This window comes from Thalia democratica, chromosome 5, assembly GCF_965202585.1.
Source record: "Thalia democratica chromosome 5, ktThaDemo2.hap1.1, whole genome shotgun sequence".
NCBI classification, from domain to species: Eukaryota; Metazoa; Chordata; class Thaliacea; order Salpida; family Salpidae; genus Thalia; species Thalia democratica.
Window position 1 is genome coordinate 43,288,264 of NC_139169.1, and position 256,106 is coordinate 43,544,369.

General features: G+C 25.5%; 11 protein-coding genes and 1 non-coding gene across 14 annotated transcripts in view; 6 read left to right on the forward strand and 6 right to left on the reverse strand.

Annotated features, from left to right (window-relative positions):
* Positions 1–8,552: 8,552 nt before the first annotated feature.
* On the forward strand, positions 8,553–8,696 carry LOC145837311 (U4 spliceosomal RNA). The gene has a single exon (XR_014369949.1). It is a non-coding gene; the product is annotated as a U4 spliceosomal RNA (small nuclear RNA).
* A 14,071-nt stretch (positions 8,697–22,767) lies between these two features.
* Positions 22,768–221,854, reverse strand: LOC145835515 (large ribosomal subunit protein eL33-like). 2 transcript variants are annotated; one of them, XM_082943158.1, is made up of 2 exons: positions 221,844–221,854; positions 22,768–23,135 (listed from the first exon to the last, which is right to left on the reverse strand). In XM_082943158.1, exon 2 carries the CDS (start codon positions 23,128–23,130, stop codon positions 22,798–22,800), a length of 333 nt encoding a protein of 110 aa, XP_082799284.1. In that variant the 5' UTR covers positions 23,131–23,135; positions 221,844–221,854; the 3' UTR covers positions 22,768–22,797. The 2 variants fall into 2 exon arrangements, with proteins under 2 accessions (XP_082799284.1, XP_082799283.1); XM_082943157.1 differs by lacking the exon at positions 221,844–221,854 and adding an exon at positions 25,619–25,667.
* On the reverse strand, positions 33,849–45,048 carry LOC145836122 (ganglioside-induced differentiation-associated protein 2-like). Its single transcript, XM_082943930.1, has 11 exons — positions 44,757–45,048; positions 44,371–44,510; positions 44,109–44,240; positions 42,668–42,787; positions 42,394–42,470; positions 41,655–41,799; positions 38,963–39,116; positions 38,088–38,250; positions 35,200–35,388; positions 34,603–34,746; positions 33,849–34,299 (listed from the first exon to the last, which is right to left on the reverse strand). The coding sequence occupies exons 1-11, from the start codon at positions 45,029–45,031 to the stop codon at positions 34,264–34,266; spliced, it is 1,575 nt and encodes a 524-aa protein (XP_082800056.1). The 5' UTR covers positions 45,032–45,048; the 3' UTR covers positions 33,849–34,263.
* On the forward strand, positions 61,389–70,765 carry LOC145835456 (protein YIF1B-like). The gene is made up of 9 exons (XM_082943051.1): positions 61,389–61,491; positions 61,821–61,860; positions 62,437–62,583; positions 62,920–63,008; positions 64,510–64,614; positions 65,024–65,160; positions 65,779–65,934; positions 67,340–67,433; positions 69,836–70,765. The coding sequence occupies exons 2-9, from the start codon at positions 61,842–61,844 to the stop codon at positions 69,965–69,967; spliced, it is 879 nt and encodes a 292-aa protein (XP_082799177.1). The 5' UTR covers positions 61,389–61,491; positions 61,821–61,841; the 3' UTR covers positions 69,968–70,765.
* LOC145836565 (lysosomal acid glucosylceramidase-like) lies at positions 98,293–105,705 on the forward strand. Its single transcript, XM_082944358.1, has 10 exons — positions 98,293–98,329; positions 99,212–99,412; positions 99,864–100,004; positions 100,740–100,873; positions 101,339–101,502; positions 103,450–103,597; positions 103,893–104,035; positions 104,664–104,835; positions 105,186–105,349; positions 105,474–105,705. The coding sequence occupies exons 1-10, from the start codon at positions 98,293–98,295 to the stop codon at positions 105,703–105,705; spliced, it is 1,536 nt and encodes a 511-aa protein (XP_082800484.1).
* LOC145836210 (uncharacterized) lies at positions 114,193–121,343 on the reverse strand. Of its 2 annotated transcripts, none has more exons than XM_082944029.1 (10): positions 121,229–121,343; positions 120,800–120,898; positions 120,142–120,215; positions 119,659–119,854; positions 119,022–119,093; positions 118,652–118,849; positions 118,229–118,339; positions 117,627–117,839; positions 116,945–117,031; positions 114,193–114,455 (listed from the first exon to the last, which is right to left on the reverse strand). In XM_082944029.1, the coding sequence occupies exons 1-10, from the start codon at positions 121,307–121,309 to the stop codon at positions 114,345–114,347; spliced, it is 1,242 nt and encodes a 413-aa protein (XP_082800155.1). In that variant the 5' UTR covers positions 121,310–121,343; the 3' UTR covers positions 114,193–114,344. The 2 variants fall into 2 exon arrangements, with proteins under 2 accessions (XP_082800155.1, XP_082800154.1); XM_082944028.1 differs by having other exon boundaries at positions 114,193–114,476.
* On the reverse strand, positions 125,646–143,040 carry LOC145835816 (adhesion G protein-coupled receptor E3-like). The gene is made up of 15 exons (XM_082943542.1): positions 142,942–143,040; positions 134,259–134,467; positions 133,980–134,150; positions 133,570–133,697; positions 133,205–133,342; positions 132,673–132,836; positions 131,821–132,022; positions 131,460–131,555; positions 131,083–131,250; positions 129,901–130,020; positions 129,505–129,591; positions 127,621–127,759; positions 127,030–127,175; positions 126,712–126,924; positions 125,646–126,260 (listed from the first exon to the last, which is right to left on the reverse strand). Exons 2-15 carry the CDS (start codon positions 134,428–134,430, stop codon positions 126,084–126,086), a joined length of 2,121 nt encoding a protein of 706 aa, XP_082799668.1. The 5' UTR covers positions 134,431–134,467; positions 142,942–143,040; the 3' UTR covers positions 125,646–126,083.
* LOC145836566 (uncharacterized) lies at positions 147,193–156,302 on the forward strand. Its single transcript, XM_082944359.1, has 8 exons — positions 147,193–147,260; positions 149,548–149,688; positions 151,460–151,569; positions 153,534–153,657; positions 154,020–154,079; positions 154,580–154,627; positions 155,468–155,545; positions 155,755–156,302. Exons 3-8 carry the CDS (start codon positions 151,552–151,554, stop codon positions 156,300–156,302), a joined length of 876 nt encoding a protein of 291 aa, XP_082800485.1. The 5' UTR covers positions 147,193–147,260; positions 149,548–149,688; positions 151,460–151,551.
* Positions 164,426–172,238, forward strand: LOC145837069 (COMM domain-containing protein 5-like). The gene is made up of 5 exons (XM_082944836.1): positions 164,426–164,602; positions 170,693–170,879; positions 170,971–171,081; positions 171,324–171,429; positions 172,056–172,238. Exons 1-5 carry the CDS (start codon positions 164,494–164,496, stop codon positions 172,155–172,157), a joined length of 615 nt encoding a protein of 204 aa, XP_082800962.1. The 5' UTR covers positions 164,426–164,493; the 3' UTR covers positions 172,158–172,238.
* Positions 179,542–187,418, reverse strand: LOC145835551 (prostaglandin reductase 3-like). The gene is made up of 4 exons (XM_082943199.1): positions 186,963–187,418; positions 182,188–182,343; positions 181,000–181,181; positions 179,542–180,476 (listed from the first exon to the last, which is right to left on the reverse strand). The coding sequence occupies exons 1-4, from the start codon at positions 187,410–187,412 to the stop codon at positions 180,197–180,199; spliced, it is 1,068 nt and encodes a 355-aa protein (XP_082799325.1). The 5' UTR covers positions 187,413–187,418; the 3' UTR covers positions 179,542–180,196.
* Positions 193,709–212,753, reverse strand: LOC145836994 (uncharacterized). The gene is made up of 7 exons (XM_082944761.1): positions 212,683–212,753; positions 212,304–212,376; positions 200,344–200,437; positions 199,670–199,777; positions 197,416–197,506; positions 195,704–195,768; positions 193,709–194,164 (listed from the first exon to the last, which is right to left on the reverse strand). Exons 1-7 carry the CDS (start codon positions 212,722–212,724, stop codon positions 194,041–194,043), a joined length of 597 nt encoding a protein of 198 aa, XP_082800887.1. The 5' UTR covers positions 212,725–212,753; the 3' UTR covers positions 193,709–194,040.
* A 15,473-nt stretch (positions 221,855–237,327) lies between the features above and the next one.
* LOC145837286 (exocyst complex component 5-like) overlaps positions 237,328–256,106 on the forward strand; it is a 27,577-nt gene continuing 8,798 nt past the window's right edge. The window contains exons 1-10 of the mRNA XM_082945091.1: positions 237,328–237,461; positions 237,892–238,062; positions 238,492–238,604; positions 240,821–240,956; positions 241,065–241,194; positions 241,690–241,799; positions 242,966–243,090; positions 243,696–243,816; positions 249,244–249,358; positions 255,600–255,721. Of these exons, the coding sequence (XP_082801217.1) occupies positions 237,345–237,461; positions 237,892–238,062; positions 238,492–238,604; positions 240,821–240,956; positions 241,065–241,194; positions 241,690–241,799; positions 242,966–243,090; positions 243,696–243,816; positions 249,244–249,358; positions 255,600–255,721 (1,260 nt within the window). The 5' untranslated portion in view covers positions 237,328–237,344. The remainder of the gene's footprint in view (positions 237,462–237,891; positions 238,063–238,491; positions 238,605–240,820; positions 240,957–241,064; positions 241,195–241,689; positions 241,800–242,965; positions 243,091–243,695; positions 243,817–249,243; positions 249,359–255,599; positions 255,722–256,106) is intronic.

Consider the following 256,106-nt stretch of genomic DNA (forward strand, 5'->3'; position numbering starts at 1 on the left):
ATTTATAAATTTGAAGAAAAAACCTAGCTTTTAGGGGTTTTTATTGAAAAGCTTTTATTTTCAACATATTGAAGGTATTTATGTTAAATATAAAAACATTTACTAAAACTACCATATCCCAAAAATTATTAAAAATTTTTTTTAACCTCTATAACTAAATAATAGTTTGTAGTATAAGTTTTCATAAAGGAGCTTAAGGTGTTAAAAAAAATTTCAAAGCATTCAAAAAAATTTTAACTCTAATAAATTAATACTTCTTGATAGTCGAAAAGCATACTACTGATTGTATTTTTGAAAGTTTAGTAAAAGTTTTAAACTATTAAAGTAAGAACTAATAGCTCTTTTTTTTTTTGTCTAAGTTTAAATCAGGTTGCCAAAAACTAAATTGTGAAAAATCACTATGATACCTGGGACTATTTATGTAAAGTAGTGAAATTTCAATTGGAAAGTAACCTAAAGTTTATTATAAAGACTTTGTTACACATTCTAAGTAGCTTAAAGTATGTTTTCAAATTTGTTGTACTATTTTAAACGTTCGTTTACCTTAAATTTAATTCTATACTAAAAAAGACCAACAAAATTGTTCTTTAAAAACCTTGAAGAAATTCAGAAAACCTAGAAAAAAATTCAAAAAACTTTTGGCAAACATGTTTACATTCCGCTCTGACTTAAACATACATGCACAGCACATATATCAAATTATATTATAGTGTCTAACAAGTGTTTACTTTAACAACTGGGACCTCAAATTATATATTTTAAGGTAGTCCCAAACGATTTTATAAACTAAAGCAGGTAAAATATTGTCATATAAACGAATAAAACTTGCACCTCTTAACTATACTTACAACTTTAGACTTACCTACAACACTCAAATTATTGGGTAGCTGTCAAACTTGCACGAGCAGACAATTTTGCTCGGAGACATTTTTACACGGGTTAATTTTTTTTACAATCACTGTTACCCGCGGTCGGTAAGTTACTTTTTTTATTTTACTATCACTGTTACCCCTTAACCTCGGTCGGTAGCTTTTTTTATTCTGATAGTTTTTTTATTTTTACTATCACTGTCACTCGGTCAGTAACTTTTTTTTATTAAATTATTTTTTCTGAATTTTTCCACTCTTGTGCAAAAATATAAATCGTGGAAAATTGTTTTGTGCTCTCGTGCAATTTAGACCCGTTCCCCAAATTATTAGTTGTAGGATAGGAAGACCGTTAAACGTATTTAAACACCATTTTATTGCAAAATAAAACATTTTTACAGATTTAGTTAGTTTTCGGAATTTATATACTCCCCTGTCTAAATTTTACTTGAATAACTTAAAAATCATAATCAGAGTAATACTAAACCAAAATACACACAACATCGACTGTTGAAACAGAAAACTAATTAAAACAAATAATAATGATTATTTGAAAATAGCAATGCTTAATCTCGACTCTTTATTTCTGGACCAAGTTGATCATTCAAAATTGGTAGAAATTTTTAGTTACTACAATTTCTATCGATATTAAATTGTTATAAGATTTACGCACTTTAAAAACAGTCGTAAATTTTATCATAATTTTTAAAATATGTACAATTTTCAGTGTGTTTAATACCGCCGTGTCACCTAGGAGACAATTATCTTTAAATGATCAATTAATCGAGTTTATGAAAGTTGCAGAGTCTAAAAATTTACGTTCCAAGCGATTTGAACAACCATTATATTGGTGAGACTGAACCCAGCTGTTTGTGATAATAAAAGAACATCCAACTTAAACTAACAATGTAATGTTTAAAACAGGGATCAGCACTCTGCGGCCCTGTAATCTAAAACCTGCGGCTTGCGAGGTACTTTTTAGCTAAAATTTTACTTTTTAAAAAACTTAAAATAAAAGAGGTTTTGCAAGAAAAAAATATCAACTAGGCTTTTAGTTTGATAAGTTCTCTTTAGGGTGCTGTTTTAATGCTTATTTTTTTACATTTTTGGTTTAATAAATATCGTTTTTCTACTTATTACTATAATTATTTTTAAATAACTGCGGCCGTCGAGCAACTTTTTCTTAGAAAATTGGGTTCAAAAGGCTGCCGATCCCTGTTTGAAAACATTGAAAGTTGTGCAAATTGTAAAATCTTACAACTGTTTTTAAATTGTGTAATGTTTTTAAAAGTTTAAAATATACAGAAATTTACTGATTAAAAATGTTCAACCAAATTTAAGTAATCAACTTGGTCCTGAGATAAAGGGTCAAGAGTAGCTATTGTAATATCTAAATAATCATTCTTATTTGTTTTAGTTAGTTTTTTGTTTCAACAATTCATCTGATGTTTATTATTACTTGTGTACTTCGATTAAGTATTTAGTTTTACTCTGATCATGTTGTCTTAATTATTAAGTGAGTACTTAAAATAATATTTGACAAGGGAGTATGTTAATTCCAAAACCTAGCTCAAATTTTGATAAAATATAAAAAGCAATTTTATTTTGCTATAAAATTATATTAAATTTTTTTAAACTATCATAAAATATGAAATAACTTTCTATAGTAAAATATGTACCAAATAATCGTTAGAAATTAACTTACGTCACGGGGCAAAGATACGCTTTTTTCACTTAGTTATTTGCTAAATTAGTATTTTAGCTCATACAAAGTTCGCCCGATTGTTCTTAGTTCAAATGTCTTTTCTGCTTTTAACAGCTACATTTTCATACTTTTATTTACACTGCAGTTTGCAACTACATAATAAGTTAACTTTTTAAAATAAAATTTTATATCAGTAGTTTGTTTCAACCTGAGATAGTAATAATATTAGCTAATATTGTTAAATTTCTAAATTAAAAACTTGTTTATATTAGAAATATTTTTAGATGCCATTTAATTTTTTTAGAATAAGACGTAGAAAACTCGTATACGTACTAGTTCAAACTTTTTTGCTTATGCTCCTAGTTTATGTATACTCGTCTGATTTATTGTCCTGGACAAGAAGTTAAAAGATATCAGTGGTGTGCGACTCTATAACCGAAAGGTTCTTTGTGCACCAGGTCCTAGGATCAAATATTTTGAGCACTTTTTTTGTTGCTCAATAAGCTGTATGTATATTTTGCTTTAAAGAACAGGTTTATTAGTTTTTAAGATAATATGTGTTACCAACACAAGTTAAATAATATTTGTTTAAAATTTTACGTCTACTTAAATTTTATTGTCTATAAATAAATTTCTGGCTTAACTTTATTATTATTTATTGAACGATAAAAAAAGCGCTCAAAAAGTTTGGTCCAAGGACCTGGTGAACAAAGTAACCTTTCGGTTATCGAGTCGTACACCACATGCTTATAAAATTTCTTACGAGCTATTACACATAGTTTGTTTTGTCATCTAAATATTTAAATCTTTAGTAGTAAAACAATCAAGTAAACGAAATGAAAAAAAAAAAGTTAATTGAATTCTGTTTTTAAAAATATATTGAAAAACTTGTCTAATAACATAAGCACTAAAAAGTATGTATATATAACTTTAAATTAACTTATAAAAAGAGACTAACAATACTAATAGCAACCATGTGTATACTTGAATGATAGGTTACAACTTCTTTTAAGAAGGTAAAAATGCAACACGGTGAAATATTTACATTAAATTTTGTCATTATTTTGTATTAAATTTTTTTTTTTTTAATAATTTTACTTGACCAGTAAAAAGAATTTTACATTTGAATCGATAAAAAAACTATTGTATAATTTTTTAATAATTTTAAAGAAGTGAAATTTACCATATCTGAACTTAACTTTTATAAATATAAGTATAAATATAAGTACTGTAACACTTGTGCACTTAATATATAAAAGTAATGATAATAATAACAACAAATTTCCTTCTATTTTAACATATACTTTTTTATATTTTGAATACTTGTCTAAATTCAAAATTGTAATAATAGAAAGCAAACAATATTTGCAATCAAAAAAGAATTTTTTTTGATTTCCTTAGAACAAGAGACTTTTTAACATAAACTAAAGAAACAGTTATCTAACCTTACTATTTAAATACTTAATTTTATTTTAAAGTAAATACATCTATTACATTTTTTTACATTGGCATGCTAAGAAAAAACAAAAATAAGTTTTTAATTATTCTGAACTTAGTTCAAAATAGTAATCTTTAAAAAAAATCTAAAGAATAACCAGATATAGAATGCTGCAATCTAGACTAAACCACTGTTATTGTAACCAAACAAATCAACTTATGAACAAAATAAAAACGTTGGGTATTAAATGACAAATACTATTAACTCATTTAACAAAAGTAAATAGACGAGTAGCAATGATCACTAATGACCTTAATAATCACTATTTAAAATATAAATTTTAAATTTATCCTTGAACTTTACAAAATGACTTTTATTTTTTAAACATAATGGTAGCTTAGTCCATAAATTACTTCCTTGGTAGGATAGCGATTTATGGCCTATTTTAAATTAATTTAAATGTTCTTTTAACTTTGTCTTTCCTTATAACATCAGAATTAAATGTATTATGATTTTTGCTCATAGTACCTTTTTTGGTTAGGAATAAGGTTTTTATAATTACGTATAGAATTAGATTGAAGGTTATACTTACATGTCTACCCGACTATAATACATAATTTTTGCTATTCTGTAATTTGTTCTTTAGTTTTCTCTTTGCTATTTTCCATTGTTTTCTTTTTAGTTACGACTTAAATATACCTAAAAAGATGTGTTTAAATGTTTTTCTGCTTATTTTTTCTTATAATCAATTAGTAAACTACACTGTTACACGACAATGTAAATTTTATGTAATTGGGACTTAGATTTATGTGTAAATTAGAAAGGCCTAATTTCAGACAACGTCATTAAAATGTTCGAGCTACTTCAAGCCCATGTTGTGATCGCTAAATACATTTCAGTGCTGTTTAGTAAGATTAGAATGTTCGTTTAATTTGATTATTACTTCTTAAATTAATATAAATGATGTTAGTTAAAAGATTCCACTTTTGTTGGTTTAAAGATTTTTTCAAGAAAAGCTAGTAAAAATTCTAATCGGTAGTTTCTATTTTATAATGTAAGCTATTTTTCAGTTATTAGAATACCTTAACTACTTAATTTCTATTAATTATTGGTTTTTAATTTATTTTATAAGTAACATTTATCTGTTTCCAAACTAGCCCAATTTGGCTTTTTGAGGATTAACTATAATTGTTTATTGAACGACAAAAAAGCTCTCTAGAAGTATGGTCCAAGGACCTGGTTGAAAAAATAACTTAATCATACAACACGGACACAGTTCAACTTCTTGAACAAAACTTTTTTTGCAGATTTTTTTGTGTAAAAAAAAATCTACAAAAAATTTTAACATCAATTTTCGATTGTGTTGTAGATATCATAAAATAATAAGACTAACATATAAAAGATAACAAACGAATTGTATTTGTTGGAAAAACTGACCAATCAAAAACTTATTTAAAGACTATAAAATTTAAGTTGACATAAAATTTAATTTAAGGTATAATTTTTTTTTACTTGTGTTGGTATTACAGATTAAGTTAAAAACTAGTATAACTTAAATCAATTTGATAGCATTCTTTTAAGCAAAAATCAGCCAACTTTATTTCAATTTTGCTTTTTTTCAAAACATTTTCTTATTAAGTAAAAAGTAAAGATTAATATTTTTTGTATAATGTTTTAATATTTTTTGTTTAAAAATTTATTTTATTTAATCCCTTACAGCTAGCTTAAATATAAAGAGTATTTTCAAAAACCTAATCTTCATTTAGTTGCAAACCAACAATTATTTTAGTTTTACCTTTTTGTTTTGCCTCAATTACATGAAATTTTAGCAAAAATATTAAGATTAAAAGTTTCATGAACAGCTAACATTTTCAATTTGAGTTAATAAAACTTTTGAGTTCTAATAAGTGAGTACAGTTATTTTGATAAGCACAACTATTCTTTGAAGGTAGTTTATATGTAAATCAAACAAAAGATTTAGAGCATTAAAACAAAAACTGCATTACTTTTTGTATATAAAAATAGTTAATCTTGACTACTAAGACTTCTATAAATACTTTAACTTTACTTATTTTGTCACTAATTTTTTCTTCTGAGAATTCTTGAGAGTTTAATACTGTTTCCTAATCAATTGACATTTGGGACTTGAATTTCATTATACTTCTGCATACTTAATAGACTGAAAAGTTTAACATATCGGTATTAATATTATTCAAGGCTTTAACAGCTAATAATTTTATCAATTTACCTAAATACGATAGTTTTATGTACTGAGTTAAGCTACTCAGTACATAAAGTGTGAAAATGTTTGGGTGAAACTTCGAAAAGTTTTCAAAAAATTAAAACCAAATTTAACTTTATTTATAACTGGTTTTAGTAATAAAATCGAAATATAAAAATGAAGTTATATTTTGTAATAAAAATTGCAGAAATATCTCTGTTTTTTATAATAAAAAGCAATCTAAATTAAAAGTATGAGGCTACTATTGAAAATTATAGGTTTTAAAGTTTTAAATTTTTTTTAAACAAATTCTAATGAAAAATTTTGACAAGTTTATTGCATTGTTTATTAAGTAGAAAATATTTTTCAAAACACACTTATCAACTACTGCAGCGTTTAAATCAGCTATAAAATATAATATTAACATATATAAAAGCTAGATGATTGATACGTCATATTGAGTTTAAATAAAAATAAGGAATAAATACTGTTTAGATAAGAATTTGGTAAAAATTATATACACAAGACTTTTAAGCATAAGTAAGTAAAAAGAAAACTTAACTTTGTATAATTAACTAATTACAATTGGTAGGTGTCAGCGTCGCTTTAGCACGGAGTGACACTTTAGCACGGATTGTCACTTTGGCACGGCGTCACTTTAGTACTGAGTAACTTTTGGCACGGCGTCACTTTAGCACGGAGTGACATTTTTGCACGTAACAATTTTAAATCTTTTAAAATGTTCATTTAAATAATATTTAATTATCTTAACCAATATTAAGATATAATAACCAACTTAACCAATAATATTAACAATTTATTAACTTAACAAACAAATAATTGTGAAAATTAGTTCTAACACTTTTAAAAATATCGTCTTGTAAAAAATTAAAAATTTTACTATGGGCTTAGAATAAAATAAAAAAAAATTTAAACTTTATACATCCTACTTTCTATTTAAAACTTACCCTTAAAGTTTAGCCTTATTAAAATTAGTTAAAGCATTCAAAAAAAGTTTTAATAATCCTAGATCCTGTATTTATTGCTAGATTTATTAAAACAGTTTTATGTCGAAAACTTTAAAGTAAAAGTATCAAAATATTTTAATCTAAAACTAAATACTAAAACAAGTTAATAAAGTTTTTAAATTTACTTTTGTTTTAGTTTTAAGTAAAGCTTAACTTGTAACTCATTTAAAGCTTGTTAACTTTCAGTTTACATGTTGCATAGTTCATTTTTAGATTTTTAAACAATACAGTACCTAATGTGATTTAAGCAGACAAAAAAATGCAAAATTAATTATGTGCTAAAGTGTCACTCCGTGCTTAAGTGTCACACCGTGCTAAATAGTAACACCGTGCTAGGTGTCACTCCGTGCTAAAGTGTCACTCTGTGCTAAAGTGTCACACCGTGATAGATGTCACTCCGTGCTAAGGTGTGTCTCTGTGCTAAAGTGTCACTCTGTGCTAAAGTTTCACCCGTGTTTTTTGACCCGTTCCCATTACATTAAAGTATATACGTACAAGTTTTAAAGCTATATAAACGTAAATGATAGTAATAAAAAAGCTATGAAAACGTTTGAAGTAAAATATAGTTATAAAAGTTTAGTTAATGTAACTATTTGAAAGGAATAAAGCTAGAGAATTAAAGTTTTAGAACAACTACACTAAAATATACTTGTGCAATTAAAAAACAGTTTTTAAAGTTAATTAAAAAAAACTATTAGTGCAAAATTAAATTAAATTAAAAGGTAAAAGAAAAAAATTATAAAAGTTTGTACAAGTTAGTATTGTAAACTAACTTTTGTTTACAATAGGCTTTTAGGTTTAATACTGTTTCAAAACACACTTATCAATGCAGCAGAAGTTAATAAAAACGTTTTGAAAAATATTTTTTACTTAGTAAAACAATACAATACATTTGTCTGTTAAACATATTCGTTAACTTTTAAAACTTACTTGTCCAGTTAAACTTTTTTATATAACTAAAGTATAACTAAAGTGATATTTAATATTGAAAGAACTTATTTTTTAATTTGATAAAAATACTAAATTAAAAACTTTATAAAACTCTATGAAAAGATATTCAAACAAGTATAAAAATATTTTCTAATAATTATGAAAAATTTATTTATTTTTTTTTATTAAAAAAATGTTTTTTAAAGAGAATTTAATAGTCAGAAAATTCTCGATCGTCTAGAACTAAATGTTTAAGCTCTCTCTTTTGCTTTTATCTTTTTTTCTTCTTTTGTGACGTCATAATCCACACAGCAAACGGTAGCTTTATTGGGTGGTTTATAAACTAACATCGCATTGAATGTACAGCTTTGCGCAGCGGCGATAACGTAACCAATGAGGTTTATCCGAGGTGCGTTTATTGCTAGTTGAAAACTATACCCAATACCCCGCCCTTTGTCGATGAAAGACTCGACTCTGAGGCAATTTCTGCAAGATGTCTACCGGACATCTTCATAATAATTCATCATTCAGTAAAAGTCTAAGCTTGGCTTAAATTTTTTTAAACTGCCACTGTATAAAAAAAAGTTATCAAATATAAAAAGCTAAACACGACTGTAAAGATTACGAACTATTTAAAATCGTATTTCAAGTGTTTGTAAACTATATAATTAGTATTATATTCATTTGTTCTGTAAGAATAATTCAAAAAATTAATTTGCTTTTACTAACTTAAGAAAAAGAAAAAAGTATATAATAATATTATAGCAAGTTAAAAACTTAGATTAAGTTTTCTCTTTGAACCTCCTTAATATTTCTGCTTTCTAACCAAGCTTTTTAGATGCACCTGTTATTAAAATTATACAAAGAACACTCTTTAAATCAAAGATCTTTTATGTAAAATTACTTCAGTATTAAGTTTTCATATGTCTATTGTTACTTGTTTAAGTCTATTAATGACTCGATGACCAAGAGGTCTTTTTCAGCACGCGATCCTAAAACCAAGTTTTTTTGAGCATACTCGTTTATTATTTTCTTCATGTTAGTTATACTAGTTATTTATACTAAAACAAACGTGTAAATATTTTTTTAATCATAATTATTACGGTACAATATTACTTATTTCCTAGTTTAGTTTAGTTTTTTTATCTACTACACTAATTATTTTCAAGCTACCTTTTTTTACTTAAAAATTCACAGTAAAACACTGTGTTTCTATCTAATTTCTTAAAAAATAGTAGAAAAGGTTACTCGAAAATTCTGAAGAAAAGGTAGAAAAACAGTACTAATTTGTATTTAGTTCCTTTTTGAAAATAAAACTTTTATCTGAATAAGCACTCAAAGATTCTAAAGTTATACAATTGGCTGTTAATAAAACCTACAAGAGTCTTATATTGTCTAGTTCTTAAACATTGTTTGTTAAAAAAATGTGTAATTAGTTTTAGTATAATTTTCAAATGAAATAAATTTTTCTTAGTATAAGGTTCTTGACTAGTACTTACGTCGTACATTTTACACTAAAAATGTTTTAAAGAACTTATTTGGCTGTGTAACACTCGATAACAATATGCTAACAAAAAGCAAAATTAAGTTTGGTTTATCATTAAATCTTACAAGCAAGTTTGATTACAAAAAAAGTTACAAAAGCCAGTATATTTTTTTAAACGACATTTGTTGGGCTTATACAGCCATTGTTCGAAAAGATAAATGAATATAATGTATATTAAAAGATATATTTTATAAGTTTCAAATATTATAATACTTTTACATGCAAGCAGTTCAAACATACTACAGATAACAATCTACTGATTCAATAAGAAAACTATAAATACGAGTTTCAGTAGTTTTAAAGGCTTTACTGAAGTGAGTCAAATAGCCTTGACAGAGGTAAACACTGCTTTAGACCGAAATATTATTAGTTTATTGAATAATATAAAGAAATCGAATTTCAAAAACCTGATTTATATCGAGACCTCGTGATCATAGAGCTACTAACCGCTTATTAATCTGAACTAATTTAAGCTATACACATAACATTTTTAAGATTAAAAACTTATACTTTCAAACTTATATTAAGAACTATTTGTTTTTTATTAAAAATAAAATAAAAACTATAAACTTAACAATATGAAACTTAACACTAAAATAAATATACTTAAACGGTAGTTAAGTTTTGATTGAAATAATAAACTTAAGCATTAAAATTTGTAACAAGCTGTCAAAAAGAAATACAACCGTAAAAGTTAAAATCGGTAAGCTTCCAGAAAAAAAAAAAGTATGATACTTTAACTCACTTTGAGCTATTCAATTTTATCACCTGTAAATATATATCTTTACCTAAACATTTTAACTATAATAAAAAAAGGCATGTGAAGAGAGACAATAAAAGCACTTTACTGTATAATGTACTAAGCTTTTTATAACAAGAAAATTAATAAAAAAATCCGCATATATGTTATAAAGTTTACATACCAATAGTAATTTTATTTATTGACTTAACTAATCAAGTTTTAGAAAACTATTATATAACGGACTTTGTAAATTACTTTCACAGAAAATATTCTAACTATTAGACAATTTGTTTACTAATAGTCTAAATCAGAGTTTCTAAAATTATTTTAAAATCACTCCTTTGGTAGTAATATAAAAAATAATTCCCCTTTTAATTTTATATTTTCCGTTTACTAGTTAACTACCAATTTATATTTTCTTCCCGCTTACTATTTTACACGTTTTGCTCCCTAATAGGTTAGTATCCCCTAAACAGAGTAATATCGCCCACTCTAGAAACCCTGGTCCAAATTACAATAAATTTATAACAGTAATTACTACAATCTAGACTGGATCAATGTGATTAGAACAAAATCAACACACCATTATTAGGTATATAGTAATTATTCATACACTTCTAACCTTATTTATTTGACTATACTTTATTTGTTCAAATCTTAACCTTGTTCTTAACCTTTTTTTCATGTTTTACCATGATATTACCAAATTTACCCCCAATATACAAAATATTGGTTAATTTTGAGAAAAAAACTAGTTTTTTGAAGTTTAAGCTTTCAAACATAAAAAAACGTAACATTTAAATAGTTTATTTAATTTGAAAAATAAAAATAAATACTAATTTATAAATAAAAAACACATTTGATAAACATTGATTTACATAATTTGTAATAAAAAAAATTTACCTTTTAAAATAGCGGAACTTACCCCCAGATTAATTAACCAAGGAATAAATTTACCCCAGGTTGAGAATCGCATGTTTAGATGCCATTTCAGCAAAATTCTCTCAGATCAACATGAAACTTTCAAAGATGGATTACAGATAAGTTTCAAACTATTTCAATCTAATTTTTTAAAACTATTTCACAATAGAAAACTACTATAAAATTCGAGTAGAGCTTTTTGTTTTCTTCTGTTTTCGAATAATATTATGCTCTGACGTTTATTTTGCATGTTATTATTGAAACTAAAATAGTATTCAATACTTTTGTTTTATCTTTTTTTTTTTTGAAAAGAGTCTGATCTAGTTTTTTACTTACTCTAGTTTTTTAAGCCTTGCTTTTTGACATTCTAAATAATTACAAAAACTTCAACAACCTAAATGAGCCAGTTTATTTTTATTTTGTTAAAAAAAGTCTATGAAAAAATTCTTAAAAATAAGAATTTTAGGTGTTAAAATATTGGAAAAAGTTGACCTATTATATACAACCCTAATCCTAAGAACGGCTAACAAATAAAATTTTTAGTTCTTGATAAAATAAAAGTGTTAGAATTAGTGATTTACCGGATCCTAATTAAAAATATATCCGGATATAGTAGATCACTAAATTTACTTTGGTCGTTTCAGCTCCTTCAAGTTTTTATACCTAACTAGTTATTTTATTGCTTAGAAAATTCTTGATGGTAAAAGTTTTTATAGCTCTTTAATTATAGTCTTTTGAACGATAAAAAAACGCTAAAAATATTTGGTCGTAGGACCTGGTGCACGAAGAACCTTTCGGTTATCGGGTCGCACACCACGGATACCTTTTAACCTCTTGTCCAGGACAAGCGCCCTATTAGTTGGTAAAAATCACTTTAGATTAACATATCTTACAGTATTAAAATTATAAAATTTATAATAATATCTTCGGCACCACCACTCTCTTTGTATTCTGAAAGATAGTTTTCTGAAACCGGTAACTTGCACGAGTAAAAGCGTAATCGATCGCTTCCAAAGACCAGTGAAAAACTTTTATTTTACCACCGAAACTTTAAAAAACTAGAATAATATTTTTTAAAGTTTAGGAGTGTAGAAACATCTTTTGTAATTGTAGTCCGTTTTATATATTTTTAAGCACTCATTATAGTTAACATACTGTTTCTTTTTTAACTTTTGTAACGATAAAACCTTAATGCTAAATCAAATGTAAAAACTTTATATTACAATTATATACCCTTTTCTATTTTTGAACTGTTCTATAGTTTATACTAGACATTGCATCCTTGCATTGTTGGGAAAGCCTTTCTGTAGTTATGGCCAGATTAATCTTTGGATTAAACTTCTTTTATACTACTTAATGAACTAAACAACTAAAACTTACAAAAAACAAACGTAAACAATACTTGGAAAACCAATTTAACAAAACAAACCACCCCGTTAATAATTTAACTTATATTAAAATTCTTGCTGAAACGGAATAGTAAAGGTTTGTTTGATAGTAGACTTATCGTTTCTTGGCAAAAAACTAACAAAATTATGGTTGTGAGACTTTTTCTTGTGTTACTTTTGGTTTAAGATATTAGCCTTATAAGTTTTTTCCTACTTCTGAATGGCTTCCCCGTGAGAATAGTTGTAGAACTCGAAGTATACATATCTTTAAATTCGTCACATTGTTTTTATTGCAAGATTTAAATTTTTAAGATAAAATTGTTTATTTCAGCTAAATTAAATAAATATACTTTTAGACTAATCCAGCCGGATAAACGAGGATGCGATATGTTTCTTTTTTTGTTCTTAGTCCAAGTTAGTATCAGTTTACTTCGTTTTATAAGTTTAAACAATTGCAAAAATTAATGTACTACTTTGTTTGTTGTAGCAGTAAAAATTATGTTTTAAATTAAACGTTATAAAATTTAACTCTATTTCTATTTCCTTTTTTTGAAGGAAATACTAGAATTGATATTTTATTTTATTTTTATTTACAGTGTACAATATGAAATGTTTGGGAAGTTCTGCCGATATACACACTTTCACAGTGGCAATTGAATTTATAAATGACTTTACTTTTTTCTAGACGGCGGTGACATTCTTATAAATTTCAATCAAAGGTTTGTAGCAAAATGGCTTATTCTTAGCTGTTCAGATCTAAAAGCAATGTTTTTGACGTTCATTCAAGAGCTATTGCTTGTTTACCTGAACAAGGAAGTCTTAATTATATAGGTCACTTGCTTAGTCCTTGTTTAACAGGTTTTTCTAGTTTAAAAATCGTATTGTTAGTTGTATACAAATAGCGAAATATCAAGTTTATTGTAGCTGCAGCTTGTAATCATATCAAAAATTTTACACTGAGATCTTAATATAAATAAAGTTTTTGACCATTTAATCGTAAATATAGTTAACAAACTTTGAAATCATTCTCTTGCTGATTCTTAATAAAACGTTTGTTGTTGCAAGAAAAACGATAATCTACTATGAAGCTACGTATACTTCTTAAATAATAAAAAATATTGTTTACAAGCTGCACAGTTCTTATTTTAACTTTTTAATCATTAAATTTTATAAGTCTAAAAAAAATATTTATTATCCGCTTTGAAAAAATAAGACATCTCAAGTGTATAATTAAAACCATATTATGTTAAATGTTTAAAAACATTTTTTCGTTAAAATGATTAAAACATTAAAAAACTTAAGTATTAAGCAATACCAAATTGTAAATTTAACTTTTGTAAGAAACTTTTACTCGTTTTTATTTATCTAAAACACCATACATATACTAAAAACAAGTACTTGAATCATATCTAACAAAATAATAGGTCTTTATCAAATCTAACAAAAATATTTTAAAGAAGTTATTGTTATTCTTAGGTATAACCAAAAGGTTATAGAACAAGTTTTTAAAAAACTAATAAGTTTTTTTTAATGTCTTAAAGTACATCATACACATAAAACTTATAAAAACGTTTGAATTTCAACTATAAGTAAACTTGAATAAGTTTTGTACCTTTTTTTAATCTTAAAACTATTAATATCAATAAACACTATATGAGGATGAAATTGTAACTGTTCTGGAGAAATTGAAACGTTTTAAAATTTAATTTCATTGTAGATTATTAAGTAATTTAAATAGTTGAAATAATGTAGGCTTTTCATGACAACTACTGTGCCAAGTCTTTAAAAGTACATACAGTAACCTCTCGCATCTTTACGCACTCTCGTTTAGTTACGCATTTTAGAGTTCTAAAAAATCAGAAATGATTTTTTTTTTTTTTAAGATTGCACAAACTAGATTTATTGTATATTTTTAATTTAAAATAGATTTTAAATACTAACTCACCTCTCTATATTTTTAGACTTTGTAAACTTATGTTCCTTGACTAATTGATAAACATTTAGTTATACCTCAGTATATCACAAATTTTTTTAACAATAAGAGATTAATTTAAAATTCTAAAAGAAATATATATGACTGTTTTAAATATGAAACATTCTGCAGTTTTTTCTTTGTCAATTGTAACGAAATTGTTTATATCTTTTTTCTTTAAATAAATGTAAGTACAAAATAAGTCACATATAAATAAAGATAAAGATAAAATATACTTATTATTAAAATTAGTAAAATTTTTCTAAAAGTATTATTAGTTTATATAAATTTAATTTTTTTTTTATATATGTATAGTTTTATCTTTTGTTTTCATATTTATAAACAAAGTAAACAAGTTGTTAAAAGTGGGAAAGTCCCAAGTCTGCTTTTAACTAGAAGCAATATCATAAAACAGCCATTATAATAAGTATATTTGATAACTCTCTTATCTTTACGATATCTCGTATCTTTACGCATTTTTTCTGTGGACTTCATGTGCGTAAATAAGTAAGAGGTTACTGTAAAACTATATTAGGTTTTCCTAAAGCTGCGGTATTGCCCCTTTTTGGTCAATATTAGTAAGTCGAAGGGCAATAACTAGTAAATTGGGCAAAATATGGGTAGTTTATATGCTTTTGGCAGCCATATCATTTTTCTTTTACTAATTTTAGCATGCTATTCAATGTTTGACCATTAGGTTCAAGTAAAAGTTCATTTCGCTGAAGTAAAAAATGGAAAAAATAAGTCAGGGCTTTCTAAAGTAAAAATATCACTTAATTTAAATCGGGGACAGCAACTAGTATGAAGAAAAAATTAAATGAGTAACTGACTAGTAAAGGGGTGATATCAAATAAAGAAATGGGCAATGATGTAAAGGAGTTTAGTAAACTTTGTATAAGAATATTAGATGTTTCGAAATCAATTAAAAAGAGTCGAAATTCTGTGAAAACATATTATAAAAATAAGCTGTTTTTATGATTCAAATATTTCCTTAAAATATTAATGTTTTTTTAACGTCACAACATAATGGACTACAATTAGAAAACATTGTGAAAAAATATTATTTTGCAGTTATAAAGTAAAAGTAAACAAAAAAATACTTATATTTTAGAAAGTTTCATTTTAATAGTAGCACTAGTATTTGTTTAACTTAGATTTTATTTAAATATATCGGAGTATTTAAATTCTAAACTCTAATGGTTGTTGGATTATTTCTCAACGTATTATTTTTTATTTTACCTCTGAAAAAATGTAATAACCATAAAGCTATACTTAAGTTTTTCATATTATACGAAATCGTTTTATAACTAATAAGAGATGCATTTAAACAAAATGTACTAAATTAAAGTATATAATTAGGTTATGTAGTTTTTATATCTCTACCTATACAATATTGTTCTTAAACTTCCCTTAATTTTCTTTTCTTAAAATTTTACTTTTATTTTTCTGCTTTATTACTTAAAAGTATGTTTTTGGTTTTTATAGCTCTATATTTATTTAAGATCACATAGCTTAAACTGTAGGTCAGTAAGTTAGGAGCTGCCGCTATTTTTTTCTTTAAACAGTTAATTTAGATTTCTTTTGGATTAAGAAAAATTAATATAGATTTAACTGTAAATGAGAACTGTACTACTTCAACCATTAATTAATGATTTTTTTTAAGGTTTTATGTGGAACGAAGAACCCAGGCATGAAAACCTTAGCCTCAAAAACAGAAGAACTATGAAGAAGAAAAAATACAGACGCTCAATATTGAAGCTAACACACAAACGTATAACTAATTAAAAAATTATTGTTATATTTAAGTCATTTTTGCAGTAATACATAACAGGTTAATAAATACATTAAAATTTAGTAATTGTAATAAACAAGAGACGAGATTTTATTTTTGCAGATTATTAAAAACAGAACAATGTTTCAACCCTACAGTAAACTATAAGAGATCTTCAGTTGTTAAATAATTCTAAAAACAATGTTTAAAAAAATAAATCGTAAATAAGGTATCGTAAATAAAAATAAGTAAAACAAAAATAAGCATAAACACAATACAAGGTAAAACTAAATGTTTTGCTTTTTATAATCTGCAAAAATAAAGTCTAATTCGTCTCCTTGTAGCCTCTTAAGTTTAGAACTTTCTATTGTTTAATTTAAAGCAAATTACAATATCTAAAATAAGCGGGTAAGTTACAAATATGCACGAAAGAACTTTTGCACGAAGACACTTTTGCTTTAAGGGTCACTTTTCCACGAGGTGTCACTTTCGCACAAAGACACTTTTCTATGAAGGTCAATTTTGCACGAAGACACTTTTGCAAGGGTTTGAAACAAATTTTTTTTTTTTAATTTTTACTATCACTGTTACTCTTACCCTTACGTTCGGTCAGTAACTTTTCTTTTCTTCTTTTTTGTTTCTATATTTATTTATTTTTCTAGTTTTTTTTCCTTTATGTATTATTTTTAGTATTTTTTTTTGTTTTAATATCACTGTTATATCTAACCCATACCCCCGGTCGGTAACTTATTTTTTCCTCTTTTTTTTGTCAATTTTTCTTTTTTTTTCTTGTTTTTTTTTCCTCGTGTAAAAATGACCCTTCGTGCAAAAGTGTCCTTTCTTGCATATTTTACCCTTCGTGCATATTTGAAGTGTTCCCTGAATAGGCAACTATAAAGAAAAAAACAATAAAAAGAAAACGAAACATAATTAACCTGATTTAAGTAATTTTTACTTTAGCTAATCAGATATTAATACAAGCGAAGGGGAGCTTTTAACAACATTTAGAAGCACTAAGTACAAAACTTAATTTCAAAAGGTACATAAAAAGATCCTCTTTTCACTTTTAAAATCGTTTTTGTATTTAATTTTTCTTTTTTTTTTATAATGTATAGTTTTATGACAAAAATTAAGGAATTTGTCAAAAATAACACTCTGTACACCGTTTATAGTTTTGAAGACAGTTATCATGCTAAATTTCTATCTTCAACACTTAAAAATTTCCAGACTAAGTTTAGTTAGTACTTATTTATTTAATACATAAGTTATAAAGTATTGCAACGATTACTCATTAAACGTTTTAATATTTTTTGTAGCTATTCGAGTTTATTTATATCGTTTTTAAGGTCTGTGACCAATTTAGAGAGTTTAATCTTAGGTTAGGACGCAACACTATAACTATTTTGTCAGACCAATAGCTTGGTTTGTCTTATAAATTTTTAGTACTTCGTAAGTTAACACTAATGAAATTTTAATACCTTATAAAGGTCATAGTACCATATTGTGTTTTTTATATATCATAAGCAACTGAGGGTATTTTAGTAAACAAATCAGTGTAGTCAGAACAGTTTTTTTTTGACATATATAACTTTTGATTTAAATTTTCTTGTTTTAAGCCAATGGTAAGTACAATCTAAGCATAGTTTGTATTTTTTCTCTACTTTTTAGAAACCTTTTAGTCTAACTTACTTAGCTGTCATTTAACCTACACATAGTTAGATGTTTTATCAATCTCAATGAGACACTGAGTATAGGCTTTCTAAATGTCTGTTTATAAATCATTGATAGATTCGTTGAGACAAAAGTTGAATGCATGATTGGTCAGGAACAAAACCATTTGTGTTATATTTGTGTTATTTGAAACCGGTTGTAGGATTGTCTCGGATTCTGTTGTTGTTGATCTTGCGGTAAAGTTCATTGTTTATTATGTGTTATATTAACAAAAGTTTTTTTTTTACAACTTTTGGAAAAAAACTATTAGTATGTGACAATTGTTCTATAGTTGAATGGGTTGTGTTTGTTACCTTTTTTTGTGTGCTAGAATGACAAATGATATTTTCCACTGCTGTAGTACATCAGTTAATCTAGAGAAAAAGTAAAATAAAAAGTGTTTAACGAAATGTACTAACCTCTTCCAGCTGTTGTAATAAATTTGTCTTAAAGTGATTAGTTTGTAGAATTGTCGTGTTCTGCATCAAAAGAAATTTAAAAATCCTATTTGAAGTTTTGATAATATTTTCAAAAAATACAACATTAAAAGTTTTAAAATAATGTATAATTCTACTAAAAGTGATAGATTAATAGCTTAATAGTATTATGGTATAAGGGTTCAACATAGATTTGAACTTTTCGTAACTATAAAAAGTTTTTTTATTTTGAGTTTCTTCATAAACTTTAGCTTACTAGTTTTCTTCATCCAAATTTAGTTAACTGACTTACATCTTTATAAAGTTTATTTCTAGTTAATCTGAGTTTTAAAACGAAACGGCTATATTACTCTTTAGGTTAAGTGTATAGAAAAATAAAACTTCTAGTAATTAATGATTAAAACATACGAACTAGTCAGAAAGTCATTTTCTTTATTAATTATGTTCAAATCATACCTAAAAAATGTTTTTAAATTTACTTGAGTTTTTTTGGATAAGTAACTATACTTTTCATTTTCGATACCTGATCAAGTGTTCACATATCTACCAACGGGATTAAAACTAATACAAAGAGTATATAGTTCTTTAAGAAAGACACCATTAAAATTTTTAATGTTTTCTTTTTCAACTTTTACAAAGTTTTGCTATGGAATTCAACTACTTAACATAAGTATCAAACCTAGCTTTGTGCTTAACTTATATGTTAAGATAATAGTTCATAATATGACTATTTTACTATACAACATTAGGAGTATCACTTGCTTCAAAGCTAGATAAAACCAAAGGTAACTGCATTATCTTAAAAAAAGCACTGGACTAGTGTGCTTGTATATATATTAATACAAAATTTATTGCACAAATTTAGCATACTTTATCGACGAGTTTACTTATGCCTAATTACATGTTTTTTACTTAAGAGAGAGGTTTTTATAACAATTATACATCAAATTAAAATTACTTAGTGACATTTACCATATATATATCATTAAACAACTGCATGTATATAAAGCAGTTCTAAAAATTCGGCTAAAAACTTTGAAATGTTGTAAATGATAACCATGAACAATGGCCGTGTAATGTTAATTCTAGTAAAATTATTTATTTATCTATTTACAAAAAACGTTTGTTTTATAATTTGCTATACCAGGTTAATGTACTAAAATAGCAAAATCCAAAATTAACAAAATTTAACACAAAAAATTCAACTGAGAGGAAATGTTTAATATTAAAAATTAATTATCATTATTACCAAATTTTTTTTTGTAATTCAAGGAGTACTTAAATCTGAAAAATGTTTTACGTAAAGCTTACCCATTTAAATTACCATAAGCTTAAGAGTAAATTTGTGTTTATTGTAAAATTTCAATTTTCCTTTGGTTAAAAGGCTGAGTTATACATTATATGTGTTAAGTTTATTTATGTTTAACATCAAATTACCAAAAATATACTTGGGTGGTTAACACATTCATTTTAGCTTTAAAACTTAAACTGCTTTATTTCATGACAGTTCAAGTTCTTTGAAAAAAATTAATAAGTCACAACTCAAAAATTCAAGCATATTCGAAAAAAAGGAGGTTGTAGGTCCAAGATTATAATAGTAAAAAGGTTTTAAAAAACTATTAGAGATAACATTCAACACTACTATATGTTTAACTTCTTTTATACATACCACAATTTATTTTATTTTGCATATAAGTGTTTGTATGTGTAAATTAGACCTTCAAATCTTCTTTATTAGTTTTCATATATATTTTACTTTTAGAGTTCTTGCCCTTTTCAGAAAAAAAAAAAAGGAATCTGAATGGTCATGCTCCCCTTACTGGACAACTAGCCAATTTAACATCAAGTAGGAAGTTGTTACTAATGATGCATATTTGTACATTTTATTACAGGGTCTTGATTTTTTTAAGACTAGCCTGTCAATTTCTTTCAATCTAAAATATTGTCGCTTTGAGGGCGATTTTAGCTATAAGGAGTCTGTGTTAATTAGTAAGGTGAAAAGATGTGAACTGGTTGTTATTAACTGTTAATGGGGCGATATCTAGAAAATTATTTTAAATCTCTGTCAAGGGGCATTTGTGTAACTCTGTCTTAACCTGTATTTGTTACCTCTCAGTTGGTCTAATAACCGGTTGAAACGACATGACCTATTAAGAAAATTTTAGTCGAGCAGCTTATAAAATTTTAGTACATTTTCTATTTTAAACTATTTAAAGGTATGGATGGCCTTTAAATTATCAAAAAAAATGTTAGTTTCGGAAACTTGAATTATTATTTACTGCTACAGAAATGTTACCACAACCAATATAGAAAAAGATTAGCATCTTAAATATATACTCATGATTAAATAATTCTCATATTTATTTTGGATTTTTGGAAATTTTCTTGCATTTACTGTAATATTTGGTTAGGAACAAATTAAATTCACATTGTAACACGAGTATACGCACACTGTGTTCACATGAAAAGTGTTAACACTAAAAGAGAGGTAGCAAATATGCCTACTGAATTTTTATAATGCATTTAATTTAGTACATTTAAGACTTTGCTAATTAAATATTTTATATTAAGTTATTATGTGTATAATTTCTTTTTACGATGTACTTTACACACAGAAGAGTAAACTTTGCATGGTATTATAGAAATGTATAATTAGCTAAAAAGGTATTTAAGTCAAAATTCTACTATAAGTAATGGTAGCTTGTTCGATTTAACTTAGTATATAATATTAAACCCATAGACAGGGTTGTCAAATATTCTCTAAATTTTTAAATGTACAGATTCTACATGGCCTAATGTACAGGTCCATTATTTGTTTCAAGTTAAAAAAAACTTATATAGTATAATATAACTACATTAAAAGATACCGTAGAGTTACTTTTTCGTGTAAAAGATTTATCATGTAAAATCTAAATTGCTCTACTAAACATGTAGAAACTGTTTAAAATTTCAGGTTTCTTACTCTCAAAACCTTTTTTTGTTTCTAAAAAGTCAAATTCCAGGTTTCGAAGTTAAAAAATGTTATACCTGACAGAAGGCATAAACTAATATGGCAGAAATATAAATGTTAGTAAAAACGACCTCCTACATGTTATAATGTCCATAAAATATTTATTTTAATATTGTTTTGAAATGTTCTATTCGTTATTAATGCCAAAAAACTGACATATCAAATTCTGACACTAGAAATAGTAAGAGATTTCTAAATTTTCAAAATTCTAAAATGGTAAATTTACGGGAGTGCATAACAAAGTACATAAATTTGAGAGGCGACTGTATAAATTATTATCTATAACAAAATCATATGATTCCCGATTTTATTCAGGGTTGCCAGATTTTTTGGAGAATTTTCTTCCAGGTTTTCAAGTTCACTTTTTGGGTCGCTTTGTTAATGCAGTCTAATTTTAAAGTTAGAACTTAATGTGCAAAGTAGTATAACAACATTTAAAAGATTGAGTTAAGCTACTTTAATAGAGTTTTAAAAAATTCAATGACAAAAAAATACTACTTTGTCTCAAATGAAAATCGTACAACTATACATGTTAAGAGATTTTAAATTCCAGGTTCTTTTAGTAATTGTGTACCAAATTCTAGTAGATATTTCTCAAATTCCAGGTTTTTTGGTCTTAACTATCAAATTCCAGGTTTTTTAGCAACTCCGTTTTGTTTCAGAGATTTCCAAGCATTTGTAGTGAAAATACTGACAATTAGTCTTATAAAGTCAATAAGTACTAAGAAAAGAAAAAAATCAAAACTGCATTAACTATTTGTATCTGAAATATTGCCACTTATTCCGCAAAACACAAAAAAAAACCTTTTATTATTAAATCGCTTTATGTTAAGATTTTTATTAACTTTTGCGGAAAAATAAATCAACTTTCATTTAATTATATTATTTGTATTCCCAATATCCTGTTCTTGAATTTATTTTGTTAAAAATTTCAAGAATGAAACTTTTAGTTTTATCATTTAAATTTACTTTTCTATAAGTATCCCCAATGCTTCAGCTTAACACATCTTTAAAATTAATAAATTTACACAAATTTTACTTTTAACAATCTACTTAATATAGTACATCACAACAAGCTGAAATCTAAGTTTTGAATTTATTAACAAAATTATCTAAACATTTGATGGATACAACATGATGCGAATGCTCTTTCCCATGGCCTGTGGTGGCAGGTTTTTTTTGAATTGAGCGCGAACTGCACCGCTGTTACCGTGTGGGCGGGTGACCTTTCCCCAGATGACTCTGGTGGCGGTTGGGGTCTTGCTGCCGGGAGTAGCGGTCCTGTTCTTGGCCTTGTAGACAAGAGCAACCTTCTTTCCCATGTAGAAAGTGGTGTCCTTCTTGCTGTTGGCTCCTTCAATCTTGAGAAGGGCAGTCTCTTCGTGCTGGTTGCGGAGACCACGCTTGTAACCGGTGAATTTTCCTTTGGCCCACAATCTTACCATTTTCACTGTAAATAAATATAAAATAAAAAAAACATGTAACGTTCACTGTAAAATGAAAGATCATAAGACTTGTGAAGAAAGACTGGAAAGTCATTGGTCCACAGACTCTCAGCACATAAGGTGCAGTCAAGTTCTGTTATTAAGAGACCTTTTTTATAGCCTCGAAAGGAGGCCTTCACATTAAGTCCTACCAAACACTTACGAGTACGTTTCACATTTTATTTAAAAACATAACAAACACTTTATATAAAAACATATGTATTTAATATACAGAGAATAATTTATTGTTGTTTCCAATGACAGCTTAAAACTTTTTGTCTCTTAAAAAATTTTTAATGTAAATTTACAGTTGCATATTGTTAAAGGAACTCCTTGTTTAAAATATACTATAATCAAAATTTGTATGCAACTTTTGTTTTCATGCTTAAAATGATGCATACAAAAATTATACTATTGATAATATATACCCAATAGTATCATGTAGATAACATTTTAAATCAATTACAGAAAATTTTACACAAAACATAACATTATATCACAAAAAAAAAAGGAGTTTAATCATTAAATGATGAAGTTAAAATTCAGTACAACACATTGATAAAAACCAGCAATCAAATTTATTTGAAGTTAATTTAAAAATTAAAATCACAAATAAAATAATTCAGCATTTTCTATTTTTGCTAAAAAACTAAACACAACTAAAGTAAATGTAAAATCTAATTGTAGATTTACAAATGGTGTTCATTTAAAAATCAGTTATTATCAGCAATATCTTATAACTAGAACAGTTTTTTTTTATAACACATGGTCTTCATAAAAAAATTTATTAAATCAGATTTTGTCAATTATTTACTCAATTACAGAATTAAGAAAAATACAGTAATGGATACAACATTTGATTTAAAATGCTAGCCTTGCAAAACATTTGTTACTTATGATTGAAATATTACCACAAATTGTAACTTGAAAATGTATATAATTACAATTAATTATTTGAATATGGTTGCCATTCATTTAACATTACTTTAGATAGCATAATTTTATTTAATTTTGTAAAATGATGTTTAATTTAATGCTATTAAGTATATACTCAAATTCAAAAAATTGAATTTAAATTATTTCACAATTTGCAAACATAACATGAATTTTTTTTAGTTTTTAAATGATTAAACAACTATCATCATAAAATGACATACTGAAAAAATATTTACACCTTCCAAGGGTTGATATTTTTTTGTTCATAAAACTTAGTCTCTAAGCTCAAGTATGGCTTAATTGTTGATATTGGAGTTGCAATCTTACCAATAACAACCAAGAATTTGAATTAGTATTAATAATATGTTATAAAATATAGTTTAGCCAAATATGCAGTTTTAACTTTAATTAGCATTAATTTTTATTAGTTAATCAACATTTAACTGAATAAGAGTTTGATTTGTTGAAGGCATTAAAGGCATATTCCTCTAAATCTGACAGATACTGGTTATGCTAACTTAGATTTCCATTCATTTTTGACACCAATTTTCTCCTATATTCCAATACCATTTTAAAATAAGTCTTAAACTTAAACAACCAGGTGAAAAAACCTATTTTTGTCTTTAAAAATGTATTTAATGCCTTTTTCTTAATACTAGTTTTGGCTAATATTTATTATTAAAATAATTAAATATCACTGAGCACTTTTAAAAAAATATACCCTTTTTCCCTAAAAATTAAATATACTCAACCTGATTTTAGTGTTCCATAAGAAAAACAATTCAAATTTGGGTAATGCCAGGTTCAATATAAAATTGTTTATCTGACATATGGTTGTAATAAAACCCATGAAAATATAGAAATACTAATCTAAATATTTAGTAATTGGGAATCTACACAGAATTAAGCTAAATTTAAAATTTAAGTTAAAAAAAATACATAACTATAAGAATCAAAATCTGCAGTTACAATTTATTTTCATGGAAGTCAAGCTTTAGTAGGGGTGGCAACCATAATCAAATTATTAAGATAACACAAAATTTGACAATGATAAAATATTATATTATAGATTACATTATATATTTCTACAAATACATATTTCATTGACAACGGTTTCTCAGGTTAATATTAAATAAGCCCTAAGCAAGCTTTAAATAATTGTTTGTAAATTATAAAGCTTCAGAATTTCCAAATTTAAATACATTAAATAATATTTGTCAACAGCCATAAATAAAATATTCATATATACTTTTTGAATTTAAAAAATTAAATAAAATGGTTTTTAGAAACACAACTAAACAAACATTTGAACACTTTTCATTTAGCTTATTCTTAATAAAAATTCAAACTACGTCTGAAACTAATACAGCTTTAAGATATCATAATTAAAAATCAGATACAATTTTATATACTAGAAAATAACATAACTAAAACTTTAAAAGATTAAAAATGTATACAAGAAGAATGTCTACATATTTATTTAACATACAAATAATAAATAATAATCACTTACATTGTTTGTAGTTTGTGATCTACTCTAGATATAAGAATGTACACAGACCAACAAATTCAATAATCCGTTTTTACTAATATGGGTTTTTTTTAAACTGTTTTTAAGCAGGGAAGAAAAATACTTGTGGTCTGAAATTATACTTAAAGTAAATACTTATTTAAAAATATGAACCGTTTTAAAACAAATAAGTTCATGAAATTTGTTTTTTTTTTGTATAAAAGAGTATAAAAAAAACTTGTTTTTGTTAAAAGCAACAAAGTTACAAGCTAAAATTTAGTTTTTTTTTTTCAACAAAAAAATAGCACACATGTTTTTGAAAAATTACAAAACAAAGCTGTTATCATTATAACTGTTTTACGTCAGTAATCAAAAATACGATCATAAATTTATTTCTTTACAAATATTATAATTGCTTTTTGAACGACAAAATATAAACGCTAAAAATATTTTTTTAGGACCTGGTGTACGAAAATACCTTTCGATTGTCTTGTCGAACAAACAATTCGATACAGTTTAATCATATCCTGGACGTGTTAAATAAAATAAAACTTTATTTAACCATTGTAGGTAACTATGACTTTTAATCGAAAAAAATTTATTAAGCACAGAGGCACAGACTTTGTTTTTATAATTACGTTATTCGTTCAAAAATTATGTAAAGACTTTAAACTAAACATAATATTTAAGATTGAATAACATTTATAGTATTATCACAAGTTAAAAAAATGTCGTCGACATCAAATAGAGAACCGAAAAAAAAGTTTTAGTTATAGACTGTAATTTATAAACTAATAAATTGCATTCTAAAACTAGCAATTTGAAATAAGTTATTTTGATATTTCTAAGGTTTAAACTTTTAATAAAAAACTATGTCTTAAAAAGGTCGTTGATGCAATACTTTATTTTTTATTCCGATCTAAAAATGGTTTATAATATATTTGTTTCAAATTAAATAATATATCTATCCAAAACTCGTTATTAAACATAAAAAGATATAATATAGTTATTTTTTTGTTAAATTTAATATTTGAAATACGTTTACTTTTAACTAAAATCAAAAGATAAAAATTCACAAACTTTTTATTTAACAAAATACAACATAATTTAAATTATAGTTTGTTTATAGTTTTTAACTAATATTTAAATTTTATTCAAACAACTATGATTCTACTAAAATAAATATACATCAACTAAATTTTATACAAGGCACTAAAAGTGTTTTACCTGAAATTAAACTTAAAAAAATGTCTTTTAGAAGTTAAGATATTATTTTATCGAAAAGCTAAGTTTTGTACAGTGTACTTTGTTAAATAAATTTAAATTAGTTTTTAGGTTAAACATAAAAAACTAAGCACTTTAATTATACTTAACTAAATACATTATAACAAAGAGACTAAGCAATATGCTTTTATTCTACTTTCTTAAACGTGTATTCAGTTTTAAATATGTTTTAACTTATGTTTTTCAAACTCACACAGTAAGTTAACACAAACTTTTCTCTTGACTTAACGAAAAATAACCGTTTATCTATATTTCTAGTTTTTAAAGCAAATCAAAAACAAATTTTATATGGAATTTTTTCAATTAAAATCGGTATACAATCGGTGAATTTAAAAAGACTGACATCTGTAGACATTTTACTACAAAATACAATAAACATAGCTTAAAGTAGTGTTTACATAAACTAGTCAAACGTATTTAAAATAAGAATTTTTAACAGGATTTCTAAGCTTTAAGTAAATCTAAAAACTTCTAAAACTTTATTGAAACATTTAAGTATATATAGATAAAAAAGTAGCAAGAAAAATATATTTTTCAAAAGTAATCAATCATTAGCTGTAGTTATGTAAGATAAAGTAAGTTGCTTAGATTGTTAATGAATTTTGTATTTTATTTGATCTTAAGTTATTTCACCTAAAACAACTCTTTCAAGTTTTAATGCTTTACTGTTTTACACAAAACTTTTTCCTTGGGTAATCTATTTCATTAAATTAAATAGCTGTACTGTGAAAAGTAAAGTTATCAAATTGAAAATTTTTAATTCATGTTATTTTTCGTTTTACCTAAAACTAAAAATTTTTTTTTTTCAGAAAAACAAAATAAATATTACCAACTATTTTTTATCACTGTATAACAAGTTAAAATAATTATTAAGTCAAATTTACATTATCTTTATTTTCAAGCTTTAAATCAAACTTAGCTAATCATTTAATATCTCACAACGATTACACATTAGTTTTATAAACTTTGTTTGTACTGATCCGGTTTAATTTAAAACTTGATCAATTAGGGAGCCAATTTTGAATGTTTAACTCAAGTTTAAGGCGAACATATACTATAAAGAAATTTTTGAGAGTGTATTTTTTTAGTATTGGGTGTGAAGAAACTGGTAAAGTTTTGCATATATGATAAATTTTTTGTTCCATTTAAAACTATTATCTTAATATGATCTTAAGTTATTAAATACTATAATCTAGTTTATTCTTTAGTTTATAATTAAATAATATTATATCTACTGTTTATTTGTTATTAATCAAAATTTACTGTTATTGATTGTCCTGGACAAGACAACTAGGTGTTTCTGTGAAGTATGACTCGATAAACAAATAGCTTTTTTTTACACAAGGTCCTTAGACTAACTTTTTTATTGTTTTTTAATCTCTAATAAACGATAGTCTCGTTTGTTTTTTAGATATTAATGACTTAATATTTGTTAAGTTTAAATTTTAGTCTTGTTTTTAGCGAGTAAATCATCATTTAAATTACCAAATGTTTTCGCATCACCTGCAAATAGTTTTTTTTACTGCAAAATCTGTTGCGATGATATCATTAATATTAATTATAAAAAAAAGTTTAACAAACTCTTCATCTTATAGTACCCCATTAGAAACAGCTTTATATATAATTTAATAAGTAATTTTTATGATACATGGTTTGAAAATTTCTCAAACCAATTTACTAAGCTTGAAAGAAATTTGTACTGAAATAAAGTTTTCATCATTTTATGATGTGAAGTCAAACTAAGTCACTTTTCACTGGGTCGAAAGTTTTTTGAACTTGTTATATTCTACTCTGATGGACATTGTTAAGGTAATGTAATAGTAAAAAGGTACACAACACTTGATGATTGGTTAGGAAAAAAGTCAAATTTTTTGATTTAATAATCTAATATTGTTCGGGGACGGGTCAAATATTAACGAAGACACTCTTGCACGAAGGGTAACTTTTGAACAAAGGGTCACTTTTAAACGAGTGTAAAAAAATACAATAAAAAAAAATAACAGAAAATACCGACCAGTGGTAAGGGGGACTAATAGTGAAAAAAGAAAAAATAACTAATATTTTTTTAATATGAAAAACTTATAATAATAGTAATAATAAAAGTACAAAACAAAGTTACCTTCCCAGGGTAAGGGGTAAAGTGATAGTAAAAAAATCAATAAAATAACGAAATATTGTGTAAAGCTGTCACCCGTGCAAAAGTGACCTTTCGTGCTTGTTTGACACCTACCCATATTGTTCAGTGGTATTGGTTTTATGGATACCTTTTAAAACACTGGATTGACTGACAATAATTTCAACTGCTCTGGTACATCAGATAATGCTAGGGAACAATTAAAGTTTAGTGTTAAACAAGTTATTAACGCTGAAAAATAAGTTTAATAAAACATGATGAAACCTATAAGTAATAAAAAAATCGTCAATTATGTCGAAGATTTTTAGAGCTGTTTTTAGATTTTAACAATCTTGGTGTTTTTCAACACAACTTAAAAAGCTTATTAAAAACTTAAGCTCACTCAAGATCAGAAACTAATAATTTGTTTGCCTTCATCGCTTAAGTAAGAGAAGAGGTAACTAAGATTTTAGCTAAAGTTTAAATCTTATTTTACTAAAAAAATTTTAATTCAGATACTACACAAAAAAAATTCTCACTCAAAGTTATCCTATTTGATATGGTAAATAACTAACACCTTTGAGTTTTCTTTAAACATAAAAAAAAATAACTTATATTTATTGTGAAAACTCAGTATTTATTTCAACAATTTTTTACTAAAAGGTTTTTAGTATTGGACAGGAGTTTTTTTTTTTAGTTTCAAAAGTACAAATAAATAAAACGTTTAATAAATAAAAATTTAAAAGTATTAAACTTTTTTAAAAGGATTCAGTAAATTGAGTTTTTTTCAAATTGTTGTTGTTATACTTGTTATAACAAACATGTTTCGTTCGGATTTTTATTACTAAAAACTATTAACTACTATAAATTTTGAGCATTAACATGTTTTTTATCAAACTAAACAACTTGTTATAGAATTTATGCATATCTCTTGCTATATAAAACAGCGAAGATATTATAACATCTAAGTTAAGCCTTTGATAGCGTGGATAGAGAAGATTTATTAAATAAATTAAATTGTTATTGTATTAGGGGAAAATTAAGTTTGTTGCTGAGATCATATCTAACAAAATGAAAACATTACTTGAGTTTTTTAGGACTTGTTTCATCTTGTAAAAACATTGATGTTTAAGTGCCACAAGGTTCCGTTGTTTGACTTCTATTGTTCTTAATACATATTAATAACCTACAGAACAACACCAGCTTAAAAGTTCTAAATTTTGTAGATGACACATTACTATATACGACTTTTAAACAAAAAAACATAACTTCAAGACAATGCCAACTTTAATTTGGAACTAAACAATATTTCAGACTGGCTTATTGTAAACCAACTTAAATTAAATGTTGACAAAACAAGATGCACACTTTTTCATTCGGGAAGAATTTTTTTTGGAAAGACATCAATATTAATACAAAAGTAAGGAAAAATAAATCATTAAAAAATAAACGCTCACAAATACTTGGGTATTTTAAGAAATATTTAACTCAAAAGGACAGAAAGTATAGAAACATTGAAAACAAAGTTATCAAAGACTATTGGTGTTTTGTATAAAACGATATACGTTTAGATTGAAAATTATGTACTTTATATTTAACTCATTCTGTTTGAGTCACGTAAGATACGGACTGTTATGCTGGAGCAGAGCAAAAAAAAACTCAATTAAGTCAATGTTCTTATAAATAAAGCTCTTAGATGTATTCATTGCTAAAATTATGATGAAAGTGTAGAAAACTTAAAAAAAAACAAAGAAAATTTAAATGTTGAAACTTATTTAGATATGAGCTGGGTGTTTTTATGTAAAAGTTAGTACATGAGTTTTTACCAATTTACTTTAAGTATTATTTTAAAATCATAGGTCAAAGGATTATACCAATAATCACTACACCTAGAAATAGTCCCTGCTAAGCGTAAAAATTGGGTTCTGATGACATTGACCCAGTCTAGACTGTAACAAGTACTGCTACATTTTGTTTAAATTCAGTTTAACGAAATATTATTTCTATTATATAAAGGTTCATTTAAAAAGTCATTGGTATAATTGCTTTAATATTTTTTTTTAGTTAAATAAATTATTAAAAAAAAATTAAAACAGTTGTATATATTATTTTAATTTATATTGTTTTTTATATATTTTCTTTTCATATGATTTTGTTCTAGTATACAAACTTATTATATTCGTTTGCTGTTTTTTTACCTAGTTTATATTGTTATAGTCTAGTTTATAGGTATATAACTGCAGTTATGAAAAATTTAAAACAAGCTAATAAGCTTAAGTTATTGTTTTAAGAAATCTTTTTTTACAATTAAAACACTATTTATATATTTTTCATAATCAGCTATTTCGAGTAAATTTTTATATTGTGTTTAGGTTCTTTTAACATGTTTTATGTTCGTTTTATTTTGTAAAACTGTAAGTTATTAATTTTTAAAGTTGTTAATTGTTGTTTGTTTTATAAGAAAAAAAGATCCCTGACAAAACATTAAAAGATATCCATGTGGTGTGCAAATCGATAACCGAAAGGTTCTTCGTGCACCAGGTCATAGGACTAAATATTTTTAGCGTTCAAAAAAAAAAGGTATAATATCTAAGTTTCTCAAATTGTACTTCTAGATAATTGCTTTATTAAATGAAGACTGAAAATTTATGTATGATTATTCTTTATTAGTGATTTTTAAACCAATTTTTATGCTTAGCATGGATTATTTCTAGGTGTAGTGATTATTGGTATAATTCTATGACTTATGATTTAATATCACACTTGAAGTTATAATCATCAAAATAAATGTAACTTGACAAAGAGTCTTAGAAAAGTTTTAGTATTGAATAAAAAACAACCTATTTAAAAATTAAAAAAAAACTTGATTGAAAATAACTTTTAGTTTTTCATGGCTTAAATTTATAAAAAAACGTAAAAGTTTAACTTATTTAGTACGATCTTAATTAATCGAGATTTGTTTGGATTCCTACTAAAGTTTCATAGTTTTAAATAACTAAGTCAGGGGCAGACATGTTAAAAAGCTCTGCTTTGTTTACTCGAGCGTGAAATTACTAACTTAAAACGAACTAAAGTTAAGACGCTTCATTGCTGAATTACCATAGTAACTCTTAGCATTTTAACAAGTCTGGTCAGGGGTCGGCAGCATTTTATAAGTCCCGGGCCAATTTTTATAAAAAATTTCTCGCGGGCCGCACTGTCTAGAAAAGGACTTCTACGGACCGCAGTTAATTGAAATATTTGTAGTAATCAACAAAAAAAAACACTACTTTGAACTAAACATGTGATAAAATAAGCAAAACTACACCACCAATAATAAAACTGTTAAATTAAGAGTCTAATTGTAAGCTTTTACAACAAAACTTTTCTTATTACTGTTTTCAAAAAGGTATATTTTGAGCGTAAAAGTACCTCGCGGGCCGCAAATTTTGGCTTCGAGAGCCGCAGTTTGCTAAATAAAAAAGTATGCAAAAAGTGAGCTAAACCAAAATTATATATTTAATTTTTTACTAATCTTAAAATAAATATTGCTTTGTACTTACTAAGGAATAGTTTATATAACTGAGTGTATTTTAAATTGTGTTGTTAGTTTTAATGGTTTACTATATATATTATAGTTTATTGAACGACAAATAAAAGACGCTCAAAAGATTTACTCCTGGTGCACGAAGAACCTTTCCGGTAATCGAGTCGCACACCACGGATACATTTTAACGTCTTGTCCAGGACTATAAATATTTTTATATAGTTAGAAAGTTTCCATACTCACTACTGTGCACAGAAACATCATAATTTCATTTATTTAGTTTAAGCAAATCCTTTGTTACATGACTAATGAAAGTTAACTACAAACTAGTAAACTTCTTCATTTAAAAATAAACTTAAATGAGAAATTTCCTTCCGTAATTTTTAGCATTATGTATATGAAAAATATCTACTGATTTAAAATAAATATAAACGATGTAACATCTTTTTTAAACTTTATAAAATGTGAATAAGTTTTTGTGTTGCACTAACAACATATGCTTATATACAAATCATCAAAACTCTTATCTAATCTGTTAGGTGAAAATATTGGCATAATAAAGAAAAAAAAACTGGTGATCACCTAAGGCAGGTTACAATAGAAGCCTTCTAATATTTTAATACAATAGACTGGACATTAAAGCTTCAATATATATATTTTTTCAAACCAAATGTTAAGGATACTTGAGTTTATTTGATACTTGTTCATGAGTATTAAATAAAAGCTGTGCCAAAAAAAAAAATATTAAATATAAATTTTAAAGTTTTTCTTTAAAATATAACTTACATTACATCTAATAAAAAAAAAAAAACTTGCTAGTTCTTGTTTGAAATATAAATTATGTTTACTCATATATAAAACTAATATAAGAAACCAAGCATATTTGCTTTATTTTAATTATATTTGTGTAAAAAAATAATTTTTTTTTGTTTAAAGTACTTAAATAGTTCAGTTATGCTATCTTGTAGAATATTTTTAAATTAAAATTATTAAAACTCAATATTGCGTTATTTCGATAACTCACTGCTATAAAAAACAGACCTAGATTTAACAAACTAATAATTCACAGAAAAATCTTAAATATTTTTATATTTTACTATGTTAAAAAGAGCAATAAAAATAGTATTGTAGTAGATGAAAATATGTACATTACAAAACCGCATTTTTTTAGCAAGATTAAAACAGAGGCAAAGTTGATAAAACAGAAAAAATAGCGCAATATAAACATTAAAAACCAATTTAGTTTTTTTCTAATGCTATTGGCAAAAAATTAAGAAAATAACCATAAGACTACTTTATCTGCAGGCAGGGTAAAAAAATAAAATTACAACTGAGAACAATAAAACTACTTTTTGTATAGAAAAATTCAAACAATAATCATATTATTTTAATTTATCTAGTATTTTTATTATCAACCTTTTTTAAGATATCTTTAATATAATTGTTAAAATAAAGTTTATCACAAAATTAAAAGTAAAATACCAATTAAAAAGTAAATTGCTATTTATTGAGTATTCAAAAAATTTATACATTAAAAATAAGTCCTATAAACTTAACACAACTAACTCCTAAGCATAAATAAAACTTTACAGAAATATAAATATATTTTTGATGCATTAAAATAAATCAATACTTTGTAAAAGGAAAACGTATAGGATTGTTTATTTGAAAATGTTTAAAAAAGTTAAGAACAATATTGCACAGTAACGAACTTTGAACTTCTTTTTATGTTGTCATCACTTGATACAAATGTGGATTAAACTGGAATTATTAACATTTGTTAAGTATACACAGTTTTTAACTAAACAACAAGATTTAAATATACTTAAAGTAGTATAAATCTTTTATTTTATACTATATAGAAGAACCAAAAACAAAATTAGTCGCTATAAACTAAAAACTACCAACTGATTAATTTACTTGAAACTTAATGGAAACTATAATTAAAATTGTAACTTTTTTTGTAAACAATGATCTATATATATACTTGAAGACTATTTAGCTTATACAAACATTTAGAAAAAAAGAAACTTGAAGGCTTGATTGAATTCATTTAAATCTTACTTGATAGTCGTAATCGATGATTTTTTGATGAAACTTTAGTTGCCGTTGATTAATAAACGAATGTAGATGCGATAAGCTTTTTATAAATAGCAGTTTTTTCCTAAATTCGCTAGCATAAAACGTTGTGAAGTAAAGGCAATATATCTGTTAAAAGTACTTTGAATTGTTTAAGACTATGATAGCTATCATGTTACTTTATTTATAAAATTTACTTAGTTTTTATACTTTTGAAATTTTAGACTTAATTCAGATATTCTAAAACAGAGTCAATGAAAAAAATTCAGATTTTGACATAAATTACGTTTAAAAACTAAAAAAAAGTCATTATAAAAATACAGAGAAGTAATTACTATACTACCTAGTAATATATAGAAATAGACGTTATTATTTTGATTAGCTAATACATCAGCTAGCAATAAAAATTATTTTAATCTTAAAAAAACTAAAAATGATCATTTTTAAAAAATGCAACATTTTAACTCAAAAAACTTTCAACCACTTAGTTTTACTAGTTAATCAAAAGTTAATAAGCTGTGTATACTTTATAGATTCTTTGCAAATTTTAAAAAGTCGCAGTCTAAATACTTTTCAACAAACTTTTTGCATAAACGTTGGATGAACAACGATTATTTTGTTCATATTTTCACAATATCTCCTGTCTACTATCGACTGCAGCCTCTTCAAAAAATCGGCAGTTATATGGTGGTTGGCATTGGAACAGAAATATACGATGTTGTAGCTTTTGTTGACAACTTCATCTGCGTTTCTGAGTATGTATTTGATTACCTAAAAAAAATTAATTACACATAAGCCCTAGTGTTTTTAAAGCCAAGCACATTAAATGTTTGGAGAGAAAAAAAGTCGTACTAAAATTTCAAATGCACAATTTACTTATAAAAAAAAAGTTTTTTAAACGAACAAATATGTTGAGTTTTGACACATTTAGTACAAAACTTATAAATTTTTTGTTTTAATTTGTTTTTCAATATATATAATCTTTATTTAAGTTAAATAATGCATAATTTTATACAAATAGTCAAATTAAACTTTGCCCAGATTTTGAAAACATATATATAAAAGTTTTCAAGTCACTAGCATGAAAATTGTTTTTAGTTGAGTAGAGTTTACAATAAGTAAACAAAAGTGTTACATCACGAATAATAATAACCTAGTTAATCACAAAATATATTGAGGTTACAAAAAAAAAACATATTTGTACTTAAATAAACATATGTAATTATAAAATCTTTTAGTGTTTACTAGGCAAACAATTACATAACTGCACTTTGTGGGAACAAATTCATTATTGTTTACACGTTATTTTATCATGAACAATAGTTTTTAATATTTTCGAGAAACACGGACTAACTTTTGCAAACTTTACTTTAACTAAAAAATCACCTCAATTAATAATGTTGTATTTAACTTTAAGTACTGATTTTTATTTATTAACTTAGTTTTGTACAGTTTTATTTAAGTTTTATTAGTTATAAATTTATTAATGATAAAGTTTTTTATAGACTGGGTTGTGCAAAATTTTTACTCAGCGAGCCAGATTTATTAGAAAAAAAATCTTTAGCCGACCACACTTATTGAAAAAAGTTTTTGCAAGCTACTTAATTTTGAAAACTTTACTAGAAAAGTATAAAAATCATTTAAAAAGAAAAACTGTGATGAAACTATTTTTTAATCACACTGGTGGATACTGAAAATCTAACTAAGAGCACCTTTCAAAATATTTATTATAGAAAAGCTCAGTATAATTTTTTGGTAAGAGGTATTTTCAAGCTAATTAATAAGTCGCGGGCCGATTCTGAACCACGGATAATTTCCGCCTCTATGATAAACGTATAAAAATGTGGGTTAAGGGTGGTCTAAACAGCTTTGAAAAAATGTGTTTGACTACATATTGAATTTTTGAGTATGAACAAAAACAACTAGTCTATTTAAAGAAGAAAGTCATTTTCATGAACTTTATCATATACCTAATGAACTTTTAAATATTTAGTCTTCAAAAAACTTGGTTCAAACTTTTACAAGACGTATCTTTATATTATGAGTAAACCTAGTATTTAATTTTATCTTAAGTTTTCTAGGAAACTTTAAGTTTAACTAAGGCTAACATCCACCTATATTATTAAAACTTTAAGTCTCAATTCTTTTTGATCAGTTTACAACAGTTTATAATAATAAATGAAAAACAATCAAAACTATTGATCAGTGTTTAAAAGTATTGTTATTATATAAATTTCAAACTTTCATTAAATTTCAAGTATAATATTGAAAGAAACAAATAATCAATCACAATAAAAAAATCTCAGCAAACTTTGAATTGGGCTCCTTTCCCTACAAATCCAGCTAGTCCATTTGTTTTTTGTTATTCTATTTGAGTGAGAATAGCTGCTAAGCTCAATAGTGATTTTTCTTATGCATGTTTTATTATTCATTCATTATAAGTTATCAAAACTAAATGAACTTACAAGCTGAACTTTTAAGGAAAGTAGACCAACTCACATGTTATCAATCTTTTTTTATACTATACTTTAGTTTATCTTATTGTGATTGTTTTTACATCATTATACTTAATTTTATTAATCCTTTATTATTATAATATTTTAGTTTATCTTATTTTGATTGTTTTTGCAGTATTATACTTAATTACTTATGAAAGATTCAAGTTTGTTTATTAATAATTTCTTTTACACAATTTGTTTACCTTGTAAAAACAACTAGGCACTTTAAATTTTCAGAGTATAGTGTAAAAGTATTTTTATATGCAAATTATTATAAAAAATTAATATAATTTGTAGTTTTTTACTCTGAAATAAATTAATATTTAAAGAGATTAAATAAAAAGTTGTTAATGACAGCATGATAAACATTATTTTGATAATGTATATATACTTTTTTTTCATATCTTATAAAGAATAAATTAATAAGAATAAAACTATTTAAAGTTTTGATTTATTTTTAACAAAGACCTATTTATTCGCATAAGTTTTTGACTACTTATTGAATATAATTTTTTAAATAAAAACTCATAAAAGTATTTTATCATACATTTCCGAATTGTAAGATATCAGTTTAACTATTTGAAATGCAGTAATAACAACTGAAGTAGTTTTTCTAAAGCATTGATTCAATTTTACTTTCTATTAATACAATTATTTTCAGTAACATTTTAATGATATTACTGAAATATCTGACAACATTTTTCTTTTAAAACTAAGTGAAGTAGACATACTTTCTTTTCAATATAGCGTGTGCTACTCAGAATTAAAAGCTTATAGCCATTCGTTGTTTATACTTAAAACATATAATTGAATATTTTATAAAAAAAATTAATAAACATATTAATTAAAAAAATATGTAAAATCTTATTTAAACTCATGACATTATAAAACCACATATTGAAAACAAACATATAGTTTGAAAACTGTTGTGTTTTTATAGATGAACTTTTTCATTGTTTAGAAAAAGCTTACCTCATACGAACCAAATACACTTTTCTCCATACAACAAGGAGTAATAACAACATTCATGTTTCCATATATATCTGTTGTATCGAAACTAATAATTTCCTTTAGGTAGTTCTCAGTTGCTACTGATAGCTTTGAAAGTTTTGCTTCTCTAAGTAACCGAATATACCTGTTAAAATTATTATGACACTTTAAGTTGTAGGAAAGTGTTAAGTTTGTTATAATTAAAATACAAGACTTAAAAGAAACTACATCTGTATTGTAATTTAACCTTATGTTGTTTTCAATTACAGCTTAAAATAAAACTTACAAATTTAAACGATTCATGATACTAATTACTATTTTAAAAGATTATTAGTTTATAAGAAGCTTTCAAATAAAGAATTTAAAAAAGTTTATTGTTTTATTGTTTAAATATTGAAAAACCAAAAAAGTATGAACAATTTATTTGCTATTTAAACAAAAAAGTAATGTTTAGAATAATTTAATGTACAAAAAACTTATTATTTTTTTTGCAAATCTGTTTGCCTGACTTGTATTCAGTTAATAGTAACTTTTCAAACTAGTACACCAGTTTATATTATACCAATATATTTAAAACTTAAAATTAAAACTTAGTTTAGCAAATATTAAAAACTTAAAAATAAAGAACGACTAAAAAACAGCATTTTTTTATGGCACTAAACGGTATTTTAGTGATACTACTTTTTACAACAATAATCAATATTTAATTTTAAAGTTAAGCTTAGTATCATTTAAATTTATTTGAATTAATTACACAAAAGTAATGTCCTTAAGGCAAATTTTGAATTTAGCGCTAAAGTAATTGTTAAAATATTTTTTGCAATATGTAAAAAGGAACATTTTTAAACAAAACTTACACTCTTTGTTGAGAATGAAACTTGCTTTGATCACTTTTGTACATCATTTTGTACCTTCTGTACCGATCATGATTAGTCGGGCCACATTTGTGAAAATCCAAATTATCTAATTTTGAGATGACTTTTTCATCAGGACTTTCTCCCAGATTAAGGTCTAAAAGTATAAATTCATTGAGAAAGAAAAAAAAACAACTAAAAATAAATAAGATAACACTAAAAAAATTAAAAAACACTAAAAATATTATTAATATTTAAACTTAAGGACAAATAATTAAAAAATATTGGTAAACAAAACTCGAAATTTTAGTTATCAAACATATCTCCTTAATCATTAAAAAATAAGTTAGTAAGGTAAAAACATTAGAAAAAAACATTTAAAACATTATTTAACTTTAAATTAACAACTTACAATCTGTCAAAAATTGAAAGTTGAAGTTGAATAAAATGTTAGTGTTTATTGCTTGAAAACATAATCAAAGTATAAGTGTTTTTCCAAACTATATAAGCTGACAATTGCCGGAAATATCAAACTTGAACTTATACATCTGCTAACAACTACGAATTCTAGATTTGATCATTTACAAGTATGTTTTTTGATATAACACCAGTCTTTATTTATTTTTTACTATTGGCTTAGTTTAATAAGCTGCATAATACTTTTGAAAATTAGTCCTTTTCATTTTAGTTATTGAAAACTGTTTATTAAGTTTATTGTTAACTTATTTATTAGTTATAGAAAACTGATTTTTTTTATGTTTTTTTCAAACAACAAGTTATATAATTTGTAAGGTTATCAACATATTACAAATACTATAATAAACAAAACCAAATAAGCTGCGTCTTTCTTTAATTCAAACGAAAACTTATTAAAAAAAAACTTAAAACTAAGTTCATTCAAGAATTTGAAATGTATTCTTTAACTTTAATTCATATATATTTCAAATAAATAATGATGTTTAAGAAAATTATAAACAATTCAAACTCACTTATGTCAAGAATTTTTCAAAGTAATTTAGAATTTAGTATTTTATTAAAAAAAAAACTTAACACAAAACCATACAGTGAAGACGAGCAGTTTTTATTAGTGTCTCTACATAACTTACTAAATTGTTATCGGGCTTTTTGATAAGTTTTTCTTTAATATTTCTTCTATGTTTTTATTATAATACTACAATTAAGGTTTGTGCGAAAGATCTTTCAAATTTAGCATGACATTTGTCAATTAAGACCGATTTAGACTGACATTTCTCAAAGGTGGAAAAATTGCCTTTAAGTTTATACTGATAAATACTGAAATTATGCTTTCAAAAGCCAAATGGTTGTATACGAAGAAAATCACAATTTAAATTCTACTCAAAAAATCTGAAAACTTCAAGCATTTGAACTGACAAAAACTGACATTTTGCCACTTTTCCAGAAAAAAACTGATGTAGCCTGACGCGCATGATCCCTGCACAAACTTTCACCAATTTTTCCAGTATAAACCAAACATATAGTCTTTGAATTAAATGATTAATAATATTATGTCAAAAATGGATAGATTCAGAATTTGACAGTGATTTCTAAATTCAGCAACAGATTAATAGGTTATAACGCTATATCTATTTTATTATAATTTTTCGTATAAAAAGTAAATTTTGATCTATTTGAAAAAAAACATAGTCTGACGAACACTTAAAGCTTTAGGTGCGAGTTATATGTAATCAATTGTTTTTGTTTTACAATAATGTAGATTTGACTTAATTTTATACTAGATTTAAATAAAATTATTAAAATATGAGAAAACCTCTACTTTTTTTTTACTGCATAATATAATTTTAAGTCTCAATAAACAATTCTAAAGTTTTACTTGGCTGTTTTCCCTAGAAGTTAAATAAATTCTAAAGTTGACTTCTGCACACAAATTTCAAAACAGAAATCAATAGTTTAAGTTTATAAAATCAAGCATCATCAATATAAATTCATTACGGTTCTGAATAAAATACTTTTAAATATATAGGTGTAATGATTAAATGATAATGCAGATACTACTAAGACAATAAACAATTAGTATAGTTTACTATTGAAAACATAAATAAAACCAAACAACAAAATAAGTAAATATTAAATTTCAAGTATATATAGTGTGCTACTTGCTTAAAGAACGTGTTAATTCATACTACAACTACCTTTATATAGTACTTTACAATAATAAAACTACCGATTCAACTAATTATACAAAATAAAATACAAATATTGTCAAGTCTTCCTATATCCTATGTTCATTATAGACTATAAATGTGTAAGTAACATCAAAATCTGTTTAAATTTAATCTTAATTAAACTTTTGAACTAAATCCTGACTTTTAAGTAAACTATAAGTAATGCAACATAATATTTATTAGGTTTTTATCAAGTTCATTAATTTTTATAAAATCTATTTATTGAAAAACAAGTTAAATTTTATTTTATTACACAAATTTATATATATTATTAAAAAGTTGTTCTGTAAAAAAAATAAACATGACTTATCACAAATTCAGGGGTTTTTACAGAAAACTATTTTTAATTCAATGATATATCTAAAACAGTCTAAAATTAGCAATACAGCAAGATTTAGAAAAATATCCATAATGACGTGATGGATATCTTGTGTTTGCGTCTAAAAACTGTAATGAAACTAATAAAGAAACATTATAAATTAAAAACAAACATTTAATGTTGCTTATTCGTGAACTTCCTTGACTTTTACAAGCACCAAGTATTTCACAAGAACTTTCAGGTTCAAATTGCTTGCTATAGGTAAATTCTTCAGAATTTCTTGGGAAATAAACGGTTGCTACCATAGTAGCTAGTTGCTGTAAGTACAACGCAGTTATTTAATTAAACAATGAGTGACTAGAAAGTTTGTACGTATACTTTAAAGTGTTCAAAAACCTTGTTTTTTTATTTTAGCTTGTAAAATAAATAAAACTTTTATTGTAAATTTATATAAAACAAAAAAGTATTTTTATATCAAATGGTCTACTGTTTGTAAACATGATTATACATAAGATAAAAGATTATGAAAAATATTTTAATAGAATTCTATAGCAATTTAAAACCATAAAGGCTATAAAATATCTAAAAATATTCTTCGAGGTTACAAATTTAATCACAAAATTTTCAAAATAATTAAATGTACTTTAGTAAACATACATGCACTAATACCGTTTAGTTTTCGCAGTTTTTAATATACATTGGTATTAAATAATCTGAATTTAAGTTTTAATACAATGTTTAAGAATGTCCTTTTTTTGCATTTAAGGTATTCAAGAGAGCTTTAAATGTGCAATGTATGTTTGTTTAAAACTAATACGCTTTTTTAAACAAAAATATAAGTTTCTTTAACTTGAACTTTCTGAACTTAAAGTATACTAATATCAGCTCTTTTACATGCAACAAAAACTTACAAGTTTATAATCAGGTATTGTGTAAATTATACGATCGAAATCATTTGAATAAAAGTTTAGATAACAACGAAGTGTTCCTGAAAAGTTAAAACTATTATTGAAAAGCTTCATAAATTTCCTTAATGGTTACTACAAAAAGTGTAGTGATCCAAAATTAACTTTGTAAACATATAAAAGATTAAAAATTAACTTTCATAATCTGTTCAGTATGTATAAAATTGTAACTAGATTTTTACAACACTTAAGTAGACTTACTTAATTATTAGAAACTTACTAATAGCAACGTGGGTTAGATGAAAATACAAGTCTTTGTATTCACAGTGAAATAATGGTATTAAAGTTACATTTCTAAGCTTGAGTTTTCTTGCCAAATCCAATGCGTTTTTGTAACAATCTAATAATAAAATCATTTAATAAAACATAGGTAAGATTTGCTTTAAACTTGTACTAAAACAAGAATAACTTTCATTCAATTATTAATTCATTCAACTTTCAGAAGTGAATATAACTTATGCTCTTAAATTATGTTTTTACTAGTGATCCAACAGATCCAGAATCTGGTTAGATCCAAATAAAAAAATACTTGGATCCAAAACCAGCCGGGTCCTAATTTTGTGGATCCGGTAGATCACTAACTCTTAGGGTAAATAAAGTTTGCTAGTGTATATTTTTTTATTTTTACCATTAATTGCTTTTTAGTAAGTAATTAGAATGTGTAAGATAATTAGTGTTGTCAGGAAAAAATAGCCTGAGTCAGTATGGGTTTATGAGTAAAACTAAAAGCTGTTAAAAATTGTAAATTCAAAAACTTTTAAACTAAATGTTAATTAAGCTTTAATAGTTATAAGTACCAGATTGCACCGTATGATTATCAACATTATCTACGAGATAATCTACAAGCTCTATTGTTATGATGGCCATAAGGTCTAGTGCTTTTTAATTTTAAGAGTTTACCAAGTGTTAGATGGTTTTTTTTTAAATTCTTTTGAATATCTTAAATTATTAATTACGATTAAACAATAATAGAAACTTAGTGTGATAATAAAATAGGCAACAATCATCTTTAAAATATTAATTAAACACACTGCTTAATTAATGAAAAATATTAAGAATGATGTTTACTTAACTATCATGTTAAAAAAAAAAATAATCAAAAGTTGCACAAAAATTATACTAAAGACTAAGCCAGTTTATCAAAATACTTATAACGTAACTTGTTTTCAGTGAAATGAATTGGTTTAAATTTTGATGGAATGCTCAAAATAGGTAGATAAAAATCTTCTAGTTTGTCTTCACTTTTTAAATAAAATTATATCTGAATAATTGTAAGGTTTGCACAACTATTCAAATTAGAAAAATTCAAATTCCCACAATTTTAGTTCTTAAAAAAAAAGGGCCACAACTCAAAAAGTAATATATATTTGTTAAGTAATACAAAAGACACATATGATTATTCTAAATCAAAAACAAAATCAGTAAGCTAATTTCTTAACAAAAATGTTAGTTTAAGTTAATACTAATTTACAAAAAAGACTCTTAAAAAAAAAGTAATTGAAAAAGTGTTGAATATAACTTATTTAATAAAACAGCTAATTAATTTAGATAATTGGAAAATTTTTATTTGAAATTTTTCATAAAAAAATTGAAAGTGTTGACAAACTGCACTTTAATTAAAATACCTGCAATATCACAAATAACTTATGAATAAAACAAACAGTGTAAAGCATTATCTGTTGAATTCTGATACTTAATCCTTTGATCGATTTGTTTTGGCTCAAGAACATGAATAGCACATATTGTTGAAAGATTACATGATGAGGTTTGTATTACATCACAATTACTAAGATCTAACAAAATAATTGATTATTTGACAACAAAATACAAAACTAACTAAAATAACTTAATTGCCTTTCAAAAATCATAGCTAATAAATTATTAACTACATAAACTTGATTTTTAGTTCTTTAAACTTAATACCTTCAATTTTTTTTAGGTTGAGCCCAAAGTCAGATCCAGCAACTTTGTAAACTTGGAAAGACACAGATGTTATCATAGATCTAAACTGATTTATAGGAACAACAATAACATCAGATTTGATAAGAGCTGGATTTTCAGTGCTAAAAATTATATTGTATAATATAACAAAAACTTTGTTTACATCAATTCAGGATTGTTTTGAAAACATAATAAAACTAGTAAAAAAAAATTGTACCAACTTATTTTAATTTCATTAACCTGTTAACTTTCAAAGTTACAATAGCTATTTTATTCATAACAAATATAAAGACTAATTTTATAGTGGTTCTTTCAAAAACTATAATTAAAGTTTAAATAAGATTTTTGTATGAAAATTAAAAGTCTACCTTATACAAAATTTAGAGTTTATTTCAACATCAGTACAAAACTTTGGAGGTTTACAATCAAGCTCATTATTATCTATACCCAGTTTATTTTTTGTAGCTATTTTTGCTACTTGTTCATTAATATGTTGATTTTCATTTTTTTCATCTAATTTTTTTGCAATATTACTTTTATCTATCGCAGCTTTATTAGTAATCTTGGCTTTTAATAGAGACTGCCAAGTTGAAATTTCTTCTATGGAGATAAAAGATCTATTCCATGCATCATTTTCGGTCATAGCCAAAGTATGTTATATCTTTCTGTAAAAGTTTTTAGACAAGGTAAAAATAAAAGCTTAAATTGTTATAAAATGTTTACACGGTAAAAACTGATGAAAAAGGAGTTAAAAAACCCTTAAAATTCAAACTTAAGATTTTCAGTAAATTTCTTTTAATTGAGTTTTTGTTGACTGTTTTATGGTTTAAGATTTAAATAAGTCAATAATCGTAAAATATTATCAGACCTCAAGTAATAAAAAAATCCTAAGTGACAAAAAACTGTCCTGAGTCATCATTTTTTTTTAAACTCTTTAAAAACACATTTGTTTCCCCTGGCAGAAACTACTCATACCTCATGTTCATTTTTCTTAATAAAAAAAACCCTCTCATGTAAAAATAAAACATCATTTTACTCACTTTTTAGCTTTGTTTAGTGAAAACAAGTATTCATGAGTTTTAACAAACAACTTTATTGATTAAAAAAGGGAATAGATCTCAAATATGCATGAAGGGAAACTTTTGCATGGGTTGAAATTTTATTTATTTATTATTATTATTTTTTGCTTCCTGGGTTACCCCTAACCCGTACAATAAGTCATTAACTTTTTTCTTGTTCTTCTTCTTCTACTTTTTATTTATTTATGTTTTCTTTTTTATTCTAACTAAAACTGTTACCTCTAACCCTTACCCTTGGTCAATAACTTTGTTTTCTTATTGTTGTTATCTTATTTATATATTTTTTACTATCACTTTTATCCTTACTCCTGGGCGTAATTTTATTTCATATTTAAACTTATTCTTTCACAAAAGTGACCATTGGTGAAAAATAAACCCTTTGTGCATATTTGCCCCTTCATACAAAAGTGTCTTGGTGCATATTTGACCTGTCCTCTAATTAAGGACATATAAAACAATAACAAATTACGAAACTTAAAATAAAACTCAACTAGAAAGTTTATTAAAACTTTATAATGCATTGTCAAACTTTATTATTTCTAAACTGTTTCTGAACAACATAAATTCAAATTATTATTAACGTTTACTATTATAGGAAGGTTTTTAAACGTATATATGTACCATTTGCAACTTGTCTATAGAGATTACTGGTTTAATTTTATATCACAAATGATTTTAAAACTATACTATAAGTGGTAAATGTTAAATGAATCTGAAAAAATTTTCCTTAGTAAAACAGTTTAAAAAATATTTTTAAATTATGACTTAAATTAAGTTCACAAGATATAGTATACAATAAAAATACATGAAACTTTTTAAAGGGTAAAAATTGCAAATATACACATCACAATGTTATGACTTTAAGTAAAATTTTTCAAAGTGTCTGCATTTACCATTTAATTCAGATCTGGAAATGATAAATGATTTTTTGTCAGCAAATGCTATTTCCAATCTTTCTATATTACACAGAGTGCATATTCTACCCGGTTTACAGCAATTAATTTTATGTATTATCTTCCATCTAACGTTGTTCTTGATCATATCTTTGTTGAAGTTAGCGGTCTGAATAAATGAGCTCAATTTTGTAGATTTTTCCAGATTTTTATTTGTGAAGCTATGCTTATGTTTGTTGTATCTTCTTTTGAAGTTTCTTGCTGTGGATCCAATATAATGCAGTTCTTTATTATTTATGTGACAATAGCTTTGTACATGACAATTTTGGAAAGGCATTTACCTTCCACTGAGCATGAAGTTTTAATTTTACAATTGCAAGTTATTTCATTTTTCTTCTGGTTTTTACTTTTTTCTATGATTTTTAAATTTTATTTGGTGATCTCAGATTTAAAGTTAGGCATACCTGAATAACTTATTTTTATTGTGTTCCTGTTGACAATTTTATTGAAAGGTTCATTTTTAGGGAAATGCTTGTCTACTAATTTTAGAAATTCTTTGGTTTTCAATATCGAGCTAAAAGGAGGGTTGTAATAGATCACTTGCTTTTTTTTTTCTTTTTATACCTGCCATGCCATCATTTTGAGTATTTAAAGACATTATTGAAGACACTGCTTTTTAATGCCTTCTCATATGGTTCCTTATATTTATTATACATGGTTTTGTTTTTTGATAAAGCAGATAATCTGTCTTGTATCATATTAGATAGTTCTCTTTTGATGTTTGGCGGGTGGTTAGAGTTCATATTTATGTATTTTTCTTTTGTGTTGGATTTTCTGTGGGAATGATATAAATCATTCTGTAAATCAAGTGATACATCCAGGAAGTCTATCTTGCTGCTATCCAATTTGATATTAATTTTTAAATTTTGTTCAGAAAAAACTGCTCTAATATTATTTCTATGTTACTTTTTAATCATTTTTATTTATTAAAAGTCCATTATCGCGATACAAACCAAAGTTTTCTTTAGATAAAAATTAACTCAGGTTATTCAATAAGAATAAACCGATTAACTTGCAAACTCTGTACAATGGTAACTTCTCATTTAGATGTCAAAGAGGTCTTCTTTTGCACTCTTTTTGATCCAAACTTTGTTATGTATAAGAACTCTCTTGCAGGAGTGTAGTATAATTTCTATGTCTGAGTTGGTTATTTTCGTGTATTTCTTTGCAAATTCAATAGATTTTAGTAACAGAATTTTCGACATACTTGGGTAGAATTCTTCTATATCAAACTTTATAAACGTGTAACAGTTCTTGTTGTTAATTTTATTAAACCATTTTATTACGTTGTCAGTACTTTTCCATTGTTTTAATTTAGTTTTTTATTTTATTTTAGGAATTATTTCATTTAATATATTTTTACTAATTATTCCAATACTTGATTGGAATGATTCAGAAGTCTGCATTTTAGATTATATTGAACATTTTCCTTATTGTCTTTCGAAAAAATGAATGCGTTGTTATCAGTGAACTTTCTAATTTTTCCTTTGAATTCATTTTTTGCACTGATTTCTGTTGTTTCATTGTTTATGTTGTTTATTTGAATTTATTCATACGTCATAAATTAAACTTATTTTTTAAACTCTTTTACTAACTATTTTTTTTCAAATTCATTTAACATTTACCACTTGACAATGAAACTTGTACGGTTTTGAAAACGTTTGCTAAATAAAATGTAAAATAAAAATGAGTAATATTCATATACTAAGTTGCAAATGGTACATAAATTCTAAATATTGTTTTCAGATTTAAAAAAAAATCTACAATTTTATTTCTAAGAGTATTGAAGAGCTAGCTGTAAGGCTAAATTTTTCTTTAAATAAGCTATGTATATCAATAAAAACCAAGTTCTTGAACAAAACTGTTATAGAAATTGTAAAAAATTGAAACCAAATCAATTCAACCTCATTTAAAATTTGAAAAAGTATGCATGGTAGTCAAATGTTTTCGGCAAATTTTCTTCAGGTTTTTAAAATTACACGTTTATGGTCTATTTTAGTTAAAAATTAAGTTTAAGGTAAAAAAATAGATTAAATAGTATAACAACATTGCAAAGATACCTTAAAGCTTCTTTAAATGTATTTTTTAATAAAAGAAATTAGTTATGATGACAAAAAAGTTTATCTATACAACAGATTTTTTGTGTCAATTCGAAACTTTACTACTTTATATGTAAAAGTTGTTTAAAACTCCAGGTTTTTTAGTGATTCTTGTTCAAAATTACAGGTTTTTTAGTTGTTTTGTTCAATATTCCAGGGTTTTTTCAAATTTTCTAAAATTCCAGGTTTTTCGCGGTGATTTTAGCCTGAATTGTCAAATTCCAGGATTTTCCAGGATTTTGGAAACCCTGATTATGTTATTAGCTTTAAAAAAAAACTTTAAAATATCCTGAATTTAAGAAAAAAAAACTCCTGAGTTTTTCTGGGTTGCCCTGAGTAATCCTGGGACTTTTACTAATTTCAAAATATACTGAGTTGTCCTGAATGTGTGGCAACCATGTATTATTTAGTCAAAAAGTCAACAAATAAAAAACTCAAAATTAAGGAAAACCATTGTGTTTAAATTGTTTCATTCAGATAAACTATCTACAGCTATAACTAATTTTAATGATTTTTATTTATTTAATACTCAGATTTTTATTTGTCTTCTCTTATTAAATATATTATAAGTTACTGTACAGATGATGTTTTTACAAAACTCAAAAAAAAAAAGAAGATATTGTTTTACTATAAGTATATAGAAAATAAGTTTAAGAGTAAATTCTCATTTTAGTATTAATATAAAGTAACTTTTTTGAATTTTTTGTACTTACTTATAGAAGGATCTTTTCTTAGTTTAATTAATGTCTACACTCTAAAGCAGGGTTTTACGAACTAATAAAATAAATTATGAATAAAATAATATATATTCTATTAGAACATATAAAAATATATTTGACCCAGAATTTGAAAAAAATAAGTTATGAAGTTTTTTTTATAAAAGTTAAATTAAAGTCAAAATCTGTGAAGGCTACTGGTTACGAACTACCAAATGAAGAAATGTATTTATTGTTAACTTAAAAAGATAAAAAATAAAAATATTAAGTTGTTAATATTATAAACCTTACATCAATAAAATTGTTTGAATTTTGTTAAATGGTATTTGACTAACATAAATTATACAAACAAGACATTTAAAAAATTAAGTTTAGGTATTATATAAATACTAATTAAAATAAAATTGATTGGTATAACTTGAAAGAGTTTTCCTAGAAAGATGCATGACTTTTTTTACTGTGCACAAAAAAGTTTTGTGAGGAGTTAAAATGATTCCTAATAAGTATATACTAGAGATAGTGCATGATTATCTCATAGAGGGAGCACAGCAATTAATGCTACGTCGATGTTATTGTATTTTATACTAAAACATGTACTTATTTAAATCTGCAAAAAAAGTTTAAAAGGGTAAATCAAGTTATGAGATATTATAATAACTGTATATAAGGCAGTCTATGTTGCTCAGTGCCCCTACTTTTATTTTTAGTGTGCAATTATAAATGTGGGAAATACTCAGTGTACTTTTCTAGGTCAAACTTTTTTCTTGTTAATATAAATTATATATTTCTAACTTATTCCATAAATAAGATTATTTTATAGTAATACATTTTTGAGAATTTAACTTTGTGAGCTTGTTAAGAAACATTGTTAAAATATAAAAAGGAAGATTGATTCTGTATTTTAATTGGCTTTTTAGCTGTGTTTTGATTAAAGTAGTTAGCAGAATGTTAAACTTCAGATTTAGTTTTTGATGACAAACTAAGTTTTTTATTCTTAGTAGAAAATTTAAGGTTATTTTTTCAAACTACTGATAGCATAATGTAATGCTACTTTATATGTGTTTTTCAACACATAAAATTCTAAATAATTTATTTTATTTGTGTGTTTCTTATCTATTTTAAAATTGGTTAATTAACACGATAAATGCTTTAAAATTCCAGGTCTTTCCATAATATTTTAGCTTAAATTTCAGCATTTTAGTTTAATGGTCCCTGCTTTAGTGAAAAATTAAGTTTAAAAATTAAAATGTTGTTAATAATATGTAAATAATAAAAAGGTACTTTTTTGCTCACAATATTGGTAATTACCTATTTGGTTTCTTAAAGTATTACTTTTGTCTAATTTTTTTGTAGATAAATGGTTGCCATTGATCAAAGTCATTATTGTAAGGCCTGATAGTATAAAAAATATTAACACTGAGATAAAAAAAAAATTATAAAACACATTTTAATGAGCAATAAAGTACCTTTTTATTATTTACATATTATTAACAACATTTTAATTTTTAAACTTAATTTTTCACTAAAGCAGTGACCATTAAACTAAAATGCTGAAATTTAAGCTTATTTATTCTTTTTTATCTCAGTGTTAATATTTTTATAAGTTTTTTATTTTTTATACATTCTACACTTTTCATTATATTACAAATAAAAATGTTTAAAAACTCAAAGTTTTGATATTCAATAGGTTCAAAACTCCAGGCGTTTTTGATTAGTATCAAATTTCAGTTTTTTTTAGCTAAAATTTTCAAATTCCAGGTATAATGGCGACTTTGTACAAAAAGAAATGTATAACTGGAGTATTATTACATAAAATAGCTATATATAGGAAAACACCAAGAGATTCCCCCTCCTCCCCCCAAAAAAAAAAGAAACACATATATATTATAAAAGTACTTTACTCTAGTAACTGATAAAATATTTTAATTTTTTTTAAATATTTTACCTAACTTTAAGTCAGAATATGTAACTAATGAGGAATTAATCCAGTTAATCTGTTAGACAGTAGCAAAGTGTAGGTAGACCCTGTCAAGTGTACAGTAGAAGAAAATTTACACCTTATACATACAATACATCCATTTTAACCTTTTGATAGGATGGAAATAAAATATACCAACAAAGAAATCCTAAATATTGTGTTGTACAGCAAGTTGGTTCTTTGCTGATAACAATACATTTTAAGGACTTCTGCAAGCACAACCTAAAACATTTAAATGTCAGCATTGATAAGTAGGAGGCTTGTTTTTTTTTGTTTATATGTCAACCACTGGGTACAGATCTTGCAAAGTTCAAACCAAATATTTTCTATGTCTTCATTAAGACCTTTATACTATCAGGCCTTACAATAATGACTTTGATCAATGGCAACCATTTATCTACAAAAAAATTAGACAAAAGTAATACTTTAAGAAACCAAATAGGTAATTACCAATATTGTTGCACCAGTATAAAATGAAATTATATTATATTTGGTGTCTTTTTTCACTATAATTTTAGGGTAAAAAATAATATTTTATACTTGGTATGTTTAATCTGAAAAGATACTTTGTTTTAAACAAGCTATATAAATACATAGTAAGAATTAATTTGTTTATTATAGACTAAAATATTTAATTGAATTTATTTTACAATAAATGTTTTTTATATATTGAAATAATGGAATTATTATATTGATATCATCACTTTATATTGTAAAATAAAAGCAATTAAATATTTAATTTTTATTAGTTTATGACAAATAAGTTTGATTTTAAAATGTATATATAAAATATTAATTCTAGCCGAAATTATGGTTAAAAAACATATCAAATATAATACAATTTCAGCTTGATATTGGTGCAACATCATTCTAGGTAATTACCACCAAGTTAGACAAAAAATTAAGAATAAGTTATATTTGTTTATGATTATTTTTTATTTATTATTTTGAATAAGTGTCAGCCATGATTTTAAATCTTGCAATGTTTAACACAGTTTTTAAAGCAACCATTGGGACGACTATGCCATTTGGCCAAATTTGGTTATTACTTAGTTGTATCACTGTGATTGTATTTGTTTACTATGATTGATTAATGTATTTCATACACTAATAACTTTTTGAGCACAATACACATGGATGATTTCGGTGACACAGTTCTATCTTATTATTGTAATCAAGTTAATCTAAAATTATTTTAAATTTAAGATGGTTTTTAAAATTAATCTGCATCATTATTCTTTTCTGATGTTATTGTATACTAGTAGTGGTAGAACCCCTGTTTACAAACTTTTATGACAAAAGTAGTAGTTATGGTTAAGTGAGAGTAGCAAATCATACTCAACCATGGTTTAGTTTTATCTTTAGCCAGTTTGCTTTATCTTCACTTGCTTCACTTAGCTTCCTATAGAACTTGAAGCTGCACAAAATACTATAAAAATAAAATCATTTTCACAAAAAATTTTTATTATTAACTAACATTTAAAAATTTTAATGCCTACCTGCAGAATGACAAGATACAATATTTGTAAAAAAATAGGAGCTGTAAACTTTTTTGTTGTTACTTATTGGTAAAGTAAGACTTTAGATTTTATTTATAAAAATATTTAACATACTTAAGTAAATTTTTTCGATGAATAAGAAAATGATTATAGTCTTTTCAGATAAAACATCAAACTTATACTATATGAATGCAAATAAATACAAGAAGCTAATGAAAAATAGCATAACTAGCGAATATTCAATTGACAACGAAAATACCATTAATGACATTAACAACGAAGCAGCACAAATCCTAAGTAAACAAATGAGCTTAAAGAACAAAAAAGTTCCAAAATATGAAGTCAATGAAGCATTCCTTTCTATCAAAGACCATAAAGCGAACTTTCCACACGATATCAACTGTAGAATAATTAATTCATCTAAAACCCACTTAGGCAAACTGTCAAGAACCATCCTACAAAAACATATAACAACCATAAGAAAAAAATCCATGCTTAGCCAATGGAAAAACTCTGGAGAAGTGATAGATTGGTTCGAAAAAATCAACAACAAAAACCACAAATGCTTCGTTAATTTTGACATTAAGAACTTCTACCCAACTATTAAAAGAAAGCACTTAATAGATGCAATCAACTTTTCCAACTCTTATTCAAGGTTCACAGAGTTTGAGATAGAGACAATTTTGCACACATGCAAATCAGTAATGTTTTACGATAATAATATGTGGAAAAAAACCAACTCCAATGACAACTTCGATGTGCCTATGGGATCAATTCACGGCGCCGAAATATGTGACCTTGTAGGTTTATACCTATTACACCATTTGTCTACGATTATAAACATTGAGTCAATTGGACTCTACAGAGATGATGGACTTGCCGTTATCAATCAAACAAATAAGAGTAATATTTGCAAAATAAAAAACAAAATTACAAAAAAACTAGCAGACATAGGATTCGACATTACAATTAGCGCAGGTGAAACCTCCACCAACTTCTTAGACATACATTTAAACCTCCTAACTGATGATTATTGCCCATATGTAAAGCCAAACGCAAAGACCATCTATATTGACAAAGATTCTAACCATCCTAGAACAATTAAGAAAAATATCCCAAAAATGATCGAAAATAGAATTTCAAAACTAACAAAAAGCAAAGAATCATTTGATAACGCGAAACAAATCTACCAAAACGCTTTAAGCAAAAGCAACTTCCATCATAAGCTCGAATATAATCCAACAATTAATAACAACAAAGCAAAAAACAGAAAAAGAAAATGTATATTTTACAACCCACCTTTCTGTGAATCAGTGAAAACCAAATTCGGAAACCTCTTTTTAAAACTGCTTGACAAGCACTTCCCACAATCAACAGAATTACACAAAATCTTCAATAGAAGTTCCACCAAGATATCATACTGTTGTTCCCCAAACATTAAAGCACTAATAAGTGGACATAATAAGAAACTGCTAGAAAAACCACAAATAGAACCGAAGCTATGCAACTGCAGAAACAGAGAGCAATGTCCAGTAATGAATAAATGTAAATTAGAAAATGAAATATACGAAGCAATTGTCTCATCTGAGAAAAATAAGAGAATGTCATATATTGGATCCACCCGAAGAGCATTCAAAAATAGATTGTACGAACATAGAGTATCATTTCCAAAACCCAACAAGAAAAAACCCGCCAACTGTACACAACTCGCCAACTACATGTGGAAATTATATGAAAAAGGCGAGAAACCCACTATTGAATGGAAAATTCTCCGACAGACAAAAAGCAGATTTAAACCAAACTTCATGTGCTCGATATGTAACCTTGAAAGACTGTTTATAGCAAATGCTAACCAGAGAAAAATCCTTAATAAAAGAAATGAACTAGTCACGCAATGCCCTCATTACCCTAAGGAATACTTTTAGTTTATTTTTTATCGCATTAACTTAGTTTATTTAGTTTATTTCATTCTATTTAATTATATTGTTACATTGTATTTATGTTTGTATTGTGTAAAGATTTTGTTTTAAAGTTACAACATTCCCGTAAAAAGACCATTTCTGTTTTCTAAAAATCCCCTACAAATCTTAGTATTTACATTTTTTCAAAATCCTAATATATTAAATGCTTAGTAAATAAATTTTCAAAATATATAAAATCTTTAGTTAATAAATTATTTAAACTAAACTTACCTATATTTCATTTTAATTTAACTTAACTTTAAAATTTAACTTTTGTAAATTACATATTATTTAAAACTCATATTTCAAATGTAAATATTATTTTCATTTTTATGTGTGTATTTTTATTTTCCAATTCATCGCCCTGTATACTTTTGTTTTCAGCTTTTTTTAGCGTCTGATGAACTGCTCTGCAGGGAAACGGCGTAACGCAATAAAAGTTTAACAATAAGTTTATATACTTAAGTAAATTGATAATATTTGAGTTTAATGTACACAAAAAAATTCAAACAAACAACTTGTTTGCTTTATATTTGTATCAATGCATTTAAACCTACAAAAACTTGACATTTTATCTTAAATTTAATTAATTCAGCTAACTTTACTTTGGTAAAGAAAAAAAATGTGATTAAATACTTTTTTTTTATAAAATAAGAACAAAGTTACTTACAGTATTTAAAATCTTCTTTGTATAGTATAACCAATTATATTTGTTATATTATATTCATGTTTGAAATAAGTTTTAAAGTCTAAAGAAAAAGCTGTTTATGACTTATAGTAACAAATTTTTACTTAAAATTAAGTTAAATGATTTTTTAACTTTGTGTTAACTTAAAATAGTTAAAAAGAGTAATAAAACTTTTTTAATAGTAAACTTGGTTTTATGAGTAGCTTAACTACGCTAAAGTTTGTAAATATTTATGTGAATAATTTTGATTTGATGATTTAACGTTGTTTTTTCATGACTTTTAAACATTAAAAGCTTTAAAAATAAATTAATCTTTAAATGCCTTAGAGGTATTGAAAACATATAAAAAACTACAGGTTTTATAAATGTTATGCTTAAGTAAGAGCTACGAGTAAAATACATTTCATTGAAATAAAGTTTTACTTTAATCTTTTTTATTCACTGAAAAAACAAAGAAGTTAAGAAATATTGAATTTGAACCTCTTAATTGGTAGTACGAAAGCATGCTTTTAGCGATAATTGATTCATTAGTTGTGTTTATAAAACCCAAATTAGTCTTTGCTCTTAGCCACCAAGTGACCATCATTCAACCAAAACAATACAATGAAACGTAGCTAATGGATTGAAATTAATACATTAAGTGATTGAAAAATTTAAGATTTGTAGACTTTGAAGACCATAAATTAGTTTTACTAAAAATAATTGTTATTTTAAATGGTATTTTATAGTCTACAACAAGCACAATGTAAAGGAAACACAAAGTAAAAAAAAAATATACAATATGTAAGCTAATCTATCTGCTTTTTAACAAAAAACTATATCAGTTTTAAGTAGATACACAACTTTTTGGGAACAATTGAGGTCAAATAGTGATTAAAAACTATATTTTTGGTAATGTTACTGCACACATGTATATCAAATTCCTAACACTACAAACCAATAGAGTGAAATTTTCATCAACCTCTGAAGCAAATTAGTCCATTTTAAACTATGTAAATTTAAATTTAGTTCTTTAGAACTATTGTCAAAAACACTAATAAAAAGTAGTAAACTAGTAAAAGTTAGGTATTTAAATTAAGTATTCACTTGTAAAAATAAAAATAGAATTTTAGACTTGATACAAAACTTGTCAAAATATCCATCTATAATCTATATAAACCAGTAAAAAAGCAAGTTTTAAAATTCTATTTCAGCACTTCTTTAAAAATTTTAGATTTAATGTACTTAAAGTATTCTTTAGTTTGTTTAATATTTTTTACAATTTTTCACTTTTTAGTTTTACAACAACTTTTTAAAAAATGTGTATACTTTTAAACTAAAAAATCAAACAACTTCTAAAAATTTTGAAAAATATGTTTTGTTTAAACAAATATTTGAACAATACTTTTTTATCTTAAATAAAATTAAAACTATAATTAAAAACCAAACGGCAGTTTAATTAAACTGAAAAAAAAAACAATAAAAAAAGCAAACATTGTTTTAAGTGTTAAAATAGAGTTTTTCAATATGTAATTTCACTAGTTGCTCAGACAGGTATTTTAAACAAGCTAGTTGAGTTATCACTAAATAAATAAAACACTCCCAATGTTTTTTAAACATTTTGATATAATTCACTGCTTTTATTTAGTAATGTACTGCAGGTCACCAAAATCAAAAACAAAGTTTTTCAGTTAAAACCAACAAAAAATAAAAAAACTAATGACTGATAAAGGAGAATAATGCTACAAGGGTTGCCAAAAAAACCTAGAAGCCTTGAAATACCTTAACTTGATAATATAGCCAAAACAAAGCTGTAAAACCTTGAATTTTGTACAAAAATAACTTGAAAACTAGAAAAATCTAAAAGTGTTGTTAGAAAATACATTTAAAATAGCATTAGAGTACCTTTGAATTTTTTTATATGACTTAAGAACTCAAATTTAATTTCATAATAAAAACGAAGAGAAAACCTGGAAAATATTTTCAAAAAACCTTTGACATCCCTGAATACAAGTAAAATAGTAATCAATGCAAAAACAATTATAAAACTATGTATAATACAAACAAAACAAGTAGTGTCATTTAACAAAATAAAAACCCTTATAATCAAATTCATTTTGTGTACATAATTCTAAATTGTTTAAAAAATTGAAATAGCTTAAAGTCTAATTAGGTTATTTAAGTTACTACAATGGTTGATAACTTTAAATCTAGTTAGCTTATAATAGTTATTAGCACAATCGATATTAGTAATCAAATGCTCCTCTAAAGATGATTCTTTTGCAGAATTGGTAACTCCTTTTGTATTATTGTAAGTCTTTTCCATTGTAAAATTTAAATTAACTAGAATGATGTTGCACCAATATCAAACTGAAACTATGTTCATATTGACTGAATTTAGGCTCCAAATCTAAACCCTAATTTTAGAATGTGCTTATACCAAAATAAATACATCGATAAAATACACACTTTATGAAGTACACATCCGCTTGATGTAGCACTAAATTTTCAATAACACATTTATCTCTTGAATATAAATAATTATTTAAAGCGTTTTAATTATTAAAAAACAAAAAAAGTTTTTATATCAAATATGTAAGGTAGGCAATAACATTTTATTTACTACAAGGATTAAACTAATGCACGCAAACTTATTTTTTATATTTAATGGTGTTTTTAGGAATTTTACTAAATACTAAACAACTTTAAGTTATAGTCTATAACTATTACAGATTAAATAAAGACAAGCTTTTTAGAGCAAAGATAGATAAAATTCTGATGACTTTTCAACTACTTTTGACATTTTATCTACATGCAAAAGTTTAGCGTGGCTATTAAATAAATTATTTTCACTATGAAAGTTTGTATTTATTTTAAACTAAGTTACAATACTAAGATAAAGTTTGTGACTTGATAACTTACAAAGTATGTCTTACTATTTACATAAAATTTATCTATCTAACACTTAACAAAACATTGGCAAAAGTCTACAGAACCAAAGCCTGGGTTTTCATATACCGTGAGACAAGCTCAAGTTTACAACAAAACCAGTCTCAGTCTACCAAAAGCTTGTGGTCTGATTATGAAATTGGAATGATGAAACCTTGTAAATCTAACACTTAAGTAAATATACTTAAAGAACTAAAATAAACTTAATTTCTTTATTAACCTTTTTAATAATGAAAAAAAGTCGGCTTCATCTGTTTTAAACATAATAAATTATATTTTTAGAAATACTAAGATAAGTGCACTTACATTTTATATATTAATATGTCAATTATTTATTTTTGAACTAAATTATGTTCAATTAAGATTAAACAATATATATAAGGCAAATAAATGTTACAGTGATGTTAATTTTTTTATTAATTTAATTTTCATTTTAAAACAAGCTTCAACGGGAAGAATTTCAACTCTTGGTAAAAAATAGATACTGCATATACTTGTAAATACAATAAAAAAAGACAATTCAAGTTTTTTTATGTTAAATAAAGCACAAATATTCTGCTTGCAAAAAATTATAACCAGTAAAAAACAATATAATAAATTTATCTTGTATTACTTACCATAAATAATCAAAAATTGGTTTAGTTTTAAAGGAAATCGGATTAATTACCCTACATTTTTGTTATGTTTTAATTATTTAAATTTTTTGATAATATTTCTTATTGTCAATAAAATTTTTAACTTATTTATCAAGTAGACTTTTTTTACGCATACAAATAACTAAGATAAGTTAATCATGTATTGATTTTATTTCTGTTATCTCTGCTAATGTCATAAAACAAAGAATATAATTTCCTATTTTTCTTTTTAATTACTTCTTTACACGTGTTATTTCTTTTTACAATTAAAACGATAGAAATTTGAAAAGCATTAATCCATGTATTTATTAATTAAAAATCTTGATCTTAATTTAAAAAGCTCATGATATTAGTTAGTGATATTTTTCCATAATAAAACTTTTTCTAAAGAAAAGTTGTTTATTTTAGTTGTTTAAGTTTATTTGCTTAAGTGTAAGATATTATTATTGTTTATTGAACGACAAAAAGAAAGCACTCAAAATATTTGGTCCTAGGACCTGGTGCATGAAAAAACCTTTGGTTATTGAGTAGCACACCACGGATACCTTTTAACATTTCCAGGACCATAAAATTAGTAAGTTTTATGCAGATAAATATACTTTCTGTAAATAATAAGGTATATTTGTTAAGTTATCAAAGTTACAAACTTGGTTTTATTATTGTAGCTTTAGTTTAAAATAAATAAAACTTTTATAGTAGAATGTTTTTATTTGTGTCACAATGAAGTTTTGTGAAGATGAAATGTCAACCGTAGTTGAAAGGTCAGCAGAAGTTACAGTATTCTATCTTTGCCTAAAAAGCTTGTCTTTATTTGATATGTAAATAATTATAGTTTTAAGTAATTAATAAATTCCTAAAAACACCAATAACTATAAAAAATAAGTTTGTGTGCATTATTTTAATCCTTGTAGTAAATAAAATTTCATTGCATACCTTACTTATATAATATAAAAGTTTATATTTAAAAAAATAAAATTAAAACTTTATTGATAAATATTTGAATATAATAGATAAATTTACTATTAAAATTTAGTGATACCTTAAGCGGATGCATACTTCATAAAGTGCGTATTTTATATTTATTTTGCTATCATCACATTCTAAAATTAGGGTTTAGTTTAGATTTAGAGCCTAAATTGAATCAATATGAATATAGTTTCAGTTTGATATAGGTGGGACATCATCCTAATTAGTTACCAAATTTAATACTCACTTAGGTATAAGTTCTTTTGCCTTTATTTTGAGGTGTCTGTAGATCTGCCCAACATAACTTCTTTCACAGAAGCAATTTAATCTGTATACCATACAGCTTTAAATAAAAAAAAAAAGACTAGATTGCTTCAGAAGTTGATAAATTTTTCAACTCTACTGATTGATACAATAATGTAGTACAAAAATAGCTTCCTAAATTTAAGTGAATTCATTCAAAGAATATGATATCAGAACAAAATTTTTTTTTGCCAATCTAAAATTTTAGGTTACCTTATTAGCTTTTTTTTGTGACATAATAATTATTTAATTCAAGTTTTTTATTAAAAAAAAATACCTAAAAAAAGGTGAACAAGCCTAAAAATGTTTTTTCTTAGCAACCAAGTTTTCTTCAAACTTAGTTTTAGCTATTATATTATATGCTTAAGAAAAATATTTCGTCTAGGAATAAGTTAGGCCATGTTTTGTAAAATTATTTTAAAACAGTATCTCTCAATATAAAGTTAAAATTTCCTTGAATTTTTAAATTAAAGATTAATTCAAAAAAAATATTGAAAGTTTTTGAGTTCAAACAACTTATCTTACTTTTCATAAACCCTATACTCTATCTAAAAAAATATTAAAAATAGTTATATATGTAAGTATTTTAGGTTTTTTTGTGTACTTGAATAAAGTTTTAGTTTTAAGGTAAACTTTTGCAATATTTTTTACTTAAAAAAAAATTGTTCCCTTCTCCACTTACCAAGCTACATAAGTACTTATACAAAAAAAGTTTTGAAAACAAGAATTTCAGTTATATCCAAGCATTTATAATTTTGGTTAGGTTTTTTAGTCACTAAAATAGAAATGGCTGCTTGTCAGCCCACTGGTCTTTTCAGTCTAATCAAATTATTAAAAAAAGTCAAGTTAATTGAAATTTTGTCGAAGTGCTGAATAAGTAGCTATACATGTTTTTTTTAATGGTTGAAAAACATCATTCTCATTCTTTTCTCTACAAAGATAAATTAGTTTTACTTAAGTTTGTCATTATGTAGAAACACTCTACCTACTAAAACTTTTTTCAAACTATACATACAAGGGTACAAAGTTGAAGAGTTCAATAGGTTCTTTATGGAAGGACCCAATTAAATGGTTGAAAACAGACTATTTTATTAAAAATCTATTTTCCTCTAGAGTATATACACAATCACTCTCAAAATTTCTCTGTCTAACCTTAGGCCTTAATTAAGTTTAATTTTAAACAATATTTTTTAGGAAAAAAAATAGTGAAAAAAAAAAAAAAAAAATTTTTTAATTTTTTTGTTATATTGTTACAATGTGTTTTTTTTTAACGCAGGGATCATTTCTTAAAACTTGAGGTCAGTTGCTTAAAAGTGTAAAAGAAACTAGTACTTTTTAAAGTTGAGAGAAATCTTGCAATGAAAAATTTCTTTTTCATATATTGGTATCCAAAACTTTTTACACAACTGATTATATCTCTAAAGTTTATTAAAACTTTCAAATTCTATGAAACATATATTATAGTATAATATTGAATCTTTCATTTAAAAGTTAATGTTAATTAAAAAAATGAATGGCACCTCTATGGCCTTAAGTTAATTTAGTTTTACATAACTTTTTTTTCTAGTCCTTACTTAACCAGAAAGTATTTACTGTATATAGTTTTTAAATTAACTGTATTTTACAGATTGTAGAATTAAAATAGAATATGGACAGTTATCATCAAAGTAAGTGAAATTTCTTACTCAGTAAAAAATGTAATATTGAAAATAGATCTAAAACTAAACTTCTATTAAAATAAATAAATAAGTTCTTTTACTTAGAACTATAAAATAAGTTGTGAGCCTCAACAAACATAGTGATTAAGAATAATATCTCAAATATAGAAAAACAATGATTTCACAAACTACTAAAAATGTTAAACAAATCATTGTATATAAATTTACTTATTTTCTTGATCCATGTAATAAAGTAATTGAATTTGTTTGAAAAAGTCAATTTAGTTTTTTAAATAATGTATAGTATAGCATCTCAAAGTGTCTAAAGTATATTCTAGTTTTTATGTATTTCTATAACTCAGATGACTTCAAAGTCATTCTTAATGTTATTCACTTTTCTTTTACTTATGCTTTTATATGAACTATTAACATTTGCATACAAATGTGTTAATTAAATACTAAAGCAATTCAATAATTTAATCTAACAATAATTCAAAAATAAGCAAATAAATAAAATTCATGAGTTAATTCAATTCTCTACATCTAATCAAAGTTGAAATTTGATTATTATCTTTAATTTCACAGATGTCCAGTCCAGACAACGTGGTGGTCAGCAACAAGGTGACCATTTGTATGAAGACACAAGTAATCAAAACTTTGGAGGGGGTTATCCACAACAACAACAAATGCAGCCTCAACAAGGTTATATGCAGCCATCACAATTAATTCCAGGTTAAATTAGTTACATATTAGTTCTTTTTAGATCTTAAAATCACTAAGATCTTATGTTTAATAATTTGTTTATTATTTATATAGACTAAAATAAGATTGATAATAAGACTAAGTTCTTTATTAGGTTTTATTTCCAATTATTTTAAAAGTAAAACATTTATAAGCATGTGAAGATCCTAAGTACTAACCAGTTTTAAATAAATTAACTCTGATCATGTTTTAATTTTTTAAGATATTTATTGCTGGCTAATCTTTCTCTGTTTACTAATACATTAAATAAAAAATAATTCAATAATGTTACACAATGTTGTATTTTTAATGTTTGTTGTTTTTTAGGCGCATTAATGAATGAGCCAATGGCAAACATGGCACTTCAGTATGGATCTTCAATAGCTGATCAGGGTAAAGAAGTCTTACAAAAAAATGTTTGTTAACTGTTTATAACACTACAATACTTTTAAAATCATAAGTCTAACAAAGTCTGGAATCTTTAATTTCTTGTAGATTTTTAATAATGTAGAGAACATCATTAATATTTTGTTTATTTTGGTTATACAAAAAAGTAATAAATAATCAATTTAGAACATAAGGTACTGTTAAAGTAAAATAAAATTTAAGAAATTTATTTGCTTGGCCTTTTTTGAAAACAATTTGGAACTTCAGTTAAAATGAAATTTAGACTGACTAAACTGAAATTTTATTAAAGAGTAAGTGCATTTAAAATGAAAATAATGGATTAAGTTTATTTAATATTTTTAGCTGCATTTTTTTTTTGTTTAAGTGGTTCTATTAGCTATTTAGTAGCCATTGAAAATTAGAAATAAATTATATCAGTATTTTTTAATCTATTTAAAAATTGTGCTAACTTTGTTACTGTATATAAGGTTTTGTTTAAACTTTTGATGTTTATATATACTCAAACTAGAGCTGGTAAATTAAAAAAAAGTTTTAAATTAGTAAAGATAAATAAATATTTTTACATTTAAATATGTATTTTGCTACATCTTTTGCATATTATTAAAATGTAATAATATGGAATTGAAGACCATACACATTCTTGCTTTATCTAGTTTCTAAGCAAATGAAACATAAGTTTATTGTACATGTACAATTACTTAAAAAAAATATTTTGTCAGAGTGATAATATTCAAAGCAGTTTATATAGTTAAATTTTAATCTTGACAAAAGCTTTTGTTTATGTCATTTCAATTTTTTTTGTGTGATATATTTTACATATTCACTAGCTTAATTTGTATTTTTTTAGGTATAACTTCTGTCTTATATTAATTAAATACATTTTTAATTGTTTCTTACAGGCTTTTAAAATATTGTGTAGCAAAAAGTTATTAGAATCATTATAAAAGCATTTATTTGTTAATAGCATATTAAAAGTATTTAATACAATCTACTGTGCACAGCTTTTTAAAAGTTATAGAACTACTAAAGTTAAAAACTTTTTAAAAATAGGATACTAAAAGTAGAAAAAAAAAAGCTTTATGGTGTTTAAACTTATGTAACAGCATATGGTATTAGTTTAAATTTCGATATTTGTTAATATAATACCAGAAAACAAAGTTTAGTATTAAGATAATTTTTATTTAATATAAAAATTATTTGAAGTATATAGGGATGGTATATAAAGAACATGATAGCAAAATTGTTTATGTTAAAATATTTTGCTATTGAGTTTGTTTTCTTTATTATATTGCAATGTTTTCTGTTTTGTCTAGAATACTATTATATTTTTTTTGTAGTTTAGTATTTAAGAAGATTAATAGATTTTGAGGAAAATACTATAATAGACCAAAGAATTTTTCAAAAAATTTTTTTATTCAAAGTTAACATATTTATTATATTTAAAATCTAGCTTTTATAATGTTTTTTTTGTTAAACACAAAATCAAATGTTTAAACATTATCAATGTAGATGGAAAAGTACATTTCTACATCTACAATGAAGTACTATTTTGCTGTTGACACCAAATACGTTACTAAAAAAATCATGCTACTTCTATGGCCATTTTCGCATCAGGTTAGATTTATCGACTTACTAAAAACAAAACTTTTGATAAGCTTAATATAGCAAAACTAAATACTGTCAAATCGTTGTTTTTGTTTAGTCTTGAACAATTTTGAAAATGAAATTTAAGCAGAAGTTTTTATTATAAAATAAATTGTAAATCTTACCACCTGCTTTTAAGAATCATCTGTCATATCCAGTTGTTTAATTTAGTCACCAAAAAAGTGCTTACTGTACAATGAATTAGATTTTAAAAAAATTTAACTTCGTTTTATATTAAAGATTTTTAGTTAGTAAACATTAAAAATTCTTCTTAAATCTTTAGTTGGAAGAAATATCCTTTAAAAGTTGAGATCTTTTATTAGTTTTTGAAAAATCGAAATATATAATAATTCAAATAAGATAAATACAACAACTATAGGATTGGAGCACCCAATACGAGCAGCACCAGCCTGTAGCGCCCAGGTTTGATATAAACGCAGCAGACTTGTACATTCCAGTTATGGCTTTTGTCACTTTCATACTTATGAATGGACTTGCACTCGGAATGAATAATAGGTGGGTTGGTTATGATTATAAAGGAAAGATTTTTTATTTTCTATATGTAAAATATGTATTGACTTATGATAATTTAACTTAAATCAGTTTTTGCAAGTTAAGTTGAGTTTTATAAATTTGAATAAAATATCTCTTTTAATTTTATGAGCACTTTTATATGCGATGTATAAAGATTTCAACACTTTTTTAGTGCAAGTAGTTTTTTTGTTGTAGCTGATTATCACTTAAAATTGACAGCTAAACTTATTCTCCGGCACAGTTAGCTTCTTTTTAAAAACTAAATGTAAATAGTTTTTTAACTTTTGAAATTACTTATTATCTAACTATTTCAAAAATTATTTTGGTAATTTTGAGAAATAATTCTTAGACTTAAGAAATGTTATGAACAGCAAGATAAAATTTCAGGTTTTTAATTTTTATTATTAATTAATACCTGATAAAATTATTATATAAAAATACTGTTTTTATGTTAGGAGTAACCATTACTGCAAAACGATATTAAGTATATAAAAAAAGGATAGTAAGTCCCTGTGTTAAAAAAAGTCAAGGCATAAAACTAACTTAAAAATAACATAAATACAGTTTGCACACTTGAAACTAACTACATTATGTCTTCAGTTTCACTCCAGAGGAACTGGGAGTGCGCGCATACAACATGATGTTCTGGTTCATTATTGAGTTGATTGTCACCAAATTGTCGTTGTATCTTGTCAGCGCAAAGTCCGATCTCACTGTGTTCGACCACGTGTCGTATGCAGGCTACAAATATGTCGGGTCAGTTTCAACCTTTAACGCTTGGTAAACTTGATAATTTAAATTTTAGCTGCTAGAATTGTTAACATGTATTACAAAATAAACTGTGAAAAATAGATACCTGTTTACTTGCTTTGTACCGACACATTTCTTCAAAAAATAATTGGGTTCATCATTTAATACTTCTCTTTTACTTTTGGATTATATCTTGACTTAAATTTGTAGATATACTGTTTTATTAATATATGAAAAGTTTGCCTACATACACATACTAAAATTATATAGTTAAAAATTCTTTTTTTTTTAAATCTCTATAAACAATTGTTTAACCTTTAATTGTAAATGTAGTTGAAAATTTAAGCAATGTTTTGTAGAATGAATAATAAAGTTTTTACTCAACGTGTACAACATAGCTGTTTTATATAAAAATTGTTTTTATATATTATTATATTACTTCTGTATGATTATCATTATTGTTTGTACTATAATTTTTTGGAAACTTTTTATGCTGATTCATTTTTTGTAAATACTTTCTTAAATAAAGTAACAAATTACTAGGTAATAAAAGGATTTAAAAAACTCCTGAAGTACCAATAATGTTGTGTTTTGATTTTTGAATTATTTTTTTATGCATTTAATGATAACTAAGCCTTTAAACATAATTTAAAACCTATGTATAAAGGTTTCTTTAACTATAACTATAACTACACATTTCGAACTTGGGCTCAACATTTGATGTCTTTTTAAAAATTGATAAACATAAATTTTATTTTGCCAATATAAGCTAATAAATGTAAGATTTTTTTTGTGGTGTTTTACAAATTAAAGTTAACTTTAAGTAAACAAAAGAAACTTTTGAATCACTATTTTTAATGTTTTTGAAGTTAAAAAAAAAAAAAAGATTTAAGCTTTTCATATATGCTATTTATGCTAAAATAACTTGAATTTAGCGAGTTTAATTTGATCTATACAAGTCTTAGAATAAAAAACTAAAGCTAATAGTATAAACATATTAATAGTTTTATTATAAAGTGTTGGTCAATAGAACTTGACAAATAAAATTGGAGCGAAGTGTTTAATTGATTATATAATAAATTGCAGTTTTTTAGTTTTCCTGTATTCATTTTTATCTCTTTTTATCTTTTAAAAATATTTTATATAATCATCAGAAAAACTTAATAAACATATTTTGTTTTCAAACTAACTTCTAAACTAAAATTATCATATTTTGTTTGCTTTTTAGCAAAATGAATATACCATGAAGTAATAATATTAGTTATACATAATAAAAATTGTAATTATAAAATCATATTTTTTAATTATGGTATAAAAGTCAAAACATTATTTGTAAAGGATAACTAATAAATAAATAGTTAAAACTAGTTAAAAGTTCTTAAAGTTAATCAAATTTATACTTTTTTATTAGCATGAATCTAGTAATGGCTGCCGGATTATTTTTCAATCCAACTCTCTACTTGATCATGCTGTTGTATTCAAGCTTAACAGTCGGATATTTCCTTGTTAGTTATCTTGTTATTATACGTTAGCAGTTATGTGTTAGCAAATTTTATTTGAAAAAATTGAAAATTGATTTGATAAAAAAAAAGTTAGAGCAATCTAAAGATAAAATTTAAAAGCTATAAATACATTAAATACTATATTACAATATATATTACAATTACAATACTATAAATAGCTAATATTTATTTTTAGTAGTTGTTAAAATAAAAACGTCATACATTTAATTGTATTTGGTTATATTTATGTTTTTATTATTCAATGTATTACAATCTTATTGTATTATAGTATCATTTTACGATGTTACACTCAGGTTGGCCACTAAGCCTGGAATTCTGGAAAAATCTAGAATTTGAAAATTAGGCTAAAAAAACGTGGAATCTGACAAATTTTGAAAATACCTGGAATTTTGAACAATTTTTATATGTTAAGTAGTAAAATTTTGGATTGACACGAGAAATCTATCATATAGAAAAAATTTGGTCATTATCAAACATTTTCATTGTTAAAAAAAAACATTTAAATTAGCTTGACAGTATTTTTTCAATGTTTTTATACTATTCAACATATTTTTTTAACTTAAGCTTAACTTTAAACTAAAAATAGACTCAATAAACATGTACTTTCAAAAACCTGGAAAAAAATCCGAAAACCTGGAAGAAGTTTCTCATAAACCAGTGGCCATCCTGTATACTATTCATTATCAAATACATAATCATATAACAGTTTTATAGGCAATTAGTGTTACTTATTGCCATGGTTTGCACAAGTTATGTGATAAAACTTTTTGAAACAGTTTTACTGAAACATGATAATTGTTATAAATACTTAAAGTTCATTTAATAAGAATTATCAGTACTTAGGAGTCAAAGACTTACCGTTTAAGATATAAATTTCCAACCCGTGGCCTCTTATCGACTGAGTTGTTAAAATTTAATTTAAACACTATTTAAACTTTATAACAATCACTAAGTTATTTTTAAATTGTCAGTTTTAATAAGATTTAAATAGTTGTGGTAACGTAAACAATTGTTATTCGCATTCTTTTGTTCTTTTTGAAAATTTTTAAAACTAAATTTAGGAAGATAATATTATTTGGTCCGCTTAAATAACAGTTTTTGAATAATGGCCTAAAAGATTTAAACTTTGGACATCCCTGGCTATAGTTATTATATTTGATATTTTCAACAAGCAGTAGTCCTGTAAGGTTGCTAAAAAGTTTTTAAATTAAAAACTCATAAATACAAGTAAAATCTCTACTAATTTGATATTTAACAATCTTTGAAAAAAATGCTGATAAGTTTTTTTGCAATTAACTTTTTTTTTCAAATTTTGTTATTTTAATTTCGGAAAATACAAATATTGTTTATTGTGAAATATTTTGTATTAGTATTTTGATATGGTAAGGATACTTACAAGTTAAACTATGAAAAAGTAACGATGAAGTGTGAATGATATAATCAATACACTAAAAATGATTTTTTTTGTGCTTTTGTTCTGTATGTTATAAAATAGTTTCAAATTCTTAATTCAGTTGCATTACTAGAAAATTAAGAAGTAAATTTATCAGAAGCCCATATAATGAAAATGAAAAAAATATGATTTTGTGTTTATTAAACACGAATTAGCAATACTACATTGTTATTTATTACTCTTAAATATAATTTTAATAGAAAATATTATTTCAAATAGTTAAATTTTATTACAAACTATAAAGTATTATGTATGTAACTTTCGTAATACATTTTACGTTGAAGTATGTTTAGTTAAAATTTATGTAAATCTGACCATATCTTGATATAATTTATTTATATAATAAAAAAAAGGAAATGTATTTTTTTAACAATTAGAAATTACTTAAAAATCTTCTTAAAAAAATTATATTTCATCTTTGTTGGTAAATTCTTACTTATATGATGTGGTGTAGTAAAACTAAAGTTTTAAGAATACAAAATTTAATTAAAAAAAAATTGTGCTCATGTTAATCTAAAGCTAAATCTCTAGATAGAAATATATAGCATGTTTATTTAAACAGTTAGCTATAATCTAGGTCATTGTAGATATACAAAGATACTTATCGCTTGGTTAATATATTGTGTTAAAACTTTGCTTCATAATTTTCCTGTATTTAAATTACTTTTATAGTTTAGTAATATATAGTTTTATATGTTATATTTATGTTTATTTTATTTATTTGATATAGCTTTATAAATACATAAAATATTTCAAAATTCAAATTAAACTTTACATTTAAAGTATTAGTTGTAGAAAAACGTAGCTGTAAATGTTTTAAAAAGTATGTGTCAAAACTTAAATGATTACTTATTGCAGATAACTTTAAACAAATTCATATTAAAAAAGTTAAACTTTAAACACAAAATGTAGTTGAATTATTTGTGAACAGTTGAAAACGTTGAAGCTGAAGATAGTCCAATTGTCCGGATCAACCGGATTGTACCTGATAGCAGCCATCGCAATCAGCCAGTCCTTCTTCTTATTCTGGCTCACCAAGAATGCTGTTTCCTTCTTTTCTTGATTCGAGCAGCGGGTAGGTGTCAGGTGCACACGGCCGTTTAATTAACTCTTGACGCTTTCACTCAAATTAAGTTAATTCCAAGTGTGAACTTTTACTATACTGATTCTTATATCCGATAAATGCATTTATATTTCCGGGTTAAAGAAATAATTGAAGGTAAATGCTTCTATTATTAAAAGAATACAAAGAAATATTTTAATTTTAATTCACCAATTGTAATCTCTGTATAAGGTAAGAGTTAAGATGACAGCCGTGCAAAATTGTAATCCGTTTTTGACATGAAGTGCCCTGGAGAAGCTTACTATTTGTTCTTTTAAAAGCTCAGCAACAACAGTTTAATTAAACTTCTAGTAAACAAGTTTGGTTATAGCTTATAGATTATAATTTTTAGAGTTTTTAAATACTGCTTTATCTATTCATGTGATAAAATGATAAAATCATTTGAATTAAAAATGTATGTGAAGAAATTAAGTTTTATTGTTTATACTTACTTAGTTTTTGTTTTTTATATTTAGTACTTTTATAAAATATAACTAATATTCTTTAAAGTCCTATCGTGTAATGTAAAAACTAATTAAAAATTGTTTGAATAATTGTTAGGAGATACTTTTATTTTAAAACTAATAGAACTATTTCTTCAATAACTAGAACAACCTGTTTATACAAAATAACCATTTAAAAAATAAACAAGTAATTTTTTGTTAATATAAAAATTAAGAAGTTTATATCAGTAGATTTTTTACTTGCCAAACCATCAACAATTTATACTTTTCTATAAATAGTTCTAAAAATAGTTTGATGAATTTCTAGAGAATGGTGTATCTTTTGGTGTCTGTTTTAAATTAAACAAAACTTGTTTTGAACTTTCTCTAACTTGTGTTTATTTTTGACTTTGTTATCGAAACTACTGCTTTTTAATTTACTACTAATAAGTTAGATTTGTTGAAATTATAGAAACTAAGTTAGTTATAGTCTTTGTATGTTTTTGTTAACTGAAAAATTTGTAACAATGCAATAAATTTTTATCCCTTTGACATTTTGTTAGAAGTCATTTTTATTATAGTTGTGTATATTTCTCAAACTACGATTTTCTAAAATAACTACTTTTATGTTTAATATATATTTTTAGTGTATTATAAACATTATAATCTTCAAGGTGTATTGATGTATTAAATATTGCAACTCTTTGTTGTCATCTTTGAGTCCAAATGGTTTCTTGTTTTTTAAGCAGAACCGTTACAAAGAAGTTCTTTAATCAAGCGGTTGTAATTTTATATTTTTTAGTTTTCTGGATAAAAGCGAATGAGTTGCATCATGTGTTATTTTACCTACCAACTTAATTTTTAGTTTACCAAAATTAAATAAAACATCTATATTTTAGACTAATAAAAAACCCTTGGTCCCACACCATTTGGATAACACACAATCGTTTAAAAAATCTTAACAATAAAAACCACAAAGCGTGGGAAAGGTATGACGCTCAAATCCTCAAGAAAGTGTTCATAAGCGCTACAACAAGAAATCAGACTAAAAATCAAAATATATCATCACTGCCTGCAGAGTGAACCCACAATCAGTTGTTGACAAAGTAAATTAAACTAGTATAATAATAAACACATTATTTTTAAATAACTATATTAATAAAAATTTTTATGCAATTAATTTACTGTAATAACTTGAATAAAAAGTTTTAAAATTATCTAAAGAAATTAAAGCTTCTGAAACATATATAGTTAAATTTAAATAAAATCTAAAACAAGTGAAAAAAAAAAACAAAAAACAGTAAAAATACCTTTAAGCGTACTAATAAACTTACACAAGTTAGTGATCTTTATAAACAAGACTAACTAAACATAATACTAAAATAAGCACACGACAAACACCAACTAAACACGGTTAGGCGACATCCACATACAACAAAAATCCCAGTTTTTCACAGATAATTAACATTCTAAATTTACTCAGTATAACAAGAACTTTTTGTAGCTGTGTTTGAATTCATCCTTTTACAAAATTTTAAGAATTTCTTGAACACTAGTCTACAACTTAGGACCTAAATATATGAAGAGTTTAAACCAAGCCCCGTTCTAGGCCTTTCAATTACAAAATTGCTGTTTTTTCAATGTATAGTATTCTGTATATGAATCATACTTATTTGAGTAAAGCAACTCTGGTCAACTTCAAATCCTAACAAAGTATCCAACATCGACTTACAAACTTCCAAATTAAACACGTTTTTAAGTTTAGAAATACTGGTTTTAACAAATAAGGTTGGAATTAGTTGGGATTAGTGCAGGCACACCACAAACATATCTCACAATTCTCTTTTGCATACTAACAATTGACTTCAAATAGCAAGCAACTAACAGCACCACCCCAGACTGGTATAAAATAATGAACATGCGTAGAAAACAAACTGTATTAGACCATTTTTAAAGTAATCGCACCTTAATAATATCTCAGTTTCAACATTATAAAACAACTCCTCGAAAGCTTATATTTAAGGCATTTTCAATTTGTTATCTAATACTACACATATATATTTAACTATTTACAGAACCATTTACCCTAACTCTGAACTCACTCTTTTTTTGCAGTTCTTTTAAACAGTGAAAATTTTGTCTTTGTATAATTAAGGAACAGTCTTTATTTTACACAGCTTTTCATTATTTTTTTTCAAATCTGTATTTATAAGAACATCCACATGGTCAAAATCACAATGTTAATAACATCATCTGCAAACAATTTTAATTTGATATTGGTAGCCAAAAGTATTACTTATATACAAGAAACAGCAAATGACCAAAACAAGAACCCTGAGGTGTTCTAACACTCAAAGTTTCAAGCTCAGAAACAACAATTTTTATATTGTAAATAAGCTTATATCTATTAAATTACTTTAAAATTGAGCAGTTTATGTAATAACCTTTAAGTCTTGTTACTAAAATTTTATGATTTACTATATTAAAAGCCTTTGCAAGTTCAAAAAACATAGGACAATTTACTTTGTAATGATATTAACATTTAATTTTCTTATTTTAAAGCGTGTGAATAAATACGGAATTTTCTGTAACAATAATATTAATGATATGCTTTCTCAAAACAATTATACCAATTCCCAAAACAACTCAAGGGAGTTAATTTCATTCCGACGCGTATATATCGGCGTTTTGTCTTTCAAATACGCGTTAAAGTTAGTTGCAAAGTTATTACGCGGTACGATCAAGTAACGTTTTACTTCAATTATTGAGAATCAAGAAAACGTCTACATAGCGGAGTTGATGTTAGTATTTATGTAACTTTACGATTGTTGATACTTTTTATAGATTTTATTTGTGTCGTGATTTAATAGTTTCTTTCTTCAGAACTAAGAATTATTATTGAAAATAAAGTAAATTGCATTTATTCAAAGTGTGTTTTATTCATAACTTAGGAAATAGTTTTGTAACTTATACTGTTTGTATATTATTTACTTCTCGTAAGTATAGCAGTCAGTAAGTTACTGGAGACCACGTAGTTAAGACATAAAACATAAAAACCAATAAAATAACCCAATTGGTTAAAACTTTTTTTTTCACCAGCCTAAATTAAGTCCGGAGCAATCTGATTTATTTCTAACTCAGTCGTATTCTTTTCTCTAAACTCATGTTGTTTACAATACAGTAAATCTTTTAACAGAAAATTACTATTTAATCTCTTATACACTAATGACTAAAAAATTAAAAAAGGAGATAGAAGAGTAAAAGGGTTATAATTAAAAGAAATGTTTTTACCAATTTCAAAACTTATATAATAAATCATTATTATATGAGTGAGAATTAATTTTAAGAGAATCCAGAACAGTTTAATCGAATTATTTTTTTTCACCCATCACAATGTATAGACTCAAAATTTAAAGGTTCAAAAATTTTTTCACAATTCTACAAACCTCAACAAAGCAGCCTAAATTGAATTTGTCTTGTTTAAGATAATTTTTAAGTTTCAATAAAATTCATTCATAAATATTACAAAAAATTAAAAAACAAAAATAAACTGATAGTTAAAACATTTTTTGGGATACTTTACAAGATCTTTGATTAATTGGACTATAAAAGCCTTGCTCTTTTTCTTCTCTCTCATCAATACAACTTTACCAGACGATTAAGAAGGTTTTCAGTCATTAGCCTTTTAGAACCATTCTGTATTGTGGAGAAGGTTCGACTAAATAATGTTAGATTTTTGTTAATGAAAACCTTTTCTACATTTTTACATGTGGTGCTGAGATTGGCAACTGGCTAAATTCTTTCTTCTCATTTAAGATCTTAACCTTCTGCTCAAACAATCTAAATTCAGCCTAGTAGGGTTAAATACTTTCTATCTTCAGTAGTTTAAGTTGGTTTCATCATTCTAAATAATTTCTTTCCTTAAAACACGTGGGTCAACTATTATCCGAATGTACTTATAACCAAATTTTCCTAATTCTAGATTTTTGATAAAGATACGCCTTATGCATTTGATTTTCTTAAAAAAAATCCATTAACCTCCAAAACAGATCGCCAACATCCTCAAATTTGCTAACTGTTTCAGTTAGTTTAGTATTATCTATTTAAAATAATTATAATCTACTTTTCTCTTCCCGATTATCCATTAATCTTATAACAACCACCACTTACAAGTTTCGTAGACTTTACTACTCAAAAGATTTCTTTTTTTTGGTTTGTGAGTTATTTCTTCAGTTCCCTTTAATTATACTCTTCTGACCTATTACAAGGTCAATATGACTTTTTCCAAGGTCAGTCTTCAACTGCTTTATTTTTGAATTCATTTGTATTATCAATTTCTATAAACTCTTCATTGTAAGTTTTTGGATAGAAATTTTACTTTTTAAGTTACCTCCGTCTTATTAAAATAGAATAATGCTCAAGTAGTACTTTTTATAGTAAATAGCATGTTATAAGCAAATATTGTAGAACTGTGATTGATTTTTATAATTTGATATGTTTATAAATCCTCTTTGTCTTGGTTTTTATACTTACTTTTGTAAAATCTTAAAATATATTATTTATTGAACGATAAAAAAAGCTCTCAAAAATTTTGGTCTAAGGACCTGATGTACAAAGGAACCTTTTGGTTATCGAGTCGTACACCACATGCTTATATAGTTTCTTACGAGCAATTACACAGTTTTTTATTATTATTTAAATATTTAAATCTTTAGTATCAAAACAATCAATTAAACGAAATGAAAATGAAAGAAAATAAAACTAAACGAAAATTAACTGAATTTTGTGTTTAATAATGTATTATTAATCTTGTTTAGTAACATAAGAACTAAAAAATATATATAACTTTAAATTAACTTTTAAAAGGAGATAAACAACACTAATAGCAAACGTGTGAATACTTGAATGATAGTTTACAACCTTTTTAAAGAAAGTTAAATGTAATACGCTGAAATATTTTTAGGAATTTTTTTTATAAGCAAATTGTGCTAAAAAGGTAATTTTTATTTTATTTAGTAATTTAACTTGAAAAGTAAAAATAATTTTACATTTGAATAGTTAAATAAACTATTGTAAATTTTTCAAAGAATTTTACAGAAGTGCCTTTTACAATAACTGAACTTGACTTTTATAAATGAAAATATGAAGGTAAGTACTGTAAAACTTATGCTTTTAATAAGAAAAAAATAAATAAATAAACAATAATAATTTTAACAATAATGATATTAACAACAATAAATTTCTTTCAATTTTGAAATATGCTTTTTTTTATTTATTAATACTTGTCCAAGTCTAAAACTGTAATAATAGAAAGCAAAAAACTTTGCAAACATAAAAAAAAGATTTTTTTCTGTGATTTCATCAAAAAAAAAAAGATTTTTTAACTTAAGTTGCTTGAAACAGTTATCTCAGCTGAATATTTAAATACTTTATTTTCTGCTAAAGTATAAACATCTATAACTATTTTTTTACATTTGAATGCTAAAAAAAAGTTTGTAAGTATTCTGAACTTAATTTAAAATAGTAATATTAAAGAATAATCTTAAAAATAACTAGATAGAAAATGCTAAAACCTAGACTAAATCAATGTTAATGTAACCAAACAAATCAACTTTCGAACAAAAAAACAAAAATATAAAAAAAATAGATAAAATTTTGGATATTAAACGACAAATACTATTGACTCCTTAAACAAAAGTAAATATACGAGTAGGAATGATCACTAATGACTTGAGAATCACTATTTTTTATTGTTATTATTATTGGAGTTTATTGTGCAAAGATGGACTCGGGCATTAAAACCTGAGCCGCTTAAACAATACACACGAAAAAAGAAACGAACAAATTACATTCAATGAAAATTAAAATCTAAACATAACATAGTAAAAAAATTACAAACAAATAGTCCTGTATGATAAATAATAACTTAGTATGCACAAAAAACAAAACGATATAAATTCTCAATAAAAAAACTTATGCATAGATAATAAAAGGTTACACATTTACAAAAATTATATATAACAACTTATAATCTGTAGGGGGAAGGCGTAGGGAAGAAAAATTATTCTTAGTGATACTAATATTTTACAATGAATTTTTATTCGTTAATCACTGTATTTTACTTGTGTTTATATTATTTAAATCGATTTTTTTTTAGTTTTAATTGAAATTGTTCCACCATCCCACACAAAACTTGATCCTGCGGTAACCTATTCCACATATTTATCGTTCTGCAGAAAAAAGAATTTTGCCACTGACTGTCATTAAAATTATATTTACATTTTATTTTTTTACCATTTCCTCTCAAATTATAATTGGTCTGAGAAAAAACAAAAAACTGATTGAAAAATTGTTAATGTTTACCATTAACAATTTTAAAAAGAGTTATCAAGTCAAACTGCCATCTTCTATACTCTAGAGACTCATCTGAGTTTCACCAATCTATCTTTGTATAAGGTATTTGAAATGTTGCATCTATTACAAACAAAACGGGTAAAATTTCGCTGCACAGACTCAATCCTAATAATGTCTTTTTTTAAATAGGGTGACCATATTGGGGTATTGTATTCGAGTTTAGGGCGAACGTAGATTTTAAATAATTTAGTAAGAATACTAGCAAAACTGGTTTTAAAGCTTTTAAATATTTGATATGATGAGTTTTGAGCAACTTTATATAAATAACTTACATGTTCGTTCCATTTTAGATTTTCAGATATATGTATTCCTAAGTCTTAGAAAAATTTTACTACTGGTATTTTAGTTTTATTAATTAAAAGGTTAATAGGGAAGGGTTTATTTTTATTGATGGTTAGAACTTGGCATTTTTTTGGACTTTAATCAAGTTTTCTTGTTTTTAGCCATTCGTGAATAACATCTAATGTTATTTGTAAAGAAGTTTCTGACTTGCTAAATACTTTTGCGTCATCTGCAAATAGACTTATTTCGCTTTGAATGTGAGTATTAAAAGTTATATCGTTGATGTATATTAAAAAGAGAAGAGGACCAATGACTCCACCTTGTTGTACTCCACTGTGAATTTTCAGAGGATCTGATAATGTGTTGTTAATGAGTACACTTTGTGTCCTACTATTTAAAAATAAAAACAAAAAATACGCTTAACCAATTCACTAAGTTATCATCAAAACCATATTGAGTCATAATTTTTAATAATCTAATGTGTTACAGAGAATCAAAATCTTTTTTGATGTCAGTATAAACCACTGTGACTGATTCATTGTTCAAGTAAGTTATTAAGAAAGTATGTAAACATGTCAATAATTGAATTCCTGATGATCGGTGGGGAACAAAGCCAATTTGTTTTGGTGTTAATAAATTAAAGTGAAGGATGTGGTTAAATATTTTTTGGGAAATAATGTGTTCAAAAATTCGGGAAAACGTACTGGCTAAGGATATTGGCCTAAAATTTAATGGGTCGTGTTTGATACTTTTTTTGTATACTGAAATTACATAAGATGTTTTCCATTGTTTAGGTATTTCTGACAATGCTAAGGAGCAATTAAAAATTAATAATAAAGGAAAAACTAATGATGGAATAGCATGTTTAATAAAATAAGGTGGAGTTTTCTCTGGCTTTCTAATAATTTTATCTTTAAGGTGCTTCGTCGATGTGTTAATATCTTCAGAACTTATAATAAAACTTTTAATTTTACTGCATTTTTTTAGATTGCTTAAAACTTTAAATACATTTTGAAATTTTTTATTGAAGAGCGTGGCTCTTTCAAAATCTGAAATTACTGTTTTGTTTTTATGGTGATCAAATAGGGGAGGCAATGAAGTATTAAATTTAATATTAGACTTAACGTAGCTATAAAACTTTTTTAAATTTGGGTTAGTGCAGAAGTATTTTTCATATTCTAAATTGTATTTTTTAACAGGTAGTTCATATTCTTTTGATTTATTTTTATAGTCTTTGATAATGATTTATTTTTCTTACTTTTTTTGTAAAGAATAAGTTTTTTTTTTAATAATTTTTTTAATGTTAGATTGATATTTTTTGCATTTGTTATTTTAAAGATAAGGTGGAATAAAGAGTTTAATTGAAGTTTGAATTAAGTCGATAAATTGGTCATAAAAGTGTTGAAAATTTTTTGATTTATTAAATAATGAAGTTCAATCAATGTTTGACAAGTATTTGTTAATATTTAAAAAAATCAGCCTTTTTAAAATTATATAAAACTACTTTAGAATTAGGTATTTTTCGACACTCGGTTTTAATGTTAAATGAGATCAAGTTGTGGTCACACGTGGTTGTTAATGGGAAACTAGTTAAAAGCGATGTTATTTTATCTAAACCAAAATAATTGCAAATTTAAAAATTGAGTATGTTTCCACTTTTATGAGTTGGTTTTTCAATTATTTGAGTTAAAAAATTATCTGTGCAGAAATCAAGAAAAAATTCATGGGATTCAATAAAGCTTGTATAAGGAATTCTCTAGTTTATGTTTGGCAGATTGAAATCCCCAAGAAAAAAAAGAATAGCTATCCGGCAAAAACAACTGAATCAGTTTAATTACATTTTTTACAGTTTGGGCACATTTCGCAGCCGGTGGAGGAAGGTAAATACACAAAAATTTTAGTTTAGTCTTTTTAAAAATCACACCTATACATAAATATTCAAAACTAAGGGTAATAATCAAGTTTAAATCATTTTTAACACTAAAAACTTTAAAGGAATCTTTTTAGAGAACTGCAAGACCTCCACCCCTACTTATTCTATCGTTTCGGACAATATTATAATTATGAGGACAAATAACGGCATCGTTGACTTTAGGAGTCAACCATGTTTCAGTTAAAAAAAAAAGTCAATATCTTTCATATATAAATAATTTTTTAAAATATTAACTTTATTTAAAACAGGTCGTATACTAGTATAAAAAATCTTTAAATTACTATTAATACAACTATTTAAAGAAGACTGATTAATCTTATCAAAACTAGCAGATAGATTAAGTTTTTTATAAAAGTTTAAAACGTCTGACTTACAGTCTGTCCTATTAATCCCAGAGCTATTGGGTGTCGAATCGAAAAATATGATTTGTAATTCCACTATCTTATTGTTTTTTATCAAATATTTTATGTTGAGATTATTTTGTTCTGCTAAAGCTTCTTTTCTTTTTAATTCTTCTCGTAGCTTCTTAAACATTTTCAGTTGTTCAATGGTTCGATCTTGATTTATTTAGATTTTAACTTCAAATTCATGTGTCACATGTGTTGAGATTTCTCAGTAAAATCCGTCTTTCTTTAGCTTTTGTGTCACTGAGTTTTACAACTATAGGTCTGACTTTTCCATCTTCAATTTTACCTATACGGTATAAGGATTTTAGTTCGTGTTACTCGATTTTATTTTCACCTAAAACTTTTTGTAGGACTTTGAAATCTTTCTTGCAGCTATCAAGTTGAGGAACACCTTTATTTTCAGGAATATTAAATACGACTATATTTAGTCTTTTCTTTTCAATCTGTTTTTGTTCGTTATCAGCTTCTATTTTATCTTTTACATCATCAAGTTTACTGTTATGTCGGTAAGAACTTCAACTGGCTTGTTTTTAACAATATCAGCATAAGTTGCTTCAAAACTGTTAATTTTAGTATTGATTTTGGAATAAAAGTTTTTTGGTTTCATCGTTTCCATTGCATCAACATATGTAGAAAACTTTGATTCAAATTTTTCAAATTTAGAAGAAAACTCTGTTTTGAATTCCAAAAAACTTCTTTGTAACTCTGTGAATTTTTCTTCTAAGGAAAAAACTCTGTTACTAAACATCACATATTTGTCATCATTCTGAGTTTCAACAATACTCTTTTCAATGCTCTTACTTTTTTCATTATACTCAGTTTTTAATCTACAAATATCAGCCTGGAGTGAATTGAATTCATTGTATTTTTTACATCTAAATGCAATCAACTTTTTTTTCAACAGTTTTCCTATTTTGCAACTTTTAATCAAAGCATTGATTTCAGCTTCCATAGACATTTACTTTATTTCTTACAACAACCTTATTCAAATAGAATAGAAAAGATAACTTTTAAGTTTATCTTAAAACTTTTCAAAATGACTTATATTTTTAAACATAATGGTAGCTTAATCCATAACTTACTTCCTTGGTAGGATAGCGATTTATGACTTATTTTTCTGTTGAATCTAGGAAGGAAAAAAAATTGTTTCTGAAGACCTCGTGTGATAATTATTGACATTTTTTACACTTTTATAGTAGTTTTTAAAGTTTTATGGTAACAAGTTGTAGTTAAACTTAAACATAAACAGACCTATATCATATAGATACTGACTTTCAAAATCTAGTATTTACTTTCTGAGTTTTAAATTCTCTTACACTATCATCATATTTCTTATAATGCATCTAAGTGCTCTGTTTATGAGATCATTGATATCATTTATACATTTTTTATTTGCTCTTCCCCAGCACAACAAGCCATATCTAACATTGCTCATAAGCAAATATTTAAAGATCAAATATAATGCTTTTTCATTTAAGAAGTGTCTGGTTTTATATAATTCACCCGATGTTTTTTGTAATTTTGTTTTTATAGTTTCTATGTGTTCTGTCCATTTTAAATTTTTGTCTAAAATTATTCCTAAATATTTATAACTATCTGTGTTTGTTATAACTATTTTACTTTTTTAACATTAAAACCTATATTTTTCCAAAACCTATTTTTTGAAAGATGTAGAACCATGCTTCTGGTTTTATTAAGGTTTAGTTTAAGTTTGTTTCCCATAAGCCAATCTGATACATTTTTTAGTTCTGTGTTAAATTTTTTACTGTCATTTAGGTATGTGTCTTTTGTAAATGTTTTGTATATTTTTTGTATCATCTGCAAAGTTGAGGACTTTAAGACTAGAATTTTTTTGTAAGTCATTTATGTGTATTAGGAATAACAACGGTCCTAATACTGATCCTTGTGGTGCCCCAACTTCACTTATTTCACAGATTGACTCATATCCCCAAAAGCTAGCGAACTGTTTTCTTCCATCTAGGTATAAACTGATTAGTAGATGCATATTTCCTCTCACACCATAACATTCTAATTTCCTTAGTAAGATATTTCTATCTACACTATCTAATGTTTTATTTAAATCTAAAAAGACTGCACAAACTGCGTTTCCTTTATTAAAATTGGACAGAGCCCCTTCAACAAATTCAGACAAAGCTAAAGTGGTGGAATGATTCTGTCGAAAGCCAAACTGAGAATTGTTTAAAACTTTATTTTTAGAAAAAAAAACTGTACAGGTGACTATAGATTACTTTTTCAATTATTTTATTTAAATTAGATAGAAGTGAAATGGTCTATAATTTCCTGGTAATGTTTTAATCTTGATTTAAAAAATGATATCAAATTTACAAGTTTTAGGCTACTTGGATAAACACTTCATAAAAAGCTTGGTTAATTAATTTTCTTAGTATTGGGGATATAAGATTGTTTGCTTTCTTAAGGACCTTTATAGATATACTACCCTCACCACTGGCTTTATTTGGATCTAAACTCTTGATAATATTAAATACTTCAGTCTCTGTAGCATCAAACCAAAAAAAACTAATACTATCATTTCTGAGATTGTCAGTAACCTAGTGGGTTACCTTTTTGTTTTGATGTTTGCTTTCCAATGCTAGAAAAATGAATGTTTAGTTTGTTTACTATGTCTAATGGTTTTAAACAAGATTTTTGATTTACATCTAGTCTATGTGGAAAATGGCTGTCTTTCCTCTGTCTACTAGTGATGTTATTTATTACTTTCCAAATTTTAGATGTATTTTTGAAAGAATTTTTTAGAATGTTTTCATAGAATGCTTTTTTAGAATTTGTTACTGTTTTTGTAATTTTATTTCAGTATTTTTGTATTCTTGTAGCTTAACTGGGTTATTAAAACAATTTTTGAAAAGGTTTTTATATAATCAATTTTTTCTTTTTATGGACTTAAGTATTTCTTTGTTATCCAGGGTTTAGATTTTAGTTTTAACTTAACTTTGGACATTTTTTTAGTTGGAACATTTTGTTCAGTAATCTCTTTAATTTTGCTTATTAAGTAATTAAATTTGGTGTCTATGGAATGTTTAGATTTAATAGTTTTATCTGTTTCATGTTTGTTGAAAAATTGAGTAGCATCAGTTAAAAGTTTATTAGTGTTAATTCTTGAAAAGTCTTTAATGTGTTTATTCTTATTCTTTGAGTTATTTATGATTAATTTGCAATTTTTCAGTTTAATATATTTGAAAAGTGGTCTGATATATCTTTAACTGATGAACTAGTAACTTTTTCAGGACATGAACAATAAAAATGATCAATCAATGTACCTCCCATGCTATTTATCCTAGTGGGTGTTTTGATAAGATTTGTTAAGCCAAACCCTTGAAATTAGTTTAAATAATTTTTCACTGAGTTAACTTTGTCATTTAAAGAGTTTATATTTATGTCTCCATAAATACATACACTCTTAAAACTATTTATATTTTTTTCTATAAAAATATCTGATTTTTTTTTAAAATCCCTAAATAGATTTTCCGGGATATTTATAAATTAGCCCTACCAAGATGTTTTTACTGCTATTACTATTTATTCCTACAATTTTTTCTAGCCATAGTGATTCGTATTCTCTGCAAGTAAATTTAAGATCTTGTCATATTGTATATAAAATTGCTTTTTTTTATATAAACAAGCACACCGCCAGATCTGGTTTTAGAGTTGACAAAATGTAGATTGTAATTTTCCAATGATATCAAATCTATGTTGCTGTTTGTATTAAGTTTTGTTTCGCATATACCTATTATGTCTGGAAAAATATTGCATGAGGACATTAGCTCCTCAAGGAGAGATTTATTTTTACTAAGACTTCTTATGCTGACAAACAGAAAACTTAAATCTTTTTCATTTAAATCCTTATTTCTCTGTAGTTCAAGGTCTTCAGCAGAAATGTATTGGGTACTAAAAACAGTTGGTTCAGCATTTAAGTTAAATTTTCTATTTAGGTTGTAATTATTCATTAAGAAAAGTTAAGTGTTACTAATGTTACTAAATGGAAAAATATCTTTTTTGAAAAGATTATAAATAGAACAAAAAGTGTTTTTTAAATCAGAATTGTTAAATAAGCTAAATTGCATTTTATTTAGAAAACTATAATTAACAGACATAAAAAATTGTTTGATTTTCATAAATTATTGCACTTTAAATGTTATTGAATTAAATTTTTATACTTACAATGTCTTTTTCTTTTCATACTGGATAAATTGTTCATATATAACACTAAAGACTGGCTTTTTTGTTTTACAACTGCAACATGATTAAACAGGTTCATCACAATTCGAGTTTTCAAATAGGCGCAATGTTTTATTACGATTTTAAGTAAATATTTTACTAGCATGTTATAGGTGTTTGAGTAAAGGTAAGTATTTTTATTAGAGGTCACATTTGAGGTTTTAAAACTTAATTTTGCTATAGCTAATCTAAATAAAACCTTTTATTTAGGATAAATAACTTATTTAGGAACGTTAAGTAAATGAAACGCACAAACCTAACTTATAAACTCAAGGATTTTTAAATTTATTTAAACTAGTTTTTAAAATATAAATAAAAACGTAAAAAACAATAAAATTTTTCTCAAAAAATACTCTTACTATCAAAAGTTTTTTTTTTCGTTTCTGAATGACAGTTAAAAAGAGTATCTCTTACTAGTTATAACATTTATTTAGTTTTTGTTATTATTTAAACTTTAGTTTATGTATATATGGGGTGGCTGACTTTTCTAGTGGGCGGGCCAAATTTACCAAGCTATATATTTCGTGTGACGGATTATTTACAAAAATTGTACTATAACAACTAAAAAATAAAATAAAGTAAAACTACAGTCAAGCTATTACTTGATAAGCATATTGAATACTAAAACCAAATTAAATTATTCAAAAAATACAATATTCTTCGATTTGTACAATTAGTTTTGTACAAAAACATGTCGCGGGCTAGAGATGTTTCCTGACGTACGTTGTCTAGCCCTAATGTGTAGCGTTTTAAACAAAAACCATTTATCATGTAGCTAAAGAATAAAACTCTAACAAGTTAAGTTTAATTTGTCTGAAGATGACTAAGTCGAAAGTGTTTACAAACAAAAAGATAATGAGAAAAGCTTTGTACTTTTTTGATGATTTTAAATAACTTTCAGAATTTAGAATAAGTATTAGTAATTAAACAAACTAATACAGTATTCATTTAGTGAACTTTTAAAATGTGAAAGAATTTTAGACAACAAGTTATAACGTTTTTGAAAAAGGTACTACGTATTGTATCTTTGGGATACAATGTATCTTTTGTATAAGTTTATATGTCCTGGGTATGACGTTAAACTGTTCTGGTGTATGACTCGATAACCGAAAGGTTTTTTGTACACCAGGTTCTTGGACCAAACCTTTTGAGCGTATTTTTGTCGTTCAATAAACAATATGTTTAAGCATATTTTGTAGCCCATGTAAATTATTTAGAATAAGAATGATTTTAATTTTCACTAAATCATTTTATTTTAATACTTAAAAATATATTTGTAACAATAATTTAGTTCAATACAAAATAAACAGTAATAAGATATTTAAGAAATAAAATAACTTACTTTATATAAACTTAATTCAATTTTTAATATCAAAAGCGGTTATTAACTTATAAAAACTAAGGTTTTTCTCGAAAAATATACGTATTTTTCTATACAGTTTTTCTTCAAACTAAATTTGAAAGCCAAAAGTAAAATTTCATTTCGGTCCTAATCAATTTTCACTTGTTTAGAGAAACTTTTTAATACACTTATGTTTATTGCGCTTAAAATGTTTCCTATAGGTATAGGTATTTATATAAGCTTTAAAGCTTATTTAGTTGTTGGTTTACTCAGTATAAACTAACAAAATATAATATAGTTTTTAATTTTAACTATTGACTGGTCGTTTAATCAAGAAAAACAAAAAAAAAATACTTACGTGTTATTCTAAATTTCACTACTTTATTATTTAGTTTAAGCTTAAAAACCTCCTACAGTTCTTAATTAATAGTTATTGAGATTTAAACAAATTAACCACTGAAGTATAGTTGTTGAAAACACTTAAATATTTTTCAACATAAAAATCACTAATGTAACTTCTTAATATTATCCGTATTTTCACAACTAAGTCAATCAAAGTTTATCAAAAATACAAAAAAAAAGTATTTCTTTGTCACAAAGTTTGCGTGAATATATGGTTATTTTTGTTTATAACTATGAGATTAAAATTAGGTACTAACCAATTGTAAATACTATAATCAAACAACTTTTTTTTTAAATATTTACGGTAGGCTTCAACATAGTACTTATATGCCCGTGCTTAAATTGCAACTAACTTATTTATGTTTAAGTTTTCAGTAATGGTTCAAAAAAAAGCAGAGTAAACTTTTTTACATTAACATAAGACTGATTGAAATCCAAGTTACAAAAAACAAAAGTAAGTTAGACCTGGTACACTCTAAAGTAGTTGAGTTTAGTGAACTGATTAACCTACGTAAGTTATTGTCACTTTGTACATAAAACAAAATACGTCACTTTTTTAGTTTAAAAAAAGCTTCTGTTTAAGTTTATTGATTCTTAAAATCGAAACTATTTGAGCAGGTGAAAATTAAAACCTAAATTGATCGCGTTAGAACAAATAACAGACGAAACATAATACGGATGAAAATTGATCTAGAAATTAATTAATTGTATATACATATAATATTGTGTATAACATATTTTTTATCAAAAATGCTCATGTAGTAGCAAGTAGAATTAAATTATTGAAACACTATTTTTTTGTAATAAATTGTACTTTTTATAAACTAAAGCTCATAAAAATTTTAATTCTTAAGTATTCTGTGCATAATTTCTGAAAGATCTGGGAGTCTCTGCTTTTGATTATTGTTTAAACTTAAAGTTGGTTTACTATTATACAAATTTTTTTTTATTTTACAAAACTATTATAAAATCATTTAGTGTTCATAAAAAAAAACAATAACAAATTTAATTGATGAAAAGTAGGTAAGTGTCATTAATAACTTTAACTTTTTTGAGTTATTTTACGACTGTTAAACAAAAGCTACACATGTGTTTAGCATTTTTAATATTTTTATTTTTGTATTGTATGAAATTTTAGCTTCAAAGTTTTTCTACCTTGAAAAATAATCAAATCGTCAGTTTTATTTTTGATAAGAATTTTAAAGACAATTAAAAGCATCTCAGAAACTTAAATTTTAATTGTTGTTTGAATAATACTTATAAGTACTGTGACACAAACAGTAAACTTTGTTTCTATATAAAAATTTAAGCTTTCGTTTTAGTCAAAATATTTAATTATAAGCGTAAAGTATTTTTTCTTACTTTTGTTTTATTTTAAATTAACTTAGTGTTTCTTTTACATAGAAATTTTGTTCTAAAAATATATCTAGTTCCTTTTTACTAACTTTTATTCTGATGTTTTACTTGTTTAGACTATTTTTATCACTCTGAAATCGTTTCGACCTGTTGATCTTTTCAAGAAAAATAACCTTTACAAAACAAAAAGAAGCATTGTTAGATATAAAATTAACTCTACTTGTATAACAGTATTTAACTTAAGTTAAACAGTAGATTGAGATATTTACGTAAAAAACTCTTATGAATTTGTGTCTCCGATTTAGTCGACACCTTTTAATTATGGAAAGAAAACTTGTATATTTTTACTTTATAAATGTTATAAAAACTTTTTATAGAATAAATTTTACTTTAACTTGTTTTAGATCCTTTAACTGTTACATAAAAAAGGTTCTTTATTGCAAATAAGTAATAGAAACTCAGTATCACAAAATCATTTTATTTTCTATAAAGTAATATATGATAAAGTTATAAACATAAAAAATTGCTGTAAGATTTCTTCACTTTTTTTTTCTAGGTTGGTAGAATTTTTTTTAAATTAATGATGGAGTACCTTTAAAAAACTATTGAAACAAAGTTGAAACAAAAACAAAAGTGTTTTATGTGAAATATAAACATTACTCTATGTCTAATAAGCATATTTATATTAAATATTTCTGAAATACAAATCTTACAATATCAAAACTTAACTAAAAACAATATCCACGTTTAAAAACTGTTTGAATACTTATTAAACTTTGTTTTGATTTATAATAAATTTAAAGTATGGTATTGTAAATATGAGACACATAAATAAAACACTGTGTTAGAAAAGGTTTTAAACCAAAAACCTGAAATAAAATTTTACAGTATTAGAGTACAGTATTTTTAATTGATATGGCTTAATTTAAAGTATTTTATGTAGCTAAAATGACAGTAGTTTTATTTGGTAAAGAATATAAATCTACTTTATGCATACTAAGTAAACAAAATAAACTTGTTTTCTGTGCTATAAGTATAAAATTTCCAACAATTTATTTAACTAAACATTTTCGTTTTAAAAACACTAAAGTTTGTATGAATATACATTTTAATATATATAAAAGAATAATTAGTTTAACAATAACAACGTAATTGCAATTAAAACATAAAATATTCAGTTTAGTATTATAAAGCTAGCAAATCAGTTGTCGTATTGTAAAAAAAAAGTTAATATAGTTCTTTTTTTCTAACTTTTGAATAAACGGATATGATTTGTACAATTTCTCCTAAAACTTTCAATAAATCCAGCAAGTAAACCAGTAGTACATATAGTATAAACAAAATACAAAACAAACAACTAAAATGTCTAATGTTCGGCTATAACACTTTAAATCATATTATATTCACGGTATATATTTCGCTTGCAAGTGTCTCTAGAAAATTCCATAATGTTTGATATGCTATTTACACAAAGCTCTTTATTTTCTTGAAAAATTACAGTGACATCGTATCGTTTCCTTCCTTTTTTAAACCAATCTGTTACTTCGTTTATTAAAAAATTTGTACACTCTGTATATGTGTTCGGTCCATTATACTTACTATAGCACAGTGAAAAGTCGTTATTGGTTAGTTTTTCCGCAAAAGACTTTTTGTTGTAAAAAATGACTAAATTTTCAGTGTATTTATAGTCGTGAGAATCTATAATATTTTTTGTCATTTTCAAATTAGTAAGCAAATATTTTTCGTTCGATTGGTCTGTTTTTTGCATAAGTGCAGTGTTAAACATGTTTAAGTCGATCATAAACATCAGAACTAAACTTTTTGAAACATCTACCGTGCTTAAAACGTTTTCGGCATGGACATTTTGCACTCCGTAATCTTTAACACCATAGCCTTCAAATCCCGCCCACTCGTAGGGAGTTATTCCATCAGAAACCATTTCTTCTCTGTTGATCAAATCAAAATCGTCCAGCTTCAAATACCTACATTTGCCATCTGGCTTTGCTCTTTTGCATAAACGCCAGAAAAACGGAAAGTGTTTGAGCTCTCGCTTTTGCTTTAGAGGACTATTGTTTTTAAAGTAAAGGAACAATTTTTTTGTGTGAATTTGCGAAGATTGGTGGTCGAGGTAAACCAAAACCGTTTCGACTCTGTCCCTTTTTATCCAGCTCGTTTTTATTGTTTTTATGTTGATCCAACGCGAGTCTTCACCTGTTAACTTTAAGTGCAATTGTTCTTTTTCTTTCATTTCAGGTTTTGTACATGTTTACTATCTGAATAACGTGTCTTCATAAAGTTTAGTTTACTTTTTGAGAAAAACCATTCTGTTTATTTTAATAAATTAATAGTATACAGTTTAAATAACCTCGTATATATAAAAAAAGACAATGTGGTTGTTAAGTTCTCATTAAAAAAAAAACAATGTAAAGAAAAAAAAAGTAAACATCAAAAAATAAAGTAAAAACAAAACTATTTTATTGTCAGTTTTTAAAACAAAACTAAAACAGAAGCATAATTAATATTAAATAAAACAACTTTAGTCTAATTATTAAAATCTGATAAAAATACCTTTTAAAGATTCTTATTTTCGCGATTAAAATAAGATTTTTTAGTTAAGTTTACTTCAGTTATAAGTAACTTAACTACTAACTCAAAATATAACTTAGTGAAATTGTTTTAGTTATACTTTTTTAAACTAACTTTATGAACTCAAAGTATAAATTTTTGTTTGCGCAAGTATTTACATTAGTGTATAAAATATCATTGCTGTAAATTTGCTTACTTAAAAAAAAAAGCTTAATTTCTTTTTATAATAAATTTTTGTTGATCATAACTTAAAACTAAGCAACAGTATTAATTGTTTTTTAAAACCGCAACTTTTTTCTAATAATATATTATCGACTTTTTTACATTGCTGTATTAAACTTCAATTTTTTCATTACAAAATTACTTTTGTACGGCTTAAAACTGTATTAAGCTTTATTAAACAGACATAATTGAACTTAAAAAGGTAAACTTTCTACTCTAATAAAGTATTTAGAAAAAACAAAAAAAAACTTTTCGTTTTGATATTGGTAGAGTCTAAGCTTTGATAGTTTAGCATTATACATTTCCTTCTTAACTGTTAATAAAAAAAAAAAAACTTATGTTTAAGTTTAGCATAACGTAATTTCAAAGATCATGAAAAACAATATTTGTTCATTTAAAAGTTAGTACCTGCCCTGTATCTTGTACATAATTATTTTTTTTTTTTTCTAAAACATTACTAACATTTTTAGAAAAAGAGCTGAAGAAATAAAAATTGTAAAGAGTGCTGTTGTACAAAGAAATGACTGCTTTTAAAAAAGCTGTCTGGCAAAATAACAATAAACTTGTTTATCCTAAAAAAGGTTAAAACGATGTTTTTTATAAACGTATTTAAAATTTAACCTTTAAAATGGCACAAGTTTAACAAAAACATATGTTTTTATGAAGTTATGTACGTATTTAAAATGCAGCAACAGCTACATAAAGTAGCAACATTAAGTTGCAATATCAATTACTAAAAGTATTTTTAAACATGTTTTTGGCAGGAAAGTTAAAAAAATTATAAAACTATTGTATGTTGGTATAGTCAAATAATTCTATTACAAGAATTCCTCATAGAGAATAAGAACAAAAAGTTGTAATGTTTTAATATAGTAAAATTCAATACAAAACAAATTTTAGATTTTGTTTTGAAAAAAAGTTCTCAATAAGTAAAACATACAAAAAAAAGTAAACTTTATTTTTATAAACAATCTTAATGAACTTGTTTAGCATCATAAGTAATATTTGTTACTAAATTGGTACAATAGTAAACAGAAACTTTATGAAAATATTGTATACTTGATATGTATAGAGTTTTTGTCGTGTCAATAGAAAGCTAATGCTGCACTTGTAGAGATATAGCTTAGTGTTTAAGTATACAGATATGGATACAAAGCAAATTTATTTTGTTTGTGTTCGAAAGTAGAATTATCTTCTAACTGTTAATATTTCAAAAAGTGAACAAAACTTTGAGAAACTAAACAATAAAATTTTTACACAGTAACAGTTTATTATTAGTATTATTTTACTACCAACAAAAAAATATTTTTACTTTTTTCCAACTTCTTAAACTTCTACTTGATAAAACTACTTCTTAATTTTAATAATTTTTTATTAATTGTTGTTTAAAATTAAAAAAAATGCTTGCTAAGTTTTTTAATTTTAAATGTATCACTATGTTCTCGATTGGCTACGATAAAGCAATTTAAAACTAGTTACTACAAAACATAAACTCAAATTGATATTATAAGAGCTCTTATTTCAATATTTTTTGTTGAATTTTACAATTACTATCAGTAAAGATATTCTTAAACCATTTACTAACTCAAAAAAAAAGTTTAATATTTTGTACTAAATTTTATCGAATATTATATATTAAGTTATTATTATATTAAATTTAAAATCTAAACATTACTAATTAATTAATGACACTTATAAATTAGATTCTAGATTTTATAGAACTTTTAAATAGTTACAACTGTTTTATTGAAATTAAACTTTTTAAAAATGTTTAATTAAACTTAAAAATTATAACACCTTTTCAACTTTTAAATTAAAAATAATTGCTTTAATAAAAGTATAAAAAAAACTGTTAAATATAAGAACATAATAAATATAATAAGAATTCTAAAAAAACCGAACACGACACTACAATTTTTAGGTATTAAAACTTTTACATGCTTTTTTTTCAGAGTTGAGGAATTAATCTTTTTTTTCTATAAGAATTTTTTACTGTAAATAGGCACTTTAACACTGTTAGAAAAATATTATAAACAAGATATTAAGATTTAAATTAATAAAAAATATATATTTCCGTTGTTTGATAAAAGAACTTTATGTGCGTTAATAATACACGTGATAAACGTTTTTATGGTTTAAACTTAAAACCTTACTAAAATTTTCAAAGTACTTAGAAAATGAATCTTAAAACTGTGTGGGCTCAGTAGAAAGTGACTTAGTTTAAATAATCATCTTATTTTCTATATATATATATATATATATAAAATAAGGTGATTATTCTAATTTGAACACCTTCTACAGAACCCACTTGAAGGGCTTTTAAATAGTTTCTCAGAAAAATACGATTTCAAAAATACTAGTACAGATGTTTGTTAAAGACACAAAAATGTTGTGTTTAACCTTCAGCTAGATCAATTTAAAATAACGTCTGTTTACCAAAGTGCTTTTTATTTTAAATTGAACTTGCTGAAAATTAAAGACAATATTTTTGTGTTTTTTATGAAACATATTTCTAATATATTTAAAATCGTATTTTTCAAATAAACTATTTATATATATATTCTTATTTACTTAATTATATAAAAACAATAGTTTAGACAGCTGTTTCGTACATGAAATGTAAAAATTCATGTACTCCTCAGTAAGCTAAAGTTTATTACAATACCAAACAGATTTTGAAACCATTTATAATAATTATGACGTAGAAATAGTACAGTTTGTTGTACAGTTAGCTGAATTTTAAAAATACGCTGTACTTGTTAATTTATGCATTTTAGAAAAATGTTTTAAACTATTAGACTATTAAGCTATTGTTATTAAACTAATGTTAAAACTACTAAACTAATATTGTATTACTTTATATTATACATATATATATATATACCACAGATGTTTTTGTGTCAAAACTTTATTCCGACTAACGGCGTTTCACTGGTCTCAAATAAATTTAAGAACAGATCTATGAAGTCTATAAAATATTAACACACATTAGAAAAAAAGCATGTATAATTATGTATAGTGTTATAAGTAATAGTATATACATAATTATACATGCTTTTTTTTCTAATGTGTGTTGATATTTTATAGACTCCGTAGATCTGTTCTTAAATTTATTTGAGAGCAGTGAAACGCCGTTAGTCGGAAAAAAGTTTTGACACAAAAACATCTGTGGTATATATTTCGATAAGCTTAGCTTATCAGGATCTCCAGGATTTAACGCCTTTTAACGTTACATCTTATATATATATATATATATATGTAGAAAATAAGGTGATTATTTAAACTTTATCACTTTATACAGAGCTTACTTGAAGGGCTTTTAAATAATTTTTAGGCAAAATGCGATTTAAAAAATTCCAGAACATAATTATTGAATATTGTACAGTACTAATATTCGGTGCAAAAATTGATCTTCCATCTAAAATTGGATATTTTCCATCAATTTTTTTCGTCTCTATAAAACTTCATATTGTTTTTTTTTTTTTATAACTTTGCATTTTTGCTTACTAAAGTGCTATTTATTTTAAATTGAACCAGCTGAAGATTAGAGACAATTTTTTGTCCTTATGAAACATATGTCCTGGAATTTCAAAAACCGCATTTTCCTAATATATATATATATAAATATAATAAAAAAGTTTATTTCAAGATGTAAAACTCAAAGGACTCGAGTTTCGTGCCTATGCACTCATCAGCTTCAAAACAAGTTTAAAATACAGCACAAAACAAAGCACACAAATGAAAGTTAAAAAATTTTGCATAAATAGATTATGACGTAATTTTGAAACTATCAAAAATCATGCAAAACGGCTTGTGCAAAAATTAATTTACCAACCGACAAGAAAATGGCAAAAATTCATAAAACTTCAGTGAGTAAATATATATTACGTCAGATAATTGAAAGAGATAAAGATAAAATTAAGGTACAAATTGAAATTTAGATTATTTAAAGATAAAATTAAAACTTGTTAAACTTTAAAAGCGTTTTTTTTATATGTCTACAAGACGATACAAACTCGCTTCTTTTATTTAGGCATCTCTTGTCTTTCAGTGCATATACAACGGCTGTTGCTTCTTTGAGACACAGCCTACATATTGGGCTATTGCCGTCAGCTATAGACTGTGCTCTTTTTATAACTTCCCAGGATATTTCGAAGTCAATACCGCTGCGCTTTAAGCCACAAACATACTTCAAAAGTTCAGTGTAATTTTCATATATACCGCCTTTAAAAGATTTTTTATGATTGGCATACCTGAATCTAAACTGAGTCGAGCACAAGCCGACATAGAACCTCGTCTCAACGCCAGAGTTAACTGTGACCTTGTAAACGATGTTCTCTGAACGGCAATTGCCCCCTTTCAAATTATATTTACAACTACCAGCACAGCCACATTGACTTCGAATTCCTGAGTTTTGATTTAAAATTTTTTGGTTGTGTGCCTTAATGATATTCTCCAAATTTGCCGTACACGAATAACTTATTCGCATATTATGTTTGTTGAAAACTTTTGTTAGCGGATTTTGTTTATTGAAGTGTTTTTTGATTAGATTTATAAATTTTCTTCCAATATTAGTTTTTACCGAGTTGCTAAAAGGAGGGTTGTACCAGATTACATTTCTTTTTCTTTTATGTTTTTTATTATTTTTTTGGTTGTTGCTCAGGTTTTTCAAATTTAAGTTTATTATCGTATCCGCATTTTTTCATAATTTTTTCATATTCATCTTTTGTCTTTAGAAAATTTTCTTCTTTACTTGATCGTTTGTTTAGGCGTTGATTTATTATGCTAGGAATTTGTTTTATAATACTTTTAGGGTGGCTTGATTGTTTGTTGAAATACATAATTTTAGCATTTTGTTTTTTATACGGCATATAAGAGATATCATTCAAGTTAAGGGTGGGCTCAGTGGTGAAAGATTTAATTTATCAAGTTAAATAACTTAATTCTATATATGTAAATATATATATATATATAATTTATTGAAATGACGATTTTAAAAATACTGGAACATATGTTTCATAAAGACAAAAAAGATTGTCTCTAATCTTTAGCCAGTTCAAATTTAAAATAAAAAGCACTTTGGTAAACAAATATGCAAAAGTTTACAAAAAAACAAAAACAATTTTTTAAAAATCGTCATTTCAATAAATTATTTAAAAGCCCTTCGAGTGGGCTCAGTAGAAGGTATTCAAGTTTGAACATTAACCTTATTATATATATATATATATATATTGAACGCTTATGCAAACTTAGTGTGTCTTATATTTTTTAATATTTATTTAGTGATGTAACAATCCTTAAAGTGTTTGCTTAGTTTTATGTTCATTTGATTTATGTTTTAAGAAATTATTACAATAAATAAACTGAAGAGATGTTCTGTTTAACAAAACAGTGAAGCATTTGTATTTGAAAACGTAGTGTTTTATTAATATATATATGTATATTTACAATTATATAATATATTACTTTTAAAATATGTTTTAAGCTGATAAGTACCTCACAGGCCGCAGTTTTCCTTTACAAATAAAAACAATTTTTCTTTTGGTTTTTTATCGAAAGTTACGCCTTTTTTATATAAAAGTTATACTTTCAATGAAAGAAGTAAAAAATCGATAACTCTATATGTTGCCATTTTCCCCACAATAAACCATTTTTATTTTTATGTTTTTATTTACATAACTAATTATAATTTTCTCAAGCGTTAAAAAATACTTGTTTATATTAATTTAATATAAACAAAATCTTTATAAACAGGTAAAAATTTGAGTATGATACAATTAAACAGAACTAACTTGTATATATTTGTTTATCTAAAAATTTGAACTTTACCGAGTTTGACACTTTAGTATATGTAAATCAACCAGTTAAACTTTACATAATATAGTTAAATTAGAGTTGAAAAACATAGTGTTTTCTTACTCAATGTATTTTACAAAACCCTAAAGCATTACTAAACTGAATTGAGTATTTTCTTATCTAAATTTCCAACATTAACTCCGCTAAAAAGTTTATAAATTTCTGTCAAAAACAGAATTATAAATATAAATAATTTAAATTGTTAGTCTTTCTCATAATTAAATTTATATGTTGTCCTTAGAAAATCTAAGAATAAATTAAAATATTTTAAACATAAAAACAAACATAATTTAAATAGAATATTGATTAATATTTTGTACAAATTATTATTGCAAACATATTATAAGTAATGACAAGCTTTATTTTTATAAGCAGTATAAAACGCAATTTATAAAGTTCAAAGCAAAGAATAAATAAAATTTTAACTATTTAAACACTTTAGTAATCAATTTTTTTTTAAACTTTTTATTTTTTGAACTTTGTTTTTGTTTAAAATTAAAGTTAGATAAGTCTTATGTGTACATCTGTTATTCAAAGTATTTGGAAATTTAATACTGGCATTTATTTACATTTTCGTATCATTTAAAACATTTTTTTTTGTTAAAATGTAAAATTTACATTTGCTAATGCTTTTTAGACTAAAAATAAAAATTTCAACTAATTTGGTAAAAACAAGAAAATATTGAATGTAATATATGTGTTATGTGTACTACTAAGTATATTATATTTATAAACAAGTTTCTTTATTCTAATAACAGATGTGAAAATGTGTTTTACCATAATTTATATAAGAAAACAACACATTATATAAAGTTTTATTTTTTAACACTAACGTATATTAACTTAAAAATCTTAAATTAAAACAAATAAATACTTATATATATATTAAAAATTTGAAGGTTAGAAAACGAAAAACAAAAAAACAAAAAATAAATAGCTAAGTGTACAATGTGTAGTTATTTCTAACTTAATTTAAAATTTTCTATTTCTTCTATCTATATTTGAACTTTTAACGGTGTATTGTTATCTGAGTGTGTTTGTTCTACTAGAGTTATGTATTTCTTTACGAAAAAATAGTAAGTTTTCAAGGAGTTTTAAAACTAATATATATTAGCAAGTATGTTTTTTTATTAAGTGCATAAATAAAAACTTTTGTTTCATAACGATCTGTAGTGTTTTAAAACCTGTTAATTCAAAACAAAATTGTATTTTTTAAAAATAATTTTTTTAAAAACTTGTGCATTAAATTTATGCAAGTGTAATTTTTTCTTTTTTAATTGAGAAAAAAAAATTACCGCTCTTATGACTTATTTCGCAACGATTCTTGTTGTGTAACAAAATAAGTAGCAGTATACCATCTTGTTCAGCTAGCTTCCACAGATTAGAAAGTATATTTCAAGCTCTTTCATTTCTGTATTAACATTATGCGACTATAACCTAAATTTTAAAGTTTAATAAGTAAATCGGTTTAATACAAATTATTAAAAAATGATTATTGACAAAGTAATAAAAGCGCCGAAAACAATAGGTCTAAGGACTAGGTGTACGAAAAAAAACCTTTGGATTATCGAGTCGTATACCACTCGGATTCAGTTTATTAGTTTATGAGTCTGTTTGTTAGTTAAGAATTTGAATTATAAGCAGTTGAAAAAAACACCATGTCTTAACATAAAAAAACACTAAAACTAGTATCAGATTGATGTGTTTCAAGATATGTTTCAAACATTTTCTTATTAAAAAAAACCAAACAAAAAATAAATAACTTTAACTTTTTTGCATAGTTAACTTGATTAAAAAATCAAGGCTATAAAGTTAAACAAGCTTAAGTAAGTTTTAATGATAGTCATGCTGTTTCGTCTAGTGCTTAGTTTAAGTAAGCGATAGTTTTTTATTATTATTCCAAAACTTAAGATATAAATTATTACTATCATTTAATTTTATAATTTATTATAATACTGGAAAAAATACTTTTATTGTTTTTACAAATTATTTTAACAACATTTTGATATGACCACACAGTGTATCAATTGTTTTAGCATTCAAACTTTGTTTAATTGAGGACGTAAACAAAAGTTAATTATTACCGAGCTCTAAATATTAGTTGCATTTAACCATAAGTAGCTTTTACTGCGCAGTTGAGCTTAAAGTATTTAAAACATATTTCATAATTTTGACTACTTTAAAAACAGTAAGTAGTTATAAAAAAACGCTAAAAGTGGTAGTTTTATATATTGTACAGGTTAATAAAGTTTGTTTAGCCAAGTTTTCAAAAGTGCTCTAGTAAAAAGCTATTTTGATTGATTTTTTACAATTTTAAATTTTAGTTATGTTTGTAGTGATTTTTCTACCAAATAGTACTATATTTTTATAAAAAAATAAGTTTTTTCCTTTAAATACATTCGCTGTCAATTGAAAATAAGCTATTCTTATAAAAAATTTAACATTGAATAATATATTTATAAGAATATGTGACAGTCACTAAGTTTCACCAATGAACAGGTTATCAAACGGAAAACTAGTTCAGTGGTGAAACTGAGTAACTACCTGATTTTGTAATAAATATAGTTTCCATATATTTATCTTTAATTTAAAATTGTTCCTGTATTCAATCTATTTTAGTTACAAATTAGAAAAATATAATACGAAAATTAAAATATTAAGTTTAACTTCAATTAAAGTACATTAAATAATTAATTTTTAATGGTTATTTATAGGTTAAACAGAAAAAGTAAGTTATGAATAAAGGTAGCTTGTTAATTTTGTTTTCATCTGTACTGTTGACAACAGGAATGACTTTGCTTATCATTCTTTTACTGCCACATGAAGGTAATTTATTTGAAACAAACTTTTAACACTTTGCACTTTTCAAAACAAAAATTGTTTATACTTTTGTTTAAGTTAGATACGATTTAGCTGAAAATGTAAAATTCATGTTTAAAAAAAGCTTAACTTCTACAAACTCAACTCAAGTTAAATTGCTAACTACATCTGGATATTTTCAAAGACGCGCTTTTTGTTAATCTTGTCAAAATTAATAAACAGAATTATTATACTAGCTTATTTCAACTTGTCATCATTGCTAGTTTTGATTGACAATAGCATTACGTAAAAAGTGTGTTATTTTATATAACAATGTGTATAATATAATTTTTGTAAAATGTAAATTTATTTTTATCATTTAGTAATGTGACAAAAAGGAATAAAACTTTCTACAAATACTAGAGTGAAACAAATATTTTTAGACCAAATTTTAAAAAAGATTTTAAAATATCATTTATCTAGTAATTTAGAGAAAAAAGTTAGCTGATACTTAAAAATATTACTACTTTTTAGTACTTTTTAAAAGAACATAAGCAACTAAAAGTGTTTTATTTAAAAAAATCTTTTTTAAAAGCGAAAGTAAAAGTATCATCAAAAAAAAAAAAAATTTAATTGAAAAAGTATTTTTTGAATACTAATGTGGAAACGGAGCATTTAAAAATGCGTTTTTAAATTGTTTAAGCAAATTATATTTATATTAATTTGAAATGTTTTTACGTTTACTAATACTTCACATAAAGTTCATGTTTTCAAATGAAAAACAGTACAAAAAGTACACTTTATGTCTAAAATGTATTAAAAAAATATTACCAGATCTGAACTTAGTAAAATAATATAATCGAATTTAAAAACTAAAAGAAGCTATTTTGATAATAAACGTACTTACAGGTGAGACAAACTGTGCCAAAAAGTTCATAAACCACAGCGACTCATTTGTATGTGTCTGTAATTCAACTTACTGTGACACTGCTCCTGAAATACCCCAACTTGATCAAGCCCAAGTGTTTGTAGTTACTACGACAAAAGCCAACGATCGCTTTAAAACAAAACTTATGGTATTTGGAGACAAATTGGAAGAAAAAAATACGGGTATAAATCTAATTTTTAAAGTGTGTTTTGCACATATTGTTTTAAAGCAGTTTTTCCCGTTTTTTGCATATCATTAAACCTACTTGTTCTTTTCTGTTTTCTTTTAAGAAAAGTATTTCTAATAGATTATAATAAGTTTTTAGTTCATTATACCAACAAAAAAAAAGCATATTAAGAAAATGCTTTGTCATAAACGGTTGTATAACAAAAAAATTAGTATTTACATAATGTTTTATCTGTTCTCTACTGTATAAATTATTAAATAGAGTTTCAGAATGCTGGTCTAAGTTGTTAATGCAATAATTTTATTTTTAAATTCAAGACTATACAATTACATATACTCTTTCTGTTTTTTTTTCTATACTATTTGTTTAAATTTTTGCCTCATAGAAAAAATTCAAGGTTATAAGCTTTTCAAAAATTGTAAAAAAAACTTGTCAGTTTTTTCCAGATATAAAGATAGATGTTTCAAACACGGACCAGGAAATTTTTGGGTTTGGAGGTGCCTTTACTGATGCAGCGTCTATTAACTTCTGGAGCCTTTCTCCTGCGGCAAGAACATATTTCGTTGAATCCTACTTTTCTGAGCAAGGTATTTTTGAGACTAGTTGTATGGAGTTAAGTCAACTGACTCTTATTTGAATGAACATATTTTTATTCAACTACAACTGTTTAAGTTAAAGTTTAAAAAAACTATGATGTTATTAAGAGCATGTTTATATAAGTTTCGTAAATAAACACATACAAAGTAAACAAAAACATTTAATACTGTGACTGTAAGCCTGATTAAATTTGTTTAAAAAGTATTGTTTTAAATTGACTGAAAAATAATTTAAAACGAGAGTTCACCATAGTTTTTCTCCCTTTAATGTTTATCGATTATCTGTGTTTAAAGTTTTATAGGTTTGCACCAAAAACTGTTGTAGAACTACAATGTAACATACAGGTTACACTAGCTGTAGTTTAAATAAAAAAGGTTATATCATTTTTTTACTCTATAATAAAAAAATAGGCGCTGTTTTCGTTTAAAAACCCATGCAAAACTTAAACTATTTTGTAAAGCAGCACTCTTGTTTAAGAACAGAATTTTTCAAAACCAATTTATTTTAACAAAAAAAAATATTTTGTTTTTATTTTTAATTTTATGAAACACTGAGCTAAACTATAGTGGTATTTATAAATTTTAGAAAACTTTTGTTTTATGTATAAAAAAATAAGCCAATTAAAAAAAAAAACAAATGAATCAAGTTGTCGGAATTGAACTAAAAATTACTTTTTAGTGCGTATAAACTTGCAACACGCTATTTTAAAAACTTGAAAAAACCAGGTATTGAATACAATATTGGACGGATTCCTATGGCTAGCTGCGATTTCTCAACTCGCTTGTACACGTATGATGACGTTGTTAATGACGTTGAATTAGATTATTTTAAACTGGCAGAGGAGGATCTTCAGTTAAAAGTAATTAAAGGTTACACTAGCTGTAGTTTAAATAAAAAAGGTAATATTTTTATACATACACTTTTTATAAACTTGGTGGAATTAGTAGTAGAACAATAATAAAGGCCAAAACGAGGTCGGTATACTCGGTTTTCGTTAGCTTTAAATTGTTTATTGTTTTTAATATGTAAAAAAAAATTAAAATAGAACATTACTTTTTTATGATACTTAAAATTTATTTTCAAAACTTTAACATACTTTTATTTTTTCAAACCTATTGAGTTTTAAATCTTTCTCAAATTTTTCAGTTTGTTTTTTATTTAGGTTAAATAACAAACAGATGCACACATATTTTATTCAAATAAAATAGGAGGCTGTGTACTAGGTTATTAAAACTATTTTGAGTGTTTTGTAATAAAATTCTACAAATTTTTTTAAGGCAGATTTTTAATTGTTAGAAAACAAAACCACACGAAGTATTAACAGATACCTTTTATAAAACTCGCATTGGAAGCAACCAATAGAAAATTTAATTTCTTTGCAAGCCCGTGGAGCGCCCCTGCGTGGATGAAAACTTCTGGAAAGCTGGTTGGTGGAAAACTGAAAAGTGACCCCAACATCAGAGAAGCTTGGGCGAACTACTTTGCTAAGTTTGTTTTTATATTCTACATAAAAAAATCTTATGAAGATATTTTTTTTTATGAGTGTTGACTAAAACATATTTGGTACAATGTATATAAAAATATAGACATTTTTACTGACTTCAATAAACAATTTATTTGAAATAAGTTACTTTTGAAAATTGTGACTAAATTTGTTTAGCTGCATGTAAGTAACCGTAAATTTGATGCGGAAATTGTATAAAGAACTGTACTTATACATTGTTGTAATAATGTTCTTAAACTATAAAAAGAACAATCAATTAGTATATTTTATCAACTACCAAGTATGTTATGACGTTTTTAAGAATTAAAACAAACGTAATTTAAATGTTATTAAAAAAAGTTTCAAGTTTTCAAAGAATTAATAAACTATAGTTAAAACAATCAAAAAATATTAAGCTTTTATATTTAGAATTCTTAATCATGCATAGGAATCAGTTTTACTTGAATAAACATTAATTGAAATATGTAATTTAATGTTTGTTTTTGTCTTTAAATTAATTAATTCTTTTTGATATCAAGCAAAAAAAAAATTGTCGCGAAAAAAATACACAACATCGGAGTAGAATTTTTCTTTTCATAATGGAAGCAAAATTATAACATAAAAACATCTTATTACAATTGGTTCGTAGGAAATTTGAATTAGTTTCAAACATTTAAAGACTTTGTTAATTTCTATACAGCCTTTTTTCTATCAGACATATATAATTCTTTTGTTCATAACACTTTAATAAATCTATAATAAATATTTCCATTACAACCGGTAGTGTTTTTTTTTAATTTAACGGCTAGTAATGAAATTATAGTAGTAATAATAAACAGTATGTATACATTTGACACAACTACGGTGAGTATTAATTTGTAAGTTGTTTCAGAAAACAACATTATACTTTTGTTTTAAAGTTTTATTTTTAGTTTTATTATTGCCTCATTTTTTAGTTTGTTATTTTACAAGAAAACAAACTTTTGTTTTTCGTTTTAGTGACATTCTGTTATATTTTATTTATTCGTTCTTAGTTTGTTCTGCTGTTTTTGTATTGTAAAACAAAACTGTCAGACAGTTTTTGCTTAACTTCATTTATTTTAAAAACAAAAACTTGTTTTTTTTACTACTATTTTTTTTCTAAATCTGAATATATGTATTGAAAATAATATTCAGATGTGAACTTGATGCATAAAGAATTAAGTTTGAAAAAATTGTAAAACAGTGTCTGTTTTACCTAATATAGAAATAAATTTAACACAAATACTTAGATAAATCAAAAAAATGTAAAGTATTAAGATACTATACTTTTTTCCTATTTATACAATAAAAAAACTAACAGTATTTTTTATTTGAAACTTAACGCTTTAAAACTTTTTATTAAAAGTACTTAAGACGAGAACAACTGTCAAAACAAGTAACGTTTACATGAAATATAGTATAGGTTTGTTACTAAAGTACTTTCGGATATTTTTTATTAATGTTGAAATATTGTCTTTAAAAACTTAAAAGTCGAAAACTAACATGTTCATTGTACAACATATATTTTTATTAATAAATTAACATTTTTATGTTATCAAAGATTAAGTTATTACTATGATTTATGCTTTAAAAGTAAAAAAAAACAGAGAAATATGATAATTTTAGCAGATTAAAATGGATATAAAACTTAACTTATTTTACCTCTTATAATTAAATTTTTTTTTGTACATAAAGTAGTTTTTAAGCAACAGCTAAAATAAAAACTTTAAAAGCCTTGTTTAATCTTTAAGACTATTAACTAAGAGTTTTCTTTATAACTTTTTTTAAGTAAAAAAGGATAGTTTTTATTTAATTTTACTCTTTTCAATCCTACTAATAAAAACTTCTGTGAAGTAAAATGTAGATTTTCAAGCCTAAGCGCCCTTTATGATCAATGAAGCTTTAAACTATCAACTTAAAAAATAAATTAGATTCATAAAATCTTACGATGAGCATGGGATCAGAATGTGGGGAGTGACGGCGCAAAATGAACCTGACATCGGACTTCGAGAAGACTTCCCTTTTCAGTGCATGGGATACGAACCGGAAGAAATAGCTGATTTTGTCAAGAACTATCTGGTATCTGTAGTTTATATATTTCTACGCTTTTTTTATCAAATAACAAATAAAAAATATAGTTTTGAATACTTGAGGTTTAAACAATTTCCAACTAGTATACATAAAACAAATACAAACTTATTTTTAATACTTTAAATTTTTTCAAAATTCACGTACTAAGCGTTTTAGTGGTTGCAAAACTAGTTTGTCCAAGTTTTTTGTTTAAAGTAATCTATTTAAATAAAATATGTCATTAAACTAAACAAAACTACTAAGACTAGTAAACTTATTCAGTAACTTAAGATAACTTTCACAGGGACCAGCTTTAGAGAATACAGACTACAGTGATGTGAAAATAATGATCGGTGACGATCAGCGATTTCTTCTGCCAGATTGGGCGGGTAGAGCTCTTAATGAGACGGGAGCCAGTAGATATGTTGATGGTATTGGTATTCATTGGTTAGTTTGTACCATATAAATAAACTACTTTTTTAATGTTTAAAAACAATTCATTTGTTAATAAAACTATTAACATAGACTTAACAAAAGTTTGATATAAGTGAAAACGGAAGACTGTTAAAGATATTAAAAAATGAAGACACGCTTTAAAATAACAACTTTTTTTTTCATTAAAAAAGTAAGTTGCCATTTCAATTGTTGTGAAACAAACAATTTTTTTTTAGTAATAATTAGTTTTAGAGTCACTACTTAAAAAAATCAACTCTTTGAAAACTCTTACTTTAATTTTATAGCCCTTTCATTAAGTCATGTGACATCATAAAATTTAAATGTGGATATTATTAGTGCAAAAATATAATTTTCTAAAACTAAAAAGTATCAATGTTAAATACACCATCATACAAGCTAGCAAAATATCTTTAATATATAACTGTTTATCTTGGTACTTAGTTTAAAAAAAATATTTTTTATACTTACACTAATTTTTAGTTATTTTGCACAGGTTTGTTTTTTATAATGACTGATGAAAAGTCGAAGCGGCGTCTAATAAACTACAAATTTGTAATAAGTATCTACTTAAAATGGTTTTAAAAAATACTTTGTCAGAAAATAATTATTACAACCTTAGGTACACTGATATGATAGCTCCAGTTACCAAGTTAGATGCCACTCATGATCAGTTTCCTGATAAGTTCATGTTTGCAACTGAGGCTTGCAGCGGTTCAGTGCCGTTTCTTGAGCCAAAAGTAGACCTTGGTAGCTGGGAAAGGGGACAGTATTATAGTAAAGACATTATAAACGTTTGTTAATCAATTTTATTTTAGCTATTTTGATTAAACTACGTATTTACTAATAAAAAAAACATTTTGAAATAAATGCATTACAATATGATTGATTTAGAACAAAGCGTTTTCTATGCTTTTAGATCAAGTTTATAACAAAAAAAAAACAAATAGTAACATTTTTACTTATCTTTATACTTTTTTACTACACTATATTTAAAGTAAAAAGCGTTTATAACTTTAACAAGCTTTATTACTGTGTACCAGACTGGATTACTGATTAAAGTCGTAATATACTGTTTATATTATGCTTTTATAGTTCATATTATGTACTTTAAATTATCTTACCACATTATTATCAAATGAAGAATTTAAACCATCACGTGATAGCTTGGACTGACTGGAACATGGCACTTGACATGCAAGGCGGACCTAATTGGGTTAAAAACTTTGTCGACTCACCAATAATTGTCAACAAAAATGAAGACGAATTTTACAAGCAGCCAATGTTTTATCATATGGGGCATTTTAGGTAATGTTATATTAGTTATCAAATTAGCGAAAAAACAGTACAAAAAATTTATAAAATTTTTAGTTGGTTTTTTATAATAACATTAGTTTTCAATTTGTACCTACAACAAAACTTGAATATACAGCAAGTACATTAAAGAAGGAAGTAAAAGAATAGTTGTAGAAAACTACGATAAGCTTGAAACGCGACAGTTTAAGTTCACTTCAGTGTTTGACGAGTCTAGAAAACTTGTTACATTTGTTGTAATTAACCAAAGCGAAGAGACGGTTTCAAAAGTTTTGCATTACAAAGAAAAAAGTCTCGAAATAGATGTACTACCCTTATCTATTCAAACTTACATCTGGAATTCTGAATAACTTTTTATTTAATCCAGTTTTTAAGCAAACTTGATTATAAAACTACTATAAAAGTTTTTCTAACTATGATTTTTAACGAACTTGTTTAACAACTGATTTTAAGCTGATACTTTAAGGAATTAATTAAGCGTGACTTTACATTTTATTCAGATATATGCTATCCAACTTATATTATTTTACAACTTTGAGATTAAAAAAATGTTAGTTTGTACGCTAAAGATTGTATCAAAACTTGTTTACATAATAAAAACTACTAGCTTGTCATATATTAAATATTTTAATTTCTGCTAAACTTTTTTAGTTAATGCAATTAAATATTTGGTTGAAACAAATTTACACAGGAATCAATTCAAAACAATTTGAAGATTCATTTATACAATTAAAAATAAAAATATAGTTTATTACAAAATTTACAGTTACTCAGTTTCAACGCAAAACCAATTTTCAAATTGTGATTTTTATTTAAATAGAATCTATTTGTTAATGCATTTATATACTTAAGTAATGTATTACTTTATTGCAACTATAAAGCGTTTATTCTAAAAAATTTTAGTCTTTTATAATTTTAAAGCACTGCCTTTAAAATTATTGAAAGTATTTGCTAATCTTGTTATTTAAATAACGCATACAGTCATGAAATACCAAACTAATTGTTTCTATTTGTAATAAAAAGTATAATACTAAGTTGCTTTATGAAGATAATGTACATTTTTGTAAATCAACCAAGTATTGAAAACAGCAAAAAAGTGTTGAGTATTTTGATTAATCTATTTTCAATTTAAAGTTTAGTTCTAGCTTTATCAAAATATCTGCAAAAGTTTAAGTTTTTTAACGATAATCAATGTTATAAAATTCTTTTGGGTGCATGACTATTCAAATTCGGACAATTCAAATTCTTAAAAAAAAACTAAAAGGGCTACAACTGAAAAAGTAATGTTTATTTGTCAAATAAAAAAAGACATATAAAAGTCCTATTAATATCTACAAGCTATTTTTTTTCTTTTTGCAATACATTAGATATTTTTTGATACATAATTAAATAAAGTAAAAAAAACATAGTTTTTTAATAATTTAAAAATATCTTAAAAAGTATTTAAGATTTTGCAAAATATAAAAATTGGCTTGTAGATATTGATAAGGTCTACATAAGCATTTTTTAATTATCTCAAATTTATATTATTTTTTGAGATATAGTCTTTTAATTACTTTTTCAATATTTGAGTTGTCGGAATTTGAATTGTCGGAATTTGAATTGTCATGTAACCGAATCTTTTTAGTTTTAAATATTTTAAAAACACCATAAAATTGCAAAGTGTTATATTAAATCCCAGTTAAAATAATTTTCAGCTACTATGAATAATCGTACATTTTTTATGCAAGTACTAATGTGTATCTAAACAATTGTGTTTTTAAATCAGTATATGTTGAAACTGACAAAAGTAAACTATTTATTACTTGGTAGAAGTTGTTTGTTTACTGAAGTTATTGGTATAAAGAATTGTTTACTTTTTAATTAGGTTAACAAAAAAGCATTTTTAAACCAAGGAGAATATAAATTGCTATTACTCTAGCTGTCTTTAAAAGATAACTTGAAAACTTTAGGATTGGTTTATTTTGACATTGTTGTTATTTAATTAAACATTTTAGTAGTTTTAAAGTGTTTTGAAAGAAAATAAGTTTTGTATCTTAATAAGACTACAGTTATTTGCATTATCCCTAAATTATCTAAAACATAACATCAATGATTCATCGGATCCAGATATTTTACAAACAAAGATCCAGCCAGATCCGGGTCCAATTAACTAAAAAAAAAATATATTGATATATAAATTTATTTTTTCACTCATTTATTACTTACAACAGGCGTGAAAGCTTTTCTAGGTGCCAGGACAAATTTTTAGAAAAACTTTTTTCGGCCGGACTTAGTAGAAAATAACTCTTTGTAAGTCATGTAGGTGGGTGTCACTTTTGCGCGAGGGGACGCTTTTGCACGAGGACACTTTTGCATGACTGTCATTTTAGCACGATGGGATCCTTTTGCACGGCGTCACTTTTGCACGCTTGGTCACTTTTGCTCAAGTGGACAGTTTTGCACGGCGACTTTTTTGCATAAGCGTCACTTTTGCACGGAGGGTCACTTTTGCACGAAGACACTTTTGCACAGGTTGAAAAAAAAAGTTTCTTTTTTTTTATCATTACTTCCCCTAACCCTTACCTCCGTCGGTAAGTTTTTTAGTTCATAAATATTTTTTCCTGTTTTATTTGATTAATAACTTTCCTTAGGTACATACTTTTTTTTCTATAACTGTTTTCCCTAACCTTTACCCTCGGTCTGTAACTTTTTTTTTCTTTTTGTTTTTTTGTAAGTTAATTTTTTTTTTCTAGTTTTTATTTTTGTATTTTTTTTTAAATTTTAATTATCACTGTTACCACTAACCCTTACCTCGGTCGGTAACTTTTTTTGTTAATTAATCTTTTTATATATTTTTCTTTTTTTTTTCTTAAATTCAATTTTCTTTATATTTCATATATTTTTTTTAACTTGTGCAAAAATGACCCTTCGTGCAAAAGTGACGCCGTGCAAAAGTGTCCCTTCGTGCTAAAGTGACGTTCGTGCAAAAGTGTCGCCGTGTAAAAGTGTCCCTTCGTGCAAAAATGACCCATTCTCAAGCCACGTATTCGATAAAATGTACATTATTTACCTTAAAATTCTTTAAACGGAAAGTTGTATTAAAATAATTGTTTTATAAATACAACTGTGTACGGAAATAAAAATTTTAGAGAATTTGAAGAGCGCACTTGTTAAAAAAGTTTTAAGTGTTAGTTGTGTTTCACAATATTTTTTCCACCTCAAAATCTTCGCATGTCAGAGGTTTCTGCTTGGTTTCCGTACATTGCTCATTCCTTGCTTATGATTATGTTATAGCTAAAATTTAAAAAACAAGGATTAAAAAAAATTGACTTATTAACTTTCAGTTAAACTAACTTTGTTATAGAATATGACTTTACCTTATACTACTTAATAGAATGAGGCTTGCGACATAAATTTTAATGAAAACAATTTGTACTAAACAAAGATATAATGAATAAATGTTCGAAGAAAATTTTTTAAATATAAAATTAAGTAAATTTAGAGTAAGCAATGGTAATAAATTTATTGTTCTAATGTTATAGTTTGGTACAAGGAGAAACTAAAAATTTGTTTTGGTAAAGTAACTAAAATAACTAGTTATAATTTTACACTTACAGTTAATACAATTTAAAGTGTTTTATGCATTAGGCTAAGGGTCGGCAGCATTTTATAAGTATTCGAGTTCATAATTTTCTAAAACGTTTATACTTTATTTATTGTTTAAATCTATTACCATAGCTAGAGAAATTTATAAATATTTTTAAAGTTATTTATTTTATGTTTAGTTTTATAAGAAATTTATTTTCTGTAAGTTTTTTAATTTTTTAAACTAAATTAAACAACTTAATTAATGTTACTAAAACTAACATTAATATGAATAATTATAAACAACTACTTATAATGATAATGAGTAAATTTTTGTACTAATAAAATTAATGAGTACTTCTATGTTTAGTTAGTATTGTTGATCACAAAAGTAGCTTTGTCAACTTTGTTTTGAAGCGTTAATTAATTGTAAGAATTGCCTAGTGCAAGTGTCGAAAAACTTTGGCTCTCTTAGTAAAAATCTGTGGCCCTTGATGTACCTTTTTATAAAAATCATTAAATAAAGTATTACAGTTAAAAATTAGGCTTGTAGATTGATATTTAATATTTAGTAATTATTAACTGCTCCTTTTTTATCAAATTTGTTGTTTAAATGCAATTTTTTGTAGATTTATATAAATACTTTAAATAACTGCGGCCCGCGAGCAACTTTTGCTAGAAAATTTGGCCCACAACTGCCGACCCTGGCCTGGTAATGAAACGCTGTATGTATTATTGTACGTTAAGTGTGAAACTTTACTTTTTTATCTATTGTCTCCTATAAGTATAGCTTTAAATTTAGACACAACTATTTTTTTCTAGTTTTACATAAGTAAAGCGACCCGCAAAAGTCTACGTTGAACAGTTCTGGCCCGTTTGTACTAAGGCTCCCATGTCTGGCTCAGCCACCAAATTTTCTTTAAACTTTACAATAAGTCAAAATGAAAAATAAAAAATTCTCTGTGCTTAAATTTCTTTAAGAAATAACTGAAATATTTTCAACTTTTAGTAGTAAAGCCTTAGAAATGTTTAAACTTTTAAGCATAAATTATTTTCATTGAAAGTTAGTTTTAGAAGGCTAGTATACTTATATGTCAGTCTGGTTTGCATGTTTGCTGAGTCGGCAAAAAATAATTTTTATTGTTATTTTTAAATTTCATCAATAAAATTTAACTTTTTAATTATATTTTATTATGTTTTGGTAAGGTGGGTTAGGGATTAGAGTATAATAAAAAATATGAAAAAAAAAAATTTGCTGACTTACCAAATATGCAAATCAGACTGAAACTTTTTATTCAATATTAGCCAAACAAAAGTTTATAAAAAATATTCTTGAATAATTTTATGACTCCAATTGTTTCATTTTTTACTAAGAAACTTTTGTCTAAATCACATAATGTTTTTCTTTTTACACAATTAGAAAAACTATAGTTTTAATTTTTTATTTAACTTGTTATTTTCAATTTTATTATTAAAACAATTGTTCACGTCTGCTATTAGTTTGTTTTCAAAAATAATTTTTTTTATTGATTTATATTAGATTTTTAATAAATTATTTAAAATGGAACAGTTTGACTAAGTAATTTATTCACATATCATTAATTATGTTTTCTATTATTTAGACAATTTAATTACTAATATTGATTAGTACTTCGTTTTTAGTTTCTTATATATAAAAGTTTTAGTTGTACATATTAGCTTCACAATGCAAGGCAAAATTTTAAAATTGACAATATTAACAGGACTTAGGTTCATATTTAAATTATTTTATTAAAAATTAAAGAACTGGATTACTTATCTAGATTTTGTATTCTGTTTACTGGTATTTTAAATTGTTTAAAGTTTTAACATATTTTTGTACCTGAGAAATTTTACAACTTTTAGACAGTTATGTAATTTTCTAAGGTGTGTTATTAAAAGCTGCTACAGAATATACTCTATTATTGAAAAAAAAAAGTGCAACCCCACTGAAAAAGTCTAGTCACACCCCTGGTGCACGATTCACACTGTCTTAGAGGCAATTAAAGTCTAAATTTTTATTGAGGTATTTTAATAAACTCAGGCTGATTCAAGCTAGCTTATAGTAACGCAGACTAGTTTTCTTCAACATTGAAAATTGTAATTTTACCTAAAAGAATTAAAGCCCAGATCCTCTTAAACTTTAAATTCATTTGAAAAATACTAAATTTTATTCAACAACTATTTAATTAATACAAAAATAAACATCCTATAAAACTAAAAAAAAAATAACTAAGCAACAACTCCATCTTAACGGTCTGTATCTATGTTTAAACCTTTTTTAAGGGTTAATCTAAACGAAAAACTATTTATTTTAGCAAAGATTTTTAAAAATTTTGATAAGTTTAATTATTCCAAAAATATAAAATACTTTACAAGTATTATCAGAAACACTTAGTAAAAGAATAATGAGTTACAGATAAAACATCTTTTTTTTGTAAATATAGATAAATATTTTTATGATTTATTAACTTTTTTTCTGTTTTCTGTTTTGTAAACATTAATTCTTCCTGTGTAATTTCTGTGTAGTTCCATGTGTCAAACAATTTAAAAAACATTAAATTTTTCGATATTTTTGTGTTACTTACTATCAAGATGCCTTAAAACTGTATAAACCAAAAGTATCGAGTTCTTGATTCGAATTATTTCTAGGTAAATTCGTTTTGTAAACTTTAAACTGGAACGGGTTTAAAAAATAAAAGTTAATGAACTTATAAAATTTTAACTGATTTTTTATAGTAATAAAATATCTGCCTTGAGAGTAGTACTACTTTTTGAAAACCATTTTAGTTTTAGTTTTAACGCTAAACTAAAACTTATAATGATCAGGGTTTCTACACAACCACCATGGTGGTTATTCAAACAGTTTTTCTTGAGAAACTTTGATTTTTTAAACATATGACAAAAATAAGCTGGTAAAACGTGGAATGACCTGAGTTTTTAAATGTTTTTTACATGATGTAAAATATTAAAAAAAACTAACATACACAGACTAACTACACATTATTCAGATTTTCGTAAACATATTTTAAGTAGCCTTAAAGTATCTTTTCAGTAACTTTAAACTAAAAAAATAATATTTTGACTATAAACTCAACTTTTTACTAAAAGTAGACAAAACATAATTGTGCACTGAAAAACTTAAAATTAATCAAAAAGTCTGGAAAAAATTTCTAAAAAAAGTGGCCACCCCGACTGAGGTTATCTCAGCCTTGTTTGATTACTTTTTGAAAAAATAAGGCCAGTTTTTTGTTTGAAGTTAAATCAAATTGAGTTAAATTATTTTTAACTGATCAGTTACAAGTAATTTAAAGCTAATCATGCTTTCTTGTATTTTTTTAATAGTTAAATTAAACCTTGATTTTATATTTAATTTAATGTTTAAGAGTTGCCACTCACTCTGGCTACTCAGGATATCTTAGGCTAGTTTGGAACTTTCGAAATATTTAGACTGAATCTGGATTGTTTGAATATTAGAAATCTCAGGATAGTTTGGGTGTTTTTTGCTAGCTTAAACAGTTTTTAAAGCTAATTATAGCTTTTCTAAGTTTGTAAATAAAGTTTTTTAAATGGCAATGTTTTTGAAAAAGGACAAAATTATTGCTACAGATGAAGTTTTGCAGCTAAAATCATTGCTAAAATAAAATCCTGGGAAACTGACACAACGATCATTTGTATTGTATATAGGCTCGAACCCTGGCGGAGCCTTTAAGAGAAACTTGTTCAAATTTAAAGCAGCACTTTTAGTTGTGCTAGTTATCTATTATCTGACGAACATGAAAATATTAGTCTTAATCTTGGAGTTCTTATCTGCTCGGGCACAGGCGGTACTCCAAGACCTGTTTCTCTCATAGCATTCATTTTATTAAGTTGGTTTTAAGTATGGCTGATGTGTGGCTGTGGGTCGAAACCAGGTGGAGCATTTGTTGTTGTTGTTCGAGATACTTTTAGCGAACAATCATAGTTTGAAGTCATCAACTTGTCAGTGATAAGTAGTTTTAGCTATGGCTCAAACCCGGATGGAACAGATAATGCTATATTTTGGATTGTTGTTTTAAAATCATTAGTACTGTTCATATTATAATCCAAGTCTACAAGCACAATAATGAGAGAGTTATTATAGTTATGTTCAAGAACTGGCTCGAACCCTTGGGAACATTAAAAAGATTTGGAACTTTTATAAGAGTACCTTCTAAAAATTTGCTTGTCATATTTTGAGTCAAGAATGCAGTTCAGTTAACACTGGAGCAGTAAAATCAAAGTTAGAGGTATTCTTTTCCAAACTCGTATTGGAAGTGTCCTCTGTATTTGAAGACGATATTGTCTTCCAACTGATTTTCTTGCAAACTTGTATCAGAAAGATCTTGGGTTTTTAAAAATAAACTCTCCGTCTAATCGTCTTTTAAGAATCAGTTTTTAAAGTTGAAGGCTTGTAGTAAGTTAACTTTTTGCGTCTCTTATTGGAATTTATCAAACTTTTCAATTAGCTTTCCAGATAACTTGAAAAGCTGTTTAGAATGTACAAAATCTGTAAGCAAAAAAGTAAGGCGAAAACAAGCACAATTATGAGTTTGCCATCAACCATATGCTCGGTATATCGAGTTTTTTTTTTGTTTTTTGGTAAAAACTTTTATCATTAGATTGCTTAAAGATCTTTCCTTATTTCAATAAAATACTATCCATCAAATACTTAAAACTTGTTTTTTCTTATTTTCTTTTTCTATAAAGCATTTAACGAACTCTTACCGTTTATAATAAAATAATTTATCTTCGTTTTGAAAGACTTTTGCATCCCAAACAAATTTCCCGCACCAAATAAAAGTATGCAAAAAAAATAAAAACAATCTAGAAGTATTTTTTTCGCATTTTACTAATTTAAACTTAATAAAACATAACATAGTAATTTGCTTTAAATCAAACAATTCAAAGTTCTCAACTTAATTAGCTTTAAGGAGGTTTTTATTTACTTTATATTTTTACAGTTTATTATAAACAAAAAGATGTTTCACTCTTATATTGAGATATAAGAGATCATCAGTTGTTACAAATGAATCTTATTCAAATAGAGATAGTTTAATAAAAAATGCAAAAAAGTCAGTGTATATAAATTTTTGTCATAAATGTAGTTTTTTATTGAAAATTTTTCACTAAAAGTAATTTAGAGTCGTATGAACTTTTGTATAAAAGCATAAATTTTGGTTAAAGACATTTAGTTCATGTATTATTCTTTGTTTTTCACTTCATTTATTTCATAACTTTAGTATTTGTTTAAACCAAATAAAACTATTACAACAGACAATAACATAAAACTGATTATTAAATGAGTGTTTTGATAGACATAGTAAACGAAAATAATTAAATAAAGTATATTTTTGTTGAAATACTAAAACTATAACTTTTCGTTTCAAGCTGCAGTTGTAACTTTTATTTGACTGATTAGTTTAGATGGGCCACTAGGAAAAGGCAATTGAGTTAAAACTTGTAGAAATTGAAAAGAACCTGATTCTCTTGGTACCTGAACCCCGTTGGTATTAACCTAACATTAAAAGGGTAGTTATAAAATTTAAAAAAGGTATATAATTTTTTTAGTTTTATAACCTTAAGTTTTTAAAGAGTACATTAAAATTAACTTATTAATTTTTTTATACATGATCTAAACCAGTGCTTCTGAACCTTTTTTTAGTGGCGGAACCCTTTTCCAAAGTTCAACTTTTCCGCGGAACCCCTAATTTAATTTTACATAAAATGTTTAATATAATATTTCCTGCAAAAAACAAAAGAATTTCAGTGAAAAACGAATTTTTTTGCAAAACTATATCATTGTTAGAAATCATACCAATTGTAATAGTATTAAGTCGAGTCAAACTCAAAGTGCGCCAGAGGCAATATGTTTTTTATGATTCTATAATAAATAAACTAAAACAAACATGATTAATCTCAACGTCATATAAATATTTCCTTGCATAATAAAAACAAAATGAGAGCTACAAACAATAACGAAATGAACATGAACCTAATCGAATTCACAGATTACTTTAAAAAACGGGTAAGATGCCTAACGAAAAATAAATAAAAAACATTTAGTGCGAAACTTGAACTTGTCTCTTAGCAACAAGCATGTCAATGCGCGGCTGGATTTTGGATAAACTGTGACGGAGACAGGCAGATAAGGTTGGAGTCAGCATACAGTCAGTCCCTTTGCTACGTTTTAATGTTTGTTACATGCGAAAAGCTGGACTCGATAAGTGGTGGTGAATGGTAAAGAAATTTTACTGCACGCTTTGCTAAGACGGGGTACTCAGAAATTGCACATATCCAAAAACCTAAAAGCTCCTTTCCTTTGAAACTCAATTTTAAATTACTATCTTAAGATAGTTGCAGCAATCCGTTTTCTGTATCTGTAGGAAGATTCACTTCTTCTGAAGCAATATCACACATAAAAGGAATCAAAATCCATAAATTTCCGATGCAAACATCTTCAGAAAAATATTGTTTAAATTTTATAGACAAAAGATCAAGGTGGTTGTATATTTCGTCAGAGAAGTTGAATTCTATGCATTTTTCATGGGCCTCATCAAACCGCTGAAACATCGCAAAACTACCATTGCCAACCTTTTTCTTCCAAAAGTTAATTCCATTTTTAAACGCCTCAATTTTGTCTGTCATGACAAAAATGGAATTTTGCTTCCCTTGCATGCTTAAGTTCAAAGCGTTCAATTCTTCGATAATATCGGTGAGATAAGCTAGTCTGGCCAAAAAAACATCATCTTCAAATAACTTCACTAATTCTGAGCCTTCATCTTTAAGAAAGGTGAACACCTGCTTCTTTAATTCAACGACACGAACCAGTGTCCGCCCCTTCGACAGCCAGCAAACTTCGTTGTGATAAAGAAGTCGCAGATGGTCAGCATCTAAACTTTCACAAAGTTCTTTGAATCATCTGGCCTTTGTGTCACTTTTCTTTATAAAATTAACAGTTTTAATCGACGCTGAGAGAACTTCTTGTAAACAAGAAGGAAGATGTTTTGTTGACAAATTTTCTCTATGTAAAAAACTATGTATCCATTCAGCTTCAACTGCTTTATCCTTCATTTTCCTCACTACACCATTTTTGGACCCAGTCATAGACGCTGCACCGTCAGTGCAAATGCCGACACATTTATTCAACTCTAAACCCTTGCTGATGAAATAATTTTCGACACATTTCATTACTTCAACAGAAGTTGTTTTTGTGGGTAATTCTCCACAAAATAATATATCTTCGTTGAATCCTTCCTGCCCACAATATCTAATAAAAACGAGTAACAAGGCTTTGCCGCTTACGTCAGTAGACTCGTCTAGTTGCTCAGCATAAAATAGGTTTATGACAACTTTTATGTGTTTTATTTTTTTGAAGTTTGATGATTTATGTTTTTTTTTTCTTTCAAATTTATTTCTTAAATTTCGAAAGGCTTTGCGGAACCCCTGAGAGGCGTCGCGGAACCCTAGGGTTCCGCGGAACCCCATTTCAGAAGCACTGATCTAAACGTTTTAAGTACTATAACTAAAGTAACAATTTTAGTTGTTTGAAATCCATTTAGTTTTTTTATCTAATAATTGTATTTTTAAGTGATAAACTGATTGTGACAAAATAATCTTAAATTTACATGAAATTTAAATTTATCATGTATATTTTTGATTTATATCCTTAAGTTTTTAAAGGGTACATTAAAATAAGCTTAATATTTTTTTATACATGATCTAAACATTTTAAGTACTATAACTAAAGTAACAATTTTAGTTGTTTGAAATCCATTTAGTTTTTTTATCTAATAATTGTATTTTTAAGTGATATACAATATTTTTTTCTTCTAAGATCAGCATCAGTCCTGGTTTTTCTCAATAAAATCAAACTGATAACGCTAGTTAAAAGTTTAAAACGTGAGCCAGTTAACCACACGTTATTAAAAATAAAAATATGATTTTGAATAAGCTTCTAAGTTTATAAAACAAAACTAAACTAACCAAAGCTTCAACTAAAATGCCATCTCTTCGTAACTGAAACTTCCACAGTGCAAGTTGAAATATTGGAAATTTTTTGTCCTTGTTAAACTGTAAAAGATAAATAAATTGTCGTTATTTAGTATATAAAAACACTTGATAATCAAATATATTTATTGTTTATTGAACGACAAATAAAAGTGCTCAAAATGTTTGGTCCTAAGACCTGATGAACGAAAAAACCTTTCGCACACCACTTGGATACCTTTTAATTAATCGTCTAAAGATTAGTTTTATATTAAAATATATGGAAAACGAATAATAATTACAGAGAGTAATATTAAAAACATATAGTTGATTTCTAATTTTTAAAATAAAAAACAAAAATTTGAAAAAATAAGTTTAGACAAGCTGTAATAATATAAACACCCTTATAGTATTTCTTTAGTTAAAAAAGGTTTAATCAAACAAAATAAAAAAGTGTCATGTTTAGAAAAATATTACTATTGTTTCAATGTGTTTTAATTAATTTCTTTTATTTAATTTAACTTTCTTGTTTTTTAGAAGAATATAAAATTTAAAAGTATTCCATACAATTTATAAGATAAAATTAAGTTTAAAATTTATATATATTTGTTGATCACGAATCTTTATTAGCAAATTATTTTTGCTGCATACAAAACTGTTAGCTTTAGAAAAAAAAAACTTGATTGATGAAGGTTTGGACATCATTTGTAGCGTCGAAAACTGAGCTGAAAGCGGTAGGAAAATATATAAGGACGTCAAAAACTGAAGGAACCATTTGAAAGTCAGTTATGCTGCAAGATCCGTCTTGAGATTGCTCAACAATCACTACAGCAACTCCATTAGGGGCGAATGAATCTCTAAAACCATCCACTATATTTTCATTTACTTTGATCTATTAAAATTTACGTTAATGATAGTGAAAATAAACTCAAGTTTGAAGATAATATACAGATATTACACATCTTTATTCTTTTTTACAATAGTCACTTGTACTGTACATGTAAATTATAAAAACTCTTGTTTTAGAGGTTAATTAATTTCAAAAAGATATGAAAATAGCTAGTTTCAAAATTTAGCTTCGATTTTTTTAAATGTTTTTATATGAAATATTTAGCTACACTGTTTTGTGATAAAACGTTTAGAGTTTAAAAGCTTATACTTTTTGCAGAAGTTTAGCAAAAACAAACTTAAAAAATTTCTGACAACATAAATTTAAAAATAAATCTCAAAAAGTACAGCAGAATATTAAAACGATAAAACTAAATACTTTGCACTCAATACCTCTATCCTATAAGTATTAATAGAAATGGGTTCATCAACTGGAATTTGAAATCTTCTTGGTATATATGTATTACTTCCACTTTTTACTTGACTTTGTACTTCTTTTTGTACCTGCAACCATAATATTTTTTTATATATTATATAAATAATATTTTTTTATTTATTTGAGCTATATTTACTTATGAAAACAAAGTTCTTTTGTATTTATAAAGTAAAGTGTAAAAACGTTAATTTAAGTTTTATTTGAACTTTTGTAAATAGGTTCATTATATGTTTACTCCTTGACAAGATTTATAAAAAAATGCTTAAATCAGTCTAGGACACTGTCAATTCTTTGTTTGTGATCTTAAAAAAATTTTAATAAAATGCAAAAACTTTCTTTAAGATTTATTAAAACAATAACAGATATAAGAATTTTTTTACTTTCTTGGCAACTTCTTTGACTACATCGGTAACGCTCTGCCAATCAAAAAACACTCTTTCACTTCCAGAAGCATCACCAGGAACAGAAACATCACCAGGAACAAACTGACTGCTAATCAAAGCTATTTTGTTTAAGTCTTTGAAAACATTTAAAAGCTGAACGTTTGAAATAGTTCCATCATCGTTCTTATAACCAGCCTAATTTTATAACTTATTTAAAAAATTTTTATTATCAGCTTGATTATTGCACACTTTTCTCTGCAAATACATAGAAGTATTTAACTATATAGCTTACATGTGGTTTAATTTAATATTTACTGTACAATACACCTTTTAAATGAATATTTAAGTGTTTAAAAAATTAACAAACCAAAACATAGTAGCGTCTTCCTTCATTTTCAAGTTGGCATACAAATGAAAGAGCTACTGGGTTAGGAGTAACCTTTAAAATTATGATTTGTTTTTAATAATCGTTAATTGTAACTGCAAAATTTTATTGTTGAAAACATAAATAAGAACTTTAAAGTTATAATAAGTTCAGCAAAATTAAATATAATTTTGTGCCAAAATCTTTACATAAAAAATAGCATTTATTTTGTTACTATAGTTTGTCTTGTGTAATGTATACAAACAATAACATAAATGTGTTGTGCGGATAACAAAAATTAGTAAAGTTAGTTAAAAATTTAATAAATAAGTACGTATAAATAGCTGTATAAAGGTTTTTTAATTAATTTTTTTTTTCAAGTAATTGCAAATCTATAAAATTATTTACAAAAATAAATTTTTGTTACCTAAAAATGACTTGTGTACCTATGTCAGTTAGATTATTTTTTTCAATTTAACAACTCTAAATTATAACAAATTTTTTATCGAACAATTTAATTCAAATTTAAAGTGATACAAAATAGTCTAAACTACAAAAATTTTTTATCTGCTCATTAATAGTGTTTTCAAAATACTAAGGAAAAATTTAGTCATCAAATAACAAAATACTCAGAATATACCGTAACTTTGTTGACGACCATATCTTGAATGAATTTAGTTGCCGGTATAAAAGGACTGTGGGCCAGAAAATCATTGAATTTAACTGGTTCTGGTACTGGTTCCACAGACTTGGGTTCTGCTTCAACAAAGCTATAACTCACTCCAGGAAACCTTTTGTTGCTGACTCTAACAACTTTAAATTTAGGATTGCTTTCTCTGCAAAATAACCTTAGGTTACAAGATATTCTGCGTTATAGTTTTTTAGTATTCTACATTAGCAAACAGAAGCATTTTTTGCTAGCATAATTTACTTTTACTAGTATGAATATATTTTGAAAACATTAAAAAAGTTATTTATACATCAAAGTTATTCACATTGAAATTTCAACCTTGTATTTTGTTGAAGGTTTTTCAATACCTAAAAATATTTTTTCTAACTAAACAATTACATTGAATTTTTAGGTCTGTTTGAATTTAAGTTGATCAATGAAAACTGAACTAACCCAGCGTTTGTTTTTTCTAATTCAACCAGTATTATTGAGCCGTATGCCATATATTTTCCACTTTTAACTTTTACCTAGGTGATTTAAATACTTGATTTTTTATCAAATTCAAATAAAAAAAAACTACTTTAAGCAAACTATATACATTTTTTTGTTTTATTTGACACTAGGTCTGCAAAGAAAAAATTATAAAAGTTTTAAATATTAATATAAAGTTAAAGCAGTCTATTACTAATTGTTTAAAGAAAAAATAAATTTAGCTACGCTGACGATAACAAGAACAGTATTGCTTGTCACAAAATAACTAAGATTATTTAATTAAAAGTAGCTAAGTTGTTATACAAGCTGTGTTTTTAAAATACTTTATTAGATAATATTTAGTTAAAAGAAAACAGTTAGTGGACGTTTAGTTAATACAATTATTAAAAACTATTAAACTGTTATCAGCTACAACTAAATAAATAACTAAAGTTGAACAAAGAATAAACAAGTTGTTTATTTGAGTACATTACTTTAGTAGAACGGTTGGTGCAAATAAAAATCTGTGCTAACAAATTTTAGTTTAGATAAAGGAAAGCATACATATATCAAGAAACGATAATATACATTTTTACTTTCTAAAAAATATAGCTAGCTAATACTTTATATAAGATCTTACGATTAGTTGAAGAGAGTTTTCGTTAGTAGAAAATTTTCTGTACTCAAGTTCAACATAAACTTCCGTTTTACCAATTTGCTCCTCAACTTGAAGTTTTATCTGCAAAAAGTAACCAATAATTATTCATAATTGATATTTTAATTTTATATAACTACTTGTTTTGCATTTTTTTCTCTAAAATCTAGTAGTTAAAATTATTGACTTTGATTAATTTATACCGTTTTGTTTTACAACAGTCTACAGCTTTCAGATTTAAAACTTTTGTTTTGATACGACTTAGAATAAACTAAAAAAATCATAATTGTTTAGTTGGAAATAGCAGGAAATTGGAACTCATTGACTGCAATTTATAAATTGCCATTTATTTAGCAAATAGTATCTAATAATAATTGTAGGAAGCAATAAAAAGGCGAGAAAAGCTAAACTAACATCATCACTGTCTACTTCATGGCTAGCTTTAAAATGCACAGCAGGAATCCAATTTGACCAATGTCCATGATTGAAAGTCATTTCAGAAAAACTTTTGTTTTTTATTGAAACTATCAAAGCTAAATAATAAATTTTTGTAAAAGTTGCTAAATATATAAACTTTTTTTAATAAATATTGTACACTAGTTACATACTTTTTGATATACTAAACACTTATATATATTAAGAAAAATAGTCTAATATATTCAAAAGTAACTATAGCTTTGGAATTAAAGTATTAGTTTAAAGACGGTTATTACATATTTACTTTAAAAAAATATGATCTCGCAGTATATTTAAAAGTAGCTTAAAAAGCTTACTAAGAATATTTTAGGTTATCCTAAAGAAAAAACACCTCGTAAAATATTCATAACGAAAAACTTAAGCTTTAACTAAAAATAATATAATTTTCTTTTTTAATTGGTTATCAATCAATTCGTAATGAATGATGTTTTAATTTTTTTTAGTCAACCAATTGATCGTAGAAAAAAGTTTTTGATATTTTTGTTACATAATTTTCTAGTATTGCTTAGTAAAAAAGTTAGTATATATAAACAAACAGTAAAACAAAACGTTTACATTATTTTAGCAACAAAAACGTTAGTAGAAGTATCGATGAATCATAGAATAAAAGTAAAGTTAGTAAAGACAAAATGAAACAGAGTTATCAAACTTTTATAGAAAACTATAGATGCAAACATAAATTACAAGTTATCACATAAAACAAACTTTTTAAAAAAGAAAAAAATGCTGACAATATATAAACAAAAAAAAACGATAGTTTTTTAAATTAGGGAACAGGAAAAAAATCTCAATGGAACAATAATGTTAGTAAATATAGTTTATTGAGCCACAAAAAAATGGCGCTAAAAATATTTGGTCCTAGCACCTGGTGAACAAAAAACCTATAGGTTATCGAGTTGTATACCACTTTGATACGTTTTAACGTCTTGTTCAGGAAAATTATATAATTAAAAATATACAATAGCAATTAAGATAAAAATTCAAGCAAATTTTTTTTGTTTAAGTCACTTTAACTTAAACTATTTTAAAACGTAGGTTTTTTTTCATATTAGTCTGTGTTTTAATAAACAACGAAACAAATATTTCAGAAGCAGCTAACTGCAAAAAGAACTTACTCTTCGAGCTTATATTTGTTAAATTTATCAAGTATATCATGACATCAATAACTCTATTTACAAACAAAATTTTCATGATACAAACTTCTGCTGCTACAATTAACTACGAAGTCTGGTCTTTAGTGCATTTCTTGTTTATTGAACGTCAAAAACTGAAGCGCTAAAATAGTTAGTCCTAGGACCTGGTGTACGAAGGAGCCTTTAGATTATCGAGTCGTACACAACTTCGATACAGTTTACCTTCATAGTTTGTTTATTTATTTTATGAGTATATTGATATATATATATACATATAATAAAAAGCACTTTGAAATAGCTGATGATTAAGGCGTTTAACTTTATGAAACATATATACTAGTATTTTTAAAATTGTATTTTTCCAATAAATAATTTAAAAGCCCTTCAAGTGGGCTCTGTAGAAGGTATTCAAGTTTGAATAATCACCTTATTTTATGTATATATACATATATGTATGCATATATACCCTCATTTCCGCAATGAATTCCTTAAACAAACTTACAACGAAAATATCGGCGAAAGTCTACATAGCCTAAGCCTGTACTTTCAAATGCCTTGAGACTAGTTCAAGTTAACAAAAGGTCTGTTTACACCAATTCGATCATCAGACCACAAGCCTTCGGTAGACTGAGACCGATTTCGTCCTGATAAGAACTCATCCGTCAGTCACAACCAAAAGACTTGTAGTCATCAATCAACAAATGCTTAAACAAACTCAGTATTCTCTGTACATATATAAAGAAAACGATTAAAAAAATATTTCTTTTAATGACGTTATTATACTTTTAAATATTTTAGTTATTTTTTGAATTTCACTTTGTTCACTGTGATAAGTTTTTTCAAATATGCGGTTTTATACATTAACTTATTTTTTTGATGATTAATAAAGTTACCTAACGTTTGCTATGCAAAGGATGTTGATATCACATAAAGTTTTAAGATTCATTACCAAATAAGGTTAATTTATAGAAGTTTTTACTTTAATACGTAATTTAGTTAAACCTTTTCGATAATTCCTTTTAATTTATTATTTAGCTTAGGTAAATTGGTTAAGTAACTTACCTAATTGTTGATGTTTGTCTATTTATTGAGTTTTGGTTTATTTTGATGGTCTTTTTGAATGCTAATTTGAATGTTGTTGTATTAATTTTTTGTAAAAGCTTTATATATGCACATGTAGTTTAAGATAATAACTTTTATCAACAATACTGTAAATACAAAAACACTTTAAGAACAAGTATAAATAAAATTACCTGAATTATATTATTATGAGTCAAATTTTTTTCAAAATAGATAACTAATACCATATTCGAAAATATTTTTTTTTAATTATTTTCGACTACATAATGAGTATTTGATTGTTTTTTGGCTGTTTACTGTTATCTTATATCTGTTCATGAACTCTCATATTAAAGCTGCAGAGTTTTATTGCTTGATAATATCGTTAAGTTGAAACAATGTACCACAATAAACTCTTTGGATACTTTTTATTAGTCTCCTTTATGTTGACATCTTTTAAGTTGTTTTCGTGCAATTTTATTTTCGTGCAATTTCGTTTCCTCGTGCAAAAGCGTCTTTGTGCAAAAATATCTTCGTGCAAGTTTGTCCCCTCGTTAAAATTTGACACATATCCAAGTTTTTTAAATATTAACAAACATGCTTAAGATATTTACTTAATTCATATCACAATAGGCAATATAACGATACAAAAATGTTTTTGAAACTCTTATTAGAAATTTGCAGCGTTTAAATAGTATTAGAAAAAAGTCTTATATAAAGCCATTGGAGATGTTGTTAAATGAAAAAAAGTTTACTTATACTTAATTTAAATATTAGTTTAAAACCATAAATATTGCCGTTAGTTTTTTAAATTAGACAAGGTTTTTTAGTAAGTTAACTCATTTTTACATTTTTTTTCTTATTTCAAAGCAGCTAATTTATTTCAAATTTTAGAAAGACAATCAGTGATAGGTTTATGAACCAAAAACAATAAATTAAAATTTAGCTTTTAAGTGCACAATCATAAAGTTTGAGGATACTGTTTTTATTGTTATTAAAAAGTTCAAAGAGTTGCTTATTCGGTGAATTATTATTTTATTTGATTAAAATTTTTTGAAGATCGGTTTAAGAACATCGTACTTTTTATTTATACTCATAATCGTATTAATTAAAACACCGTGAACTTTAGTCGTTATTCACTGCTAATTTTATGAATTAACTTTAATGCTAGTAATTAGTGTTTACTAAACGATTTCTTTAAGTTATAGATAACCTTAGATACTATTTTTAGTTTAACAGCGCACAAAAGAAAATTAGCAAATCCAAATTGATTTAAACTAACATAACATTATTTAATTAAATACATTCAATAAACGTGTTAATTGTAAATGTAACTAGTTTATAAAGGTTTTGTAATACTTTGCTAACAAGTTAGTTATTTATCTAACTCTCATCGTAGTTATATGCTTTAACTTGTTCAAGTATTAAAGAAATAATTAAATATAATATTTAAATGTGTTATTAAATGCAAGTTAATCCATAGTAAAACTAGAACCTTTTTATACCTTTTATAAGTTCTAATTTGATAAAAACATGCTATACAATTTTTATTTACAAGTAGCTTAAAAAAGTATTTAAAACTATATATGTTTTTGATTAAAATACTTTGATTGTTTTAGAATGACTTTTTTTTGAAAAAATAAACATATCTAAAAAAAAAAGGAAGTTGAAAATACGTGTAGTTAAGTTTGTGGTTGTACCAACCTTTTCTCTTAAATGATGATGTTACTTCCGTTCTATTTCCTTAAACTCAATTTTGTATTTACCTAATAAGTCTAATTTTTAAGCTTATGTCACGATAGTTATACATTTATTAAAAGTAGCAGATTCAATAACAAACTATTAAAGTGAAATATGAAGCTTTTACTAAAATAGATGTAACGTGAAAACTAAAAGTAGTTTATAAAAAAATGCTGTTGATTTTATTAATCATTATTATTATCTTATTAAAAAAGTGATACTTGTCGTTTTTGATTTATTGCGGTGTGCTTAAATTGCTTAAAGATCTAAAATATGTTTAACTTTTAGTACTTAAGCTTTAAAATTACTAAAGTAGTAAAAGTAATACTGTTATTTTGTTTAGTAGTTAATTTTAGATTATTTATAAAAAAAGCTATTGATTTAAGTTAAAAAACATTTAAAGCACGTAAAGTTAATTATAAAACAACATAATAACAAGTCACATTACAAAAATTACTAATCCGCGGTTTTAAAAATAATTGCTTCGTCAAGTACTTACCCTTTGCTTTAACTTTCTTATACCTATTTCAATTAAGAAATTTAATTCAAAAAAATAAACAACACAACTATGCCTACAACAGCAATTAACAAAGTTTCTGACGGTCTAGTCTAGTTAGTAGTTATTAAACCAACTTTTAATGTTATCAAACTGAATTTTGGTAAAATAGTTTATCTTTGTACATTTTAGATATTTGTAGAGTTGGAAAAGTTTTTTTTTTACACATCAAGTTAAAGTTAAAAGTTAACAGTTTTTAGTTATTTGCATACCACATTTTTACCTAGCAAGTGGTTTAAATTGATGTCTTTTTAATCGAAAACACCCAAGAAAGTTAAAAGTGAAAATTCAGCAAAGTAGATAGTTAGTACACGGATGAAATTTTTGTGAAAGAACTTTCACCGTTAGATGGTGAAACGGAGGAAGAATTCGTATTAGAAAGGTACTGATGCAACTTTTTGTTGCTCTTCTTGAATTTCTTCATCAATGCTTTTTGTACATCATCATTTCTGGCGCAATGTAGAACAAAAATAACGAGACCCTGTAAAATTAAGGTACTAAACAAATTAGATTAACATATTGCACTTCAAAATATTGTCTTAATTGATTTAAAACAGTAAACACGTTGCTTTAAAATTTAAGAAAAAAAAAACTGATGTAACTTAATTAGAACTTTATCAAGTTTTTTCTCTAAAAGTTTTACGTTCCATATATAATATGATTTAATTAGTTATTATGATATTAAATTGTAAGCCTTACATTTAAATTACACTATAGTTATATAAAAGGCAATATAATAGTACTCATAGTTCTCAAAACTTAAGTAGTTATCGAAAAGATGATAAATTTATAAAATAAGTTCACTAGACCTTATTATTTTTAAGTTTAATACTATTTTTTTTTGAGATAAGCTTTAAATATTCATCTGTGCTGCTTTAAAATCGTTTATAACTGTTCCTTACTTTAATTGTTTTTGTAGTAACAAAAATAACCTGAAACGAGTTTGTTAGCACAAAAACGTAGGAAAACCATTTGGTGGCGTCGTTGAAAGCGAGTACTCCGAATAACCACGACAAACCCATCAGCGGAGTCAACAAGCCAATCGCTTTGGCGCATCTGCGCAATTTCAACCAATCACTTTTCTGCGAGTTCGATTTTAGTTTTAGGAAAACACGAACCACAGAACCGAGAAGCACTAAATTCACCTGTAAAATTTAAATAAACTTTAATTTTCATAAAAAGTGTTTAGTTCATTGGTAACAATTCAAAAGGAAAATATCTAAAAACCGATACTTAGTTATATTTATTACCAGTATGATGCCTAGTGCAGGCCCAATGAATGCCCAAATAAAACCTTTTTCAATGGACAACCAGCATCCAGTAGTAGTTCCGTACCCGTTGAAGTTTGCCAGTAGTGAAATAGAAACGTTGATAACCGGCATAAGCCACCCAAAACCTTAAAATTTTATAAAACTTTTTACTGAGCCCAGGCAAAAGTTTTTAAAATTTAGTTCGAACATTTAATAAATGTATTTCGTTAGAACGTTTTGTTGGTCACCATAGAGATATGTTTCTACTGTTTTAAAATTTATTGATAGTCGTTTTCTATTTTAAATTATAAACATTTTCAGAAGTAGATTTAAAATCGTTTTGGACAAAAACTTGACATATTTTTCATAATAATTTATAAAGTAACTTTTTTTCATTATACTCATAAAAATAAGTTTTCACACAGCACAATATTGAAAAAAGTACTTTAAAAATTATTGAAAAAAATGCTTTTGAAAAACCCCTGGCAAATGTAATCCATTTTTAACATTTTTAACATTACAATTTGTTTTAAAACCTGTATTACAAATTGTACTCATGCAGTATCTTATTTAACGTTAGTATTTTTTTACTGATAACTGCGTGGAAATTCGCTTGGGACTTGACAGCACGAACAGATTGAAAGTAAAGAAGTGTTCCTTCCATCAGCATCCAAGAGAAAGAGCTCATAAAGAAGAAGTGAAGAAGAATCGCCACTACTTTGCACTCCATCTAAAATTTAACCTTATTGCATATTTAATCAGGTTGAGTTATTTGTTTTAAGTGCTTTGTTGAAAAGTGGTTCTGCTTTAAATTACCAAAACAAAACATTACAATAAAAAAACTAGCAAATTTACGAAAAAATACATATTTAATTATTTCAAGGTATTTTTTTTTCTAACTAAAAGAAATAGTTTAAAATAACTGAACACATAACTTTTTTTCTTATAGATTTACAAATTACTGGTTCAGTGTTCCATTGTGTTCAGTTATTTTATATTAGCGCTAGTTAAACTTTTTCAATTAGTAGCAAAAAGTAATAAGTATAAATAATACAAAAAAGTACTTATTTGTTGAAAGTTTCTTTTAAGCTTATTAACGTTTTAAATATATTTTAAATTTTACTAACAACACATACAGTTTTTCTTTTAATTACTTTTAAACTAAATAAAATAAAACTAAAATGTCATGTAAAAAAGCGAAACGGAAAACCTTTTTTCTAAAAGTGTAACTTAAAAGTAAATTCTTAATTAAGTGTAGACATTTAAAAAATATTTAATTTCTTTAGTTACATTCCATTTTCAATTAATTAATTTAGCTTAGAATCTTTAAAGTTATTGAAGAAAAAATAAAGTCGTTGTTTAGCTCTTCAAAAATGTATAATTTTTAAATTTGTGCTTAATAGCTTAAGTCAAATTAAGTTTCTTTAAGTAGAGTTTGTAACTTATTAAGACAACTGAAAACGAAAAAATAAAACATTTGTAATGGTTTACAACTTTTAAGGGAAAGAGCAATGTATTATAATTGTTTTAAGACTTTTACCTAGATATATATATATATATATATATATATATATATATATATATGTATATAATTTATTGAAATGGCGATTTTAAAAATTCTGGAACATATGTATCATAAAGACAAAAAAGATTATCTCTAATCTTCAGCCAGTTCAAATTTAAAATAAAAAGCACTTTGGTAAACAAAGATACAAAAGTTTACAAAAAAACAAAAACAATATGACGTAAGAATTGAACATTGTGCATTGTGCATTACAAATATTCAGTACAAAAATCGATCTACCATCTAACTAATCAAACAACCAAAATTAACGAAAACAACAGTTAATTGGCTATAAAATACTTCAAAATTTGTTGTATTTTAAAAGGAGCTTTTTCATATGTCGACAAGACGATATAAATTCGCTCCTCTTATTTAAACAACCTTCCTTTTTTAACGCATACATAACGGCTGTAGATTCTTTTAAGCACAGCCTACAAACAGGGTTGTTACCATCTGCTATTGGCTGTGCTCTTTTTATCACCTCCCAAGTTAATTTAAAATCAATGTTTTTGCGCTTAAGGCCGCAAACATACTTCGAAAGCTCAGTTTCATTTTCGTATACACCACTTTTAAAGGATTTTTTATGGTTGGCATACCGAAATCTGAATTGAGTGGAGCATAGGCCGATAGTTGTTTAAGTTAGAACATTAACCTTATTATGTATATATATATATATATACTTTAAGTTTGTACTGGCTGAAGATTAAAGAAGGCTTTATGAAACATATGTTCCAGTATTTTTAAAATCATCATTTCAATAAATTATTTAAAAGCCCTTCAAGTGGGCTCAGTAGAAGGTGTTCAAGTTTGAATACTAACCTTATTTTATATAAATATATGTATTAAATAAAAACAGACTTTTAGGATATATTATTTAGACTGTACATTTCTAAAACTTATATTAAACTCACTGATCCAGTTTTGATTTGTAAACCAATTAGTAAAGTAATTTGAGCTAAACACAAGCAAAGTGATAGGTTAAAATGAAGAATTATTCTCTGAAAAAATAAATTTATAGTTTCTAAAAATAACTTTTTCATAAGTTAAAAAACATGTACGTTTCATATACGTTAATTTAATTCTTTTGATAATTAACAAAAACTACTCAACTTGTTTATAAGGATTAAAAGTTTGATTAAAAGTAGTAAAAAAAGTAGCTAATATTTGAATACTTTTTTTAACCTTTTGAATTGCTTAACGGTTTCATTCTATCTTTAAAATTTTTTTTAGTAGTTAAACAATGAATTAAATTTTGATCAAAAAAAACACAAAAAATAATAAACAAAGTTAACGTATACAGAGCTTACCTTTTTTTGAAGCAGTTTTAGATAAACAAAACTGAACATTGTAATAAGCAAAGCAGTAATTGAACAGCCACAACCAATGTACGTGGTTATTTCGAAGTACCTATTTTCGTTTTCTGTAAACTGTTCACAATTAAGAAGTATTTCATTTTATTTACAAGTAACATGTATAGTCATAAAAATAGTAATAACTAAAACTAATAGTTTTTTATATCTTTTAGTGTAAAACAGGTTTAAAAAGGTTTAACCAGAAGAAACATGTACTCAGTTTTAAGTTTTTACTTACTTTTTATGTTAAAAGTTAAATTTATTATAAATACTTATTATAATAATTTTTTTTGTAAAAATTGTAATATTGGTATACGTAATGTTTATGTCTTATGTTTAATTGTTTTAACAAATGATACTTGTCTATTTAATAATCAAATTTAAAATACAATGATAAAATTGTAACAAATAAAACACATGTTATAAAAATATTAAACAGACCTTTTTAATGAACTAGAATGATGTTTAAGAAAACAATTTGTTTAGTGGAAAACAAGCCTAAAATAGTTTGTTTTTACAAAAAAAAATCGATTCGCTTTACATTGTTTAAGTCTGACAGGTTTTGCTTAAAAAATAACATGAGAAAAAAAATTGACTTGACAAATTTAAATGTACGTGTAATTCCGAGAATAAATAAAAAAGTAACAAAAATTCAATTTGAAATTAATTTTATAAGACAAAAATTAAAAAACACATCTTAAACAGTTAAGTTTTTTTCATTGGAATAAAAGTTACAAATAATGCTTAAACTAAAAAACAAAACATGCTTTAAAGTTAATTTGGTGTTATAATTAAAATAAGCAATAACTTTTAAGTACTTTAGGTTCAGAAAAACTATTGTTACAACTTATAGGTTAACATAAAAACATAGAAAGTAAAAGTTATTTTTTTCTAAAATATAAATTACTTGAAACTTTATTTTAAACAAGTTACCATATGTATATTTTTTTAACTTCAAGGCACTACATTTCTTAAGGATTAATTTTAGTTACAAAGAATTTCCTTAATTTTTTAAAGTTCAAGTACTATGGTACTACTAAGTTTAAGTACTACTTTAAGACCTATTATGATTATTAGAAAACACATACTAAATATACTATATGAAAGTTTCTTATGATGAAATCAATAATTATGTACTTTCAAGTTAGTGTGAAGGAATAGTATTGCGAAGGTGGTGTTGTGACCGCACTCGCAGCCAACATGTGTCAAATTTTCTTCACTCGTCCTGCACCCCTCGCCCGACCAGAAACCACCGTTTGTCATGTTCAGGAACGAACACACGGTCTCATAGCTTGTTTTTGGCGGCTGAAACAACAACTTTTAACTAAATTATTAACCTCAAAGTATGAATGTGCTGCTTTGTTGAATCACATGCATTAGCTCAAAGTATGAATGCATTATAATTTCCAATGATTTTTGTTATATACAATAGTGTTAAACGTCTTCATTGCATGCACAACATATAAACAAACAATTATGTCAAACTTATTGCTTACAAAAGTTTAAAAAGTTACCTCTTGTTTGGTAAACAAAAATTCAAATTTTTCAAGAAACGTCTCATCACTAAATTCTCCACTATGAACTGTTGCTGATACTACATCACTTCCTACCTATTATTCAAATATTAAGTATCTTAGCAATGTACTAATAAAACTTAGTTGCAATTTTATAGATTACGAATGCGTTATGAATGTTTTGCTACACTTCAATTGATGAGAAAAACCAATATTTTTTTTTCTTTAAAAATGTTAATTTTGCGTAATCCTTAACTAGCTGCCACAATGAAAAAAAACTAAACTTATCAAGTTAAAAATTCAAATCTATTGTTGTTCAATCTATATTTTTTTAATATTCTAAAAGTTCGAAATCATTAACCTTCCAAAACTTATCACTAATTTCGATTCCACTTTTCGTATTAGCCTTGGTGCTTGTAAAATTTAAAGAGTTTTTGGAATACACAATTGACGTTACAAATGATCTTTTTGACGTAGAAGGACTTATTGTGACGTCATTATTTTTGATGATGCAGGTGTTTGAAGACGGTCTAGACTGATAACAACCATACATGTTGACGGATCTAAAGTAAAAACGTTAATGGAAAAGCATCAAAACTTTATATAAAACCAAGACTGTTACATGCCAATTCAAATTTCGACAATTCAAATAAAATAAAATAGTATAAAGGGCTATAACTCAAAGAATGTTTACATAAGAAAATGAAATTCGTTTGTAAGTTTAGATATTACCTACAAATACTTTTTTATATTTACGGGAAAAATTACTAAAAGTTACTATACTTTAAAACTTGTTTTAGCCATATCTCAAAAAATATTTTAAAACTTCCAAAAAAATAGTTTTTGTAGGGATTAGTTAGACCTAAATACGCTTTTTTAGTTTTTTAAATCATATATTACTTTTTGAGTAGTGACCCTTCAAATTTTTTTAAAGAATTTTAGTTATCAGAGTTCGAAAAGTCGAGCGCCCAAAACCGATTGAACTTGTTTTTTACTTTTTCTTATCTTTTTGAACAAATAAACTTTTTCAGAGAGATAAATAAATTTGATACAATTAGATTAAAGAGACTTCAATCATACATTAAAAAAAAAGCTTATTGCAAGTTGTTTTTATTATTTGCTCAGTTTTCTTCAGTTTTTAGTTATTTATATTTATACTTGTTCAAATCTGAGCAGTTTAATTTAATAAAATTCAAAAATACGTTTAACATACCCGTCATTTAAAGAAATGTGTGTAACTTGGTCTAAAGTTTGATCGAGTCTAACGATCGGTTTTGTAAGTTTTATAGCAAATTGTTCCAACATATCAATTGCAATAATGTTGCTTTCACTTTTGTTGTTTGAAAATAAAAGTTTTGAAGCAGTTGTAAGAAAGTCCTGCGAAAAATATACAAGTCTAAGAATTAAATTTTTAGAACCAACTGACTTTTTTTCAAATTTCACTATGTTAAAAAATACAACTTTTATAAGTCTATTAAGCTTTAAAAAACAATATTATAAAGAAACAAAAGTCTAAAAATTGTTAGTAAATTGTTATTTGAATAATAGAAGTAAAGTTAAAAAAACGCGTATATAACTTATTAAATCCTAGACATGTAACTTTTTGAAGTTTTACCCTCAATTGTAGATAAATAGAACTTACTTAAAAATTTTTACACATATTAAGATAACCAATAAAACTTTATTGATGTTCAAAAAACAATCTTTACATACTGTCTTTAAATCTAAACTAATAAAATTATAACTTTTGGATTTTTGTAAATTTGTTGCTGTGAGCTTTCAAACACGACTTTTAAAGATTCGGTTAAAAAGTCTATTGAAGTTTCTGTACTAAACCAATCAAACATATTCCAATCTAAGTATGGAACTGATTTTGTAGTTGCCTAAATTAATATTTTTGAATAAATTTGTAAATAAACGTTTTATTCAACATTTATATTTTAACAAGTTAAATTAATAATAAAAGCTATAAAGTATCTATATTAGTTTTTATGCTAACGTTTTATATTGGTAAAAGTATAAATATTTTTAAAGTTTTGACTATAATTTTTTATCGAAATTTTTTTTTAGAAATATGTAACTTAGGATTTTAAAACTAGTCGAAAATTACTTGGTTGAAGTAAGTAGAGTTGTAAATGTTAGTAAAGTTGTTGAAATAAGTGTAATTAGTTGTCCAAGTGAGTGAAGCGTTGTAAATTGGAGTGAAATTTTCATAGCTATTGTTTTTTACTGCTATTCCTATTCAAAACTATAATAAATCAACCTAGTAGATGTAAAGTTTTAAATGATAAGCAATATAAAAAGAAGCAGTTTGAAGTCGGTATTTGTGTTGAGCTAATACTTTTTTACTTACACTTAAAAAACTCTAAACAACAGCGAGTAAGATATTTAGAATTAACTCAATTAAAACTTCAACTTAGACAAGTGATAACATTATCAGCTCAATTAGTGGTCTGATATTGTTTAGTAACTTAAATTAAACTTTAAAAAGCGAAAAAGTTTGATATCTTCAATTTTTACCAGAAAAGCATTTAGGGACGTTAATGTATGTTTCGTCCCAACAACAGCTAGAAATAGTACCACAAGTAAATTGGTCAATCGTGTAGTTTGTAGAACCATTTGCTGTATTGTTTGTTATCAAATCAGCTGGTAATTTGCATTCAGCTCTTTCATACCACTCTATACTGCAACCTGTACAATGCGATTTTTTTATGCATGCTGTATTTTCTTCTAAAATAACAAAGAAGTTTTGTTTTAAACTACAGTTATGTAGACTAAAGCAATGCATTGTTAAACTACCTTCAGAATTGCATAACAAAATGGCATACGTAGTAAAAACGGCTAGAATAGTTTTATATCTTTTTTCCTCCATAGTTAAAGTTTGATATTTTAGTGTACAAATTGCTTTTCCGAGGGTTTTATATTTCACGCCTTTTTTGTATATGACATTTTTTTTTAAATAGACTGACATCAAACGGAAAAACGACTACTTCTTTTATAGCTTTAAGCTAAAAAAAAAATTGATAGTTTATGAACTTCTAACCTTTCAAAGATAACTTACTTAAATAGCAGTTTACAAGATATTAAAACCATATCAAAGAAATTATTTATATTACTTTAAATATTTATTTATTTCCATTAGAGTATTAAGTAATAAAATAGTAACTAAGGTAATATTTTACGAACCCGTTTATCAACTTTATATAAACGAATTATATATCATAACATTATTATACAATACTAACTAGCTTAAAAGCCATTCAAAACTTATTTATTTAAGTACATTTTAGATCAAAACATAGTGGTCGACAATATTCGTATTATTTTGATAACAAATAAGCTTAAGTTTTTTTGTAATGCGTCTTACTTTTAACTTGCAATGAAACTGTAAAAATTCTCAAGTAGGCCATATGTTAAAATCAACAAAATAGTTATAAAAAATATTGAAACTTAGTTGTATCACAATTTCAAAACATTTTTGTCTAAAATGTTGCTTTACAGGTCGAAAACATTCGAACATAATTAGTAATTTTTATTAAAAAGAGTTACCTGCGCTTAAAGTAATTATGTTTCCTAATTAATAGTTTTCAGTTTTCTACTTTTGTTTTAAATTCTCCCTTATATGAAATGAGTTTGCTTTTAAAAAAATTGTTTTCTTAAATGTCATTCTACAGTCTAGTTGTATGTAAAAAACAGTTACTTAATTAATTTTACTTGTATCAACTAACTGAAGTCTTTCATATGAGCAAAATACTTTTTTAAATAAGCTCATAAAATAAAACAAAAGTCAAGTCAAAAAGTATAAAAATGAAATTGATTTAAAATCAAGACGACCAATTAAATTTAAAAAAAACCTCTTTTTTTTTGGTTTTGACTTTTTTGATGTTTTGAAACTTAATTACTATAATGAATGTATGACATTAAACAATTTATGTTATAGTAGTATTAGCATAATTTGCATCAGAGGTCAGTAGCCTTTTATAAGTGACGGAAAAGTTTTCTAAAAAGTCTTCAAAAGGCTAAAGTTTTTCAATAAATTGTAGTAAGAAATGGAAAACCTATTCAAACAAAAAAGTCTTAAAAAACGTGCATTTATAAACCTCTAGTAATTACAAATATAAATTATAAGTTTATTCGTAGATATTTATCACACGAACTTTTCATTTTGTTTTTTAAAAGGTATGTTTTTAGCTAAAAAGTACACTATTGGGCGCAGATTTTCCCTTTACGGGTCTCATTTAGCCTACGGATCGCAGTTTGCTGACACCTAGTTTAAACAAATTGAAAAACAAAATGCAACTAATGTATTTGAAACTTGACATAAATATTTAAAACAACATTGTATTTCATAACTTTTTTATTATCAAATATCAAAGTAGATGAATATAAATAAGATTAACAAACTTATACTTTTTAATGATAAAATAGTGAAATGAACTCGTTTAGGCTTGTACAATTCTTTAAAAAAAACCACTATTTAAACGTACAAAAGTTTTGTGTATTTTACCCAGCTGTTTAATTTTAAATATTTTCCTCTTCAAAAATAAACTTACTTTCGCATGACGATATTTATAAGTTTGAATAAAAACTTAATCACAATAGAAAATAGTTACGATCGTAAAGTAAATTTTTAGCATTTTATTAACCGAATTTTTAATAGTACACTTCTTTTAACAAAAGAAAAAAGTTAACTACCGAATAATTTTTTTAATTAACTATGATTTAAAATTTCCACGCTATGTTTTAAAAGTCATTAAAACAGTTGAATTATAGACTGTATAAGTTTTACATGCACAGTCATATAACTAGAAAACCACTAATTTAACACTAAAAAAGGCTTTATATATGCCAATAATAGAACACTTTATTATAATAAACTGATTCAGACAGTTTTTCCGCTTTTAATTGTTTTTATTTTTTCTCTACTTTAATTTATTCAAATTACTGTCTTTGAGAAAAAAGCAAAACATGAGTGTATAAGGATTTTATGTAATATAAAAAAGCTTCAGATATTTTGATAACAATTTTTACTATAAAGGTTTGTAATAAAAAAATTAACTAAAATTTACGTGATAGCTTGTTTTTTACTTGTAACTTTTAAACATTTTTCACTATTTCCCATTTATACAGTCGCTAAAGTTTAACTTGTTTTTAAGTTTTATAAAAAATAGTTCTAATTGCTAAAAGTCTTTTAACAATAATACGATAGTATCAAATACTAAAACTTAACTTACATTGCTTTGCAAACAATTTGTTGTATTCATTTTCTAAAAAGCTCAAAGTTAATTTTTTTAACGTTAAAACAACAACATTTGTTGTATTTTTTTAACAATGTATCCTTAAATTTAAAAAAGATATTTCAGTTATAAATATATTATCAGCATTTTTTACTTTTAAAAGTTTATTTAATAATAAACTTATCAAATTAAGTTTTAAGTGTAAGTTAAGTTTAAGGTTCGGATAAATTAGATGGTTTTTAGAAAAGGTTTTCTAAAAAACTCAAATGTCCGTGTTAAAATAATATCTAGTAGAAGAAAGTAAAACTATGCTTTTTTCTAAAACGTTTGTTTTTAATCTATATAAATATCTAAAAAAATAGGATGTTTCATTATCAGATTAATAAAACAATCAAGTCAAAGTTTAACAACACTTCTTTATTAATTGAATTTTAGATTCATTTAAAAAACAATATTGACAAAAATTATTTTCAGTTGTTTTTAAAGTTAATTTTGAAAAATGACTACAATTAATATTATAGAATTTTTGTATCTTACCTATTGTTTTTTACTTTCGAATTACTACCAAACCAAGTTAAACTGAACTAGTTATTTTAGGTCAATAAATACCAAAACCAATAGTTAAAGCTTAAACTGACGCAAAAAATTTAGTATGTAATAGGTTTAAAGTTTTAACTGAGCAAGTAAAAGTAAAGTAAATTTAAATTATTGCGTGAACAACGAAATAAAAATTTTAAAAAAAGCTTGAATATCATCAGAAACTTTTTGATATAAAGAATTATGCAGTAATTAACTTTTTCATATACTAATACTTGAAGTCAATGCAAAACTTACTTAAGATAAGTAGAACGGAACATTTTAGTACAAAAATTTTTTTTATATGTGTTATATAATAGTATACACTATTAAATATATTTAAATATCCAATGTTATCAAAATGTTGTTATGCGCTACTTTCTGTAAAGTTTGACATCTAAATAAAATAAACTTGTTATAACTTAAGAGTTTAATAATATTATATGTTCACAAAACACACAATAATTAAAAATGAGTTTCTCTTAACAGAACTGAAAAACCCGATAAAAAATGATATTTGTGTTTTAATGTTACATTTTAAACGAGTAAACATCGTTAAACATCATAGGCTAAACTCAAGTCAAATTCAACATCTTTACAGTACTGTGTATGGTTTCATTTGGTAATAAGTAAACAAAAGGTTACACAAGTAAAAAATGTCGCATACAAGTGTAGGAACGAGCTGTTATATGCAGATAAGTTAGATAAATACCCTACTTGAGGCGTGCTTCGAAAACATGAAAGTACTGGGGCATGACGCCGCATGAGTAAAAAATTGGCTATTTATTTTTACAGACTAAAAATGAACTGAAATTTTCAAAAGTTTCGTTATGCAAAATCCACGAGTTTGAAGGTTGGTGAGAACTTATTTAATCTCATAAAATTAAAATAGGTTTTCGAATCATTCGTTGTTAGTTTGCTCACTAGATGGAAAATAAATAAGGAAAAAAGCGCGACCTGGCGTATTATTTAAATTGCTTGTTACAGCGATTTGATGTGAGTATCAAGTTGTACTGTAAACATAGTATTCAGTTTCAAATAGATTAATTGTTTTTTATAAATGAACTTGAATAGTCGAGATAGCTTGATTTTTATCTAAAAAGAATGTGCATTAGTATTTAAGATAAAAAGTAGGATTATTTTTAGCGATTGAGGGTATTTAATTAAAGTTTTTAGCTTAAAGTTTTTAAATCGACTAAATTAAGTTTTTCAATCAAATAAACATGAATAATCTAATGGTTTGAATTGATTTTAAATAGAAAGTGTATTAATATTTTTTTTAGTTAAAAAGTAACATTTGTTTAGTGGTTTACAGTATTTAGATTAGATTTTTAGCTGAAAGTTTTTCAATCAACTATAATACTAAGTTTATTGATTTTATTAAGCCTGTTTCCTTTTTGATTAAAAACATTTTAGTATGAATTCTTTCAAAGTTGCTAACTATAAAATTTTTATTTGTCTTTAGATTGTGGGGAAAATAGTAACAGTATATCATGTTTACCCTTTAAAAATAAAAAAAAAGTTTCAATTATAAACTAAACGTCAAAGTTTACTAAACTGGCTCTGTTTCAACTTAATTTATTAAAAAAATTAAACTACTTTAGAGTTAATATTTTTATTTTTAACTATCTTTAATGTGACTTTACTTACTAATATAAAAGTTATGTTACAAATACTTAATAGATAAAAAATCAGATAGTTAAAAAACTGTCTATTTTTAATTTTTAAGAAATCAAAAATAACTTCATTGAATCAAAAAGAATCAAAAATACCTATTAAAATAAAAAATAAAAACTGTTTACATTTAATATTTTTTTATATTGAAATTTATCATTAACATTAAAAAAATATTCAAAGTAAAAGCAATAATTTTCTTTTTCGTTATAAATCTAAGTTTAAAATAAATTACAAAAATTGACAGTAAATCGAAGAAAAAAAAAAAGCACTACATCTTGAGCATTTGAAAACTCGATTTTTTTAAATATATTTTGTGTAATGTTTTGAATTTGTTCAAAACTTATGAGAAATTAAAAAATTACCAATCGATTGATAGAGCAGACTAACAACTATTTATAAAACTAATGAATAAACCATTCTTGTACAAAGCTGTTGTTATATTAAAACTTTGCTATTTTTATTTGCTAAACACAAAAACAAGTAATGCTAAATCATTAAAACTAACATAAAAAGCAAATCAAATTTCCTATCGGTTTAATGTTCTATACTATATTAAGTATATAGAAATTTATTTACAATTTAGATTTTTTAATGTTAAATTTTTTAAGTCTAATATTAAAATTTTGGCTTGCCGTGAATAATATAACTTAATTTCAAAAAGCTTTTTTTTTAAGTTTGGTTGTTCTATTTACATATTATAAGCTGTAAAAAGTTAAATTGGTAAGAAACTAAAAAAAAATACTAAGTTTTCAAATACTATTAATTTCAATTGATTTTTTGAAAATCTTCTATTCTCTTTCTCAAATAAAAGTTCTTTTATTCATATTATTAACATACATACGTATTAAAAGTATACATATTTTAGTTTAAGAATTACGATATATCGCAACAACTCAAACATTAAAAACTTTTTAAAGAAAAAAACTAAGTGTTTAGCACTTGAAATAAGTAATAAGAAAATAGCTCTAAGGCCTTTAGAAATAAGAATGTAAAAGTATCACTATTTTAAGTAATTAAAATATATTATTAACTTTTTTTTATTTAAAAGTGTATCGTTTAAGCAATAGATAAAATAGTTTTTAGCTTCAAAGTTTTATTATATTATTAGTCAATTTAAGTAGGTTCAAAAAAAGTTTTTATTTAAAAGGTAGATAAAGAATGTTTTTAAGTAGTTTTTGATTATGCATTTTACTGAACGAAGTTTAAAGTAAAAAAATAAAATTAACTTGATAGAGTTTTAAAATGCTCTTAAAGTATTGAGTTACATAAGTTTATTTTAATTTTTTATAAATCATAGTTTTGCTTCAATAACTTTTTAGCAAGGGTTGAATTAAAAATTGTTGTATATAAAAACTACATAATCCAGAGAAATAATTTTTATCAAGTTGATTTTTAACGTTTTAAAACTGTTAGTTTAATCAATTTTAGATAAATATTTTTATTTTGTTAAATTTTACTTGTGTTTACAGTTAAATCTTTATTGGTAATTAAGTGTTTTGTTTATCAATAATTCATTTATAAAGAGCAGGGTATCCCTAAATGGAATGGTTTAGTTGGGAAGATAACGTTTTTTATAAGCGTCGTTCTATGAAAAAAAATAGTTTAATATTTTTAGCTAATCAAAAGTTCTTCTATAGATTTGTTTTAATTTTGAATTATATATATATATATATATCTTTTATCCAAATATATTTTTGTTTCTTATAATTTTTAGCTTTAGCTCTTGTTTTTTTTTTTGTAAAAATAACTAGTCAATTTAAAAACAACGCTTTTGGTGAAGGTAATTAATTTTAAAAAAATTACCTACGTTTTATTTAGTTACGTTTTATTAAAATTATTTACGTTAAAATACTTTAAAAATGGACATCATAATCAATGAAAAGCGTAAATGTAAATATATACGCTCTATATATGACTGTTTTGCTTTTATAAAGCTTTACAAAAACGCAACATTAAGTTGATGTTTTAGATAAAAACGGCGTAAATCAATAGTAATCAAGCAAAGTAACTAAAAAACTATTTTGCTGCAATAAAGTTATAGTTGAAAGTGTATTTCGAGATATTTAAATGACTTTTTAAATAAAGTTTTAGACACCTGCAAACAAAAAAAGTAACGCGCTTTAAAAAGTTGTTGAGTACACTGAATAATGTTGACGAAATAAGTAAACGACCAAATTTCAGCGTAAAACTTAGTTGTATATAAGTATATGCAATCAACTTGAAAAAGTTACTTTATTTATATAAATATGCTATACAATTGGTACTAGCAACTTTAATCAAAGATTTAAGCTATAATAAGATAAATTTCAAATTTTAATATAAGAATGTTTTTAAAAGTATCATTAATTAAAATTGTGTATAACAATAAAGTATATAAATTTTTTGCTGCTTAAAAAGAATTCCTCAGAATACTTAATATTGATTTCTGCCTTTTTGTTATATAAAGTAATAAAAAAATAGTTTTAAATTTAGTAGCTACAAAATAAATAAACCAACAAACAAAAAAGATCAAAAACATTTAACTGCCAAGTATCAGACGCATGAATTATTCTAAGCAAACTAGCTTTGGATTTACTCCAGAAAATTATTTTCTTGTAACAGCAATGTTATATTAGTTATTAATAAATGTACTTTGTACTTTTAGCAAAATTACTAATAAGTTTTCTACTAAATCATATTTTTATTTCAAATAACATAAACAAAATAATTAACATTTTTATAAGTCTTTAAAGAGTAAAAATTTAGTGTATAATTGTAATTCCGAAGAATCATAGAAACATAGAATCCGATTCAAAAAGTTTTTGTTATCAAGTTAGTTTTTAGAACGACACTACTACTTTATTTATGACCATAAAGTCTAGTTTTTTTATATGCATTTAAAGAAAAAAAATGTTTAAAAACTAGCAAACATTTTAAAAACTACTTCAAAACTTTTAAAAATTTTTTCTAAGTAAACAGTATTTAAATTTTTGACTTATATAAACGGTTTAAGAGGAGGTTTATTAAAATATAAGTAATTTGTAAAAGTTAAACATATGCAATTATTTTAAAACAAATTTCTTTAAGATGAAATTTAAACATATTCTTTAATTTCAACTAACACTTTAGTAAAATTAAAAGAAAAATAATAATACTAAAAATTATCAAATAACAAATTTTATAAAGGTAGTTAAGACTGTAAAAAAATGTTTTTTATTTTTTTAAATTTTAGTATTTTTTTATTATTAAAACATACTTTTACAACAAATAATATTATTTAACAAATTATGGTTTTTTTTAAATTTTTTTAGTGTATTTTCTTTTTATTGATTTAATATTAAGTAGTTTTAATTTTTACTAGTTTTTGTTATTTTAAAATATAGATTGTAACTTTTATTTGGCCTTGATGTCTACCTTATGCTTAGATTTTTATTAAAACTGAATATCTTTTTTAGATTGAAAATATATTCTATAACGGAATTTCTTGAAATTGAGTAATTGTAATTAAATTATTTATGCTGTTATCTTCATAAATTTGAGTTCTTACTGCATATTGAAAATGTTTAACTATATAAAATTGAATAACAATCGATATATAAAACTTTTTCAAGGTTTTTTTAGTGATATAAAAGTGTATTTATCACTTTAAACTAAACTCAATAAATTAATTTTAAGTATACTATTAAAAAGCTAAATTAATCTAAATAGTTAAGAACCTAATGAAAAAAATAAATACTTTAGAGATGTTTTAGTTTTTTCACGTTACTTTATCGATTATTTTTATCTTGCATTACAAATAAGTTGATCTTTACATAACTTAACTGTTAAACTCAAAAATTATTTTATTAAATTTTTTAAAGTTACTTTTGTATTTGACTTTTATTAACTTAAAATTGAAAATATTTGTAATAAACATAAAATATTAAGGGCAATAAAGTTTTATCGTGTTTTATTTATTTATGTAGTTAAACCTCAAACTTTATAATCTAAAATAGAAAGCTTTATAAGCTTACTTTTTGAAAGAAGAATTTTTGAGACTTAAGAATATAAAAATGTACATCTCTTCATTTTAACGATTCGTGAAAACCAGTCACATTAGTTTTTATAGTGCTGTCAACAAATTAGTTTTATGTTATTAAACTTTTTTATCAAAACCTACTTATAGTTTATACTTTATACTATCACTGCAAATGCAGAACGTCTCGCTAAAAATCATGTCAATTTAAGTTTTATAAAATAAACTAATTGCAGTTAGCTGAGTAGAAAAAAGTAATAAAATTAGTAAAAAAAACAAAAAAAAATATCTAGCCGTTTCAAACATCCACTGCTTTCAACAAGTTTTTGTAGATACTGTTTTGTCAGTTAGCTATCATCTGTTTAATTAGATTTCTGCAAAATTTACACGGTTCATGCAGTTGTTAGAACAACAAACGTTATCGCGCACAAAAGCGTCAGGTTTTTTAAAAATTTAACATTTCAATTACTAGAAAAGCCACAGCAAATTTGCATTGAATTTATTTTACTGTTCAAAGAAAATTAATAACATTAAAAAAACTTTTCAACGACGTTTGTTTAGTTTTTGTTTTACTATAAAAAAAATAAATATAACACAAATTTTCAAATGTTGACACATTACTTATAGATAAAGACATTTAAAAGTAATAAAAGTACGTTAAATATATTTTTTTTTAGTGAAATGTGCACAAAACTTATTTTTTATCAATTTACTGTGCACAACTAATAAAACGCTGAAGACCAATGGTGTTAACTTTTTTTCTCATGTTTTACCCCTTTTTGGAAGATTATTACCAAACTTACCCCTTTTTGGAAGGTAATCACCAGATTTACCCCTAATATACAAAATAGTATCTAATTTTAAGAAAACAACTAAATTTTTAATTCTAAGCTTATTTAATATATAAAATGAAATATTTAAAAAGTTTATTCAATTTCAAAAAAATTACAGTTAAATACTAACTTATACATTAAAACGATAAATAATAAACATTAATTTACATAACTTGTAATAAAGAAAGTTTACCTTCTACAACAAAGAAAATTTACCCCAGGTTAAGAATCGCTGGTTTAGACTAACTTTTCTTTTTTCTTATTAAAACAAACTACTGTACAATGAGTTTATCAAAAAATAAAGAAAACAGTTTAGTTTATGACTTATAAAAGATTTTAAAGTACAGTTAATTTTTTATACTTACAGAAACTAATAATGATTTATAGATTGAATGAAGAAATATTGCATCAATTGCAATGAAACAATGAAAGATGTAGATAAATATTTTTTTACACTATAATACAAAAAGAATGTATAAAACTGCTTAAGTTATAGTTAAAAGAAGACAAATTTGTTATTAATGAGTGCAAATATAGCTTGTTTGCTAATCAAGTATTTTTGTGTTTGTTTACCTTTTAATTAAAAAAAGGAAGTTTAAAAAAATCAAACAAAGTAAGTTTTAGCGTTCAAATGTAGTTAGTGGGAAAATAAGTTGTATAAAAGTTTTAAATATTTTAGGTATATCAAAGCTACATTTGTAGTTTATGCTAGTTTTTTAAATAAAATATCGATACAAATTTATTTAAATAACACTTATTGCTTTCACTATAGTTTTTTAATTAGTTTTCAAGCGAAGAATTTCAAAACAATTTTAGTTTTAATTTTAAAAACTTTGATAACACTTTTATTTTCTATAGTTATGATTCGACAAATATATATTTTATTAGCAATAAAAATGCTATTTGAAACACCAAATTTAAGAACATAATGTATTCATATATGTTTTGTTTGTTTAATATATGTAAAAAGAAACTTTTAATTAGTTGCAAAAAAAACTATTGAATTTAAGTGTTACATAATGATAGTTTATACTAACATTACACAACTAATATCTGTTAAGAATTTACGTGTTATTTTATCAATTTGAAGAACACTGTGCATTTGAATGATAAATTCTTTATGTGTAGTAAACAGTCGACTGTGGTTGTTGGTATAAAGTCACTAATGATATAAATTTTACTGTGACTACTTAACTTTAGTTTTTACTTATTAGTTACTTTATCTAATTTTATCATGTTTTATGCTTATGTTGTAGCAAATGTTGAATGTTGGTGCAAAACATTATAAGTTTAAATTAAGTAGTATTGTAAAATTAAAACCTTGTTCTACTAAATAAAACCACAAAAACGCACCTTAACTCTAAATAAGTTTGTATTCAGATAAATATAAAATACGTTAAATAATGATAAAAAAATCATGTTCTATGTAGACCAAAATTGTGTTTATCTAAAAATATTATGTTTAAACAGCTTAAGACTAATTGTATGATTTTTGTGTTTAATTTGCTAGTTTTTCTATCTCGGTTTTATTCTAATTTTAAGTTTTTACATATGTAAAGCTTAATCTTTTTTTTTCATATATAAACTTTATTTCTTTAAGCTTTTATGAAGTTGAAAAAATATATTTAGTTTTTATTATAATCAGTCAATTTAACAAATACATTTTAAAATTTTTGTCTTTTTGAAAAAAAGAGATCAAAATTATTAAATAAAAAACTTTAGATTTTACTTTTTGATAGGTTATTAAGCTAGTTTTTTAATTAGATTAAACATATTTTCTTATGAGTTTTGTTTGAAAAGAAAAGTTTTTACATTTTAAAAGAGACATCTGTTTGTATTTTAAATTTTGTATAAAGTACATAAAACTAGATAACGAAACAAAGTAACATTGAGTGTATTAATACTTGTTATTAATTTAGCTATTAAAGTTTGTGTACAAAATATGGAAAGTATAAACAAAGTTTGTACTGAAAACAAACCTTTTAAAAGTTTTCAAATGTTTTATTTAAGTTGACTTTTAAAAAGTTTATGATAAATTAACAGTTGTTTAGTTTTCTAGATAAACCATGAATATTTAAAAATTAAATTTAATTTCTTATTTATCTATGGGTTTAACTTTACGTAGTATAACTTTGTAAACGTTTATATATTTTTTTTTATCGACTATTACCGACTATTATTCTACCAATACTTAAGCGTCATTGCAGGATCGATGACAAACAATAAATAAATACAAAAATTTTATGTTTTTCTACATACTGCCTTCATTAAATATTGTTGATTTAAATAGATAATTATTAACATATAAGTCGATGATTGAATACACATTTTTAGTTTTTTTCTCTCTCTCATTTCAGGGAAAAGATTTTAAATAAAGCAGTTTACAAGACCTTATATACTTTTTACTGTAATTTTGTGTATATCTTTTGTTCAATTATAACAAGTAGTAACTTTCTACTTGTTTCAAAAGTTAGTATAATCAGAAAAGCATTAATAAAAAACTGGTACTCAGAAATTGAACATAAGAAATCAGTATAGTACAAAGGGTAGTAGTAGCTTACCGTTGGAAAACATTAATAAACGCACAACTAGGTCGCAAACCCAACCTCATCAACCACCTAACTTGACCACGACCAAACCATCGGGTAGCGGTCACACAATGTAAAACAAAAAACTGGTTTTATAATTTTCTTCCAATCATTTTTAATTTTAGTACATTCTTATACGCTTGTAAAAACAAAACTAAAAAATAACATTATTAGCTTTCGAAATAAGTAATTCGTCAAAATTTAAAAGGAAATTCTTGAAATTAGTCTAAAGTTATTTTCAGTTATACTTTTGAGTGTGAGTTTTGTTTTTCTATATTTTCCCATAAGCCTAATCAAACTATTTTTTAAAGAGTTGCCACAATTTTTGTTATACATTTAAATTACTTCTTTTGCTCAAAAATTCGATAAAGGAAGCTTGACTACGCTGGTATAACTAATTCATTTTTAGTAAGTTAAAAATTTAAACAAAATAACGACTTAAGTTTTAACAGCTTGACAGCTTGGTTAGAAATTAATGTTTTTTTCAAAATCTAAAGTTAGATATTATTTATAAAAGATATAAAAACAGCATAGAAAAGTCATAACCGTTGATTTTTGTTGTTAAAGCTGTATACTTTTAAACTCTTTTTTTTATATAAAAAACTGTTTTTATTACCAGTATAAATTTAAATTAAACCATTTACATAAATCTAAACTGTTTAAAACAAAATAGAGTTAGACTTTACAGTAAAAATTCTAAAAGTGTGACTATATTTTTAACACCCGTTTAGTTACAGAAAATACATGAGTAATGAAAATTGTGCCTTTTCTATTTGTGCTAAGCCAAACTTTTTGCGAGATAGTCTCATACTCAGGGTTGAAGTTTCACTGTGAAATTGGCTGTCAAAACTTAAGGTATTTTAAAGATCCTCAAGGTGTGCCGTGTGTTGCAAGATGTTAGTTTTTTTTGGTATTTATTGTTTAGAAACTGGTGAATACTTTCAGCAAAGTCTTAGTAAAAATTCGAATAAAAACTATTTTGTTATTTAGTTGAACTTAGTTTGCAATTTTTTTTTAAATAAGTAGAAATTAAAAAGCAAATTAATACACTTGTGCTTTTTTCTAATTGTTTTAGTGTTATTATATCTGTGTTTCTAGTCACAGTAACATAGTAAAACTATCAAAATACCTAAAAAATAGAAAGTTGTGATAGTGTTTATTATATCTTTATAAATAGTTTGTGTTTAAGTTTAATTTAATTTGTGTTTTTGTTTTGAATAAAAAGATTTATGTTTTCATTGCTATAACAATATGCAAATAATAAGTATAGACTATTTTATTATGCTTGAAAATGTCATAATTTTTTTTTTCACCGAAACCTGGTAGTAAATAAAATGTTTAATTTGCACATTATTATTCAAATAAGCTCTTTAAATTTCAGTAAATTAAGCAATCTTTTTTAGTTATGCCAAAAAACTATTTTTGCTTAACTTGCTTTTATTGCTAAAATTACAAATTACATTTAATTACAAAAACTTTTAACAAATAACAAAAACTGTAATTACTATATAATTTATTAAAATTTAAAAAACCATATGTAACAAAAGCTAAAAAAGTTCTTAAGTAATTATATTAAGTATAAAAAACTCCCAAACAAGTGTTTAATCAATACATAGTTTTTTTGTTATTACTTTTATTGTACTTTTTAAGACAAAAATATGTTGTTTAGTTTGAACAATTATGTAAAAAAAATTGTATATTTTTAGCGAAAAAGAAATACCCTTTCCAACTTGTTTAATAATAGAACAAGTTTTGATTAATTAATAGTTGAAAGCATGTGATAAATTTTAACTATTGAAGAACTTATTTCTTATATATTAACATATGTTGTGTTAATTGCAATATTGTAAAAATACCTTTAATAAAAGAATTATTTAATGTATAGAACTAATTTGTATGTACATCTTAACACTCTTAAGTTATAGTAAATAAATAATCTTAAAAATTAAAAATTATAAAATTATTAAAAGTATTATGCAAGTTTTAATTAATTTCTATAACTTTCATTAATTATTTTCTTCCCTTGTGTGTTAGTTTTATAGCGAAAAATGCAAACATAAGTCCTCGAATACTCATGAAAATAAAAACATAAGTTAAGTAAACATACTTTATTAAAATAATATTAAAATCCAGTAAGTTTTTACTATCATACCAATTTTTTATTTTCTTAGTTTCCTAAATATAAAAGTTTGTGCATATTTATTTACTTTGCTAATACTTTTAAAAACAAACTCTTTCAATTTCTTTAAATTAAAGTTTTGGTATTGTGTTATATGTTCATATCAAAAAAGAAATTAGTAAAAAATGTTTTAAGTGATCCAATTATTGGTAGTTTTTCCCTTCATTTTCTTGTAAAGTTTATAAAATTTAAATACTGTTATACTTTTATCAAAAATATAAGCAATTTAAAAAGCTAAATGAAAATACATCTGTTTTAATAAGTAGTCCATTTAGTAACAACAACATTATAAACAAAATTATTTAATCGCATAAAACACACTTTTATTTTCTAAAATAAAACAAAAAACTAGTTTTTTTATTTATGCACTGTATTTAAAAACTGATTTAATTTTTCGATTGCTTTAAAAAAAAAGACAGTTTTTATTATGTATATTGTAAGCAAAATAGTTATTAAAGTAGTTTTCAACGACATATCTTTAAAAAAAGTTAGATAAAGAGGTTTTTTTTGTCATTTGTAACTTAAACAAACTAAATTTTTATTATTTATAACTAGCTATTTCTAAAAGGCTTTTCAGTCAATACATGATTGGGTGAGCTATTAAATATCTATCTTCATTTTTAATTACACTTACTTACTAAAACAATTATACTTTCTCAGAGATAACCTTATTTTTAATTGGTATTACTTTTCTTTAAAATATTCTTGGTTTAAAAAATTTTAGAAACATACAAATTTATTTTTACCGACTATACTTAATGTTTCAAAAAAAAAATGACACAGCTTAATTATAACATAACACTTAAGTAAACTAATTCTCAGTTCCTATATAAGTTTAAGTAAACTTAGTACACTTTTTTTATACTATAAACCGTTTTTTTAGTTTTGAATACTTAAAACACTAGTTAATCATTAAAAAAAGAGTCGTAAATCATGTAAAACTTAAATATATATACATAAGTTATTAAACTAAGTAATAAGTCTAAAAAACCTACAACTTTCAGATTTTCAGGAACTGCGAAGTACTAAAAAGTATAAGAAAAGACGATTATCAAAGCCTTCCAATACAGAACTAAATTATTATCTCTATCAAGTAAATAGTTTGAAGAATGAAATACACCTTAGACTTTCATGGAACTATAATGGTAAACTCATATTTTCATTGCGATATTTTAAATATTATAAAACTGAAGAAAAAAGATATTTTTGTAGAACTTGTCTTTTTTTTTGATTTTCACTACAGTGTAATCTAAATCAAATTTTTTTGGTAAAATTTTAATTTGGTCTACATAAAAACAATAGTATATAAAGCTTACAAAATATAAATTTAATTTTTGCTTATAGGCCTGTACGTACAATGAAGAACTTTTAAGAATGTTTTGTAGTGCTGTTGAATAGAATTAGTTTAGTTTACTATTTTCTATAATAGGGGTCGTAAAACTGCAGTATGTGAAGTATTTTTCAGATAATAACTACTTTTCTCAAAAAAATTTAGTTGTAGAAATTACAATCAGGCACTTATTTAATAATTATTAGTGCGTTATTTAAAGTTTAATAGCATCTTTGATTATAAAGTTTTATTTCTAATCGTCACTACAATATTTTTAAACTTAATGCAGCCCCAGAGCAGTTAATAAAGATGTTCGACAACGTTGCTGATTCTTGATCTATAACTAAACGAAATTAAAAAACGTTCATACTAGCTTTAATTAAGTTTTAGTTTTAGAATACGAGTTTTTAGCTAGTTTTTTATGGTCGATTTGTTAAAAAAAGACTTGGTTATGTTTTTTAAGCTTTATACAAAGTAAACTTTTCACTCACTTATGTATTTAAAGAAGTAGTGATAGATAGTATTTTATTAAGACTGGAATATATTTATTTAAAAGAAAGCTTGTTTTTTGTGTGTAATCTGTATGTAATTGTTAACAAACAAACACTCAACTAAAAATCTCTTTTTTTATACTGAATTTTTATAATGTTATAAATATAGTATATATTTCTTTTAATTTCATAATGGATCTATTTTAGTACTGTTTTAGTTGTTAACATAAAGTTTATATGACCATTTTTGGATAATGTTTTTTAAATCTACTTAAAACTTCCTTAATCTTTATATAATTTTTTCTTTTATATAGAAACGTTTAAAAACAAGCTTATAGATAACAAAGTAGTTATTTATCGGATCCGTAAAGTTGAGATATATTTTTAACAAATTGCATTTATATAGCTCTTCACTGGAATATTTCTAAACTTTTTTAATAATTTGTTTCCAATAAAATCACAAGTAAAAAACTTTTACAAAATTTCAATTTTCCAAAATTTTCAAACTTAATTATAGCCGATACTGTAAAACTTTATACCTTCTTTAGTTTTTATTTGTATGAAACTGTGAAACTTGTCTTCATGTTATATAAGCATTATTCTAATGAAGAAATATTGTAAATTTTATAGTTTTAAAAGTGTAAAACACAAAAAATCTAAAATAGTTTGCTATATACTTACAAGACGCCAAAATACTGTAAAAACTTTAACACTTTAGAATTTTCTAAAAATTTGTTAACAAGTTAGGTATAAAAACTTTAAATAGCCAAAACGAGTAAAGTAAATTCAATGATCTATCGGATTCGGATCTTGAATTTGTTAGATTACTTATTAAAGTTACTATTAATACTAAATATTAAATGTCTTTATTTGCTTGTTTTGCATACACAAACTTACTTTCTTATTTAGATTAGTTTATGAAAATGTTTTAGTTCATAACTAATAGAAAAAAAAAGTATTTTTTCAAAAAATGTATGCATTATAAGACACATTAAAAAATAATTAGTCTTATTTATCATTTACTTTTAACTTTTTATAGCAACTAACTTAATTTTTTTATACATTGTTAAGTATTAAGTAAAAAAATATATTAAGGTAAACTGACGAACAGAGGTTTTAAAGTATTTATTAAGTCTGTTGAAGACGAACACTCTTTCGCTATCAGACTTCCTAGACCTTTCTTGAATATGGGAGGTCAAATAAACGTTAGTATAATTATTATTTATTAGTATCAGAAGAAGTAAATTAACAAAGTAGGACATTTTTCAACACTTCTAAATTTAAGACGCTTTAGAAAATATGTTCAATTTTTACTGCTTTAGTAGTAAGTTTCATTAAACTAAACTACAAGTTTGCACTCTTGTTTTTGTTTCACTTAAAAAAGTCATTCTTTATCAAGCATTCACAGGTAACAATTACAAACAAAAAGTTTTGATGGTAATAATGACATGTAGTTTAATTAGAAGCACAACTTGTTTTACTTAACTAGACATTTACTAGTTAATCAAAAACAATATATAACTAATTTTCTAGATCATTATAAAAGTCTTTAATACTTTGATTTAAAAATGTACTGAAATACGTAAAAGAAAAGAAACTAAATAATCATTAATAGGGCCCATTACAAAAAATAGTTTAGTCCAAACATTTCAATGAAAAGCACAAGTATTCTGAACAAAAAAAGTATTTATATAAAAACGTCACAAACTTTTGTTTTTACATTTCTATTTAATTAGAAAATTTTAAACAAACAATTGTTATAAACTTAAATTGTTTTTAAATATAAACTTACTTCAACTTGCAAAATACTTAAGTACATTTGACGTTACTGAACATACAGTTAAACTTAGAAATAACTAACACAATGATTATGAAAACAACAGTGTTTTTTATTTTTTACACATGGTGAAGGATTTTGTACTTCGGTTTTGTTAAAAACCTAACTTTTAGTCTGAAAATATACTAATTTTAGAAAAACTTAAGTAAATTAGATTCAGATAATTTCATTTAAACTTTTTTCAAATGTTTTTTAAATATCAAAATAAGACTATGATGGTAATTTTTAATAATCTATGTATTTTTTTACTGATTTCAACAAAAAACAGATAATACTTTAAAATTTAGATAAAAAAAAAATAATAAATAAAAAATTAACAATTAAAATTTATGTTTTCTTTAAGAAGTTTTAAAGTCTGTTTTAGTTCAAGGTATTTTTGTCTAGCATTAAAAAAATTTCAGGTTTGAATTTACAAGTCCAGGTCCATGTTTGACCAGGGTCGAAAAACTTTGTACTGCAACTTATTCTTTATATAAAAATAATCATTGAAAACAAGCTAGGCTCTTTTTTATAACTAAAATTACAATATTTGTAGATTTGCTTAGAAATATTCATACAAGTCAAGTTTTTTCTTTATAAAAGCTACTTTATTAGTACATATATAGATCCTTAAAAACAAGGCGACCTTTGATTTTTTAGCTAGAATTTTTTTACACTTGGAAAATATCACAAAAACACCCTGTGCAAAAATTTAGATGATTTGAAGAAACTTTTAATTTGGCAAAATTAGATTTTCTGAAACCCACTAAAATGCAAATTATATGGGACCAAAGAATGCGACCTTAGAGTTTTTGCTGGAAACTTTTTTACGAGTGATAATTATCACAAAAATGCATTGTGTTCAATTTAAGACGATATAAGACGAATTAAAAACAATTTACAAAGATAATTCTTGATTTTCTGTAACTTTTATCGCTTTTTGTAAGTTTTCTTTAATTTATTTTTTTTTTTCAAAAATCAAGAATGCAACTACAAAACTACCTTTTAGTCGTCTTAAACTGTGCACAATGTGTTTTTGTGATAAATGCCACAAGTTTTAAGGTCGAGTTTTTTAGGTCCCATACTTTGCATTGCGGTGATTTTCAGAAAATCGAATTCCGCCAAGATAAAAGTTTCTTCAAACCATCTTAAATTTTGCACAAAGTGTTTTTGTGGTATTTACGAAGTGTTAAAAAAATTCTAGCTGAAAACTTAAAAGTCGCTGCTATTACAAGCACCCTTGAATTTAATTGTGAAAACAAAATTTAAAGACATTTTTTATCGTATGATAATTTAGAAAAGTTGCTTTTGGTAACTTTTTAAAAAAGAAAAGTTATTTTTTGTGTTTTTCAGGCATTGTTTTACTTTACTCACTGCTCACCAACCTACATTCCTGATTGGACTTACAACGTCTCCGTGACGACATTCAGCGGTGAGTCGAAAAATCTGAAGAGCGAAATCAGCCGACAAGTGCCCGGTCGGTGTTTTTATTTTATGATTTTTTTTGAACTGAAGGCTTAAGTAAATATTTGCTACTTTTGAAAGTTCATCGTAATTTAAATTATTGAAACAAATACTTCAAAATTTACTTGTAGTTAAAAAAACTACTGCTGATTACAGTTTAACTAAAAACTAAAAAATGTAAACGTCTTTATTATTTTAAATAGGTATTTTTAAATGTTGTTTTTAAGTTAAAGTTTTAACTTGCATGGATAAGTAATAAATTTAAACGAAAAAAGTTCAGTTCAGATAAATATTTTTTAAAGTAGTTAATTTCAAAGTTTTTTTTTTGTATATTTAACTGATAAAGCGTGTAAAGCTAGTTGTTGTATTTTACAGATTGCTGTTCTTTGATAAATCGCACTCGCCTGTATACCTGCCAACTCTCTCACTGCTCTAGTTAGCTAACTAATTAACCATTTCTATTTTTAAGTAAAACATACTTGCTTTTTTTTCTTTAAAAAAGTTTTTCAAATTATAGCTTTGTGCTGACAGTCGAACTTGATTTTATAGACTTCTTGAATCAAAGACAAAGTTTTTCTATATTTGCACATTTATTTGTGTTAGCCTAATGCTAACCTTAAATATTAGTAGGTTAGTAATTACTTTTTTACTTATTTTAAGTTAGTTATAAGTTGTAAAGTTAAGTTCTTGTCTAGTTTGTAAGTTAGTGGATATTAACTTGTTATCTTTTATCTACGACTATTCTTCAATTAAATAATAACTTATTTTAGTTTAAAATTTTGATAAGAAGTGAAATTTAATTTGTATTTTTGCTAAACTTTAAAAAGTATACCTAGTTGTTGGTTTTTATATTTAAAAACACTTATCAACATCTTTTTGTTCAAGTTTGAAAAAAGCTTTGCAAAGCACTTAAAAACTTATTTTATTTATTTTAGAAAAGGACAACAAATTTTACAAGGAAGTTCCTAATAACAATGATACTTGTGAGTTTTTAATATTTTTTTTTTTCATATTGTGTTATTCTTGTCCTTGACAAACCGTTAAACTATATACAAATGTTGTACGACTCTAAAGATTTTTCGTACACCAGTACCTAAACTAAATTATTTTGAGGTTTTTTTTTGTCGTTCAAAAACAATAAGTTTTATACAAAACTGGTACAGACCATTGTTTCTTAAATTTAGGTATTTCAAACTTAAAAAAAAATCTTATTTTATCTGTTAGAATTTTTGTTGAAAGTTTTGAACATATTTAAAACTATTTGTTTGTGATGAAAAAGTTTATCTTGTGTTTAAAATTATTGAACGTTATTTATGTAACTATCTCTTTTTATATTAAAGTACCTTTCAATTAATATCATATGCTTCAAAAAAAACATAAAATGTTTTACAAAAGCGGTGACTACTGATATTTTACTTTAAGCTTAATTTTTTTTATATTTAAAAGCGGATTTATAAGAAGAAAAAAAAAATTAACATGTAGTAAAACACAACTTACAATTAGAAAAAATATATATAGTTTTAGTTTTATTATTAAGTAAATTAAGACTCTTTAACGTTTTTAATTTCTACTTGACTGTGTAAAACTTTTTGCTTTACTTTACAAATATTTTAAGTAACTACAAACTTTTAAACAGCTTAAATGTCAGAGCTAAAAAAAATTTAACATAACAATATTTTTTGGTACATTTTACTTACATGTTACTTCAAATATAAAAGTTTATATGTTGTAGAAACTGCTTTTATACTAACAACCATTTTATAAATACAACATAATCAGCGCACTTTTTATAACAGACCAGATAATGTAGTAAAATTTTACAGATTTCAAATGGAAAAATGCCTTAACTGCAGTTCTTGTCGTGCTTACAACTGTTATAGCTAGTGCCGCCATATTTTTTGGTAGCTTTTAATTGTTTTTATATCTAAAGAAAATAACTTCCAAAATTAAAGTTTTGCTTAGTTCATAATTAAGCAACAATATAAAAGTTAATGCAATTTAATAGTTCGTAAAACTTAAATACCAAGTAACTTGTTTTTACTTATTTTTTTTGAGGAAAATCACTCAAAGCCAGCGCATTTGTTAATTAAAAGACTTATTTTTTTACCAGGGCGCATTTACTACAAAAATAAGAAACTTTTTAGTTCTGAATCATCTGCAGTCATACTAGTTCCTGATTCGAGCGAAGATGATTTGCAAAACTTCGCTAGTGATATTGCAGAAAAACTGAAAACAGACGGAAAGTATAAGAAAATATTCTACAAAAAATGGCTCAGCTCAGATGAAGAAGACACCAGAAAAAACTTGCTGTTTTTCAGACAATCGCTTGAAAACTGCAAGCTCGCGGTTTTGATGTCTGACGCCGTTGGCAAAGAGTCTTACCAAAGACTATTGGATGAAGAAAACTTTTCTGACAGAGCCACGGACTTTTATACTCTCGGCCTTTTCGCACTCATTGGTAAAAAGAAGTCCGAAGTTTGCACTAAAAGTTCAAAAACAGTAGTTTTTGCAGTTTACCGTGACACCAGTGAAAACTTACATGATCATTTAGTTTCCGCTGCTGACTATTCTTGCGATTTAAATATAACTTCTGAAAAAGATAAACTATTGTCTTTGTTAAAAAGTGAAAGTTTTAAAAAATCTACAGAAGTAAGGTAGAAGTTTATGTTCAAAGCAATTTAACTGCTTTTGTGTGACCTTTGTAGTTTGTTTCGTATTGTTTTTTTAATCATAAGTAGTTTTTATCTATAAAAATTATTTACAAAATGTGAAACTTTATGGTAAACAGTTACATTTACTTTTGCTGACATTTGAAAATAAATGTTTAATTTAAGAAAGGGTTTTTAACTCAATATCGTAACTTTAACTTTGTAAATTTTTGTAAATAAACCTTTGCCCCCGTTTTTAGATTTCATCCTATTTGGGAAACTCTAGTTTAGGAAATAAAAGTACATTCCTATAAAAATTTTTTAAGTTGTCTGTCGTATTGCAATAAAGCACAGTAAAAATAAAATTACCATTTTTTTTAATTTTTTGTTTTATTTAAAAAAAATTGTACTTTCTGTTTGACTTTTACTTCTTTTAATTTTTTATTTCTACACTGTGACACCATTTTAAAAATATATTTTTAACAAATGTTTTTAAAGTAAAGTTTGCTTAATAAATCTTTAACAAAATTTAAGGTATTTTTATCAAATTATGATTTATTTAAATTCGTAAAAATACATAATATACTTGGGTGATGTTTTTTGTTTTTTCCTTAAATGTAACTTTAATAAGTCTTTTAGTCAAAAATTATTAAAATATAGATAATTTTGTAGTTTTAACAAATTAAATGCTGTACTTTAAAATAAAAGTTAGTATTCACTTTAGTATGATCATTGTTGTAAGTATTTGAAAAACTATTTCTCCATTTTTTGTATACAAAACTAAAAGTCAACATCCGTTTTAAAGAATAGTATTTAGCTTTTTTGTAAGTATTCATAAAATGTTTAGCTGTTTATAATCTAATTTAATCAAAAATAAGTTTGATCACAGAGTATATCAAGTACTTTTAAAACTAATGGTATATGCTTACGATTGTTTTTTGTATATAGCAGTAACAAATATATATAAATTTACTAATTTTACATTATATACTTTTAGTACTATGTTTTAGTACCGATTATAAAATAAGTAGACAAGACAGTAGTCAGGTAGTTTATAATAGTAAATATATTTATGACCAATTTATCGACTTAATTCAAACTTCAATTAAACTCTGTATTCCACCTTATGCTAAAAATAATAAATGAAAAAAATATCCATCTAACATTAAAAATTTATTAAAAGAAAAACTTATTCTTTACAAAAAAAGTAAGAAAAATAAATCATTCTCCAAAGACTAAAAAATTAAATCAAAAAATACAATTTAGAATAAAAATAATACTTCTGCACTAACCCAAATTTTGAAAAGTTTTATAACTACGTTAAACCTAAAATTAAATTAAATATTTCATTGCCTCCCCTATTTGATCACCATAAAAACAAAACAGTAGTTTCAGATTTTGAAAGAGCCTAACTTTTCAATAAAAAATTTCAAATTTATTTAAACATGATCAAAATCATCAAAGTTTTAAGCAACCTAAAAAAATGCAAAGTGTTTTTATAAATTATAAAGACATTGAGACATCGACTAAGCACCTTAAAGATAAAATCATCAGAACGCCAGAGAAAACTCCACCTTATTTTATTAAGCATGCTATTCCATCATTAGTTTTTCGTGATTAATTATTTTTAATTGCTCCCTAGCATTGTTAGAAAATCTAAACAATAGAAAACATTTTATGTAATTCCAGTATAAAAAAAAAGGTATCAAACACGACCCATTAAATTATAGACCAATATCCTTAACCAGTACGTTTTCCCGAATTTTCGAATACATTATTTCTCAAAAAATATTTAATCACCTCTTCGACTTTAATTTATTAACACCAAAACAATTTGGCTTTGTTCCCCATCGATCATCAGGAATTCAACTATTGACATGTTTACATACTTTGTTAATAACTTACTTGAACAATGAATCAGTCACAGTGGTCTATACTGACATCAAAAAAGCATTTGACTCTGTGTCACACATTAGATTATTAAAAATTATGACTCAATATGGTTTTGATGATGACTTAGTGATATGGTTAAGCGAATTTTTAAATAGTAGGACACAAAGTGTACTCATTAAGATCCTCTGAAAATTCTTAGTGGACTACCACAAGGTTGAGTCATTGGTCCTAATTAGTGATGTACCGGACCCGGATCCGGACTTTTTTTTCAAACTAGAATCCGGCCGGAACCGGACCCGGACTTTTTTTTCAAATTAGAATCCGGCCGGAACCGGACCCGGACTTTTTTTTCAAATTAGAGTCCGGCCGGAACCGGATCCGGACTTTTTTTTCAAATTAGAATCCGGCCGGATCCGGATATCAGACAAAAATGGCAATATCCGGCCGGACCCGGATAGTGAGTCCGGTACATTACTAAAATAAACTAGCCTGAGTCAGAATGAGGTTTTTAAAAACTGAAAAAAAGAACTTTAATCTAATAATAAGTAGAACAGCTAGCCACAAAGTTTACAAATTTAAATGTTATTTACAATTAAAAATCTGAAATCAAGTTCATGAACAAAATACACTAGAAAATTACAAAATATTGAAAACTGGATCAGCTCAAACTCATTCAAAATATAAAAGAAAACTAGCCTGAGTTTTTATAAAAAAACTAAACTAGTCTGAGGCAGTCAAAGATTTTCTAAAATTCCCAAAAATTTTCAAACTAGCAGGGTTTCCACTGTTTAAGTAAATAAAACTAGCTAGAGTGAGTATAAACAAGCCTGAGTCAGAATGAGGTTTTTAAAAACTGAAAAATTACTTTAATCTAATAATCAGTAGAACAGCTAGCAAAGGTTGACAATTTGGTAGTAAAGTTGTGGACTGATTGTGGTACACTTAACTTATTAGTACTACCCATCATAATTAAATCCTACTTTATTTAATCAATATCTAACAAATACTAAATTCTAACTGAGACTACTTTCTATAATCAGACACGACAGTTTTGAGTGATGAATCTTTTATATAAAACACAACAAGAAATACTAGCATATACAAAATTATTTATTACTTTGGTAACACTTTAAAAACTGGAAGCTATTTAAATCTATATCAAAAGACTTAAAACAAAAAACTAAAAATTAAATAAAACTTTTAGTAAACAAGAAACTGTAAAATTTTTAATAAACTATTAAACTATAAACCTGGCTTAAATATTTAAACAATTAAACACCTGTTGAAATATTCACTTTTACGACAAAACACCACTACTTACAATAAGCATTCACAAAAACGTTCAAGATATTTTGTTGCTTCAAGCTACACACCAAACTAACTAACTGCTTACATATAAACTGCCTGTCATGTTCTGATGTTTTGTTGCATCAGTATTTAGTTTGAAACATTTCGTCATATGATTCTCATTGGCTCGTACATTCAACCGTATTAACTCTAAATATTCTCTGAGCTCGACTTTAAACAATAAATAATGCAAGTATTCATTCCAAAGTTTTCAATTTTACAACATATGTAAAGAATTGCATTTTATGAAATGTGTATTTATAGTTTAAATGTAAACAAATGTAAATTAGTCACGTGTACAAAATGAGCCAATCACGGTATGTGTTTAATTTTAACTGGCGAAAATGAATCTTATTAATTTTCACAGGGTTTTTTTTTGAAAAAATACTTTTCAGTATGCTCTTTTTTACTAAATAGATCCGGGTCCGGCCGGATCCTAACAGAGATCCGGCCGGACCCGGATCCGGACTTTATTTTCAAATTAGAATCCGGCCGGAACCGGATCCGGACTTTTTTTTCAAATTAGAGTCCGGCCGGATCCGGATATCAGACAAAAATGGCAATATCCGGCCGGACCCGGATAGTGAGTTCGGTACATCACTAGTCCTAATGGCTAAAAACAAGAAAACTTGATTTAAATCCAAAAAAATGCTAAGTTCTTACCATCAACAAAAATAGACCCTTCCCTATTAACCTTTTAATTAATAAAAATAATATACCAGCAGTTAAATTTTTTAAAGACTTAGGAATACATATATCTGAAAATATAAAATGGAACGAAAATGTAATTTATTTATAAAAAAATGCTCACAAATAATCTTATCAATTACTTAAAAGTTTTAAGACCAGTTCTGCTAGTATTCTTACTAAGTTATTTAAAATCTACGTTCGCCCTAAACTCGAATACAATACCCCAATATACTAAAAAATGTAAATATAACTTTAATAACAGTCAGTGGCAAAATTATTTTTTCTGCAGAACAATAAATATGTGGAATAGGTTACCACAGGATGTGGTTTCGTGTGGGAGGGTGGAACATTTTCGATTAAAACTATTAAAAAAAATTAAATAGTATAAACACAAGTAAAATACAGTAATTATCGATTAAGAATTAATTTTATATATTAGTATCACTAAGAATAATTTTTCTTCCCTACGCCTTCCGCCTACAGATTATAAGTTGTTAGATATAATTTTTTTAAATGTGTAATCTTTTATAGTCAATGCATAAAAATTTATTTCGTTTTGTTTTTAGTGCATACTAAGTTATAATTGATCATACAGGACTATTTGTTTTTAATTTTTTACTATGAAATGTTTAGTTTTTTAATTTTCATTGAATGTAATTTGTTTGTTTCTTTTTTCGTTTGTATTGTTTAAGCGGCTCAGGTTTTAATGCCCAATTCCATCTCCGCACAATAAACTCCAATAATAATAATAATAATAATAATAATAATATGACAGTCACAAATATATATATAAATTTTATATTTTTATATTATTAACTTTTAGTGTTCTATTTTGTTACCGCTAATTAAGTAAGTAGATAAGACAATAGTGTGTTACTTTACAATATTAAATATATATATTGTTTATCGAACGACAAAAAACGCTCAAAAAGTTTGGTCCAAGGACCTGGTGCACGAAAAAAACCTTTCGGTTATCGAGTCATACACCAGAACAGTTTAACGTCATGTCCAGGACTATATATAATAGACATAATATCTTAAATATAAATTACACAGGAATCGTATAAAACTCATTACGTTTTAAATATCAAAAAAAATTTTACCTAATTATTTTACGTAAAAAATATTTATTGTAACATTTTTAGAAGTTATTGATAAAATGAAACGCTGAAACCGCAAATCTTTAATCGATAATGATGTACTAGTGGATTTTTTAAGAACCTTATAAAAACTTAGAACTTTTTATAAATCTTCAAATTAGCACTGGTAATTATTTTATAACTGATAGTATATTGACCAGGGGCGTTAATAGACTTTTTCAGTGGGGTAGCATTTTTTTATTTGTTCAAAAACAAAGTATTTTCTGTGGTAGCTTTTAATAAACACTTAATAAATTTCAAATAATTTCTACTATACAATTGTTTAAAAAAATTTTAGCTACATAATTTTGTTTTAAATACTTTTCAAATAAAAAGCAAAATCTTTATAAATAATAAAGTTTTTTAAATTTTATTAAATCAATCAAAATATAAACTTAGGTCACTTATTGTTGACAAAGTGAAAATTTTTCCTTTCATTGTGAAGCTGATATGAAAAACGAAAACATTTATAAATAAAAAAGTGAACACGAGGACTAATCATAGTTCTAACTTGTCAGTTACTAACTTGTCTTAATATTAGTAAAACAAATTCAATATGTAAATAATTTGATAAGTCAAACATTTCCTGTTAAAATAATTTAGCTAGACATCATTTTTTTATCAAAAATTAGTTATGTTTTTGAATACGAAATTTAAGCAAAGGTGAAAATGAAACCCTTTGAGTTGTAATAATAATTAAAAAGTTTTTTTTTTAACAATTTTGATTGGCTTGTTTTGTATCAAAAGTTTTATTTTTCATATGTGCAACTTTTGGAGTTATGGAATTTTTGTAGTTTTTTTTTTCAACAAAATTAATTGAAAAACTACTTCATAATAGTTCAACATTATTCATATGCACAACTAAATCTACTTAAATATGTAAAGTCTTCGGTTAAGATTCAGCGGTTCTTAACCTTTTTTCATGTTTTACCCCATTTTGGAGAGTAATTACCAAATTTACCCAAAATATACAACATAGTGTTTAATTTGGCAAAAAAAAAACTTTTAAAACTTTAAGCTCATTAAACAGAAAAAATCCTAAAATTAAAAGAGTATACTTTAATTGAAAACACAGTTTAAACACAAACTTATAAATTAAACAGAGGTGTGCAAATTAAATATTTTATTAACGACCCGATTTCAGTGACAGAAAAACTGCGACATATTCAAGTAAAATAAAATACTAAACATAAACTGTTGTAATAGATTTAGCAAAGTTGATTTAAAAAGATACTGTAATGTTACTTTAAATGTGTTTTGTAATTAAAGAATTCTAAACAATACAAAAAGAACAATTATATGATAGACTTTTTAGGTTTAATTTTCATCATTTTCATGTAAAATTCTAATTTTTTAATAAATTTAAGTTATAAAAATGATAATGTAATCAAAAAAACGAGTTTGTGCTAATAGTATATAATTTTGATCTAAATAAAACTAGAAATTAGTTTTTATAGTATCAATTAATAGTCGACCTTCAATGGAAATCTAATAAATGTCTTATACATGATTATTATAAATTACTTTAAAGCCGAATTAAACAACAAAAAGCTAAAATAAATTACATAACAGTAAAAACATAGTTTGTACAGTTTTGAGTTATAAACATCTCATTTTTTATAAATTTTCAGCTAGCGAGTTCTAACAAGTAAGGAAAAAAAGTGTGTTCTTAAAAATTAATGACTTCTCTATTAGTTTCTCAAAGAAAATTAGAATCGAAACAATAACTTTAGAAAAGTTTTATTGCTGCAACTTATTTATAAATAAAAAACTATAATGAGCTTCAAATGATCAGTAAAATGTCTCTATAACTACAAATACTTAGAAATTTCTTACTAAATTTTCTTATTTCTTCTAACAAAGCTTATGTAATACTCTGCAAAAATCTTCTAAAATAAACATAAAATAGTTTTTTTTATTTAGTTTATGCTTTTTCAGGTAAAATAGAACTGAAACTTTTTTAATGTTAATTTTTTAGCATTTATGGCCATAGGAAATACAGTTTTAAAAAATTAAAATTTTTTATTTTTTATTGTTCCAAAATTTATAAAGATTGGACTTAAAAAATTCTTAGAAAATTAAACGAGGAGATAATATAGTCTATTTTCGCCTTTTTAGCTTGCGACTTCCATAAATAACCCATTTAACCCTTTGTATTTGATCGCTTATATCTCAAAAGTAAATTTATATTATATTTTCCTTTAAAAAACAACTTGTAGCTTAAAATTTTATGTAAAAAGTAAGACTAAATTTTAAATAAATTGAATTTCCCCCTTTCTATTACCTTGATCTTACTTATAACTGTCCTTATATAAAAATAAAAATTAAATTATATCAATACTACACATAAACTAAAAACTATATAGTTCTAGTACTCAAAGTTAGTGTAAACATTGTGTTGATTGAACATATTTTAAAACAGTTTCTCATGAATAAAAAATTTAATGCTTTTCATTTAAATTTAATTTTAGGTAAATTTTGTTAAGTCTTAGTTGTTTTTATTATAATCATATCTTAAACATAACTTTAAACTAGTTTAGTATAATTTAATTAAAACGTAAACCTTTACACAGATTCTAACATTTGACTCTTTATAAAGTAACTTTTAAATATTAAAAATTCTTATACTTAACTAAAATGTATACCAAAATTTTGTAAACTTTTATCAAGTTTATTAGGATAATGAGCCAAACGAAATTAGTAAATAAATCTTCCGTACTTTTAAATTGATTAATTTGTATATAGGTTTTCTACATGTTTTAGTTGTTAAATAGTTATTTGAGTCTATTTTTCTGTTGAACTTTAAAATTTTTTAATATAATAACTTTTAAAATCTTATTTTGATTACTAGATTTGGTTAAAAAAAAAATATCGATCGTTGTTACAAACATTAAGGTATATAGTAGTAAATTTGTTCTTTACTGTGAAAAATATACCTGATTATTCTGCTGTGACAGAAGTTTGTTCCGAAGGTTGATTACTTCATTTGTCAACTTTTTCTTAATGGTTGACTAACTCTTGTTACAATTATAGTAAATATTTGATTCACAATTATGTACTTGATACAGATATCTTACAAGTTTGAATTAGCATACATAATCTGAAGCTTACTTCTTACCAATCTTAATTAAGATGAACGAGTTAAGCAATTTTTCAGGAGCAGTAACACCAAAAGAAATCATAGCATTTTCTAAAAATCTGAAAAAAATAGATTTTGAAGATTTCCATTGTCTTGTAAATGGTTAGGTTATATTTTCAAATAATTACTTAAAGTTAAATTTTAAAATAAAAAATTGAATGATTTTCATTTAAAATTAATTTTAGTTTTATAATTATTAACTGCACTAATTTTGTTAAACTTATTATGTTTTTATTATCATCTTCCTTAGTATACATAAACAAATATTTTCTGATGACATTTACACAGCTCATTTTAGTTTTTTTTCAGTTTTATTCATATAGTTTCCTGATGTATATTATTTTTAAATTTTGTTTAAACTTTTTAAACTGTAGCTAAGCTACCAGCTGCTTTTTAAAATCCAGTAATTTATGCAGGGTTGCCACAAAGTCAGATAAATCATGGAAAACAAATAAAAAGACAAAAGGCAGGAGATTTGATATAAACATGTTTCTGACATTTTTTCTAATTAAAAATTACATTGGATCTGATATGAAAGCTTGAAGAACAAACTACAAGCCACTTTTTATAGAATTAAAAAATCCTTTTTAACTTTTGAGATAATGTAATTTTTATAAAAAGTTTCAAATACAGACTTATGGATTGCAAACTTTCCAGATTAACAAGAAGTTAGCAGTATGAAAGTATAAGTATAAAAGCGTATTACATAATTTTTTAGAGCAATTTTCTTGCAAACGTTTAAGTACTTTTTATTTATTTTTAAGATCTAAAAATTTACTTATGCCTTCTTCAGAGTCTAAACTTGCGGTAGGATGTATTTTTGACGATTTAAAGATTTTTAGTAATTATAAAAACACTTAAAAAAAAAAAACAACTCATACAACTGATTTGCGTAGGCTAATCGAATGAATTTTGGTTTTTGCAATTTTCTTGCAAACTTTCAAGTACTTTATATTTATTTTTAAGATCTAAAAATTTACTTATGGCTTCTTCAGAGTCTAAACTTGCGGTAGGATGTATTTTTGACGATTTAAAGATTTTTAGTAATTATAAAAACACTTAAAAAAAAAAACAACTCATACAACTGATTTGCGTAGGCTAATCGAATGAATTTTGGTTTTTGCAATTTTCTTGCAAACTTTCAAGTACTTTATATTTATTTTTAAGATCTAAAAATTTACTTATGGCTTCTTCAGAGTCTAAACTTGCGGTAGGATGTATTTTTGACAATTTAAAGATTTTTAGTAATTATAAAAACACTTAAAAAAAAAAAACAACTCATACAACTGATTTGCGTAGGCTAATCGAATGAATTTTGGTTTTTGCAATTTTCTTGCAAACTTTCAAGTACTTTATATTTATTTTTAAGATCTAAAAATTTACTTATAGCTTCTTCAGAGTCTAAACTTACGGTAGGATGTATTTTTGACGATTTAAAGATTTTTAGTAATTATAAAAACACTTAAAAAAAAAAAACAACTCATACAACTGATTTGCGTAGGCTAATCGAATGAATTTTGGTTTTTGCAATTTTCTTGCAAACTTTCAAGTACTTTATATTTATTTTTAAGATCTAAAAATTTACTTATGGCTTCTTCAGAGTCTAAACTTGCGGTAGGATGTATTTTTGACGATTTAAAGATTTTTAGTAATTATAAAAACACTTAAAAAAAAAAAACAACTCATACAACTGATTTGCGTAGACTAATCGAATGAATTTTGGTTTTTGCAATTTTCTTGCAAACTTTCAAGTACTTTATATTTATTTTTAAGATCTAAAAGTTTACTTATGGCTTCTTCAGAGTCTAAACTTGCGGTAGGATGTATTTTTGACGATTTAAAGATTTTTAGTAATTATAAAAACACTTAAAAAAAAAAACAACTCATACAACTGATTTGCGTAGGCTAATCAAATGAATTTTGGTTTTTGCAATTTTCTTGCAAACTTTCAAGTACTTTATATTTATTTTTAAGATCTAAAAAAAAACAATTAACATAAAACTACTAACTAAATGAAAATATAAATAATTTCAAGGCCGCGTTAGAATATCTCAACCGCAAGATTCGTAATAAAAATTCATTCGATTAGCCTACGCAAATCAGTTGTATGAGTTGTTTTTTTTTTTTAAGTGTTTTTATAATTACTAAAAATCTTTAAATCGTCAAAAATACATCCTACCGCAAGTTTAGACTCTGAAGAAGCCATAAGTAAATTTTTAGATCTTAAAAATAAATATAAAGTACTTGAAAGTTTGCAAGAAAATTGCAAAAACCAAAATTCATTCGATTAGCCTACGCAAATCAGTTGTATGAGTTGTTTTTTTTTTTTAAGTGTTTTTATAATTACTAAAAATCTTTAAATCGTCAAAAATACATCCTACCGCAAGTTTAGACTCTGAAGAAGCCATAAGTAAATTTTTAGATCTTAAAAATAAATATAAAGTACTTGAAAGTTTGCAAGAAAATTGCAAAAACCAAAATTCATTCGATTAGCCTACGCAAATCAGTTGTATGAGTTGTTTTTTTTTTTTAAGTGTTTTTATAATTACTAAAAATCTTTAAATCGTCAAAAATACATCCTACCGCAAGTTTAGACTCTGAAGAAGCCATAAGTAAATTTTTAGATCTTAAAAATAAATATAAAGTACTTGAAAGTTTGCAAGAAAATTGCAAAAACCAAAATTCATTCGATTAGCCTACGCAAATCAGTTGTATGAGTTGTTTTTTTTTTTAAAGTGTTTTTATAATTACTAAAAATCTTTAAATCGTCAAAAATACATCCTACCGCAAGTTTAGACTCTGAAGAAGCCATAAGTAAATTTTTAGATCTTAAAAATAAATATAAAGTACTTGAAAGTTTGCAAGAAAATTGCAAAAACCAAAATTCATTCGATTAGCCTACGCAAATCAGTTGTATGAGTTGTTTTTTTTTTTAAGTGTTTTTATAATTACTAAAAATCTTTAAATTGTCAAAAATACATCCTACCGCAAGTTTAGACTCTGAAGAAGCCATAAGTAAATTTTTAGATCTTAAAAATAAATATAAAGTACTTGAAAGTTTGCAAGAAAATTGCAAAAACCAAAATTCATTCGATTAGCCTACGCAAATCAGTTGTATGAGTTGTTTTTTTTTTTTAAGTGTTTTTATAATTACTAAAAATCTTTAAATCGTCAAAAATACATCCTACCGCAAGTTTAATCTCTGAAGAAGCCATAAGTAAATTTTTAGATCTTAAAAATAAATATAAAGTACTTGAAAGTTTGCAAGAAAATTGCAAAAACCAAAATTCATTCGATTAGCCTACGCAAATCAGTTGTATGAGTTGTTTTTTTTTTTTAAGTGTTTTTATAATTACTAAAAATCTTTAAATCGTCAAAAATACATCCTACCGCAAGTTTAGACTCTGAAGAAGCCATAAGTAAATTTTTAGATCTTAAAAATAAATATAAAGTACTTGAAAGTTTGCAAGAAAATTGCAAAAACCAAAATTCATTCGATTAGCCTACGCAAATCAGTTGTATGAGTTGTTTTTTTTTTTAAGTGTTTTTATAATTACTAAAAATCTTTAAATCGTCAAAAATACATCCTACCGCAAGTTTAGACTCTGAAGAAGCCATAAGTAAATTTTTAGATCTTAAAAATAAATATAAAGTACTTGAAAGTTTGCAAGAAAATTGCAAAAACCAAAATTCATTCGATTAGCCTACGCAAATCAGTTGTATGAGTTGTTTTTTTTTTTTAAGTGTTTTTATAATTACTAAAAATCTTTAAATCGTCAAAAATACATCCTACCGCAAGTTTAGACTCTGAAGAAGCCATAAGTAAATTTTTAGATCTTAGAAATAAATATAAAGTACTTGAAAGTTTGCAAGAAAATTGAAAAAACCAAAATTCATTCGATTAGCCTACGCAAATCAGTTGTATGAGTTGTTTTTTTTTTTAAGTGTTTTTATAATTACAAAAAATCTTTAAATCGTCAAAAATACATCCTACCGCAAGTTTAGACTCTGAAGAAGGCATAAGTAAATTTTTAGATCTTAAAAATAAATAAAAAGTACTTAAACGTTGCAAGAAAATTGCTCTAAAAAATTATGTAATACGCTTTTATACTTATACTTTCATACTGCTAACTTCTTGTTAATACTTTCCAGGGTCAATTTTCTCAGAAATTTAAAAAATTACTAAAAATCTATGTTCTTCTTTATTTTTTGAGCTAGATACCTCAAACTTTTATGAAACATTCCTTTTATTGTTTAAAAGACTTTTAATGTTGGAATTTAAAAAATATTAAAAAATAAAAATTTTAGATAAAAAAAACAAAAAAAATAGGTGTTTTTTTTTAAGAAAAAAATTATTATTTGAAATAAAAAAGTTCCTGCATTCAATAATTTTAAAATTTAGTAACACATTTTTGTGAAAATTTGAAGAAGATTGCTTAAAAAATGAAGGAGGAGATAGATTTTTAGTTATATGTTTGTTTTTTTGCGTTTTTAATTTGCATAGGAACCTATTGAGGTCACCGACTTTAATCGCTCATATCTTAAAAAATACTTTGAATTTTTTCAAGCGGTTAAAAATGTCTGATAGTCCAGATAAAACTCTATAAAATAAGATCAACTTGTAAAAATCAACGTGGACCCCCCCCCCCCCCTATGGCTTTAAAAAGTTCCAAAAACAGCTCTTAATATTTTGAAAAATCATTAAAATATCTATCTCCTAATTTTTATAGAAAGTTTTTTTAATTTTCTTGAAATATTTTTTGAAGTATCAATAAAACTGGCTATAAAATTTTTTTTAATTTGATTTATTATATTTATACAAATATATTGTAGACTATTTATAAAACTGACTGTATCTCAAAAGTCAATTGAAGTTATAATGTTACACAAAATGTAAATTTAGGTTTAACACAAATTCTGGACACTAAGACTGTTTTGTATTTTTTTAGGTTTTTTATAAACTCCGGCTGACTTAGATATTTTCATACTTTATGAGAAACACAGATTAGTCAAAAGACTTTTTTAAACTCTGGCTAGTTGTTTGTTAAAACTTAAATTATTTAAAATTTACTCAATTTACAATATATGTTATTTTTTAATTAAATTTTGCTCTACCATTAATTTTATCTTAATTTAAGTTATTTTATTTTTTTTTCCTTCTGCTAGCTTTGCTTTACTATAACATTTAAAGTTTTTTTTGTTAACTAAAAAGTGATGAAAACATAAATAATTTTTACTAAAAATAAGGTTGCCTTAGAATTTGGAGACTTGGAAAAACCTGAAGTTTGAGAAATGTTGGTAAAACCTGGACTTTTAGTAAAAGTCATTAAATAAGCTTAAATTTTAAACAATTTTACATGAAAATGATGAAACTTAGACCTAAAAAGTCTATCATATAATTGTTTTGTTTTTGTATTATTTACATTTTTTTAATTATAAAACACATATACAGTAACATTACAGTATCTTTTTAAATCATATTTGCTTAATCTATTGTAACAATTTATTTTTATTAAAAAAAAATATTGTGACCAAAAACTTATATTTCAGTTGTATAATTTTTATAGAAAATTAAAAAAATCCCTCTGTCAGAATTTTTGAACTTATAAAGATTAGACTGAGTAGGCTTAAAAGCAATTATTCTAAATTTGTAGAAGAATATAGTTTGTTGTAAAATATTTTTTATCCTTCTATATTATATAATAAAGCTGTTAAACTTAAATTGCTTTTATGTAAAAATTTACAACTTAAAAGACAGTAAAAAAGTTAATTGTAGCTTAATGAATCCTATTAATGTCTTCCAAATGCCTTTTTTTTTGTGCTTGTAAAAAATACTTAGCCCCGTTATGTTTCCCAATTCCGGAAATTTTAAGTTCTAGTTGCCGTTTTTTTTTTTGAATCAAGTATATTTTTAGAATAAAAGAAACTATGCTAAGTACAAACATTAATAAAAAGCTTTAAAATTCAACAGGGTTGCAAAATATCCTAAAAAATTAACTAGTTAAGTTCTCTTGAGTACAGAAATTTAAAAAAGCTCAGGATGACTCAGGTCAGTTAAAGGTTACTTAAAATTTTTAATTAAAGAGTAACAACCCTGAATATAAGATAAGACTTGATAAGTTTTAGTCTATGTTTAGTTTGCTATTTAAAAAAACTGATTTTAGACAAATAGTAACAAATTTTCAATTTCAGGCTTTATAGCAGCAAGAAACCACCCACTTGAGGCAGCAGAAAAGTTTCAGGAATGTACCGGGGATATTGATGCTGAAGTAATCCAAAGTTTTTACCCTGGATTGTACACACTACTGAGTAGGGCAATGCGGTTGTCAGCAAAGCGACTAACAAAAAAGAAACTGATTACAGATTTGAATGAATTGCAGTGAGATTTTTCTCTTATACAGTTTATGATTGTGCATTTATAAATAATATTTAATATTGTTATCATTACTAGAAATTTACATTTATTTCAGTATAGAAGGGAAGTACAAAGACTCCATCGTTGAAGTTGTGTTAGCCAATCAAAAACTTGGAAATGAGCAGGCTGAATCTGAAGTTCAATTTGAAACAATTGATAAATTTAGGTATAACTTAACTTCAGCTTTATATAAACTATAAACTACAATATTTTAGGTATTAAAAACCGTTTCAGTTTTGACATTTTACTTTGAAGAACTTTACTATTGTTTAAAGAGTATAAATAAAAAAGCTTAAAAACAATTTATTTACTATTTTAAAACTTTAAGTATTTGTGTTTCATTAAAATAAAGTTATTATTTTGTAGTATTCATGTTATTATATGTTTTAGTAAAAAAATTAAACATAGATGGCGTATAGACGTTGGAATATCTACAACAAATCTGAATAGAAGTTTGCAGCCCTCAATTCTTGTTGATCTAACAACCAGTAAAAACAAAAAGCATATTTTTGAGGTGAGTTTTAAGAATATACTTAAACATGATAATCAACTTTCTGTTTTTTATTGTTTTTTTATAAAATTGCCTTACTTCAAAGTTACATTTCTTTCGTGTTCTTTTAGGTATAATATTTATTTTTGTAATGGTTTAAAAATCATACCATTATCTCAAAAACATAAGTAGTTTTTCAACTTATTTTAAGGCTGAACACCTTTTAAGAAGCAGTTCATTTTATTTGTTTCAAAGGTTAAAATAGTTGTTATTTTTTATATATGTACTTGATTAGTTTTTTTTTTTTCATTTGTTAATTACTATTATTTATAAGTGGTACAAAATATTTACCTTTATTCAATTTTTCCAATAAGCATTAGTTATCAAACGATTAGAACGTCACCTTAAAGTTATTAATATACGATACATTTTCAAACGTTAAACTGCTGGTTATGTTTTACCTTTTCAATATAAAAATGTATTTTAAATAACCAGTAATATTAATTTACAAATTAAATTGTTGTTATTCTGTGAAACTGCTTAGTTAAAAATGTACAATTAATGAAACTGCAAATATTTTACAATATTTATACTAAACAGAACTAGTATTTTCTATCAAGTATTTTTATAAAAAATAACTAAAAATTTAGATGTCAAAGGAAAAATTTCATCTGTTACGTCACAGTGTAGCTGAAATACTTAGTAATATTCAACAGATAGAAAAAAGATCTGTATTTAAAGTGGAAGACTAATTTACCAGTATATTATACTTTTTGAAAACTTTTAGTATCTTATTTATTTAATTTTCACTCATTTAACTCCAATATTAATATATAAAGTTTACTTGAAATATATACTAAAATAAGTTAAAAGTCATTTGTGAATTAACAATAATTAAATAAACATTTAACAATTTTTAAAAAGTAATATTTAAAAACATTTTAGTATCTATTAAGTTTGAATAAATTACAATAAAAATTAAAAATGTTTTAAGTTTTCGTTTTTCTCATATACAACTACAAGTACTCTTGAAGGGTAGCTGGTTATCATATTGTTAATATATTCATATTTCCAATTATGAACTAGTTATATAAAATTGTTTTATTTACTTTCTTTTTATATGTGCAATAATAAAATAAATCGTTTATATAATAAATCAACTTGTCACAAAATGTATTTTTAGATTTTAAACCTTAGTTTAAAGTAACACTTTAAACGATAAAAAAAAAATTTTAAGTTTTAACTTCTTAGTAAATAGCGAACCAGAGAGAAAATGATATTTATTTATAAGCCATTAATATACTAGTTTTATTTTTTATTAAAAAACTCATAATTTCTATAAAACTAAGACATATATTTTAAATAATTGAAAATCTGAAATTTCAACATTTTTTCAAATTCAAATTCTATTTTGTTCAGTTTTTTTATTATAAACAGATTTAAACTTAAAAATAAGCTAAAATAATTTTGCTCTGTAATTTTAAAAACTTTAGAGAGCTTTAGATAAACAATTCAGTAATTTCAAGTTTATTGCAAAACAATAGTTTCACTGTGGTAAAACTATTAGTGATCGTCAGTTACAATAAACTTATAAAATCACTACATTTGTTTGTATAAAAAAAATAATGCAAATTGAGCGCGATAATTGTTTTTAAGTAAAGTAAATTAGTTTGATTTTGGATTATAGAGGGGTAATTAAAATAAATTATTAAGTGACGTAATCAAAAATTTATGATAAAAACATAACATATGAAAACTTTATCCGAAACGACATTATAAAACAACAAAAAGTGTATAAAAAACCAGAAAATAAACACATCAGACGTTATAAACTATATAGAGGAGTTTGCTTATGCTTCTTCCGGTTCTTAAGTAAGTATTTTGCTCGATGTCTACAAGTGTTCTTATGTTCGTTTTTCTGTTAATAGAGTTCCTTTTTCCCTCTAGAATTGTTAGGACCTCTGTTATACATAGCTTGCAGGTGTCTCTGGTTTTTCGAATTAGCTTGTCCATTTTCCATAGGATCTCATATTATTCTTTCTTTCAATTTGTATATTTCTTTAGATAATTCGGTTTAGTTCTTATATTTTAGATTGTTCTTTTGCTCTGGGCCAATCTTAAATGTTGTTTTATGCACTGCAATTTTTTTATAAATTTCGTTTCTTGTTAGTCCTATACACATTTTGCTGTAGTTGTTGTTGTTTGTTCATATGCTGATGAAGTTCCTTTGTTTGTTTCCATTGCCTTATCATATGGCGGATTAAACGACAATATTTTCCGTTTTCTTTTTTACCTCTCTTGGTTCTGAAATTATTTATATAAATGTGTTTAACATCTTTCTTGTATCCACTTCTTTTCAGTGCTTCATTGTATACATGATTTGATAAGTTGAAAAATTCTTTATTACTTGAGTTTTTATTTGTTCTTTTTTAAATAGTGTTTGGTATTTGCCTTAAAATTGTTTGAGGGTGGTTTGAGTTAACACCAATATATTTTATTTCGTTATTTAGCATTCTGTGCGGATGAAATGTTCAGTTTTAATTTAAGTTTAGGTCTATGTAATTTATTTCATATGCTGATTTTTTTTATTTCAAATTTATTTCCTATTTCGTTTGCATATTCGTGCATTTTATTTTTAATTTTTTTTTCAAACATAGCCATATGTAGTGATTTTACTAGTTTATTGTAATTGACGATCACTGATAGTTTTACCACAGTGAAACTATTGTTTTGCAATAAACTTGAAACCACTGAACTGTTTTAATGATCAGATTTAAAAAAAAGTTCAAGGAATAAGTGTTAGAGCAAATAACAAGTAACTCAAATTTAAATAATTATTTTAGAACTAATTTCTGCATAATGTTTATTATAAAAAGTTATTTTTAGTATAAGACTTACTAACAAAAGAATTTTTTTTTTTAGTTTCTGAATACAATTCTTATACTATAACATCAACAACTATAGTATTATGTTTGTATAGTTTTTGGGTCGGCAGCCTTTTATAGAGAACCGGGTAGTTTTCCTAGGAAAAGTTGCTTAAGGGCAGCAGCTATTCAATAAAATTGTATAAATCAATAGAAAAGTATTTTAAACCAAAAATATACAATACTAAAGCATTAATAGTTAATTTAAAACTCTACCTGTAAGGTCTTTGCCATACAAACTTTAAAAAGAAAGTATGTTTTAAACTATAAAGTACAACGCGGGCTGCAGTTTGCCGATCCCTGATATAGTTGAATATATTTTCAAACTAAAATATTTCAACTTTTTAATTCATAATGTAAGTATTAAGATGACTATTTAGTTTTTCAAAACAGACTACATAATTCTTTCATAAAATCGTTGATATATTTCAAGTTTTAGATAATTTGGGTTGTATAGAATATAAATTATACAATTGAAAATGTTTTGCTAGTAAAATTACTTAAAAAAGTTATACAACATTATAAAGAAATGATGTTTAGTAAAAACTCATGCTTAGGACAAAATCTTGTAAACTAGGAGCAAGTATAAAAAATGAATTTTAGACTAGTTAAAAAAACTATTCACGTTTTTCAACACAAGAATACTTCTATTGTTAATTCCTTACAACTAATCTAAGACTTTATAAATTTCATAAATAAACGTTGTAGTAAATTGATTTTTATTTAATTTAAACAAAAGTTATATAAGGTTTGATCATACGAGTTCGATCATCAGACTACAAACCTTCGGTAGAATGAGACTGCTTTAGTTCTTATTAGGACTCATCTATAGCTGAAAGTTTAAACAAAGTTTTCTTAAAGGGGGCGATATCGCCTTATTTTTGGCGATATTAGTAAGATAGGAAATTGTATTTATAGTTTTAAAATACATACAATTCTTGGTCACATTAAATAAGTATAAACATTAAATTTTGATTTAAGACTTAAATTTTAATCCATTTGTTTAACTGTTATACTGTAATGAAATCAATATTTTTTTCTATAAATTTAAAGAATCTTAATGAATATGAAATTTTTTGTTAAAACAAATAACTTTAAATTGTGTCCTTATTAAAGTATCGTAAACAAACATTACAAATATAAATAAAAAGTTTTTATTGCAAGGTATTACTTTTTTTAAATGCTTACAAAAGAACATTTTACTTGCAATTTCTCACAGTTGAAATTGGTGGTGATGATGTGTGTCATTAGTCATAACTTTGTAAAATTTAAAAAATAAATGCTTTGTTAAGTTTTAAGATAGTTGCTAGTGTTCTTAATGTTAATCTATGTTCAATTGTTGTGTTATAATTTGTAGTTTTAGTTTAGCGCTTTATTGTTACATTTACTTTTCTTCACTTATTTTGTTATGTGTAAATAAACATACCATACTAGCTTTCTTTTCAGAAATAGATGGTTGCTTTTATTAAGGATGCAGTTAACAATATATTGTTTTCTATAAAAGAGTCTTAACCCGTAAGCAGTCACTCTAAATTGCGATAATATTAGTAATTATAAATGTTTTACAGTAATGTAAGTAATTATTTCTGGTTTTATAACTAGTATCTTTATACATAGAAATTTAACGAGTGAATAAAATATTGAATAAAAGTTTACGAATTTATAATCAGCTTCAAATGATTACAATACAGTTTTATTAAAATAAAATTTAAAATTTAACGAAACTGTTCACTGAATAACATAATTTATTGAAGGAAAAATTAATAATTAAAAAATATATAACTAATTTCGTTTTTCATTCAAACTAGCAAAACTGTGCTGCAAATACTAGCTTTTTTTCTCAAATTATTTTTAAATTTTCGTCGGTATATTCAATACTTCGTGAAACTTTAACTTATAAAAGTTGTGATACTAATATGCCAATAGACTTTTAATAAAGACTACAGGCATTTTATACAAAGAAGTAAGTTTTATTTTGTAGGTGTGATTATTTCCATCGGTGAACTTACGTTTGCTATTCCTAATAATCTATCAGCCCTAACTGGTTGTTTCATTTTTTTTGTTGATTTAGTATAAAATTTTTTTTATGGAATTTACTAACTATTTAAAAGAAAACTATTGTCTTGGACAAGACACGTTAAAAGGTATCCAAGTTGCGACGACTCGATAACCGAAAGGTTTTTCGTGCACCAGGTCCAAAAACCAATATTTTGATCTTCTTTTTTTGTCGTCAAATCACCTATAACTGTATTACACTAGTATAAAAAACACCTGCTATCACCTTTTTTTTTAATCTGATTATTCTATTGCTTATATAGCAGCTCTCGGATTTAAACAAACAATGATAAACTAAGTAAAGTAATAAAAGTTTAATTTTTTTTTTAAGCTTCACTTAATCACATTCAAACATGAAATATGTCATCTTAAATTATATATTTTGTTGAATCATTTTTTAAAACCTAAAGAAGAGGTAAAATTGTAAAAAAATCGTAGTCAAATAAAGTAAAATGATTGACTGTATAAAAAGTTTTAAAATATGGTATACTTGAACTTTTTTTAACTATACTCTTTAAAAAACTTGAAAATGATATCTTATTAGTCCTGGACACGACGTTAAACTGTTCTGGTGTATGACTCGATAACCGAAAGGTTTTTTCGTGCACCAGGTCCTTTGACCAAACTTTTTGAGCGTTTTTTGTCGTTCAATAAACAATATATACTAAGTTTGTTTTGAATAAATAAAACTTTGTTCAATAGATATTTTAATTATAAAATATTTGTTAATTTTGCAGAATTTCTTTAAATGTCTTGAGGATCTAAAATTAGATTTATGTATAGCTGCATTTCATAACATACTGTTTATTTTGATTAAATTGGTTGGTTATAATTATCAAAACTACAACCGAGAAGTTGTTCTTTACTAGAGACACAATGTCTTTTTTCTATTACGAGTAGAAAAATTAAAACAACTACAAGTAATCTTTAAAAGCATATAAGTTGAATTGAATTAAGATTTTAAACCATTATTCATAATATAAACACCAAATTTTAGGTTATCATTACCTTCATTCAACTAAATATATAGGCTTAATGCAGAAGCTTCCTTAGATAACTTTGTTAACAAGATATTATTTTAAACATTTTGTATATATACTTTAGTATTGTATCTTGTTTTAAATAAAACAATTTCTCGACTTTAGTATCCTTAGGGAGATTTTTATCAATTTATTTTAACAATTTATTACTAAAAAAACAATGTTTCACTCCTGTATTTGCATATGCAAATATAGCAGTGAAACATTGTTTTGTTAGTAATAAACTGTTAAAATAAATTGATATATACTTAGATTTAGCTAAATATATCCAAGAACAGCATTAATGTATAAAACCAAGTTTTAGGGCTGTAATTCAGTTGATCTACCTTTTAATATTAAAACTGACAAACCTAACAAAAACTTTTTGTTGTTACATACTTAAGGTAATATTAGGGGCTTCATTAAGCTTTCGATCTTAAGTTTTTAGGTAAAACTAGTAGTTAAGTAGACTAAATAGTTTATTTTGAAACAATTTTAAGGACTTTTAGAAGATCTGATAAAATATTTTTAAACTCAAAGCCCAAAAAAAATATTTCCTTTATTAAAACAAAAAATTATATTAAATTCGGTTAGTTATACAAAATAAAAGCAACAGTGAATTATTTAGCTTGGTATAATATTATTAATTTTTACTACTTAACTGAATAAAATTTTTCTGAACGGTTTGAATTCAACGTTTTATACTGTAATAACACTTTATTGTATATTTAATTTTAACTATTTAAGACTAAGTTTTCTAGATTTTATTAAATTAAAAAATGATAAGCAAAATAGTATTTGCTTTTCAATATTGAAAAAATGTACTTAAAACACATTTTTTCGCATCTACAAGTTTTAATTTATATATTAACAAAATCCTAATATAATTATAAAATCATATATTACACATTCAACAGCTTTTAAACGGGGTCTAAATGCATATTTTTTCGCTTTTATAGAGACACATTTATAATTTAGCAGTAAATGATGTTATTAAGTTTTATATTTTATAGTTTGTTATATTTAATGACAAATTCTTAAAAAAATATAAAATAGAAACTTATTAGGAAACCTAAGTAAAACTTTTTGTATCAATTAAGACAAATTTGTTATGTATTTTTACTTATTTAAACAAAGTAAAAATCGAAAACTATTACAAAAAATAAATAAAATGAACTTTCAAAGATTTTTTTTTCTCATTTTTAGAGGTCTCAGGCATCAGTATGCCAGTCTAAATACGTTCCTGCAATTAGTTGTTCTTATTTAGATCTCTAAGATTTACAGCCTTATTACGTTACATCTTGTTTCTACTTCTAGTGATAATTGCGAGTAAACACATTGGTGCTTATATTATTACATTTTTGCTTTTAATTTTTTTTTCTTGTATTATTAACTTTTATTTTATCTTCTAAACGTTTTCGTATAAATCTAGCTCGTTTCTTTGAAATTTTATCTATTTTGTTCTTTTAGAATTAAAATGAAACTATTTTTCGTAATAGTTTTTTGAAACTGTTATTTTTACTTGTATACTAGATTAAACAAAGTTTTAAATATAAATCTAATGCAAATAATAAAAAAGACTAATTCCTAAAAACTATTTTAATTTTGAATTTTTTTTCAGTAATTGCTTTTTACTACAAATAAGCTAAAATACCTGAAAAACAAACAAGTAAAGTTTCTAAATATAAACTTGAAAACAATTGAGTTTTTATAAACACATTTTTAAGTTTTAATTCCTTAAAAACTGAAAGAAGAGTTTTTGCAAGTTATATTTAATGACTATTATTTACTTTTAATACATAAGGACTAATTAGTTTCATACCTTGTATAAACATAGATTACCAAAAGCTATAGTGTATTTAACTGCTTTCATAAAACGATGTTCATTAATATAAAATTTAATATCTACTAATCAAGGCAAACATGAAATAAGTTCAAAAATTAATTGACTAATTGCATTAACACAACAAATACTAAGTTTAAATTCGAACAAATAGATAATATGGTATAACAGTAATATGATAAATGTTCTCTTTGTTTAAAAAAAAAAGTTAAATTATAACAAATCTCAAAAAAAAATTATTGATAATTTTTAATTAAAACATTTTTAAATGCAGTAAAGCTAAACGATAGTTTTATTAGCTATAAAGGTATTAGCTACAAAGTTGAAACTAATATTTATTTTATAAAATCAAAACTACTGTACTAAATGTATAAATAAAGTTTAATTATTAATCAAATATTATTAAAAATTTCCAAGCCAATCATAATTTAAGATCATTTTTAGCAATAATGTTAAATTTATGACTAGTAAAAAAATATTATTTTAAGTTAACAGGTATTATATTTCTACCCAAATTAAAACAGCTAATAAATTCTGTCTTACTTATTGACTTCTATTTATTAAATTCTTAGGCAGTTTTTTAAATTTGCATATCAATGCCAAACAAAAAATTAACACTTGATGCAAATGATAGTTTAAAATTTGAGTTGTATGTGACAATCTTATTAGATAAATATTTACTGAAGTGAATAATGTGTAAAAAATAAATATATAATCAAAATAAATCATATAAATAATTAAGTAAAGATAAATCTAATAAAAATAATTAACAAGTCTGATGAACTAGGTTTTTAAGTTGGCTTTTGAAAGTTTAAGTAAGGTTTTTAAAATAGAACTGATGTTTAAAATTATTACAGGAACAAGTTAGTTACCAACGAAAACCGTTTATAATTTTTAAAACTAAAGTAAATATATGCTAAAATGCCAACTTTTTGTTTTCACAGAAAACTTTACAGTTTGCTTTTCCCAGCACCTCCTGAAATGTCAACGACTATCTTTCCGATGTTCTTCTTTGAATACAGGTACTCAACGGCGTTGGAAACGCTTTCGATTCCGGTAAAGCCCCCTTGAGAGGTACCGAGGTCGACGGTGCTTTTTATTTTCTGATGCTGCAGGAGATTGGAGAGATCTTGTACGGTTTCCTTGTACTGATCCGCGTAGTGGAAGAGGAAGAATCCCTGCACTCTAGCGCTTTTCATCAGAAGTTTGACCGGCAAAGCTGCTGCCGCCCTGTAAAAAATTAGAAAAAAAACTTAAATAATATACTTTCACCAGATTGATTATGAACGAGATTGAGCTGTTTACTTTCTGTACCTTGAAAGATGAAACATCCTTTATAAATGTATAACAAGAAAGAAAAAGGTTTCTGAAAATTTCTAAATTAAAAGTGAAAAATAATGTTCTAATGTTTATATCTACAATTAAACATGTCTAATATTTTTTAAAACATTAATATCAATATTTTTACAGTCTTTATCTGAAAAATTATGAGCTAAAGTACAGGTTTGTATTCAAATATACATTTTAAAATAATTCTTAATCTTAGTAAACACTGTCATTAACACTAACTATTGTGAAATTTAAGTTAAAAAATAACATAAACTCAGAAAAAATACTTTTAATGATATAAAGTAAAAATTAAATTAGTAATCAAACTAAAATAATATTTAAAAAACTAGCTAGTTTTTTTTTTAAATGTATTCAATAAAGAATAATTTTTTTTAATATTATAAGCACCAACAAAAAATCTCACCTGGCAGACTTCGACATTGCAACACCCATTGGTTTCTGGTATCCGCTGATGTAGCCGATGACGATGAGCCTTCCCTTCTCAGCCAGCCTGTTGATGCACGTGTCATACACATCACCTCCAATCGCCTCGTACACAACATCCACTCCATCCGGGTATTTCTCCTTCAATTCTGCGTTCAAGTCCTGAAATATTTTGCAATTAGTTGTTAATGCGACGTCAGCAGCTTTATTTTCAGCAAAACCAACACGTTTGTTATTTTTGATAAGATTTTTTTTAATGTTGTGTTTGCAAGAATTTGGAAAATTTACAAGTTTATTTTTGCAAAACTTAATGTAAAATAATTCTAAAAAATAATACTTGACTATTGTTATTATAATTATTCGTGTTTATCGTGCATGGTTGGACTCAGGCATCGAACTTGAGTCGCTTAACAGATGACACACGAAGAGTAAAAACCAAAAGCAAATAGAGAAAAGATAGAAAATGTTCAATTTGTAAATATTCTAGAAAATAAAATGAATAAACAAGAAAAAATTAATCAAAATTTAAATTTTAGTAAATATTTTGATAATATATATTTTTTAGATATGATAAATATTTACTTACTTGTTTAAACTTTTTATAAGAAACTAACTAATGCTATAAAACCGCTTTACTTCGGCACTTTAAAGAGTTGTAACTTTTTACAACAGAATATTAAAAAAGTTTTTATAACAACCAACTAAAGTAGCAAAAAAAAAAATTAAATTGTTTGTCCACAAGGTAAACAAACAACCATGACTTTTTAAAATTCGCTGCTTATATTCTACTTTTAACAAACATAAGTTTGTAATACATTACAAAAACAGCTTTATAAATTTTTAAATGACAATTTTGAATTGAAGCTTTAATTATTAAGTCAGTAGAGGAAAACAAATAAACATTCAAAGGTTAACTTTGTATTATAACTCTTTTTTAAGTGGCGTTCGTCTTGTAACTAAAGTAACTAAAATTTAAACCATTTTAACTATCTATCAATAAAGTTTTTTATATATCAAATTATTAAATTTTTAAACTGTTACATGTTTAAAATCTGTTAAATTTTGATATGGGTGTTAATATGTCAAAAACTATAAAAAAGGTAACAAGAACTACTAAATTATGACATAACAAAACTTTTACACAAACATAAAACATCCAAGCACTAACTGTTTTCGATAAGTTTATAGCATGATCGCAGCCAATTGATTTGAGAAATTTACATTTTTCATCGGATGAGCAAGTTCCAATGACATGACACCCAGCCAATTTGGCTAATTGTACTGCAAACTGACCAGTACCACCTGCAGCTGCTGTCACTAACACCTATAATTATTAAAAAATAAAATTGTTGTTTTATAATATAAAACTGTTCAAAAAAAAACTCTAACTACATTAATATTTATAACACTAGCAAATTAATTACAGTTATTAGAAAATGAAAAATAGTTTCAAACTTTAAGTATTTTAAACTCTAAACAAAAATAGCTAGAAATACTAAAAAATAAACTTTGATATGAACCTATTATTTAAAAAAAATTATAAGTATAAAAGCAAATCCCAGTATTTGGTTTAAGATAGCTAAAAATTTATACAAAATAACAAATTAAATCCGCAGTTTTTATACGTCATGATAAAGGTCTGAAAAAGGTCTTCTATAAAAGCGAAATCTATTGTTCCATGCAGTTTTGAATCATATTTATGTTAATATTAATACCAAACATTGATGTAAAAATGCTGAAATCAATGCAATATTTTATCATATGATGAAACTTACAAAGTAATCAAGATATAATAATACTAACTGAAAAAAAAAAACAAATTTTATTTAAAAGAAAGAAATTGCATAATAAATTTAATACTAAAAAACAACTTTATATTAAAAGATGTAATTTAAGCAAAATTCTTAGTTAAGAGAATTAAACTCTAACAAAAATGTATGTTAAAAAAAAAAAAAAAATAGACAAAAAGATTATGGGCATAGGGGGGAGGGTCCAACATTTTTTTTCTTTAAAAATAATATATAATCTTATTATGAAAGGTTGAAGTACAAACTAAAAGCCACTTTTTATAGAATTAAAAAATCTTATTTAACTTTTGATATATTGTAACTTTTATAAAAATTTTCCGATACAAATGTATGGACCGCAAATTTTTTAGGGTCAATTTTCTTGGAAATTTAAAAATCACTAAAAATCTATCTTCTCCTTCATTTCTTGAGCTAGAGACCTCAAACTTTCACAAAACCTTCCTTTTATAGTTTAAAAGACTTTGAATGTTGGAATTTTATAAATATTTAAAAATAAAAATTTCAGATAAAAAAACAAAAATAAAAAATGGTTATTTTTAATAAAAAAATTATTTTTCAAAATTAAAAAAATTCCTGCATTCAATCTTTTTAAAAATTAATAATACACTTTCTGTGAAAATTTGAAGAAGATTGGTTGAAAAATGAAGGAGGAGATAGATTTATAGTGAAATAATCATTTTTTTGCGTTTTTAGTTTGCGCCTTCCGTAAGGAACCTATTGAGGTCACCAACTTTAATTGCTTATATCTCAAATTTTTTTTGAATTTTTTCAAGCAATTAAAAATTTCTGATAGCTCTGATAAAACTTTATAAAATAAGACCAACTTGTAAAAATCAAGGTTGACCCCCCCCCCCCTATGCCCTTATTATAACAACGGAAAATACATAGTACAATATAAAAAATAAAGGTAGATAGAGACAGTTTTATTAGACTTTTCTCAAAATTTGCTTTTAAATTTTAAGTAATTTTAAAAATATAGCAGATGGAAGTTGAGTTTAAGATGTGTACTTTATGGAAGGAGCAAACTAAAATTATAAAAAAGGCTATATATGAAAATTTATGTTCTCAAAAAATTTTAAAGTAATCCCCTTAAAAATTTTTTTTAAACCAATTGTTTGAAAACAAAAATACGACAGTGGAAAACAAGAATCCTGTATAAATTATTTGAACAACAACTCATCACCTACAAGGCTTCAACTTTTCAAAGAATACTTGTATCTAAAGTAATTTTAATTACTTTTACTTAATACAGGGTCACCAAAGGTTTATCAAATTTTTTAAAAGTTTTTTCTAATTTTCTTCCAGGTTTTCTGAAAATACAAGGTTTTTAGTCTATTTTAAGTATAAAACTAAATTTAAGTTTATAAGTGGTATAGAAAAGTTGAAAAGACATCGTACACTTTGAATGTGTTTTTATTTATAATAAAAAAATCTAAAAACAAAAAAAAAATTACATAATAGATTTTTCATACATAGTCTGAGTTTTGTTATATTACATGTAAAAATTGTATAAAAGTCAAAGTTTTTTTTGTTATTTATGTTCAAAATTATAGGTTTTTCCAAGTTTTTTCTATAATTTTAAATTTTTCTAGCTTTAATTTGCCTAAATTATCAAATTTGAGGTTTCCAGGTTTTTTGGCAACTCTGAATAGGTATTTAATAAATTCTTATACTTAGTCTAGCCAACAGTTTCCCAAAATTTTTATCAACAAGCTCCCTCCAACAAGGTTACTAAAAAAACTACCATTCAAAACACCTAAAAACTTTTTTTTTGCTCTACATCATCAATTCCAGAATATCTAGTGTAATATGTAATTTTCAAAACAACCATTAGAAGTACCTAAGACCTTTTTTATTTGCTCTTCATCATTAACTCCAGAATATCTAGTGTAAGTTTCAAATTATGACCTCATGGCCCCCCTGTGGCTACTTTACTGGTCATGGCCCCCAAGGCACTTGGCTCACTTTGGGAAACCCTGGAACCCTGGTCTATCCAAACAAACAAATAAATTATAACTAAAGTAGATTTTTAAAATATATTTAGTAAAAATGTAGAATGTATAGAATTTTTCTTTCAGTTATCTACTGTTTGTAATATTTTAGAGTTAGCTAACCATTTCCTTACTATACTTTTAACAGCAGTTTACCAGTTCTAATATATTAGTTTCTACATCATAAATTTAAAGATTACTTCTAAAAAATTAATGTAAATATTTTATAGTTTGTAGCAGGCACGTAGCTTTGTACGTTTCTGAAAATCTGCAATATCGCGTAAATTTTTACAAAAAAAAAAAAAAAGGCGCTTTGCTTCAACTAAAAAGACTCTGCTTTCTTAGCTTTTATATACTTAGTTTTGTACTCCTGAGAGATAACTTTGACATATAAAAACACTTTGGAACTTTTAGTGTTTTAAAGTTTAAACCAACTAAATACATCTAAGTTATTAACAATTAGGTCATTAAAGATTTCTTTATTGAAAAGCTTTGCAATGCAAAAAGAATCTGTAAAAAATCTTTAGCTTTATTTCTTTAAATATGAGAAATAAAAAAAAGTACATACAAAGAGAATGGATTTTGCTGGAAATTTACTTGAAATTTTTTGTCAATAAAAATTATTAACTAACAGTATAACCAGTATAACATAATATACCAGCAATATATGCAAAAACTTATATTTTAAAAAGATGAGGTTAAAAGTAAAATTTAAAAAAAGGATAAACTTTTGATTAGGTTCAATAAACTCACTTAGTTGTATGTTGCAAAATGAAACAAAGTGGTTGAGAAACATCAAAAAATAAAAACATTTCAAACAGTGAATATTTTATTTTTCAATTTCATTTAAAAAAACATGCAGACCTTTATTTGAACATATTACATAAAAAGCATCAACTTTTGATTAAAGTCAAATAATTTTGCTATGTTGAATGTTGCAAGATCAAATCCCAGTGGTTGACACAAATACAGAACAAAAAATATATATTCCAAGCAGTGGTGATTTTATTTTTTGAAGTCTTATCAAAAATCTTTAAACATACAACTTAAAAAAAAATTAAACAACAAGACAAATAGCTTTCATCATGAAAGACGAAATGAAAATGTCTAATATTTGAGCTTTTTTTAAATATCAAAAACAAGTTATAGTTTTTTATATAGTATTTAAGAACTTTATTTTTAGTTAAAATTTCTTTTAAATATTTTATACTTGTTTAGATCAAGCTTTAAATACAGTTATTAGCTTGGTTGAAGCATTTGTGTTGTTTAAAAGTATATATAAATGTAAAATCAGTTCTTATTTGAAAATATCAGATTTTTTAGTGTAGTTTAAGTTGGCTTATGTAAAACTTTAATTTTAGGTGACAAAAGGGTACCACTTTTTGAAAATAATCACTTTAGACATTTATTTAAAATCTCAAATTATAAAATATGCAATGCTTATCAAAGAACATAAAAATTCTAATTAATTTTTGAGATATAGTCTTTTTAGAATATTTTTCATTGTTGACTATTTTTAAAGTTTGAACTATATTATACTAAAGATTGAGGTTTTTGTTCATTTCTTAAACAACTAACCTGGTATTTTCAGTTTCTTTTAAAAGTCCTAATAAAAAAAGATAAAGGCATTTTATAACTAAAAAAACATATTAAATAATTTTATTAAACAGACCGATCATTTTAATTGAAATATTATGTTAATTTAATTATCTATTTTATCTATTTCAAAAGCTACAACAAAATTACTCCTAACCTAGTAAAAAAAAAGATTTTAATCTGAGGTCTTTATCATAAAATACATAGGAAGAAATAGATTTTTTTGAGATAATTAATTTAAGTTCTAAAAAAATTGTTCACAATAAATTGTTCTTCACATATTTTTTTAGAAAACCACTATAATATAATATTTTTTATTCAAAATATGTAAAAACTGAATAAAACTGTTTATATTTTAAGAAAACTATTTTGTAGTTTTTATTGTAGCTTTTAAAAAAAGTTCAATTCGTATTTTTTTTTAATATTCTTGGATTCCCTCTATATCTTTCAACAAAAAACACATTATATAATACTTTAGTTAACGGTAAAAAAAGTTATTAAAGTAATTAAAAACTTATATTTAAATGAAATATACAAACCAAACTCACTTTATCACTTGGCTTCAAATCAGCACAGTTTTTTAATGCAAGTGAGGCTGTCATGCCGCTTACAAGGAGAGGAAGATACTCTGGTTTTTCAGTAGGAACTGGAAATACCTGAGAACTTTTCACTAACTGATACTCTGAGAAAGCACCAGGGGTCATGTGAGCTATTGACTTTCCAATCAAGTTGGCAGAAACGTTCTCCCCAACATCAACTACTTTTCCAACAGCTTCAAAGCCAGCAGGGAACGGTGGTTGAGTACCAGGTAGGTATTTACCTGAAGTAAAGTTTATATCAGAGGCATTGATTCCAACAAACTTGTTTTTGACCAGCACCTGTCCAGCATTCACCTTTGGTAGGGGGACACTGACTATCTTCACTGCATCACGGAAGTCTGAAGTGAGTTTTGTTACCAGAATTTGCTTTATTTTTGATGGTAAGTTTTTAGCTGTCATTTTAAGTAGTACACTGTAATTATTTTTTATATTAAAAACTTTGTTTGACAATAGTAATGTATTTTTATCATATCAAAGTGTTATATATAAAATTACTAAACTTTGATAACAAAAACACTATATGAACAACTTTCAAACAGTGTTTATATTGTATAATTCTTAATGAGCTTTTTACTAATATCTAGTCCAGATACACTGAAAAATATTTTAAAGCAATTCAAATTTATTTTATTAGCAAATTTTATCATGTGATAGTTTAAAATTGTTTTACTGATTGTTAAATTATACATAGTTTTTTTTTTTTTTAAGGTAGAAAAACATCAGAATTAACTCACTCTCTCCTCTACAACGATAATTGTTTTCTGAAGGTTATGCAAGTGAGTTTGAGCTCATCACATGTTATTCCACCTGCCCTATCTTTAAATTTACTAAGAAAAAATTTAACCATTTAATTAAAAAAAAAACTAAATCTATAAACAAAAAAAGTAAAACTTTTAACTAACCAAAATAAAAATTAATAAAAAAAATAATTCCAACCCTTTATTGAAAAAAACCCTGGTGACACGTCATTTGGCAAACACTCACAAGGTTAAAATCTCAACACTAAAAACCACAAAGTGTGGGAAAATCCTGAAGCTCAAATCCCCAAGCAAGTGCTGCCGACTTTCTGAATAAAACAACAAAGCAACAATCCAATTATGATATCACTGCCACCAAGTGATCCCACAATTAGCTGTTGAAAATTTAAGCAGTGTAATTTAAAATCAATAGCTACAAAACAACAAACTCTAAAAAAAAATCTTACGTAATTTATTGCTAGCATTAAGTTAACACAAATCTTGATCAATATTTAAAAACTTAACAAATAATTTCTCTCTTAACAAACTTGTATTAGAAAAAGTAAAAAATCTCAACAGAAATGTTCCTTTATATATTAAAAATAAGTTAAATAACATAAAATATTTAACTTAAGTTTATACAGAAATCAACAAGGAAAACAAAATATATAAATAATTTAGTTTATACACAAATGCACAAAAAAATAAGACAATAAAACAATATACTCAGGCGTGTGATTAAAGCACTCAAGTTTCACTTCTTGTAGCAAGTTAATAGAAAATTTTTATAACCGCATTTAAACTTATCTTTTTTTAATTTTTTTAAATTTTCTGGGACACTAGACCAAAACCTTGGACCCAAATACCTAATGGAGTTTAGGCCAAGTCTTGTTCTAGGTCTTTCAGTTATGAAATTTAATTTTTTTGAAAATCTTGTGTTATGTGAGTGAAGAGAACTAGCAAGAGTAAAACTTTTATGCTCAACATCAAATCCAGTCATACTATTCTGCATCAATTTACAAACTTGCAATTTAGTTGCTTAGAAAATATTTGTAACATAATATCTAAAATCATTAAACTAGTTCTAATAAAATATATACAAAACTTTAAAGCTTATATATACAATTTTAAACAAAAAATGTAAAAAGCAACTTGTAGCTGAGTTAATATTCTACAAAATAGGGTCAAACTGCATAAAAGGTAATTTACCCCTATATGGCTTAAGTTAAATGAAATTTAGAACTAAAGTTGATGCTAATAGTCATGGAAGTTAAGTTTAAAGAGTAGATACTGCATTATGGCTTTTTCTTGTGACTTATATTAATTAGTTTAGTTTAGTGTTAAGGCAGGATACTGTTGGTAATGCCTTCCTTTTCTGATAAGCAGTATTTTTCACTAGTTCACTGAACACAAAATAGGTATGTATTTTTTTTAAAAGCACTTTTTTCAACATTAAACGCAAACTAATTAAAAACGATTTGTAAGCTGATAATTTAATTGAGCAACAAAACAAGGAAATTTATAAAAAGTTATCGTTAGTTTTCCAACTAGTTAAATATTTTATGTCAACTAAAAAAATAATTAGGCACAAAATTAAGTTATAAAAGATGGCTTGTTTTTTAATATTTAAGTAATTTTAGTAAATCCAATTAAAAAAATATTATATATATATATACATCAGTTTTCTTTTCCGACTATAAACTTACTTTATAAAGTTTTACGTACTAGCTTCTGTTTTATAAAGAAAATAAAAAAATAGTCTTATTGATTTAAGAAGATGCTAAAAAGCTTTTATTTTGTTTTTTTTAGAATCTACTTACTTTTTTTTATAATGTATTTTTAACTAGTAAAAAAAAATTCTTAAAATTTAATCAGTTTTATTGACATCTGTTAAAAATAACTTATAATCTTTTAAAATCTATAAATATGTATTTTTTTGGTTCCTAATTTTTACAAATTAAATTCCATTAGATTTATATTTTAATTTTAGATCAAGCTATATCCAGATACTGTATAAATTAGAATTTTAACTGAAGCAGCTCTAGGCTTCTTTAAGTGTAGTAGCACAGACTTCATTTACTAAATAAAAGAGTTTCTACAGGGTATACCTCCAACTTAGCTAGTTTAAATATTTTTAAAGAGTTTTAAAAGTCTAAAACAATTATGAAGCTGACTTCAGGCTATATTAAAAAATCTAATTGAAAATTATTTAATTTGCATAAAATATAGATTAAATAATAATGTTGATTTTAAGAAGTTCAAAAATTTACCACTGTAAATAAACGTGCAAAAGTGAATCTTCATGCAAAAATGTTTCTTTGTGCAAAAGTGACCCTTCGTGTATATTTGACTTCCGTGCAAAAGTGTTTTCATGCATATTTGACCCATCCTCATATCCTTTAGTTTAGTTAAATGCAAACTAAAATAGCATTAAATAGTAAAACCAAATTATACAGCTCATAAGTCGGTCTACTTTTTTAAAATAAAAATGACAAACCTTATAAAAAACATTTTAGTGCTTAAAATCACTGACTTTAGGGACTTCTTTAGGTTTTTGTTCTTGAGGTAGCACAGGTAAAACTAGTATTTAACTAATAAAATAGTGTTTTATTTAAAAAAAATTAAAAAAAGATCTAATACAATATATTTTTTATTAAAAGTCACTAAAAACGAGTATTTATACGTTAAATAGAACAAAACTGTAACAAAAAAGTTAATAACTAAAGTTAGTTGTAAAACAGTACAAAAACAACAGAGAGCTTATTACTTAGCTTGTTTTAAAATTATTAATTTTTACTACTTTTTTGTTAAAAATAATTTTCTGGACAGTTAGAATTCAATTTTTTTTCTGTACTATTTTTTTTTACTGTAAATTTAATTTTTTAAGACTAATTTTTCTATATTTTATTGAAGTATTATCAAAAAGTATTGCACAAACTAATTTTTACTTTTTATTAATCAAAAAGTATACTTTGAAAAAAATATTTTGCATTAAATTCAAAGTTAAATTAATAACTAAATCGTAAACATTAAATAAAAAAATATAAAATAATATATTGTACATTCTACAGCTTTGAAATATGATCTCAATGAATATACTCTTCACACGTTTTGCAGACATACTTTTTACAATTAAAAGTAATAAAGCTGTAAATTGTGTCAATAAGTTTTCTGATTTTTAGTCTATTTTAGATTAAGAAAAACACTTTTTCAAAATAAAACATAAACTTAAAAGGAAACCTAAATATATTTTTTATAACAACTAATACAAGTTTGTTATGCATTTTTATTAATTATGTTATAATAAAAACAGATAACTAAACCAAAAATGAATAAAGTTATCTTTAAGATTTTTTATTTTTAGGGGTTGTACTGGTTCCACGATACCAGTCTAAATACATTCTTGTAATAAGCTCTTCTTGTTTAGATCTCTAAAATTTATTGCTTTTATACGTTATATCTTATTTTAATTCAAATTGTAATGTTAATTGTGAACATACATTGTTGCTCACATCATTAAATTTTTGTCTTGAAAAATTTATAAAAAAAAACTACGGCCGTATAAGACTTTTTTTTAGTAAATTCAGCTTGAGCTTTAAAACTTTATTTAGTTTTCTCTCTTATAATTAAAATGTAACTATTTTCTAAATGGTTTTTCAAAACAGATTGTTTTTTTAAATAAATTAAACAAAATTTGAAATATAAAGCAACTGCACATAAAACAAACTGACTGATTTCTAAAAAACCTTTATTACTAATAATAATTTTTCAATTACTGTTTTTTACTATAAATAGCCAAAAATACGTGAAAAACATCAAGTTAAATTTCAAAATATTAGTTTGGAAAGAAATGACCGTTTTTATAAACAATATATATTTTTATACGAATTCTATAAAAATCTGAAGGAAGAGTTTTTGCGAGTAATATTTAATGGTTATCAACTACTTTTAATACATAAGAACTGATTATTTTTCTGTGTTTTATAAATACAGATTAGCAAAAGCTATAGTTTTTAATTCATTTAAGAAATAAAACTACTTCAATAAAATAATGCTCAATAGTATCAAAGTAATATCAACTAATTAAGGAAAACTTGAACTAAATTTAAAAATTTAACTAATTTAATTAACAACAAATACAATTTAAATTTTTTAAATAATAAAAATAGTATAACATCAATAATGAAATACACTAATTGTTTTTAAAACATTAAACAAATTAAACTAGCTAATTTATAAGAAATCTCAAAAAGGTAAAATTATTGATATTTTTAATTAAAACATTTTTAAATGCAGTAAAGCTAACCGATAGTTTAAAATGTACATGCTAAGAAGTTAAAACTAGTATTTATTTTATAAAACAAAATTACTGTACTAAATTTATAAACTAAGCTTTATTATTGATCAAAAATTATTAAAAAATTCCAAGCAAATCCATATTTCAAGATTGTTTGAAGCAAAAATGTTAAACTTAACATACTAAACTAAAAATTATACCAAGTAAATTGAACACATGTAAAAATTAAGAATACCATACCAACAAATATCTTAGAATTTAACAAATAATATTACACTTAAAACTAACATAATGGGTATACAAACCAAATTCAACAGAAACTCAACTTGCCGCCTTTTCTACTGGAGAGATTGCAATTAAAATGCTGTTTTATAAGAATTTTATAATTCTTTGTAATAAAACAGTTTTGTTTGTTTATATAAAGTCATGTTTAAAAAACTTAAATTTTTTTTTATTATTTCTTCTATTTTTAGCTTTTTTCCGTTTCATTTTAAATTTATAAAATTAATGAGCTTATGCGATACATCCTGGGTAGCCTGAGTGGGTGGCAACCCTGACGTTATTGTTATTTTTTTTTACAGTACTCAACGTTGAAACAAGACTTAAAAAAGTTATATTTTAGGCAATAAATAAATCAAGAAAACAGTTAAAGATATTCAGAAAACAAACAAAAGTATAAACAGTCAGAACTAAAAAGAATAACTAAGCATCCAAAAACTATACATGGAATAATAAGTTAAAATTATTAGTCCATTGGTTCAATTTCTAATAAAAGAAGGAACAAATACATTAATTACTATAAGACTATACTATTTTCTACAAATAATGCACACATTATTCAAAAATATTCACAGGAACTTTTAATGTTTTTTTACATTAATATTATACTTTTGTTTACTACCCGGTTCAAAAAGTAAAGACTTTAGATCAGGAACCTTTTACAATAAATTTGAAACTTACACTAGATATTTCAGGCCAGGAAGATAAACACAACGATAAAAAGATTATGGGTAAACTTATCTATTCCAAGAGTTACAAGTATATTAAAATTTCTTTTCAACCAAATTTAATTTATGCTCGTGTTTAAATTAAGTTTTGGATTTTATTTATATTTGCGTCATAAAAAAATTTTCATAATAATTTAACTATATAAAGTTATTTGTTAATAATTAAAAAAAGTATTGTCTCCAAGGAAATATAAACACGACTAGCCACATATTGACTAGAAACAATCTAGAGATAAGTTAAGGTATTCTTTTGATGGTTTTTTATCGAAAAAAACTTAATTAAGATTCTCGCGTCTCTTGTTTTCATTATTCGAGTGTAAACTTGTCATAAAAACATTTATATGAAGTATTTAGTATACTATATTTTAAGAGTTGTCATTAGAATTTATTTTTAGTTATCATTTTAAACTAGTTAACTTTGTAAATATTTGAAACTTTTAAACAAAATTATCTTTTATAATTGTTTAGTAAAAATGTATTCATTTAAATTAATACTGTAAGTTGAAAACATATAAAACAAAATAAATAAATTGCTTTATCCAAAATTTTATACATAAACATTATGTTTCAAATTTTATTATATACAAACACACGAAAAAAAAAACTTGTAACTGAAAATAAAGAATAAAAACGAAAATTGAAAATAATGCAGAAGGTTTAAAAGGTTCAGAATATAAAAATAACTTGAGCTAGTAAATTAACATTAAAATATTAGCTTTAAACTAAACATAATCTTAGTTTTACGGGAATGAGTTGATTTTGTACGATAATTTAATCTATATCTTTAAAATCATATTTAAGTTTGGAGAATATCAAGGTTAACTTTCTAATTGCAAGAAAAAACGGTAAAATAAGCATTCGTTGAATTAAAAGTTTTTTATTAACATTTTTAGCGGGAATCTTTCATAAAAAGAAGGCTATTTAAAAAATCTTAATAATTAGAAACCAGCTCACAAACAACAGCTTTAAACGTAACCATGACGTCATCACATGTCGTAATCGTCATCTTCGTCATCCATGGATGACATGGGAGGAGGAGGGGGCGCGATGAGGGGTGGTTGCTGTAGCGACGGAGGAAAATAAGGGACATGCTGCTGCTGCATGTTGCTACTGAAATATTTTAAACTCAGTTATTTACTGAATGGTAAAAAACTTAGTTTTATAACTTTTAAATACAACTTAAAATTCAACATAGTGATAAAACCAAGTTTGCTTATCATCATTTAGAATTTATTTAATGTATCATTCCATAAAAGAAATTTATTTTTTGCGTTATAAAAATATTTAATTTTTTTTTCAACGTTAATATTTAAAAACATGGTTGCCACAGATCAAGCTGAGAAAAATTTCCTGTTTTTTTACCAATATTTTCCTGACTTTTCTAAATCGAACTTTTAATTTAAACTTATTCTAAAATACATAATCTAACACTTGAAACTATATAAAGCTTTCAATCTAATTTTAATACAGGTTGAAACAACAGTTTTTTGATGAATTCTATCATCAAACTTCCATTACATCACTTGAACCATCTGTGTATGATTGATGTATTTGCAATAAACAGCTCTATGAGCAAATGACTTGTATTATTACCTTAAAACACAGCTTGTCTGAAAAAAGACACAATTTTTAGCATTTCCTAGCATAAATGTATCGAAAAAAACGAAATGACATATAATAAACTTTTACAATTAAAACCTTAAATTTCCACTTATCATTTAGTATAAATTTGTAAGAAATAAATATACTCTTATTTATTTTAAAAACTTTAGTTATTCTACAAAAAATACAAATAATAAGTAAACTTAATCTAGGCATATACCTCTCTTATAATTTATTTTATAAATTTAAACAACTTTGAAAAAGTTATAAAGAGGTAAAGTATACACATCAGTTTGTTACATAAAATACTAAACTAACTGCTTAATTATAAAGAAGTCTTTTACTTAAACAAAAAACACTTTGATTCTAAAATCATGCTAGATAAATTTTTGTGTATATGTCACAGTTTCACTATGGAAGTGTCCTTGCTACTTATCATCAATACTAAAAAGCTTACAAAATCTGCTGTTCAAGTAGGGTTACATGTTCAATATGTTAATAGAAAAACTTTGCAGTTTTAAAAAGGATATTTTACTTATTTATACCAGATGAAGGCATTGGAAATTAAATAATTTTGTAAATTTCTAGGAAAACTTTAGAAAAATTTCTGACTTTAAAGGATTTTTAACTAATTCTTACAATTTGAGGCTTTGGAAAATAAGGAATTTTGTAAATTTAAACTGAAAAAATCTAATTTTTTTCTAAATTTTATCAAACTTCCTGACTTTTTTCAAAACCCCCCATTTTTTCCTGACTTTTGTCATTTTTTTTAGTTTTTCCTGAACATGTGGCAACCCTGTGAAAATGACGTTTTAATCTGCACATTTTTAAAGCAAAAATCACCTTAATTACTAGAAGTTGAATAATTATTTACTAGTAAATGTTTTCAAAAACTCAAACGTACTCATAACCTATTAAATTTAAATCGATTTAATATACTCAGTAATTAATTCATTACAAAGTTTTGTAAACATTATATTGTATATAAAAAACGAGCTTTTGTGTAGTTGTTTGTTAAACTAAAAAAGTTAGATGTTAATTACTTACGTTGGAAATGGATCATCAAAACTTTGCTGATTAGAAGTAGAAGCTTTGTCTTCAACATCATTAGTCTAAAAAGTATTTACATTTAAAAAGTTAATACTAATAAAAGGCTGTTGAACAATAAAACACAATTTCAGCTAAATCTTAGTTTAAATAGTAAGATTAAATTTTTTCTTTCACTTTATGTACTTAATTAAAAATAAATGCCTAATAACTTTAATAAATTAGAACTTTAAATTAAAGTATTTTTTAATTTTAATCTTCATTTCTAAAAATAAAAAAAAACTGAGTAAAAAGACTTTTTTTTTATGTTTTGGAAATTAAAAAAAAAATACTAGACTTTAGTTAATTTTTTCAAAACTTGATACTTAAAATTTACTGTTGTTTGAACGAAAAATAATACGTTCAAAACATGAAAAAAAGACAAATTTATAATTTTAATTTTTTTTGTTTTACTAGATTCTTCTACGAAGTTCACAGAAATATCATTTATTTAAAATACTTCAATTTCTCAATTTCATTACTAACAATTTTGTAATTTCATTATTAAAAGTTGTTAGGTTAATTATTTTATTAAATGACATTGTATGAAAAATTTTTACAATACTTTAACAATTTTTAAGTTTAAGTAAATAAAAATATTTTAAATGTTAAACAACTTAAGGGCATAGGGGGGTTATCACTTTTTTCACAATTTAGTCTTTTTATATTGAGTTATTCTATATCTTTTGAAATGTCATTAGAGTTTTAAAACTCAGTATATTCTTTTAGATATAGCCGATCAAATTCGAAGACTACAATAGCAACCCTATGGGGGGCACAAACTAAAACGGCGAATAACTAGAAATCTATTTCCTCCTACGTTTTTTGAGATAACTACCTAAAAATTTCAGGAAATGTTCCTTGCAATATTTAGAAAATTTTGTCGGAACAAATTTAAAAAATAAAAATTTAGTAAAAAAAAGTTTTTTTTTTGTTTTTTTGTCATAAAAATTTAGTTTTTATTCTTATAAAAAATTTTCAGACAGAATTTTTAATACTGCAAGAAACATTTCCTGAAAGTTTGAGGTATTTATCTCAAAAAACGTAGGTGAAGATAGATTTTTAGTGAAATGGTCTTTTTTGCCTTTTTAGTTTGCGCCTTCCATAAGGAACTAATTGTTGCATCCGACTTTGACCTGCTATATCTAAAAAATTATTTTGAATTTTTTAAATGTGTAAAACGCATCTTGTAGATTAGTAAAATCTATTTAAAATAAGATCAAATTGTGAAAAAAGTGATTTACCCCCATATGCCCTTAATATTTGGTGTTTTATATTCTGATTTTAAATTTTATGTACAGTCATTTCAATTTTGTTCATGCATTTATTTATTTTAATTATTTTTTGTCTTCTGTTAAATAAAAAATAATCTTTAGGTGATTTTCTAACTGTAAGTTTTCTTGGTGTTTTTTTTAAACACACTTGAGTTTTTTTTTTAAATAATCTAATTCCTGTCTCATTAGAAGAATGTAGACCAGTTTACTAAAAACTCATAAACAAATTAGGTGTAAAAGAATGAATTTGAGTCTCCACGTCATATGCAGAGCAGAGATACAAAAATCATACACTTCCTTGTAGTAATTATAAAGCACCAAGAATGGTTTAGTAACAAACCTTGAATAAATCAGCAATTTAAATGAGTATTATTTTTAAAATTTAACTAGAAAACTAACAATACAGTCCTCGTCACTTTTTTTCTTAGACTTTCGCTCGCCTTTAACTTTTTTCGCTGGAGTCGGCTTGCATTTATTATTCGAAGCAGACCTAAATTTTTAGTATGTTTCAATTTCTTTTAAAACTTTTATCTAATCATCACTCAGTTGCTTGACAAACTATCAATACCACATAAAATTTTTAATGCATTTGAACTTTTTTAGTTTAAAATAAATTACTTGTGATACTTAAGTTAAAACACAAACAACTTTTTTATAAGGTATACCAACCTACTATAAAATTATTAACACTTAGATTGAAAATGTTAGTTTTGAAATTGTACAAACATTAATATTATTTTTAAAACAATTATTTATAGAATTAGAAAAAAAAAACTAAAACTTTATATTAATTTTATACAAAACCCTATTTTTTTAATAAAAAACTAACTATCCGACCAAAAAAAAAATTCGACTTTTGTTTTTAAGTGGCAACAGTCTGTATATACATATTATACTGCAACTTAGTTATGCAAAGAAACTTATTAATTTCTGCAAAATGATCAAGAAATTTATCAGACAAAAAGGGACAACCACAGCTATTTTTTAATTAAGACGGACTTTGAAATAAATCTTGATTCAGAGTTGATAAAGATATTTAAATTTTTTTCCAGATTTTTGAAAGTGCATTTTGTTTATTTTACTATAAACAGGGTTCGTGCGCAAAATTTTTTTCATTTAGCCTGACTGAGACCAATTTAGCCTGACATTTTTTCAAAATGAGGAAAATTCCCTTTAAAAGTCATTTTAGGTATTGGGGGGTCTTGATTAGTATTATTGTAGTCTTTGAATTCAACCAGCTTTATCTCAAAAATATTTTGAGCTTTAAAAATTTGCAAAAAGCAACTCATAGCTTAGTTACAACTCATTAATATAAGACTAAATTGTGAAAAAGGTGATTGACCCCCAACCTATACCCTTAACATAACAAATTCAGTGATAAGTTTTAAAATAAGTGTCATATCTAATAAAGTTCTAGTTTGAAAATTTAAAATATATCACTAAACACAGCTGTTCATTTTAATTACACTAAGTAAAAACATTATAACCCGAAGATTTAATAAAAAAAGATGAGCATTGTGTGTTTTATTAAAATTTAAAACGAAACGCTAAAATAACACGAGTATTAAAATAAGTAAAAATTGTTTACTATTGTATTTTGACTAGTACTTAAAATTAATACATAATTATAAATCCTAAACTCTAAATAAATACAGTGACTGATGATGTTGTATCAGATTTAAAAAGCTAACACTTAAATTTATAAAAAAACCCTTAATATTTTGTTCTTGTAAAGAAAAATGAATTGTACCTAAAATTTATACTCCACAAAACTTAGTACTTATATCTTAAAACTAAGTTTTAGTGTTGAGAATATCTCTAATAACTTTAAACAAACAGTAAAATATATCAATAAAATGCTAAGAATTTTATCTAAGAACTATTTGGTATAAAGCCTTTAAATTAGAAATTAAAACAGTTCAACTAACTAAGCTCTGAAAAACATAGCTGATGTAAACAAATTCAAACAAACAGCCAAGTTTGAACTAATTTGTAATGTTTAAACTGTATTTTTTTCATGATTTGTCATAACCATGACGTATATAATCTACTCAAAACATATTAATGAAGATTCTTGAAAATTTTTTAGAGATTCAACAAAAGATTTTCAGCATTTATTTTTACAAATACTGACTGACGTTGTCTTTAATAAGTAAATCTGTATTTAGAAATAAATTGACATCTCAATTTGATCTTAAAAAGATTTCTCAACTTTTTTTAATCAAAAATATTAAAGCATTTGAACTAATAAAAACTGAGATTCTCAAATTTTTAAATAAAAAACTTATTTAGCCTGACGTTTTTCAACTTTTTTCAAAAAAACTGATTTAGCCTGACGCGCACGAACCCTGTATAAATCAAGTTCAAAGTCAGCTTCAGTATAAAAGTATTGAAGAGATACTGCTTAAAATGTGTTTTATAATAAATAAAGTTTTACTTTAAGATATATAGATAGAATATAAAAAATTTATGTACCTAATCAAAATATCATTATTTTACATGTAAAAATTGTTTAAAACGTTTATTCAAAATTTCTCAAATTCCAGGTTTTTTCTTTTTTCGCCTAAATTGTCAAACTCCAGATTTTTCTAAGATTCCAAGGTTTTTGTCAACCCTGTTTATTATAAAAAATTAAATAGTCTTGTAAATTAACCTTTTTCTCTTCGGTTTAGGAGCATCCCCACTTTCAATATTTTCTTCTTCATTTTTCACAAGATCCCTGAGAAAATCGTAACTTTCTTCTTTCATCACAAGTTCTTTGCTAATTTATTATTTTGTACATAAGGCTAATTTGAATATTAAATTTTTCAAATGTTTTAGATAAGGTTTTACTTAATTTAAACACTAAAAAATCTAGTAAAACTGGAATAATTTTTTTTTTTTCTATACTCAACTTACAATATGCAGGTAGTAAACAAAACTGCTAAAACGTTTCGAAGAATCTTAAATTTAAACAATAATAATTACACACTAAATTGAATTTTTACAAAATAATTTATTGCAGCAAAAAGCTGTTTTTCTTTAAAAAGTAATAAAAATGCTAACAGTAAGCGTAAAGCATAATTACTTACTTAAAAAAAAAAAAAAAAAAATACTTTCAAAATAAACCCCTGAAATTAGTGGAAATAACAATAAAAAAACTTGATAACAAAAATTTAAATTTTGCAGAACTAAACTGAACTTATCTTATTAAAAAAAAGACTTTTAAAATATTAGTACTTAATGATCAATATTATTAAAAACAGTTATTACAATAAAATACGCAATATTATAAATAAGTATTTATAAAAAATTAAAATTGTCTACATAAAATTCATCTTAACTAACAGATGAGAAATACTCATAGTTTTTGCCTTTCTTTCTTCAGTTACTTTACCAGCATTCTTTAAAATTTCCGTTAAAAACATTTCAACACACTTGGCTGTAAAAATCATATAGAGTAATGAGTTTAGAGATACTTAAATTGAAAAGGAAAAATTTACATAGGAGAGACGGAAAATTACTTAACTTTAATAATATTTTAGACAATATTATGTTAAAAGGTATCAGAATTTTAAATAACAAAAGACAATCAGTTTTTTTTCTAATACTGCACAGCTTATCAATGTAAAAACTCTTTGTAAACAAAAGTTTTGATTACATATTTAATTTTACAAAAGAAAAATTCTTAGTTTAAACAGTTATTATGTATTAAGTGTAAAATATACTTAACATGTTGTTTTGTTTAAACTTGTTTTAAAATATTTGATGCTTTGTAACCGCTTGGTAGCGGTTTAGAGTTGTTTCTAATTAGGGGTTTTTTTTCTGACTTGTTTACTTCTTGAAGCATTGTGGCGAAACGACGTTCAGTCGTGCAGCCACTCAAGGTAGAAGGTTCTATTCGTATTTCGTGAGTATTTTACATTGATTTGACATTCGAGTTCTATTTCTTGTATTAATTTGTGTTGTTTAATAAATTTTGTAGAAGTTTAATATTCTTTTGATTTTAAATAAGTTGGATTTAATAAGCTCAAGTTTTTATTTGTTTAATTGGTAAGGTTTACTTAGTACAATTTGGTAAATTGTGTAAACGATTATTACTTCTTGATTTTACATAAGCTGGGTTTACCCAAGTTTAAGTGATTACTTATTGATAAAGTATAAGCAGCTTCTAATCTAATCTAAACTTAGTTAATTTAAGTGTAATTAACGTAGAGTAACTTTCAATTAGCGTTGTTTAAAAATTAGCCAAAGCGATTCTATTCTTTAAGCACATCGTGGTTATATTTAAGTGATAGTGCGTTTTATTAAGTTGTCAACTAACTATACTAGTATGAGCCAACCGAATAAGTCTAACAAAGGTATGTTCTCTAAAGAGAACATACGATCGGCGTTCGGTGACGACGACGGTACGCGCAGTAGTGATCGTCTAAGGGAGCTAGGCATTCAGAAAAGACCCTCGACCCTCAATCCCAACTCTTCGCACGACCGTCCTGGCCCATCAAACCAGGGCGGTGCACCAGGCGAACGATATGATGACCCGGACCAGGACCGCACTTCAGACCGTAGGGCCGAAGTAAACCACGACAACTTTAGGGAGTCAGATTTCAGTGCCGAACCAGTGCCAACCAATGAAATTAACGATACAAGAAAGACGGAATTTCTTCGAGCAGACAGTGGCAGGGAAGAAGAACAACCAACGGTGACAACTAATGTGCCGGTGGATCAGGTTGAGCATGTTGACGAAGCTAGACAAGATCAGCTGCCACACCCAAACCAGAATACAGAAGAACTGAAGCGAGAACTTGAACGATGGAGGAAAATTAACGAACAGGCCGACATTGAGCGAAAAATTCAAGAGGAAAAAGATAGATACTACGCCAACACCCGTAAGCAGCCCTTTTCCTCAAAAACAACCCACGACCTTACTATTCATAAGAGACAGAATACACCTGTTTGTCCACCAACGAATCGGGCCCTCCAGACTGCACAGACGCAAAACCCGTCTTTTTCTCCTATAGTGAGTCGCCCTTCTCAGAACTATGTTAGACCTCCAGTAGAACAAAGGGGGCCGAGGGTGAGAGAGAATTTTGTACCGCAAGATCGCAGTCCTATCTACAATACCCACTTCCAATCAGAGGAGAATAGGTATGGCTATGTAGCAGATGTACACGATACACCCCGCACGTCAACTAGCCAATACTTTGGCCCATTGTCAAATGAACTAAAGGCACAAATTGGGTTGTTGAAACGCAATACAAATCAAATGAAAATCAAGTTGCAGCATTTTGAGAGGACTCTGTACGATCATGGTATTCAAACAGACCGAGAACACTACAAGTTGCTCTTACTGCTGGTGACGTGGGAAGAAAAAGATGTTTATTTTAAACAATATAGGGAGGACAATTGGAATTATCAAACGTTGAGAGCTTTCTTAATGAGTGGGCAAGATCAAGCTAGCAGCGTGCTAGCGTGGAGAGCGGAGAAAGACACAGTTTCGAGCAGAGAACTTGGTGACGAAATAAATCACTTCATTTCGGAACTGAGAAACGAAGAAGTGTTGAAAAAATTTGTGACAATACATTTAGCGCCCTCTGGTTTAAAAAGCAAAATCCGGGAAAAGCTGCATCTAAATGGGAGGGAATTTCAAACCGCTGTTAAGATGATTTGCGACGCTGATGACCAAGAGAGAAGAATGAGGGCCAGAAATTTTAATTACAACTATGCCACGAACTCGAATCCTAACAGGCCAGTTCAGGCACAGCCGCAACGGCCTTGGGCCGGGAACAATGATAATTATATTTGCAGCAAGCATCGTGACTTCGGTCCGAGGGCTTACTCATGCCTGGATCCGAGGAGTTGTAGCATGCGTCATCTCACAATGCCACGTCCAAAAAACGAGGACCCAAACTCTTCACAGTGAGAGGGAGAGTGGTTGGGTCTAGATCATCTCACAACACCGCTGTCCACTTTGTAAATAATGCCACCCCCCGACAGGCTACCCCAGCCCAACCAAAACCAACCAGAAATGTCCAAAACGGTATCACAAGTACTCCAGTGGACAAGTCTTCCCCACCAACAAGTAAACAAAAAACGACTCTTCAAATAGAGCAAAAGACATTACGAAATGCGCCAATAGAAGAGGACGTGAGGTTAACGGACGTACCTGAGAGTGACGTGAGACCAACAGACGTTTCAAACAACGACGTGAGACCAACGGACGTATCTGAGAGTAACGTGAGGTCAACTGACGTATCTGAGAGTAACGTGAGACCGACAGGCGGAAATGAGAACACAGATGTTATTTTCGACATTGATGGCAGCTCTCCCTCAGATAGTGAGAAATTTTGTGAGATTCCCAGCACTAAGGGTCACACAATTCACGAAAAGGATTCAGCAATACCGAAATGGACATTCCAACTGACAAAGTTCCCCGCACCTAACCCAAAGAATTTACCACAGAACCTTTTGTTTGTAGCAGAGTTGAATACAAACGTTATATTCTTGATTGATTCGGGCGCAGAGATTTCAATCTTGCCAAAAGAATTAACTAACGGGGTGAATAAATATTTCCAACCCCAAAGCAGAACCATCCAGGGGTTTGGTAATAAGTCTATTCACCCGATTGGAAGTGTAAATGTTGAACTTCGTTTGGGGGAGTTGGATCCGATCAACCACTCGTTTTGGGTGACGGAAGAAACAAGGAGTTTCGGTATAATTGGGTTGGATATGTTGATGGCAAATCAACTAGCTATCTTTCCGTCTTCTGCTAAGCTGTGCAAGGTGGGGTCAGACAAGACAGCAAAGTTGTTTGCAGCCGCTGATTTGCCCACCCCTATAGTCGCTTCAGTTAACAAAGTTGAACTAGTGAGTGAAGAAAACCTTTCTTTAGGGGAAAGGTGTGAAAGATTACTAAGGGACTTTCCTGAAATTACTAGGAAACCGACCTATTACACAAGGCCAAAACATAACCATGAGTTGAAAATAAGTCTTGACAACTACAAAGCGGTGTTGGTCAAAGCCAGAAGGGCGGGTGGCCGACGAACAGCTATAGAAGATCACTTTAATGATCTTCTGGATCGCGGAGTGGTGGTCAGAGGAGAAGGGAGTCAAGGGGCGTCCCCAGTCACTTGTGTACAGAAGAAGGATGGATCTCTACGTATATGCGCGGATTACACTAGACTGAATAAGGCGACACGACCTCTGTGCTACCCATTACCGCGAATTGACGAGCTTGCCTTGATCATCCCTGGTGGCACAAGATACTTTACGAACTTGGACCTAAAAGAGGCTTACTACAGCTTGCCTCTTTCGCCCGATTCACGTCAATGTGCTGCGATTATCGTTCATAGCGGGGTCTTTATACCAAATCGGTGCATCTTCGGTCTGAAGAATGCACCGATGAGGTTCCAGATGCTCATGGAGTGTTTATTACGAGAGTGCAAAGACTTCACTTACGTTTACCTAGATGACATTTTAGTTTATTCGTACAACGAGCAAGAGCACATTTACCATGTGAGAAAAGTCTTGGAATTATTATCAAAAAATGGACTCTTTCTGAATGTGAAGAAGACCACTTTTGGAAAGTCTAAGTTAGAGTTCCTGGGTCACATAATTGGTACAGATGGGATCGACGTCCAAGCCGCAAAGGTAGCAGCCATCAGAGAATACCCTATCCCTATCACACGCAAAGATCTAAAGAGGTTCTTGGGTATGGTAAATTATTACCATGCCTTTGTACCAAAATTAGCGGGGATTACGGCGCCTCTAAGTGAGATATCTGGGGGTCCAAAGAAAACAAATCAAACTGTACTGAAACTGGACGACACCCATATTAAAGCATTTGAAGATACAAAGACTGCGTTAGCCAATGCAGCAACTCTGTCATTCGAAAATCAGAAGAAACCCCTTATCTTATTTTCGGACGCTTCAGATAGCCATGTGGGGGCAGTCCTTGAGCAAGAAGGTGAGAACGGGGAGATGGTACCCCTGGCCTTCTTCTCAAGGAGCATTCCGATACCTAAGCGAATTAGGTGCACGTATTACAAGGAGCTCAAAGGACTGGTGATGAGCATCAAACATTTTCACAGTCGAATTTATGGGAGACAGCTGTTAATAAGATCTGACAATTCGGCTCTTTGTAATGCAGTAAGAAACGAACTGACGGACCAAACTCCCTTGGTTCAAAGGTATTTACAGAGAATTAAAGAATATAATCCGGAAATACGCCATATTAAAGGTGTAGAGAATGTAGTGGCAGACGCTCTTAGCAGACCACCTCTAGCCACGACAATGTATATGGGCCGCTATGAGGCAGACCCAGACTATGAAGAAATAATGTGCTCAGAATCAGAGGACGAAGGCTCAGAGGAGGAGGTCGTAGAAATTGAAGAGGAGATAATCCAACCCGGACGGATCGACAAACGTTCCATAGCTCTCTTGCAACAGAGTGAACCGGACCTAATCGAAACAGCTCGAACATTAAAAAAAGAGGTTGATTTCAGCAAACCAGAGAACGTGGCGGAAATTGTAGAGGTTGGAAATAAAAGAATTATATTGCCTGATCGTCTAAGGCTACAAGCTTTCAATGCCGCTCATCAGGTCCTCCATCTTGGAATAGAAAAGACTATTGATGCAGTAGCCAAAGACTTCTGGTGGCCGACCCTAAAAAATGATGTGACCAAGTGGACCAAAACATGTGTACAATGTCAGGCCGTTAAGGTAATTCGCCACAACCGCCCCAAAGTCGGGTTTTTTCCTGAAAAGACACCCAGACTGAACTTTGTCCACATGGATCTGATAGGGCCTATGAACGTAGTCTCAAACGACTGCAAATATATTCTAACGATGAAAGACCGCGGGACTGGATTTCTCGTGACGACCCCTATACCAAACAAAAAAGCTATGACAGTGAGGGACGCATTTGTACAAAGCTGGTGCAGTTACTTTGGAACACCTCAGGTCGTAATATCAGACAATGGAAAAGAATTTTCCAATCACTTGCTAGCAGACACTTTCGCCCAGCTGGGGGTGGACCACCGTTTTGTACCGCCTTATAGCCCCCAAGGAAATGGCTACATTGAGCGTCAACACAAAACAATAAATCAAGCATTAAGAGCGGAAAAGATAAAAACAAATTGGGCACTGAGATTGCCTATTATCATGGCAAGCATAAATAATACTTCAATTGAAGGCTCACCTTATACTCCCTCTCAATATGCCCTAGGTATGTGCGTGAACTTGCCAGGTCAGATATTTCTTGACGACCTTGACGAAACGAAATTAGCTTATAACCCTAGGGAAACTATGTTATTCTTAAACATCATGTCGATGATCTGTCGTAAGCATCGGCGGTATAAGGAAAGGAATGAATATTACGAACCGTCATTGTTCCAATGTGAAAAGGTTTGGGTAAAACGAACGAACAAAAAAAAATTAAGTACATTATACCACGGTCCATATACGGTACTTCATGCGTCTGAACATTCTATGCATATTCAGAAGAATGGTGGGGTGGTAAAAGTGTCGATTCGCAATGTGAAGGCCTATTTTCCGAGGGAAAACCCCGAGGATGAGAACTGTAGTGAAGACCAAGAAATCAGGTACAATCTAAGAGAAAGAAAGGCAGTGGTCTATAAGGAAGAATCTAGTTGCGATGAAGAGTAATATTGCCTAATTCAACAGCACAATTAGGATAAGTCAAACAACTTATTATGGAACTAATAAAAATGTTAAACAAACGTCTAGTTAGGGGTTAAAAGCAGTAAATTTGATAGAATCCGACAGGCAAACAGTAAAAGTTAAGTACATAGGTAGAAAAATTTTGTAAACATCTAGAAGTAAGACAAAAAGAGAGCAAGGCAGGAAAGCGACAAAAAAACTTGAATAGATTAAAGTGCTAGCAAAATCTAAAAAACTATAAGATAGAGAAGTAGCGAACAAAACTAGAAGAGTTAATCGCAGGAGAGTACACAGTTGAAAATTAAAGTGAAGTTGAACAGTAAATTTAGCGAAGTGGAAATAACTAAAAACAGCAGCTAACAACAAGCCAACTAAACTTGAATTAATAGAGCAGCCACGATGTTTATGGTAATAACAAAACGCACTGTATAACTTAACACGGCTCACTAATTACTGCGTAGCGCTATGTCGAATAGCTAGGATATTTTATTTTATTTCTTTTTTTTTTATTTTTGCTTTTGCGCAAAAACTTAATAAAACTCAACTTTTTATATATAAAGAATTAAACATATTTTTACGAATTGGTACTAGAATTTATCAGTAACATTGCACGAGAATAACGTCGAATTTGGTTGATTAAACAACGGTAATCATTAAAATAACTCTTTAATTATAGGTGTTTGGTAATGATTGGATGCTGCTTGTATTTGTTGCTAAACTGTTTTATTGTAGCTTAACATGTTGAACATCTTTCATATAAAAACTGAGGGTGCTTATTCTAACTTATACTTCTCGTTATGTAACATCTTATAAACTTAGTTTCGATAAGTAGCATCTTACTTGACTTTTTAAGTTTTCTAGTAATTGCTTGTTGGTATTTTTAAACAAAAAAAAAAAAAAAAAAAAAAAAAACATTGAAGTTTATTAAATTACACCTTGCTAAGACTTTACATTGAAATTCAAGTTTCATTTAAAAGAGGAGACTTTAATTCCAAGAATTTTTTTTTCGAAACAATGTTTCAAATCAGTACAATTGAAAAAATCTTTTTTGCTTAAGTACTTTACTAATTACAAAATACTCGAGCTTTTACTGTTTAATGAGTTTTCGTTGATGTCAAAGGAAGTTTAAACTTTATGACTACAAATTTTACAATCTCAAACTCAATGTTTTTACTGCTAAAAAAGTTTTTGTATTGTTAAAGGAAGTTCATGTTTAAATGACAATTCTTTACAACTTCAAGTTTAAAAACTAGTAACAAACTTTTTGCTACATGTTTGTTTTGCTCATTAGATGCTTGTAAGGCAATAGAACGCCATATAAAAATTGTTTACTGCTTATTGTTTTTGAACATAACAAGTTTATTGTGAATGATTAACGTCATTTAATACTTTTTTCAATGACAAACGACTAATAAAACTTATATTTTAAAAAGTGCTGTTGAAATATGGTAATGATTTTTTTTTTGTGGCAAGTATTTTTGGCAGTTAAATTAAAATGTTATAAGCATAGTTTTTTGTATTACAAACTAATTTAACCTAATGTTAACGAGAAATTTATAGTTATGAAACTGCTTAAAATTCCTTTACAACATATAAACTTGTTCAAAATGAACTTTGAACCAATTGTTAAAATTATATAGTTATGACTTGTTATTGTATTATTTTTTCTTCGAAAAACATGTTGTTTTGCTAATAACTGTCAGAAAAAAGAAAAAAAGAACATTGTAAAAAAACTTTCGATGATGATTTTTGTCATTTGTTTTTTGTTTGCATCGAGTAGGCTGCACATACAAATAACTATTTTAAAAATTGTTTGTCTGATTCGATGATGAAGCTGTTCGTCCACATAGCTTTGCTTGGAATGTTTTGCTGTTTATCGAGAGCCTCTGAAGTAGTGATAAAGAGAAAATATAAGCTTCCACTGTGTACAAGGAAAGTGATTAACCGTTTTTATCTAGCTCCACCGTCACCATGTTCGTCGAAGCCAAGAAAACCACGTACCCTGAAGGTTAAAGTAACGCCACCATTAGACCACCGAGTTGAACAGAAGGCGTTTACTTGCAGATTGAAAGAAACAACTTATCGGTGCACAAAAGGTTTCTTCGGAGGGGAATCTTGTATCCAAGTGGCAGAAGAGTTCTCGTCTGTCAGTACAGGGAGGTGTGTCCGAATAGAGTTGACTCATCAATCGGAAGCGGGGACGTTGATACCATCCAACCATGACACTTTGCAAACCAAGAACAGTTTAACGCCAAAGTTTAACTGGTGGTCGACGAATACTATAACGGTGCCGAATATCATCCTCTCATATACAACAGTGCTGGCTGACATGACTGATGGGTCAGTCACACATGCTCTGTTAGCAAATTTAGTGTGTACGGAAATAGATCAAATAACGACATGTGAGGAGGAGGGTTGGAGATTGGTTACCGCGAGGGTAAAGGTTGAAAAGTGTCGAAAGACAAGGGCAATTAATGACGCAGTTTTGGAAATCTTCACGCTGGAGAAGGGAGAATTGTATAAAATTAGTAAATCTAATTTGATTTTTTCGAAGATTTTGAAATGCGAAAGATCCATTCTCGACTGTTTACCTGCAGGCACAACAAACACGTGGTGCACCGCCACGGGTTATGCGATAACACTTCCGGAAACTTATTCGCCTGTCACAACAGCGTCCAAAAGCGTGGAGATACCTGCTAAGCTAAAAATATTAGAAGCTGCGATTGCGAGCTCGTCGTTGGCCTCCAAGCTGGAGTTGGAGCTGTTAGAGGAGCAACTTCAAGAAATGCTGTGCCAGAACAGCCGTGCCACACTCGTGGCCCTACTCGCGGCTCAGCGATCCACTCCTTCAGCGGTGTTGAGCTTATTAGTTGGACGACGGGCCCAAGCCGTATATAGTAACGGAGCTTTGTACGAACTGAATTGCCAGGAAACCAACGCGGTACTGCAGCCGTCGCTAGAGCACAAAGGAAAAGTGGCACGGTTCCCCCTCTTCAACGCGTACCTTGGGTCATCAACGGTGGTGGCCCAATTAACGGAGGAAGGGTACTTGACCCAAAATGTAGCATATTCCTTACACCACACAGCGAAACAGGCCTTCATTTTGGAAGGCAAGTTCGTTGTCTACGAGAATAATACCCTTACCAGTGAAAGACCTGCGCTGGAAAGAATAGTGATTGACAAAAATTTAACAATAGCGGCTGCAAACTTCACATACGCAGAGGAACTGACGCTATTGGATCTTTCAACAGTATCGAAACCTGAAGAGGCCGTAAGTAACCAAGCTCTTCACAACCTAATAGCGCTCAGTACGAGGGATTTCGAGAACCGTGGAATGAATATAAAACAGTTTATACAAAAAGGCCACCTGTTGGATGACGATGCCTTAGAAGGAACCCTCCAGGCCAAAAAGTCGCCCTGGGAGATGATCAAGAGTGTCATGCAGCTAACGAGCATATCATGGACTGCGGTATCGATGGTCGGAGTAACACTCATATGCGTAAAGCTCTTCATAACCAACAAGAGGAGGAAGGCAGCGATAGGTGGGACCGGGATTCCAATGGTAGCAGTTCAAGAGAACAATCTCCAGAGAACAACGAACGTTTAACACGGTAATTATTTTAAAAAAACTATGAACTTATAATTAGGGTTTGATAATTGAGATTTGTTTGAACTGATTTGTAAATATTTTTTAGCATTTAAGTCTTAATGTGTTCTAACCAACTCTTAAGTTTTATAAACGATGTTGATTTGATCGGTAAATGTTTTTTAGCATATAAATATCTTATAGCATTTAAGTTCTATTTTGATGTATGTATATTTTTATTTTTTTTGTCAACCGATGGTTAAAAACTTTAACAGTTACATTTAGCTTATAATTAGGGTTTGATAATTGAGATTTATTTGAATTGATTTGTAAGCATTTTTTTAGCATTGAAGTCTTAATGTGTTCTAACGGTTTGATAATTGAGATTTATTTGAATTGATTTGTAAGTATTTTTTAGCATTGAAGTCTTAATGTGTTCTAACTAGCTCTTAAGTTTTATAAACGATGTTGATTTGATTGGTAAATGTTTTTAGCATATAAATATCTTCTAGCATTTAAGTTCTATTTTGATGTATATATATTTTTATTTTTTTGTCAACCGATGGTTAAAAGCTTTAACAGTTACATTTAAACATTTTGACACTTAAACATAATTTTAACTGATTTTTAAGCATCTTCTTAACGTAACACTTGAAGTAAGGCTAAAAAATTAAGAATATACCCCAGACCGAAGTTTTTTACACCGGTTTTAATTAAGAGTGTCTTTTGTCTGTGTAATCGTCTCTTGTCAGAATCTAAAAGTTTTCATCTAAAGTTTTTAAAGTTTTACGGCTTGTTAGCAAAGTAAAGTTAATGTTTTTTTTCTAAACCGTAGCTGAAACTCCAATTTGACCATTAAAGGAGTGAAAATGTAACCGCTTGGTAGCGGTTTAGAGTTGTTTCTAATTAGGGGTTTTTTTTCTGACTTGTTTACTTCTTGAAGCATTGTGGCGAAACGACGTTCAGTCGTGCAGCCACTCAAGGTAGAAGGTTCTATTCGTATTTCGTGAGTATTTTACATTGATTTGACATTCGAGTTCTATTTCTTGTATTAATTTGTGTTGTTTAATAAATTTTGTAGAAGTTTAATATTCTTTTGATTTTAAATAAGTTGGATTTAATAAGCTCAAGTTTTTATTTGTTTAATTGGTAAGGTTTACTTAGTACAATTTGGTAAATTGTGTAAACGATTATTACTTCTTGATTTTACATAAGCTGGGTTTACCCAAGTTTAAGTGATTACTTATTGATAAAGTATAAGCAGCTTCTAATCTAATCTAAACTTAGTTAATTTAAGTGTAATTAACGTAGAGTAACTTTCAATTAGCGTTGTTTAAAAATTAGCCAAAGCGATTCTATTCTTTAAGCACATCGTGGTTATATTTAAGTGATAGTGCGTTTTATTAAGTTGTCAACTAACTATACTAGTATGAGCCAACCGAATAAGTCTAACAAAGGTATGTTCTCTAAAGAGAACATACGATCGGCGTTCGGTGACGACGACGGTACGCGCAGTAGTGATCGTCTAAGGGAGCTAGGCATTCAGAAAAGACCCTCGACCCTCAATCCCAACTCTTCGCACGACCGTCCTGGCCCATCAAACCAGGGCGGTGCACCAGGCGAACGATAGCTTTATAAACAAAGCAGAGCAACATTTATTAAGTGTAAAAAACTATGATTTTACATATTACACAGAACGTACTATGTATATTTAAATATTTTTGAAAATGTTTAAGAACTGATACAAAAACTTTCAAGAAAAAATTTGATTAAATAAAAAACCTAAGATCTTTACTAAAGTTTTGAGTACTAAAATGAGTACTAGTACTAAAATGAGTATCAACAAAAAAAGTTTTGACCAGCCAAAACGTTCCACTAAGTTAGGTTACTATGACTGGAAATTGTACAAATCAGCTGTTTAAATATACTTAAAATACTATTTAAAGGACTAGCTTAAAAATTAAGATATGTTGTTGTACTTTAAAACTAGTAATATTAGAAAAAAAAAAAACGTTTTTTAATAATTTAAAAAAGTACATACAAATAATCACAGGCACAGATTGAGCAACTTTTCCAATTTCTTCATCAACCTGCATGATTTTCTTTATTCTTGCCTGTATGTTAGTATACTTATTTATCAACAAAACAATATAAAGTATACAATACATGTTAAAATACAACAACAAATTATTTTTCTTTATTTCAAGTTTGAGTAAAAATAAGGATATTAACATCAAGACAATCAATGAAACATAGTAATCAAATATTGTTAAAAGATGGGTGTTCAGAAAAACATTAATGTTTATTTATTTTACAATAAGTTTTGTTTCATTGCCAAACTATTTAAAAATATTTGTATTTCAGCAACTGATAACCACTTTTTTAAATTTCATTGTGGTAAACAAGACTTTAAAACTTACTGGAGGAAACCTCGAATTGTACTTTTTCTTTTTTGAACCCATGACAAAACTTAACTTGTATTAAAAAATCTGAAAATGAAAAACCATAATTATATAAATTTAATTAACAAAAAATAGAGAACGCTTTAATAAAGAACAACTTGACTTAAATATCAATGGTTCTGGAAAATTAATTTGCTATAAACTACTAGTATACAAACATTTTAATTTTTGAATATAAACATTGCAGTACTAAGTTTTTTTTAATGCAAGAATTAAAAGTAACAAGGAAAAATTACTACAGCTAATTATTAAACTTTCATTAGAGGCTCTTCTTAATAAAACAAATATAATTAGTAAGTTTTTAATGTATGATGAGCAAAAGCTTTTTTATCTTTTTATTTTTTCATCTTATCATAGTCGAATTAAAACTATAGTAGAATTAATAATAAAATTTTGTGACCTAATTTTTAGTAAGACTAGTATACAACAAGTACTTTTAACAGAATTTCAAAAAACTATTATGTAATTTGAACAATAATCCTGTGTAATCTTTTCAACTAAATGCTAAATGTTTAGGACTGAATAGTTTTGTAACTTAGTGATCAAATATGTTCAATTAGTTTTTGTTGTGTGATATAAGAAAAAGGTACCTAAAGTGTGCACTGTAGTGTGTACATAAACAAATTAATTAGACAAAAAATTACTGAGCTACAAAGAAATAATTAATATTTATATAATTACAACTATTTTAGATCACACTACACAAACTTACTTCTTTAAAATGCATAGATTTACTACAATAATTCTAGCTAGAAAAAGTCGTGCTAACAATTTGTTCAATTTAAAATCATGTTTATAAATATATGATACAAAAACTTTATTATCAGACAATATTTTTGTTATTTTAAAGGGTTTCAAAATAAGGGTTTTATATTTAATGGTTTTGTAATTAAGTAGATTGAAAATATCAAACAGTAAGATGTACTTTTGCATAACAAGTTAGATAAAGGACACATTTATGTTCCTTTAATCCAGAGTTTCTCAAAATTTTTTTTTAATAAGACCTTCATTAAATTTATATACCATTTGCAACTTAATATCAATTGATTATTCATTTTGTTTTTTATATTTTATTACACAAAGCTTTTCAAAACCATACAAGATTTCTTTGTCAAGTGATAAATTTTAAATGAAATTTAAAAAATTTTTTGTTAAGTGAATTGCTTAAAAAATAACTTTAAATTATTACGTATAAATAAATTAAAACAAATACAAAAATTAGAGATTTAGTAATAAAAACTAAAGGTATGTTTATTAATAGATTGTTAATAATTTTGTTTTACCATTTAATGCTACTTGTGTATTTAAGGTCGCTCTTCCTCAATCAATATTGATTCCAGGCTGTAGAGTTCGCTTTTCTTACATTGTTTTAAAATTTTAAAGTTTTGAACAATATCAGAGTTTTGACAGGATGTGTAATTAAAAAGATGTTCAAATATTGCGCTGTTTTTATCTGTTCTGCAGTGGTCTGTAATTCGTCGGAATATTTGCAGTGATGTTTCTCCAATGTAAGAGATGCTCTGATATGCAGAGCAGGTATATTTATAAATAACATTTGCGTCAAACACTTTCAAGCATTTACTTTTGTTGCTGAAGTAGTCAGAATCCTTTTTGCTGGTGTAGGCCAATTTAATATTAATGTTGTGTTTTTGAAATATGGATGCTATTCGTTTTTGGAATCTTATTGAACAACTACCAACGTAAACTGTTGTGAAATAAGCGTAGTTTTTGGTTTCAGTTTTCTTTTCATTTTTTGTGTTAATATTTTTATTTTGTTTAAATGTTGAATTGTCGATTTTGTGAGCTTCAAGAAATTTGTTGAATTGGACTCTATAAGGTTTATTGGATACTGATTCTTGAGTAATAAGTTTTTTATTTTTACAAGTTCATCTTTAAAAGCGGTAAAATTTGAGCATATATTAAGTGCTCTGTTTAGATAAAATTTTATTAAACCAAGTTTCCAAGATTTAGGACAAATACTAGTATATTGCATTATTAGACCTGTGTCTGTTGGTTTTCTGTACACATTTGACAAAGAAATCTAGTATGGTTTTGAAAAGCTTTGTGTAATAAAATATAAAAAACAAAATGAATAATCTATTGATATTAAGTTGCAAATGGTATATAAATACATTCAAAAACCTTCCTAAAATAGTACCTTCATTAAAGAAATAAAAAAATTATGGCCCTTTCAAACTAGATTTATCAAAAAATTTCCTTTAAACACACCACAAATAGATAGACCTTTCTTTTTTTTGCTCTCCACCAAACTCAAGAATATTTAGTGTAAGTTTCAAATTATGACCTCATGACTCTCCATTTTACAGCTTATGGCCCCATAAACATCTCAACTTTCCCATAATATTGAGTATAAGTTCTAAACCTCACATTCTGTATTAAAACTATAATTAAAACAAAAGCCAGGAATTTTTTAGAAAAATACTTTATCTGAATTTAATTTTGTTGGTTTTTTTTTTTTTTTTTTAACGTAGTAAAGATGCACACAAATATTAGAAAATAAATATATGCCAAACACTTAAATAAATAAAAATTGCATTAAGTAAATTCACTTACTCATATAACATTTGTAAAAACACAGCTAAACCCCCTATGGCCTTAGTATAAATATATATCCTAGGTAAAAACATAGTTTTAATCATTTATTTTTATATATTTATTTCACACATGTTTCTTCTATTCTCCACCATTTTATGTATTCATTTTATTCTTTGACTATAACTCTTCATATTTTTTTTATATATTTATTCTTTCAAAAATTTATTTTACAAACTAAGTTTCGGTCAAAGACCTCATCAGTGCTTAAATAAATCTAATTCAAATAGAATAGAAATTCTATTTGAATAAGATTTATTTAAGCACTGACGAAGTTTTTGACCAACACTTAGTTTGTAAAATAAATTTTTAAAAGAATAAATTAAGAGTTTAAACATAACTCACTCCTTTTCGAAAATTTTTTATTGATTAATTTTGTTTAGCTTTCTTCGTAATAAAATTGCTAAAAAATATGAATATTATAGAGTAATTTTAGTTATATATAGTGAATTTGAAAAGTCTCACAAAAAATAGTTACGTCATAAAGTATAGAACTTTGTGCCAAGAGCTACCTGGATAATAGGTTCATAATCCTATCCCAAGCTAGAAACACCTATCATCTTTCAGTTCTAGAATCTTTGTTTATTAGAACTCGCAAGCCAAAAATTTGCAAACAAAGAGATTTTTACAATTTAAAACTTTACAAATAGCGTCTTTAGTAGTATTATTGTTGTCGTTATTGTCGTATTTTTAATGTGCTTTTTATTTAATTTAGTTTCAGGTAAAAATTTCTACTATTTTAAACGTTTTTGTTTTAGCAATTTTGTCTTATAAATTACTTTAAGTTAGTTCAGTACAACTCTATTCTATTTTTCAAACTTTTTCTAAACAGACTTTTATACTTTATAATGTAACTATTTTTTGTTAGACTTTTCAAATTCGCTATATATAACTAAAATTACTCTATAATATTCATAGTTTCAATCAATTTTATTCCGAAGAGAGCTAAACGAAATTAATCAATAAACTTTTTTCGAAAATGAGTGAGTTATGTTTAAACTTTTTAATTAAAACCAGTACCAAAACCAAACTATTCAGAAAGAATAAATATATTACTTATCCTCCAGCAGTTGAGATCTCTCTATTTGTTTTCTTAAAACCAAAACATATAATATATTTTTTTATATGTTAAGTTCCACGTTTAACTGGAAACCTGTATTCAAATCAGAGAGAAACCGTGATTTTTTACTTACACACCCAATAAAACGGCTAGAGGTCTTTTTACTGCAGGTTTATACTTCGCATATAACCTCCTTGTTGTTTTATGCTTTACATTTTAACTTTCATATTTAACACAAACCTGTAATTATTAACATAGTTTAATTATTAAATATTTAACACATATGTATAAGATCTTTAATTTAGATACCCAACTGTTCCTTTCTAAAACAATAATTAATTAACTGTTTTACTTATTATATAACATACATGTAGTTTAAGCCATGGTGGTTTTATGTATGGCACTGTAACTTAATTATTGGTCAGGACTTTGAAAGCTTAATAACAAGTTTGATTTTTGTGCTTTGTTTAAAATTTATTAATTTTAATTCAGTCTGCTTTCTAATTGCTAAACTTTAATTTTGTTTTAATTTAAATTAACTATTATAAAGGTTCAATAAATAAAATATACACTATACAAAGTTTCAGTGGCTTTTGTTGCCTAACTATTGTTTAATTTATTAATTCAATAAAAAATGCTTGTTGTTTTACTTTTCATTCACAACAGATAACATATTACTCTTTTAAATTAAGGGCTTTATAATTACTACAAGGAAAAGTATGTTTTTTGTATCTCTGCTCTGCATATGACGTGGAGACTCAAATGCAATCTTTTACACCTAATTTGTTCATGAGTTTTTAGTAAACTGGTCTACATTTTTATAATGAGACAGGAAATAGATTATTTTCTAAAAATCTCAAGTGTGTTTTAAAAAAACACCAAGAAAACTTACAGTTAGAAAATCACCTAAAGATTATTTTTTATTTAACAGAAGACAAAAAATAATTAAAATAAATAAATGCATGAACAAAATTGAAATGACTGTACATAATAATTAAAATCAGAATATAAAACACCAAATATTAAGGGCATATGGGGGTAAATCACTTTTTTCACAATTTGATCTTATTTTAAATAGATTTTACTAATCTACAAGATGCGTTTTACACATTTAAAAAATTCAAAATAATTTTTGAGATATAGCTGGTCTAAGTTGGAATCAACAATTATTTCCTTATGGGAGGCGCAAACTAAAAAGGCAAAAATAGACTATTTCACTAAAAATCTATCTTCTACGTTTTTTGAGATTACTACCTCAAACTTTCAGGAAGTGTTCCTTGATATATTTAAAAAATTCTGGCGGAAATTTTTTTAAATTAAAAAATAAAAATTTTGTATAGAAAGTAAACAAAAAAAAAACAGTTTTTTTTGTATTTTTGTTATTATTATTATTTTTTCTAATATTTTTCCAACAGAATTTTCTAAATATTGCAAGGAACATTTCCTAAAAATTTGAGTTAGTTATCTCAAAAAAACGTAGGAGCTAGACTTTTAGTGATTTTTAGTTATTTGCCATTTTAGTTTGCACCTCCCATAACATAACAAATAAATTATCTAATGTGTAGTATAAATTAAGTAGCTATTCCTAATGTTCATATATATTGTGATGTAATTATTAGATACATTTTTTTCAATGATTATAAACAGTAAATATTTAGAATTAGTACTTCCATCATTTTCATGTAAGTAGTTTATATTATGATTTCATATCTTATTTAGTATTTTTACTTTAACTTATTTAATTTAGATTTAAGAGTTATAAATATTATATAGTTTTATAACAGTCGGATCTAAGGACATAGAGAGGGAGGGGGGTATACACCCTTTTTTAGTTTTTGATCTTATCTTATATAATTTTTACTAAGCTACAAAATGCTTTTCACAAATTTGGAAATTCCAAAATAATTTTTGAAATATAGCCGGTCAAAGTCTGAGGCAACAATAGGTTCCTTATGGAAGGCGCAAACTAAAACGGCAAAAATAGACTGTTTCACTAAAAATCTATCTTCTCCTACATTTTTTGAGATAACTGTCTCAAATTTTTAGGAAATGTTCCTTGATATATTTCGAAAATTCTGTCAAAAAAAAATTTTTTTTAACTAAAAAATAAAAATTCTATATAAAAAATAAACAAAAAAAGAGTTTTTTTTTAGTTTTTATGTTATAAAAATTTTATTTTTTAATTTTTTTTAAATTCTGTTCCGACAGAATTTTTTAAATATTGCAAGGAATATTTCCTGAAAATTTGAGGTAGTTATCTTAAAAGACGTAGGAGGAGCTAGATTTTTAGTGATTTCTAGTTATTTGCTATTTTAGTTTGCGCCTCCCATAAGAAACCTATTGTTGCCTCCGACTTTGATCTGCTATATCTCAAAAATTAATTTGAATTTTTTAAATCTGTAAAAAGTATCTTGTAGCTTAGTAAAAACTATATTAAATAAGATCAAAAACCAAAAAAGGCTGTTTCTCGTCCTTATGTTCTTAACTTCAAGTATTTTATCTATTATTAATCTATTAAAATATATAGCATTTATTTTTATTTTTAATGGACACATGTATATACCTACTTTAGCTTCTATTCTTTCCTTAAGATATTTATTTTTTTACAGAGCTCTGTTGAAGTGAGTTAACTTGTTTAAGGGCATAGGGGTGGGTAAAACACTTTTCTTGAAATTTGGTCTTATTATATATAGTTTTTACTAAGCTACAAGATGCTTTTTAGAGATTTTAAAAATTCAAAATAATTTTTCAGATATAGCAGGTCAAAGTTGGAGACTACAATAGGTTCCTTATGGGAGGCGCAAACTAAAACATAGCGAATAACTAGAAATCACTAAAAATCTATCACCTACTACGTTTTTTGAGATAACTACATCAAATTTTCAGGAAATGTTCCTTGCAATATTTAAAAAATTCTGTTAGAACAAAATTAAAATTTATATTTAAATTTTTTTTTTTAATTTATCATGGTTGCCACTGATCAAGCTGAGAAAAATTTCCTGACTTTTTCCTGACTTTTCTAAATCAAACTCTTAAATTAAACTTATTCTAAAATACATAATCTAACACTTGAAACTATATAAAGCTTTCAATCTAATTTTAATACAGATTAAAATCAACAGTTTTTTGCTGAATTCTACCATCAAACTTCCAGTACATCACTTAAACCATCTGTTTATGATTGATGTTTGTAATAAACAGATCTATCAGCAAAGTACTTGTATTATTACCTTAAAACACAGCTTGTTTGAAAAAAGGCACAATTTTTTAGCATTTCCTAGCGTAAATGTATCAATATAAACAAACAACATATAAGAAACTTTTACAATTAAAACCTTGAATTAATAACAAACTTTCACAACTAAAATCTTAAAACAATAACAAGTTTTTACAGTTGAAACCTTAAAACAATAAAGAACAACATTTTTTATAATTTCCTAGCATAAATGTATCTCAATAAACAAAACGACATACAAAGAACTTTAACAATTTAAAACCGTAAACCAATAAATAACTTTCAAAACTCAAACCTTAAAAAAATAACAAACTTTTACAGTTAAAACATTAAAACAATAAAAAAATTAATCAAATACTGTTTTTATAAATGTATGTACTAAAATTAATGTTTTTGGTTTTTTATTAGCCTTTCAACCTCTTCATCTAATGAAAATATGGTTTCCTTCATCTGAACTGCATTCCGCTTCATTTTCTTGGCAGTTAAAATCATTTGCCTCATTTTATTTAAATCGCTCTCATCTGCTGCCCCTACACTTGTTGAAGAGAATCTTTTCTCTAAATCAAGCAACAACTTGTGGGCTTCATTTATTTTCTTTTGGCACTAATTTATTTTTACTTTCATTTATAAAATATTTCCTCTTATCATTTAGTATAAATTTGTAACAAATAAATATACTCTTATTTACTTTAAAAACTTAAGTTACTCTACAAAAAATACAAATAAACTTAATCTTGGCATATACCTCTCTTATAACTTATTTTATAAATTTAAAAACTTTGAAAAAATTATAAAGAGGTAAAGTATACACATCAGTTTGTTACATAAAATACTAAATTATCTGCTTAGTTATAAAGAACTTAATTATTTTCTTAAACAAAAACACTTTGATTTTAAAATTATGCTAGATAAACTTTTTGTATATATCACAGTTTCACTATGGAAGTGTCCTTGCTACAGATCATCAATACTAAAAAGCTTAAAAAATCTGCTTGTTCAAGTAGGGTACTTGTTCAGTATGTTAATAAAAATTTTTTGCAGTTTTGTAAAGGATATTTTACTAATTTATACCAGATAAAGGCATTGGAAATAAAATTAAATATTTTTGTAAATTTCTAGGAAAATTACTTTAAAGGACTTTTAATTAATTTTTACCATTTGAAGGCTTTAAAAACAAGGAATTTTGTAAATTTAAACTGACAAATCTTACTTTTTTTTAAATTTTATAAAATTTCTTGACTTTTCCTGACTTTTTTTCAAACCCCCCCCCCCCCATTTTTTCCTGACTTTTGTCATTTTTTTAAATTTTTCCTGACTTTTCCTGACCAAGTGGCAACCCTGTTTATTGCTACAGAATTTTCTAAATATTGCAAGGAAGATTTCCTAAAAGTTTGAGGTAGTTATCTCAAAAAACGTAGGAAAAGATAGAATTCTAGTAAAACAGTCTATTTTTGCTGTTTTAGTTTGCGCCTCCCATAAGGAACCTATTGTTGCCTCCAACTAAGACCGGCTATATCTCAAAAACTATTTTGAGTTTTTTAATCTTTTAAAAGTACCTTGTTACCATAGTAAAAATATATAAAATTAGATCTCATTGTAAAAAAAGTGTTTAATATATAATTGATATATATTTTTTTAACTGTTCAAAATATAGGTTTAATTGTTTGCTAACAAAAGATCCTAGTGAAATAACTTCACTGGAATATTAATAAAAACAAATTGTACAGTGATCTTCCTTTATTGTACCAATATATGTTTCTGTGTGTCAACAAATCAACACACTACAACTGGGTTCTGTAAAAAAATAATTACTGTAATGAAAGTATAGAAGCATTAGAATAAAGTGGAACTATACATGTTTTTCATCAAAATAAAATAGTTTCTACAGATAATATAATAGGTAAAATACTTGATATTAATTCCAACCGTTATAAACCTATACAATACTTGTAATTATTAAGTCTAAAACAAGTAAGTAAACTAAAATACACAACAAAACAACAAATCATAATATAAACAAAGCACTCACGTTAAATGGAAAGAATAACTGATTCAAATTTACTGTTATTAATGAATGAAGGAAATACATTCATTACATCTAATAATTACGTAACAATATAAATGAGGTTATTTCAACTGTTTAATTTGTATTGCAAAGTTTATTAATTTAGTTTTGGTTATGCTTACGAATCGGGGCACACGCTTTTCAACATTATTTGAAGGAACTTTTTCCTAATTTTAAAGATATTCAACATACTTTTGCTAACAGGTCCAAATTTCAAAAAGTAAAGACGTCGTAAGGTAAGAACTTTGAGAGGTACGCACCCGCGTAAGGTACGCAAATTAGAAATTATCTTTTTATAGTTGGTTTTTAAAACTAAACATTTAAAAATTTTTTACAGGTATTATCAGAGACGAAGACAAGCTCTTTAAAGCAAAGTTAGAAAACTGTAACAGTAACTACCAGTGACATTTCAACTACGTTTGACATTTTTACTATTTCAAAACTTTATCGTCAAATAAATGAAAATTTTATTTTTGTGAAACTTGTATTTGACTAAAACGAAATAAAATTAAAAAAAAAGTTTAGTAATATATTTAGTTAAACCAAAGTTTAGTCAAACTTGTACTAGAACTGTTTTAAAAAGAAAATTAATTATTATTATCAGTAGATAGAAATAAGAATGCAACTCTTCAAAAGAAATTAAACTCTAAAATTTATCAATATTTTTAAGTTTTAACTAACTAAGTTTAAATAACTTTTTAAGTTTAAACCACAGACCATTTTTTAAATAAATATAAAAACAACTTAAACATTGTTTTCAAAACTAATTAAGTATAACAAATATACTGTATTTTTAAAGTAAAGATACTACTCAAAGATTTTGTTTAACTTCGTTTCTTTTTTCGTTTGCTTTGTTTGCTGAAAATTAAATTAAAAAAATATTAGATCGTTTTTATACAGCATGATCTGAACATCATCTAAGTTGACAGCACAGCAGAAGTATTAAAATAGTTTCAAGTCAAATTAGTTCTAAAATATTTGAACAATTGTCAAAAGCTGAACCTGGAAATTTCGAAATTATTTTCTTATATATGATTATTTAACTAAAATAATTCTATAAAAATAAGTTTCATGGCAATTAAGAGGCGACTGCTACGCTCTTTTTATTTTTTTTTAATATAAGAAACAAAAGTAAAACATTGATGTTAACAATATTAAAAACGTATGTTAAAAAAACCACTAAAGACATTGCTATTTTTTGCTAAATATAAGAATAAAATTAGATTAACTTGTTTTATTTTCGCTAAAAGTGTATGCACGCGTAAATTTTCTTGTTTATTTAAACTAAAACTTCGTTAAATAGCTTAATTATATTAAAAAACTATTGCACACACTATGTATGTGCTTGATAAAACGATAAAACTTTCAATACTTTTTTATTTTTTTAATAAGTATCTGCACAATATGTAAATTTTTCTTTATTCAACAATAAAAATTTGTTATAATAGTATTATTTAAACTATAGACTGTTGCACGCATAACTATAACAATGCAAAGTTGTAAAAAATATTTAATGAAAGCGTTTAAGATATCATTAACTTACTAATCAGGTAAGCATTTTAAAAGAAAACAAAGTTTGAAGTTATTTAGTTAAAATATACTTTATTTTATTAAATTTGTTTCTTATTTTCGTTAAATTTTAATTTTTAGATTTTAGAATTCAGTCTTAAATTTGATAAACATGACCAAAATAATGTTTTAAAGTCATGCCAATACTAATTAATTTTGTTAAAAATCATATAAGTACTACTTATTAAAAAATAATTACAATTAGTACTTTATAAAACTCGCCTCAACAAGCTGTTTTAAATCTATTTTTAATAACTTGTTTGAAACACGTTAAAGTTGTGACAATGGTAACATAAAAACTAGTAATAAACAAACATTGCAAATCATATTGTCATAAAATTACCAAAATGTCTATCATCTACGGAGCTGATGTAGAATTTAAAGAATGTGGAGTCTGTCCCTTGGAAAAGGACTTGATAAAAATTTCGCTAATTCTAGAGGTACTGACTTTTATAAAAACTTAATATGTCCTTTATTAATTTATCACTTTTAGTTAATTTTAGTTAATATTTATCATGTTTAAAGTTAATAAACGTTTTGTATATAATAAAGTAAAAGTATTTAATCATTTCAATAATTTTTATAAAAATTTAATACAGAGCGCTCAAATTGGACGAGAAAGCTACTATCGCGACTTGTTAATTAGGCACAACATCCTTCCAAAAGGCAGAAGATGCAAAAAATGCAACAACCCTTGCAGGTTTGTATGTATAGTTAATTAAATGTGATAAAAACATCTATGTTTCTTAACTATGTTTAATTATTTTCTAGAAAACATAAACATGTTCAAAAATTGATCAAGTAAAATGTTGGTTGATAACCTTGAGCAAAAAAAAAAGTACAAACTATATTTTTCATTATTACTTGAAAGTTTAAATTTGAACTAAACAAAATTCTAAACAAAAATTAAAGGGCCACTCCATAAGTAATATATAACTAAAAAATTTAATGAAAAACGCTTGTACGTCTAATTAACAACATTATTATAAAAAAATATTGAAATAAATTTCTATTGCAAGATAGTGTTAAAAATTACTTAAACTATACTTTATTTTTAAACTTCTTAAAGCCATGATTCATAAAACATTAAGGTTATAGGGGGGTGGTCGTGTTTTTTACAGGTTAATCTTAATTTATAGAGTATTAAAACAGCGAAAAAATACTATTTTATTTTAAATCTATCTTCTTCTACATTTTTAAGCAATCTTCTTCAAACTTTTACGATCTAATCTTTATACAATTAAAAAAAAAACGTTACTCTGGAATTTAAAAAATTATAAGTAAAAATAACTTTTCATTGAAAAAAAATTTTTTGTAATTTTCTTCAATAAAAATTTATTTACTTACCCTTAGCATGTAGTTTGTATTTAAAGATTTCATATAAAAGCTAAAGTTAATTTTTAAAAAATGTGTTTACCCACCCCTCCAGCCTTTTAAATGTTTAGTTTTAAAAACCAACTATAAAAAGATAATTTCTAATTTGCGTACCTTACGCGGGTGCGTACCTCTCAAAGTTCTTACCTTACGACGTCTTTACTTTTTGAAATTTGGACCTGTTAGCAAAAGTATGTTGAATATCTTTAAAATTAGGAAAAAGTTCCTTCAAATAATGTTGAAAAGCGTGTGCCCCGATTCGTAAGCATAACCTTAGTTTTTATGTTTGTAATCTATTTTGAACAAAATTAAACATCAACCATTAGTTAGTGAATCAATAATTTTTTTTAAAACTTAAAAACGGCAAAGACAATAAAATGTTACATCAAGTTTCTGTGACTTTTATTGTCTTTGCCATTGTTAAGTTTTATTAAATTTTATTGATTCACTAACTAATGGTTGATGTTTTATTTTGTTCAAAATAGATTACAAACATAAAAACTAAATTAATAAACTTTGCAATACAAATTAAACAGTTAATAAAAACATAAAATAATTTTTATAGTATTTATTCCTTATCAAAATTATTTATCACTGTACTAGACAATCTCATCAAACTATTCCCTATTATAAAACTATTTTAGTGTTTTATTTCTAGCATAGCTACTAAATTAGCTATAAACAAGTGCTAAAAATTTTTATACTCATACACAACATTTTAACTTAAAATAGAGTAAAGTATTATTAAGTGCTCAGAATACTAGTTTTCTAGAATTTTTTTCAATCCTCAATTCAAGTCAAACTTAAGCTTCGTTTAGTTTTAATTGGATTTTATTATAAGCGTAAATTGTAAACACATTTAACTAACTTTTATGTAAATTAAGTGTGACCCACGTCTATGCATTGTTTTGTTAATTACTTTTCATAGGGTTCTAATTTAAGGTAAAATAAAATCTTCAATTTTTATTCAACGTTTAAATTTACAAATTTAAACGTTAAATAAAAACGTTGAAAGTGTTAACTTAACACTGAATAGCAACAATTTTAGAAGTACTACACAACTTATTAAACTTACAGCAATTGTGCTTATATAATTGATAAAACACTCAACGACTTTTTTTGAACGTTGCTAATTATCTCACTAACAAACATCAATAATTTTAATACTATAATTTTTATTATATTTCTACATGTTTGCTCTACGCAAATCTTTTATACAAAAAAAATTAATAGTTACTTATTAAAACTTTTTTACAACTCTTGGTTTTAAAAACCTTTTCTTTTTCTGTAAACCATTTTTAAGTTGTTGATTTTTGATTTTGTAACACTTAAGAAAGGAGATGAAAAGTAAACGTAAGTGAAAAAAAAAAGTTTACTTTCACGTATATGTCTAACTTTTATTTATAGAATTAGTCTTTTAAAAAACAACAAGTATGATTTAAATTTATTAAAATATTAAAAACCATCGTTTTTTAAACACGTAAATATCTTTAAATGTATTTAATAACTTACGAGTTACGATCCTTTAAGAATAACAAAGATTTACAATAAACTAAATAACCATTTGTGATTAAATAACATAGTGTAGTAGCAGTGTAGCACCCTAGCACTATATAGAACTAAACAATTACCAACAACAAACCATGAGAAATTTGGCGACCTGGTATTATCCAAACTAGGATCAGTTTTAGGCCGACTTAGGCACGACTAAGGAATTTAATCAAATAAATTCAAATTAAATTTATTATTTAAACTAAGGGTAGGCCGCCATGTCTAATAAAAACTATGTTATTTAATGTCCGTAGACCGTATCTGGCTCGCTGAGTGAAAACAATCAGCCCTTCAATATTTACCTAGTTTAAGAAAAATCCTGCCCGCAAAAGGTAAAACTAAGGTCTGAGAGCATGTAGATCCGGCTTCCGGCCTACTAAAACAAATTTGAACTTACACTGGATATCCTAGGAATTGAAATAAAGAGCAAAAAAAAGTCTTAGGTACAACTTTCGCTGGAATTGAAGTTTATACTAGTTAAGAACGTCACATAGAAAAAGTATGCTGTCAAAATTAACTGTATTTATCAGTAATTTTAAAAAATTAAGTAAGATTAAAATGCTTTGGCCCGCGAAGGACTAATTTTTTTACATCTGGCAAACCGATATTTTAATTACTTTGGCACTAAAGCATCAGTATGTTGGTTTCATTCCGCAAAATATGACGCAGAAGTTGATCGTGCAGTTTAGTTTATAAATAATAATGAGGGCGAAAATATTTTGGCTTTGTTGACGATGGCGACAAAAAAATTCATTACTAAATTAATAGCTAGTTGTAAATAACAATAAAGAAAGTGTTTAAAACTTTTATAATAATATGAGTTTTGATTGATTTTAAACATCTTTGTCAATAACTTAAGATTAATTATGTTATAATTTTAGAAAATTATTTTTTAGTTTATATATTTTTTTATTAGTATATTCAGTAAGCTTTATTCTAGTAACCTTCTAATAATCGTTGAATTTTTTTTATAAGGTTTTAATAGTAATAAAAGAAAAAAATAAACCAGTATAGTGCTTTGAATGTGACACTAATACATAATTAAACTGCATTAAGGTTTTTGTTAGTGATTAGTAAAAATAAGCATAATATTAAACTATATAATAAAATATTTGAAGTAGTAGTAGTAATCAATTGACCAAAAAAAAAAAAACGCAAATATGCTCAAAAAACTTTTGGTCCAAGGGCAAGGGTTCACGAAAAGACCTTTCGGTTATCGAGCCGAGCGCACACCAAGTATTTCACTTAAAAAGCTAACTGTTATCTAATATGAAAGTTCATTATCGTAAATAGTTAAATAACAATGAAACCAATGCGAGTTGGGTATATTAAGGTTAAATATCAGTTTTAAACGAGCTAATTTTAAAGTGTTTTTACTGTATTCTTACACTATATTTTTATCTAACTTTCACTATTTATACAAATTAGTTATGTTTAGGTTAAAATAACTAAATAAAAACTGTTTTACTAAAAAAATACATGTAAAAATCAACATTATCAATTCAAAAATTAATTTATATTAAAATAAAACTTTAAGACAAAATGAATGTGGTAAAATAAAACTTATAAGAACAATTAAAAGTTTTAAAAAAGCAACTTATATAATTTTGGTACATTTAACGTAAAATAATATTACACGATTATAAAATATATTTTGATAAAAGCATAACTTAAAATATTATATTTAAAAATAAATCTACTTACACAAAGGGATGTTTTTAGCATAAGTTAATTTATTAATTGTATCTATTTTAAATATAAACTAATAAAAAATAGCATTTACTTACTCATAGTATGATAATAAATTGTAATTGGAACAATTTAGACTTTAAGATATAATTTTGGTTAAACTGGTAAACGAATATACTTTTTCTCTTAAAACTAAAAAGAAACTGTTGTAACGTAATAAAAAAAATTTATAGATTAAAAGGTTGGATTTGATCAGTTTTAACTAAAAAATTTAATAAAGTTTATATTTAAAAAAAAATCTTTTTAAACGTAATAACTAGAACTCATTTTTAATATTTATAATTAATTATTTTAAAAGTTTAAATTAAATGGTTTCAATACTTACTCTTTCAGTTAAAATAAACACAAAAAACCATTTAAACGTCCTTAGTAAACCCTTTTGTACATAATTAACATTAGTAATTGGTCGAGGTATAGCTTTATAGTCAAATTAAATAGATAATAAGAGAACAAATGTACTTTAAGGTTTAATAGTCACGAAAACAAAATTATAGCATCCAAAATATTGTTTTTGTACATAAATTAGATAGACAGTGACAATGATAAGTTAAAAGTTTTAATAAAAAAATAAATTAATTAAATTTCTTGTAACAAAAGACATAAATACGCTTATATAACCTCTTATGTAGAGATTTTTAGCACAAAATTATATAAAGTAATAAAAATGTAGTTTAAGCAGGTATAGTATATAAACTTACAATAAATAAACTTTTTAACAGAAACAAAAAACAAGTAAAGCGTCTTTAAAGTTATTCTAAACAGAGTTTTATAAAAAAAATCAGTTGCTGTTTTTAATAAAGAAAATAAACTTTCATAAAAATTTGTATATACAATCCTTATTGAAAACAAATATAACAATTCAGTATTTCAGATAGTTTCATAATTCGTTCGGCAGTTAAACTTCGTAACAGTTTGTATAGGTAATATAATTTAATATGACAATGAACAATTAAAAATTGTTTGGTAAGCAGTTGAAAAAAAGATAATCTTACAAAGTATAAACTTTTTGGTAAAAAAAAATACAAACTACTTTTAAAACAATAAGTAGACGTTAATATCACATAAATTTGAAAAATAGTTTAAAATGTAAGTTGAGCATGTTTAATAGAAAAAATTACAATAAATTAATTTTTAGTTTTAAACAACCACAAAAGAATATTTAAAACGACTTTAAAGTTGTTTTAAACAATTTATTTTAAAAATAAATAAGTCTGTACTGTATCTTATGTTTCTTTGATGATTTTTTTTTAATGTTAGCAAATAGATATATAGTTAATTGTTTTATCATATATCTCTTAAACTTACATTTAAGAATATTACTGCAGTGCAGAAATTTTTGAAAAGTTTCTTAAGTTATGAAATTTAAAACAGCTAAATATGAAAATTATATCAAGGTCTAATGGCCGAGCGGTTGAGGCGCCAGGCATGCAATAATCATAATTTGACATGTTTGGGTTCAAAACCCTTCACGACTAGGATTTTCATCATTAATTTGTGATCTGCTGGAACCACCCTTTAGGATCCGATCCGGATCCCAAACATTTTATGTTTCATGTAATTTTAATAGAGAAAAAAAATTATAAAAATTAGTTATAAAAATTATTTTATATTTATACTATCTTGTAGTATATATATAGTCTAATTTTTCAAAAAAGAGTCAATGTTAAATATAAAAAAATCAACTCCCTATGGCCTGAAAAAATGAATAATTTGGTCATAAGCTTCTGAATTTTTTTTCTCTAACTGTCGAAATAGGATTTTCTCTACTAATGCATTAATCGTTTACTAAAAATATGAGGTTAATTTATTAAAAATCTAAGAAGACAGAATTTTAGTAATATTCTTTTTTAATTTAGAGGAAATCTCCAATGAAAAATTGTTCTTCTATATTTCTATGAAGCTTTTTATACAAAAGACTTATTCACAAAAATTAATTGGCAATTTTAAAGTGAAAACTATTTTATGGTAATTAATTATTCTATGGCATATAATTTTAGCTTTCATGAATATATTTAAATCTAATAAAAAAAGTGGATAAAGGGTTCAAAAAGCATAAGAGTGGTTTTGGATTCATAAAAAAACTTAATACTCAACATTTGACTCAAAAGTTTTGAGTCTAACTCTAAATTTTTTTTTTTTAACGTTGTTTTTTAAAAAAGTCAGTATAGGAATCACATTAGCTCTGCTGATATAAAACAGGGCTAATTGAAATTACCTTACAGAATTTTTAATATACTAATTATAATGTATAAGTTCTTCCCAATAAATGTTTTATTCTTATTTTTGTGATAAGTCAGAATGTAAATGTTTACAACAGTGTTTTAAAAGAAAACAAAGTTATAAAAACTACAATCCTGAGATTCCATGAATTCAAAAAAAAAAATTTCAAAAAAAAAAAACAAGTGGACTTAAAATACTAAAATATTTACATTATTTTCGCATTCTTAGTTTAGGCTAACATCAATTTATCTATGTGCTGTTAACTGTGTCACCATTACTACTGTCTATAACTTCAAATACTATAAGATTTTATTGTTTCACTCAAAAAATGTCTAGTTGTGGTTTACTGTTTAGCTCTTAGCACCAATTTATACGGTTGAATGATTTTTCCTCATTGAAAAAAGCTATCTTTCGTGCTCAGAAGAGCGAAGGATTTGGTGGCTAAACGCGAAGCCACCTGTATTTGAGTTTATGAGTAGAATCGAAAACTTTCAAGTCAAAATACTTAAAAAAATGTTTTGAAATAGTTTAATATGAGTTTTTTTAAAATTTGTTTTGTTTTAGTTTATAGGAACGTTATGAGTTGATCACATGGAAACTGAAAGTTTTCTAATATTTATTTGTATTTAAGTAATGACTTAGGGAATCAACCTTTAAAGGAAGCTTTCTTTGGGTAAAAATAATTATCATTAAATAATTTTTTAAAATCAATAAAGCCAATAACAACTTTCAATATGTACATATATGAAAAAATCTAGCTAAAGTTATTGAATGTAAAACAGTGAAGGTGCAATTTTAAATACAACTTTCAAGTTGTTATATAGCCTAAAAACAATGGCAACTTATTAATATACTTACAATTCCCACCCACACAATTCCCATCCAATTTTTTTTCATTTTTTTTTATTTATGTATACAATTTTTTTAATTTATTTGAATTAATATTAACTACCACTGTTACCCTTAAAACTTTCAATTGGTTGGTAAGTGGTTCTCAGATTTGATCTGATGGGAATTGTTTGCAGGTCATGTATATTTTCTCGCCATGTAAGTGTAAAAAAAGGGACACTATTTAAGCAAATTTACTTGTTTATTATTCATGAAAATTTGTTTGTGTCCACTGCAAAACGTTTGATTATCCTATTATTGGACGTCACCTTAAAAATAACAATTTGAATATAGTTACTTTATCTGTTTGCTTTTTTCATAAATCAAGTAGTTTCCAAATGTTTATTGTTCAAAATGTCATTAACTTACAATTCTTGTCTTAGCTATACCATAACAAACTCTAGATTTTTTCAGCACAATATGCATTTTTTCTTTTAAGTTGGAAGATTTTGTTGTGATGGTTGACTAAACACTTGTCATATCATTTTTACTACTTACATTTATCAAACAAGACATTACAGTAGTTTCTTTTAACTTTCCCTTAGATTTAAGTTTTTACATTGGAATTTAGAGTTTAACATTCATTAAATTTAATTAAATTTGTTTTGTTTTCAAATCACAATTTAGTAGTTATAAGTTTTAATTTCACTATCTTAGTTTTAATGATCTTAGCCCTGGTAGTATTGTATTTCCAAAAGATTAAAGGAAGGACTTGCATTTGTTGTAGAAAAGCTAAAGTGTGGTTAAAAATAGGAACCTTATGGCACTGTTAACGTACATTATATATTGATAAACTGGTTTATCTTGACAAATTTAGAAGTTTTTGAAAATCTTAGGATAACTCAGAACAGCTCAGGTTATTTGATTTTTTTTAAACTCCGGACAAAATTGATGTATCTTTTATAATAAACTCAGGATAGTTTCAAGATTTAAAAAAACCTCAAGATAGTTTTTTTTATAGATTTTAAATGAAGTTCAATTGATTTAATTTCATTAATTATGTTATTTTATAACCAATTTCATCATATACTTGACTTTTTAAATTTTTGATTAAGGATTTGAAAAATTTTGTATAACTAAGGACAGTTTAAAGTTACTTAGAACAATTTTTGGTCACTCACAACAGGTTTTTGATTCAAATGGTGGGAAACCTGTTATTGACCCCTGAGGTAGTGAAATCTCTAATCAATCTAAAATTTTAAAAACTATCAAAAACATGTTCAAAATTAGTAACTTATATATGTTTAGGAAATAAGGAAACTTAATTATAATAAACACTTTTAAATTGCAGATGTTAAAACCTAAGTTTTAAAAAATGTTATATTTTTAACTACTTGAAAGCTATTGTTTCTAGCAAACCTGAAGTGTGCAAGTATGTACCACTGTCATATAAATAGTTATTTGGCTGTTTTAGCTTTAGGTTATTTGCTAATTTTGAGCAATGGTAAGTATTTTATGTGCTGTTGAAATGAAATAAACTTTATTTCTCTTAACTAAACTAGGGTTGCAGCACACTCAGGATAACTCAAGGATACTTTAAATTTTTGTTAAACTAGGCTGATTCAGGATAGTTTTGTTTTTTATTTTTTTAAAATTGTGGATAATTAGAAGTTTTTTTAGTCTCTGGACAGATTTTTTTAAAATTTAGAATGAAATTTAGTTGATCTAGTTTCAATATTTTATTATTTCACTGACTCAATTTTATTCAAGTACACAATTTTTATAGATTTTGAAATGATTATTAAATTTTTTTTTAGCCATGTGGCTTGCTCTTTTCTATTCTTAGAAATAACATTGTAGATTTTGTATTAAATCTTAAACAAATATTTATTGTTATTTAAGTTTATATTTAACAGAAACAGTTCAGAAATATAAAAGTTAAACTATCAGAATTGCCACACACTCAGGGTACTCAAGAAAACTCAGGATATTTTGGAATTCTAGAAAATCTTAGGACAACTCAGAATATTTTAATTTTTTTAAACTCAGAATGACTCGAGACAGGATAGTTTTAAGATTTTTTATAAATCTCAAATTATGTTTTTAAAAAAATATAGAATGAAATTTAGTTTAGCAAGTTTCAATATTTTTTTATTTTATGTACCTAATTTTGTTGAAGAAGAAGTTTTTTAATGATTTTGAAAGATTCATTTACTTGCAGTTAGTTCTTCACTGTTCTTAAAAATAACATATTAGTTTTTCTTAAAAATCTTAAATTAATATTTATCATGATTTGATTTAATATTTAATAAAAAACTTTATAGAAATACTGTTTAACTATGCTTGTTTTAGTTACTTATTTGTTTAAGTTAAACCATTTTGTTTAATACGTTTTTAATTCACATATAAAGTTAATAGTTATTACTTATACATACTTGTTTTTAGTAAAAAAAAAACAAAAATATGATTACAGACTAGTGTTGTCTTATCTTCAAAAACAGTATTTCTCATAAGTGTAGTGAACATCTAATGTAGAAGCGTACACATACAACCTTCATCATAATTTTTAAGTAGAAAAGCAGTCAGTTTTAAGCAGTCAGTTTTTTGACTCAAATAGTGGCAACCCTGTTATAAACTCAGGTTCGATTTATTGGTAATGATTACTGATTAGTGACAATAGTGTAAATCAGTAGCTGTTAAACTTAAAACTATACCTTATTGATGATTACTAAACAATGTGTTAATTTTAAAAGAAAGGCATATATTTTGTTAATTTTATTTTACTTAATACTAATTTTTATTTGTTTAACTTAGTAGCTAATATATTTAACAAATTGTATGTAATGTAGCTTATTGTACAGTATTTTCTTATATTTTTTTTCAAAAGTAATTTATTTTTATAGATAATTAACGAATTCGATAAATATTTATTCTTCAAAAACAAAAATATGATAAAAATTGTACCATAAAACATATAGTTTATAAAAAACAATTATAAAGCCTCAAGTAATTTGTATTTATAGTGAACATATTTTCAGAAACTTTATATTTCATGCTTAATTTAATTGAAATTGCTGTAAATATTCAAAATTTAAAATATTAATATACTGTCAAAAGATCATTTACAAATAAATAGATTTTCCAAGATAAACATACATAATTATATTTTATAGTGAATTATGTAGTTGTAAATAACAGTTGTTAAAAACTTATAGAAATAGCTGAAATAGCTACAGAAAAATAAGATATCTGCTGGAAATCTAAAAACTTTCTTTTACACTTTAATAAATTTTTTCAAACAATATAAATAAGACTCAATTTTTCAGAACAAAATATATTTCATGCTTCTTTCATCAGTTGTATACTAAGCAATACAAAAAACATTCAAATCTAGCTTATATAGTGAAAATGCAAGCAAAGATTATTAATAATGATAAAGCAAAGAGTAATTAACAATACATAAGTACTTCTAATTACAATGCAACTAAAAAAATAATAAAACAGAGCAACAACTTATAAAACAATTAAAGAAAACAACAAAACAGTATAATCAAAATCTTTATGTTTACACAACTTAGGTTTTCTTAACAAAATACAAATAGCCTCAAGTTTAATTAAATCCGAAATGTGAAAACAATTTTTAACAATTTTAAATCTTTTTAAATTATAATTACTAGCACAATCAAGGTTATTTACTAAGTGTTCAGCAATAGCAGATCTCTTTGAAGCATTTATTACTCTACTAGATTTAGTTTTCTTATTACTCTTACAAAATTCTTCCATACTTTTTGGAATATGTTCCTTTGTTCTTTTGCCAAATTGTCGTGAGGTCATCCCGAATCATATTTAATTCTAGTTTCTGAATTATTTTAAAACAATTAATACACCCTTGTCAAAATTTGTTTATAATTTAGTGTTAGATTTATAATGTTATCATGTTTTTAGACTAAAAACTAAATCGTATTTTACCTTATTTAGGATTAGAAAGTTTACTTCCAAAATTTATTTACGTATAATAATGTTTAAAATAATTCTGTTACATGAGTCAAACATTGTTTTTTTGTTATAAAGTCATTTAAAGCTTGTTATAACAGCTTTAATACTCTGGTTATTTTGGAATTGTGGTAGTTTTTTATTGGTTGGTTGTTAATAAAAATATTTTTTTTACACACATGATTCTTTAACTACTTATATTTTCAACAATTACAGTATACTATTGTGTTTTTTAATTAATTTATTATTATTCTATTAAATATTAAGTTTTTCACTATTATAATAAATGTTAAAAACACAATTTAGTAATATATTTATTTATAGTACATAGTTTTATTAAAACTTGTACTCTTCTTGACAACATTAAATAATAACATATATTGAAAGGCTTGTTTTGCTGGTATGGATTAAAGTATAAATTATTTGTTTAATTGTATTTACATAATTTGTTGTTATTTTTAAATAGTTTTCAAACCAAAGAATTTAACAAAAACAGTTAATTTTATAAATATGAATAAGTATAAATTGAGTAAAACTAAGCGTGAGTTAGGTTATGAAACAACTATGACAAAGCCTTGGAGCTTTCTTAATGATAGTTCCATTAAAAGTTTTGGACTTGAAAATAGTTTAAAATTATCTGAATTAGGTATTCAAAATCAACTAGTTTTCAATTCAAGTGGCACAAGATTTTATACTAATTCAATGTGTTCATTGTATACATTTGACGCATACAACTTAAAAGTTACCTCTCAATATCAATCACGCCACAACAAAGACCGTGTTTTATCTGGTGAGCGTGTAGCTTTAGTTGCAGATGTTGCAGCCAACCAATTTCATGACGATATTTTATCTTATAGCTTGTACCCAGAGTTAGTAATTTTCAACACACAACGAAATGAAGCTACCACAAAGATTGACTGTGGCATCACACAATGGAACTGTAACAGAGATTGCTTGATTCAAGCAAGCCAACACAGTCCTAATTTAGTTTACTTTACTATAAAAAAAAGTAAGACTAGGTCAGTGAAAAGCATTGATTTGTTAACAAACAAAATAAACCTACTGTTTAGTTTTCAAACAGAGTTTTATGACAGTATTTTCTTAAACAATCCGTCAGATAAAAGCAAGTTTGTTATAGTTGAAAATTATAAGCTTTTGTTTTTTGATACATTAGGAACAAGTAAAAAAGATAACTTAAAGCCTTACATGGAGTTTGATAGTGAAAAGCTAAAAACTACATCACGTAATAACAGAATAAGTTGTCTTAAATTTAATGCAAATGGATCAGAGCTTCTAGTTAGCATGGCCCACAGTTTTTTCTTTGTTTTGGACATTAATTCGTTTATTCCAAGTGTGATCAGAGACAGTAAAATTTACAAAGCTGAGTTTCTGAAAGACAATAAAAACTACATATTTGGATGCACTAATGAAAATCATGTTGTTATTTACTCAAGAGAGTCAAATAAGGTTATTAAAAAAATGGCACAGCAAAACAGTCCTTACAGTTATGCACTGAGTCCAACAGATTGTTTATTAGCAGTTACCACTGTTTCAGGCTATGGAAGAGATCTTTTTCCTATTATAAACACTTTTAGTCCTCTTGGAAACTGCAACACTTGAAGTATTTTTGGAAATTTAGCGATTTTTTAGTAATTAAAAAAAATTAGAAAATTTTAATTGAAGTTATTTTAGCTGCTCATGTACAAAGTTACTTTTGTATTAAATATAATTGAAGAAATAACCCTTAAATATTATTATAGAGTTGTTCATAAAAATTAAATTAAGTAACTCATTTTGCTCCATCTTCAAACTTAGTAAAAATAAGTCTAAATTTCTATAAACTTATTTAAAAAAATATTGACTTTACCTTATCAAATATTGATATCTTCTATGAATAAATAACTTAAAGTTTTATGTCTAACTCAGTGCTTACTTACTAAATTTTCTTGTACTCAGTAATATAAGTTGTTTAAAAAAAAATTAGTTTCAAATTTTTATAATGGCTGTTTAAAAAAAAATTAATAAAGTTTATACTAGTAAATATTTTTTATAATTAATAGTTTCTTAGTAAAAGTGTTTTTTTTTTAAATTTATAGTTTTGATGTGCTTTATAATTCTTCTTATAAGAGCCAATATTAATTTTTCTAAAATAAAATGTTGGACTTCTCTATGGCCTTAAGTAAAACACTGACTTTGACAACTTTTTCATTGGATAAGAAATAAATAGATTGTTATTTATATAAAAAATCTATTCGTTTATACACTGAAAGAATATTTATCTTATTGACTTTGGCAAATTTAGTTTGCTAAAACATCATTCCAATTAAATCTTAACAACTCATTTTAGTTGTATTTAACAAAAAATGGCATCAGCAGAACTTTTTGACGATCCTTTCGATGTGGAAGAATATGTTGAGAGGTTAGCATGGAGAACTCCAGGTGGTGGCAAGAAAGATGGAGAAAAAGGATTTGATCCAATGGTATGTTATGTTTGTAGCACTGTAAAACTAGTTTGAACATTCAAACATTTGAATGTGGTTTAAGTCGATTCGTATTAATTAAAAAAATGTAGTTAAACATTTGTTGTGATACTAAGTAGTGTTACAAAAAACTTATTTTGGAAAAATATGTATGCTTGTCATTTTATTTAAATATAAAATTATAACAAATAAAATTTGTTTATTTAAAATGTATATTTAATATATATTTACTTAAGTTATCATATGTTATATTTTATTTATAAGTTTTAATTAAGATTTAAGTTATTTATACATATCTAAACTAAAACAAAAAGTTTCATATTTTCAACTGTTTCTAAATATATTTTTTTGAAGTAGTTTAATTTTATACATATTTTATAAATGAAAATAATTTAAATGGGAAAGAAAAGTGTGTAATATTTTCATTCAGAAATTGCATGATGAGTTCATCGCGCATATTAACGAATTGAAAGTTCTGGACGGAAAACTTCAAAAGAAGGTGAAGAGACTGGAAGAAGATTCTCAGAGAGAGGAACAAGCTCATGTTGCTAAAGTTACAGAACTTCACAAAAGCAACCAAACTGCCTTCACTCACTTGCAAGTTAGTTTTATTTGAAATATTCGGTTTTGTTGTGTTAGTAAATAAGCAATTGTTTATTTTGAATAAGTTATTTACAAAAAGTTATGTACTTAACATTTTTATGCAGTGTGTTTACCTGCATCGATCTATAAAATTCCTTGTTTACGATTTGTTAAATTTCAATATTTTAAAGTTTTAATTTCAACAAAGAATAGTGATTAAACAAGTTCAACTAAAAACTGTCAATTATTATCATTTAAAATTGTCACCTTGGTTCTTTCATATGTACTATAATAGTAAACAGTTTTTTAAGTTTAATTCCTTTTAAAATAGTACAATTTTGTAGAGAAAATAAGTTAAATTCAGATTTTCATGGCTACTATATGCTGAGTATTTTGAAGTTTTATAAATTAAATTAAAATCTGCCTCTAAAAATTACTTATATTTTAGTCGCTAGAAAACAGAATAAACTACGTGGCAACGAAAGTAGTGCACCTTGGTGACCAGCTGGAGGGAGTGAACACTCCCAGAACACACGCAGCTGAAGCTCTTAAACTAATGAGGTACTTTTTTAGTATGTCAGCTTTTTAGTAATGTTAGTATTTTATAGTCGATTAACATGTTACAATGTATATTGTAATTCAAGTATTTTACTTACTGATGTTTTATTGGAAAAAATGTGTTGAAGGTATTGAAACTCTAAAACAATTCCGATTTCTAGATACAACTAATATAGACAATAGAGCTAAAAATAACTTAATCAAAAATAAAAAATCAATAAATATGCAGTTTTATTGTTATAATTTATATGACAAAAGTACTGTTTTACAGTACATCACGAAATTCTATTGATATAAGACTTGTAGTGTGCTCAATTTTTTATTGCTTATTTAAACATATTTTTACGTTTTACTAAACAATATGTTTTACAACCTTTTCCTATATAATAAGAACATAATCTAAGCATGAAGTAATAGTACTTTCGGTAAGTAGTTATTTAGTAGCAGTTGTAATCCAAGTAAAACATGCTAATTTTCTTTCTATAAATATTTAAATGTAATTTGTTTCTTATTTACGTATAATATATAATATTGAGTAATAAACAATTGAGTAATAAACTCAAATAAAGGAGTTAAGATAAAACCTATTTCTGAATAATCAAATACTATTAAAAACCTGTAAAAATGTGATTTTTTTACTAACAATTTTTAGTAGCCCCCATAACTATATGTATAGAGCTTTTTTTAAACATACTTGTAGATTTAGAACAAATTAGATTAAGTGTATTTACTTCGTAGATATTCATGTTCTAATTTTTTTTTTGTATTTTTTGCATAAAATCTTTAAGGCACGATTCTCACTACAACAAATAAACTTAACAAAGTATATTTTTGATATTTGAAATCTTTAATATATTGTTAATCTTCATTAGTGGTTTTTTGTTAAAGCAGTTACAAAATTTTCACTTAAAATTTTTTAGTTTAAATATTTTGTAATAAATTTGAATTCTTTTATTTTTAACTTGTGGATACAATGCTTGAAAGTTTAAACCGTAAAAATTTACTGTTCAAAATAATTGTTTAATTTTTAAATATTTTCGGTAAAATATTAATACTTGAACTTTAATAATAACAAATTATACAGTATCTTTTTATTATTAAACTGACACATGTTTCTGTGTGTTAACGGATTAACACACTTCAACTGAGTTCTGTAAAAAATAAATACTGTAAGGAAAGAATAGAAGCTAAAGTAGATGTATACATGTATTTATTAAAATGAAAATAATTGCTATAGATTTTTAGAGGTTAATTGTTAATAATAGATAAAATACTTAAAGTTAAATCCGGTTGTTATAAAACTATATAATATTTGTAATTATAAGATGTAACGTTAAAAGGCGTTAAATCTTGGAGATCCTGATAAGCTAAGCTTATCGGAATATATACCACAGATGTTTTTGTGTCGAAACTTTATTCCGACTAACGGCGTTTCACTGCTCTCAAATAAATTTAAGAACAGATCTACGGAGTCTATAAAATACTAACACACATTAGAAAAGAAGCATGTATAATTATGTATAGTGTTTATGTGAGTAGTAACTATAAACGAACTTTATGGTTTAAAAACAAAGTTTGGAATAAAAACTAATAAAATAAAATAAAGTTAAATAAAAATAAATATTGGAACAAAAACTTATAAAATAAAATAAAGTTAAATAAAAATAAATATTGGAATAAAAACTTGTAAAATAAAATAAAGTTAAATAAAAATAAATATTGGAATAAAATAAATAATAAAATAAAGTTTGGAACAAAAGTTCGTTTATAGTTACTACTCACATAAACACTATATAATAATTAAACATGCTTTTTTTCTATGTGTGTAAATGTTTTATAGACTCCGTAGATCTGTTCTAAATTTTATTTAAGAAAATTTTATTTTAACATTTAGTATTTTATCTATTAATAACGATTATCTCTAAAAATCTATAGCAATTATTTTTATTTTAATAAACACATGTATACATCTACTTTAGCTTCTATTCTTTCCTTGCAGTATTTATTTTTTTACAGAGCTCAGTTGAAGTGTGTTAATCCATTAACACACAGCAACATGTGTCAGTTTAATAAAAGAAGGATATTGTATAATTTGTTATTATTATATATTCCTGTGAACTTGTTTCACTAGGATTTTTTGTTAACAAACACTTAAATTTATATTTTGAATAGTTATCTGAACTTTATGAATTACTGATTACTATTGACAACGTTTGCAGATATTTCGACGAGTTTTTGTCAGAAACTTTTACATCTCCCTTGTTCACTGACCCTGGAAAGAAAAGCGACGCGGCTGACATCATACACAAGTTGCATCTCATCGCACAAGAATTACCTTATAACAGATTCTCCGCTGTTTGTTATCTTTTTTTATTTTATTTAATAACCAATGCGTGTTTTTTAGTCTTCAAACGCGTCTTCAATGAGAAGTACAGCTCGATGAAAGTTTGATTGTAATTGCAGGTGAAAAGCAAGATAGTGTCCAAATACCACGAGATAGAACACTGTTTGCTTGAAGAATTCACAGAAGCACACAAGTCTGCAGACGGCGAACAAATGAAGAAGCTAGCTTCTGTGCTGTCACAATTTAAAGGTTTGTTTTAACGCTTTTCATAATTATTATTTTAAATAATATCTGTAATTTTTACAATAGTAAAAATAAAAAATGTTCTTAACACAAAATTAAATGTTATGCATCTTCTTTTAATTTTATCTTTAAAATAGATAGGTGGTTTAGAAAAACTGTATGTATTTATTTATTAATTCAATAACAAATCTTTTAATTTATACTTGTTTATAATAACTTTTTGACGGAGAAGTCTTTTTTATTCACATTTATATTTTTATCAATATTTATTATGTAAATAATTTTTAAATTATTTATTTTTATAAGCTAATTGTGATTGTTAAGTTTTTGTTCGTTTTTTTATATTTATTTCTATTATTGCTATTGTGCATTTAATTTTGATAGACAATACTTGTCTAAAAAAAAACTCAATTAAATCTGGTTTGTATGCATTTGAAATACACTGAAATGATGGATTTTAAAATATTTCCTTGTTACTTTCAAACTAGATTTTACTTACAGGTTATCAACATTGCATTGAGGCGTTTATAAACGAATCAATAAGCACTGGTTTCGTAGCAAGAGCTGATATTTTTGACGAGTCATTTAATCTGTGCAAAAAAGTTAACCCTGTATGTTTTTTTTATATAGCTTTCATTTTTTTTGATTGCTAAATCTTTAACCAGTTTTACTTTTTATTTTATAAAATTACTTTTTCTCTGGTTTAAAGTTTACAATATGATTTTGGCTATAATAAAATTCACCTTGAACCTCTGTGAATGAGGTTAAATGTGAATTATACTTTAGTCAGTATTCCAACAATCAGATAGCTATTTATTGTAAAATACATCGTAGTTTTGTATTTTAAAACTAGTCTATGATCAAAAGTATATGTTTTTCAGTATTAGAGAATTAAAAAAGAAATATTATATAACTTTAACTTATTAATAATGAACTTCACCACACGACTATTAACAACAGTATCCGAGGCAACCTACGATCGGTTTTGTCCTTATTAGGACTCATCAGGCAGGCATAGTCTCCAGAAACCGCTGTTGAGATATAACCAAGCGGGCTTAAGTCCATTAGCACTGAAGCGACCGTTTGTGGGTAAAATACGAAAAATTGACGCAGCCCACAAACCCAAGGAACTGTTGTTAATGGTCGTGTGGTGAAGTTCATTAATTATTATTGATGGCGGGAAATATCTCAAACTTGTTTGATGATGGCCGTAATAAGTACTAACTTTAACTTAAAAAAGATTGACAATTTTTTTATAACTGAATTTTTATAAACTTTAAAAAGTTAGCTCACAAATTTTAAAAATATATTTTTCAATTACCTGAAAATGATGAAATGAAAAGTGTTAAGATATTCTTAGTCTATTTTTATAAATTATATACATTTTTACTATGATTAATAACTTTATTAAAATGTAACATAAAGCTACTTAAAGTTATTTGAAAAAATTTTATAAAACTTCTATAATTGCAAAAATTTAAGCATTCTGATTAAGATTTAGTAAGTTTTGTAATTATTAAAAAGAATATTAAATATTGTTAAATATTCTTATTTATGTTGTAAATCTTAACTTTATTTTTTCAAATACTTTTATTTAAATTCAAAGTTAGCAATATATATTTTAGTGTTAAAACAATAAATAGTATTTTTATACATTTCTATTAATAATGAAAGCTTTGGCATTATCTAAAGAGTTTTAAAATAGTATTGAAAAGAAATAACTTAGTAATATTTTTCTGAAATAAACAAAGCTTTATATGTATACTTTGTTTTTTAGTTGATTATCGAAACTTTTTCCACTCCTGAGCAAGTTCTGGGAAAGTTGGTGCAAAAAATTTATCACTCTAAGCTGAATAGTTATATACACAACAAACTCGAAGAAAAGCAAGATAATACTGAAAAGTCAGTTTATATATTATATATATTGAATATGAATATCGTTAAAAAGCTCATAAATGAAGTTAAATAATTAAACTAAAAAATAAAAACGATGTCAACAAGTTTGTTTAAAAAAATGCTTCAAGAATAAAATAATGATGTTAAAGTTAAATAACTTTTGATTTATTAACAAATAAACAATTTGAAATATTTACGAACAATTTTTCACTAAAATATAAGCTATAATAACTAAAAAAAAATTAAAATTCATTTCGAAAAGAAAAAGGAAATTAGCTTTTGATTTAAGTTCAAAATGATAAAATTTGTATTAAAATAAATAACAAAGATGTAAGATTATTTTGAAAAATTGAAAATAATGAAAAAATATTCTAATCATACCTAATCTAAATAGTTTTAAAAACTTTGGTATATATAAGAGTTTAAAATTCTATAACCTATACTACTTCAAATATATTAGGTTGTATTTTCCTTATTTAGATAACTTTTTCAAATATTTTTATTGCACTTATTTATAACTACTCAAAATAGCGTTAAAGACTTGTTTTTGTTAAAAATACAGTGTATGTTTATTTACAGTATTGTACTGTTGATATCAATAAATTTTACAGGTTCTTACAAACTTTGCAAATTTTGTACGGCAAAACAACCGATCTTTCTAACAAAATTTCCCAATTCAATATTGGTTCTGATTCGAATTTTCTTCGAAAATTAACAAAAGGAATTTTTGAGGTTGTTTGTCAATTATAAATTTTTATGTAAAAACTATGTTGACTTTGTAAGCTTAAACGTCTTTCACTATTGCTTATTTTTGTTGAACAATATAATTACATATTTTAAATAATCGTATATAAAAAAGTATTTTTATCTTTTATAACTGTGCTTATTGCAGTCATAAAAAACGCGGTTATTTTATTTAAATTCCTAATAAATTTTAAAGTGATAGAGTAAGTATCTATTTGAAATATTTTAATACTAGTTATAAAATTTTATCTGTTGTGTTTATTGACAACTGAATCAAAACTTACAAAACTAAATATTAAGTAAAATAGTTTGCTTAAACATCTTAGCTATTTCTTGTATTTTGTATCTACGCTTATAAAACTAAAATACAATATTAGCACCAATTGTAAAGAATTATTTTGGTCAGGTTACCTTCTAAGACTTCTGTTTATGCGTATTAGAGTGCTTTAATATCAAGATCCCTTGCTGTTTTTAGTTAGTCTAAGCTTTGAGGTAGTACTTGTCTAAGAAATTTTTTTTTTTTTTTAAAGTGTTTTCTTTTGGGAGCCGATCATTTCTAACCCGCTATCATTTCTAACCCGATCACTTCTAACCCGATCATTTCTAATCCAATCACTTCTAACCCAATAACTTCTAATCCGATCATTTCTAACAAAATCATTTCTAACCCAATTTAACCCAATAATTTCTAACCCGACCATATCTAACCCGATCGTTTCAAATCCATTCTACTTGTTTATTTTATTTTTATTTTTTAATCTGGATTTCATGCAAAATCAAACTAGTCATAGTAAAGTTATTAAAATTTTTATATTTTATTTTTAGCTTTTTTAAAACATTATGATTTTAATGTGTTACGTAAAACCATTATTAGTATAAATTTTTTTAGGTATAACCTATATATTAAAACAGTTATGTCATTTAACAAACTGCAAAAGTATGTTACGTCGATAGATCGTATTGATTTCACATCATTAATAGATTCCTACTTAGTCCTATAGCAAAAAAAGTCGCTGATAATTAAACAGACATGTTTATTTATATAAAAAGTCCGAGGTTAATCAAATCTCGCCCAGGTAATCTTCTTTAAAACCTTCACTTAAATCTATATAATATACAAAATGTTTCAATTACGACTTAAATTAGTATTTTAGATGACAACAATTTCTTTAAAATTTACTTTTTTATGAACAGTTGAAATAACGTAATTAAAAAAGAATTAGATACTGCAAAAACATTTTGAAATAGAGTAATAAATTATTATAGTTAAGTTAAGTATAACTAGGAGCAGACGTTTATAAAAACTCCATCAAGTTCTTTGTTTTCTTTAATAAACTATTTTTTAGACGATTATTACACGCAACATATTTACTTTTTATTCTTTACAGTAAAGCCAGCTTGAAGTCTATTGACTTTATTATCGGTGTTTTTTTGCACCTCTAAATTTCTATAAATGTCAAAATTTTTTCTTCATTAAAAGTTAAAACATATATTAGAATTTCACAATACAAACAATTTTTTTTATGTTATTATAAGTCTATAAGTTATATAAATTAATCAAATAACTTATTTCATATTTAATTATCGCTAAATAATCTAAAGTTTTTGTGTTTTTGGAAACCTGTGATACAATAACGTTTAAAAGATATCAAGAACTTTTTTAAAGAAGTTTCTACTATTAAATGTTAGAAACTGTTTTTGCAATTTTAAATTTTGAAAACTTTTAAATTTTCATGATAAATGTAAGCTTATTTTGCTTTATATACATTATATTTTGAAAGAAAAAAAAAAAAAAAAAATAAATTTTCGACACTTAACTTTTCTAGTTAAGTTTGTTTTATAATATATCTTATTTAATATTTAAATATAATTTACCATTACGTAAAAAAAGAAAATTAAATTTAAGTTCTAGTAAATGACAGGTTCTAAATGTTAAAAAAAACGTCTAATTCTACTTTTGACTTATTAAATAGTATACACTTTCATTTTAAGAACTTAGTATTTAATAATGATAATTTTAAATGAAATCACCATACTAATTACGATTACTAAATTTTACTAACTGTATTATTTCAAGTTTCATATATTCTGATGTTAATATTCTTAAAAAGTTGTATGTTATATTAGTTTGCCCTAAATTTGAATGCAACTTGCCAATCTGGTCTCCATACTTGAAAAATATATATTAACCATATAGGGTCTCTTCAAAGAAAAAGTACGGAGTAGTCTTTAAAGGCTGCAAAACTCATTATATTTCTTACATTGACGACTATCAAAACTTAATATTTAATTTTTAGAATTCAAAAGACTTATACTTTTCCTAATGCTTTTTAAAACTAATTAACTAGATTAATTTATAAGCCATTTTTGAACCTTATCAAAATAATTAATTACCACGAAAACAAATCAAAAAATTCATGCAGTCATAATTATCTTTCAGTTTAAATGTGGAATTTGCTTTCAAACAAAACAAATTTTTTGAATAATTTTGATTAAAGTTTACTTGATTAAGATAAGATACTTTATATTAGAAACTATCAGTAGTTTGACATGTATTTTTAACTTATAAACCATTGATTTAATATGTAGAATTTGGTTCATTCTATAGTTCGTTTTATTAGCAGCGCCTTTCCTCTGTAAATAATAAACCGTTTTTCAATATTTTCGGTATATATTTATTTGACCTGTATTCTTAATGTGCTTTGGACTTTAAATTTTTAATATAGTGGTTAGTCAATGCACTTAAATAACTGATTTTTTTACAATTGTGAATACCTAAATTCCAATATTGTTTATTTTAGTTGTATCGATTATGCTTTGGCAAAGCGACAAAAGTAATTTATAAAAAAACAATGAAATACTAAACGCTTGCACAAATGTACAGAACCTTATTCTAAAAGTCAGGAAGTGTATATCCGGTTGATGTTTGAACAAGAAAATTTTTTAATCATGAACTTTTGTAGGTTGTTTGAATTCTGACATTCTAGTATGTTCTAAATGAATTTTATAAAAGTAACCATGAACCTTATTTTAATGAAGAAGTGCGTGATTCAGACTAGTTTGCTGATTGCTGCACTAAAATCATTGAAATAATTTACTAAATCGTCTCAATATGTGTTGCTGAATTTTCAATAGAAGATTTTTTTGTTGAAAAGATATTGAAAGTTAATTCTAAATTAAAATATTGTGCAGTTGTGTTTGGTACTGATCGATGAAATAATTGATATTAAACTTGCTTGTTATGAAGTTAAAACCAAATTTGTTAAAAACCTTCTCCTTCAAATCTTAAATAAGTCAATTAGTTACATACTAAAGTGTTGATTTCTTTTGCTGTTAATCTATAAATATTAGATTAAACTGTAGTTTTTGATTTTAAGGTATATAAATTTTCGTCTCTTTGTTAAGTGTCATTCAGTTTAAGTGGCCCAGGTTTTGATGCCTGGGTCTAGCGTAGGATAACAAACATCCAATAGCAATGAATATAAAAAGTTAAGTTTTTACAAAAGCTTTCTGAACATTAAGTTTTATTTTCAACAAAATAAACAAAATTTTATTAAAAAACAACTTTGTTGGGATTATTTTGTACTTAAAACAAACCCTTATTTTAAAATATTAGTAAACAAACATATTAATACAGATGGGGTTAATAATTGTCGGGTTAGAAACGATTGGGTTAGAAATTATCGGGTTAGAAATGATCGTGTTAGAAATGATCGTGTTAGAAATGATTGGATTAAATCGGGTTAGAAATGATCTTGTTAGAAATGATCGGGTTAGAAGTGACCGGGTTAAAAATGATCGGGTTAGAAGTGATCGGGTTAGAAGTAATCGGGTTAAAAGTGATCGGGTTAGAAGTGATCGGATTAGAAGTGGTCGGATTAGAAGTGATTGGGTTAGAAGTGATTGGGTTAGAAGTGATTGGGTTAGAATTGGTCGGGTTAGAAATGATCGGGTTAGAAATGATAGCGAGTTAGAAATTAAAGTAAACCCTTTTTTATAATGATGCTACTTTGGTTAGGTGTTTAAGCTTGATAACCAGCAAGTTTTTAGCTTTTTCAACTAATAAGAATTTTTTTTTTTTTAAATGATTTATATAGAGCAAAATAAATTTATCTTTCTTTTTTAGTATGTTGGATTTCAGGTATATAGATCAAAGTCAAAAACCATATAATGTTTTTATAGGTTCTGCAAACTAAATGGTGCTAGTTCATTTAATAATTATTTTCTGCTAATGTTTTCACTAACTTTAAAGCTTTTTATAAGTTATTTTTTAACTAGAAAAAATCTCACTAATTTTAAATTATTTGTATAAGATAATTTTAGCTTAATAGTATGATTTTTTTTCAAATGTGTTAATTTTTATCGTGAAAGCTCAAATTGAAAAAAATATGTGTTTTTTTAACAGAACTATACATTTAAAAAAATTAAAGTATAAAATTGATAGAATTAAAGTTTTAGAAGAAAATTATTGTTTAACATACTTAAAGTTTTTCAAATAAAATAGTGCAAGTAAACTTATACAATTTTTTTGAAGATGCTTATACATAATTAAATTTTTTTTTACAAAAGATTATGTTCTATGAAAAGTATTTTACTGATCATTCGAATGTGAATAAATAATTTAATATATTTACTTCTAAAAGGAGAGCAAATATAATATTTATTTAAAAATAATTCTACTCTGAAAACAATGTTTTGCTCTAAGAGCCTGTTATTCCTTATAACAAACAATTTATGTTTAAATCCTTAAACCTTGAAAACGCATGTTTATCAATAATTAATTTTATAGTCACATAGCACCTAACTTACATCTCTGGTTTTAAAAATTACAATTTTATCATTTATTACTAAATTAGCTACTTAACTTTCAGTTTAAGATAAGATTTTGATTTGTATTGCTTACTTTTGTTTTTGTTTTTATCAACATTTTGACTAATTTCTTAAGTAACAAACCATTTTCCATGACTTTTAGATATATATATATTTTTTCAGAATTTTTAGTTTTATAAGCACTGACGATCTTTTTTAGCGAAAAAGTGTTTGAAGAAAAAACTAAACGTTAAAGTATAGTAGAATTACTTAATACATGAAGCTTTTAATATAAGTACCAGTATAAATTTGAAAAAAAGACTATACTACCTATTTAATTTGTAAAAAAGTAGATTTGAATGGTAAATTTTAAATATATGTTGCAAAAATCACAAACTTTTTTTATTGTTAAATCAAAAATTTGAAGTTTTTACTTGTTGTGTTTTAAATAACTTTAAAGTAAAAACATTGCACTGAAGCGATAAGCAAAATAAAACTCAGTTAAAAAGTAAAAGTATTTTTTCTTGCGTCAATAACTTTACCAGTGTAGTAGTACAGTCATAAAGACTTTTGTGGTTTTAAAAAATAATTTTAATTTTAATTTAGCCATTTTTGGGAAATTACATGGACAAAGAAGAGAAATTTCTCACCGATAAGGCAACTTTTATACTCCAGAGGTTCTATGATTCTAAAAATCACACTAAAAAGCCTATGCAGTCAGGTAGTTTGTCTTCTAGAAAGTAATATCAGACAATATTTCCCAAATAGGTTTTTAATTTAGCTTAATAATGTATTATTACTAAAAATTAAAGAAAAACGTTTTAGGTAATTTTGTTACACATTTAATTTTTGAATCTTTTTTTCTTTCCTTAAAAGTTAAGGTGTTAGTTGTGTTTAGTTAAGTTTGTAAAGTTGTTCTTTTAACTAGTTATTATTTAAGGGAACGGGTCAAAATTGCACGTGGTTACTAAATTGCCCAAGGGGACTAAATTTCACGAAGACAAAATTGCACGAAGACAAATTTCACCAAGGGTGAATTTTGCACGAGAGTAAAAAACAACCGAATTGTATATATATATATATAGATTTATATTTATCTAATTATATAAAAACTATAATTTAAACAGCTGTTTCACACATTGAAATGTAAAATTTCATGTGATCATCAGTAAGTTACAGTTTATTATAATAGTGAACAGAAATTTCGATTTTAAATTTTTTTAATAATTGTGACGTAGTAATGGTACAGTTTATTGTACGATTAGCTGAATTTGAAATACGCTGTGAATGTTATTTTATGATTTTTAGGAAAGTTTAAGAAGGTTATTTTGGAAAAATGTTTTAACCTATTAGAAAAAATTTTTTAGGCTGTAGGGAAAAATGTTATAAAATACTCGTGTTTGCCGCTTCGATTTTATTTTGTTTTAATATTTAGTTGGTTTTAATTTTGTTAAAAAAGTATTTTTGATAATGGATGCATATGTTTTGTCTTACGCTTTTCTTGTTTAGTGTTACGTTCTTATCTGATTTTTAATAATCAAATTTAAGTTCCATATGTAATTCGCTAGTTCTGTTGTGTGTCTTTTGTTAATATTGTTGAATGATGATTTGTGGTTTCTGTATCTTTGTTTAAAGGAAACTAGCGAATTACATATGGAACTTAAAAGATAACAATACAGACTACAAAATTAAATGGGAAATATTAAACAGGACAAAATTAAAATTCAATACTAAATTCGGCTGCAAACTTTGTAACTTAGAAAAAATAGAAATCGAAAAATCAGATAAGAACGTAACACTAAACAAGAAAAGCGAAAGACAAAACAAATGCATCCATTATCAAAAATACTTTTTTAACAAAATTAAAACCAACTAAATATTAAAACAAAATAAAATCGATGCGGCAAACACGAGTATTTTATAACATTTTTCCCAACAGTCTAAAATTTTTTTTCTAATAGCTTAAAACATTTTTTCAAAATAACCTTCTTAAACTTTCCTAAAAAGCATAAAATACATTCACAGCGTATTTCAAATTCAGCTAATCGTACAATAAACTGTACCATTACTACGTCACAATTATTATAAAAATTTTAAAATCGAAATTTCTGTTCACTATTATAATAAACTGTAACTTACTGACGATCACATGAAACTTTACATTTCAATGTGTGAAACAGCTGTTTAAATTATAGTTTTTATATAATTAGATAAATTTTCAGCTCCAATTTAATTTGTCGAGCACTACCGATCAGAACTTGTTATAAAACCTTTAATATATAGATTTATATATATATATAAAATAAGGTTAATATTCAAACTTAAACACCTTCTACTGAGCCCACTTGAAGGGCTTTTAAATAATTTATTGAAATGACGATTTTGAAAATGCTGGAACATATGTTTCATAAAGACAAAAAAGATTGTCTCTAATCTTTAGCCAGTTCAAATTTAAAATAAAAAGCACTTTGGTAAACAAAGATGCAAAAGTTTACAAAAAGAACAATATGACGTAAGAATTGAACATTGTACATTACAAATATTCAGTACAAAAATCGATCTACCATCTAATTAATCAAACAACTAAAATTAACGAAAACAACAGTTAATTGACTATAATATACTTCAAAATTTGTTGTATTTTAAAAGGAGCTTTTTCATATGTCGACAAGACGATATGAATTCACTCCTTTTATTTAAACAACCTTCCTTTTTTAACGCATACATAACGGCTGTTGATTCTTTTAATCACAGCCTACAAACAGGGTTGTTACCATCTGCTATTGGCTGTGCTCTTTTTATCACCTCCCAAGTTAATTTAAAATCAATGTTTTTGCGCTTAAGGCCGCAAACATACTTCAAAAGCTCAGTTTCATTTTCGTATACACCACCTTTAAAGGATTTTTTATGGTTAGCATACCGAAATCTGAATTGAGTGGAGCATAAACCGATGTAGAACTTCTTTCCAAGGTCAGAATAAACTGTTGCCTTGTAAATAATGTTCTCTGACCGGCAATTGCCCCCCTTCAAATTATATTTACAGCCACCAGCGCAATTACACTGATTTTTGATAAAATTACTTTTGTTTAAAATCCTTTGATGATGTGACTTAAACATTGATTTTAAATTAACTTGGGAGGTGTTAAAAAGAGCACAGCCAATAGCAGATGGTAACAACCCTGTTTGTAGGCTGTGCTTAAAAGAATCAACAGCCGTTATGTATGCGTTAAAAAAGGAAGGTTGTTTAAATAAAAGGAGTGAATTCATATCGTCTTGTCGACATATGAAAAAGCTCCTTTTAAAATACAACAAATTTTGAAGTATTTTATAGTCAATTAACTGTTGTTTTCGTTAATTTTAGTTGTTTGATTAATTAGATGGTAGATCGATTTTTGTACTGAATATTTGTAATGTACAATGTTCAATTCTTACGTCATATTGTTCTTTTTGTAAACTTTTGCATCTTTGTTTACCAAAGTGCTTTTTATTTTAAATTTGAACTGGCTGAAGATTGGAGACAATCTTTTTTGTCTTTATGAAACATATGTTCCAGCATTTTTAAAATCGTCATTTCAATAAATTATATTTATATATATATATATATAGAATTAAATTATTTAACTTGATAAATCAAATCTTTCACACTGAGCCCACCTTAAGGGCTTTAGTAATAAAAAAGGTTTATTTCAAGATGTAAAACTTAATTACTCGAGTTTCGTGCTTATGCATTTTAAACTTATTTTGAACTTGTTTTGAAGCTGATGAGTGCATAAGCACGAAACTCGAATCTTTTAAGTTTTACATCTTGAAATAAATCTTTTATGTATATATATATATATATATGTACATACGTAATACCTAATTTTGTATAATTTTATTGCTGTACTTACAAGTTTGCTTTTCATTGAATAAAACTTGGCTGAAGACGCGTATTAAACGCAGAAACAGCTGTCCCAAGCAAAAGTTTATTTTGTGTATTTTAATTTTATATTTGGCACCTACGAAAAGTGGAGAGCCTCTCTCACCATCAACAGACTTCAAAAAACAAGTAAGAAGTTTCTCGCTTTTTTAATTAAGCTGAGTCTCTAAAGTTTTAAAGATGATTAAAAGTATACACGACTTGAGACCTATAAACTTCAATCATTTATTAAAGAGCATACCAATAAGTAGTAGTAATAAAGAGTTCAAAATTAAAATGTACGAAAAAGTAGATAAACTGATAACTAAAATGAGATGGAAAGCATTCCATTTAAGAGATAAAAAACAGAAGCTAAAGTTTCAGATTATGACGGCTTATTTCCAACAAAAAAACGAGCTCCCGAGGATAAACTTTTGACAAATTTTGAAAACGACCTTTACGAGTTAATAAATAATTTAAAATTCCGAAAATACCAAAATTCTTTTACCCGCAAACTTAACAAAGACTTAAAGGAAATAAGGTCCACCAAAAAAGTTTTTGTTTTTGCAGATAAATCTCACAGCCTATACAAAATTAGTCCGGATAAGTTTAAGAAATTAATTACAGAAAACATCACATCTACATACAAAAAATCGGAAAAAAGTCTCATCGAAAAAATTAATAATGAAGCAAAGGAAATAGTTTTGAAAAACAAAATAAAAGGTAAAATTCCCAAACTTTCTCAACAACAATGTTACATTACTTTAAAAGATCATAAACCAAACTTCCCAACTAAACTAAGTTCTAGAATAATTAATCCGGCAAAAACTTTTATTGGCAAACCTGCAAAAACAAATTTAGATAAGATCAACAATTTTATAAGAACAAAAAGTAATTTAATACAATGGAAAAATACTTATGAGGTATTGAACTGGTTCAATAACTTAAGCAATAAATCAACTTCAAGGTTTATCAAATTTGATATAGTGAGCTTTTATCCAGCAATATCAGCATCAATTTTGGAAAACTCTTTCAAATTTGCTGCAGGCCTAACTAAAATCACGGAAAATGAAAAAGAGCTAATCAGACATTGCTGTAAATCAGTACTGTTCCACGAGGGTGAACCATGGTCGAAAAAGCATAACAAGAACAGTTTTGATGTACCAATGGAAAACTTTCATGGAGCAGAAATTTGCGAACTGGTTGGCCTATATATTTTAGATATATTGAAGAAGGAAAAGATTTTTAGAGATGGTAACTTTGGTATATACCGTGACGATGGTTTAGCAGTGGTGGACATTCTACCGGGACCAGATATGGAGAGAAAAGTCAAACATCTAAGAAAAGTCTTTTAAAACATTGGTTTTGATGTCACCATCGAAGCCAATCTGTTTGTAACAGACTTCTTAGATGTTACTTTAGACCTTCAAAATGAAAGTCATATGCCGTATAGAAAACCAAATGCGCATACGGTTTATGTGAATAGTAAGTCAAACCATCTAGAGCATGTGTTAAAACACATACCGGTGGCAGTGAATAAGCGCCTCCAGAAGATTTCTAGCAGTCAAAGCATTTTTAAGGAAACAACCCAACAATACTAGGAAGCTATAAGAGAAAGTGGGTACGATCACGAGTTAGCCTATAGCCACAAAAGCGAGAAGGGTAAGAACAAGAAAAGAAGGAGAAGAAGTATTCTATATTTCAACGCTCCATTCTGCTAAAGTGTGGCAACACGGGTTGGGAAGCGCTTCCTAGAGATTGTGGAGAATAACTTTACTGAAAACCATCCATATTGTAAACTTTTTAACAGGAAGACACTAAAAGTGTCCTACTTCTGCATGCCAAACATGAAACAACTTATAATGGCACACAATTGAAAGATGTTAGACACGCAGGACAAAGAGAGGCGAATGTGTGACTGCAAAAAACAAGAATGCCCGGTAAATGGAAGTTGCTTAATGGAAAATATTATATATAAAGTTACAGTCATAACTGAAAACCAGACCAAGTTTTATGTTGGATTGACTGGAATATCGTTCAAGAATCGCTACACAAAGCACAAGTACAGCTTCAAACACGAAAAACATAAAAATACGACAACTTTATCGCAGTACATTTGAAAAATAAAAAATAACGAAGTTAATTTTAAAATTCAGTGGGAAATATTAACAAGAACGAAAAATAAATATAGTTTAAAAAACGGATGTAAGTTGTGTAATGAGGAAAAAATCGAAATTTTAAAAGTTAATAAATCAGAATCTCTAAACAAAAGAAACGAATTACAAACTGGCTGCATACATTATCATAAACAATTTATCTAAAAACTATGTTAATAATTTTGTCTAAAATCAACTATCTATTATTACGTAATACCTAACTTTGTATAATTTTATTGCTGTACTTACAAGTTTGCTTTTCATTGAATAAAACTTGGCTGAAGACGCGTTTTAAACGCAGAAACAGCTGTCCCAAGCAAAAGTTTATTTTGTGTATTTTACTGCTATATATGTATATATATATAATTAAGGAAAAAATTACTAAAAGAGAAATTTATTAAAAAAAAAAAAAAAAAAAAAAGTTTCTGACTGAGGGTAAGGGTTAGAGGTAGCAGTGATAGTAAAAATAATAATAGAAAAATAACTAATAAAAATTATTATTAAAAAAATTAATAGAATAAAATAAATTTATAAAAAAAAGCTACTGGTAAAAGTGATAGTAAAAAAAAAAAAGAATTAAAAAAGAAAAATAGAAATTAATAAAAAAAAAAATTCAACCGTGCAAAATTATCTGCTCATGCAAAAGTGACCCTTCGTGTAATTTTGTGCCCTCGCGCAAATTTGACAGCTACTTATTGTTTAAAGTTTATAGGCTCAACTTTACATAATTAAGTGAATCATCTAAACGAGTATAAAATATTTTTGTTTGATACAGTTTATAAAGTAAAACTTTTTTGATTATAATTGTTTAATAAAGCCGTACAACTGTCGTTTTAAAAACTTCTTATAAATCTTTTTTGTTGTTTTGTTTTCTCAAGTGAGAAAGTTTTTTTCAAGGTTTTTTTCAGGGTTCCAGGATTTGAAGGCGGTGATATCTGACAAGACGAACATCAGATTCGGATCTAACAACCCGGATGTGAAAAGCGGTGAAACCTACTTGTCACACGAACTCACCATCAACCTGCTTCAAGTTTGCTGGTTTTAAAGTTTATTAAAAGCTAATAAGTTATAAAAGTTATTAAAACTATGTTATTGTAAAAAAAAAAACAGAAATTAGTAGATTGATAAATATAGGTAAAATGTTGGAAGGCTTCAGGTGGAAGACTCAAATAATTAATAAATATTTAACAAGTACTGACAATTCTAATTAAAATTATTCAAATTTCAATAGTTCTGAGTAACTATTAATTACCACTTTTTATAAAAATTAAAAAGCATAAATATTTTACCATCATAGTTTTATTAATTAGACCTACAAGAGCATATTTTATTAAAAAATTAACTATTTTTTGAGATATGACTATAGTATATTAAGTTTTAAAATTTACTAAAGTGTAGTAATTTTCTCTCACTTA

Bases quoted from the DNA above. Each gene is read 5' to 3' on its own strand.
- LOC145836210 (XM_082944028.1), bottom strand. From the start codon at position 121,309: ATGACTTTCAATCATGGACATTGGTCAAATTGGATTCCTGCTGTGCAT. The intron at 120,216-120,799 runs GTAAGATCTTAT...TAAATCACCTAG, and splicing joins AAAACTCTCTTCAACTAATC to GTAAAAGTTAAAAGTGGAAA. The intron at 117,840-118,228 runs GTATTGAGTGCA...AAATTTTAATAG, and splicing joins TTAATACTTATAGGATAGAG to ATCAAAGTAAATGAAAATAT.
- LOC145836994 (XM_082944761.1), bottom strand. From the start codon at position 212,724: ATGGGTTCAAAAAAGAAAAAGTACAATTCGAGGTTTCCTCCA. The intron at 199,778-200,343 runs GTTAGTTAAGAT...ATAATAAATTAG, and splicing joins ACTATGAGTATTTCTCATCT to CAAAGAACTTGTGATGAAAG. The intron at 197,507-199,669 runs GTTAATTTACAA...CTAAAAATTTAG, and splicing joins CCTAAACCGAAGAGAAAAAG to GTCTGCTTCGAATAATAAAT.
- LOC145835456 (XM_082943051.1), top strand. The intron at 65,161-65,778 runs GTGGGTTGGTTA...TTATGTCTTCAG, and splicing joins GCACTCGGAATGAATAATAG to TTTCACTCCAGAGGAACTGG. The intron at 65,935-67,339 runs GTCAGTTTCAAC...CTTTTTTATTAG, and splicing joins GCAGGCTACAAATATGTCGG to CATGAATCTAGTAATGGCTG.
- LOC145836565 (XM_082944358.1), top strand. From the start codon at position 98,293: ATGACTTTGCTTATCATTCTTTTACTGCCACATGAAG. The intron at 104,836-105,185 runs GTTTGTTAATCA...TATCAAATGAAG, and splicing joins ATAGTAAAGACATTATAAAC to AATTTAAACCATCACGTGAT. The intron at 105,350-105,473 runs GTAATGTTATAT...TTGAATATACAG, and splicing joins TATCATATGGGGCATTTTAG to CAAGTACATTAAAGAAGGAA.
- LOC145836566 (XM_082944359.1), top strand. The intron at 154,080-154,579 runs GTTAGCTAACTA...TATTTATTTTAG, and splicing joins CCAACTCTCTCACTGCTCTA to AAAAGGACAACAAATTTTAC. The intron at 155,546-155,754 runs GTAGCTTTTAAT...TTTTTTTACCAG, and splicing joins TAGTGCCGCCATATTTTTTG to GGCGCATTTACTACAAAAAT.
- LOC145835551 (XM_082943199.1), bottom strand. From the start codon at position 187,412: ATGACAGCTAAAAACTTACCATCAAAAATAAAGCAAATTCTGGTAACA. The intron at 182,344-186,962 runs GTGAGTTTGGTT...TAATAATTATAG, and splicing joins ATTTGAAGCCAAGTGATAAA to GTGTTAGTGACAGCAGCTGC. The intron at 180,477-180,999 runs GTGAGATTTTTT...AATTTTTTACAG, and splicing joins GCAATGTCGAAGTCTGCCAG to GGCGGCAGCAGCTTTGCCGG.
- LOC145837069 (XM_082944836.1), top strand. From the start codon at position 164,494: ATGAACGAGTTAAGCAATTTTTCAGGAGCAGTAACACCAAAAGAAATC. The intron at 170,880-170,970 runs GTGAGATTTTTC...CATTTATTTCAG, and splicing joins ACAGATTTGAATGAATTGCA to TATAGAAGGGAAGTACAAAG. The intron at 171,082-171,323 runs GTATAACTTAAC...AATTAAACATAG, and splicing joins GAAACAATTGATAAATTTAG to ATGGCGTATAGACGTTGGAA.
- LOC145835816 (XM_082943542.1), bottom strand. From the start codon at position 134,430: ATGTCAGTCTATTTAAAAAAAAATGTCATATACAAAAAAGGCGTGAAA. The intron at 129,592-129,900 runs GTAAGCTCTGTA...TTATTTTTTCAG, and splicing joins TAAAACTGCTTCAAAAAAAG to AGAATAATTCTTCATTTTAA. The intron at 126,925-127,029 runs GTAATAAATATA...TAAATTTTACAG, and splicing joins CTGCACTAGGCATCATACTG to GTGAATTTAGTGCTTCTCGG.
- LOC145835515 (XM_082943158.1), bottom strand. From the start codon at position 23,130: ATGGTAAGATTGTGGGCCAAAGGAAAATTCACCGGTTACAAGCGTGGT.
- LOC145836122 (XM_082943930.1), bottom strand. From the start codon at position 45,031: ATGACCGAAAATGATGCATGGAATAGATCTTTTATCTCCATAGAAGAA. The intron at 41,800-42,393 runs GTAAGTTTTTGT...TTGTACTTACAG, and splicing joins CAATACCTGATTATAAACTT to CAACTAGCTACTATGGTAGC. The intron at 34,747-35,199 runs GTTTGTTGAAAA...TACTTTTAACAG, and splicing joins ATCCAACGTTTATGCAAAAA to ATATATTGCCTTTACTTCAC.